The sequence below is a fragment of the Cuculus canorus genome, chromosome 2 (assembly GCF_017976375.1).
Source record: "Cuculus canorus isolate bCucCan1 chromosome 2, bCucCan1.pri, whole genome shotgun sequence".
NCBI lineage: Eukaryota > Metazoa > Chordata > Aves > Cuculiformes > Cuculidae > Cuculus > Cuculus canorus.
In genome coordinates, this window is record NC_071402.1 from 146,444,436 (window position 1) to 146,732,793 (window position 288,358).

The window sequence follows — 288,358 nt, forward strand, 5'->3', positions numbered from 1 at the left end:
CTGGAAGAAACACCGCTCAGACACACGGCACAAACCACGCAGGACTCCTGGCACTCAGTGCAACCTGTGGCAGCGAGCGGGCGAACATGCACATTGCTCCTTATCTCTTGGCAATTTCTGATGTTGCCATCCTTCAAAAGTGTGGGAAACACTTATTCACTGGTAAAATATTGTAAAGGACAAAGTCTTCAAAGCAAAGACAATAATATTTTTATTTTACAATTCAGTGTTGAATTGGATGCCCTTCTAAAAAAAGGCATAACATCTTATAAAAGCAGTGGGTATATACACTAGTTTTAGACAAAGAACTGCGTAAATCCTTAAAGGATGTCCATTCTCTTTTTAGCTTATCCAACCATGTCTGGAGACTCCCTTAGGTTGTCTCCTGACCTACAACAGCTTCATAAAGCATATTAATAAATTCCCGCAGCCCTAGGACAAGTTCTCTCTTGACTTACAACAGCAACATCTTACAAGATGGATTTATACGACGAGATAATTAAATATACAAACCAACCGCAGCAAAAGTTATCAATTAACTCTCACAAAAGGAAAAACACGCAATATCGGGGATGACTGACGTAAGGGCGATGCTTTCGGTCAGGAGAGGAACGCAAAGCCAGCCGTGGTGGCAGCCGCGGGGCTTCGCTGCCGCGCACCGACCAGGACGACCCGGCGGGGCTTGGGGCAGGCTCGGCCTCACTCCGCATCCCCCAAACCCTCGAGCGGAGCCGCCCCGGTCCACGGCCTCCCCCCGCAATCCCCCAGCACGGGGCCGCCGCGCTCCGCGGCCTCGCCCCACCCCCCCCGCCTCAGCGCGGACCCGCCCCACCCCAACGGCCTGTCCCGCCCGCGGCCTCACGGCGGCGGTTGGCCGGTCCCCGCAGCCGTTGGGCGCCGCGCAGCCAATCGTAGCCGCCGCCCGAGACGCGACTCCTCCTCCTTCCGCGGCCGCCGGGGCTGGGAGTCGCCACCGACGCCATTTCCTCGGCGCCCCCGCGGCGGCGCGGCCGCATCAGTGCTGACGTGAGACCGACGCGCGACTCCGCCCGGCGCAGTCCCCCCCACCCCCCTGTGACGGGGGCAGCACGTACGGGGCGGCGGGTGAGTGCGGGAGGGGGCGGGGACACGGGTGCGCGCGCGGCCCGACCCCCCGCGGGCTTGGAGCGGGGGAGCGCGGCGGGCGGCCCCGGCGGCGCGGAGGGAGCGCGGCGGGGCAGGGGGCGCTGTGCGGCCCGCCGTGCGGGAGCGCGCGCGCGCGGGAGGCGCGGCCCCGGCGTCGTGCGGGAGCGCGCGGGGGCTGCTCGCCTCGGTCCCCGGCTGCGGGAGCGTGAGGGCTCCTCGCTCCTTTACAGCCCGCGCAGGGGAGCGTGTGGGTTGTTGTACGTTACAGCAGCCCAGGCAGAGGAGCATGAGGGGCTTCTCGCTCCAATACAGCCCGGGAAAGGGAGCGTGCGGGGCGTCTGTCTTTTTTTACCGTCCGGGAAGGGGGACCGTGGGGGTTCCCCGCTCCTTTACAGCCCGGGACGGGGAGCGTGCGGGGCGTCCTTCTCCTTTACAGCCCAGGAAGAGGGAGAGTACGGGTTCGCCGCTCCGTGCCAGCCCGGGCAGGGGAGTGTGGGGGCTCCTCGCTCCCATGCAGCCGGGAGAACAGGTGCTGCTGCGGCTCGGGTCCTCCCTCCGGGGCGAGCCTTAAGGGAGCAGCCGGCTCGGCCCCGGCAGGGAGGGCCGGTTACGTTCGGGTTTTCCGAGCCCCGCCGCTCAGCATCTCGCTCGGTGCGGAGCGGAGCAGCGCGGTGGGAGTACTGACACGATCCCGGGGCGCTGAGGCTTCAGCGCTGCTCCCGGTCAGGGTCTGTGTGGGCCCTCCGGACTCCTCCGAACGCAGCCTGTGCCCTCCGCCCGGCGGGCTCGGCGCTGCCCTGTCCGGGCGCGGCGGGCACGGGGGCAGCAGGCAGGCCGGGCTCCAAAATACATAGGTTTTTTGAGGGTTATGATATTCTAGGAAGAAAATAATGGAACCACATTATAGTTTAGGAGACGCAAGAAACTTAGTGTGAGGTACTGAAAACTTTAATAGTTTTGGTCGGGTCTGTGGCACCATTGCGCGTTGTCCCCGGGTGAATGCTGTGACCGTCTTGACAGTCAGTGTGCTTCGTAAAGCAGATTACACACTTAATACTTGGAAACGCAGTGCTTTTCCAAGACCAGTGCATTCTGTGAGTTTCCACACCGTGGGGTCATCAATAAATGCCAAGTAGGTGTTTGTAAATTCACATCCTTGCTCTCGAGTAACTTCCCTGTAATAAAAGCCTTCAAAGAGATTTGGAGCAAGGGCTGAAACGTAGTTCTCAGCCTCCTGCAATTTCCTTTGTAATAACTACCTTTGTAAACAGTCTCTGATCTATAAAGTATTTTTGAAATAAAGAAGTTGTCTTTAAAATGTCTCTGGGTATTTAATTAGACAGTCACGTTTCTAGTTATTCAAAACACTGTACCAGTTTGTTTATGCCATTTAGGTTTACCAGACAGACATTAAATATTTATATTAATATTCAGTGATGTAATTGTAAGACAAACATCAGTGTTGGAGAAAAGTGAAAGGATTTTTTGTGCTCTCTGTTATGCGAGAACACATCTTGATAAGGATGCTATCCTTAATCTTTTTTGTATGGACAAAAATGTATAAGGTTCACACCTTTAGCTGTAAGGGACTTGCAATTTTCTGGGTCACCCGGGTAGGGTTCTTTAGCTGAATGCTGCCTGTCAGTATCGTCCCATCAGGGATGCTGCTGCTGTCAGCTGAAGAAGCTTTTGATGTGCACTATAGGCATCTTCTTAATCAATGCTTACCTGCTGCTGACCTTCTGTACCTTAGTCTCAGGGACTGTAGTAAATGTGCTGATACATATTGAAATGTTGCCAGCAAGGTAACAGTTAAACCTCCTGCCACATCCAGAAGATTTCTCTGCTGTTTTGTAGGAAGAATGAAGAACCAAGTGTCTTTGCCTACATTATGGAAAGCTGGGTTTTGCCCCCTTTCTGTGGGAGGGGAGAGGTATAACTTGTTTATTAATTTAAAAATGTAGACTAGTACTTACAATTACTGTTCAGTGATGGTAAGGAACGAAGGTGGAAAATATGAATGTATTAGAACTGAATATAAGGCTAAACTTTGTACATTATTAATCATACAGTGAAGAAAAATGTATAATTTTAAACAGAACCTAAGACCATATACCTTAAAACTGTTTGCTTGGTTTTCTTTTAAAATAGGAGGAAGGTAATGTAAACTTCCAAGTGTGATGTGTATTACTGTTGAAACATCCTTATAAAGGATTTTAAATGCTTGGCAAAAGTTTTTTCTTTTTTCTTAGAAACTAGAAAGCAATAATTAAGTTATAATTTGTTTGCAGTGTGGACTGTGTGTGATACATGTGGAAACTATCTTGGTAGTTTCTGGATTGGGTTAATAGCTGTTTCTTACCATAGTCTGTCTTACTGATGTTTTAGAAAAAATAGTTATGGTCTTGCTCTGTGTTTTTCTGTACATTTATTAAAAACACTTCAGTATATTCATAGCAGAATTATATGTGAGATAATAGAGGAAATACAAAGCCTGTGCAACTCAGGTTATAGAAATTTAAGAGTTTATGGGCACACACTAAAGACAGTGATAGCCTGGACTGGACTGTGCAGTTCAGGGGTTCCTTAGTATACAGGGCCTTGAGCTATGCACGAGCCCATGTGAAGTGACGTGGCCCCGTGCGGCTGGACTATGTCTGACCCCCTGGGATCAAGTGACTGCAACTCATCTTCGCCTGCATGTTCAGTAATCCCCTATAGTTAGGTTTGTTGAAGTTTCCTAATCTTGTAAAGTGTCTGAATTATGATACTGGTGTTTTGGTTTCAGTAATCTCTCTCATTGAATTTTTATACCAAGATAACTAGTGTTGTCTTTGAAAAGTACTTGTGTCCTTTGTTACTTTTGGTTTTTTTTTTTATAGGCTCTAATTAGGTCTTTATATTTGGATGGGATTTTTAGTCAAGGCTCTCCTACAAACATACTAGAATTACCAGGTTCTTAAAAAAAGAAGATTTTAGCTTCTCTAGAAAGAGTATTTTGCTGCGTTCTAGGATAACAGTTGCATTTTACAGCAGTGGAGAAAAAAAAAGGAAATATTTGCATTGAGTAGGAATATGCATAGTTATAGATGGAAATCTATTTAGGTTCTAAAAATTGTCATGTATGTCATAAGTCTTAATTATATTTGTTACTTCATTGGCATGTAAAATGTGTGCTGTTGTTTTTCTAATGTAATGGAGATAATAGAAAAAGTCCTTTCTTTGTACTGTGTTTTGTAAAATACTAGGAATAACTTGTTATTAGTTTTTTTCCCTTGGCTGATGCTCTTTTCAGAGCTGTTTGGTAACTCAGTTAGTGGAGCACAGCAGATGAAAACAATTTGGGAGAAAAATCCTAATAAACAAAGTCATAAAATTAAAATAATTTTGTAGTGTTCTGCAATCAGTGAGGAAATATGCTAAAATTGAAAAATAAACCCTACTTTTCTCATTGTGAAGAATGCATTTTTCCAGTTAAAAATTCTATGACATGCATCCAGTGGGAATAAAAATACTTGGGCTTATTTCCAGCTGTTTCTGTGACAGATGGCTTTGGATAAGAAAATACTTCGAGGCCTGTATAAAGTGAATTAATTCTGACTATATTCCTATCTTTAGGAAGAGATTACAATTAATATGTTGCCAGTACCTATGCGTTATTTAATCTCCCTTGGTGTGTGAGCTGTTCTGAAGCTTGTGGAGGCATTCTTACATGAACCAGATAGAGCTTTTTATGTTTGAGATTCTGTGGATGGTCCCAGTTTACTAAGGAAGAACATATTTTTTCTACTTTTTTATTATTGTTGTTGCACGTAATGTATAGATGAACCCAGAATAATCTAATAGATAAACATCTTGTTATGGAAAATTGTGTTGGAAAGCTTGCTGAAAACATTTTTCCCAGAGTTGCTTAACTTTGGTGAATTTTAGTAGATACTTATTTAGATTATATATAGAGAAAAAGGTAATTAGTGGTAACTAACAAGACAGAAATGTAGAAAGATTTTAGGTGTAAAATGTCTCCTTATGAACCTAACCTGAATTGATACTGTTATAGAGTACGTAACTTCTGTTGGCAGAAACACTACTGTTAACTCTTAAAAAATCTTGAATTGTGTGCAGCTTGGCTACCACTCGCCATAGCGCTCTTCGGTCTGATCCCTGGAATGCCATTAGAGGAATACCAGCTAGAAATATGCTTCTCTTCAGTTAGGCAAAAAGGGTGATTCCTAAATAAAATTAACTTCTCCAAGATTGTGGAATATTCTGTAAAATTGTGCCACGAAAGGAGCTGGGTTTACATTTACTTTGTTTTAATGTAGTTAGCTTTTAATGTGTAGGATTAAGTTCAGGACCTTCGGGGTCAGGCGCATAGCAGACGTGCTTCCCCATCTCTTCCCATCTCTCAGTGTTAAGAGCTGAGAAGAACTGCGGTAACTATCAACCAGTTAAACAGTTGAACTTTGAGTTCAGCTGGGCTTGCCATCCCCTAGTTGCAGTAACTGAACTCGAGGAAGCGATATCTGCTGCTTCTTAAAAGCCCACAACTACGTCGCATCTTCCTTTTGCAGCCTCAACTCCTTGTGTAAGTGAGGTATAGGTGGGAGTGGGGCCACAGGCATCCTGCCTGCCTGCTTATTGCTGCCTGACCCTGTCCTGTCTCTGTTCTGTTTGTAAACTGACCTGTTGCCATGGCAATCTTTGTGACATCACCTGTTTAATGTTGCACCTTCAGTGCAGGGTTTGGTAGGAGAGGAAGGGAGCGGAAGAGAACCGAGCTCTTGTTTTAAAACACACACCTTCCATTATGACTAAGTATGCCAAGAAATACCGAAAAGCTACTGCCAGGTAATTACATTTTTATATAGCAGATATATTTGGAAGTTTTTCTAGGGAATTAATTAAGCTCATAGTTTCGATTGAAGGTCAGGGAGAGGCTTATTCTTCTGTGAAGCTTACTCTACTTTTAAACTTGAATTGAAACTTACCCTAATTTTAAACTTGAAAAGAAGAATTGTTGTGGGTCTTGAGCCACAAGTAGTTTACAGACAATTGAAGGGTAGATCCCAGCTAGGGGTCAGCATCTCAGAAGGCTCGAGAGGGCTGTAGCAGCACATGGTAGTCAACTTGAGCCTTGTCCAGCGGGAGACGTCAGGTGTGAGGGACCTGCTGCAGGCAGTGCTGGTGGGACACTGGAGTGCTGTGCTCCTAGCCCTGCTGTTGACCCTGCACAGGACCCTGGCACTCTGTGCTTGACCCTTTCTTAAGAACCATTTCCAGAACTGCCTCTCCCTGCAGCTTTCCAGAATATTTGTTTTAGAGCTCCTGGATATATTAGTGAGCATTGCAATACAGGAGAATAGGAAGAAAAGACTTCAGTTAATCTGATAGTTTGGAAAGAAATGGATTTATTTTTTGTTACTAGTTAGTTGTCTGCTCCAGATATAAGTCTGGGATTGCTGTTTTCTCCCTAGGTGTCTAATATACCTCCCTATATTACATTATTTAGATATCTATGTACTTAACTTTTAGATACATGACCATGGAAATGGTTGAATCGCAGCAGGATGACAATGCAGTGGAATCTGTGCTGGAGAGGGACACTGGTCACCTTCGGAATCAGCCAGGCCGAAGTCAGATTTCTGCAGCATCTGATGTAAGTTGAAATGTAGAAAAATGGGAAGGATCAATAAAGTTATACTCAAAACTGCTACGATTTTTAAATTATCAATTTGTATGGAGTTCTCAGGTTCTGTAAATCTTGTTATTAAATAGGAAAAATAGAGCAAAGGCATATTGAACTACACCTGTGGTATTTAACAAAGGACAGTTATAACATTAGGTCTGTTAAAAGGTAATGCTTCGAAGTGACTGAGCTTCTCAGATTGATCAGTAGGTACTTTTTTTTTTTTTTTTTGCTTTTCCAAGATGATTATGTTTATTATGGAGATGGGAATGGAGCCTTAAAGAGATGAGGTGGCTGCAAGATCAAATATAGCTAAAACGTGTATATCTTAAAATATGTGTGAAATGAAAAATGAATAAAAATAACTGTGGTTCTTTTCTAGTTCCAGTTTTTGTATGGAATGTGTTTTGTCTTCTTGCAAGTACTTTTTTTAATGTATGCTTGTTTTGTTTCATCCCTGTGCATCCACTGACAGTGTCTGGAGTTCTAAAAATACACCTTGCGTGTTCTATATGGTAGTCATACCGGGATTCTTCTTCGGTAGTTAATGGATAAAAGATGACATGATAATAATTATCAAGAATTAAAAACATGCACTCATACATTCAGCACTTGAGAGAAATAGTGTTCTTGCCTGTACTAAGAATTATAGCTTCTAGAAGCTGTATAGACCCCTCAGGAGGATCTTCAAAAACTTGTTGTGAAATAAAGGGACTGATTTAAAAAAAAAAGGTGTTACAGAATCTCTTCATCATCAGAAGTTAGAAATTATTTGGTAAGATTTGATGCCATGTGTTTGGTATGATAGATAATTGATTTACACTATAGGTATGTTTTCAAGACTGAATGCAGCTATTTTTTGTTGGGTCTTCAGACACAAAGACTGCAAAGGATTGATGAACGCTTTTGTGTTGGTTTTGTTACCTGTGGCATTTGTAGTGGGTTTGATGCCTGCAGCGCTAGGAATACTATTGTTTTGTTTTGTTTTAAGAATGGAGCATGAAACCAAGAATTTTATGGGTTTTGCTCTATTGATGTTGTCCCTCATTTTTTGTTTCTTGCACAGTTTAGTTCAAATTTTTTGTTTTAATTGTGTAGGATGATTTACATGTAAAATCTATTATCTTGTGCAGTGGTTTCTGAAGAAGAGACTGGTGAATTGTCATGTGGAATTTTTAATGCTGATCTAGGGACAAAGCTGCCATTGATGGCCTAAGAAGGCTTCTGCCGGGCACCCAGGGAAAACGCTTTGTTTATCTGCATTTTGTGCTCGCGTACTGCCTGTGAAGCTTCACCCATACTAGGCATAGGCCTCAGGTCGCTCAGTTACAACTCTGTATTACTGATGGATCTCCGTCAGTTAGCACTAAAATGAAACATGTGTGGCTCACTTTGAAGGCTCAGGATAACTGTCCGGAGTTACATGTGGGAGTCTCTCTTTTTGGCCAGATGGCCTGAGAGCTTGCTGGAACCTGTCAGGGCTCCTCTGAGCTGGTGGCTCTGGTCAGTGTTCTTCCCCGGTCATCCGGAAGATTGGGGTTGATGTCTTAGTGCCACTACTTTCACAACAGTGAAGCTGAGAGGCCACCAGTGGGCTGCAGCGCTACTGCCCACCTGGGTCAGCTGGGATACCACACTCATGTTCTTGGCACTTGAGGGCTCAATTGCCACTGCATATAGTGGTAGAATGGGCCTTAGTGGGACACCTATCACTGAAAGGACTTGTGATGTTCCTTGGGCTTGAGATGAGGAGGGTGTTCTTATTTTATGTTCTTACTTGGTGGGCTCAGAAGGTGAGATGCTTTGTTGTGGTAAAGGTTTGAGGCAGATGTTAAAAGGGGTTATTCCCTGTGTGAGGCAGGGACCTCCTGTGGAACGTCTTCTGGCTGCTTTGGCTGGTATGGGATAGGAAAACTCTGTGTTCCCGAGGAATTTGTGGCTGTGCTGGTAGTCTGGTATCTGTATTTTGGCAGTTGCAGAAGGGCACGGATAACGCCTCTCTCTCCGGCCTCTTGAGGAGTGCGGTTAGGAGAAGACAGCCACTTCAAGTGACTGAAACGGATCCTATGCCAGCTGCCAATAATCTCTCCTACTAATTCCCCTGCAAATGTGCAGGAATATGAGAAAAAAAGAATAACTTGGCTCTTACCAAGAGGTAACGTGTCTGGTTACTGTGAAACTGGAGATTCCTTTTCAGACATCTTGGAGGGGCTTTTGTTTGGGTTTTTTTCAGCCAATTATCTTTTTGGACTTGGTTTTGTTCAGTCAGAAGTAAAGCATTTTTATATGCTATCTTTTAATATTCAATTTGTAGTTTCCTGTATATATTATCAAAGAATCGTGGAATGGTTGGGATCTCTTGAGATCATCCTGTCCAACCCCCTGTGCAAGCAGGGTCAGCCAGAGCAGGTTGCACAGGACTGTGTCCGGTTGGATTGTGAATATCTGCAAGGATGGAATCTTTACAACTTCTCTGGGCACCTGTACAAGTTTTATTTATTGCTCTTAGAGTGAAAAATAGGTGTGTGTTTGTTTTTGTGTTTTTTTTTTTTTAATAGTCAGATGGAATTTCATGGGTTTCAGTCTGCTTGATTTTTGTTTTATTGTGACTTTGGTCAGGAGGTGACTACCAAAATGCTGAGGGATACAACTGCATAGGATATGGGGGTTTGTGCGGTATTTTTGGTTTTCTTCTCTTGCCCCCCCTGCTTGGAGAGAGGGAAGATGTTATGGAGCTCTATAGTGTGATGGTGTAACCTCCAACACTAAGGAGAACCTATTGTACATTATTGACAGAGAGAAGATAGCATCTTTCTTTTTTCTTTTTTTTTTTTTTCCCTAGCTTCTGTAATAGATATAGCTGTACATTCTTCCATTTTTTTTTTTTGGCGATGAAAGTAAAATTACTTTTTCTGCAAAAGCAAAAATTGGTAAATCCGAAACTAGGAAATATGAGACTGATCTTTCATCCATTGAAGCAAAATTGATTTTCTTCTGTCTTTAAAGGGTTCTTTAAATAAAATTTATTAATGTGGATTAAAATTGCATTTATGGTTGAATTTCTTGCATGCCTCACTTTTGACCAGTTAATGAATTGACATGGTATTTTTTCGGTGATCCAGTCACCAGAAGAATTAGGTAAGCAAATATTGATTTGTAAAAATTTTGGTGGATGTCTTCAGAAGCTGTTAGAAGTGTGCAGAACACCCGTACACCAGCTCAGTTCCTTCTCCTTGGGGAAAAACAAAGGTGCAAGGTGAAAAAATTCTCAACCTCTTTTGAGATGGGCCCCATGGGTTCTTTCTTACATACACGGATCTTATATTGATATGCATAGGGCTGCTCTTAAAAGGAGGGTAATTTGCATTGAGATATTCTGATAATGTTGTTAGTCAAACTTTTATCTCAGAACAGTTACATCTACATTAGTATTCAAAGAGAAATTGCATGTTTCTTTTGCAGGATTGCTAGAGTCTGTATTGTGTTCTGTGGTGTCCTGTGCACAGTTACACTAAATAAATCTATAAAAATTATAAGAGGAATGTACTTTTCAGATTTGACAGAATCCTTTCAGTTGTAGTAATTTCTTTAATCCTACATCCTTGAGGAGTTCTTGGAATCGTTCAGTTAGTCATGTTCTGACTACCAGTAGAGTTGTCTCCTGTCTTGGTCTGAGATACCATGTGTTGATCTCTCATTGCTGCCCCTGAACTAGACACGGGTCCAGATTTCCAGAGCGAACAGAGATTTTTCTGGAGCCTGGAGTGCATTGATGTTACAAGGTGGGACTCCTAAGGTTTAGCCCTTAAGGGGTGTTCTCCTTGTGGGCTCTTGGCACCAAACTTCGTGTTGAATCTTGATTCCAAGACTGAGCCCTGTAGAAGTTTGGGAGGCTGGTGTAAATATGGCTCTAAAACCAGCTTGCCAAATGCAAGCCCAGGATGTGTAGCAGAGTTTGTGTTAGAGCATTACAAACCTGCAGCGTTGTTGCCATTTTGTGTTTCCTCAAGGGTATGCTGTCACCAAATCGCTGAAATCAGCCTAACACTGTTTTCCTTAAAGCTATGTGTTTCTTCTCAGCTTTAGCTTTGGAACTGACCAAGACTTTGGCTTTTCCCTATTGAGACTACTAGGCCCGAGTGTGTTGAGTCCTTGGCCTTTCATTAGGTGAATCCAGGATGGGCTTGCCTTGCCTCTTGCCTTTACAGAAGTATGTTTCACTTTGCTTCTGGAGTCCTTGTGGTGTTTAGATTCTGCAGTGAGGACAGAAATCAGATGGAGCTGTGCCCTGTGTACTTCATATCAGCAATGTTTGAGTAAGGAGAGATTGAATGTAAACATGGCCTTTGTAGTTGCTCTGTAACGAAGTTATCTGGCCTTGGGTGACGAGAGTGCTTACATCCACAGTATAACTGTTAAGATGGAAATGCTTCTTGAAGTCAGATAACTGAGGAGTAACCTCTTTGTTTGAAGTATGTGCTTCACTATGAAGATAGTTCTTGATCTTTTTTTTTTCTGGCTGCTTTTCTTTACCCTCTTGGAGGAGGGAGTACTTCTAGTTCCAATCCTATGAAGCGTGGAACCATGCTGCTGTAACAGAGTGAATGGGTGATATTGGTGAAGCTGTTAGACTTGACTTTTGTGTACTGAAGATGATAGAACCCAAAAGGATATTACGTCTGAAGGCTCTTTGCTGTTGCCAGGGACATAAAACTTACACTGTTTAACCAGGTGCTTAATGTGTTAAGCTTCCCCTCACCCTCTGTGTTTCCGAGTTGCTACTGTGGATTGTTTTCAGTCACCATGCCAGATAGCCCTTGAAGTAATGATGTTAAAGGTAGCATTGCTCATCACTGATGTCAGAAAGTCATTTTTTAGCCATGTCTTTCAGTCAGCATTGATGCATGAAAGCATCAAAGGGTTCCAGTATTTCAGTTTGATTCAGTGTTCAATATGAAAACAATACAAAGGGATGTGTGGATAGAAATTGTTTTAATAATTTCTAATACTTATAAAAGAGATGGAAAATCAAAAGTTGGAAAGAATTTTTTTCCATTTTTGTTAAAGAAAATAAACATAATATGAAAGCATCACAGACATTTTAAAATAAAGTTTGTAGGTTATATGAATGGATATTTGTGGAAACTCAACAAACTGACAACTCAGATTGAGCTATATAAAATAGTTATAAATGAACAAATTACTTTTGGTTTGATACAGTTTTAAAATACTGCAGTCTCCACTTCCCTCAGCCCTATACCTGCTCTTTAATTTCTTCTCTGAGTTAATGACAGCAAAAGAATTTATCCTCTGATATTGAAAAATTTAGTCTTTTTAAAAGGGTATTAGCTGAATGTGGTGTTTCTTTTTCCTTCTGTGGTTATAGTGAATAAGGGGCTAATCTTGAGTACTGTATTGCTTCCTGATTATATGTACCTAACCTGTTGTGTACTAAGAACAAGCTGAAAGTCTTCACTTTGTACTGTTTTGTGTGTGTTGTACTCAAAAGTTCTTTATGTTACACAGAGTATTGTATCAGATTTCAGCTATTGCAAAGCAGTAAATCCAAAGGTTTGGTTGCAATTTGAAAATTGCCTTTCTAATGCTTTGAGAAGTTAGCATGCTTTGTAAACCTTTAGACTGCTCCATGCTCTTAACTTGAAGCTTGGGTTTAGGTTGATGTCAGCTTTGACAAAAAGTAGATCAACGGTTCAGTCCTTTAATCTCTAGTATTTATTTCTGATAAATTTCTGATATTAATATTTGTTTTATAGATTGAGAAGAAGTCTTGTGCGTCCTATTTACATATTGTAATTTAATACCATTGAAGGAGTGATTGTTTCCACTTCAGAGTTAGAAAAGCCCTCAATTGTTCTATTTCCCGAAAAGTTGTTCAGTTTCCTATAACAATTGAACAATTACGTAGTGAATGTATTGCAAGATCCTGTCTCTGTTTCCTAGAAACGTTCATTGTTTCTTCAAGATAATCTGAACAAACATCTGGTCTTTTTGGTGGTAGTGCATCTTAATAGTAGTTATATTTTTTTTCTTGCCTCCTGAAAGGAGTGTTTCCCAGGCATGCAATGGCTTATGGATCAGGAATGAAAGCTTCTTTAATATTTGGAGTTCAAAAAAACCTTTAGTGTGATTACAGAAAAATAGAAACTTTTTTTTTTTCCCCCTTATATTCAGCATTTGGCACGTTTTCCTGCTCACTGTAATATCTTTTTATCTTTATTGCTCATACCAGATACCTTTTGGAGCTGAGAACCAAGCTAGGAAGGGAATAATACCAGAATTTTAGATTAATCCTGGGTTTATTCTTGTACGTGCAGAATATGAAAGTAAGTTTTTTCAGTGTAGTTTACTTTGAAAAACACAATCTCTCTCTTTTTTTTCTTTCTATTGTATGATTTATGTTTTTCATTCTCTTGCTTTTCTGAGTTTAGAGACGTTTCATCATGCTGACTTTGAGATCAATCGTTTTCCCTTCTTAAGTATTTATTTCTGTTAATAGAAGTAAAAATAATAGTGTAAATACTGAGCTGCTTCTTAGCCCATAGGTGTTTAACTGTTTCTTAACCCATCCTCCATACTCATGTTGGAGAGCCAAGGGCTGGGCAAAGTTGTGTGTACTCTTAAAATGTCACAGTTTTGCCTTTTGGTCAAACTGCTCACGTCTAGGGCATAGTTCAAGCCTCTAAGCCCTCAGTCATTCAGTTACCACGCATGCAAGCTGTACAGGTTAGCTCTTTTGTAATGTTTTCATGGATACTTGGTGCCCCATAACTCTTCTCCCCAACCCCATCTTCAGTTTGCCTTTGTTCCTACCAGTGCAGCTAGATTTACTCCTATGGGGTGGGAAGTGAGGAGTAGGTGAATGTGGCAGATTGCCAATGAGTAGCAACTCTTCAAACATTCCTTAATGTTTCCTGTTTATCTTGTAAGGAATAACGTCTTGGAATCCTAAACTTGCACAGTAGCAATGATTGTGTAATACCGTGGCCTTGCTTTAGTGTATCTTGCAGGTTTTCTAGTTTGCTAAATTCTATGAATATGATGTTTCTAACGAGACTATGAACTCAGAAATTTGTAAGTATCTCATACTGTTTTTTTGGAGAACATCTGGATGTAATGAAAGTAAACATACTACAGTCAAATGATTCCTTGTTGGTTTTAGTATACCCTCTTAGAGCATCTGGTATTGCTTTTTATGGGCGTGGATACGCAAAGACCAAAAATAATAGCAGCCTCAAAGTAAACATTTATTTGGCAAATTTTCACATATTTAAAATTGCTGATGTTACAGAACAGGGACTGGTGCAGAATGCTGAACAGTTTTCAGAGCTTTCAAATAGTCAAAAAGACTAGCGATAATGAACTTGTTTTGAAAATGACTTGGCCTTCCATTGATTAATTTCTTATAATGAGGAATGGGTTTGCTTTAGTTTTCTTAAAATCTGATTGTGAAATGTCAGCTGAGTGGCTTTCTGCAAATAGAATTGATATCCTTTGTAAGAGACTATATACCTGTTATGCATGGAAAGTTTTGCCTGCGGCTGTTGCAGCATATTAAGGAAAAGACATGTGTTGTCAGTTTCTTTTGAGAACCTTTAATGTTTGAAATGTCTTAGTAGCTTTGAAGTGTAATAAATAAAAAAAAATAGGTAAGTATGATTTATCTTGGAGAAAAAGAAAAAAATTTTGGCCAGGTATTGTATATTTTGTTTGTAAGCAGGTGGTGTAGATGATGGGACCTAGTAAGGTTTTGAAATTCTAGGTCCCTATTGAAACATGCACATTAGATGGCAACACACCTGGGTTTGGTCAAACTTTACATCAAGTCAGAGTATTGAAAATAGACTTTTCTAAATGGAGTTCTTTGTAACTGTAATTTAGTGAACTTCATCATATTACAGTCATTCCCAGTTTCTGTCACTGCTTGTCTTCAAGTCAGCATAGTAAGGACATAAATGTGAATATGAAGGACTTGCTCCAAAGCTCAGAAGGAACAGTTTCTCTGGAATCTCTTGCCAGCTGCTGCTGTATCCTCTTAGGCAGTGCAAGTCAGCTATTTTTTGCATTGAGTGAACTCGTCTGTCTTCCCTTCCCCAAAGGAGTAGAGACAGGAAAGGCGTGTCCTTATTAATACTGACTAGTTACTTCCAGGGTTTTGTGTTGGTTTGGTTTAGTCATGCTAGTGGCAAATAAGGCAACTCTTCAAGAAGGGCTTGAAGATGCTGTGTAAGACTCCATGACAGTTTGTTCTGCCCATCTGTGATCCTCTTAAGTACTTTTTCCTGCCACCTGGCATTTCCTCCAGATCATTTGGCTTTAACTTGATAACCTATCTCTGCCAGACAGTGGAGATCTTGGGAAATGATATCAGTTTGCTTTAAAATATGCTGAAGGCTGATGTTAAAGCTTGCATGACTTCTCCCTTGGACACCTGCAGCTTAAACCAGGTGTTCAACATTTTTCTTGTGGTGCTGATGCTTTGGGGATGAAGAAACAGCTTATCTGTGCCATGTTCCTTATTGTTTAGTTAATGTCGTTTTACTTGCTGGAGGGTTTGAAGTTCAGATTGTTAACTGACTTTTATACTTGCTCCCCACTGTAATGTATTGGGTATTGGTAGACTAACATGAGCTTGAGGTTAAATTTGTTTGAACACAGAGCAATGTGCTCAAGTTGGAGTCTGAATGAAGTCCAGGAGAAAGTGGCAATGGCTTCTCTTGGTTAGCGTTGTGAACATGGTTGCTTGCTATTAGAACATGCTGAAACGTTAATTTTTTTATCTTTATCTTGATGAATATTAGAACTTTCAAATTTTTTTGTAGAAAATGTCCTCTTCCACATTAAAATTCTTAAATCGCCTTGTGATTTCCTTAGCTTTTTCCCTAACTACGACTGTTTCTGACTTCTTTGGCCTTCTTCACAAACAAGGGGTTTCTGTCGGTAAACCTACGTGGAGCAGGAAGGTTTAAAAGGCACTAAGTTCTTGTTTTCCTACTGTTTGTCCTGTGATGAATAGTTCCCACCACCACCACCACTGCCCCGCAGAATGCGAGTTCTGTTTTGAGATGGGATGCCCAGGCTTTCAGCTGTGTAATACTGTCTTAGTTTTGAAGGTTTATGCCAGAGGCTTGAAGGTTGATACACAAGCGGATTGCAGTAGGGCACTGGAGAGAGATGCCTTTCAGAAGATCTTTGCTGGTCAGCATGGTCAATCCTGCAAAGAGATGAATACCAGCTTCCTGCAACTCTCGTATCTCTGGCCAGTCAGCTCTGAAGTCTGGCTTGGAGCTGTACATCTGTAGACACACAGAAGTACCTCTCATTATTTTAAGGTGGTCGTCTTTTTTTTTTTAATTAGGCAGGTGTAGAGTTTTAATTACACTTCCTACCTATTATCCATCAAAATGAAGCTGTTTTAGATATTTTTGTGCAGAACAGGAATGTAATAAAACTGACAAGTGATGAGAGCTTCATTCTGCAGTAATCTGTAGTTCTTTCTAGGTGTGGTGTTGTAAGTTTGGGTTGGTGTGACCCAAACCTACAAATTTCCAAACTAGCAGCTGCATTAGTTCTAGAGCACTTCCTTGGCTTTCCTGAGCTGGAAGCCTCCACTGCACCCAGGTTGAACACTTAAGCCTTCTAGTTACTTGTGTTTTTATGGTGTTAGCTTAATACAGTACTTGGTCTGAGTGAAACTGCAGTATGGTCTCTTGTTATGTGACAAGGTCATTTTTCCACACTTTACTACAGTGTTCCAATTTGGAAATCTTGCACGTCAGTGGTTCTTAGTAGTTAAATGAAGAAAATAGTCTGTTTGCCTTGTTCAATAATCACTTTCAGTTCTCTGTAATAACGTAGTTGCTGGTCAAGAGTGTGATTCATCTCCAGGCCTTAATTTGGGTAATTGTAGGAGAAAAAGGACCTGTGCAAATACTACTAATAAAGGTCTGAGATAATAAGATATTGTGGACTTGTTAGGGGTTTCTAAAACTCACACAGTGTTGCTATCAGCAGTGTGTTTGTGTTTATGAATATCTGTTGATAAGTGTAATTAATGTGCATATTTAAATGAACTTATTTTCTATATAGTCTTGATGTGGTTGTGAAGAGGCTTTGTTCTGTATACTGTTAGTTAAGGTGTATTAGTGCAGTATTCTGTATTTTAAATGTTTAATTTCACTTTAAAACCTGATTAAATAGTATATTTTTGTATTTAAAGAAATCTGTCTTCCATACTCTTTCTAGGTGTCATTCACAAACAGAAACCTAGATTTTATTTTTTTTTTTTCAAATGGAAGATGTTATCTCAGTGGCTCAGTGTTGCTAACCTCATAATATGTGATTTGCTTTGGAAACAGAATTGCAAGATCACATGATTAATGATAAATAAGTGTACAAACTTTGTGCATGCAAACATGGAAGGAATTTCTTAAAATAATGTTTTGCTCTGTTGCTCTTATTTTTTTATGAAGTTACGAATTTCAGAAACTTTGCTATTTACAGGTAACATCATTTACAGATGAATCTGCAGATTCAGAAGGTGTGATTGATTCTCGAAAACGTAGGGAAATCCTTTCAAGACGGCCTTCATACCGGTAAGGACTTCTTCTTTTGGCTTTATTTTTCAAAGGCAACTTATATATTAAGGCAAACCTGTCTGATAAAAGCCAGTGATTAAGTTTTTTTATGCATATGGAATTTCAAATATGCAAAATTATTTACGTTCTTTTTTAGAAAAATTTTGAATGAACTCTCATCAGATGCTCCTGCAGTACCAAAAATTGAAGAAGAAGAAAATTCAGAGGATGAAGGAACACCTTCTGGAATGTCTGCAATGACCATGCCAGCCAGCCTGTATCATACTCACACAGGGCAATACAGTATGTTATCAGAGATGCTATGTGATGTTACCGAATATATGTAGGAACAACTTTGTTTCTGAGTATTCCATAATGAAGTAGAGATGCTGGGTTTTGGTAAAAAGTACTGAAAGTTGCTATGTTTCTGAATAATTTCAATTTTGTTTTTTCTAACACTGGCATTATAGTCTGTCATTGCAACGTTTGTTGGATGCTAGATTTATTCCGTCTAGAACTCCTAAGCATTAAAAATGTGGAGGTGAAACTCGTGAAATGAAAAATATTGTCACTTTTCTGTGAATGTTCAGTCTTCTATAAATCATTGCAGTTTAAAATTACTGTGCCTTTCAGTGTATTAGTGCAGAATTAACGTGAATTGTGGCCACCAACATTTGATACTTCATCCAAACACAAGTTAGAAGTTAAGAGTTGCAGTTCTATGCTTTCTATTTTTCCAATTCCTGCATTTATGCTAAAAATATTGTTTAACTTGCTCCCCATAGCTTATTTGGGCTCACTTATCTGAGGGATAACTTTCTAGTAACTTTTTTTAATTATATATTGGACAAAGCTTCACTTCTACAGTTCTTTTTTTTCATGTCTTTCCGTGTGTAACCACACTGAAATGCAGATATTTTCCCTTTGATATAATGACAGGAAAATTGCAGAAGACTTTATGTGGGGTTTTTGTGTTTTGGTTTTTTTTTCCTGCAACAAGAGAGCAGAATTCTATTAAAACACTGCAGTGGCACATAAGAGAGTATAGAATGGCTCTCTAGCTGTGTTCTAATCACCCTGAGAATTCTTCAGTTATTTTTAATTTATGTAACTAAAGTAATCATCAACTCTGAGAAAGTAGATTTTCCTATATTATGTCTTTACATCTGCTTACCATTGTTGTATCTGAGTACTCTTCTGTCCTTGGCCAGCATTGGTTGCGTGGGTTCTCTTCTGCTGGCGTCCAGCAAAGCTTGTACAGTGTCCATGGCAATGAAGAAGTAGTCCTGCAGTGTCACTGTAGCCATCCGTACTGTGCTCTGTTTTAGGATAGATACTGTGTTACCACATTTATTTTCTGTACTCTTCTCTTTGTTACTGCATAGGAAAGGCAGTTTAGTTAAAAAGATAATTTTGACTGTATGTTGGTGTCTAGATGTCAAGGATAACTATTTTTGGAAGAATTTGATAGGTAAATTTCTGAAAAACAAATCCATTATTTCTATTAGCCGCCTATGATGGCTGTTCTTTGCTTTCTTTTTTACCAGCAAAAGTGGTATGATGCCGTGGTTTCCAAATATCTCCTTCCTCCTAGTTTCTTGACTTTGGCTTATGGAAGAAGACAGACTCTTAGGCATGACCAACTAGATGTGGATAGTTTTGCATAAGGTGGTATCCTGTGTATGAGCCTGATCTGACTACAAACCTACTCTGTTGGCTGTAGTTCTGTCATGTTGGTTATGGAATACTGGAAAAACAAAAATAGGTTTGCATCACCTGTGGTGATTGTCGAACTGTGCTAGTGTTTTTGTGTACTTGGAGTATGTGAATCAACTACCCCTGCCTACTTGTGCATAGCATGATGTTCTGTCTGAAATGATGCATGGGAAGTAAAAATTACTAGTTCTTTTTCCATCAGTCCCTCATAAGTTTGGGCTGTTTGCTGTCTTAGGACAGATTTTTAACAGTTGGAGAAGTAAGAAGTCTTTTGGGGACGACCAACTTTAGTTGCTTTTCCCAGTTTTGGAAGGGACAGAAAGATCTTATTTTTCTGGGTTAGAGTTGTTGATCATACTCAAAGAATAGCATTAGTATAGTCTCCAGCCCTAGCTACAAGAGAAATTGCCACTTAGACCCACCTGCATGATATACAGCTCCTGGGACTGTCCAGGGAAGTCTTGTACCCAATTTATTGCTCTAGTTTCCAGTAGAGCTCCAGCATAATGGAAGTCTGTGCAGTGGTTAAGATGGGAACACTGAATGGTGTAGGGAAAGTGTGGTGTTCTGGTAATACAACAGCAATTGGTGCTGTAAGGAAGAGAGTTGCTGGAGTTAATTTAGTCTTGTTTAGGAAGTACTGGATTGTGATCTGAATAAATAATTGTGGGACAGCTGTGACAATTGTTTATTCGGAGTCACTGGTGAGCCAAGGACTTTGTATGGTTCTGTGCTGATGTATTACTGCTTCAAGAACCCAAACTTTTTTTTATGTGGTATGGTACTGTGATCGTGTAGACATACCATTTTGGTGCTAACCTTGTGAGAGGCAGAATTCAAATGTGTATAACTTCTCTGGGAGGCAGAGGCTACAAGTCCTGCTGGGAAGCTTCCATGCTGCCAAGAACCTGCTCTTGTCCTGGGTCGCATATGTAATAGACAAGACAATGATTTATTTTTCTTACTTATCTCCTCTAGCCTGCTCGCAAGTTGGGTGCTTTCTGCTTTGGAGGCCAGACCAAAACAACAGTTGCTCCTCTCATTCCCTGTTCCCATCTCATCCCCCAACAACCCTGACCCAATGCCTTACAGAGCTTCTGTGCAGCACCTAGCTGTTTCGCATGTTACATATTCTCTATTTTGAGGGTAGAACTGGAGGTCAGTGCTGAACTCTCTTCACTCTATACTCTGTCTGTATTGCAGACGAGACTTAGTGCTTCATTCAGCGTGAGAAGAATTTCCGATTTTCCCCAAAAAGAAGCTAATTTAGCTGGTGGGATCTGGCCATTTTGGTAGATAAATTTTTGGGAGTGTAGTAGAATTATCTGAGCTTCTATTAGATAGTTACTATTGTCTTAGCTTACTAATAATTGTTTACTGATCAATAGTTTTTCAGTGCTCTTTGGAGTGTTATTAACTGATGTTGCCCTTTCAAGATAACCTACTATTGTCAAGACAGAATGTTTGAAATTGGCTATCTCCAAAACTCATTTGGGTGTCTAGCAGATCATCTACTCCAATAAGCAGAGCTGAACCTTCAAGGATGTCTTCAAATATTGTGAATCTGATAGTGAAATCACTGGAGTTGGCAATCCTGAATCTGTACTTAAATGTGACTTTTGCACCATCTCAGACCATTTAAGTACAATGATTGTGGTTTAGGTATCTTTTTTGCATGGAGAAAAAAGTTTGCTAATTCTTAGGAATTTGGTTGTCATCTAAAAGTTCCAGGAACATTTTAATTATCACAAGAGATATGGATTTGATGGCTAGACTATTCACTGGGTAAGGAGTTGGCTGGGTGGGTTACACTCAGAGTTGTGGTTAATGGCTTGATGTCTGGGTGAAGACCAATGATGAGTGGTGTCCTTCAGGGGTCCACATTGGGACCAGTATTATTTAAGATCTTTACTGGGGATGTGGGCAGTGGAATTGAGTGCAGCTTCAGAAAGTTTGTGGAAGACAGCAAGTTGAGTGGTCTAGTTGGTGCTCTGGAGAGGGGGTGCCATCCAGAGGGACTCACCAGGCTTGAGAAGTGAGCCTGTGCAAGCCTCATGAAGTTCAACAAGGCCAAGTGCAAGGTCCTGCACCTGAGTCAGGACAATCCCAAGCATGAATACAGGCTGGGCAGAGAAGGGATTGAGAACAGCGCTAAGGAGAAAGGCTTGGAGGTGATGGTGGATGAGATGCTCAACATGATCTGACAATGTGGACTTACAGTACAGAAAGCCAACTGTATCCTGGGCTACATCAAAAGAAGAGTGACCAGCAGGTTGAGAGAGGTGATTCTACCCCTCTAGTCTGCTCTCAGACTCCACCTGGAGTGCTGCGTTCAGTTCTGGAGTCCTCAGCACAGGAAGGATGTGGATCTGCTAGGGCAAGTCTGAAAGCCCACAAAGATGATCAGAGGGGTGGAACACCTCCTGTATGAGGACAGGCCGAGAGCGTTGGGGTTGTTGAGCCTGGAAAAGAAGGCTCTGGAAGAGACTTTATAGCAGCCTTCCAGTACCTGAAGGGGGCTTATAGGAAAGTTGGGGAGGAACTTTGTACAAGGGCCTGTAGTGACAGGACATGGAGTAATGGCTTTAAGCTGAAAGAGGGGAAATTTAGATTAGATATTAGGAAGAATGTTTTTTTTTACTGTGAGAGAGGTGAGGCACTGGAACAGGTTGTCCAGAGAAGTTGTGGATGCTCCATCCCTGGAAGTGTTCAGTGCTGGGTTGTATGGGACTTTTAACAATCTTAACTTAGTGGGACATGTCCTTGTCCATGGCAGGGGCGTTGGAACTGGGTGATCTTTATTTTCCCTTCCAACCCAAACCGTTCTATAGTTTTATATTTCTGCTCTTAACAAAGACAGTGCTAATTCCAAAATGAATATACAGTTTATAACCTCTCTAGGGAATTTTATTTTTGTGTAAGTATTATGGTGGGCAACACCATATGATTTTTTTAATGGGAAAAATATATTTGTGTATTTTGTATTTTTGCTGATTATATGGGGGGGAACTTTGTTCTAGTTATTTTTACCTAAGACTCTTTACAGCTTTGCACAACTTGGAAAAGCATTGTTGAGCTTGACTTTAACTCACTTTAAGGAAAGGATTGTGAGTGTCCTTTGTCTGGATGTCCTGGGTTTTGTTTTGTGGGAGTTGGTAAATGTAGCTTTCTTTTTTTTTTTTTTAATTTAAATGACATTTTTTACATTAATGTTTGAAACAATGATTCTCTATGAGTAGGAGCTGGTTTTTTTTCTTCTTTCTGTATTAAACCTGTTTTAGGAGAGTTAATATTTCTGGAAAACTTGTGGAACACAGCTTTTTATCTCTTATACACTTGGCATGTACTACACTTCATATTTATGGAAATGGCTATTAACATTATTTAACTTTTATTGTGATGTTGATCTTTAGGCAAGACAAGGACCATGAGTCCTGTGAGGTAGTGTTTATTTTAAGAAGAGAGATGCACTTTTTAATGTATGCTATGTCTCTTTCTATTGCCTAACTTTTCTTTTTCTTTTTATATTTAGTTACTATAACTTCAAGTAGTGCAATCCAGATTGCTAATTCAGCCTCTGATGGTATCCACGGAATACAGACGTTAGCAGTGGCAAATTCAGGAACTCCTCAGCCAGGTGCTACCGTTGTGCAATATGCAGGACAGTCACCTGGTGGCACACAGCAATTTTTCGTTCCTGGAAGCCAAGTTGTTGTTCAAGGTATATTTTGTTTCTCTGTTGCGTCTTAGATTTTTCATGTATAACAGTTTTTCTTAAAAGGCTTTTTATTTTGTGTTGACATTATTACACTATTAAATATCTATGCATAGCAAGATGAAACATTCGTGGGAAGAGACTCAGTTTTTCTGCTCAGTAAAGCAGCTACTTCTTTTAATGAAAAAGTTACAAGGAGGGAATAACAATAAAATCACTTTCTGCTTTACTCTCGTCTAGTCTTTGAGAGGTATGTTTAAATGCTGTAAAAGTAATGTTACAGGTTGAAATGAGATGCTACTCTGAATCTTATTTATTATATGAAACTGATTTTTGTAGCAGTTAATCAGTCTTACTAAAACATGAATTCTGAAGTTCTTTGGATATTCAGGGCAGAATTTCCTGGCAACTTAAAACTCCTGTAGAAAGGTGGTACTTTACTGAAACTGGTTTTCTCACAGAAAGATTCTTCATGGGTCCTTGAAAATGTGTACATGAATTGAACTGTGAATTCTTGAATCTTACTTAGTTTATGCAGGACTTTTTTCTTCCACTGTTCCCAGCCTTTTGGAAATACTGAGGGAGATTGAGAACCAAAAGTATATTGGATTCTTATTGATACTAGGGAAAGTGGCGTTGCAATTGGACTGTGCTAAGAAAAACCCTTAAAAATGGAGATGAGATTTCTGTATGGAGATACTAAATTAATAGCTGCTGTGGAGGATATAGGGAATTTGTTTTCCCTTCTCACCATTTTTTTTAATTGGTACAGAGAAGTAGGAAAGGAGGGCTCTGTGAATGCTTGCTTAATCCAAAACAGCTGTCTGAAGTAGATGGTGAGAAGAGCTAGAAGGACTTTAAATATGTATTCATGGAGTGGATGAGAGTCATCAACTAAGCATAGACGGAGATATCTGACATAGGTTGACACCACAACATCGTGGTGCTTTTTTTGCTCTAATATGGATATTTGAAAAAAGTTCTGTTGTTGCGCTGTTTCTCTCCCTTTGCTGTAAAGGAAGCCTAGGATACAAATAAAGCTGTTAGCTTGTAGTTATCTGAGCTTCTTGAGACAATGGTAAATAATGATACCAAATTTGAATTGTTCCATTGCCTGTGGTGAATTCTTTAATTAGAGGACTTCTGTCTCTCTAAGTTGACTGCACTATTTTGTATTGCTTTGACTATTCAGAGTTTCAGGGTGTGGAGGGAAGGAGAAAGTTTCTTATACAGGCTAAGTTTTTTTTGCTAGCTGAAGCAAAAGAAAATGTTTAATTATTAGTGAAAATTGGTGTTGAAAAGTTATATAAGAAACCATTCTGCTGAGGTCTCTGTGTTTGCCTAATGGAGTCAGTGATATGAACAATAGTATTTTGGAGATTTGTGGCTTGAATTTTTTGCACACTTCAATTCTAATGTTTTTTTCATATGATCCTGAAGTGGTTCTGTAATCACAGGGTACTCCTTTTTTGCATTTCTGTTTCCATTATCTCTGTCTTTGGCATTGTTTCACAGTTGATGAATTACCAGACTGAATTTGTATATTAGAGACAAAGGCCTTAAAAGTTTGCTATGCCCTACATACAGACCAGTGCCTGGACTGGTCTGAAACTAATTTAATTTAAATTGATATAAATAATAAGTAACTCTGCTAGAGATGAGATTATTTTTTTATTTCTAAAAACAAAGTCAACCATATCTCTTGGATTGATTTTGAAAAAAGAAGAAACTGTGGAGGGATAGCCCTTATCCAGAATTACTGTTCTGCCTGTCACAGCATCTGAAATCACTAGCTTAAGATTGCCTTATTTGGAGCTTTCTTCAATCTTTCCTAAAGCTTTTAACAAATTAAATGAGTGGGTTGTGGGTTCTCCCCCCCCTCCCCGGGAGCTTTAGCCTTTCACTTACCTATTTATTATATCTTATTAAGCTTTCCTGTTTCACATGTCTGTCCGACAGAGTTCTCTGCCTTTTATTGGATCTGCTCCAATCAAAACAATTGCAAATTTCTTTAAAATTTCCCTATTTTCTATCTAGCTATGACTTTATTGTTTCAATTCATTCATGAGTTCTAGAGCCACGTTTTAATTTCTGTCAGTCAGTGCTGTGAACGTTCAGGTCTTCCTTTACAGCCAGCTTTGTGGCGAGTGCTTTCTGTAGCTTTATGAATAATTCAGGGGAGAAGAATAAAGCTGTGCTTATAGAAATACGGAAGAGGAAGGGGGAGAAAAGGTTTACTGGAAAAGGAGTTCTTTGGGCAGCAGTTTCAGCGCGCTGTTCCAATGACAGATCATATTAATGACAGTGGTAAGCAAGTGAGGTCACTGTGATGTCAGTGCTCTTGCTTGTAATCCTGCACATGCTTGCTAGTTTGGAACAGTTCATGCTGAGCTCGGGTAGAGGAACAGGAGAATCTTGTGTGCAGAAGCTGATCATGGCTGTAACAGGCGATGAAACAGGTAAAAATTTCATTAGTCTTTTACATGATATTTTTGGATGTCTTAGCAGTGCTTAAGTAGTATTTGTGACATCTTCTTTTAAACTTATTGCTGTAACTTTTAATTTTTCGAAACTGGTGTAAGTAGATTTTGGTTCTATCTAGTCAGTGTAGGATTTCAGAGCAATTTTAACAGTTTCGGTTTGGGGAAAAAAAAAATCACTGTTAGTGCATGAGTTCTTGCACAGATTGATTCAGATCACTAATCTTTCCTGTTCTGAGCAGGGGTTTGCTGAAAAGTCCCCCACTCTTCCTTTAAATCCTTCTCTGTTGTGGAGATAGTCCTATGTGTCACTATGTTTATGGGGTTTTATTTTATAAAAATGACACTGCTTTTTTGTTCATCAGTAAACACTTAAGATTTGATAGCTAAAATAGGCTTAAGGATAGCTGTAAGAGGAAGGTGTGCGTTGTTTCAGTAGTGTAAATAAACCCTGTGCTTTCATAACTAAAGAAAATACTGAATGCAAACAAATTTGATGTCAGTAATTTTAAGTATTGTAATGCCTGCTTGTTTTTTTTCTTCACTGTTAAAATGGTCTGTTCCTCAGCTAATTGAGTTCAAAAGGCTGACGTCATTAGATTTCCTGGAATCGTGTTGCAGTGGGGCACTGGAAAAGTTAAACTCCAAACAAGATATACATTGACGTCAGCTCCAAGTCATGCTGCGATTTAGTCAGTTCCTTTCTGCCTCGGGCAGATCTGTAATGTTAACCAGTTCGCAGCCGGTACCTACATGCAGCTGCTTGTTGCTGCTACATATTGTTTCAGTAATCCAAAGATAAGTATCTTCTGCAAGTCCACCATTTGTTTTTTTCATACTCAGAGGAATAATGTTTCATGCCTTGCTTAGTGGTGAAGCTAAAACCAACCCCTAGTTCCATCATTATGACTCATAGAAAGGGGGAACAGACGTACTAATGCATTGCACACATCAGGCTTTTTTTTTTGTCCTGAATAGTCACTGAAAAAAACCCCCTCAAGTGCTGGGATGCTCTCTAGTGTTCAGCAAGTTACTTTTTCCAAGAACTTGCTGATATATGGTTGGTGAATTTTTCATTTTTTAAAATAATGTTTAAAAAAAATTTCTCAGTGTAATTTGCAAGGTTAGTTGTACTCTTCTGAATGTGGTTTGGGTTTTTTGTAGTGTGTTTTTGTGTGTGTGTATGTGGGTTTTTTTGTCTTGCTGTTAATAACTTCCATTTTGTAAGTCTCAACTCAAAGCTTCAGATTTTCAGTAACTTTTTACTCCCTTGCAATTTTAAGGAGGAAAAAAAAAAAGATGACCTGGGGCAACCTGTTAGGGAAATCCACCATCTCCAGGTTTGTTAACAGTCTCGGTGCTGCTTCTAATGTGTTAGGAATAATTTTAAACCTCCATGGAGTTTCATTAGGAACAGCCATAGAGATTTGTCAGTCTGGATCAAGGCATGTGGGATTTTTGTCTCAGATGCTGAGACAGAAGGTACCCTTCTCTGTAATATGTGGATACATTAGTAGGCTTAAACTAAGGATTTTTTCAGGGACCTTTTATCCCTTCTGCTTAAACACTGTTTAATCTTTCCCAGTCTTTTTACAATAAAATATAGTTTCCCTTAACTTTTGATTATTTTTTTCCACAGACTTCAAAATAACTGTTTTGCGATAATGTATCAAAGCATGGGTTGCTGCATAACTAAAAGATACTTTGTCAATGCTAGGCTTTTTGGGTTTGGCTGGATTTTTTTGTTTATTTTTGGTTTTTTTCCTTTTAAACTGCAGTGCCTGCGTTTACAAGGTCTGTACCACCAAGATGCTTATTTATCTCTGCTATCAGGCTGGTGGGTTTATTAGTGAGCCAACTCTTAGGCAGGAACAGACGCTACTGGAACCTGTTGGGACTAATCATGCAACATTTGTTACTTACACTGGTGTTTGTTGATCCAAACTGAGATAGGGACTCACTTTTGTTAAGCCATGTTGCAGGTTCTTTATCACAGAGTCCTCTTAACAACAGCAGTAGGTCCTGTTCACTAACATCTGAGTGTACATCAAACAGACATCAAAGTAGTTGGGCTTGTCAGGATGAGGTGACCTCGATTTTGGGTCTTTCCTCATGTGACTACATGTACAAAATGATTAACTTGCGTTTCTAAGTCATTGTAGCTAAGGCAGGCTAAGATACCATCTGTTTTTTACCTAGTGATGAAAGATTGAAAAAGGTCGCTCTTACCATAAAGTCTATAAAATGTGGCCAGCACAAGGGTATGCCTGAAGAGTTTGTGAAGTTGCATTTTTGTAAATAGTGAGCTGAAGTATCTTCCCGTTGACATAACTGGGACTGCTAACAGATGTGTAGATACACAAGAACATCAAGCCCTGTGTTTATGGCAGCTGCCTGTGCTCACAGGGCTGTCAAGGGCTGATTTCTCTCTCCCTCCCCCATCCCCAGGAGATTATCTGTAACCCGGGTCAGTTCACTGGTCCAGTTCTTCTTGTAATTCCACAAACACTTTTACCCAAGGATGGAGAGAGGGGGGGAGGTGCAAAGTGTTTAAGCTGATAATGATTTCAGGACACGGTTGTGGAATTGCAGCTTGGTCCTATTTTTTGCATTTCATTAGTGAATCACCAGCATGAATTTAATAATAGTAATTTTTTAAATTAAATTTGAGATTTTGTTTGAGTTCCCCCCCATAGTTGACTGACATCTCTTTAGCTTCCCCTAAGTGTTTTCATCTACATTTTATTTTTTCAAGTTAACTTTTTCTTTTGTTTGAATGTTGCTTGAAATAATTGAAGTGTCTGTTAAGTATAACTTTATACCCCTCCCCTGAAACTTCATCTTTCATATGCAGTTGCTTTAATGACAAAATTTGACAGTTTTTCTGAGATAATACAACATATTTATTGAAAGGAGTATATAAATACTTGCTTATAATTTAAAAAGGGATACATTTGGTTTGATTTTTTTTTCCTATGTCAGATAAGAGTCAGGCACTTAGGACTTTCACAGTGTTTTAAAGTTGAGGTATATCATGTAGGAACTAAGTACCTCAGAAATATAGAAGGCAGGTGAGACTGTCTGAAAGATATTGGTTCCAAATGACACATCAGATTTCTGATCTGTGTTTAGCTTGGGGAGAGCTTAAAGTTGATAGGCTCAGGAGCTGAATCTGAACATTCGCACTCTGAATTTCTGTGTAGCTACACCCCTTCCTGTGCAACTGCCACTACCTCCTATTGCCTGCTAATGCTGCAGCATCCTATTTGTGGTCCTCTTACAAAAGGGATGCACTCCTGTTTCAGCATGAGCTTTTATCTGTTCCCTTTCGTTTTGGCAACAGGAACTCTCACTGGTTTTCTGAGAGTTGCCAAACTGTTGCTGTAAAAGGAGAGGCAGTAAGGCTGGTACTGTTGATATCACGAAGGAGGAGAAAGCTGACTTCTGAAGCAAGTTGATGCCTTAAGTCTCTGTGGAGGACAGGGGTAGCATAAACCTCAGTGGCTGCAACAGCAGATACGGTCTTTCGGTGGGATTGTGCAAACAGGAAATAAGTGTGGGTGCTCTGACAATGTTTCTCAAGCAGTTTTCCCTATGTTGCCTGAAAAGAGTCACGTGGAAGCTTTCACAGGCTTCAGTCTGGCTGACTAGTGGGAGCACATGCTAGAGCAATTTAGATAACTTATTTTACGGTGTATAAATAAATACTAGTAAGATAACAAATATAGTTTGACATTACAGGCCTGTGAAATATTTTATGTAGCAGAGGTCCTGGATAACTCATCAACAGAAATCTGTTGTATTCAGTGACTTTTGCATTGTTCTTCTTTGCTATAAAATTTAAAATACGATTCTTTTATGCAGCTGCCACTGGAGACATGCCAGCTTACCAGATCAGGAGTCCCAGTACTACTTTGCCTCAGGGAGTGGTAATGGCAGCCTCACCAGGGACTTTGCATAGCCCTCAGCAGCTAGCAGAAGAGGCAACACGGAAGAGAGAGCTGAGGCTTCTGAAAAATAGGTAAGACTATGTAACAACTAAGCATCAGTATTGCAGAAACATCCCCAAAACATCCTAAGGAAGTTTTCTTCTTAAGGTCATGAGCACTGCCTATGATGAATGGAAGGCAAGAAATTCTTTCTCAGTCATCCCACATCGCATTGATGAGTATTGGCTGTTAACTCTGGAAAGCTGGCCTTCTCACCATGGATTTTTAGTTCTAAAATAATACAAGTCAGAAATCAGTCTTAGTGTTGTCCCTTTTTGGTAATTTTTGTGATTATTTGGAGGTATACTTATTGTTGAATTCTGCCCCCTCCTCCCCAACAGTAAAATGACCAATATGTATTTATTTTGTCTTGAAACATCCTAGTGAAAAATTGGTTAGGAAAATACCTGAGGATCTCATTAGCAGCTGTCCATTAATGATGATGTAAAGAGGACTTACTCTAGGATGGAATGATAATTATAGACTTTCTTAAATACTTGGCTAAGTTACTGTGCAGTGCCCCTGTCATTTTGTGAGGCATAGTGTGTGAGGTGGCTGTATGTTTTTTAATTAGTTAGCATGAACTTGACTGTATGCTGTTAATGCCAGTCTTTCTCTATGTATTCTCTTGCTGCTTTTACAGGACTCTTTTTTTTTCATTTGTGTAGCCACTGCTATCAATGACAGTTTGAATAATGAAAGAAATAGTCTGCTCTGCAGATCTCTAATACATTGAATAGCCCCTTGCTCTTATGATCAAATTCATGGTATTGCTTTGCTCTCATGCCTGTCCTTAATTTTCAATTACTCACGAGGACTGCCGCATTGTTGTGCCTCCATTTGTTTCTCCTCTCTTCAGTTTTAAAACTAGCATCTATGCTGTCACTCATGTAACTTGCTGGAAAGTTCACTCACAATTTGATGATTTATCATGTTCCAAGAAGTCAAAGGAGTGGACTTCCAGTACTTCTAAAATACCTTCTGGCATTGAATGCTTGTTCAGTCACATTCTTCTGATAATACTACTCGAAGTGTTTTTAGTTTCAATATGATGGAATTCTGAACAGAGCTAAGAGAATGGCTCCAGATTGCCATTTACCAGCAAATTTGGCTGGAATGAGCCCAAGTGGACAGTTCTAAAATGCTAATAAATTATATTTGCTTCAACTTAAATTTTACTGTAGATTGTGACATTAAAGTAAGAAAATTACAGCAGGTTGTAAGCTTGGCATCTTTCTGTCTGAGAAGAGTAGTGTTAGGCTTGTATTTTCTGAAAGTAATTCTTTGGGTTTAGTTTTGAGATTTTGATTGCAGAAGATGATACTCTTGATAAATATACAAACTGTAATGTGACTGGAAGAAAAAAATGCTGCTTTCAGTCGTAATGTTAGTACAGTTCAAGACAAGACATTATAATTTATTTGCTGTTTTTCTTAGTTCCTTTGTGTATTAAATCAATCTTTGTAATTGTGGATGCTAAATTCATTTCATGTTGTTTTCAATTGTATTTTAACCATGTTATTGCTTGTGGCTGTTATCTGCTGTTCTGTTTGTGCAATCCAACAGTTGGTGGTGGTGATTGTTGTTGTTATTGTGGAACTGCAGGGATTGCAGGTCATTTCATTTATCCAGTCTTTGCCGTATTGTGGCTGTTCTTGTAGTCATTTGCCTTGTATTGGTTCCAGGGAAGCTGCCAGAGAATGTCGCAGAAAGAAGAAAGAATATGTCAAATGTCTTGAAAATCGTGTGGCTGTGCTTGAAAACCAAAACAAGACTCTCATTGAGGAACTCAAGGCCCTCAAAGATCTTTATTGTCATAAAGCAGAATAACTGTCTTTCATTTGGATGCTCTTTATTATGAACTTTAATCAAGGCATGAGAGGAAGCAATTCTACAGATTGCCATACGAACTTGAGAAAGAGACACTTGAGGCCCTTGTGGAACCCAGTTTTCCTTAGTGTTTTCAAACTGATGTGGGGGATATTCCAAAATTTGGAATTCTGTCCTAGTCTCCATACTCTGCTGAGCTTTCGAATGGCATGCAAATGGCTTTTTTGTTTGCACTTTTTACTTCTGCTTTTTGCAGGCAAGCTGCTAAAGAATGTCGACGGCGGAAGAAAGAATACATAAAATGTCTGGAGAGTCGTGTTGCAGTGCTAGAAGTTCAGAACAAGAAACTTATAGAGGAGCTTGAATCCCTAAAAGACATTTGCTCTTTCAAAATAGATCAGTAAAAATATTTATTATACTGTGAACTGACTAAAATGTGTCCAATTGCTTTATGAGGCAATATGTAGCCAACATGAATTACGGCTTTTTCTTTGTGTCACTTATATTATATTCCAACTTCTAACATTCCTGAAATGCTTTTCTGCTTTTTTTGTCAATTCATAGCTCTAATTTCAGTTTTTTCATGTCCTTCTCTTCCATCTCCCAAGGAGCCAAATGTTTAAGAAAAGTAACAAAGTAAAATGTCGCATAATTTCTAAGAACTGTTTCTTTGCCATATATTTACGTATGACTTTTTACCTGTTACTCAGTGTCCTGCACATACAAAATATTTTAGAGTTGTTTTAGATAAACCATAAGCATAATGCATTCAGTACTACAAGAAAATCAAACAACCCAGGGTATCTCAGGAAAGAGTTTATAAAAGAATGTTATGATTATGCATATGTACTAGCATACTAGTCTACAGATGATTTTATGGCATATTTTTATATTAGTTGCTTTGTGGAAAAAAGTATTGTATTGCTGTCACTGAGTGCCATGGTTAAAGATAGTTTTTAATAGAACCATGTTGTTTAACCTGTGTAGTGTCTGATTTCCTTGAAACATCTGTTTATTTGAGATGCTTTAAACCTGTGAGTATCTGGAAGAGGATAAATGAAAAAAACACACCTAAGGTGTTAAGTATATTGTAAATGCCTGAAAGAAGCTCTGTTTTATATGGCTGCTATTTACTTAAATTATCTGTAGTCTATAGTATATTTTATTTATTAGAGGTCTACATATGAAACCTCAGTTTTGCATCCTGAATACTTTATGTTCTAGATTCTGGATAGTTGTTGGCAGTTGCCCATAGTGAAGGCTGATGGTGTAGTTCTTTTTGGCACTTTCTGCAAACTAGAGAGAGGAAGTAAAGGTGACTTACAGAAGGAAGCTTTCTAGTAAACAGTACCTATCTGCTGTTTCAGAGAGTTCTGGTATACCCTTCAGGTGAGAGTTGTCAATTTTTAAACAGAAATCTATGCTTGGTCCAGATTATAGTTCTGGTAAATGCAGTGCATACCAACATTCCATTGTACTTTGAAAGAAAATAGTAGTTATGCAAAATGGCTTTTGGGTATTTTTTTAAATCAGGAATGATCTAATTGATGGTTGACCACTATGGTATATGAGCAGAGTGTTTGGGAGCATTGCTGGAACTAGCAGCAGTATTGTTTCACTGTTGTGGTCGGAAGAAAGGCTTGGGTTCTACTTACTTGGCTTTATTCTATGTGTGTGGAGAGAGGAATGAAATCATACCATTACTAAAGTCACTGAGGATTCTTCAGTTAATTTAAACTGAATTCACAGTTAACCCAATTTATGCTCTGATGCTGTTGGGGGTGAGGTTGGGTTGCCTTGTTTTTCTTTTTAATCTGGTTTTCTTTTAACTTTCTCAAATTACTTGAAATAAACAGGATAACTTTCTCTAATCTTTTGAAAACCCCACTAGGTACCTAAGTAAGGTCATTTGTAAGAAGAGGTGTTATCTCTCACTTTTCACATCTGCATCCGTTGATTTTACAGATGAAAACAGACTACGTTTTAGGCCCACAGACTCTGCTCCAGGTCTGGAAGAAAAGTAAACTCTGAAACATCAATTTTGCTGTGAAAATACATCTTAAGTGCTGAGGTTAGCAGAGGTCAAAGGTTCTGTGAGAGCTGGACAGAATGAGTACAGTCTATACATCTGTGTTGCAGTCTCTAGACTGCAACAAAAGTGTTCAGCAAATTGTTTTGTTATGCCTCTGTCACTAGAATCTGTTTTCTATTACAGGTAGGCATTGCTCCTGACTGTTGAGGGATTTGGAAACTTGAATGGAAAGAAACTTAGGTTTATGGTGGATGTCTGCCAGTGCAAACGTCTCTCACCTTCCCAGTAGTATCTGGTACTAACTGTAGTACGAAATTTGATAGGAGTAATCCTTGTCTGCTCCACATCTATGTACTCTACAGCTATTTCTTTGCTAATAGTTTTTAAACCATTTGATTCATGTTTATATTTTATTTAAATAATTACTTGGGAGGTGCTTTGTTAATAATGGGAGCTAAACCCAAAATGCTCTTGGCATATGTTTGGTCGTTCTGGAAAACTCCATTTGATACATTTATCTGCACTGGGAAAAGTATCCTTCAGAAAAGTCAAATGTACAAAACCTGGCTCGTTTAGACTAAGACTACAGGAAAGCTTGTGACTTATTATTCTTTCATTCTCAGTAACCCAGTTTAGTATAGCAACAATTTTGACAGAATCAGCAACACACATTGCTATATTTTAAAGTGAGTTTGGTGGTGAATAAGAACACTTAAGATGTACAGTTGGTAAATCAGAACCAAGAGGCATCTTGTCATGAAGGAAATAATTTATTTGAAAATGAGCAAAGGCAGGTCTGCACAAATGCCAAGAATCTGTTGCTAAATTTCTACTGCAGAAATTACTACTTAAAAGAATAAATCCAGTTCTGAATTGGTTTCAGAGATGTATATTGAAAACTTTGTGAGACACTCCCCTGAGGCTAAACAAAGATTTAAAGGAAAACTTGGAGTACCATTTGGGTGTGTCAGAAATAATATCAAAATATCCTACATGGCATTGCTCGAGCCTGGATCTCTGTTCATGTAGCCTATCAGAGGATTAGGGCAATAGATAAAATATATGCTAGGATATGCAACTTAGTTTAGATTATAAAAGAAAATAAATAATATTAAGTCTTCCATAAGTTTATTTTTTCTCTTTAAAGTGTCAATATAGCCCCCTCAAGTTTTAGATCAGTTGTGGGACTCATTCTGTCAGTGACATGTTTCTGAATGTATGTGAGAACGGGGGTCCAGTGTAGAGGCACATGTGCTGTGAATGAGACGAGAATTTTCTTTTGACTTGCTGTCCATCAAGCATGCATTTCTGCATGTTAAGTTCTGTACTTGCTAGTGATCCTCTCCGGGGGCAAAAAAAAAAAAAGTGAAAATGGCTGGAACCATTCATGGTTACTTCTTTCTCTTTGTGGAAGAAAACTGAAATATGTCTGGAGTCTGAATTTGTAATTGCCAAAGTTCTTGGGAGGTGACACTAACACATTTTAAATGCTGAGCTGCCTAACAGTCTGGGCAAAACTGCTTGTGCTTGTATAATGGCACCCCCGTTCTGGATAGCAGGCCATGAAAAGGTCAGTTTGTAATGATTGTTTTGAACTTCTGAGGGTAGGTTGAAGGGCTTTTATCAAAATCAGTTACTGATCTTTTTCCTCAGGATACGTTTTGATGTGAGAGAGGAAACTGCTTTGTGCATTTTGACTTCTCAGTTTGTGACCACTTTTGGTTCATGCAAAGGCTGAATGATCTGTTTACAGAGAATTAGCAAGTGGATCAAACACTGAGCTCAGAGAATTTCCTTCACTGACAATGGATGGAAAGCGCTGTCCCTTGGAATTTCTTCACCTCTTGTTATTTGTGTAAATTTTACATCCATCCCTTTCCCTAGAAGTATGATCATGTAAAATTGTACAGTGCAAGCATGCCAGCCAACTGCTGATTTTTGTGGATGGTCTGTCATGTGGCTGTGAATCATCTACCTAGGGAAACACAATGTCAGTGGCTATTGTGGTTCATATGAGTGCTGCGACTTGCCCTATGTCCCCATTTTACTGCTTCAGTTCTCAGTTGAACCAGGCTTTGGGTTCAGGACTCTTTTCTTCTCTTGAAAACCACGAGATTAAACCCTACCTTCTGTCCTGTAGTATGTGTTTTTAGTTTCACTGCCTTTTCCCACAATTTGATGCTGTCTCTATTCTTCAAAAAAGAGGTTGCTGAGAAGATACAATAGCAACTGAAGAAGTGTTCAGTCTTAATTATCTTACTCAATGGCTATGTCACCGTTTTGTTTGACAAAGGTGGGAAGCACCTACTTCTCTAATAAAAACATAACTCTAAGCTTTGGATACAAATATATTTTCCACAGGAATCTGATTCCGATTCAGATTTGTGAAGCAGAGAGCAAGGCCTTTTGAACACTGTATGATTCTTGTTACAGAACGTTAGATGAATCTGAGATTGTTTATTACAAGAGAATTTGAGCACTGCCCAAGCTTTGATTTATCAGAGACAGGAATTTTGTCTTTTTCAGTACCAGAAAAGAAGGCTGAAATAATTGTGATTTTCCTTCTGTAAGACAGTTGCATGCCTATGGTACAAAACTTGCCCCTTGCTGAAACCACATAACTGTTTGCAAGTTTTTTGAGACAAGTAGCTAGAGGATCTGCCTTTACTGGACAGGAATCATAGAATAGTTTGGGTTGGAAGGGACCTTAAAGATCATCTTGTTCCAACCCCTCTGCCATTGGCGAGGACATCCCACTAGGTCAGGCTGCCCAAGGCCCCATGCAACCTGGCCTTGAACACCTCCAGGCATGGGGCATCCACAACCTCCCTGGGCAACATGTTCCAGTATCTCACCACTCTCATAGTGAAGAAATTCTTCCTAATGTCCAGTCTAAATCTGTCCCTCTTCAGTTTATACCCATTACCCCTGGTCCTATAGCCTTTAAGGTACACCCAAGACTGCATGGATGGTTTGAGTTTTTTAAATAGAATTTCATGTAGCTTGGGGAAGTGGTCTCTTGAAAAATGTCTTCAACCTCAGAGAGATGTGGGCAATGAAGAATATAAGAGCTTCCTCTTAAGGTACAGCTTTGAGTCATAGCTGTTTTCTTCACCATCTAAATGGAGTCAGGGGCAGAGTTGCAGAGAGAAATCTTTAGGCTATCCAGGCAGAGCTGTCAAGATCTTGAGTTTTTAAAAGACTCAACTGTTGTGACCTGGGAAAAAGAGGGTTAAAATGAACATATTGTGTGAATAGGTGCAAGAACTGCAATAATTGTAGATTTTTCTGTCCACACTGATCTAGTCATACGGAGTGCAAGCTATATTTTCTCCCACTTGCTTCTCCAGGATTTTCCCTCTATTCTTATCCAGCATAATTGCTGATTTCTGCTATTATCCTGCAGACGTCAGTGCATAGCTAAATCCAGCATGGTCTTTTTTCTAATGAAGTATCACTTTAAGCAAAATAAAGGGGGCTGCTCAGCTTCTGGTTTAGATTGACTCATTTTGCCCACAGTTATTTTCTGTTTTATCCACTTGGTGTTTTGTGAGAAGACAAAAATGCATTGAATGCTGAGCTGTTAAACAGCTGATAGAAGTAGCTGCATTTTGTTTGGCAGCATTCCTGTATAAAATATTTTCTTATAGGGAGGGAGTGGGTTCCATGTGGTTGGAGATCTATTTTTTTTAAGGCACTAAGAGGCTCTTTGGGATGAGGGGTAATAAAATGATTTAATTATTCCATTACAAGATGTGTTAGTTCTAGTATTTGCTTAATTTAAAAACTGAAGAAAATGCATGAGTTAATTTCAGGGCAATTTGATGGTATCTCATGCAGACTGGCAATGGCAGGTAGCAAAAATAAGTTTATTCTTCTACTTCTAATAAATCTTTTCTAATCTATTTTCTCTGGTTTCTGTTATTTTCTACTTTTGAGATTAGAGTTTCCTTACTGCAACTTGGTCATTAGAGCTATGAAGCAGAAGCTGTGTATATGCATAAAGTCTCAAAGAGATGGAGGGTAATGTAAAGGTTGAATGCTATGTGTAGGCTAAGGAAGAAAACAATTTCTTTGTTTTATTTATGACTTGAATGGAAAAAGCAGTGGAGGAAGTTTCTTTGTTATGGTAACTGCTGAGGTTTTTCCTCTCTTTTAATAGCCGTATCAGTGGAATTGGGTGTGATTAATACATCTTGTGAATGGAATTGTAGCTGTAAAAATGTCACAATTCAGAAGTCTTGTTACCTAGCCAAGTAATTGTTTTTGTTTTGTGGTTTCAGAAATATAATTTCCAAACCGCCTTGAATGAAGCTTTTAGTGGTCTCATTTTCATGAAAATTTTGTTTTCAGCTATGGTTATGCTTATACCAGGTAAAAGCTGTAGCAGAGTTGTTTAACAAGTTCAGCCTGGACCATCAAGTCTGTGTCTTTGAAAGCAGATATTTTAAAATGTTTAGGGTTTTTTTTGTTGTTTGTTTGTTTGTTTAAATTTCAGCAAGGTATTTATCATTAATTCTTAGTGAAGTGGGAGAAGTGCAAACATTTTTAAACTTAATGCATGCTCTTACTCGTGCTTGATCAAATCAGTTTTGAAGACTTGGATTCCTAAAGCTTCTGGTTGTGGGGACTAAAGCTTTCAGAATTTTGTCAGCTGCCATACAAACAAGAAGATACTTAAATCCTTACCATCTGCCTTTTTACCAGTGAAGTTACCAATTACTTCAAAGACTGGGACATCTGGAACTTCTTGACACAAGTGAAGTGGGCAACCAAAATCTGTTGAGATCTTCAAAGTAGACATTCCTCTGTGCCTCTCACTTGAAGCCTGACCTAATCAGCTTTTTTAGAAGTGTGTTTACTAGAAAAGGGCCTAACGTGAAATATCTCCAGAGACAAAGAGGAAAAAAAAATCAGGATAGAGTGAACAATGTGTTTGAAAACTCTAGTGTTAGAGTAGCACTGGCAGGCAGGTATTGTCAGTTTGCATGTTAGACTTCTTTTTTTTTTTTTCTTTTCTTTTTTTCTCTTTAGTTACATATCTTTTGTGTAAGGATCCAGCTGCAGGGATCAGAGCTCTGCTGTATTGAACAGAGGATGAGAAGCATTAACATTTCAAAGTTACTGCCAGTTTCTATTGTAGTGTCTTGTGTAAATTTTCATCTATAGCTCTCTCGCTAATGCTAACAGATCTGTTCCATATATTGTGTCCTTTCTCATAAATTTTTATTTTCTTGAAATATTAATCTTGTTTCCTGTGAAATGACAATTAGGTGCTTGTGTCTGTGTCTGATTTCTTCTGTTATGTTTTGAACCTGATGGTAAATTTCAATTACAGTTGAGACGTGTCAAAGATCTCTCAAAAGTTCATGAAAATAAGTGATTACCAAAGAAGGCATAGACTTCCTAAAGGAAAAGCTACCACATAAGTTTTGTTAGGTATAAGGAAACTTACTTGGGATTCTCTCCTGTTAGAGTCTAGAGAATTAATTAATTGATTGCAGGTGAACGTCAAAAAAATGAGGTTTCATTAGTTTTGTTGCTGACAACTATTAGTATCTCGGGTGGGGGGCAGTGTGTGTGGAGAGATACTGAAATGTCTATGGAATACACCTTATTTATTAAAAAGGTAAATGTGTTCATAAACAAAGTGTATGCCTTGCAGACCTAAGCTGTTGAGTCTGAAGTTGTTCTCTGCCTCTTCACTAAGCCAACAGTAGTTGACTAAGCGGCGGTGGAATGTACACTGATAAAATACTTGCTGGATGCTGACCAAGATTTAAACAGTAACTGACAATTTTGCACACTTCAGCCAGGCAAATAAGTGAAAAGTAGACCAGTTTTAAAATACAGTGTTTACGAGAAAAAAAATAACCACTGCTTTTACTGTTACACTGTTGTAACTATGAGTAGAGAGTCTGGTAGTTTGCCCTGTTAAATTTAAGATGTTAGTAATTTCTGACCTTTTGGGTTCAGTTCAAAACAAAAAGACACGATTTTTTCCAGCTGTTTTAGAGTGACACCTGGTGGACTGTAAATGTCTGCACTTTAGTTCCGAACTGATTAAGCCGCCAAAAGGATATTGCAGAAGCGGTGAATTTCTTGTATCCTGGGGGGCAAGGTGGGATGTTGGATGTTCTGTGGCTATTGAGAACACATATTTTTTCTGCTGGTCCTGTGTTAATAAGTAATTAGTAATGAGTGATTTATAATTTGATAGCTTTCTAACAGGGAAGAAAAAGATCATATAGACAAATTTTCAATTGGTCTTCCTGATCAATTTAGTCTCCTTTAATGAAAGCCAATTGAGAATTATTTAACCTTGATTTATATAAAGTCTAATAATCATGCAATGTTATTGAATTACTTAAAAAGTGATATTACAAATATTGCTATTAAAGCACAGTAGTTACTGGTTCTAGGTCACAAAAATGAAATAGAATAAAAAAACTTGTATCTTTTGAAACATAGTGATGTGAAGGGAAAAGGAAATAATGCAGTTTCAACCCAGGCGTATGGAGTATCATTCTGGAAATGGAAAGCTGGAGGGGGGGAAGAGATAAAATCCATTCTTCAGGCTAGATAGATTTCACTTTTCTAATAAATTGCTCAGTTCAGCATTACAACCATAAATGTATAGTATTCCATCCCGTAATCATGTCTCCAAGTGGCTGTATGTGTGATGGATTGTACAGGACTGTGTAGTGTACTGTTACACTGAACCCATAACTCCCATGAAGCTTAAACTGAGCTCCTAAACACTTTTTTTTTTTCCCCCCTCACTCAAGAGAATTAGCCAAATACACAGGAGGTGATCTCAAAATCTCTAAAAATGAATGAATTTCTATATGGTCAGTTAATGGGCCTTTGCTATGAAAAATGAAAAACATCATTTGAGAATTGGTATTGAATATGACAAGCATTTAAATTTTATATAGTTTAATTTACAGTTGAATCAGTAGCTATGCAATGTAATTCCCATTCATAAGTGTAATGTTAACTTGGTCACAGTTTAAAACTTTTTAAAGTTTGTGTTGCATTTGAGAGACAGTCTGAAGAGGATTGGTATCCACTTTCACTGTAGTGTATGACTGCAAAGCTTATCAAGTCATTTGCTGTCCCACCTGTTTTCAACATAGCTGGTTTGGCCTATGTTATATCTGGTTGAGTATCTCTTCACCAGACTGGAGCCTTCCTGAGGCTGGGAATGTTATGCTGAAACAACATTTAAGGTGAGCTCTTGTTTGAATAGATCAGTTGGTTTCACAGACAAAGCTCGTCTGTTTCCAGTGCACCTCCCCCTCCCCTTTCTAGACTCAAAGAAATAGTTGCTGCTGTTCTTTAGCTGCTATTTTAGCTTTGGAGATGCTTAAGTCTTCTGCTTAGTCTCCTGCGTCTGCCATTACCACCCTGGGGATCAGAAATGGATTTTGGCTTATAATGCAACTGAGTGTCTTCTTTTGTTGACAGCAGAGGTCTCACTGTCCAACTTGAAAACATACGGAGGTGAGAAACAACATGTGCAAATACGTACTGCAATATCTGCAGGGCTTAGTTGGAACCATCTCATAGTAGCACAGTTGTACCAGATCTCATTAATAAATGACTGACAGCAGATCTCTGCTGTCTGCTGGACAATTTGCAGAAGGCAGAGATAAGGGAACGCGGACAAGTTATTTCTGCAAGTAAAGCTTTGTATTAACTCCTTTTAGCTAGATTTTCCAAGTCCTCTCTTGAGTGATGGCTTTTGTAGCAACGTTTGACCTAGCTGCCTGTAGGTAAAAAGTTTGAATTTTTCTCTAGAAACCTTGTCAGCTTCCACCTTTGGCAGTGAAACTTGTTATGCTTTTTCATACACATTTTACACTAAGGGAATGGCTACAGAGATGCTGAAGAGCTTTGTCAGGTGTACTAAGGTGAAATAAAGGCATATGCACAAATTTGAAGGCAGGAAAAGTTTCCTTCCACCAAGAAGGGCACTCCCATAATAAAATTATCAAAGCTGTACTCTGAAGTGTTTCTCACCCACCCCTCTGCACCCTGCAAAGGTTCTGAAAATGTGTAATTTTCAGCTGTCCAACCAGTCTAAAGGGTCTGAAAGAATCAGTTAACAGCAGATTATATTAAAAAAAAATCTGATTTCAATACCTACCTCTGCTGAAATTATAAGAAAATAAACCTAGCACTAACATGGGTTTATTATGCACTGTATAAAGACTATATTTAGGATGGAGGAAAACATTAACAGTGTCAATGTAGACTTAGTTTTTGGTTAGGATATGGGGCAATTCTATCTTTCTGAATTATTATTGGAAAAATATTCACATTCTGAAAAGATTGACTAATGTGTAATGATTTATGCAACTGCACAAGAGAAACTGTGTATAGATCAAAGAGAAATTGAGTCAATTAGTGTTCTTTATGAACGGGCACTATGGTTAAGTATGTTGGTCACTTTTTAGAGATTAGTTGTCTGTGATCTTGGACAGATGCCCAGTAAAGTGAAGCACTGGAATTGCTGATATAAAAATAATCCTAATAACTTTGTAGTAATATAGAGAAGTGGTGTAAAATAAGCAGCTCTGTTTCTAAATACATAGTTGATAAGGAAATAAACCTATTAAAAATAAAATCTCTTCATAATGACTGAATAAATTTTAAAAGTGATTCATATTCCTAATGAATTTATCTGCTTTGAATCTTTAGCTATATAATGCAAGACAAAAGGTATTAAGAAATACAGGGAACATAGCTGATACTTGACCTGGTGATGTCTGATATGTGATGCTTAGCCCAAATCAGCAGATTTTGTTTGCGCATGTCAGTTGATAATTGTAGCAGAAACCTTAGCTGAATCTGGCAACAGCTTTTCAATACGAACCAACAGATGCTATACTAAAGTTGTCTTCTTTTTTTTTTCAGCTGCCTAAACAACAAAAACCAACCCCAACCTGAACAAACCCAAAACAACCAACCATCCCTTCCTCAACAACAAAAAATTCCAAATCCAGTAGGTACCTGAGGCAAAACGAATGAGTTTACTGGAACAAATGTTATGGAAAAAATAGTAATGCCTACTGTCTTAGTAAAGTATTTAGAAGGAGCAATACAAAGTAATTGGGAGTGCTATGCTTCGCCCTCCTTCAGCACTCATGAAGCAGAATATGTCCATTGATGAGAGAAGCAGAACTGCCTGATGAACAGTTCTTCACATTTGGAACTTAACTGCAGATTTACTTGTGTGTCGTCACTGTAGAGTCTCTAGAGGGAGAGAAACCTTAAAGAGCATCCCATATTGATGGTACCCAAGAGAACTACAATGGCATTGTGAACCTTTAGGTAATAGTATTACTTTAAGTGCCAGACATTAGGTCATACAGTAAATTGTTTCATGTCTGAACTCTAAGTCCTGAGTGTGGTAATTGGATCTCTCTGTGTACAGGCTCTCTACACAATACATAACTACTTGTATTAAAATTCAGAAATGTTTATAGGAGAACACATGGGGAATCTTTCACCGGGCTCCTGGATGTTTGTTAATCACTTTAAGTAGTATTTATCTTATCTAGCAGTGGTCATCTAAAATCTAGGTATTCTTCTGTAGTCTTCAATGGGATAGCAGGCAGCGTTTCCACAGTGCAGTCCGTAACACTGAGGATGGAATTATTTGCCCTTGATGAAGTCCCTTTCATTCCACTGAACATGCAAGCTGTTCAGAGAAGAGCTAGGAAGAGTGGACTGACTTTTTGATAGCTAAAGCAAGTCAAGACCAAGGTTACAAATTCCTGACCTCTCAAAATAGATCAACTTTTTTTCTTGAAGAAAAATATGGAGAAAACAGTTATGTTAAGGAAGTGGAGACTGTATTGCTGGAAGAACGTTGTATGGATGGCAGGCCCTGACTAGGGTGGTAGTCAAAGACTCTTCCCAGAAAAGGTAAGGTTGAATGTTCTTGGCCACAGGAGGAATTGAATGTGGGTCCAGCGTATCTGGGAGAGTGATCCCGATTCTGTGTCACAGAAGATGCTCCATAAACATCCCAGGCATAGATTATGTCATTTTAAAGGGTAATGATAACTTTGTTGTCTTCGTATGTCAACTTGGATCTGAAAGCATGAAGTAGGTTTTGCAATTTTGAAGCTAATTGAAACCCCTGATGGTATCAGGCCGGGGGTCCAGAGTCTGATTAGGCTGAGTGTCAGTAGCCCTGTGAGGACTGGAAAAAATTGTAGCTGTTAAGACAAGCAAAGCCCTGGGAGCTCTTAATGAGGAACCGAGTTATCAAGTTCATGCATATCCCCTTTTAGAAAGCAAAGCCTTTCTTTAGATCTGACCTTATTGCAGTGTGTTTAGTCGAATATCTCATCATGTTCTTATTAATTTTTCTACCTTGGTGAACATGGATATAAATAGTTTTACAAGTCTGAAGTACAAAGATCTCCAGGACTGTGAAATACTAATGATTATTTTATGTCTTTTTTCTTTACTCTTCCCTATCAGGTAGCATGTTTTAACTTAATCAGCATAACTATGGTTTAGTAAAAATTATTTCTGAATAGTTCTTAGCCTTTTGAATGTATTCTGGAAATATTTGGAGTTGGACAATGCATAAGAACACAAACGGGGCTTAAACTAACCAATGTGTAACTGACTCTTGGGAATGAATCGAATGTTCATTTGGAATCGAAAAGACAATCCCAGGAGAACATGCTAGAGCGTTGTTGAGCTATTTTGTTAAAATGTGTTGGAATTTTGTCAGTAAGTTAATTGTCAGCAGTGGTATGGTAATGAAAATTCACTGTTACCTGTAAAATGATCTCACAGTAAAAAAACTGAAATTCTTCACGAGATTTTGTTTTTGTTAGGTAAGTTTAAAATATAACATTGTACAATGTACAGATTGTACCCTTGAAAGAAGTTCCCTCATCCATATCTGTAGTCTAACCTAGATAGTAATTTTATTTATTTGGATTCCAGATGTCAACTTCAAAAGTCGTTATTCAGGTGAATGGCAGAAATTATAAATTGGTGCTGATCTGAATATGTTTGAAGTTATTTTTGTCTCTATTTGCAGTTCTGTTTGCCACTGATGCTGACAACTTCAGGACATGTGATAACTTCTCTGTGCAGGCAGAAGCCTCTATCTTATCCTGCATTTAAGTGTATGCTTTCAGACTTACCAGTACCTCACCAAAAATGTTGACTTAGAGAGCGGACTTGTGGATCTTGCTTCTACAATTCTCTATGTCCATGACCTGTTGAATCCCATCTGGAATCCAGTGGTTGTTGAATGATCCTGCAGTTGCCTTCTGCAGCTCACCATTCTGTTTACTTCTACAATCTGGCAGATTGGTATTAAATTGATTTGCATTAGTAGGTAGGACATTAAATTCTTTTAATTGGTGATGGTTAGTACATATGGATAAAGAAATAAGGATTAGCTTGTTGAGGTAGACTTTTATAGAAATTTTCTCTGAAAATAGGTGTTATTTTGGTCCATATAGTTAAATTGCATATGTAATAGGATTACAACATGTACGTGCAGTAAACATAAGACTCCAGGATACTTGGTAAGATCAGTGGTGGCAGTAACAGTTGTATAAAGAATTACAGACCTGAGCTCCTTAGTTGCCAAAGAGAGATGGGTACATACCCTCCTCCCTCAGATACCCCTTAGACACTCAGTCTCTACTGGCAACCCATCAGCACCTCAATACTTTCTTCAGCAGTGTTTTTCCCTTTATTACATAAAGGAAATTGGTTAGTGTGAAAGGCAGCTAACTCTTACTTTGGCTGGCTAAAAGTACTTCGTTGGCGATGGAATAATGTTTCATCTCTTTTTTTTTAATTTTTATTTTTAAAAAAGGGAGCAAAACAAGCAAAACCACACAAGAAGCCCCAAACTATACATATGATGTCAGTGAAGGCTTCTGACTTGACAGCTCAGGAGGATAAAACCCCAGAATGGGTATAACAACATTGAATTTGCCCATGATATCTTCCATTGGCCATTGACCTGAAGATACCGGTGGGTGTGATGAAGATGCTGTCTGGTTTATAGTGTTTCATAAAAATTGACTCTAGACTAAAGTATAAAATAAGGTGAAGAGTATACCCGTTCTTTTGGAAACGCTTGATACCATCAAAGTCATGTAACTTGCATCTGTGGTGTCATAATGCAGGAGGTGAAGGTAGGTGGTTGCAGTGCCCGGTCTGTTATGAAAATTCCTTCATTCTCCTTAGATATATGATGAAAGAAAGAATAGGGCTGTGCACTTAAGGTATATTTGAAAATAAGAGATTGAGCAGAACAGAATATCTTGTGTGCCCGTCTCTGCGCTACATTCATTAAGTGCTGCAAATCGAAGAAAAAGCTTAGTGTAAATGCGTATTTGATAATGCTACACCATCTAATCTATTGCATCATCTCATCTAACACTCAAGTAGATTGCTGGAAGTCAAGACTAACATGACATCACAACTTGGGAAGCAGAAGCCAGTAGCTTATAATTTCTGCATACCTAACGGATGGTAAGCTGGAGTGGGTGGGTGGTTGTGCAGTAGCCGTTAATATTTTCTTTCTGAGAAGTGGCGTGAAAAGCAATTAATTTTCAGTTGGTTACATAGCCTCTCATTTCCAGCTGAACTATTTTCTGGTTTTTTTGTCAAGAATATGTATGTAGCTCCTTCTCTGGCAGGGCATTAGGATTCTCATTTTCCTTCAACACAGCAGAAAGTGTGGCATATTTTACTTAAAAATAATTTTCCAAAATTATGCAGCAGAGGTCCAACATCTCTGCTTGTGAAATGAGATAATTCAGAACCACGACTTCCAGCATGACAGAAAAAGATAACAGGATTAATAAAAAGCCAGTGCTTGTTTCAGTATCCATATCGTATATTGCTGACTCTTGGTCTGTGCTCAGCAATGCTCTGTGATGTTCCAGGTTCTTGAAGTGGAAAGAGATGATTTACCCAACAGAGAGAGAATGGCATGGTGGAAGATTGCAAATAAACTGCTGAAGATACAGTGGTCTGGCACTAGGCATGTTCATTAGGTAGACTTCCTAATGAAAAATACTGTTCTGCTTTAATTTCAGCATCTTGGAGGTCCTGGAAAAGGAAGTAGCAGAGTGTAGGCAGAGTAATAAAGAGAGAGGACTAATGAGAGTGCATTTGCTCTCGGATATGATTCCCAAATTTAGGCTGCTGTTTCAGGCACTTAAGCCCCTTGAGTGAGACTATGACCCAGAAAAACAGTCCTGTCTTTCTCCAGTCGCTGACTTCCACTGCTTCTCTTGAGCTAGTAATAACACCAGCACAACTACTTGGTAAGCTGGGCCAGAAACTGGCTGAAATTTTTTTGGCTTCAAACAGACCCGGCTCCTGATATAGCTTCCGATATGGCCACACAAATAATAATGTTGGCAGTGGGGAGCAGACGTGATTACACACATGGAAAATCAAGACAGTCAGTTTTATAACAATCCACGCTTATGATTTAGACTGAGTTTCAGATACTGTATTTTGACTTTTTTGGGGGGAATCTATGTAAAATGGAACTGCATCATTGGAGGCAGGAAACATTCCCAACTTGTATGTGCAGAAGGAAATAATACTCTGATTTTTCTTCCTCTGGTCACGTATTATGCTTTGTCCCAGGGAATGGAAAGAGAAATGGTTTTGTGTCTTTCTGAGACGCTGAGCAGTAACTGGTAGAATGAGAACCAAAGAGTGAATAGGTACTCAGGCTAGGAGCTGGGAATCTCCCTATTGACTGACGCTACCATTCAATTCTTGATGATTCATTATTCCCAGACTCCCTGCCATGTTTATTGCTTCAATGGCATCTTTGGATTTGTACATTAAATTTAATCATGTATAAAAGCAGGATGTTTGGGCGAATGAGTGCTTGCAGTGAGACAGTTAACTCAGTGTTTTCATTTCTGTTTATTCCAGTGGTTGTTCTTTTTTAAATTCTTGTCAATGGAATTGTGTGCGATTAAGCATATAGAACAAACTCAAAGAGTCTGTGAGCCTTAACACTCTAGATGAACAACAGGAAATGTATTTTGCATTACTTTCTTATATAAATTTGTCTCCTTTTGTTGTCTACATCGTGGCCAGCAGCGTGATTTATCCTGAACCTAAACATTTGCAAACACATATTTGATATATCAAATATTAGCCAGCACCAATGTATGTGTTTTAGCTGTGCAGGCCAGGCCCATACCAGCTGTGAATTCTTAACATATCTCAGTCTGAATGACTGGGAAAATTATGAGACCAGTTAACAAACTCTGAGAAATTACCGTATTATCAGTATGGACAAACCAGCGTACTTAACAGCAAGATGTATCTTTATCAGCTTTATTATGGACAAAGACAATGAAGGCTGAGGTTCAGGTTTTGTATAACTTGAATACCTAAATAAAGTCCACAAACTGGATTTCATCAGCTTTAAAGCTTTAGGGGGCAACTGTGAACATCTGACCTGAACTGCCTAAGTGCTCCAAAGAAAGAATTTTGTTTTGTAATCTTGTACCAAATTTTGCAGTTCATGTAATTCACACAGTATTAGAAATTATTTTAAATTAGAGATGGCAGAAACAAAAAAATATTTCTAATAGTGCTTTTGCTATTTATTGAAAAGATCTTTCTGCTATTTTAGAAGTTTTATAGTTAAATTTGAAGAAAACATTTATATGCTTACAGACAAATACTCTGTACTGTATTATACAAGATACCTTTCTGCTCTTAAAAATAAATTTGAGGTCTGTCTTTTCAATTTGAGGCCAAGCATATCTAGGACAAATGCAATTTATAGAATTATGTTATAATATGCTTTCGTGTTACTTATTGGAACTTAGTAAATTGTCAAAATATGTGACAGTTCAAAGTTCCTGGAATGTAAAAATCCAGTGTCTCTAAATCCTTCCCAGTTGAGTAGCTTTAAAATACAGGGACAGACTCATCATGAAATTAGTAATTTTTTTTTTTCAAGTGTCACACTCATGAGTGCAACAAAATTATGCTAGAACAAATCTGACGATGCAGTGAACTGCTCCTAAAAAAATACTTCTCATGCACGTATTTTATTTCCCACAGCACTCCCCAAGGCGTATTTTGTGTGACAGGGGTCGATCAGCAGAGGACACTTTGGTGAACTGTTAGCAGGAGAGTTCCAGCAGAGAAGGGCAGCATTAACTTAGAAGGAAAACCAGCAAGTTAGATCTGCATTTGAGATAAAAGTGTCTTCATTAATTATATTCTTTTTAATTTGAAGCATAATTCAAATTGACTAGATTCTTCCCAGTGTAAGTCAGCAGCTTTTTACAGCAATTGCTGTGCCGAGTTCCCTGTTTGACTCGGTGCAATTACAGTTCATGAGGTGCCAGCTGCTAAAATTCCAGAGCCGCCACAAGGACTGCAGGATAGTGAAAATATATAACCATTTCCTCATCAACAATTTAAAAATGTATTCCCTGATTTTTATTTGTATTGAAAAGTAACTTTAAATGAGTCATTTTGCCTTTTGGTTATTTGAATAACTGCATGACAGCATTAAAATGGGGTTTTATTACTGGTACTTCTTGGTTTTATTTTAGTGTTTGCTTTTTTATTTTATCATATGGTCCTTTCTTTTATCATATGGTCTTGCATCTTTATTTACTTTAGTTCTTGTCGCTTTTCACTGTGTGAAATGGATTCATAGGCATCCAGCGGGAAGTGTTTGTAGCTCAGTGTCTAATTTTCCCAGGCTCATTTTGCAGACTCTGGTGATTTTTACCAACTCTATCAAGAAAAAATGGCTTTTTTTAACCTATGAACTTACTATTCTCATGTTGGCATTTCTTCTATCAACTGATGTATCTGCTTGTTGAGTGATGATGACAGCAAAGTTAATAACCTACATAAGTAGCTAACTGCGTTACAACATACCAGAACTTGTTTCACAGTTAATGACAGGTACAGGCACTGTCTGCACTGAGCGGTGTTAGTGTGCACACCACAAGTACCACAATAGGATAAAATATCTACAATTAGAGAGTCATGTAGCCAATGTTTTTTATTTGTCCCCTTTCCTATAATATGTGAGCACAACTTGCTGTTTTAAATATTTTAGTCTTAAAAATACCCCTAGAGACAGTGAGATTATATCATTCCCATTTCACTGGAAAGGATGTGAGAAATGGGGATGGAGGGTTTTCAGAAGTCTTGCTTACAGTCTGCAGTGGAGCAGAAAACCGAATTTGGGGTTCTTAACTCTGTGCAGATCTGTGGGTGGTTATTCTCAAAAATAAAGCAAGCAGTACAGCTCTCTCTGTGATTACATAGTTTAAAATGTAGTAAATGAATGAGCAGAAAGAGTTTAAGCTTTCCCTTCAGGTCACTTACGTGTCAGACTGAAGGCCTCCTAATAGTGCCTGAAGGGAAAACAAAGCAAGCTTCACCTTGCCACAGTAATGGAAACTGATTCTAGCGATCAGGCCAGCTTTTGCTGTATTTGAGGGGAAATTTGTAAATGCTCATGTGGGAGCCTCAGTTTTAACTCTGTAGGCTTGCTTATGTCCTGTGTACTTTTTCCTTGAGAAGGAAAGGACTTTGGAAATGATACAAAGAATTTAATTTTTTTGTTACTTCTGTAGGCCATCTGCTTGTTGCCTAATGATGACAGCAAAGTTAATAACCTACACAAAGGACATTGATACCAATGCCCATTGAGAATGGACGGAGTTAACTGTTCAAATGGCCAAAAGTTTTCCTTTATTTTCTCATTCAACTGCATAGCTTTTAGTCTTACTTTATTTTTCAAAGGAAAAGGTCGTGCCTGTTCTGGTTTGAGCTAAAGCAGAACCAATTTTCTAACTTTTCAGCTAAGCCTTTTCTAAGTAACTTTATTTGCTGAAAATTAACTTTTTTTCAGACGGCATCTGCCTCTAGAAGTGATAATGCTTAATATTTATAGTTATCACCAAGGTAACAGGGCATTGGCATGAAGAGAAGCCATTGTTTATACTTATTCCTATGTAGATCTTTGCCAACTACTTGCTGTCTCCAAGAATCGGGCCTTAAGTAGCTGTGGGATTCAAGAGTTCTCCCATCGTTCTACATGTTTGTGTGGTTTTTTCCCCCCTTTTTATTTTTTTCACATCTTCCTTAGTTCTAATGACACCCTTATTTCATGGAGAGGTGAGGTGATTTTGTCAGATGCTTGTTTTTCCTTGCAACACGTTGTGTGCTTACCCAGGGAGGTGGTGGAGTCACCATCCTCTGAGTTATTTAGAAGATGTGTAGATATGGTGCTTAGGGACATGGTTTAATGTTGGAGTTGGCAGTGTTAGGTTTACAGTTGGACTTGATGATCTAAAGGTCTTTTCCCATGATTCTATGATTCTAAATCAAGACCATCCTAGAGTTGGTGGAATGCCATAAGTCAAAGGGTGAAAAAGGGTCACACCTGCAGGGAGGAGTGGACAGGACAGGTGACCCAAAACTGATGGACAAAGTATTCCATTCCATATATGTCACACTCTATATAAAGCTAAGAGATCAAGAGGGTCAAACTCTTTTTGATGGCAAATGTCCAGTGAGGACCTTGCCTGTCTGTCTGTCTGTCCGTCTCTGATACTGAGCCATATATTCCTGAATCCAGTTCCTGAATCGAGCTCCCACTTGCTGCTGAGTCCAGTCTGGTACTTTCCCACACCTCCTCTTGCAGTGTCATTGGTAATTTAGAGTCATGGGTGTGTGGGGTGTGTGTGTTTGATTAGGTTTTGTGTATTTGCATACATTTTATTATTTTCTTATTAATGTTATTGTTCCATTAAAGCTGGTTTAGTTTTGGTTTCGGACCCATAGGTCTCTCTCTCTCTCTCATTTCCCATTCCCTGGGGGAATAGCTGTTGATCTGGCTGGGGAGGGAGATAAATGGGGACACTACTTAATACCATACAGGACCAGAGGAAGTTAAACAAAATCTTTAAGAATGACACACTCAAAATTACATATCTGCTGTTCATTTGTTAGTCATTAACTTCTTTGTGTTTTTTGTGCCTCTAAGGTCTGTATTTCCATTTTCTGTATTATCCAGGCATATACACAGAAACTTAAGCAATTTGTCTTGAGAAGGGTGATTTTTGGCCTTTCTGCAATTCTAAGTGAGTTCCTACAAGTATTTGCAATTGTAATACCTTGCTAAAAATCAGCAAGGTTCATGCCTGGACACCACTCTGTTGAAGACTTGGATACTTCAAGAGCTTTAATTTTAATATTGAGAATTTTCTCACTTCTTCGTTTGACCTCTTGATTTGAAAATTAACTGAGGAAAGTCTATTTTCACTCAATATAGGTGTAAATTCTTGGCAGTACTTTGCTCTGTTTGAGAACGTGTTTTACAGGGACAGTTCTTGAGATGAGTGTAGAGTCCACCATTATTTAGCTTGATTCCCTGTCTCTGAAATCTTTAACTTTTCTTCAAATCTGTTCTTCAAACAAAGCCTTCTATTATTCTAATTTAAAAGGCTGGTCTTCCAGGGAGCTCTAGGCTAAAGTAATAAACTTCCCCAATGCTCCTCTTCGTATAGAGGGCTCGATCTGAACACTTTATGCACATACATGTGCTTTTCTCATGAGCTATGGTTCTGAATACTTGAATCCCTTGCGTATAAACCTATATTAATTCATAATACAAAACTTGTAAACTCATACTACTCATTACTGTTTCTAACTGCAAGCTGCCATGACTGAGACTGAAAATTGCTAGGCGTTGAGTGTTGGGTAAAAGTGGGGTTTATTATTTTCTTAAGATGAATTTGAGAGTAAACAGTTGTGTCTGAGCACACTATCCCAGATTGCTGGGCCTGGTTCAGATCTCATTCTTAGCGTAAATTAGAACGAGCTTCACTGAAACTAAAGAAATTATACTTGCCTACACTTGTATGAAATCAAAACAGATTAACAGATATTCCTTATAGAATAGGAGCTTTCACAAGCAGAAAGGACTAAAACACAGTAGGCTCTTATTCATACTCCATATAGACTCTCTAGCTGACAAAGGATTTTGTGGCAGCACTGCCTGTTTTTACACATAATTTTGTTCTGTTTAGTTAGGCTTTTCTCTACAAGGAATTTTATTGTTCAAGAGGGGGCACTCCCACCCTTGCTCATTGTCATCAAGCCATACTATTGGGTAATTATTGCTCTTTACATGCCAAGAACTCAAGACAAAAAAAAAAAAGGCAGCCAATCCTGATATGGGAAGACACACACTGGCACAAAAAAACTAAAAAGGGAGACAATGAAGAGAGAAAAACACAGAGAGGGACTGTATGGGACTGTGCTCTATCTGCCTATGACAGTAGCATCAGGGACAATGTTGTTTTTCCCCAGTAGCTTTCCAATATAGTTACTCCATTCATTGACGAATTAAGAGTATGTGAAACTGTGCCAAAGCTAATCCAATCAAATTCCACTCAGCTGGTTAAATCCAATTGTCCGTGCCTTCCTCCACAATGCAAGAGCATACATGGTACAATTTGCTCAACTGACTCCTCTCCTCCCAATTCTCATTGCAGATCTGTGCCTTATGGGTGAACTTTGCTCTTATGCATAATGTGTGGGTTTCTGGCTGCTTCCAAGTGCAGATCTGATCTTGTCTGATCCCTGCAGAAATCTTAAAAATCATGAACAGTTAGATAAATAAACATATTGTGGTGTATTTGTTCTTGAAGTGTTGAACTTAAAACAATGAACAGTCTTTCCTTAGCTGAGGAGAAATCTCTTTCTGCGGTGATTTCAAGCTGGTGAAAAATATTCAAATTACTAAAAACCAAAACAAAAAACCCAACTGATCTGGGATATGTAAATTTAGGGAAGCATTCTAATATCTGCTCTCCAGTGTATCAGCATTGTTCTTGAATCGCCTATTTCCTCCTGCATAGTAAATGAAAATAGATAGGATCCTCTAGCAGCTACTTCAGAGCAAGACCTTGACTTTATGCTTGGAACTATTGCCTAGAATAGTATCTCTTCATTGCTAGTACAAGATTAAGATCTGAATTTATGAACTAACGTTAAATACAAAGCCCAAATTTCTCCCTTTATCTTTAAAAGAAATTGTAGAACAGTTTGGGTTGGAAAGGACCTTAAAGATCATCCAGCTCCAACCCCCCCTGCCACGGGCAGGGACATCTTCCACTAAGTCGAATTGCTCAAAGCCTCATCCAGCCTGGCTTTAAACAGCTCCAGGGATGGGGCTTTCATAACTCCTCTGGGCAACCTGTTCCAGTGCCTCACCAACCTCACAGTAAAAAATTTTCTTCCTAACATCTAATCTAAGTTTCCCCTCTTTCAGCTTAAAACCATTCCCCTTTGTCCTATCATTACACTCCCTAATAAAAACCCCCTCCCCAGTTTTCCTGTGGGGCCCCCTTTAAGTACTCAAAGGCTGCTCTAAGGTCTCCCTTGAGCCTTCTCTTCTGCAGGCTAAATAAGTCCAATTCTCAGCCTGTTCTCATGTGGGAAGTGCTCCAGCCCTCTGATTGTCTTTGTTGCCTCCTCTGGACTCGCAGATCCACATCCTTCCTGTGCTGAAGCACAAATCTTGAATTACTCTCCATGTTTCTCTCTCATTCGAATAAGGGGCTTGCTTTCTGAAAAGCAGGAGTGCTATTCACCACAGGACTAACTTCACTTATACCATCTGAATGTTTTTAAGCTAGGGAACAGCAGTAACTGCCATCTCTTACATATTTCTTGTTAGGTTTGGATGTCTTCCCTGTGAACAGTAGCTGTAGCTATCTGCAAAGTAGCGTAGAAATGTCTAAATGTTTCTGATTGACAGCACAATGATTGGGGCAGGCACAGAGAAGGCTTCAGATAACTTGTGACAAAGCTGAAGGGATGTTTTTCTGCCTTAATCCTTGAAGAGTCAACACCTTAAGCAAAGAAGAAATCTGCCACAAGAGTAGTCCATCCAAATCTATAGAAGTGGGAATCTAAGATGATGAATGAATGCATTCTCTTGAGGAGCACAGTGAAAGGTCTTGCCATCTGGGTTGGGTCAGAATCAAGTCTGATGCATTCTGAACTTTCCTTGAAGAAGAAAGTCTCCTACTGCTACTGAGTTTAGGCTTGTAACAATAAATGTAAGTAATAACAAACAGAATTATCAGAGGGTTAATAGTGAACATTCCTCAGGTGCGTTTATCACTGTTGTTTTAGTTGATTTGGAGTTTAGTATTATGTATATATATACACATAAGTAATTTAGCTATTACAATAAACAGAGTTTAGGGTACGATTCAGCTGCCAGCCAGATCACGTTTTATGTAGGAATGTTCATTTCAAGCTTTTGCTTAAACTCCGGAAAACTATTAACTCCGTGATAAATATGGCACGTTAGAGCCAATGTATGCCCAAGTTACTAGCAGGACTCTTATTAAACATTAGATGGCGGTGTGGGGAAGGTATTGCATGACACAGCTTCCTCAGACTGTATCTGAAAGACAAGTAGAACCAAAAGATCTGATTATCACCAATCATTTATCTTAAGGATTTTTTTTTTAACTCTGCTTCCCATATTGTTTGTTTTTCTAGTAGAAAGTAGTTTTGGTTTAAATAATATTTTTTTTTTCTATCAAGATAGATAAAAATCTTATCTAAGCAAAGCAGTGACCTACATCTGCTGGTTTGAATCACTTACGTTTTTTTGACAACGTTACAGGAAGATTTCAAGCACAAAATTTAATGGGTCACATCATTAGTATTTAACCTATTACAGTTTGTTGTCTTCTGTATAGTGGAGATGCCACAGATTCAAAAATACCTTTGTGCAGGAATAAGCCCTTTGTAAACAGAGGTACCTCTGTGCTGACCAGTCTTGAAAGGCGTGGCCTTAGTTTGAGGAACGTCCCCCAGCTGATGCATGAAGTTGCTCAGGAGGGCAAACTCATTAAAATACATCTTAAAACTCAAGAACTGAATGGTCTCTAATCAAAGAAAATCACAAAAGATCTTCTTGTGACATTCATGACATCTAAACCAGTCAGTAAGGTACAGTGAACTGTTCTTGCTTTACTGTACCAGTATTTATCAAATAAATACCATTTCATTTGTATTATACGCTTGATATAGCTGAAATAGTAATCATAACTGAAACCCAAATGTGCTTTCCTGACATATATTTTACCTATGTACCTTTCTCTGCTCTTAGATACCAGCAGACCATTACCCTAGAGTCGTGTTCCTTTTCTTTGACTTTATCTTTAAATACATATTGTAGCACCTTTGCCATTATAATGCACTTCCGTAAGCTCTGAGCGTGAAAGAAGGAGGAATAAAGGCATATGAAAATTTCAGAACAAAAGACTGTGAGTAAGAAAGCAGGCCGCTACACAGTGATTACACGGTCACAACTGATGATCAGAAGTTTAAATACTTCATAATTGAAAACACGGTAAATATTTACTTTTAGAATATTAGTTTTAAATACAGATCAAACTTTAAATTATTCCTTTTCAATGGAGGAAATGGCTGTTTATCTACTCAAAGAAGCAGACTTAGCATTAACTCCATTATTGCCTGTTCTGTTTCAAAGCTTAAAATGATGGTATATGTAGAGATTTGACTAAGGATTTGCTACAACAGATTTAAAGTCTTTAAAAGTTTCTAAATAATTAGGAGTTACAAAATTTTTGCTGTATTCTTAAAAAATGTAGTGGGATTGGCACAGCAAGGCAAGGCAGCACCGTGGCTTCCCAGTTAGCCTGACCCAAGCATGTGCTTACAAGGCAGTGGCACTGGCACCCTAGGAGAAGTCATGCTTGGACATTGCAGGCCATAAATGGGTAAATGTCCCTGATTCCAATAGAAAGGTAGGATTTAACAGGGCAGATCACAGCGCCATGGCAGGCAAACAGACAATTCGTCCACAGAGGTCTCCAGTTCACGGAGGTCCTGCTGTGCGATGTGGCAAGCTAGGCACGTCAGTAATACTTTTAGTAAAGTCTATTGTATGCATACCAGGACAGGATTATTACAAAATTGTGTTTAAAATTTTCTGATGCCTGCTTATGCTGACTTGAGGGTTCATCAACCCTGCTGACACCAGCACAGTTTGTACTGGGGCCAGAGAGCGGGCTGCGAGCAGGCTCAGCTGAGAGCTGGGGAGCAGGCTGGGTGGCGAGGGAGGAGCCCAAGGCACCCTCAGCAAGCCGTGACCTCCATGGCAGTGGGAAGCACCAGCTGGCATGTCATCCTACGAGATAACATTTCTAGTGCCAGCAAATACTTAAATGCCTTCTGTGGCATGCAAGCTACTGCATACAGTAATACACAAAAGATGCTAAACCTATTCTTACTTATCTTGAGTTATTCACAGAGGGACAATATAACTCACAAACTGCTACCCGTCTGTGCTTGGCGGGTGTCACAAAATCGGTTACAGAAAACATCCTCAAAACAGTTTTTAAAAAACACATTCTCTTTCTTTCTTGTTGTTTCTTTGTACCTCAGTAGGTTACGTTTGCTTCAAATAAACGTTCAAAGACAGCTGAAAATTAAAAATTAATTTTTCTTTGCAATGCGTGATCAGAAAAACATGTTGGATGAAAACTTGGAAGTCTTTCATGTAGTCTACTGACTTGAGCAGATCTTATGAAAACATTAAGTATCATGAGATGCCTGGTAGAGTAACGAGTAATGGTTCCCTGGACATGCGGCTGTAAGTCAAAGCTTTTTTCATAAGCACACAGATGTGCTTTTCTGCTTTCATGTTACCAGTGCAACCATTCAACTACCATGACTCAGGCCTCCAGCAGTCATGAGATTTGCTTAGATTACAGAGATTTTAAAAATGAAAAAAAACCCAAAAAGCCCAACCTAATGAGAAACACGCAGAAAGCCCATCTTTAACATTACACTGATTGCAAAAAAAGGGGATTTTTCACTGGGAAAGCACTGAAACACAGGGAAAATGGAGCGTAGGGGCACATTACACACATTCCTTCTTTGGCCAATTATCTTTGACACCGTCAGTCTAAAGGATCTGTAAATTTTTGAAAAGCTAAGAAACGTGTGGGAAATTTTCCTGCTGGTATTGCCACATAGACTTCCCAGCCGTGGGGCAGGTGCTGTGTCTGGCTGGAGTCTTGGCCCAGGTCAGAGGTGTGATGGGGAAGATGCCAGCTGCTGTGCAGGATTTCCACAGGGATGTTGTGCAGCGGAGACAAACCCAAGGGGTTGTCTTCTCCACGGGGATGGGGTGCAGTGGAGATGAACCTGAGGATCTCCCCATGGGTATGGGATGTACTGGAGATGAACCTGGGGTCTCCCCACAGGGATGGGATGCAGTGGAGATGAACCTGAGGATGTCCCCATGGGGATGGGGTGCAGTGGAGATGAACCTGGGGTGTCCCCATGGGGGTGGGATGCAGTGGAACCCGAGGATCCCTCCATGGGGATGGGGTGCAGCACAGATGAACCCGAGGGTCTCTCCAAGGGGATGGGGTGCAGTGGAGATGAACCTGAGGGTGTCCCCATGGGGATGGGGTGCAGTGGAGATGAACCTGGGGTCTCCCCACGGGGATGGGGGTGCAGTGGAGATGAACCTGGGGTCTCCCTACGGGGATGGGGTGCAGCGGAGAAGATCCCGGGTTCCCCCACAGGGCAGCAGCAGCACGGAGGCAGCAGCCGCCGCCCCTCCCTCCCCGCAGCGCGGCCCCCGCTCCGCTCTCGCCCCGCGCCCACCCGCGGGGAGGCCGTGGCGGGCTCGGGCCCGGCGGGAGGCGTTGCCGCCCGCTTGAACCGGAACCGTTCGTCAGGGCCGCCCGGGGCGGCGGCTGCTGCGGCTGCCGGTGCCGCGGAGGCTGCGGCGCGGCCGCGGCGGGGGAGGAGCGCGGCGATGGGGCCGAGCCGCCCGCCCGCCCGCGGAGGAGGGCTTAGCGGGGCCGAGCCGCCGCGGGCCGCGCTGCGGGGCCGCCTCCGCCGATGAGCCGCCGCGGGGACCCGCCGGCGAGCGCAGCCGCAGGGCGCCGCTCCTCCGCCTCGCCCATGGCCGCCCGCCGGCCCTGACCCGCCGCCGCGATGGGGAACACCGCCTCCTGCTGCGTCTCCTCCAGCCCCAAGCTGCGCAGGAATGCCCACTCGCGGCTGGAGTCCTACCGCCCCGAGGCCGAGCTCAGCCGCGAGGACACGGGCTGCAACCTGCAGCACATCAGCGACCGCGAGAACATCGACGGTGAGGGCGGCCCCTTCGCCCCGCGGCCCCGGGCGGTGCGGGGACCACCGCGGGCACTGCCGCCCCGCATCCCCCCCGGCTCCTTCTCTCCCCTGGGGTCCTTCTCCCCCCACGACCATTCTTACCCCCCGGGTCCTGCCCTCCCCCGCCCCGATCCTTCTCCCCCCCCTGGTCCTTCTCTGCCCCCTGGGTCCTTCTCTGCCCCCCCGGGTCCTTTTCCCCCCGGTTCTTCCTCCCAGCCCGGAGGTTGCTGCCGTCCCTTCGCCCCCGGCTCTGTCAGGCCGCTGCGGGCGTGATAGCCGAAAGCACAAACCCAGCCGGCGAGGAAAAGGGAAGAGATGTTTCCCATGACAACCTTCTCTTCCAGTGACTTTTCCCTTCTCTGTTACCGTCATGATGAAGCACCGCTCGGTGAAACCCTGAGCACCGCCTTTCGCTCTCTTTCTCTGCAGTGATATTGAAAAAAGGCTTATTCCCGTCGGTTTGGTGGTGCCTGAGCGTCCTGCCGGTTCGCCAAACCACAGTGCAGATTAATTTTAAGGATGTGGTTTAATGTATACACGTAACTTAGTTTTTGATTAGCTGAAGCGTTTAGTCCTAAAACTTTGCTTGGTAAAAGGGCAGCTATCTCGTGGGTTAGTTCACATGAACCGCCTTTGGTAGGATGCCAGAAAGTGGGACTTTGGTGCATTTCAGTTTGCCTTCTTCGTTTGTTTGATAGCATACTCAGTTGTGATTTTATTACAGGGTTTTGTGTGCAGTCAGTTCTTGACGCTGGCAAAGTTAGAAAGCAGATAGATTCTTTCTCTACTGAAGATTATTTATTTTAATGACGTATGTTCTGGAAGTGGGAATTTTTGCAGATGCCTTTGCTACATGCAGCTGAAAAATTGGAGTGTAGCAGGAGCAATAGGTAGAAAAAAATACATAATGATCGTCTGAGAAAGCCAGGATGATGAAAGAACCAATTGTTGATCTATGAATGGTTAATTCTTCCAGCACTAGTGTTGTCCAGCACAGCAGCATGCAGTGTGCTCTGATGGTACGGATTTCTCCATCTATCCCAACACAATCTGCAGTAAAGTTTTTGGTCAGAGATGTGCTGGAGTTGTGCCTTGTTCTTGATGTGTTTTTTTTTCTAGCTGGGGGGAAGGGCATGCGTGGAAGTATTAAGTGCGTGTATGCTTTTAAAATATGCATCTAATGCAGATAACTTCCTGCATCTTGCTGGTTATTTGCAAAAAATTTTCTATTGGCTGATTGTTTTGTTTGTGGGATCAGGGTACACATGTGTTGTGTTTCTCTTCTCCTATAAACTGTGGTGTGTCTCAGGCCTGGAGTTGTAACCTCTTGTGAGAACACAGTAAATACTTTTCATATTATTTATTTTTCAGTTTTGCTGGTTTTGATCAGGGATAGTTGGTGCGATGTTGTGTTTTCAAATGGCCAAGCTGTCTTTAATTCTGAAAGAGAGCAAACAAGTTTGGGCTTGCTTTTTGTGTCTTACTGTAGTCCTGTCCCTCTTTATGGATAAAGTCTAAGAAATAAGTTTTCACTGAGGAGGCTGATGGACAATAAATACCTGTACACACAAAACAATTGGAGATACTTTGGGTAAAACAGGTTTTGAGTTGTGCTTTGTTGCAGGTCTGTTACACTCAAGTCACATTCACTGAAGGTTCTTCTGTCAAAGATGACAGACTGATTACTGAACATAGTAAGATGATACTGTGTTTCTGAAATTTTATTTCCTGTTAGACCAGCTGTTATGTTTTTCTTTTTAGATTGTTTGATATTGTATGGCGCACAGATGTTTACAGGTGAGACGCTGGGAGGGCAAAATAACCTTCACAATAGAGAACTCCAGCGATATATTTATCATTTTACAATGGTGGTTTTTGCAGTGAGGTCACAAAAGTCTGATTATATGTGTCATGAAGAGAAAATCCTGGTTGTTGATTCCTTAGTATTCCTGCAAATCATGAAGTATTTTCAACAGGCTCTGAAATTTTAGTGTTGCCAGATGTTCTTTTCTTCAAAAAAAGACTGTGATGACAAAGATGGATGCACTGAAAGCAAACTTCTTTGACACATCAGGTTTATGTACTTGTTGTTCTTCAGCCAAGAGTCCTCCACCCAGTGCAGGACCAGTGGCAGTGACAGTCAGGCTCTCAAAATGATAATGTCCCTATCATGTCCCTAGCAAGCATTTACCATGTCAGTGGAACTTTGAAGGATTGTGACAAACCATGACATGCAGTGTCTGAATTAAAATGTTTTGCATGGAAGTTGCTTTCGTGCTTGCATTCCTGGAAATCTGTGAAACGTTTTATTTTTTGAGTGTATTTAAAGCTGCTTGAATAAAACAAGAACTTTTAGAACCTTTAAATCAGCTGTGGCTGTTTAAGCTTGTAAGAGAGATGAGTGGTTTTCACTGTTGCAAGGCCCTGCTTCTGCCAGCGTGAGAGGGAGAAAGAAAAAGAGGGAGAGATGGCAAAACTTGAAGTGTTTTAATTGGAAGTTTCAGTACTAGTGGAACTGTTTGACATTTGCCAGCTATATATACTTCATAAAGAAATACTTGTCACATTTGCATTTGAGATAGTGCCTTTGAATTTTCGCCTGTACTCTAAGTACAATATCAAATCCAGTAGCAGTTTTGCAAAGAATGGCTGGAGGTATTCCGCTTCAGTAGGCGTGGGTTTTATAGCAAGGTTTTACTTCTGCGATACTGGTACCTTGTCAGAAAATGTAAATTTCTGTAGTATTTCGCAACTGTTTAATGATGGTATCTGAAGTGGTATCTGAAAGAGAAGGGAATTGTGAAAGAGATTCAGTTAGGAGGAATTTATGTAATGACTTATTCTAGAGAAGGTTAAGGGTGAATTTATCTTTCTTTCTTCCCTCATCCCCCAATTTTTAAGAAGATAATGGTCTTCTATAAAAATCTGCACATGTGCAAAATTGCCTCTCTGAATACTGTGCAGTCTCCAGAAGGCATTTTCCCCCCCTGGGTATTTTTTTTTTTGGGAGGGGGGGTTGTACAGGCTCATGATAATGAAGAACACCTAACAGATTTTCACTTCTCTTTTTTTCTAGGAAGAGCAAGATGATAATTGTAATATACAGAGGTTGCTATCTGGTTTTGATAATTTATTGCTACGGGGAAGCCAACATTTGTCAGTGCATCACATTTAAAAACTTATTTTAAGAAAATTACAGTGATGGATTCAAGACTTGCAGATTCCTAGCTTTATTTGCCATCAAGACTTCTTTTACAGCAGTGTTAATAATAGCAATAAGTAAAAATGGTAGAAACCTTAATGTATCAGATTCTCTACCTCATTTGCACATGAACTTTTGTCTGTGCAGGCATCTTGGTGTATGCACTGTGTGAATCCTGACTAGCTGGGCTGACAGTAGTCACAACTCCACTTTATGTCAGCAGGTAACGTAGTCAGACCCACTGTTGGTTTGATTTGTGGAAAAGCAGTGTGTGCTGTTGTGCTCAACTGTGATTTCTCTGTTTGAAGCATGATTTCTGCAATAAGCTTTTTAAATATGGAGGTCTAGGGAGAGGGCAAAGAGGATGTTTTACCACAAATATGATGGCACTAGGCAACGCTGATGCCCTGTAATGAAATTCTTCAAAAGACTGTTCTTGAAACAGAGACTAGATAGAGAATTCCTAGGCTACTGGAAGGAAAAATGGTTCTTAATAATGAGCCTCTCCCCTGTCTCGTCCTTCCTGCTGTCTCCCCCGCTTCCTTACCCCCACCAATACGATTTTTTGGTTTTCCCTCTTTGTAAACTCCTGCTTATGCCACCAGGTCATTTCTGGTTGCTAGCTCAAATAAAGTCATCCTGTGCATCACTGATAAAACTCTTCAGCCCTTTTCATGGTGATCCAATCGTGTTAATTTTTTTTGCTGCATAATGCACAGGCTCATAAGAATGGACTGCTTCTTAAAAAGCTGTTTATTTGTTCATTTACGTATGTTTTTTCTCCACTGTATTGAATTTGGCATTTGGAAGTTTCTGAGATGAGATTAGTTGGTTTTTGTGTATCTCTGTCTGCTGGGTTTTATAAGAATTATGCGATTTTAGTGAAATACAGGAAAGTTTAAATGTCTGCCTCATGTGCCTAATGAAATTTAGCTAAACGGAGATGCTGGTGTTTTCAAGAGCTAGGGCAGGATGGCTTGCATATTGTGGATGAACTGACATACATTTACGAAAGTCAAGATATAAGCACTTCAGAAGCAAATTAAAGATCTAGTATGTTGCACACAGACATTCCTGCTAACACACAGATCTTAAAAAAAATGGCCCTTCTTTAAAAACCCCACAAAACAAACAAACTCAAAATATCTGTTTCATTTACAGAAAAGTCTCTTTTGAAGTTTTTTCTTGTTCACTTAGCTAGAATTCCTGCAAAGAGCTGATCTGTATGCTCTTCAGTACTGTTGTTCGCATTACCTACCGAAGCGCTTGTCAGAGGCCAGGTATCAAGGTACCACTGTGATCTCGTGCATCAAAAAATTAAAAAAAGAATCTGCTGTGGCCTACATCACTGAACTTAGTCCTGTACAACATGCTTCTGCTGATGCATACCTCACAGCTTTCTTTTTCCCTTCTGCCCTCAGCTTCACCCGTGGATTCCGTGCCATGCCCTGCTTCTGAAAGAGGCACCATCATGTTTTACAAAAGCCTTCCTAAAACCTCTTTCCCATTGTTCATATTAAATCACTAAATTGACACCCTTTGTGAAGTCAGTGTTCATATTTAGCTGTAGAAGCTTTCAGATGCACGCATGCTAACACTAATTACTTTTTAACTTACTTCTTACCAATTTTATTAGTGCATTGACATCTGATTAAGGTTTTCTTTGGAAGCGAGTTATGCAAGTTCAACAGTCTTGACTGGGTCAGTTGGTACTTGAAGCAGAATGACGAGAGTTAAAATTATAGGGCTTTGAAAATGGAAGGGCTGCTGTGTTTTGAGGTAGTTTTTTGTCCTTAGATTTTTAAATGTAATGAGAATAATGTATTTAAAAGGAATGATAACCTCTACCTGTGTGGTCATATATGTTTTATGTGCTTACTGAAGATCTTTCAGACTTTCAGGGTGTGTTTACTGCATCTTCAGGCCTTGCTCAAGATCAGATGACTTGGTACAAAAGGAGGTGCTGCAAGTCTGGCACCATTTTCTGAAATGTGTGAGATGCTGTTTGCTGTGCACACCTAGTGACTTATTGACACTATGAATGCTGTTTTTCTAGCGGCTCTCTGTAATGTAGCCTGAGGGTTGTAGGGGAATTTGAGAGCAGAAACTACTGCTACCTGATAGCTGTCCTTGTCCTGCCAGACAGCTGCAGATCAGGCATAGCCTAAATATCTTCCTTGGATAATGCAAGAATATGAAATACACTTTACAAACTGAAAGCTTTACAAAATGAATCTGAGTTACTTTTGCTGGTTTACTTTTCCTTTGAACTTTGGTGACTAGAACTTTTAAAATCTGTTCGTTGACCCATGTAGGGTTCTTTTTTACCTCATTCTACCAAGTAGTTCATAGAAGTGCCATACATCTCTGAAATGTATGTGAACAGCTAGTAAATGTCAATAGATTTTTTTAATTTAAAAATTTAGACAGAATCCTCCCCGTAGTGTGATTACGTGGTGCCTTCACTGGAGTAGTAGCCACTTCCTCCATATGTTCTGTAACACTTTTGTCTCCTTGCAATCAAACTTTAAAAGAAGGTATTCCATAATTGCGGTATGAATTATTGGGATTTTCATGTTTCCCAAGTTTAAACTTTTTGCAGAGGTTAGCTAAAATTCAGAGATAGTTTTATTGAGCTCAACCTAAATAAACTCTTTGGCACCAATTGTGTAGACCCCATCTGTCATCATAACCCATCTCCCTGCCATTTCATTTTGAGCATCAGCAACTCTTGAGCTTCTTCTGGGAGAACTAGCTTAAATTTAGCGTGCTCATTAGCCTGAACGGGTTTGAGAAGGAACTTAGCAGCAGCAGAAGCATTATCATTGTCCCAAAGACTAGTCCTTAGGTAGTACAGAAGCTGACCAGGGAGCTGTTACTTGGATTAATGAGATATTACTAGTGAAATCTTATTGGAGAATTTGCACAAAATGTTTTTGTTCGTTTGTTTTTGGTTTTGCTTGTTTGTTTTTTTGTTTCTTTCTCATCACTGCTGTGGCATTTCAAGCCTGCAAACTCCAAAGGGTTTATTAGACCAACTACAATTCGGCTAAGACAAGTTTCTCAGATCAGTGAGAATGTATATTTTCCTTTATCTGGTGTTATTTACTTCTCTATTCCTTTGCAAAATAATTCTGTTTCTGTTAATCCAGACTAATGTTTTGACCATTTTACCGAAACACCTTTTCTATGCCTTCACAGATGTAGTTTGCATCTGTGCACATCTGAAAGTGATGGCTTTGTCACTGTGAGTGGCATTGTTACTATTTTTAGTGTAAAAATGTTCCAGAAAACTTGATTGCTGAGACAAGTTTATAGAGTAGAGCTAGTTCTAAGATTAAAAGTGAGTTGTCATCTACCTTTTGTAACATTTCCCACACTCTTGTCCGCTATGATTCTTAGAGGGGGAGAGCATCTGCGCTGGTATCTGTGTGTTATTCTTCTCTCTTTGCAAGAAGAGTTGGCCTTCATCTGCTCATTCATAGTTTTATTTTTAAAAGAAAACCCAGCTTTAGTTAAAAAATAATTGTATTGCAGGCTTTTTGCTTGCTTGTTTCTTTGTCTGCAGAATGATTTTTATACACCTGTGGCTGAGATCCAGAAGATATCAGATGGGAAGTGAAAAGATTTACTGTCATCAGTATGGAACCCAATATGAGACAGTGTTGAAATCTTAAAAGCTTCTTTGCTTTGCTGTATTGGTATTTCATTAAGAGTGGGAAATGATGAGTTACTCCTGAATGCAAAACTTGAATTGTAAGAAGACAAAACTGTTACAGAAGATACCAAGGAAGTGGTAGTTCCTCCAGGTTTTGTAAAGCCAGGCTACCCAAAACATCATAAGGTGCATTGTCAGTCAACGAAGATGTGAGACTGGTGGTACAGGGATCCTTCTCTAGATTTGGAGAAGAACTAGCAGGTTATTGGCGTGCTCAAAATTGTTTCTAGCATGCTGTTTATCCCTGCATGTTAGTATTCTGAGAAATGGTACCTTTTTGTTGCTGTGTTGTTATGTGTGTTATGACATCTTACTGAAGGCTTCCAGCTGATAAAGAAATGTATTACCATCTTTGTTCCTGGAAAGAATGCATTGATTTCAGATACTGAAAGTAATACTGCATGAGAAAGAAGCTGTACTTGATCAGCAAAGATGTTTTGAAATCCTATCCTACACTTTCTTGCTTCAGTGCAAAGTCTCCAAGGAGAGGCTAATTTAGAAATTATGACTATATATGTAAGGTTGTGTACATGAACCTTTATCCTTTTTTTTCCTGACCTTCCTAAGGAAGGAGATTGCATTAGCTGAAGATCCAGAGTTTGAGAATTGTGACTGGTTCTGAGGAAGGCAGGAAGTGCTTCCCTGCTTTGGCTAAAAGAAACTTTCAGTCTGGTCAGTGGACTTCACTAGCAGTAATTACATCTCTGAAGCACTGAGTGTTATTCTGTAAAATGATGCAGGTGATGCAAAGACCTTAAAGAAGGTCTCTCAGCATTTGAAATTAATTAGAGCTCTTGATTCTGAGGCTGATGGTAGTTTTGGATATCATCTGTTTTTCTAGCTTGAAAAAAAAGTTGCCTATATGTTATACAGTCATATACACAGTTTACATTCAGTAAGCTGTAGTCTCTAATTTGGGGTGTGTGTCCCCACTTCCTCCTCCTTGAAGAACTGTTAAAATAACCAGTATGAAATACAGGTTAGGGAAAAAAAAAGTTCTGGTTGAGAACTTAGAGACAATCATAACAGAATTTTTTGTTTCTATAGAGTTGCTGGGTTTGCTTAGTACAGAATTGCAGTCTTCTGTGTGTTGGGGTGATGGTATCACAGCTGTTGGGAATCAGGATCGTTATAATCTGTTCTGATGCTTGTTTGTTTTGTTTTCTTTTGGAAGAGTTCAAAGGACTAGTTTTGGTTTTATTAATTAAGTTTATGAAACAATATAACTGAAATGAATAGAGATAATATTCATAATGGCACGTCCAGTTACTGCAGAACACACATTCAGTGTGTCATTCTGCTGAGTTTGTACTTAGGAAAAAAGCAGTTTCAGATCTTATTAGAAAGAATTTTATTTATAATTGCTAACACAGTTCAACAGCTGTAGGCAGGATCTCAAATGTATTGGATCCCCAAACTTGCTAGTCTGTTTGAGACTGATCTTACTTGAATTTGAAATTCTCTGCTCTACTGTTGTGGTTTAGCACAGCCATTTGCTCACTCCCCACCCCCAGTGGGATGGGGGAGAGAATTTGAAAAAAAAAAAAGAGGTAGAAGTTGTGGATTGAGATAAAGACAGTTCAATAGGGCAGAAAAGGAAGGGAAAATAACAGCAGCAACAACAACAATTATAATGATAAAATATTATACAAACCAAGTGATGCACAATGCAGTTTCTCACTATCCGCTGACTGATGCCCAGCCTGTGCTCAAGCAGTGGATGCTGCCCCTGGCTAACTCCTCCCAGGGTCTTTGGTCAGCATGACATTGTATGGTATGGGCTATCCCTTGGGTCAGTTTTTGTCAGGTCTTCTAGGTTTGTCCTCTCCCAGCTACTCATGTACCCCTCGCCTCTTGGCTGATGGGGTGGTATGAGAAATAGATAAGTTCTTGACTTAAGTTAAGCACTCCCTAGCAACAACTAAAACATCAGTGTGTTATTAACATTGTTCTCATCCTAAATCCAAACTGCAACAGTATATCAGCTAATAGGAAAGAAATTAACTTCATCCCAGCTGAAACCAGACACCTATTCACTACCCCTTTTAAAACAGGGAATTTAACATCTTGAGAGAGTTCATAATTATGGTTTGAAATTTTAGTGTTTTGGCTATTGAATAGTGATCAATGAATAGATCTATTTGCATTACGAGTGAACGGTGCCTGAAAAGGGATTCTGAATTGAAGATAGAGGAGATGACTTCTGATTAGTATTTTGATACTTCTATCTATGTGGTCATATGCTGTAGATTTGAAGTCCAGATGTTAAAATAAACATCAAGGTAAAATCGAGCTTCATAAGTGAGAGGCAAGATCTTTTGCATGTGCCTCTACTATAAGCTATGTACCAGTCCCACCTGTTGCTTCTTATGAATACATTGCTCTCAGCGGTGCTTTGTTCTTGAAGCTCTTTTTGTGACTGTGCCTACCTGGCAGAAATCCATATACATTTTATTCAGTCAGTCAGTGGAGGTGGAAAGAGCGTGAAGAGTTTAGAAATGCAATTGTGTATTTTAAGCTTTCAAATCATGCTTCCTGCAGCTAAATGTCATCCTTTCTCTTAGGGTAATTCATTTGGACTGGTAAGCGTCTAGTATACTGCTTTAACAATATATAGTTATCCTCTCTGTGTCAGACATGGGAAGAAATTGGTATTGTAGTTTTATGGAGGGGTGTGGGTACTTTTTCAAGGGTTTAAGTAGGAGAAGGATACCTGTAACTGAGGTGGTCCTGGGGGCATCTTGCCTGTCATAAAAGTAATATGCAATAGGAGAGATCTAACTGGTTGTTTTGTGGAGAAAAACAAACCAATACTGCCTTTGAAAGCTAAAACAAACAAAAAAAAACATTTAAAATTCCATATATAAGCAGTGATGTAAATTCTACATCTAGGAACTTGTTCCCCCTTGGCAAAATGGATATTTAAGTGAAAGGGACATGGCCAAGTTAAATTTAACTGGAAGTAAATGCTTTGTGAAAAGTAAGCTCTTGACCTTAAGTCACATTTCTTTAAAAATATTATAGAAAAGAGTTCTTTTTAGAACAAGTATTTGAATCACAGCTTATGTAATGCAAACACTGAAGCTTTGTGCTGCTATATGAGAACCTGAACTTAAATTGAACAACTGCTCTCCTATTTTCACATATCTGGTTGTGTGCATTTTTTTCCCTTTCCTTTTCTCCTTGCTGCATGCTTTAATTTTTAATATAAATTTGCAGTTCAACAGCAGTGAAGTTATGTGTGGGTGTGGGTAGATAGGAAGAGAGATTTTAAGGGAGCTGTCAGTAGTTCTTTTGTGTCTGATTTTGTGTGCACCATCTCAAAATTTGTTCACGTGGATATCAATGTATTTGTTATTCTAGAAGAAACTCTGTATTAATCCTGGCTTGTACACAGTGGTTAATAAAATGAAGTATGGTACTTTTTGAGATTGTGGCTTCTGTCAAGTATTGTATGCTAAAGAGAAGACCACCGTGGGCGAGCCACTGCATGATGGAACCGGCATGTGCAGTGAGGTCCTAGGCATGCCAGGACCTATTCCCTTCTGTTCTTGGTGGCCAAGGTTAGCTGAGGACCTCTTCTGTTAATGGTTTGCTGGATAACTGTGTGATGTAAACCCAGTACAGTATTTGTCCTTGGGACATTTGTAAGCTAAAGAATCTCTAGAACTGAAGGCAAGACCTGGCTTTATTAGAAGTACTGATGAATGTTAGGAAGCAAGCTCTGCCCCCTTCTCCCCAACGTTTTTTGTGTGTATTCTTGAATGAAATATTTATACCTAAGATTTTATATTGAACTAATGTTTTGGAAAATAGCATTTTTAAGGTAAAATGTTATTTTCGGTTTTGTTTTGTCATGTTGCTAGTGTAATATTAAAACTAGCTTTGAGCTGAAAGATAGATACATTTCTTATTGATGATTGCTCTCCTCTATCCCTGTAGATGTAGCAAGATTATCTCATTTTTCTCTCCTTTCTCCTCTCCTCCTTTTACACATCTCTGTCGTAGTCTGACTTACTTTTCCTCCTGCCTTTGCTTCTCAGCACAACTTTTTTCTACCCACAACATACAGACATTCAAGTCTCTGATCTCATCACCTCTTATTTGACCCCTTCTATTTTGTTGAGCTTTTTGAGTGATAGGACACAACGTGTACAGTGTATTCTTGAGCAAGGTCTCTGTGATGACTTCAGGATGGCATCATAATTTTCAGTGTTGATTTCAAAACTCTGTTTTATATCACATCGTGTTTGCATTTCAGCATTTGCTGTATATTCCCAATTTCCTACCTCTTCTGCATGTTTTATAGTCAAGCGAATCAAATAATCCTTGTTCTCAGATCTGTGTGACAGTTATCCACATTCAGGTAAGATTTGTGTGTTTCCTCCCTGTATCTTTAGACTTTTAAGTAGCATTGAACATAGTTTTTCATCTCTGTAGTTTTCTTCATGATTTCTGGAAATGCATGCTTTATGATGAATTAATGCCCTGGATTACAGTTTGGGTTTACAACTAAACTGCAGTGTGTGAGTTGTCATTCTTTAGGTTCTGAGGCTGTGTAGTTTTTTTCTTTTTAAAGAATTGTGGAATGCATATACACTGCTTGCTTCTAAATAAAAAGCTGGAAAGATATTTAGTTAGTAGCAGTATCAAGATTTACAATTCATGGAAGAAATTTCTTGGTAATTACTATCTCTGTAATCGATGCTCTGCCCATACTTCAGTGTGTCCAGCTGTATGTAAATCTTCTTTATTTTTGCATTTCTTTCCTCATGTAAATGAGGAATCTCCTTAGTTTCTATTTCTAATCTGATTTAGTGTTGCTTAGTAGAAAGGCAGGCTCTGTTGCTCAGAAAGGTTTTTCCTTCTGATGAGGGAGTGGGAATGTATGACTGCTGAGCCCAGAGGCGGCTGGTGGGGCTGGCGACTGGCCTGTCCTGGCTAGGGCCACCTGGCAAACCAGTTGGCAACATAGGAGTTAGAAGGACAAAGGGGCTGCTGCACTGTCACATTTGGATTCCTGGGGTCCAGCTGCATGTGCACCCCAGCTCTGTCCTGCTTGGGAGTGGTGAGACCAAGGGGGAGTTTTCATCTCATCTGGTTTTGTTGCTTTGCGGCTTCTATCCGTACATAGGTGTCAGTTTGTGGCTCTGCAGGTCAGAAAGACTTGCCAGCCCTATTGTCTGCTGCTTCTCTTAAAAACTGTTTTGCAGAAAGTTGCCAGAATGATCAAGAGTTCTTCCCATGCTCTGCTTGCTGGCCATGCTGTCATCTCCACAAGCAATGCCTTCAGTATAATCGTGCCATGCTAATCAAACCTGTAGGGAATGTCACATGTTAAGTCAGCACACTGCCAAATGTTGCTGTAGCTGCATGACCTGACTTGTCTCATTTATGTGACAAATATGAGTAGAAGCACCTAGGTCCCAAGAGAATATGCTGACCTGCTTGGGCCAACATCAATTCTTAGGAGATTTTAATGCTGTTTTTCATCAAGGCAAAATAGTTTTGGTGCAGGTATACCAGAAGTAAGCTGTTAAAGGTAGTGTATCAAGTAAAGTGGCTGGGGGTGGGGAGAGTGGGCGGTAGGACGGGGGAGGTAACTCCTGATATAGCCACTTTAGCAGAGGTGCAGCAGTATATGAACAAGTATTTTGAAGCTTCAGCTCAGCAGTGCGCATAAACTCTACACTTGAGTCCATTGCTATTTGTAAGGCATTTACATTTGCAATGATGTTAAAGCATCTGAGCTTATTCTTGTCTTGCAGTTAAGTCCTATGATAAGCCTGCTAAACAGGGCTTATGTGAGAACAACACTTGTTAAAATAATTGAGAACATGGAGCTTGCTCTTGCAAGATGCTTAGCATTCAGTTGTCTGCTCAGCAAAGCACTTGTTGAGAGGGGATATTGCATCTGATTTATAAGTAGTTCTGCTAGCTTCCTGCTGCTTGCTATAGTTCTCTTTCCTCAAGTAACTTGGGTGCTTTAATATCTGTGAGAAAATAGTAGGGGAAGTGTGTGCTGATGAAGTTTTATTGTTGATGTCTCTAAAAGGTTGGTAATATCTATCTGTAGTCTGGAAAATAAGTGGACCCAGAAGCATGTTTGATATTGGGAAAGATTTCTCCAACATCTTTCAAGTAAGTGTTTGACAGTACTTATTTATCTTTTGGAGACTTCCAAACTAAGACTTGGTTCAAGAAAGTGGTTTTGTGTCATTGCTAAATGGCATTACCTCTGTCTGTCTTGCTGTCTGAGTCTGCTTTCTTTGTTTGCCCACCATATTTTCATTGGATCCTTCTCTCAGTCTAGCAGGCTGAAGTTGTTATGCAGGACTGGGTCATGATAGCATTTTTTGATCCCATAAATAAACTTGTGTTTAGTGTATTTTCTTAGTGGAGCTTAAAACAGATGGAAGGAAAAGGTCGCAGTTACTGTATGATAACATACAGGTAGCCCCAGGCATGAGGCTATGTATCTTAAATAAATAGCTACATTGCTAGTTACTATTAATTGTAGTATCATAGTACCATAGTATCATAGTGTAGTTAGGGTTGGAAGGGACCTTAAAGATCATCTAGTTCCAAGCCCCTCACTAAAGCAGGCTGCCTAAAGCCCCATCCAGCCTGGCCTTGAACACCTCCAGGGATGGGTTATCTACCTCCCTGGGCAACCTGTTCCAGTGTCTCACCACTCTCATGGTGAAGAAATTCTCCTAATGTCCAGTCTAAATCTGCCCCCCTCCAGTTTATACCCATTCCCCCTGGTCCTGTCCCCACAAGCCTTTATGAATAGTCCCTCTCCAGCTTTTGTGTAGACCCCCTTTGGGTACTGGAAGGTCACTGTAAGGTCTCCTCTGAGCCTTCTGTTCTCCAGGCTGAACAAGCCCAACTCTCTCAGCTTGTCCTCGTAGGGAGGGCGCTCCAGACCTCCAATCATCTTTGTAGCCCTCCACTGGACCCATTCCAACAGCTCCATCTCCTTCTTACACTGAGGATTCCAGAACTGGACACAGTATTCCAGATGAGGTCTCCCAAGAGAGGAATAGAGAGGCAGAATCACTTCCCTTGACCTGCTGGCCATGCTTCTTTTGATGCAGCCCAGGATACGGTTGGCCTTCTGGTCTGCGAGCACACATTGCCAGTTCATGTCGAGCTTCTCATTGACCAGCACCCCCAAGTGCTTCTCTGCAGGGCTGTTCTCAAGCACGTCATCCCCAATTGTGTAATGAAAATGGGGATTGCGCCGACCAGGGTACAGGACCTTGCACTTGGCCTTGTTGTACCTCATGAGGCTCTCAGAGGCCCACTTGTCCAGCCTGTCCAGGTCCCTCTGGATGACATCCCGTTCTTCTGGTGTGGCAACTACACCACTCAGCTTGGTGTTATCTGCAAACTTGCTGAGGGTGCACTCAAATCTCGCTGTCAATATAATTGGTAAGGATATTAAACAGCACTGGTCCCAGTACTGACCCCTGAGGGACACCATTTGTCACAGATCTCCATCTGGACTTTGAGCCATTGGCTACTACTCTCTGAATACGACCATCCAACCAGTTTCTCATCCACCTTCCCGTCCATACATCAAATCCATATCTCTCCGATTTAGGGAGAAGGATGTTGTGTGGGACTGTCAAAGGCTTTACAGAAGTCTAGATAGATCAGATCCATCATTTTACCTGTGTCCACTGCTGCGGTTACCCCATCATGGGAAGCCACCAAGTTGGTCAGACGGGACTTGCCCCTGGTGGAGCCATGCTGGCTGTCATTAATCACCTCCCTGCCCTCCGTGTGCTTTAGCATGTCTTCTAGGAGGATCTGTTCCATGATCTTCCCAGGCACAGAGGTGAGGCTGACAGGTCGGTAGTACTCAGGGTCATCTTTTCTACCCTTTTTAAAAATGGGCACAATGTTACCCTGCTTCCAGTCACCAGGACTTCTCCTGATGGCCATGACTAATTATTCTGATTAGCTTCATTCCTTTGATTAAAAAGGATCATTATCATCGACATGGTGGTACGTTGACCCAGTAAACGATGGAGAATCAGAAATCACTTGCAAGTGAAGGTTGTTGTGATAAACAATACTCTTTATGTATTCATGCCTGCGCTTGCTAATACATTATATCAATAATGGGTGACTTACTTTGTTTTCAAGCTCAGACAGCAGTAAAGAAATGTCCTCATCAGAAAGATGGAATTAAACAAAAGATTGATGAGATATACAAAGAAAACTGCTGGTGATTTGGATATTAAATAATCTGGCAAATACCGTGCCTGACTTGTGAACAGAATTTACTTTTAAGGTAGTATAAGTCTTCTTCCTCCGAATGGAAATTCTTTTATTTCCCTGTTATAAAATTATTTTTATGCTGCAAGCTACCATTAAAAATAACAAGAGGCATCTTTGAAGCAAAGCAATCTCCATGTCAACAAGTAATTGTGAGAGAATTAAAAGCCCTTGAAACATGTGGTGAATGGGTAGGGAAATACTGTTTTATTCATTAGTACAACAGACTGTAGTAGGAATTACGGTGTTCCTAAATTGCTTGCTTAAATACCCTTCTCTTAGCCCTAAAATTCACTTAGGGTTAAATACTAATCTGATACAAATAAGCTTAATTGAACTCAGTGGAACTACATTTAAGCAAATTTATGTCTTTATTTTCCAAGGTGATGTATTGAGGCAGCTCCTTAAGTAAAATACAAATTTTGGGAGTTACTTCAGGCTGTGTCAGTTTTCTGAAGACTGTAAGAAGAGAGAGGTTTTCTGCCAATTTAGACTGAGTAAAAAGTTAATCAAGTTTTTGTCATAAAACTGCTTCTTTGGAAGTAAAATAAATCTTCGAAGATTTACAGAAGAGATTTGGGTTTTGTTGTGGGAGGGTTTTTTTGTGTGTGTGCGTATGTATCAATGTGTGTGTGTATGTATGTATATATATATAAAAAACCCACAAACCTTCCTGTAAAGGAAATCAGGGGGTTTGAATGTAGAAGCCATTGGGACATAAATTTCTGCCAAAAGCATATAAATGAAATGGAGCTGATAGCAGCTGAAGACTTATTTTGCTAATTTCTTTATGCCTCTGTACATGGTACAATAGGTCGTCTTGAGTTTTATTGTTTGTTCTCAAATAAAAAAAAAAGAGGTGAAAAACGACCTTCCTGTTTGCAGTCAGAAATGGGAGATCCTTCTGGGGTTTGGGCCATAGTTCATGGCTCACATGAGTGTTTCATTCTCACCACTCCAGGCTGAAAACTGTTCTCTTTTGTGCTTACTGTGAAGGATGTATACTGAGAAGGAACTTCGGAGGTGAACACCATGTGGTGTGCTTGTTAGAGTAGTTAGTAGAAATGTATATAAGATAAGATAAGATCAGCCACTTTGATCTCTTGTGGAAGATCAATTTAGTATTGAATGTGGGGAGGGGTAGCATTAAGGTTTGTGCCTCCTTGTGTAGAGTTGGCTATGTAGAGTTCTCCCATGAAGAGTTGGCCATGGAGAGTTGTCCTAGACCCGGCTCTGTTATGCCAACATTGTTTTCTGATGACTATTTACTATGTATATAGTATGCTAAGACAGTTGATATAAGACTGACTTTCAGAAAGGCAAACTACTTGATTACTCTGTAAGGTTAAAAGAGAAATGCAAAATAAGCCTTTACTGAATTTTATGTCCTTCCAAGAAGTGCCTTACGTGATTGTCTTCAGGTGTTTTAGTAGTGCGAGTATTAAACATCCCACAGTTGGTGAAGCCAACATCTCTTGACAACAGTGGCTGCTGAGACACTGCATATGGAAACATCTGCACTGTGCTGTAGTAGGTGAAGAGCCTTACAGAGCTTAAGAAGACCTGTGAACATGTAAATGACAGACACAAGAAACAACTGCCTTTGGTTGTGAACTCCTTCTTAAAGGAAAGATAGTACTAGTGTTAAAAAATATAAATAAATTTACATTGCTTATTTACCTAGATTTGGATTGCTCTGGTACAGGAAAGTAAGTTTGTCCGTGGGATTGTTTTGGAGTGCACTCCTGTATTTCCCAGGCAGAAGGGCATGCGCTGAAGTCCTAGAGATCAGCTGGTGCATGAGCACCAGACTCATAATTTTTATGTATTTTATCTAAAGCCTATTCAGAACACTGATGAAGAAAATACTTTTTCTTTCATCTTTTACTCCATAATTTTTGGCTAATTAAAAAAAAAAGAAAAGATTTGATTTCTTTACATGTTGTTTGCATATTTTGGTTTGAAGTCTAATGAGGAACCCAAGTTAAAGCCTACAAAATTTTATGCTGTCAGTAATTTTTAAACTGCCGCTTATCCAGCTCAAATTCTGAGGTTTGGAATCTTGTGCATTTTTAATATAGTTTCTGTCATCACTGTAAAGCTCTCCCCAGTCGTTTCTGGCATTGCAATAATGTCTCTGATGCTACTTTACAAAGTCTGGATATGAAAGTAAATAGATAGAAGGTGATATTATTGTCATCTCCCTGTTACTGCTTGCTGTTACCTACCGATGGTCACTGCCTGTGACTTCACTGATGTCTCAGAGGCTCCATTCTGCTTGTTTCTTAAAAGTAAATGTTTTATACAGATGTAATAACCTTTTGGTGTTCTACAGTTTTTTGTGTCTCAATGTGAAATGAAACCATCTGATAAGTACCTCCAGTGCAAGTATGATGTGGAATATTATCTGCAAAATGGGCTTTTTCACTCCCAGCCCGATGGTGTTGTCTCAGTTACATTTCGTGTCCTACATTCATTAGGTGCGTTCTGCAGCAGCAGCTGTGTTAGGGACAAGGTACAGCTGGCACGTGTGTTTCTCCTTGGAAGTGGCTGTATCTAATTGGTGGATGAATGGTCAGAGCCCGCTATCAGCTTTAATCATGCTATTGTTTTTTAACTGGAAGTTGTTCTGTGATGGGCACCGAAACTCCAACTAAGCAGATGGAAAGGCAGTAGAAGGCTTTTAGATTTGACAAAATGAAAGTCTTTACTTGGGATTTACTATCTCAATTCTTTCTTCTGTTGTAGCTCTGTCATTAGAGAGTGGAAGAATTATATAAAAGCAAGTGTTAATATTATCTGGTTTGTATTTATCCTTTCAACTGTATTTGCTAACGATATGTATGTATAGAGACATTTTCTTTGTGAGGCTGCTCTTTGATTTTGATAAGATTAGGTTAGACTATTAGTAATTAATTCCAGTTTTATTGTATTGCCACTGCAATATTCTTTATACTTTCATTACAGATTTTAAGTCTTATAAGAATTTTTTTTTATTCTCCAACTGCTTATTTTCTGATTCAGTTGGACTTTTTACTTTGTGCTGAGTGATACATAGAAATCCTTATAGACTACTGAAGAATTATCTGCTTTCTAGATGACTGTTCTTGTTTTTTCCTTGTTCTGAAAAGTTAAATATTCTGGTTCTGAAATTAATATATTTTCAGAAGGTTTGTTACAGTTGAATATCTACCAACAGCAACACTTTCCATTTCAAGTGATCCTTCATAGTCCTCTTGATTATTTTCTACTCATCTGATTCCTCTGTTGCTATCTGAAAAAATGTCCTTTTGCATGGGGTAAATTCACTCTTTGCTGATATGCTCAGCTATGTTATAATGTGCTCATTCTTAATTTGTTTTTTTTTTATTTGACTAATCGTTCTAGTAATGGTGACAATTCCCACATATACCTATTTGCACATATATTCACACACACACAGACACACACACTTAAAAACATGGAGAATGGTTTGGAACTTCTGTTTGCTTATACACTGCAGAATATTGAGAACTGTAGGATACATACAAAACACAGTGAAGTGGTTCAGAGGCCAGAAATTCTTTTGTGGAGATTCAAAGCCAGTATAGTGTTTCTGTCCCTTCCCTTTGTCCCTCTACCTCTCTGCTTATGTATTACCCATTGCTTATTAAATGTTTCTATAGAAGGTTGACATGGGTGAATATTTACAAAATAGATGCATCACCTTGAAATGTAAGTGTAATAGAAAGTGAGATGAACAATCTTTAAATGTCTTATGAAGAAACTAAGAAATATATATTTTTATTTTAACTTTGCTTAAAGAATTGATGCCTAATTGTGCAAATTAACTCCTATTACAACTGTCATAATTTTTACGTGACTGGTTATCTGAACTTAAAACTTTTAAAAATAATTTCCACTTTTGAATGAGAGTTTCTCACACAGGAAAGGCCAGGTACACGTACCATTTGTAACAGCTGCTAGATCAGAGTCATGGGGGTCTCCTGTTTTCAAACAGAGTTTTCTCATTTTCTTCTGTTATGCTTCTCAGTTCATAAAGAAGACTTCTATAAAGAGAGGAATCAAAATCTCCCTGTGAGGAGTGTAAGTTAATGTATCAGTGAGAAAATTACAAGTGTGTATTATTCTAAGAAGCTAGAGGAGACCCACTGTCTTAAGAGACATGCTTGTTATTAATTTTAAGTAACTTGCTGGGACAGCACTGTGAAATTAAGATGCAGGAACGCAGTCTTTAAAACCTCTCATAGCATTCCAATCTGTGAAAGATTTGTCCGAGTTATTTCCCTGTCCCCTTTGAAGAAAACAAATTGTTCTATAGGCTTCAAGTGCTTAATTTAAAGGACTTTATTCCAGGGAATTTCAGATAATGCTGTTTGTAAGGAAACAACCAAATCACATCTGTATGCCTTAGCATTTAAGTGTTTAAAAGAGGGGTTTTGTATTGATAAGAATATTACTGGAAAGTAATTTTTTATCACAAAGAAATGGAGTTTCTCTTTCTAATGCTGCTTTAGCCTGCTACTTGATATTGTAGTGCAGAGATTGTTCATTTCCTAGTAAAACTGAAGTTGGAACAGAATTTGCCATTGTGCTGAGAGCAAAAAAAGCTTCAGGGTTAACCCTGGTCTCTGTGGGCACACTGATCCCTTGGAAGGAATATCCTTGTGTGTTTTGTCTAGCACTAATCTTTCACTGGAGAAATTTAACCCCTGAGTAATGAAGTTCTTTAGCAGATCATGTTCCTTCACTAAATTAATTTATTTACAGACTTTTAAACATACTAATTTCTTGAAAGTCCCGAATTCTGATGCTAAGTCCAGATAAACTGGTGACAGTTGTGCTCATTTATCTCAACAGTGTATCTCATCAGGGCTTGAATTTTCTGTTTTAATCTGCAGACTCACATCACAGTATCTCCTTTCAAAGCCACTCACGCATGTGCTGAAGCTGCTTGCTGATATCATCTAAGGCTGGGGCAGGCTGGAGCCTCATGAGTATTATCTTTGTCTACCATAATGTGCCTATAGTGGCCAGAATTTATGATATAATCATTTTATGTTTTTGAATTCTAAAACTAGTGTTTCAATCACTTATTTTCTACGGAAGCAATATAAAACTATGATTTTAAGCATGATTTTTTTTGTGATTGATACAAAGCTGCCTTGCTAATACTGGACTTGAGAAATGTGTGAAGGACTTAAAATTTTATAATGTCTGTGAAATGACTATGCTGTTGATGAAGCAGTGGTACTCCATTTGCCATCAAATGTACAGCACGCTTTGTTTTTTGTCTTGGGAGAGTTCTTGCAGACTAGGGTTGTGTATTTGTTCCCTGAGTCTTACAAGGCAAATGAGACAGCGGGCTTGGAGTCTGCTGCTCCATGGAGAATTCCTTGACCCAGACCTGGTAGGATAGAAATAGAGCAAAATTATGTCCTTTTTCTGTGTGTTGGTCCTGCTTGTTGGACATGTAAGGATCTTTTAGTCCCTAGAAGTATTAGTGATTAGTGTTGGCCTTAAGATCTTAGCAAAATGGAAGGTGAACGCTGGCATGCTCTAAGAGAGGAATTGGATAATCTTTCCTTACTGTGCATGTGAAACTTCCTTTGTGTTTGTCTGTCAAGTCCCTGTGTTGCTGTTGTTGTAGGAAAAGGGCAATAAATTTATCTTTATTTTTTTTGCCACTGTGAATGTTGAGTTATTGCTTTTCCCTTTTGGAAATCAGTTGGGACTGGACTTAAGTGGAGGTCACTCAAGGTCCACCTTTAGGGTTCCCTGCATGGGAGTATTTAGCAGAAGGGAATGATATAGGTTCTAAAGTTCATGTAAAACCAAACCAAATCCTAAACCACTTATGTCTTTTTACAAAGGTGAATGGATAACTAGTAAGTTATGTTGTAAAGCAACATTTGTCTAACAGAGGGTGGATAAAGAAATTCTAGCAGGTATATGGCTTTCAGATTGTTGCATCTTAAAATAAGCTCTTTGGAATTACTAGCATGGCATCAGAGTGACACAAATCACTCAGGAGGAGGGTGTAAACAATATTTTACTAAAAAAGGTGCATGCCCTGAAACACTAGATACAAACAATCGATGACTCGTATGCAATAGAGCACCAATAAGAAACTGCAAAGGCCAGTGTTGCCACAGCAATCTGCATCTTAGAACAACTGATAATGCTGTATAAAAATCTGCTTAGCAGGACTGAAAAAACACAGAGAGCCTGATGTTGCTGGAGTCCAAACTAAACACCAATGGATAACTAGTAGAGGCTGTATTTTATGTTGTAAAGCAACACTTGTCTAACAGAGGGTGGGTAAAGTATTTCTGACACGTAAACAACTTTAGGATAGAAATTGCAGTGTCCTGCTTCAGGGCAGAAGCAAATATCAACTATTAAAATATATGGCAGATATGGTAACCCAAGTGTTAAAAATTCTTAAAACATTATATTTGGTTTAATTTTTTTAAAATTTGTTTTTGTGTTGTTTTGTTTTGAGAGTTGTAAAAACAGAGAGAGGGATCTCGGAACCTTAGTATGTATTATAACTGGTATCTGTATGACCATTGGTGTGTGTATTTCCTTAAGAGGAGATCTGTTTTGTGTTCAGTCATCTTATGTTTGTTTTCCATGTGTTGAGAGAAGTATTTTCAGATGCCTTTTCCAGAGCTATATAAAACCTGTGATTTTTTTTTTCCCCAGAACAATACTGTTAAAGAGCAAGATGAATTTGGAGTTTCCTATAATCTTTTATCTTACTTGTGGAGTTAGCTTGTTTCATGCCAGAACTTTTAAAATTCTGAAATACTTCAGGAGTAGTATCTCATTGATCTTTCAGTCTGAATATCAGTGAAACTTTTGATGGTTTGATTTATCACGCGTATATTACAGCATGTTACATACTGAAGGGGCTGGAAACTGCTGTCAGAAAATTGGCTATGAGAAGGAGTTTTTTTGAAGTAATTCTTGTTTATAGCTGAGGCTGCAGCAAAATAGGCCTGAGTTGAGCTGGCACTTGTAGGGAAATGTTGGAGCTCTAACAATGTGGTTTTTGGCTTTGTGCAAATAAGCATGGGCAGCTACTAAGCAAATGGTAAGCAAGCTGTCTAAATCACAAACCTCTTGCAGAAGTGTAATCTATTGTTCTACCTCATAGTAATGAATTTAGTGTTGCTTTTACTTGTTTTTCCTTAAACTTACCTTCTGATTTGAGGGGTTTAAAATTATTTTTGGGGTTTTCTTGGTCATTGAGTTGTGGATATTGGGAGTTGTACAGCTCATGCCTGTCAAGTTACATCAGGCTTGGAGGGACACTTTTGTGTTTGCTTGTGGTTTGTCTTTGGCAGCCCACTTTTCTGAGGACTTTGTAAAATCTCTGCTGGATTGTTATATATCCGATGCTTAAAATTACTTTGCTGTAACATATTTATTTACTTACTGAGTTGTATTCACGATGAAGACCATTTTAATGTTCTCTGAACTAATTTAGTTGAATGGAGTTCGTTGGTTCTTTTTTTCCTCTGATGAAGGGGTCACTGAAGTAAAAAAATCTGCCCTGATTCTATTGCTGTTGCATTGAAATGTAACTAATGCACTGGAAATACCTTTAAATTCTGCTTCTCAACCACATGTATGTAGTCACCTTTTAGTTTAATTTTCACCCAATCATTCTGTCTTCTGAAAACAGAAGTGCTACATGATGGGGGCTTCAGGAAACACCCAGTGGAGAAATCTGGATAGCTTGTTCTTTTAAATTTGACAAGGTTGTTACAGTTTTCCAGAATGAGCAATTTGAAGCTAGGATCTGTTTCCTGTAGGCTGGTAATGTTGGGAGGAAAGTGGCTCAGTTCCAGACTTGTCATGTTTATATTTTCTACATGTTTATTTCACTGGGGAAGAACAGTTTAAGATTATTTTCTAGAAATGCTTATCTTCTTTCTGTAGATTAGTTTAGCTTTTTACAAAATGAATTTGAATAGGCTTTCTCCTTCTCTCTCCTGCCCCCAAATAACCCATCTTCCAAATTTGGTGTATTTTAACTTCACTTTTTTTATATAGGTTTGTAAGAAATAATATGAATTTCAATGCTACAGTGACAGTACTGTAATATTTTAATCTACTGGTCATGCTTCCCTTGGCTGAGCATCTCGTTATGGGAAAGAAAACCTTCATGTTTGTGTCTGGCTGACCAAGCAAAGTGGACCTACAGCCTGAACAAACCACAGTCTTCTCCTGTTTCCTAGGGATGTGCTCAGTGCTGATGCAAATCCTGGAGACTTCTGTAATGGGCTACCTTTTGGCACCATCATAAGGGTACATCAGGTGCCCAGTGGCACATTGCATACACTTGGAAAGTTGTGAATGTATTGCCTTTTCATGGAGGAAAAGTGGCCTGTGCCAAAAGGAAGTGTTTGTGTGGAGAGCTCCCCTGCTTCAGTGCCTTTGTTCAGATGTATGACCTTTTTTGCCTTCAAATGGTCACTCTCCCCAGTGTTTGCTCTTCCCTGCGTTGAAGTTTGTTTTTCTTTTGGGATGAAGTAAAGCCAAGTATTGATTTGGCCCTGGCTGTAATTTTGTTACAAGTGTTTTTGAGTTTGTCCTCTTCTCTGTTTTTTTTTGTGTGGACGATTTCAGCAGTAGTGTGATGTTGGAAGACAAGGAGAAAAAGAAAAAAACATTTCTTGCATTTTTGTCTGTAAGATTACTGCTTGGATTCTTCCTTGGCCTTCGCTTTTGTCTTTAGATTCCCTGGTTGAACTCACTGTTGACAACAGATGAAGAACTTTTTCCTTCTTGGTCAGTGTAGCATCACAAAATAGAGGAACAAAAATGAATGAACTAAAATTCTACTATTTGCCAGTATGATAAAGTTGAAAACAAAGGAGGAATAAATTTGTAGTAGGCAGTGGAAGTTAAGGACTTGCATCCTTATAGGCGATATAAGGTATCTTACTGATAAGCAGAGAAGTATGCATGTAGTTCGTTTTTATATGAACATATATATATGTTTATCAACAGATGCCCAGTAGTGAAAATCACTGTCATACAACATCAGAAGTAGAATGCTGAATGTACTGTGTAGTGCATAGAGCAGGATGTTCTGTTTCTTGCGTTGTCATAGCTAAAGCAGTCTTTGGGATAGTTGCAGTTCAAGCAGGGCCTATAGTTTGGACATTCTCCTGTAGGCCAACTACTTATTATTTCTTGTGATTAAACCACGAAGTGTGTGGTAAATGGGATTGTAATCTTACATTTATTCATACGTAGAGAAATGTACTGTGAATATTTTACTACATGAAAAATAGCCTGCAAATTAAGAGATGTGTTGGCTTCCAAAACCTTTCTCGTTCCCTGAAAACATCCTCAAATTGGAAGTATTTTATAGGATTTGGCTTAAATTCTGTCAGGGAAGTAATGATTTCTGTAAATCCCTACAAATGTGAATATCCCCTGCCTTGTCTTGAGTGGGAAAACTGAACAAACTTCAAGACTTGTTGTTTATCATGTAGTCTGAGATTGAATGAAAACTGTTGAGAGCAACTCAAAGCCTTGTAACTGCAGCCACAGAGCTAATGACAAGTATTCATAGCCTATTGCAGTAATTTTCCTTTTAACAGGAGTTTTGGTATTTATTTTTTAATTTCTTCTGCTTTCCCATATGCAGTTTAACTGAAATGGCATTAATTATGACACTAGATAATAAACGTCTCGAAGGCAATGAGGTGATGGTTCTGTGTTCATTCAGCCAAGCCAGATGGAGACCTTCCTTACAACCATTTGCTGTGCTGTAAAGTTGTCGGTGCTTTGTTTTTCGTACCACCAGTCTTGTTCAGAGAAACAGCCTCTTCTCATGCGTCCTACCATGAAGTCAGCTGGTCTGGATTAAATGAGATAAGATTTAGTGGCATTTGGAGGGACTGGGTCTGAGACCACCACGCTTACTCTAGTTTAGACTTCAAGGTAGATTCTCAGGCATGAAATATCTTTCAACCCAGAGAGTTCCCGCCATATGGATCAATAACATTTGGATTTTTGATTATTGAGTTAATCCAGAGAAGCTAGTTCCAATTATTTTTCTCTTTCAAATGACCGACCACTGCATTCCTGTACTAAGGATTGCAAAGAGAGCACTAACACACTTCCGTATCACAGGTTGTTCTTCGTCCTTAGAGGTGCTTTTCTGACATTTATGTCTGTAAACTCAGAGTCTGTGGTTAGTAGCTCAAGGTTACTCAAGGTGGGTAGGTGCTCTTTAAAGAGTGACCTCTTTATTCTTCAGCAGGAAATATGATGAGTACAGTGCCCTACAGAAAAACAGAAAACATGTTGTATGCTTTAAAATCTTCCATGGTTTCCATACATAATGAATGGTTTACTTCAGCTTTTTTGTAACAACAGTCTTTCCGCTCCTCCTCCTGTCTTCATTCTTCATTCTCCAGAAGCTTCTGTTGTTGTCAGATCCTGTATTTGGTTTTAGTGTTGCTTTTGCTTGTGTGTGAGAGAAGCCAATTTGGAATCTTGTCATATAAATTCAGATTCATGCTTGCAAGGCCGAGTGCTTGAAATTCATCTTTTAAATAAAAGACACTCAGTTATTAATGGTGTTCTGAGTGTACATTATTTCTGTGGAAGCTCTATATGACCAGTATGTTATCTCTCTTTGATTTAGGGTACTAATCTTAGGAAAATATTAAACTTTGAAGCATCTTGATATGTTTATATTTTAATGACAATGAATGGCAAACATATTTTTGTTCCGACTTTTGAAATGCATAAATGCTACAAAAGCTATGCTTTTAAGTCACTTAAAGTGCTCTCTGAGATAATACATCTCTGGATTGTTTGGTGGAATCTGCTTAAATGTTGATTTGCAGCAGGAGTTATGTATGTAAACTCTTACAAATGATATTTTATGGGCTAAGTCAGGGAAGTGTAGAGCTGCTTCTGCTGAATGGGACCAGGATGTCACCTTCTGTTCTTAGTCTGCTGTTCCTTTGTGTCAGGTAGCGGGTAATATCTTTGCTAAGTGGTCTGCCCTCAAGATCTCAACGTAATTAACTCCATTAATACAAAAGGACGAATAGAATTACAACATCTTCCATCTATTCACAGTAACATAATTTGGCTGTTACAGTTTTCTCTGTATGTACAGTCAGCTAGGAAAATCTCCTAATGCCCTCTGCAGCCTGGGAATTTCATCTCCTGTCCTTTCTCATGTTAGATTAATGGAAGTGAGCTTTCCAAGAGCTGTGAAACAGATGTCAAAAATGCAGCTCAGAACAGTGGCAAATGCTGCCTTCTGTATTTCTTTTTATTGTTGGATCTGAGCATGGTTTCAAATCAGGATGAAAGAAGCTATGTCAATATAACAGTTCCTTTTGTTTGTGGTGGGTGTTTATTGTAAGTGTTGCCTTCAGAATATTTTTAGTATGCTCAGAAATGTGTCTGTCTTCCAGCAGAAGAAAGCTGGCTTGGGTGCATAGCTGCAGTGCACTGAGAAGTCTCTTGCTTTAAAATGACTTACGTGTATGGTAGCATGTAAGAAATCAAAATGTTGCCTGCAGTTCTCCAGCTTTCCTTTCTCCTTGAGTCTAGAAATGAAAAAAGTTTAGGGAACTTCTCTTAAAAGAAAGTAGTTCTAAATTAACTTAGATTTTTAATGTTTATTAAAAGCTGTCATATAAAAACCATTGAAGATAGAGCTCAGATCTTAGGGGATTTACTAGTCTTTGCAGTCTGGAAAACATAGAAAGTCAAAGTACACTGCAGGTTTGTCCTGCTGTTAAAGGAGACTTTCTCCTTACATCCTCTTCAGTCTAGTCTGTTCTTTACATGTCATTCTGAAGCCAATGTTTTTTAGGGTATGAGGAAGAGGAAAATAAATATCACCATATAGAGACTGAAATAAAAACAGCCTTAAAAAGTATTCCTAAGTGTGTTCTGTTGTGAATAGCCTGGATTTGTACAGTGTCTTGATTTGTGCAACACTTGCACGTACGTCAGTTATGGACTAGATCACTGAAAGATATTTTTATCCTTAGAGTCAATATTTAGTGTCTTGTTTCCCTTAATAGTGTTAGAATGGGTGAGTTGTTACACTGAAGTACATCTAAATAGAGAATTCCTGCAGTTGCTCAGTTGCCTTTAACTATTATGGTCTGGCTGAAAGTGATTCTATTATAATTTCATTTTTTGCCATCACTCTGTTCTGATTTATGATTTTTTTCTTTATTTTTAATTAAGATGCAGGATTTTATGAGCCTATACAGTTTGAGTGGAATTTTTGCCCTTTATATCAGTCTGTGCAGGCACAGGCTTTAATGTAGTTTTATGTTTCATGGAGATGAGATTGATCTTAATTTCACAGAGTCGTTTAGGTTAGAAAAGATCTTTAAGATCATAAAGTCCAACCATAAACTTAAAACTCCCAGTCCACCACTAAGCCATGGCCCTAAGCACCACATCTAGACGTCTTATAATACCTCCAGGGGTGGTGACTCAACTACTTCCTGGGCAGCCTGTTCCAGTGCTTAGTAACCCTTTGGGTGAAGTAATATTTCCTAATATGCAGTCTAAACCTCCCTTGGTGCAACCTGAGATCATTTCCTCTTGTTCTATCCCTTGTTACTTGGGATGGGGGGACCAACACCCACCTGCTAAAACCTCCTTTCAGGTAGTTGTAGATAGTGATAAGGTCTCCCCTTAGCCTCCTTTTCTCTAGGCTAAACAAACCCAGTTCCCTGAGCCACTCTTCATAAGGCTTGTGCTCCAGACCCTTCACCACCTTCATTGCCCTTCTCTGGACATGCTCCAGCACCTCAAAATGTCATTCTTGTAGTGAGGGGCCCAAAGCTGATCACAGTATTCAAGATGTGGCCTCACCAGTGGTGGCCACACTATTTACTGTGAAGAAAAAATAATGCTGCAGGATTTACCGCCTGTGCTAGCTTTCTGTAGCCTTTAACTGAAACAGAAATGTGCTACTAATAGGTTTGCAAAGATTTTCAGAGAGCCTGTAGATAAACATTGGATTATTAAAAAGGTTGTTATTTGTGTCATGGAGGTCCGTGGCTGTGGTCCTGTATCAGAATGAAGGGATGCCTTGCTTCTCCAAATAAAATAAAACGTCAGTTTGAATTTATAGTATAGAGGATTGTTTATTTCCATTTTATATTTTATTAAATGGGTTTATAAATTGCTGCTTTAAGAAATAATGGCTTGAACCTATGTGACCCAGTGAAATATGTCAGTGGCAAGAGCATGGGAAGGAGCCTCCTGAAAGTGCCTGCTGACTCTCTTGCTGAGGTATCTCTAAAAGCTCGGAGGCTGGATATACTACCCACCCATGCTTAGTCTTTTCTGTCAGGGATTTGACATATTGGTGGCGCTGCAAATCATTTAATGATTCACTGTTGCTATGCAAACGGCTCAGGTATTCTGAGGTGCTTTTTCCATCCTCTTCCATGTGGCAGGCTCTGATGTTCTGAGGCAGTGTAGGAAATGCCTCCATCAACTGAGAGATCAGCAATACCTGTGTTGTCTCCAGGTTTACTTCTCCAATGTGCAGTTAAAGTTCTAATATAGAAAAATAATTCTAAATTCACATTATTTGATGGAGAAAGGTTTTGTGGAAATACCTTGTTCAGGTGAGTTTGGAGCGAGACTATTACTCAGATAAAATGATTTATTTTGGTACTATGCAAATCCAAGCATGTATCTTCATATATTCTCTTTTTTTTGTTGTTGTAGGAGAATGAAATAAAGGGAAGTTTTTACTCTTAAAATATATTTAGAGACATTTAACTTTAATTTGAACACTTAGAAGAATCACCACATCAATAAATAAATAAATTGCTTTCAAAGGTTAATTATTTTCACATTTAACTGTAAGTTTTATCTAAATGCATTTATCACTGCTTCCAGCTATTAGGTTTTACTGTGGCTTTAATAATACATTCTATTACGTTTGATATGTATGCATGTGCCCTTGCGATTTCCACATAATTTTTTTTTTCTTGCGATTTAGTGCTCATGAAAATACTGCTATCAGTGGTTCTTGGGCACTGTGCTTTCTCACCTGACAGCTCTGACTGGTAAATCTAATCACTGCTAGAGTGGTAAATTATGTTTTTATTTCCTAATCTTTTATTCCATTAAGTAATCAGTAATCAGATTGAAACACAATCAGTAATCTTCCCTGTTCAGCCCATTTGTTCAACCGCTGTTTTTTCCCAACTCTTCCAGAAGGAGGTGGCTGTATGCTGCTCTTTTTTTGTCCTGTTTGTGCACTGCCCTGGTGATAATAGAGGGGAAGCTGTCTGTCATGTAGCCATTGGGATGTAATTTAGCCATAATAAGGTTTGTCTGTACTGTAGGTCATGACAACCTGTACTTCATGTTTGTGCATTACATCTACCAGGTACACCGTAAGCCAACAAAACCTGCAAGAGCCTTGACAGCAAGAAACCAGTCCAAGTTATTACTTCCTAGTTCTTACAGTAAACTGAAGATATTTTTCTGGACAAATGCTTGTAAACAGCTTTAGAGGGATTGTGGAGACAAACTGGAAGTTGTGTTCATGGCGTGGTCATGAGGGAGCAGCTGGTTTGCTGCCAGCTTGGCTGGCTCTGTCAGCATTGGGAAGGACTGGCACTGCAAGAGGATTGTCTTTTGGTGTTAAACTCCTCTTTGTTGTAGAAGAACTTTTGTCTGCCAGAAAGTCCGTCGTAGTGGGGTGTTACAGGCATCGATGTCTCACTCCACATCTGGTGAGCCTTCAGCAGCAGGGTCCTGTGCAGCAGTACCTAGGGGAGCAGTACCTTGAGGCTCTTGGACAAATCTGTGTGGGGACAACTCTAACATTAACCCTAAGCCTAAGCATAAGCCTAACCCTTACTGTAATGGCTCCCCATGCAGAATTTGCTGCAGAGAGTTGTCCCTTCCTGGTACACAGCGGTGCTGTTGGGAAGCAAAGAGCTGCAGCTCTCTGTGCCTCAAGGAGCTGCTTGCTGGCTCAGTTCAAGCAGCAAACACCAACATTTCAAATGAATTGGTAAGGCAAGCTGCCAACGACAAGACAGGGTCAGTCTTAGCTCTCAAGAGTGCCTGAAGCCATCCACGATCTTTCCCATGTGCTCTGTTTTCGCCAGCAGTCTCTGAGTATCAAGGCATAACAGGATGCTGCACAGTGCATTTAATTGTCTCTTTTATGTATGCTGGTGCTCCACAGTCCTGAGAGGGGAACACAAAGACAGCGGGCTCTTCTTCTGGTATTAGGCGTTCACACAGCTGGGAAGAAATCCAGAAATTTGGAGCTATTTTCTGGCAAATTGCCCTGCAGGGAAGTTTGGTATTTTAGCAATGTTTCTGCTGATGCGTTCTTAACTGCTCTTCTGATCAGGTGGGAATTATTGCAGAATTAAATAGGACAATATGAGGATTTCACAGCTTTTAAAAAAGGAATAAAAAAATTAAAGACATATATAATGCTCGGTTGGCCTTATTTTTTAGTTTTCTTAGCTATAGGGTTTTTTACCTTGTTATTTGTTTGAGATGCTTGGTTGTTTTTTTTAATGAACATTGGTGAATGAAGAGTATGCAGCATAGGCGAACTCAAAGCTTCTTGCTTTTCCTAACCCTTTACAAGCTCATAGTAAGCTTTGATAGAGCTTTGGGATTAATTAGTTTTCTTCAAGAAAAAAATAGCTATGCTTATTACACTTGATTTGAGTTTTGTACTGAGGTTTCATTTTAATAAGGTGGCTGAGGTGTAGGAGGAAAACATCTCTGACGTCTGTCCCAGCTATGTTTTCTGTAAATACAGTTTTTACAGGGCTAGGCTGTAGATAAGGCAGGATGCAAGTTGGTTCTGCTATATCGGCTGTATGTTTTTAATTAAAAAAAAAAAAGAATTTAAACACAAGTGTTTTTTTTCTCAAAAGTTAAGGCAAATGTGTCTGTTCTCAACATGCCTTTATTTTTCTGTGTAATTTTGATATTTTTAAAATGTCTTTGTTGGTTTTATATTGATTTTCCTGTGGAAGATTATGGTACATAAATAAATGATAGTTCACTGTCCTGTGACTCTGTGATATCTCTAGTATGATGGTAATTTGTGGCCCATGATTATACTGGTTTTAAGTTGTATGTTAATGGCAGATGGTGGTTGGTAATCATGATTTCTGTTACTTTCCTTGCAAATGTCACCTGAATTGGGAGTGCTTTCTTAGGATTTCTTTGTGTCACTGCATGTTGCCCTGCACATGAGAGGGTGAGGAACGCTACCTCTTCCATGCTGTAAACTTCTGTCCTGCTTTGTTAAGTATGCAGAGACTAAGGAAGTATCTAATTTTTGAAAAATGTTTTTCTCCCGTTCTGAAAATGTTAGACCCTAATACAGAATGTTCTAGCAGCAGCTGCCTTTCTGGTAAAAATGGCTAAAACGGGCAGTGATTCCTGAGAAGGAGAAAAGCTATGATAAATTCCATTAAGATCTGAACAAATGCTTCTAAATGTTCTTGGAAATGAAAAAAATAAATAAAATTTAAATCCCCATTACTTACCACATGGCAATGCTTTAGATCTTGCTGGGAGGTCTTGACTGTTTTATTTCAGTGATTGCCTAAGCTCAAACACATCAGTAGCTGGCTAAGGGAAGGATGGACCTTCATCTTTTTTTTTTATGATTTATAGACTTTAGACTTTTAGCTTCAGTGAGATTCACAGCAAGGATTCAAAGTAATGTTTCTTGCTTTATTGCCAGAAGCAGAGAGACTCTTCATCTGGGTAAGCGATAGTTGATTTCTCTCTTTTTATTTATTTATTTTATTTTTTCCCCTCTTCTCCCTAGTAAGCTGTGAGTGGTCTTGAGAGTATTTTAAGAAGAATTCAGGGTTTGAGATTTCAAAAATATTACTTTTTTCTTTTTTTAAATGTAGGATGACTATTCCTATGTCAACTATGGACATTCCTTATGTCAACTATAAGGACATAAGGAATGATTGACAGCCTCTAGTGGTTGAGGTTTTATCTAAAAGGATGAGGGGACAGAACGGATTTTGTAGAATTATTACCTGCTAATGGTATACTTTGCATGTTTTTGGATTATTTATGTTGTATAGTCTAATATTGGTTTTTTTTACAAGAACTGGTAATGAAGAAGTTTTTGGTGTTGGTTTTCTTCCCTCAAACTTTTCCTGCAGTTCAAGATGTTTAATCTTTCAGCCACTGGTATGCTTATTGTCTTCCTTGGGAGATGCTTGTCATAATTTTGAAGAATTAGTAAAATATTTTTTTTAAAGTTTATAGAATCGTAGGATTGTTTGAATTGGAAGGAGCCTTAAAGGTCTTCTGTTGTGTGTGCATCATTTAGGTGATATTTAGTATAGTTTCTTTTCTGTTCAGGGAAGAAGTATTCGCTTTCATAACACAGATGCACATCAAAGCAGCATTTTGATTGGAAATGCACTTACTGTATTCTTGATTCACTACAGGTTTTTTGTAGTGTTTTTTTTTTAAATAAAATATTTAGCAGTGTAGATACATAAAACTTTTTTACTTTGCAAGGCTGATAAATCTGCCAGTCTGACTCTTGTTGAATAATTTGCTTTCTCAATAAATATAACTTTTTATTCAATTTATATAGTTTATTTGGTAGAAGTACTTGCACAGTAAGAAACTTTTGAACTTGATTAAACTTGCAAAAAAGAAATCTAATGGCATATTAGATGTACTCCTTATTATGTGAGGAAAATATTACAGTTCCTCCCTTGCTATCACACCTGCTTTTATTATTGTAATTTATCGATTTCTGTAATGCAGTTTCATGATTCAAATTGTTATGCGATTAGACTCCATGTCAGTAGGGATCTCTTCACATCGATCTCTGCCAGGTACTGCAAGCCTTTTCCCAGGTGAAAAATACTAGTCCTCGCAAGAGTACAAATAATGAAGCACTTTAAAGATCTGAGTGGCTGTACAATGAACTTCTAAGGTGACGTGACTGGAATTTTTAGCTTAGTGCTAAAACTGTGCTTCTGTCTGTGCCTACTAACATATTCTATAACCTTTATTGGCCACCATCTTAGGCTTAGATTTAACACAGGAGCTTGTGTAGGTGGAAGCTGGATTTTGAAAATTAATTGATTAGGTTTGTCCACTACAAAATGAGACCAAGTAAGCCGTGTATTGCTTGCCTGTGTCTTGGGACTAAAACACATATTTACATCCCTAGCAAGGTTCATGCTTCCTGCTTCTTCACTGTTAGCGTATACAACATTAATACGTCTGCTGTTGTGTCTTATGTCTCAAGAAATTATTTGCCAACACCAAAATGCAGACTTGTGGTTGAATTGTTTTCTTTTAGCAGTGGTACCACTTACCATTGTGTTCCCTAATGCTATTTATAGTTAGTGACTGAGGAGAGAGACAGAGATTACAGTTAGTGGAGATCTTTCTGATGTAATAATACACAATAGCGTTGTTATATCTATCCTGTCGTGGTGTACTGTCTGCTCTGTAAAAGAGCCATAGCTGTATATAGCAGCTTTGTGTCAGATATTGACATCTGCTCATCCACTCTCAATCTGTGAATATTGCCATTGTGTTTGTCTTGGGTCTCCAACAATATCAGGTCACCCAAGTATTCCTGATGTGGAGATTTTTATCTGTTTTAGCTGGATTACACAACATCTTGAATGAGTCTTCAGCCTAAGGAAAGCTATTTTCTTTTAAAATACTGAATTGCGGAGAAAAATCAGTCTGAGGCAGCCAAAATATGCCAGCATCCCATCTCAATAGACCAGGATTCTTCTTCCAAACATTCGATGTTCTTCTTTAAATTTCCATATGCCTTTAATGAGATCTTTAAATCATCTTTAAAATTGATTAGGTTTCATGGCTTCCTATGCTTCAGAATCAAGTGCAGGTAAATATATACATTTGTTTTCATAAGACAATCCTTAGTTCTGTATTCTACATTGTTTTCCTCTTCTGTAAATGGTATTCAAGTAACTAGTCTTTTTTTCCCTCTCCCTCGTTCAGAATGAATCTAATGATGGGTGGAATGAACTGTGTAGTTGGCTGCCTGTACATCCTAGGACTTACTTGTCCCTATTTTTCTCTATGGGTAGTTACTGTGATTACTATTTTAAAGAAGGAACAAGAATTCAAGGATTGAAATCTGCTGCTCTAAAGAGAATTGACTTACTAGGAAGGTAACTGTATTAATTCCTTGATATTCAGAAATAATAATAATATACAGTGGAAACAATTGAAATTATTAATCCCAATTTTTTTCTCTTTATTATGCCTTTTTTTTGTCAGTTAAGCACAAAGTTGTTCATTTTTTTGTATTTATGTTTTAATTTTATGTTTCTAATTATTTTCATTATCAGTTTCTCCCTGTCTAAATCACTTCATGAAGTATTGCTGTCCCCAAAGCAGGTGTGATTTTTACCCGGCTTCCATAAATAAATATTTTTCATGTTAATTATGGGCCTGAGTAGATACTTGCTTCCATTGCCTTTTGTGTACTCGTGGTAGCTCCACAGTGGTATTGATGGTCACTTTCAGCACACTGCCAAGGGATAAAGTGGATCTAAGGGGGTCCTGAAACTACCTGAACTTGCATAATTTTTCTTGTGAACTGCTGTTTTCTGTGCTTTTATGGAAGTATTTATAGATGAAGCCTTGTGGCATGACATGCATGGAAAAAGAAAAACGTGTGAGTGAGGACTTGGTGGGCTTCCTGTACAGTTACTTCTGTCTTTCCATTCTTAAAAGCTCCATTGTTATTAATGGGCAGAGAAGTGGGCTGTATGGCATGGAGTGGATCGTGCGTCCCTCTGAACCCATGCGTATGTAATGCCTTGCATTTGAGCCAGAGTGTGCTGGCATGAACAGCTTTATTCATCTGGCCTTAGCAGCAGTGCAGGAAGGTATGTTATGGATGCTCCAGTAAAGGGATCTGGGGGTTTGGGTGTGGTGTTTTATTTATTTATTTATTTATTTATTTATTGTCTCCAGCTCCTCTCTGGAGAGAGGTGTGCCTGTTGTGGGTTTCCGACAACTATGTCCTATAAATACTTGAACAAATGTTGTGTATAAACAGTGTCCTTTTTATAGCTGCTCTTCATTCTTTGAATGTGATGAAACCCCTGCAAATCTGTTTTGGCTTTGTTTTATTTGTCCCCACATCTTCTGAGTCTTCTTGAAAAATTTATGAAGTGCCATTGATAGAACTGGATAGTCTGTGCCTTGACACTATGGATTTGGTGTGCTAGAGTTGATGCGTATGTATCCCTTTCAGGTTGAGTTCCTTGTAGAGGTGTGTGTTTGTCTAGAGAGCTGTCCTCCTGGAGAGACTGTATTTGGGCACTGCTGCAGAAGGCACTCTGCCTCAGGAAGAAGTTACACAATTTCATAACTAACCATGCTGATAGAATGAGGCAAAACACTAGGGTTCCCATTTCCATGCCGGTTATGATTTGAAAACACCTACAGTGCTTTTGCTGTTTTCTGAAGTCTTGGAGCATATTTATCTTCATTTCCACCAGCGGAAGACTGTGGATGGATATCTTCCTTCAGGGCAGCAAGCAGCCTCTGAAATATTGGTCTCCAGTTGCCTACCTGTGCTCATACCTCCCAGCAGTTTCAAAAGGGGTGTCTGGTAATCTGACCTTTTTTTTTTTCTTCACTGCTTTTCCCTTATACCTGTATGTGTGGACTGTTCTTTCTATCTCATGTTCTCCATTATTTTCACCTGTGCTTGCTGCTCTGTGGAGTGGGGTTCTGCAAAGCCGGCTGGAGAGAATCATGTGGGTATTGCTTCTTTGCAGCTTATTGCCACAAATACTACTTGAAATGTTTGCTTTCTGCTGTGTTTTGGGTTCACTTCCCTTGGGCATTTTTCTCTTATAAGAATGTTAATGGGAAACAGTTCTGTCCTCTCCTGGTGAAACTGTTGTATCTGGAAGTTATGCCTGTCTTTCCTTCTTCAGGTTTTAGTATTAAAACGTTTAAACTCTCTTATACTGTGCTGTTCAACAGTTTTTTCCATGCTGCCTTTCTCTGCTTTTCCTTAGATTTCCCATTGCTGTCAGCTTACTCCTTCGTTTTGGTAATGTAGCTCCATGTTAGCAAGAAAGTGCTTTCTCCTACCCATAACCTCAGATGTTTTCATCTACGTTTCTTTCCTTGAAAAAGAGATCTTTAATTTTGCATGAAGGTTATTCCTAAAATAAGCACTACGTTTCTGTGGGTGAATTTGTTCAATTTCTTGACATTGGCAGTAATTCTACTTGCATAAGATGTGAAGTGGCACATGATAGTGTTGTTCTTCTGGTTTTGTTATATTTTATAATTTCAGTTGTACCAGGTTCAACATTTTGCTTTAAAAACCTATCAAGAGAATGCTGCGTATTTGATCTGACTTATTCTCATATTCCAGCTTTTCTTCTTATTTTGAATATTTTAAGTAGAGGAAAATTACCTTAAGCATATGTCTCTGATGAAGATCTTGTGCCTGTTTGCTTTACTCAAACTGTAGTGTCCTACAGAATGGGCCATGGTCCTTTCCAGGTGACAGAGACTTAGAGAAGTCCAGTGGCACTTAAGATGAAATAGATATTAAAAAAAAAAAAAATTTGAAATGATTCTGCTCATAGGAAGGAGAATGGTAAAACTAGAACAAAAGGAATTGCTTGAAAGGTGGAGCGATATTTCTTTTTTCTTCAGCTTGCCTCATTGAAGCAAGGGCGTGTCCAAGAAGCTTGTACCTGCTGTATGAAGTGTATGTAGCACCTGCCTTAGGTCTAGTTTGACTTTTTTTGAGTTCTGTTTGGTCAATGTAGTTCTAACCAAAGTTAATGCATCCGGCTGAAGTACTGCAGAGGCACAAGCCAGCTCTATTTAGTAATTTTAAATTTGTGGTCTGCCTTTTCTCGTCTGGTATGAACTGTTTCCTTCCTGTCTTTTAAAATCAGTACCTAATTTGCATATCTGAAAAAATGTCAAAGTCTCTTCTGACATTGTGAAACAACTGAGCTAATTAAATTTGTTTTCTCTCAACTTTAGAGGCACTTTTAGCTCATTAGGGATATTTTTTCAGTGGTTTGACGTAGTGATTAATTTTGCTATCTTGGTCTGTTTTAGGCAGCCAGCATACTGAGTGTGCATGTGGAGTAGCATTGGTTCTTACTTCTGTAGAAGATCGTGTTTTGTGGTTCAATAGTTAATGTCCAAAGGATAACAAATTTGCCATTTCAAGTCTAAGTGAAGTTTGGTGTAAGAACTAAGTTAAAGGAGTAGATTAAATGAGGTAAAACCACTTTTTGTTTGTTTAATGCACTAATAGAAATATAAATGAATTTGAAATACCTTTGAAAAGGTCTTTCAAAGAGGACTGGACTGAATTTCAGTATGTGCTTAAGGTTGAGTCTCCAAAGACGAACCCTCTGATGAAGCAATACATTGGTTCCCTGTCCATGTTTTTTTAGTACTTGAACACTCAGAGCAGGCAGCCTGGCTTTTGTAAGGAAAACTAAATCTTGAAGTGATTGGTGACATGGAAAGTGCTAACAGAAGGTGGATAAAATTAAGTCGGAGCAGTAAAAATCAGAAGTATTAATAGAAACTTTTTTTTCAATATGGCTTGCAAAATGCCTGCTTGAAAGCTTCTGTTTTTCTAGTCCGGGACTATGTTTATAGTACCTATCTTCTAGAAGTGTTTTGTGAGATGAAGTTTTTAGTTCTGTTTATGGGACATGGCTGTCACTGATGTGTTTTGTCACCCACAGTAGAGAGGTGACATTATTTAATCTTAACAAACTGAATTGCTGCTCTGGAAGGTAACAAGTTGAATTGAAACTGCTGAAAAATGTATTTCATGCTGCAAAATAATGTTTTGTGTTAGGTGGAAATTCTTGCTGAACTAGGTAACCTTTTGATCAATTTATTAAAATGTCATTTGGCGCAGTTCAAGGCAAACTACAACAGTAACATAACTTATTATAGCAGTGGGTACTTGCTTACAGCATTGTATTTTCATTTTCTTTAGGTAATTTACTCCCTTTTATTCGGTACTTGCTCTCCTATTTTGACCTTCATCTGCTCTGTGAAGGATTTTCTTTGATTTTCTTCCACCTTTACCGTCTCCGTGAAAGTTCCCAGCTGCAGTTGTGCATCCCTCTGTGCCCATCTGCAGTGGGTGGGGTGACGAAGTGGCGTTCCTCGTTTCTATACGGGCTGTGCTTATTATCTCATTGACAGACTGAGCTGAGTACCAATTTCTGAGTTACAGAGCTTGCTGAATGTGCATGTTTTTCCTTTTTTAAAGAGAAGTCTGGTTTTGTTTCTCTGTGTGGACCGCAGGATGTCCTGCTGTGGTCGGCAGTAGGAGGAGCTGGTGCCTGTCTCTGCCTGGGGATCCTGGCTGGGTGGCAAAGCTGTGTCTGTAGTTACCTGTGTGGCCTTCCTCTTCTGCTGAGCTTCCTTGCTTTTGTAGGGGGTGTTTATTGCAGGCTAAGTCTGCCTGGGTACTGCTGGCTATAAAAATGAAAATGCAATTTTAAATTTCTTTAAATCATTTTTGCCTCACTTGCAACTCCCTCCAGAAGCAGAGAGTAAAGGTAGCTTATGGAAGGATGTCCTGCACCCGGTGCTCTTGAAGGGAACAGTTAAAACTACATTGCTAGGGGCAGGGAGAAGGACCAGGACATTTTCTTTTCCTAATTTGGCCACAATGATATGTTACTATATTTCACCTGTCTGCCAACAAGCTGTTAAACAAGTGACATTTTTAGTTTTCTTTATTTTCTGGGCAGGTTGTGTTCTGGATTAACTTGGGTCTGGGTCCAGGGTTACAGTGCCTTGAAACTTCTGTGGGATCTTTGGGTCAGAGGTTTCCAGCTGCTGTTTTCTTTTTGTAGTTTTCCACTAGAGAAGCTGTCCAGGTGAGGTCTAGTAGTGAGGACTGGTTTAGGAAGGTGTCATGTGTGCTGACATGCTGTGTGTGTGCCTGTCGAAGGCAGTTATGTCAAATCCTTAAGTGAGCAGGCATGACTTCTGATGTAGTCTTCTGCAGCCCAGGAGGAAAAGCTGATCTTAGAGTTCTAGATGTACAGGATAAAATGCATAAATATACCTCTAGCAAAAAAAAAATAGTAGAAGTCCTCTGGAGCTGTCAGCTCTTCATCACAGTCTCAGGGTCACTTTGGGCTTGCTCTGAATTTTTCCCGCAGTCCTATCGATGGATTCCACCACTCTCCGTAGGAGAATACCTGCGGGACAGCACTGTCACTCACTCGCCACCTCTGTGGGTGACCCGGTAACTAAGGGGACAGTTCAGAGCAGCTACTTTGTGATATGAATGTTCAATTTGTCCAGAATTGGACTGAGATGGAGGGCTATTTTCAGGGCTGCTTCTGTGATCCGTCAATAGGGATACTTTTTCTCGTATTTTTCATTTTAACCCTTTGCTTGAGTAAACAGGCTTCTTTTTGAGGTATATATGACATAGGTCTGGTTTCGTCTAAGCTGCTGACCAGTCACTACTGAGCTTATAATTGGTATTGATTGTCAATAAAAACTTATTTCCCTCATAAATGAGAAAGGAATTAAAAAAACTAACAAAGCCCCCCTTAATTTTTAGAGGAAAATCTGTGAAGGCTGGATTTCTTTGTGGTTTTTTTGTTTCTTTTCTGTAGCCAGTTTTGCCCTATTTAGCGTTAAAATGCTGTTGACATTTATGTACTTGTGCATATTTTTTAAGACTTATTATTTTGAAACCAAGAACAGGTAGATCTTCCAGCTTTTATGCCTTTATTACACACCAAAATACAAAACTTCCCCATTCCTTGGCCAGCAACATGAGACATTTGTAGGCAAAAATGATTTAGAACAGTAATTCCTCTTACAAGTTTGAAGCTTACCTCTTTTAATGCAGAGCTGAACATTGTTGTATCAGCTCTTCTTTATACAAAATGCCATTATTATATTGCATTTACCTCAAAATTCATAACTGTCTCATAAAAATAAATTATGGAGTTTATTCTAGGAAGAAATCATCAGACCCGAATTCATCCTGCCTAATGAGGTTGCACAGGTGCCTCTGTTATCCGTAATATTATTTATTTTTGAATGCACATCTGTCTTGTTCAGAGAATTTATCTCACTGCCTTATATAAGGTGAGCAAACATTTCAGGCTGCAGATCCTTTGCTGTTTTTATCAGTAATCAACAATTACGTGGAATTTTCATCTACGTCTTACAAATGTTATCTACTAATTTAATAACAACTATTGCCTTACAAAGAGTGTACTTTTTCTAAAAAAGATCTTGTGACCCATTTTAGTCATTTGGAGGAGTGTCAGTGTAGTCTTAAACAGAAAATTTGAACTATCTTTTGCAATGGTTAATTCGTCACAGATGGTAGGGTCTGTCTCCAGCAGAGCTTTCAACCTCTTTAAGGTGTTTGTTCTTCTGTCTTACGACTATGTCTGTTATGGCACATTTCAGAGGGTTTGTGAGTTTGTAGATGGCGTGTGTGATGCTTATTTCTCTAGTGCTAAGCATGGATGATGCACATGTTAGCATGCAGAAGAGATGGTGGAAGACTCAGCCCCAAGACTTGTATGTGTTTATTTGTTTTTCTGATTTGGTTTTGGCATGATAATATAGAGCTGAAATATTCTGCCCAAGCAAAAGTTTTAATTCTGCATATGGTTTGTGGTGCAGAACAGGAGAAGGTTTCTGGAGCTTTGCATGCTGTTACTCAGGGCTCAGTGTTACTTGCCCTAATATTAGTTTAGAATCCTTGTGGGTGTAATCCTCTGTACTGTTTTCTTTCCCAAAGCAGTTAGTTCTTGAGTACATGCCTTTGCTAATGTGCCCTTAATGAGTTCACAGGCTGTGTGCTGTGCGCCTGTGATTTGGTCTTGTTTGTACCCGTCGTTTGTACACAAAGCAGAAAAGAAATCAGTTATGTAATGTGGGATTTGCAGGATTTTTCTATGCCTGCATTTATGTGGAAATTTATTTTTTTTTAAAAACCTTTTTTTCAGTGTGTTCCAGCACTGAGAAAGGAAGTCTTTGGAGACTTAAATAGAACAAAGCTTTTTTGTCAGAAGATCCTACAGTGACAGGTGCCTTAGAAATGTGGATAGGTATTCTGCAAAAGTACCTATCACTCAGAAAATCATTTAGTTCTGCTCATTTGGTGGTATATGAGCACCTTTAATTTAGCCCAATGCTTAGGCTTGCATCTTGAATGTAGAACACCAGGAAATACTATTGCTTTGGGTTAGCTCTAGGGAAATCAGGAGGGTTCTAGTAAGATGACAAAATAGCAGTGAGCTGAAAATGGACGGAGTTTTGGACAGGAAAAAAGATCTAGTGCTTTGCTCTTTGACATCATTTGTAACTCGAGTGATACTTGAGGAGGTGAAAACCTACATCTGCCTACTCTTTATTTCTTCTCTCTTTTGTTTCCCTTTTTTTTGCTTTCCTCTGAAATTTTTAATGTTAGTATCTACAAGGTGAAAATCTTGGTGCAGGTAGGCAATGTATCTGATAGTGTATAACAGCTCCCGTCTGTGGGCTCAGATATGTAGGGAGGCAAAAAGCACCTGAAATGTTTCTTGAGCCATCTGTGTGAAGTTCTTACCAAGGCAGGATACTGAGAATAAATTTTATATTATCAGGTTATAGTCATTTTGATGCCCTGTCTCCGTTTGCGTGAGGTATGCGAATGATACAAAGTCTATATGCATATTATACCCATTATTAAATCAGATATGCAGTGTAATATACTTTGTAAATATAACATCCTTGTGTCTCTTTCTTTCTCATATATATTAAAAAAAAAGGTTTGGTCCTGATTTTTTTCAAAAAATGTACTCATGCGTTTCTGAGTTACAGCACTGAACGTGTGAAAGGGATACGTACACTTGGTGGGTGCATTCTCTTAACTTACCAGGTATCCATGATAAGAGTGCAGGCAGACAGTGTGGGAAGACTGGGAGCTTGCTAGAGGAAACAGACTAGAAGGTGGCAAGGATCAGTCAAATCTGCTGGGAAGAAAATTCAAGATGGTGCCAGCTGTCTATTAGGAATCAAACCATTTGAAGTTTTGGTGAGCATGGGGACATTGGAGAAACTGCAGATCCTGTGTAAGAGAGAAGAATATGCTTGGAAATGTTGGTGAAGGAATCGCATTACCAACTCTGCACTATTTCAGTATTAAACACACTTCTAAAAATTTACTTGCTGTCTTTTTGCGGTTCCACAAACACATCAAAAGAATCTGGTAGTTCAGTTGCATGTTAAGGGATTTTTTTTTTGTGTTGGTTTGGAATTTTTTTCTTAAGTAATTCTTCTCTAAATGGAATCAATTTCTGTTTTATATCTTCATGTTGAAATGTGCACACGATAATACCTAAATGTTAGATTCATCTTTGTCAGCTTTGCAGGGAGGCCGAGTTAACTAGCTCGTAATTTAGGCTTCCTTTAGCAAGATGGGTTGATTGTGAGCCTAGCAAAGGGATTTTGTTCTTTTTGGGGTACAAATTGACAATTTAGTTATATTTAAGTGCAGTTTAGGATGTGTTCTCTGTTCTTATGCATGTTTTTACTGTTCTCGTGCAAACCCCTTTAACCTTTCATTTTTCTAGGCTTTAGCACGCTTCCCCTACGTAGGATTCTTCTATATTAGCAACTGTATTTCTTATACTGAAAATACGTAGCTGTTCCTTTTGAAAGATTTCATAAAGCTTCCCTTGTGCCTCCTAGTTTGAGCATCTATGTGGCCCTCCAAAGTTTCTGGAATCAGCCATGGTGTTCTGGGTCACCTTCTCAATTTTGAAGCCCTTGGAGCAAGCCCTGCCAGTTTGTTTCAGAGTCTGATTTTGGTGCTGGAATAATGGAGATCCAGGTGCCGCAGCTGCTTTGGAGTGGGCAGCCACTGATGCAGTTGCTTTGTGTTTGCCCAATGCTACATGTATTTCTGGATGGATGGAAGTGGGTAAGGAAAACATTGGAAGGAAGTGAATGTGGTGAAGAAATAATAATGAGTGCTCAGTGTTGATGTTAGAGTGAGTAGAGTCAAATAAAGTTGTCTCCGGTTTCTTTTCTAAAGAAGAGGAAAGAGAAAATATAATAAATATAAAAACAAAGCCCTAGGGCAAGACAAATAGAAAAGGAGGAGAAAATAAATAATGAAACTTTAAAAAAAAAATTATGCGTCTGAAGGGGGAAAAGATTGAACTCTGTAACTGCAGGGCAGGAAACCTAAATTCTGAAAAGTAGAAGATATACAAATAGATAGTCCTGTATGTCACTGTAATATCAGAGTTTGTTGTGGAAGACAATAGAAATCTGGGAAGTGGAGGAAAATTAGCACCCGGAACAGATTAATGAGAGTAGACACATGGTGGTGTGACATCCCAGTTGATACAGAAGTACATTATGGTAGTTACCTGCAGTAAGGCCACTGACAGAGGAAAACCAGATACCGTTAGTCAAGTTCTCCCTGTCTTTGCTTCTCATTGTGTCTGGAGATTTGGTAAAGACAAATCGCCTTTATGTCCTTGTTCCTGCAGGATATGAGAATAAACATATGATTGCTATTCATGCGAATGAACATTTGTATTAAATAGCCTAATGCAATTTGCCTCAATTTTTTAAATTTGGTCTGAACATAATTTAGCCTTCATCATGAAATTATTAGTGCCGAGGGACATATTTTAAAGATTGGAGCACTTGGGATCGTTTTAATCAGAAATGTATAAATCCCTTCAAACAATCTTCCTGCCAAAACACAGCATAGCTATATGCAGATTTATATATGGTGTTGCATGAGCAGCAAGTCTAATGAAGTCTCTTTCTTTCCTTTTTTCCTTAATAGACACTTGTTACTTGTGCTGGCCGGCTAGTGCCCCTTAGAGTGAACCGTCATTCTATTCTCTTCTTCCTCTTAGTGAGGCCTTGAATACACTGCCTTACCTACAGCTGCACATTGAAATCTGCAGGAATACAGCACCTGTTTTCTGTGAAGAAAACTTAGTTGTTTATTCAGTCATTCCTTTGATGTCAGTCCTTTTCTTATGAGTTCTGGCTGCTATTAATAACGTTTAACTGTAAGGATGGTGCAAATAAGTTTTAGCTGTTCAACCTCATTACAGGCAACATTTTTCTAATTTGATTAGAAATATTTTCAGTTGAACTGGAAAATGCATTTAGAGCTCTGTGTATTGCTCTTTCGTTTAGCTCTCGCCACAAAGATGCAAAACAGAGTAGTGATGATCTTGGTAGTCTTATAGGTGTGTTTGCACAATATATTAATAGCAATGTAGCAGGCTCTGCTGTGCACTGGGTGGATGGGATGCTGACGTAGTCATAAGGTCCCTGGAGGAGAGGTTGAGCAACGCTGCATCTGCCTAAAATATTTTATATAGGTAAGCACAGTTTTTAATGGAACAAAACTCACAGGGAAATGAGCATAGCTTGATATTTAATGAAGAACTGCAGATTAATGAGACCAACAGCTTAGCTACTTTATTGGCAAACACTCAGTAGTATAAGAAAGAACACTGTAATGGATTTGGAAATACAGCATAAAAATTGTTCTGACAGCTTCATGTTTTTTGTTCTTCATTGCAGACCAAATGACGCTGGGCAGACATTTGCCTATCTCAGTCAATGCTAAGAATTGATTTACGTAGTGTTTATTCAGGACAAGGATCTGTCTAGTTACTTACTAGCATAGTATGTTTTATCATTTGCAAACAAGTAGTTCACAGACTTTTTTAAGGACTGTGTTATTTATTGTATCCCTGGGAAGCTGACAGTCAAATAGCTTTGGTTGCTTAAAACCCTGTTGTGATTTTCACTCTCATAGTCTAAAGCAGGAATCGGTCCTTGTCTTGAACATCTTATTGCATCTGACAATAAAAAAACCTTACTTATATCCTAAATTTTGCCTTCTGGAAATAATAAATAGATAATCTAGGATGAAATCAAGTTTAAAACCATCTTTCAGGGTTGCAATTGTAATGAAAGTTCTCAAATTCATAGTAGCTATTTTAAAAATTACAGAAATTATTTGTTAGTACTATATGCTCCATTTTTTCATAGTGCAATGGGGATTTATTTATTTTCATTCTAGGCTAAGACTTTTTTATTTCAGGTGGATACTTTTAATAGAAAAAATTGCTCAGCTGGAAAATGAAAAGAGACACACCTGCTTTTAAAATTATGTATTGGTCAGCTATGAAGCATAGTTCCTTTTCCTCTAAATTTGTTGTATGAAGCAAATGCAGTAATACCATTTCTTGAACATGTTATGAAGTGAGTATTCTTTGCATGAACTGTTATTAACTGTTCATTCAAAGAATATTAAGATGCAAAAATCGAACACTTGAAAAACAGGAAATGTCAGGAGTTAAATCTGCTTTTCAAACTAAGTTTATCTTGCTATTCCCTTCTTGTTATGTGAGTTCCAGAAACTTGGAGACTTTCCTGCCTTGTTCAGTAGCATTGGTCACATAATGGGCAGCTTTTCAGCATTTTTCTCATCCATTGTTCCCTTTGTAGGCCCAGGTTTTACACCACTGAAAGCTTGTGTGAGTTACACAGTAGTGCTTGTGGACACAAGTGTTTTTCTTAGTCTTTCAGGAGTTCTATCAGGTTTGTCCTTACTCTGCAGATGGTGACCTGATATACAGAGTCATTTTGGAAAGACCTGCTAATATAGCGCTAATTTTTAAGTGCCCAGGAAGTAATTTTTCTGGTACTGTTCATTATGTAGTGGTTCATGTTGTTAGCAAAGCTGCTGTTGTCGGTTGAGGGTTGCAGCTCTTGATGTTTCTGGCAATCTTTTAATCAGACTTAAGAAGAGCTGGACGTGTAGAATATGAAGAACTTGCGGCTAAAGGTTACTTCTGTAAAGTCTGGGGTTTGCTTACCAGCAAAAAAGCCATGTCTGGAGGCAGAGGAACAATTTTTTTTCTGCCATCATGAGAGTCTGGTTTCTCTTTTTACAGTCTACTGCACACCTTGTTTTCTGTGGTGCGAAGAAGAGATTTTTCAGATAATGATTAACTTCATGTAGTGCTGCATTTTTTTCCTATAGCCAGCATATTTTGTATATTGTGTTTAGTGCCTCTGTCACCACTGGGGAGAGGGAAGCTTATACTCGGGGTAAATAAGGGCTGTCAAAGAAGGAGGCCTGATTAAAATTGCACATAGAGCTAATAATCACTTTGGCTGAACTCCCCAAAGCCTGAGAGCTGAGCTGAAAGCTTTCTGATCACTTAAAGTTTTCCAGAGTTGTAAGTAATAGGTCAAAGTCTGCATATTGGAAACATACAAAGTGATTGGCTGAGTGTTGGGGTGGCTACTAGCCCAGCCAAGTGTAAATTTTTCAGAATACAATATGTGGAAAACTCCATATGTAAAATAATACCTGTATATTGATTTCAGTGGGGAGACAGTTGAATGAGTGGTTAAAGTTTCCCTAGTCCAACAAATGGGAGATACCAGCATATCTCGGGATATTTAAGGTAATATTTTACAATATAATAATTAAGATAATGATTCAGGATATTTCAGGATAATAGAAATTAACTGGGAAATCATACTATATACTTTACACTTTTTAGTTGTAGTGTCACATGCCAATTATTTCTAATCCCATTACTGTCTGTTTTCTTGGCTCCCTTCGGAGAGAGGAGCCTGTTCTGCTGTGTGTGTTCTGTGTGTTCTGTGCATTCTGCGAACACGCAAAATCACTGTTTGAGGAAAACCTCAGAGAGGTAATCCTTGAGATCCCCCCTTGTCTCTGGTATGGGAGTTACACCTGAATTCTGGAGAATCATGTGTGAGTCGTCAGTTGTGTATTCACCATTCCTACTCCAAAATCCTGTTCCTGTTCCGTGTCGTAACCAGCAGCAGGTAGATTAGACATCATTCATTCTGTAGTCACAGAGTTTGGCTCTGTTGGGCTTTCCTGCATCTTGATGAGAATCTTTCTAGGTTACTTGCCTAAATAATTCATACAAAGAAAATAGTAATTTCCTTATGAGACTATGGGGAAATGTGTTTGGAAGTAGGTAAAGAAATTGTGAAGAGAAAGCAGAGTGTTAATAAGTGTTTATGGGTTTTGGATATCCCCTAGTGCAGATTGTATTTTAGTAATAAAAACATTAATGTGAAAGTTATACTCAGTACTGTAATATTCCTTCTGGATAACATCTATATGGTAGAACAGAAATCTTGACTTGGGTGTTGTAGACCTCCAGGTGATGACGTTTTCTGACTTCATTAGCACATCTTGCCCCCCTGACTGCCACGTTGGAGAGCAGAATTGGCTGTACTGTATCAGAGCATCAGTTTACCAGCTCAGGACCTTCGTCTGCAGTGTCTGCTTAGTACTGCAGGGTTCAGAGAGAAATGAATAAATGGTCTTCTCGCTATATAATTTGGTAAGTCAAGGGGAATGCTGTCCTGAATATATGGCCTGTAGCAAGGCGCTTACATTTCCAGCATAGCATTCATAACTGTAAATGTTATTGGCCTTCAGAGTATTCCATCTGCCTGAGGTGTGCTGCGTTTTTTTACCTATAGTGATTATGTCATACACTAGAAGGATAAATTGTATTTGAAAATTTGTTCCAGTAGCAGACTTTAAATGTGACTGTGAAGTGACCCTTATGGGCTGTCTAAAGTGACAAATCTACTGTTTTATTTTTTTGTCCAGTGAAACTGCTATCAGTATAGTGCACTAATACTCAGAATGAACACAGCATATATCTGGAAAAACCTCAGATAATACTATGGATATTTCTGCTTCTCAAGGCAGAAAGGATCTAGTTTCACTCTGTATAAAACTGCAGGGGGGATTATAATTTCCCTAAGTCTAACCCTGAGTTTCTATCTCTCATTTTAGAACAGAACTTCATATTTATTATACTTTTTTAGACAAATGTGTATGGTTTTGCTGAGTGTGATCTGCTCTACAAGTAGCGTTTATTTACTTTTTTATGGAGTAATTAAAAAAAACCCAAGCCAACACAGTTTCCCTTACTTTATACAAAGCATCTGAAGTTATTAGAAATATTCTTACTATTCATTAATGGTTTACATTGTTTGAAAATATAATAGCAATAAGGAGAAACAAACAAAAAGAGTTGTTATTCAAAATATTTTTAAGTCAAGCTGTTGAAATGTAACTCTTACAGAGATAAAATTTACAGAGATTGTAGTGACATATTGTATGCCTATGTAATATAGAAAATTTCAGCCTGTTGATTTAAGGGGCATTTTCCTGGTTTGTGATGAAGGAAAAAGTGTTGCTGCCTGCTCTACAGTTAAAGTGGAAGGGTAGCAGCTAGAAGAAGCAAAAGAACCAAGCTACTTAAAAGCAGCTAAGCCAGCTAACTGACATTTTCTTAATTATTCATGAAAAATACACTCATGTGAAGCCCTTCATTGTCTGAAGTGTCAGACTTCCTGCTATTTCAAAATGCAATATAATAAAGCTCTCAGTGAAGTTTCTTTTTATATACCTTCAAGCTCCAGAATGGGTGATTGTGGCAAATAAGACTGTGTATCTTTTTGAATGCCTGATTTGTTATTTTTCTGAAATCTGGTTTGTAATTGTTTTCCCTGATGTACTTATTGTCTTTTGATCTTCCAACTAATCAACCAAATCTGTATAAATGTGGAATGACTGTGCTGAGATTGTTATTTAGTGTAAAATTTTTCCCCAGTCGCTGAAGGCTTTTTTTGTTCTGTTTTTTATTTAAAAAATAAAATCCCACTACAAAAAAGTGAAATCATATTGTAGATTTCGTGTTATGTCAAAAAGACATTGACTATTAAGATGATAATTTGTAGTATTTTTTCCTTGCCATTTTTGTCATACCTTATTTCTTTATTAGCATCTTCAACACTTTTACTTTTTCTACTATTGAAAATAATTAGGTTAATTTGGCTTTGTTATATTCTATTAAAAAGGTCAAGGGAGAAAGTAGATAAAGAAGGAAAGGTGGGAATATTAGTGGACCCTCCAGGTTTACCCCTTTCCTCAGTGACTCACTGTCCTAATTGCTGAGTTACCTGTACATTCTACTCTCTTGGTCCTCTGATGCCTTTTTTGTAGTGCCTCATTGGCTGAATTCCATGATATAAAATGGGGGGGGGGAATTTTTTTCTAAGAAGCAGAGCTGCAGGATGCAAGATTTTTTCAGCCTCCTCAAAAAAAAAAAGAAAAAAAACAACAAAGGAAGTTTTAATTTTCATGGCACTTAGGAGACACATAACAATTCAAATGGAATGAGATGTGTGGTGGGAGTCCTGGCAGAGCTGAGAGGATGACTCAGGAGCAGTCCAATGCTCTCTCTGTCCTATAGGGAGTGTTTTTATCTTTGCATTGCTGTTCGACCTAGTAGAGTGGGCCAAGAGCAAAGCTTTTAATTGTATCAAGAGAATGGGCAATATTTTTTTCATTTTTACCTTTCAATCACTGCAGCCTATTGCCAGCTATCAGGATGATGCTAAAAATCAGTTACTAGAGAAATGCTTGATGAGAGGTACAAATGAACTTGATTTTCTCCTTTTTCCTTCAAATGCCCCAGTCATTCTCAGCCTCCTGTTGATTTTGTTTGTCCTGCCATTTCTGTACATCACAAGCACTTCTTGTCTTAGTTTTCCTCTTGAACTGTCTTTGCATGCTTCTTGTAAAGAATAAAACAGAATGGAGACAGCCCCCTCCCATGTTTTTTTGGTTAGGGGTTGATTTTTTTTCTTTTTAACTTAATGTGCTGTTGTTCCTCTGAGCTAGAAGAGAAGACTGTATAATTTTTAATTGAAAAATTTTCCTGAACTAATTCCAAGTTCTAATTATAAGTCCATTAAAAGAAATCTCCAGAAAGTAAGGAACACCCTTTACTAACACCAAAGAGTCTAAAACATTTTGGTGAGGAAAAAAAATAAGAATGAATCAAGGTACCAAAGCTGGAAAGTGAGAGAGCTAGACAGTCCTACTCACTTTCACTAATGAGTGGTGATATCTCCCTATGAAATAATAAAGTCACAACATATGTTTTGTGATTTAAAATTAGAACTATTTGCCAGTCTGCTGACAGTCTTTCATGCCATTGATCACTGTAGATTGAAAATAACAGTGTATTCTCTAGCCAATGTTTTAGTATGGCGGAATGATAGTAGAGTATCTGTTTGTTTGATGCAAATTAAAATTAACTGGGAACTCCCATTTAACTGTGCTGTACTAGTTGTAATGCATGATGAATTTCTGAAGTACAAGAAATGAGGTTCTAAACGAAAACTTGATCTGGGAGGAGTTTTGCAACAAAATGTGTGAGGACCAACACTAAAAAAAATTGAACTGTGCCTGTGACTCTCTTTACTTAACAGATTAAGAAAATCAACTACGATCACCTTCAAAATAGTTTCCTTCTGAGGTGACATACAGCTGCATATAATGCCGCCAACATTCAAAGCAATTCTGCAGGTCATTTTCTGAAATGCTGTTGAAGATCTCTCTTGTTTTTGCTTTCACATCTTCTGCTGCCAAAAAAATGAGTTCCTTTGAGCACCAACTCAGTCTTTGGGATCTCTTCACTGTAAGCCTCGGTCAGTAACTGAAAAGTTTCTGCTATAATTTCTTCAGTTTTACAAGAGATTTGATGTTAGCTCACTGTTCACCCTTACAAACTGACGTTTTCTGACTAAGGATAACAAAACATCTGTATTTGAAGGCACACCCACTCACACTGAGTGAAGTGACTGAGTGGAGCCTTGTCTCACTGTGACAGGTTAAAACATGTCCTATAATCATCTCTCTGTCTCCTCTCCTGAGCTATAGGGTTTGTCTCAGCTTTTTTTGTGTCAGACCTTGTATTTTCCTCTAGTAGCTGTAGATAGTGAAATAAATATTTGAATATGTGTTTTTATGGTAGTTCTGAGGAAGAGTGTGGTGATCATTGCAGTTACATTGCAATGAACTTCTTCAAAGCTTGAACAAGTTGTGGGAGGGATTAATACAAAATTGGATGCTATTTTGATCAGGATAGATCTTAATCATTATTCAAATAAGGAAATTGGAAACTGAGTATAGGTTCATGTTTTACAGTTTCAGTATTCTAAGGGAGAATTGGTTGAATGTATCTTGTATATTAATACTTTTTATTGATGAGAAGAAAGATCTACAGGTTAGATAATAAGCAACTAGGTAATTGAATCTTCAATCAATTACATAGAGTAATCTTTATATTTCTGTTAGAAGATGCCAAATGACATTTTATATTTACATGAGAATAAGGTTCCCCAAGCTATATATCTATCACTAACAATAGACAGACTGCTTCAGAATGGTAAGCAGTTTGCTGTATAGCAAGGTAACTACTGGTCATATTTGATGCTATCTTGTGAGGTGTCAGTAGAGGTAATTCTGCTTGATAAAAATATACACGTACACTTGAAAACACTATGCTAACACCTCACTGGCTTATAGATGTGGTGTATGTCACTATTTAAAGGAAATGTACAAATCCAGTTAAATCTGTCTTACTGGATAAAGTATCCCATATACTAAGCATGGCAAGAAAGGGAAAGTATTAATGTATATCTTGAACTAACTTGTTAAGGAGGAAGATATAGTAGCTATTGTTGTGCTCTTTCTAGACCCTTTATCCTTCTAAATTTAAGAACTAGTGATTTAATCTCTTAAGCATACTTTCCTATTTCAAGTCAAATTTGACTTCTTCACTCAGTTATATTGATGAAAATAACTTCTACACTTGGAAAAAAACCCATTGGTGACACAAACTGGTTGAATGTTTAGCCAGCAGCTTGCATCAATTGAACCTTTTTAAAGCATTGGTTGAAAATGTAAGGGAAAACTTCAGCAAGCACCTTGGGGCTAAAGCCTAGAGCAGACAAAACCCCCAAGTTATTTGATGGTTAGTTTTTAACAAGGGAGAATTTTTAATTAAATACCTTCCTTTGGTCCTTACTTGTCTTCCTGTTCATCCTGCACAGATTTCTGCCCCAACTTTGATGAGGAACACCAGTGCAGGAGTTTATTGTGGAACAGGTCTTTGGCAGTCAGAGGAGGCTGTAGGATAATATTATTCACAGATTTTTGGAAATCGAAGTATGAAATTTGTCACCAAACGCCAGTCACTGGCTTTAAAGCTGTATTAGCAGCTGCTTTTCTGGATGCTTCTGTCTCGCAATGGACATGAACAGTTTTATATTTTGCTTAGACTTTTTTCCTACCTGTTATTCTCCATTTTATTCTCATTCACTCCTCACCTTGAATTTATAGGAGGATCATGGACCTTTTTTCTGACTCTCTTCTCAGCAGCTGGTCTTGGTGAGGGCCCTTACTAGAGCCTCCCGTCTTGCAGGCAGTCCTTTTGCTGAGCCATTAGTGCTACCGCACAGCAGGTGAGAAGAAATTCCTGGAGAAACCTCCAGGATCCAGCTTGCTCGCACGCTGCATTTGTTCTGGATACAGTCATCTGCTTTTGTTTGGCAGCCTCTGACCATCTCAAAAGTGTATTTTTTACCAACCAATAACTGTTTACTGATTTATTTTTCTCATTTTTCCCCCTATACAGTTACATTTGAAGTTGAGGCATAGGGAATTACAAGTGCACATATCCCACTTTTCAATACAGAATGTGGAATCTTCTGGCTAAGATTTTTCTGGTTGATTGTGGTCTAGACAATGTTTAGAAAGACATTCTCCAAATGTTTGATTAGCTAGTAAGATGTGATCACAAAAAGCATTCAAAGGCTGACAGCATTGGAAACTATTGTGAAAGGATGTACCACAGCAGATATTTGGATGGAATGGAACAGTGTGATGGAAGAGAATGGTAAAATATATGTTTGGATGAAGCAATAGGGTGGTAAGTGATAGATGATCACCAGCTACTACTAATCAGACAGACTTGGTTGTACTTCATAGAATCATAGAATCACTAGGTTGGAAAAGATCTTTGAGATCATCAAGACCAACCGCACTCATCCACTACTAAATCATTTCCTTGGAGATGGGGAAATTATCATATTGGTTGCAGAGGGGGATTACTTTTGGTAACTTGGATTATGTAATTGTTTTTCGATTTTTTTTTTTTGTTTGTTTACTGAAGACCAAGTAATAACATAGTCCTACTTGTAGGGTAGCTTATCCAAAACATGTCACAATGTTCTGTGCTATGCTTATGAGAGCAGAAGAGTTAATTTTTCCAACAATGATAATATTTCTACTTCCCAAAATAATGTGTCTACACAAATACCTTAATTGAGAGACTAATAATCTCCTCTAGAGAACAGAGATTTAAACGGCCCCTAGGGAGTACCACAACCCGGAGCACCGCAAACAGGAGCACAGCAAACAGCAGGTGCAGGGCGTGTTAGAAAAACAGGGCAGTTTGAGCGACAGTTCGAGCAGAGATAGACCAGTGGAGCAGCACCCTCTCATTGCAAGTGCAGTTGTCAACTACCCATCCACCAAATGTAAGACTGAGGAGAAAAAATACCGGGAGTAGCAGCAAGTTCCTGCCTGGTGCAGAAAGCCTGTTGTCCCCATTCAGACAACAAACCCACAGGTTCCCTTGCAGAATAAATACCAAGTGCTGCAAGTGGAATCAATCTCTACAGATGAGGAGGATGGCTCCCACATCCCTAGAAGCATTCCCTAGGCTGTGCCATTTTCAAATGAACATCAAAACAACCTCTGAGAAAAAGAAGAGTTATTGTCTTGGGGGATTCCCTTCTGAAGGGAACAGAAGGCCCTATCTGCAGACTGGAGCCACTGCACAGGGAGGTCTGCTGCCTGCCTGTGGCCTCAGTGAGAGACACGATAAAACTTCCTTCCCTGGTAAAACCCACAGATTATTACTCTCTGCTAGTGTTCCAAACAGGCAATAATGACGTCCAGAGGAAGAAGCTGAGGGCAATTAAGAGGGACTTAAGGGCTCTGGGGAAAATGGTGAAGGGCTCTGGGGCACGAGTAGTGTTTACCTCCATTCCAACAACAAAGAACGAAGAAGGAGAGATCAAGAAGAATCAGTCAGTCGATTAATACCTGGCTCCAAACCTGGTGTAAGGAGCAAAACTTTGGGTTTTTTGATCATGGACAGGCCCATGCACCTTCAAGCTTCCTTACCAGGGATGAGGCATGCTTGTCTCCTAGGGGTACAAAAGTCCTCACTAAAAATGTAGCAGGGCTCATTAATAGAGCTTTACACTAGATGTGAAGGGGGAGGGGGATGAAGCCAGGCTAGTCAGGAGTGACTCTGGAAGAGGGGCTATTCAGAGAGGCTTGTGGTGATAGGACGAGGGGGAATGAGTACAAACTGGAGAGAGGCAGATTTAGACTGGGCATTAGGGAGAATTTCTTCACCATGAGAGTATTGAGGCACTGGCACAGGTTGCCAAGGGAAGTTGTGGATGCCTCATGCCTGGAGGTGTTCAAGGCCAGGTACGATGGGGCCTGGGACAGCCTGATTTAGTGGGATATCCCTACCGATGGCAGGGGGTTGGAACTAGATGATCTTAAGGTCCCTTCCAACCCAAACTATTCTATGATACTAAGTGGCACTCCAGTGCCTGAGAGATGGTGTACTGGTGAGGGCCTCCAGTATATCAACTCAGAGCAAGTGGGAGCAAGTACATCTAGTGATGAAAAAGATGTAATTGGCACTGATGGGTTAGATAATCCAAGTACGAGTCATTTGGGAATGAATGCTATTCTCTTAATGGGAGCTGAGGGAATAACAGCCCAGCTGAAGTGCATTTACACCAATGCATGCGGCATGGGTAATAAACTGGAGGAATTGGAAACTATTGTAGGGCAGGGAGACTACGATGTAGTTGCCATCACGGAAACGTGGTGAGACGACTCATATAATTGGAGTGCTGCTATGGTGGGAAATAAACTCCTCAGGCAAGACAGGAAAGGTGGGAGAGGTGTGGGGGGGTAGCCCTCTTTGTTAGAGAGTGCTTCGATACCCTCAAGCTCAATTATGGTGATGACAGGATTGAGTGTCTGTGGGTAAAAATCACAGGAGCCCACTAGAAGGCAGATATTGTGATGGGATTCTGTTATAGACCACCCAGCCAAGAAGAAGAAGCTGATGAGCTCTTCTATAAACAACTGGGAGAAGTCTCAAGCTTTTGTCCTTGTTGGAGACTTTAATCTTCTGGATGTCTTTTGGAGGTACAAGACACCAGAGGAGAAACAGTCTAGGAGGTTCTTGGAGCGTGTGGATGACCACTTCCTCACACAACTGGTGGAAAAGCCAACAAGGGAAGGTGCCCTCCTGGGCCTGCTGTTTGTGAGCAGAGAAGGCCTTGTGGGGGATGTGATGGTTGGAGGACGCGTGGGACAAAGTGATCGTGAGATGGTAGAATTCTCAGTTCCAGGTAAGGTGAGGAGGGGGTTAGCAGAACAGCCACATTAAACTTCCAGAAGGCAGACTTCAGGCTGTTCAGAAGGTTGGTTGATAAAGTCCCATGGGAGACAGTCCTTAAAGGCAAGGGAGCCCAAGAGGGCCTGATACTCTTCAAGAAGGAAATTCTGGCAGCGCAGGAGCAAGCTGTCCCTGTGTGCTGGAAAATGAGACGTCGGGGGAAAATCCAGCTTGGTTGAGCTGGGAGATATGGGTGGACATAAAAAAGGAGAGGAATGTCTATGAACTTTGGAAGAAAGGACAGGTGTCTTGGGTGGGCTACAGGGAGGAAGTGAGATCGTGCAGAGGAAAAATCAGGAGGGCTAAAGTCCAGCTAGAGCTCAGATTGGCCATGTCAATGAAAGATAATAAAAAAAATTTCTATAAATACATTAATAGTAAAAGGAGGACAAGGGAGAATATTCAGTCCTTACTGGATGCAAAGGGAACTACTGTCACAAAGGATGAGGCAAGGGTGAGGTACTTAGTGCCTTCTTTGCCTCAGTCTTTAGTAGTAAGGAAAGTTGTTCCCTATGTGTACATACCTAGGTGTTAGAGGAGCAGAACAAAGCTCCCATGTTCCAAGAGGAGGTGGTTAGAGACTTGCTTGCCCAATTAGACACTCACAAGTCTATGGGGCCGGATGGGATCCACCCAAGAGTGCTGAGGGAGCTGGCAAACATGCTTGCCAAACCCCTTTCAATCATCTTCCAGCAGTCCTGGCGACTGGGGAAATTCCACTGGACTGGAGACTGGTGATGTTACACCCATCTACAAGAAGGGTCGGAGAGAGGATCCAGGAAACTACAGGCCTGTCAGTCTGACCACAGTGCCGGGGAAAGTCATGGAACAGGTGATCTTGAGTGCTATCATGGAAGCACATGCAAGAGAGCTGGGTGATCAGGCCCAGTCAACAGGAGTTCATGAAAGGCAGGTCTTGCCAAACTAACCTGATCACCTTCTATGACAAAGTGACTCGACTACTGGATGAGGGAAAAGCTGTGGATGTAATCTTCTTGGACTTCAGTAAAGCCTTTGACACAGTTTCTCACAGCTTTCTGCTTACGAAACTGTCAGCCTCTGGCCTGGACAGGTGCACACTCTCCTGGGTGGAAGACTGGTTGGATGGCCGGGCCCAGAGTGGTGCTAAATGGAGTTAACTCCAGCTGGAGGCCAGTCACAAGTGGTGTCCCCCTGGGCTCAGTGCTGGGTCCAGCTCTGTTCAATGTCTTTATCATTGACCTGGACGAGGGCATCAAACGTACTCTTAGTAAGTTTGCGGATGACACTAAGTTGGGTGGAACTGTTGATCTGCTGGAGAGCAGGGAGGCTCTGCAAAGGGATCTGAACAGGCTGGATTGCTGGGCTGAGACCAGTGGTACGAGGTTTAACAAGGCCAAATGCTGAGTCCTGCACTTGGGGCACAACCCTGTGCAGTGCTACAGACTAGTGAAAGAGTGGCTGGAAAGCAAGGACCTAAGGGTCTTGGTTGACTGCCATCTGAACATGAGCCAGCAGTGTGCCCAGATGGCCAAGAGGGTCAATGGCATCTTGGTTTGGATCAGAAACGGTGTGACCAGCAGGTCCAGGGAGGTATTCTGCCCCTAGACTCAGCACTGGTGAGACTGCACCTGGAATCCAGTTCTGGGCCCCTCGCTACAAGAAGGGTATTGAGCCTCTGGAGCGTGTCCAGAGAAGAGCAATGAAACTGGTGAAGGGACTGGAGAACAAGTCTTAGGAGGAGCGGCTGAGGGAACTGGGGTTGTTTAGCCTTGAGAAGAGGAGGCTGAGGGGAGACCTTATTGCTCTCTACAATTACATGAAAGGAGGTTGTAGAGAGGAAGGAGCTGGCCTCTTCTCCCAAGTGACAGGAGACAGGGCAAGGGGGAGTGGCCTCAAGCTCCACCAGGGGAGGTTCAGGCTGGACATCAGAAAAAAATTTTTCATGGAAAGGGTCATTGGGCACTGGCAGAGGCTGCTCAGGGAAGTGGTGGAGTCACCATCCCTGGAGGTATTTAAAAGATGGGTAGATGAAGTGCTCAGGGACATGGTTTAGTGGTTGATAGGAATGGTTGGACTCTATGATCCTGGAGGTCTTTTCCAACCTAGTGATTCTATGATTCTCATTGTTCCTTTTTATTTTTTTTTCATATTGCTTATTGCTTTCTGTGGTGGATTGAAGGGAATGATTTTCCATTTGACTGTATATGTGTTACTTTGACAGCTGGAGACATACTAATTTATTACAGAATGGATATGAAATCTTTCTAGTGAAGAGAAGTGGGAGGGAGAACATAGAGAAAGATTTTCTTATGACAATCAAAAATAATGAGAAAATTTGCTTGGAAAAAACATTTCAGCAGAAGTTTCTTACAGTTAATTTGGGAGACCAGCTTCTCTTCTCTTTGCTGAATGTTTGTTAAGGTCACCTTGGAGTCGGAAGTAAACAAGGTGGTGGCTTGGAAAGGCTGTTCTCTGTTAGTGAAAATATGATTCTTCTGACATTGATGTGACAAATGCAGAACAGAAGTGAAAAAACATTAACTTATGGCTTATCAGAAAAAAAACCCGTGTAATCCTGTTAGATTTTCAGAGAATTATGGAACAGTTTTCTACTGTGTTCACAAATTTAAAAGAAATAGGAGTAGGCCATCGTGAACTGCCTGTATAGTTACTTAAACCATAAATGTAGCTCTTGGCATCAGTGTTGGCAAAGGAGAAAGTGGAAACTGGTTGATGCAGTGATGGATTCACCCAATGACAGAAGTGCAGGAATTCAGATTTGTAGTTTTCTGTCTTGTTCGGAGCTGATCTGTCTGTGGTCCTTTTTTCTGTGGAGCTGACACTGAACTGTTTGAGCCTGCTCTCAGTCTCCGGGTCTCAGCAGCACTGACAGCTGTGACACTTTGTCTCAGGAGGCCATGGTATTGTTTCTTTCTTGGCACTTCTGAAAGATTTCCTGGTTTTAGGCTTATTGTTACCCTGTCACAAAATGGAGCTTTATGTCCTGATTATCTTAGAGTTTCAGATATCTGCTGACTTCCAGGGTATTTGGGGGTATGAACACCGCCGTGTTGCAGATCTCCGGCTTTCTAGGGCATGCATTGCAGATGTAGGTGTGGGTGTGCGTTATGTGTCAGCCTATGTTTTTAAAGCATTTTTGGACATTGTTGCTGTTTACTTAAAAGCATATAAAGAGGTTAGGCAAAAGCGTATACTTTCTGTTGTCTTTCCTGTACTGGGATACTGTTTTGACTTGGGTGGAAGATCCAGGATACTTTCGTATGAGCAACCATATTCATCCCTTCTCCATCTCAAATCTGCCCCTGTCAGCTCTGACCTCCCATCTTCTAGTTTCAAAGAGCTGAACTCATTTTTTTAGCTAAGAAAAGTAGCCTTTTCAACTGTTCTCATTAGTCTTGCAAATATTTCTTTTAAGCACAGATGTTTTAGTCATCTTAATTTGGTGAGTGCATGCTAAAGTCCTCTTTAGAAAGAAAAGGCTAAGCCACACCAGCATATGGCAGCTTTCTTAGTAGCAACTTCTTAAAATCTGAACATTTTTGTAAGCTTGATATAAGCTCTTCCCCTGAATCACTACACATGGCTATCAGTTTGGAATTCATTTACATTGCTTTAGTGTAGGCAGTCTCTTACAGGCTGCTGTCTGAGCTTTGAGGTGCTATGTGGCATACTTACAGCAAGAAACAGTCGTTCTTGTAAAAAATGTTAAAGTGTGAGTGAGTCAATACACCAGGGTTAGGAACCCAGGAGAATTATTTATGCAAATTAACACAGTAAGTTTAAATGCTTACCCTGAATCTCAGGAGTCCCAGCCTTTCGCCTCAACTGTAATGTCAACCTTACCTTTATTGTGCTGAGGAAAAGAAAATGCTGGAAATAGTGGTGGCTGATGGCATGTGGGTTCAATAAAATACAGTGCCTGTACCCAAAGCCAAGGCATGATGCACATGGGAAGCTTTTGAGGTGGGTGTCTCAGAAATCATTGCTGTTTCTTCCAATTGTCCTGATACTTTGAAGAAATTAAGTACTGTGATCTTCTAGATATTTTTCCTTATTCAAAATAATTTAGGATATCACTAGCCAGCATTAGTGAAAAGTGACTAAGATCTTAAAAAGACTTCAGGAATACATTTGCTGTTTTCCACTTATTTGGGAGCAAATTGGTGTCCAGTTGCAGAGGTTTCATCTTCAAAGAAGAAATGTAAGGTAAAATCTGGCAAAATTAAAACCACTCATAAAATCATTTTCACTATGCAGATGTAATTGCATTGAGGACAAATAATTTTTGAAGTCTGTCAGATTGGAGACAACATCAAATTTTAGAGGTTGAAAAACAGAAAACAAACATGATGTTGAAGATTTTTCGAAGGCTGATACCTTTCAGCTAGATGCACCTTACTAGTACTTGTGTTGTAAAAATATGTCGAGTTGAACTGTGTTCTGGTTTATATTTTTCTTTAGTTTTGTAAGTCTTAAAATAAAAAAAAAATGGGAACTTTCCTCAAAATTGCAGAAGTGAATTTTAAAACTTTTTTTCTGTGGTATTTTTGAAAATTTTAGCCTGTTGCTGTTAATGAAGTCAGTCGATTTTGATTTGACATTTGGAAGACTTCCAGATGCCTTAAGTCCAAGGCACACTGAAGAGTGATAGGTAAAAGGAACAGGAAGACCTGTCTAGCACTGCTGTTACTGCAACTACTGGTGTGTTACGTGCCTGAATGTTTGCTGAAAAAAGGCTAGGGTTCAGCCAGTTCACGGAGTCTCAGAAAAAGCTTCCAACAACAGTGACGTCAATGCCAATTCTGGTGACTGTATTTTGTGGTGACTGATCTGCTGGTATTTGGGCAGAAACCACTAAAGTTATTGGACAGTGTAAATTGGTCTAAATCTATTAACTTTGGCGATCTTCTCATTTATGACGGAACCAAGCCCAAGTTGTTGAATAGATGTCCCATGTGATTTTATTTTTTTTTTATTTTACTCTTTTGCTTGTGTCACTGTTGAGTTTTTGGTAATGTTTTTGGTGATCTAGAGTGAAGGAACTCAACTGTGATTTCAGCTCCATGGATATGTGCATTGGAAAAACATGCTCTCAAAAGCTTTGAATGCGTAAGAAGTGGCAGGTTTTCAGGCAAGGCTCCAAATCCCTCCCACGGATCTGGGGATTATGTAATCAAATCCTGTGTATGTTTCATGTTGCTAGGACAAAGTACAAACAGCGGAGTGAAATTAATTCTTCTCCTTATATAAAAGGAGGCTAGGAGCTGCCAAATTTTGCAGCATTATTACACCAATGGTTGGAGGGAATTTTTTTGAGGGGTGATGAGGATGAAGTACAAATTGGATCAAAACTGAACACAGGTGAAACTCCGGTCAGTCAAGTCATTTTTCTGCACAACTAGGTTGCAAATGAAGGGCAGGCGAAGAAGGACAACGCTCTTGTCCTTCTGCAGGTGGTCAGAGGCCAGTCAGATCTTCAAATCAGAAGACAACATTATACCTTCAAACATTTTTGAAGAAATTTGAGGCAGTGAGGGAACTTTTAAGCCCTGTAGTTTAAGAGAAAATAACCTTTCTTTTTGTTTTGTTCTGTGATTTGTCCCTAGCTGGCAATGGTGGTTGTGATTTACAAAATATAGGAAATCTGTATTCTAAAAAGTATTATATCAGAATGAAAACACCCCGTTGAACATTTCTCCATCTCCAAAAACTGTTAATTTTTAGAAATGTTAACTTGTGGTTACAAAAAAATAAATCCAACAAGGTCTTGGTGTATATAAAAGTAGCAGCAGTTTTGACCTGTGTGTGCTGAAGTGTTAAAAGTTCTGGCTCTCACCGAGCTGTGATGTGCTTCTAGTCTTGGCTTTTTGGTGCAGTTGGGATCCAGTCCATCCGTTCAGCCAAGGCTTTTTCAAAACGTCACTTTATTTTATAAATGGGTTATAAGCTGTGTGTTGAATAACATGTTTAATAAATATCATTCAAAAGTGTTCAACAGAAGCTGTTAGGTGCTAACTCATGAGCCATTGCCTTGCCTTTCTGTGGTTTGGTTTTCTCCCCTGTCTGTTTCTGAGTAGGCTTTTGCATTTTAGTTATTTTCTTTTAGTAGCTGTTGCAAATTTTCTTTTCCTTGTGATTTGCACAATAATGCCGATCCAGTATAGTGCCTCTTTTTCTTCCTATGTTTGATTTTAAGTTTCTCTTCTTTAGTTTACTTCACACTGTTTTCTAAGTTTTTCATGCTGTTTCACATATATGAAGCAGCTGCCCACTGCAAAATATAGGGACTGCGGTAAGCAAAGGAACCCAGATGAAAGCTGAAATCCTTCTTGTGTTCCTTGCACAGATAACCAGTGCCTACAAAATCCTCCTCATTTAATCTGTTTTCAAAGTGGCATGTGGAGAAAAACAACCTAAAAGACCATACTCAAAACTTAAAGCCTCTCTCCCTCTCTACCCAAAAGTTCTGTGATTGTTTTTCCTGCAGAACTAGCAATTCCAGTCCTTGTTTTACAAATCAGAGGTGTGTGGGTTTTAATATATGGCTTAACTCCAGGTGTATGCTGGTAGGAAAAAGGAGGTTAGTAACCAGTTCTTCTTGGACTAGTCCAGATCCTTAGGGAATTTGCAGTGGAACAACATGTTTATAAGTGTTTGAAGGGACATTATTCCAACTAGAAGAACTGAAACAAGACAGTCCACTGACCCAAGAGTTTACTGGAGCAGTAGCATGGCGTGTAGCAGCTGAATAATTAGGCTGTTACTGAAAATTTGGTTGAGATTTGTTTCACTCTCGGCTCATCTGTGTTTTGGTTCCTGTGGTCAATGCACAAAGTGTGCAGTTCCTCCGTTTCCCTCTGCTTTCCTTTCTCTACCAGAAAGAGAAACGCCTGGTGAGTGCTCTCTGAGGATGAAAGTCCATATGCTGCAATAAATCCAGTCCTGGAAAGTTGACAAAACTACAGCAGTGGAGAAAAATTAGTTAAACTACTAGGCTGTGACAGATTTTCTCCTTGCTTAAATGTACATGCTGGTCTAGTAAATTCCCTGCTTTGGATTTAGTCAATTCAGATATTTTAGTAGCTCTCAAAGACAAAGGACCTATTTGGTTTAATTTAAGCTGGTTTTGAGTTTGTCAGGTTACAGTGTGACAGGATTTCAATGTGAGCAGTGTTGGTTATACACCAAGTTCTGGCCGGCCCTCTGTCCTGTCTCCTGCAGGATCTGATGGCAGAATATAAGAACAGAGAAATATAACAGAATTTCTTCAGAGTAACAGATTGCTGAAAACCTGTGCCTTGGGAACTTCTGAGCAGTTAATATGTACTTCGTAATTCCTAGAAAATTTGACTTCTAGAGACCTGTCTAATCCCTTTTGAACCCTTTGAGATGGTAGAAACTTCAGTGTCTTATGGAAAGGAGTTTCATAGCATTAAAGTTGCTAAAGAACCTCTTCAGTCTGTGTACTAGGTGCATTTGTTTGAATCTCTCTGTACTAGGTTCATTTGTTCCCAGTTCCTATGACATATTCCCTGAGTGGGAATATTTGAAGCTCATCGGTTTGGAGATGAAGTTAAAATGTTTTTTTCCAATTCTTTGCATTTATCTGTATCTGCCATTTTGTTGACCAGTAACTAAGATATTCTCATGGCTGATGCTTGTTTGCTACATTATGTCCTGTCATCTGCAGACTTCGCAATTTTATTAAATCTGCTTCATGGTTTCGAATGTGTTGAAAAACAACAGAGAACACTTATTAAAAAAGTGACAATTTAATCCTGTACTTAATTTGCCATCTCTTAAGTGATTTGTGCCTGGCCTTTCTGAGCACTGAATGTCTGCTTAGTTTCAGAAGCAGGTGACCTTGTTAAAGCCTTTTGGAACCCCAGGTAGTTTGTATCATTATGCAAATGTTTGTTATTCTTATAGGGAACTTTAGAAAGTCTGAGAGACATAACATCCCATTACAAAAACCTTGACTTTACCTCTATATATCCAGGTACTTTAAATATCAGGACACTGTTGTTAAAAATAGGCTCTTCAGAAGAGTTGGATTTTCAAGTAAATACCACATGTTCATTTTATGTGGTAATTTCTGAATGGATGAAATTGTATTTTTTTTTTTCACTTTTAAAAGGCAGACAGAATTTGATTGGATATCTGCTTCTATACATACAGCACTTGCCAGTAAAACCTCTCCTGTGATGTCAGCTTTCTGTCCCATTTTAACAAAAAAAGCTCTGATGAAGTTTGAAATGAGGAACTGCTGTCCTCAGTGAGATGATGTACTGTATTTAATTTTTTTATTGATAGATTAGACAGAGGCCTTCAGATTGGAAAATTCCATGTCTGCTTAGCAATTGCTTAAACATCTAATCTGTGTTGTGACTAAATACATTCCTGACAGGAGTGCAGATTGCTAATGATGTGGGTATTCTTCCTTGCCAGTAGATTCCCTCAGTAGATTGTCTTGGAGGAGACTTGATAAAATCATTCTGATTAGTGTGCCGCATTAGGTATTATCTTTTCTGATTTAATATATTGCTTTTCTGATTTTCTGGTGTCATAGCAACTCTAAAAGCCATATTTGTAGACTGACAGGAGGTGATTTTTGCTGTTCTGTGGTAGCAATTTGCAGCTGTTGCTTTCAGTGTATCTACCTCATGGGTTGAGCACAGGTATGAATTTTGCAATGAACGTTTCAAAGTGTTGAACTATTTAAGGCAAATATAGCTCAAAAGAATTGAACTTAGTGAGTTAAATTAGCATTTTCCTGCCAGGCAATAATAGGAAGCATTTGTCCAAAAATACTTCATTACATATCATTTGGCATTTGCATATATTTTTCCAGTAGCCTTGGTACATGGAACAGTTCCCATCATCTGGAAATAAGCTACTGCTTAATAAATAAGCAGCACATAATGTCAGTGTGACTGATAAGAAGCAGACTTTAGCAAACCTTGTCTGAGTTAATGCAGCACTTTATATATATTTGGAATTTATTCCCTGGTATCTTCCTCAGGAAATGTATTGGGAAAGCTAAAGCATTGGCATGTCTAGAGTATGATGCATCTGTTCTGCACCAAATTTTTGTTTTAAGATTAGGCAAAGAGCCACTGGACAAGTGCACTTATAAAAGCATGTGCTTTATTAACTGTAGAGCACCTGGATGACTGTGAATTAGGCATCCAAAAGTAGCAATATTAATATTAGACAAGATAGTTCTATGGCCCCAAGTCTGTGCTGCTCTTTTTCTGGCTAACTAGATAGAGCGAGGCCTGGAGTCTGATCTGCAGAGGTGTGGATTAAGCACAAAATGGTGCCAGGATTTTAGTGATACATTAACTATATTTCTTGGCCTCATTCCTTATCTGAAATGGAAATACTCATATCCCCTTCAACTTTTTTGTCTCTGCTGTATATAATTTAACCTTGCATGTATTCTCTGCAGCCTGTCTTTGGATTGCAGTTTCACAGTGATCTTCCCTCTTCTGATAATACCATAGGCATGCATGTTCTGGGTTTGATCTGGTAAGGTTTTACCTGCATGAATCTAGAGTTGCTGCATTACTTCTGGCTGATGAAGTCGGCTTCAGAATTTGAATACTATATGCAGTGGCTACGTCTACATAACTGGGAGAAAAACAAATAAGAAGCTGCTTTTATCCCTTTTTCAGTTGCCCAGAGCTCATATTAAGAGCTAGAGATTTGTGAGATATTGGATCTGAAACTAATTACTGCTCTGGGACTGAATGTTACTTGTCTTGGGCATTAATCCCATCTTGGATTAATGTTTTGGGAATAAATCCATGTTTGGGACAAGAACAAAACATTTCTATATGGTTTTGATTTAAAAGTGAATATGTAAGACTTTTCTGGAGCTGTTCTCCAGAAGTGAATTGCGATGAAGATGGGTGGTAGTGTTATAGATTGTTATAAATTCACAGCAAATAACAAGATATCAACATACTGCTTTTTATCAGTCTGGAAATGGTGCCCCCTACAGTGACGATTTTGCGATTTATTCAGTTGTTATAAGGTGTTTTTTCAAGATCAATACTTAAAGATTCTGAACTGACTCTTCTGAAAACAAATGTCAATTAAAGAACTCAATCAAAGATTGAGAATAAATGTCAATTAAAGATCTGCAGTTGTTTTCTTCAGAGTTTAACTTCTCTTTTTCCTTCTTGTTCCTTTTTCTTTGCCAGGTATAGAGGGTATATGAGTGTGAGTGAAGGGGGTTTTGAGGATGGACAAGATACTTGGAGATCACAAGGTTTTAGGTTTCAAAAGCTGTAGTGTCTGGAGTCTGGGCAGAATCACATGGCTACATCTGAAGTGGATATATGTTGAATAAGCTATATTGTATGCATTCTGACGTAAGACTTTAAGGAGACTGAACCTCCTGGGCTTAGGGACAGCACTATAACTCAGTAACTGAAGTGCTCAGTGGCTGAGGCTGTGTATAGGACAGGTGATTTATTTGGATGTGCTTATGGGCTTTTGCATACATGCACAAATGTAGAGTTTCAAAGTTGAAAGAGGTTGTTGATTTAATGTCAGTCACTTTTCAGTTTCAGGTGGCATTCTGCATGTAGTGCTGACTTTAGCACTGTATCTTGGTAGCATGGTGATTTGGTTGCCATGTGAATACAAGTCTGCAGGGGAAAACTTGAAAGCCTATTATTGTGGTTTACCAAGTATCCTGTGGTGTTCCTCAGAAAAGATTACAAATTATATTTTTGCATATTAAAAAAGCAGCTGCTGCCCTTGAAGTCACAGATGTACCCTTGCAAGTGTTTTATAATAGACTTACACTAAGTTTTCTGAGAAACAAGAACATTCTTTTTCTGTTTGTATTTCATGGATTACCTTTTAGCCGTTTGATAAATACTTTAGGTTAGGCAGCTCAGTAGAGAAGGAAAAGGAAAAAGAAGTGGTGCTGGAAAGATGCCTTTTTCACTGGCATTTATTAAAATAATTTCCTTAAAGGAATGAGGAAGGGTAGGCTTTACCTGCTTCGCTGGGCTGGTATGAGGGCTCCTCAGAACTTGTCACCATCATGAAGTTTCTTTTTTCCAGATAAAGAGCTGAGCTACAGTTCAAACTCCTGTGCCCTGGTTTGCAGAACATAACGCGTCCTTGAGGTCATTCTGGCTCTTGATGATTAGTATGACAATAATGTCAGTGTTTTGAGGAATGGTGAAATGCAGATACCTTGGTAACATCTGCAGATAATGCTTCAATCTAAGATTCAAGTTTATAATGTCAGCTCAACTGTGATATGATGATGATGATGATTATGCTGGTGGCTTTGTATTGATCCATAGCTTCCAGTAAAATTGGTTCACCTTACTGTAGGTTAAGTAACTTGGCTGACTAGTGAGGGATAACTGTGCAGAAACAGGCATTATATAACCCTTCACAGGGCTTCTTTTGATGAGACATCTCTGAGTCTCCCTCAAAGACTGAGATTAGAGCAGAGCCTGGAACAGAGTCACTGTGTAATTGGAGCTTGCTGAGAGATGTTGTGCCCGTTGTTTGCTTGGAACGATATGCAGAGAATATCATAGCTCCTGGGTAGCAAAGATCACATCCAAGTTTTTCCAACAGCCTAGCCAAACCTGAAGGAGTTTACCCTTCCAGCCAATTGCCTTCCCATTTCCAGCGTTCTTTTCTTCTCGTAATTGTTAAAAAGCGCTGGAACATCATCATCAACATCTATTCTTACAAGAGTACTACAAGCAGTAAAGCAGCGGAGAGTCATTTTCATTTGGGGTGCATTAGTTGCTGCTTACACAAGACATGAAGTACTCTAAAAACGTACAGATAAATCTTGTGGGCTGATAATGATAAATCTTCATGTATTGATTGTGTCATGTTTGAACAGCATGAGCTGAAACTGCTAGTGGTGGATCTTGCATCTTGGAAACTTTAGTGTAAACACAGGTGCAGTTATTGTTATTACCCAGTGAGATCAGCCTGTACAATTCAGTCTTATTTTGGTGTGAAAGCTAGAAAAAGTTCTGAACAGCAAGTATCCCAGTGCTTTGTTTATTTGTTCATCCCAGTGAATTATTTTAGTCTCAGTGCTTGGTGCATCCTGCGTGTTAGAGGCACTAACGTACAGAAGTCTTAAATGACTTGATCTAGTCATACAATTTTCCAAATGTAAGATTGTATTGTGGCTTCTTTGAATAAATCGTGATGACTTAAAATAAAGTTTAAGAAAATCAATAATAACAGTGACAGATTGCTTTCTTCGGTCTTGTTTCTTTGTTCTCTTTTTTAAAGTAATCTTTGGGGGTTTTGCTGCATTTGACTAGAGATATAGGAGGGAGATCCTCTTCATTGAGGTACACATCTAACTCTTACCAGCTTCTGGGGTAATCATAGTAACATGATGATATTTATGGGAATATTTTCATTGCTGTACATTTAAATGGCTAACTGCTCTTAATATAGGGGAGCAACCCACCAGAGTAAAAGAGAAGCAGAAAGACATTAGGTGCATGAGGCTTCTGAAATTTATTTCAGCAGTTTTTTCTGTTCATTGTCGGGAAATCTTATCTCCTGATCTGTGCTTGGAGAATACTGTTTCTGTTTTTCTTCCTGCAAAGGAAATAAGCTCATTCAATTGGGCTGATACACTGAAAGCTGGAGCAACAACTTCACCCTTTCTGCCAGCCTGAGAAATAACACCCGTGATCCTGCTGGTACCATGAAGGTGGTGTAGGTAAGGGAGGCACAGCTGTGCTGTTCCCCACCTGCAACAGGGCACACCAAAAGCCCTGCCCTTGGCATGTCCGTGAAAGCCTTTCCCTTCCCTCACATAACCTGTGCTTCCCTTTCCCTCTGCTCCCCTGGTGATGGTTTTCTCTTCCCTTCCAACAGGCTCCCTGGAAATGTGTACAGCTTAATCAGACATTGCTTGTTGCTTGCATCCTTTTAATTTCTTGATAAGCAACTTTGTAGTGTTTTTGTTATTTTCCACCCACCAGGCCATACCAGGCAGTTGCTTTGTAATGTCAGATTGTGGGTGGAGAAAAGATAGCAGAGAATTTAGCTGGCTTGTGTAGGGCCTGGTCAGCTGCAGTTGTCTCTGTGGCATGCCCTGGGCAGGTCTGGTTTTTTTTACCTGCAGTCCCTTCAAATAACTACCTACCTAAATAAATAAAATCTTCTGGAGTGAAGAAACATGGATTGATTTCGTTTTTAAGCCTATGATAGGTCATGAAGCTGAGACATAACACTAGCTCTTTCCTTAATGAAAGTGATGGTTGTGCAGTGGCAGTGATAGCCTATGGTCTCGGGGGTAAAAAGAAGGAAGGAAAGTCATTTCGCCAGATTAGTTCAGAACTCTTTAAGCCTAAAACAAGCATTTTGCTTAGCTTACGCTTAAGTTCATTATTGAATCAGCATCAGAGCTTGACCAACTTTCATTTTTCAGAAGGAAGGAAATAACATCTAATTTTTCTGATAGAATAAACACATTTTTTTCAAACCTGCTCCCTGTGCTGCAGTCCATGTGCACTGTTACGAAAGCAGTGACTGTGTTGGCTTTTCCTGTGTGTGTCATGGTTGAAGCTTTGATGCATGTTGCTCAGAAGTTACTTGCTGCTGCACCCATCCTTCGTCCTCTTGTGGTGTGTGTTTCTATCTCAATAGAGTGTGAGTTGAAGAAACTTTTTTTTTGGTTGTTAAAATGTTTCCATGAAAGGTTTAGTCTCATGCTTTTCTGGTTTTATATCTTGTATAATGTATTCTGACCACAAGTCTTAAAACGTAGCTTTTTCTGAAGAATCACAGCAGAATTTGTTGCAATTTCAGAAAGTGTACAGATGGGCCACTGGGATTTGCTGAGGTTTTGTGCTTAATAATTTAAATATTGCTCTTTCTGAAGATATTATAAAACTTAGGCTAGAGGCCCTTGGGGATCATCTGATCTGACCTGCATCTGAATCACAAGCCAGTAATTTGCATGTAGTTATGACTAAGTTGAGCCTAAATACTCATTCTGGACTAAAGCCTAAAGATGTTTGGCTGCAGGAATCTTCTAGAAAGGCAAAAACATCAAAACAAGTTGAGTTCCTTGGATTTGGAGATTCAGTGCCTAATTATCTTTTTTTTTTTTTTTTTTTTTGTCCAAGTTCGTAATTAAGATCTTTCTGCTTTCATTTTTCACTGGTTTTGTTATGTTATGTGCTAAATTAGAGAGAGCTTTCAGAACTGTTTCTTCTCCCCTTCTGAAGGTGCATGTTAACTACAGATGCCTTCTGGTTTTCCTTTTCCATCATCTAAACAGTTTGAACACAGCCTGGTATTTGAAAGCATTTTCTGCAGTCCTCCAGTCATTCTTGCAGCTCTTTTCTACAGTTATCTGAACTTTATTTTTAACCTTTTAAAAAGCGCAAACTGAGGCTGTTTTCAGTATTTTTTATCTCAGTAATGCTTTTTGAGATCTTGTTTTGATATGTAAAATCTTGCCTGGGCTATAGCCCAAGTCTGAAACTAAACTGTTTCTCAGTCAGCTTCTTTTTATGGCCATATTTGAATGCAGCTACTGTAGCTTTAGGAACTAAATTTCTCACGGTGTACAGGATGAATCTAATTGTGATCTTCTGGTGGTTATCTTAAAGTTCAGCACGATCATGTACTGAATAAAGTTATATGCAAACTCTCCTTTTTCTAGAAGGAGAGTGAATTGATTTCAATATGATAATCAGAAAGTCCATTATAATAACTGCTAGGTTCCTTGCTACTAAGCAAGGAAGAAAATGCAGTCCTAAGTGTGCAGGTATTTTTAACTTTGGTCTTGCCTAAATCCTCCAAAATTGTGTGAATTCTGTTAGGCCCATGATCTTTCAGCTGAAGTGTACCTGAGGCTGTGTTTGCTTTGGCTACCCAAAAATTAGTTTTGATTTAAATTTACATCTATATAGATATAGATGTAGATTTATACATATGTACATATACACGTGTTTTAGGAACCACAGCTGTGTCCATGTCTTGAGAAGAAAAATACCCTGAAATTTTAATGGGGCATTGCACTGTTTGGGTTTTTACAGAATGGAAGTTCTATTTTGCATAACTTAACAGTCCTTTAGAACCAAAAAAACCCAAACCACCTAATCTTTGAACTATGACAACATGTAGGAAAAAAATCCACATTTGTTTTAACTGGGAAGAACATTCACAGTACAAGATTTTTATTTGGTCTGTCTATGAGATAGTGACTTTTTCTTAAAAGCTGGTTTTGGAGTGCAGAGTATGTGTCGAAACAAGTACCCACTCTCCTTTATAGGCCTGTGATGAGTCACAGAGCAGACTGCTAGCAATGGAGAAAATTCTTGTGCAGATTTCAATAATTGAAATTTTTGCTCTCATTTTCCTCTCCTTTGAATAGTAGAGTATTGCTTGCATGAGTTTAAATTTTATCTTCAACTATTCCAGTACAAAATGGGTAAGTCTCATATTGTGGCTGTTTTCATGATACTTTTCAAATACTAGGAAGAACTACCGATAAAATTGAAGCAACATGAATATATTATTTTCTTTAGGATGGAAGTTGCCTTTTGATGCATCATAGCCTTTGGTGATGAGTTACTAGCTTCAGATATGTGTATCATTTGATCTCTTTCTTCTGTAACACGGTTTCTAATCACAGATTTGTAAGAATATATTGCCAGATTCAAAAAGGCATTCATTTTCAAGTTGTACAATAAAGACATCTAAGATCAGCCAGAGACTGCAATCTGGCTTGTGTTTTTTGAAACTTCATCCATTCTAATGCTTCTGCATGCCAGCAGTGGTGGTATGCATGAGAGCTATGGTCCCACAGGTGGCCTGTGGGATGCTCCAATTTTCCTAACGCTTTTCCCTGCAGGAGCTTGGAGTGACTGAGTTGCAGTTACACACCAAACAGTTGTGCTTTCTTCTGCCTGCAAGCACATGAGATCTATGCTGTACCTCAAAGGGAACTGGGGAGCCAGCCTCCTTCAGCAGCACTTGTCATCTTCTGCTGGGTAGCCTTCCCTGGCAGGCTTTGCCGCTTCCCATACCCATGTTCTCCTCCTGTGTTTCTTGTGCAGGCAGTTTGAGGAAGACAGATGGATGTGTTTGAGGGCTGCTGTTGCTGGGGAGGATGTGAGAGAAGGGGTGTGGAGGGAAGTAGATGTGGGGGGCTTGTGGGATTCAGCAGTGGGCAGGAGTCATGGCCACTGCTTGGCCCAAGGTGATTCAAGTCCTCAAGATGGTTCAAAATCCCTGGTCTGGCCTCTGCGGGTGCTTGGGTGCTGTCTTGCTGGTTGTCTCTCACCTCTTGTCTGAAGAATATCAGTTTATCCAAGAGCCAGTTCGTTTTGGTAGTTCTGCTTTTATTTCAAAAGACTTTTAAGTCCTCTAGTGGTTTACTGCCTCTGCATAACAACCTTTCATAGTACAGGAATCTTGAACAGTTGCAACTTGACTGCAAGATGTGGTAATTGGTTTTCTTTTCTTTTCAGCCCTGCAAGCAGACTGTAAGCCAGTACTGGGTTGTTATTGCTCCCCGAGTAGATAATTTTCTATGTTTGAAGGGAAGGAATGCCTGTCTGTTTTGAGGCAGTTTTGTAATATGAATTCAGTTTCACGTTGTTGGTCCCATTTTGTTGACTGAATTTACATTGCTGTACTTTAAAAGATCTGTAAAAAAAAATCTGTAATTTTTTTTTTTTTAAAAAAAAAGCTTTTGTTTATGGTGAAATTTAATAAGATGCACAGGTTGATAAAAGACAATGTATTTTGCCATTGTAAAATACTGCTTACTGAGTGAATTGCAACTTGAGTTCAGCTTAATGAAAAAAAAATAAAACAGAAACCAGTCTCTATCAGCACTATCTCTCTCAATGGATGGGGTTTTTTTTCCTTCTTTATGTCTAAATAAGATACAGAAAGTAACAGGAAAACATTCTTTCTAATTCACGGTCCTTTCATGACAGAACTCTTAGTAGTAAGGTGACCTTAATGGAATCTTCTCCAAGCTTAACTGCTGACTGTGGTTTGTGGGAGAATCAAAATTACTTTCTCTTGAAATGCCTACATTTCTTTTCCTTTGTGGCTTTGGTAATAATAATAAGCTGCCTTTCCAACTTAGGAATTGCTCTTATGTGTTTCTGGGTTCTTTCTTCTAAGTAAGAAGATCATGTTTGTTCTAGAAGTTATGTCCAGGTACTAGCAACGTGTCAGGCTGCTCATTTCATGGGCTACAGGATGCAAAGGGATGAAAAAGAAACCAAAAGAACATAAAGAGGGAAAATACAAACAGAACGTACATTTGTAGAGAGGTGTGTGGTCAGGAGAAAAAAAGCAGGGAAATGGGAGACCTAGTAAATTAGTAAACAAGAGGGAAAAGGGAAAGAGATTGTGGTGGTGGGCGGTAAAGGAACAGGGAAAGCTGTAGTCAGGAGAACTTGACCCCTGAGCAAAAAGACTGTTTTGTTTTCCTAAGAGTTGGGGCTTAATTTCTAGTTTTGCTGAGCTTTCACAGAGGAGTGAGAGAAATGTAGAAGGCTTGGGATAATCACAGAAGATAAACATATCGATGCTTGTGTCATCTCATAGAAATTCCATACCTGGAAACCAGGAGAACATAAGAAGGCTGAGAAAGGCACACTGGGAGAGCAAGAAAATTGTAAAAAATGACGTGCTGCATTTAGAAGCATTCTTTCAAGTAGATGCAGGCATATAAGAGTTTTGACAAATTGGTAGTGGAAGGGAATTTGGGAACTAGTAGATTGAATGGATTTGAACCTTAATAAGGAAAATAATATTAATAGAATCTTGTATAAGCTATCATAATTTTGAATCTTTTAACCTGGTGAAGATTTTTGAGGATTGGTTTGGGGTATTTTTATTATATATTTTTTTTTGGAAGTTGTCACAGCAAGAAATATGTTCATTTGTAAAGTATCAGGAAAGTCACAAGTTTTTGTGATCTTGAACATTTAAAACACCGTGGCCTCGACTTAACATTTTTACATTAGGCTGCAATAGCTACTTATTTGAATCGCATCTAATCCTGAAAACCCATCTATCTACAGAGGGTTTTTTTTTTTAATAATACTTAATTCTGCTATAATCATCTGTAACAAGCTGTGTTCTTGTGCTTAGTGGTGGCTTTCGAGCATGGTGCGAAGAAACTGATGGTAAATGGATAATTTGTGTTTTCTTGTGTACAAACTTCTCAAGCTGCTTTATCTGTTTTAATCCCAAAGCAACCCTTGGAACTGAAGTCTAATCCCAAAGCTGTGTTGATGCAAATTATTTGCATGCCAAAAAGAGCCACTTGTGTGAAGAAGGATAAATAAGCGGGCCTCAAGATGGATTTTGTTTTGCAATAGCTGCCTAAGCATGTAAACTTGGTCTTATTAAGGACTGAGGAAATTTGTGTATGTCTTGGATAGTCATAAATGTTTTTGTGATTTTCCTTCTTTCTGTATTTCCAGATTTGAACATGGAATTCAACCCATCAGATCATCCACGGGCCAGTACGATATTTCTCAGTAAATCGCAAACAGATGGTAGGTAACTGAATTTATTACAGTATTTGCTATTGCATTTATGTCTAAACCCTTTGTTAGAATGCATGTGATAATCTTTTAATATACAGTTTCCCACCCCAGAAAGAGGTTTTTATTAGGCATCATGTTAGAGTTGAAAGAAGTGACAACTTTAGTTAATAACTTTGTCAGACCAATAGGAGGTATAGGTTTGAGTCCTGTCATGTCCTGAAATTGTAAGTCTTATGAAGACTACAAATATGGGTAAACCGTAATCTAATTATATTTTACAAATATTCTCCTAAACCGGGAATTTTCTGTGTAACTGTTTGTAATATATGGGGAGTATTTTAATGAGAAAAACGCCAGTTTGCGTTAGCTTTTTCTTCAATATAGCTGATGCTGTAAATGAGCTCAGTACAAGATTTAATAGCAAAACAATCCTCATCCCACCCAGACATTCTCTTGTCTTCTTCCATTATGGATTTGATGTAGTCTGGAGTATTTTTCTTTTCATAGACAAAATGATCCCTCTGGAATTGTATCTCTTAAGCAACCCTCTTGATAGAGTTAGTAGAATAGAAGCTGTTTATTCTGGCTCTCTCATTCCCTGTTGGGCCATGTATGACTTGTTGTAGAAGTAGATGAATAATCAATGCAAAACACATTATTTTCTGCCAAGACTTTCAAAGCAGTTTCTGAATTGTAATTCTGACTGTTCAGTGTGAATTCTTTGTCCTTTCTGCTGCTTATAAGTGCTGTTTCTGATTTACATAGTAAATTGCAGTGTCAAACACATGACTTAAAAATAATGTAGTTTTCACTTACTCTATATTTTTTGCTAATTTTTGAGCATGACTAGAACAAAGAGGATATACATTTAGGCCTTAAATGAAGAGTTGATTATGTAAGTACATCTTTTGCCCTTCAGGTTGTCCTTCTGAATTCAGCCCTGGTTCTGTCAGTGCCTTATTATGTGGTTTTGGATGTGATTTACCATTCTAATCTGGTTAGGTAGTCAGTAAAATTAATATGATAATATTGACATTGTACGCTGTGTTATGAAGATCGGTGTCCATTTTATAGTGTTTTCATAGTGTTTTGAGACTGTGTAATCCCCCATGGATGCTGCTTGGTTCTTGTTACGGCTTATTGAAAGAAAGGACAAAAATCTTAAGTCTAACAGCTAGAATTTTGACTAGAACTGATGATTATTCTTACTTGTAGTAATAATGGTTAATTTATTGCAGTATGGAGTTAACTATAAGAATTTCTTTTTAAATGACAGCTTATACCCATGCTAGAGTTGGTCTATGAAACTTTGTTCTAGTTTAAGTAATGTGAAGAACGTATTTTTGGGTGAGAACAATTAATTTAGTGAAACAATATGAAAAAGTTATCAACAGGCATGTACTATCTGTTCAGCTATCCTTGATCACCGTAGAAAAAATCCAAAGGCTATTTTGCTTGTACAAAAGAAAGAAGATTATGCTAACATTATCTGTTGATGCATTGCCAAGGACCACCTCATTCTGATGGGGCAACTCACAGTAGTAAGCATTTTGCTTGGCTGTATTTTTGGCCTGTTGTGGAACCAAGTGAGCCACAGCAGTTACCACACTATTAAGGATGTTGCCTAACACTGAAATGCAGTGCTTGTTAAGAAGAAAATAGATGGGTTTCTTTAGAGTGTGTAGGTTTGTATTCTGGCAGCTTGCTGTGAAGTTTAGGGGACCCCCAAGACTTCTTAAAACGATGTAGAAGAAGAAAGCTGAGCTGGCAGTGTAGAAAACACTTAACTTGGGCATCTACCTACCTCTCTCCCTTACTTGGATAGTATTGGGCTGGCAAACTTTCCTGTTGACTGGGAGTGGAAATGTTTCTTTAGACTTGCAGGCATTTAAAATACACATATTGGAGAGCTGAGGGGTATCAGAACTCAGGGTTTCATCCAGGATCTGGCTGTGACACCTGAGTGTACATCGTGTTTGTACAGTGCGAAATGGCCAAGCCCATCACTACATGCTACAGTGACTTGATGCTACTGTCAGGCAGTTCCTTCTTTGGCTTTCTGGTAGCCCTGTACTCTTTCAGCCTAACTGGTAATCTTGTAGTGTTGTCCTGGCATAGGAGCTGTGCTTGAGCTGCTTGTGATCAACATGTCAGTGAAGAGCAACAAGCTGACTCTCCCAGATATAATGAGACAGGGCCTGGTGTCTATGGATATTATATGATCTGAATTTCTTATTGTTCTTTGAAGCTTAGATGCCATGCTAGGCATCTAAATCTGTCCTGTCCTTCTTAGTCAGTAGTCTGGATGGATCCGTAATTACCCAAGTGTTCAAGGAATCTGTAGAAAAGCTGAAGACACAATAAATATTAATTAATTTCCTAGCTAAAGTAGCTTTTTGGAATGTTTCCAGCTCTTTGTGGGAATTTTCTGAGTGATGAATCCTACATGAGTAATTCTAGCTGTTTAGGGAGCTAGTAAAGAGTATTATCTCTTTTATGTCTTCAACTTCTATAAGTGCTTTATGCAAGTTCTCCCTTGTTTGCCTGTAAGCGGGATGGTCTAGGTGACTGAATAGTTCTGTGCTGTTTAGTGTGTAGCGGTGGTTAAGCCAGGGTTTCCAAACCTTAGCACTCCAATAGTGTAAATTCCTTTCCTTATAATAGGAAGAGGGCAATAGTTGCTACTTTAGCATGCTGGTAGTGGTCTTTCCTGTAAGTGGGTTACAGCTCTTCAACTGTCCTAAATTACATTAGGCTTTACACATTCAAGGTAATGGCTGAATTTTGCAGTATCAGTGTAGCAATGGGCTTCAGGCAATAAGGATTTTGAAACTGTATTTATAGTGGGTGGAAGTGAAATAAAATGCGCTTGCCATTTAATGCCAACTAGGACCAATCTCTGGTCTCAGATAAAGCAAAAAGAAATGATTTACAAATGCCCCAAATGTGAGACGTACCTATTATCCTGTAGGATTTTGTCTTCAATCCTGATATGGGTAACATATAAGGTAGTCTATAGAAATTGTGCAAAGGATGTTTCTATTATAGCTTAATGAAAAATACATACATACACATATACATATATGTGTGCATTTCCTTACTCCATTTTGTTTCGGGATAATATATTTTCCTACTATTGCGGAAGTTCAACAATAACTGTTGAAAGTGCCTGCAGAAATAGGAACAGGTCATTGACCTTAAAGTGAGGAAAATTAAGACCGTTTGGTAGCATCTGAGTCTCCGCTTGAAGAGTTCCATTCCAACTTTCAAATTTTAAGATGTTAGAAAGAAAGTAGAAGTTTAATTGTTTAAACTGACTCTGAATCCATTTAGCTTCATTTCTTCAAAACTCCGTGCTTGAAAGCCAAAAGCCTGGAGCTGCAATTAAGAGTTTATCCTGTAAAATGATGGTTGATAACACTACAGTCTAGTCTGCTGAAGACCATATTGTGCTGTGTCAGCAGTGCAAAGCATCTTTGAGTAGACTGAAGCCCAGTGATGGAATTGCCTCTTCACAGTAATTTTAACTTGTCAAAGTGACCTTTTGCCTTGTGCAATACTTGTCTTTCCCTTCTTTAAAAGGGAGGGTTGTGATCACAAAAAAGAGATTTGTGACGAAATGTGTTTCTAGTATGCGTAATTTCCCATTGGCACATGTTCTGGAAAGAGTTGAGCCTTGCACTGCGGCAGAGTGGGCCAGAAGCACAAAAGCACAGCTGCGTTTTTGTAGTCCTTCACTAGGGAATCGGGGCTAGCTGAATTTCTATTACATGGGGGAAATAAGGGGAAGGAGGTCAAAGTGGTTCTCAGAAGAATGTGCAGCACAAGCACTGCTTGAGCAGGGAGAAGTGAGGGGTGTGATAAATGCATGAATATATTCTTCTGGAGCTTGGAAATAGCAAATGGGAAAGAGCTGTGAATGATATTCTTGTTTTGGTGAAGAGATGATTGTACTTTAATGGTGAATTGAATAATATAATGGATGCAAGGGAAAATACAGATAAGAAAATTAAAGTAGAGGGAAAAGGTGATTGAAATGGAATTGGGACTGTATATACAGGCTGTCTTTATATGATTTTGTCAATAAGAACTTTGCATGTAGTATAATGGTTTGTGATTAAAACACTGTTAAATACTTAACTGTTTTCAAAATGTAGCAGTTAATAGGTGTTAATTTTCAGTTATGTGCTCTATTAGGTTTAAATGCAACTTATCAGAATTATTTACTGCCTGTATGTTGCAATATGTAATACTAGACAAATATTTCATCTATACTTGAAGTGAGTATCTACCATCATTTTGTTGTTTCCTTTTAGCTCACTTATGTCCCTTGCTGTTGATAAATGCAGTGTGTGGAACTTAAGTGTAGTGTGGTGTTTTGGCAGGATTTCAAGCAGTTTAACTGTTTACTAGACTGTTACCATTTCCTGCTGTTCCTGTTTAATTCGATTTCTTATACAATGTCCATAATTGTGGATCTAAGCATGTACTAAGTGACATGGCTAACATCTGTCATGTGTGATTCTCCTTTCTGCTCCCTGGGAGGAAAATTATGTAAGGATTTTTAAAGTTTTTTCTTATTTTCTTTTCATTTTATGTCTGCATTAAACACAATTATTTCACGGTATTCACACATACAGCCTTGTTTATGTGAGATTGCTTGCTTATAAAAAAATCACAAATAATGGCTTCTCATCCAACAGGAATGGACAGGCTATCCCACCATTATCAACACGCTTTATTTTGCTAAGTGCATTGGGTTGCATAGCTTTCAAATCGTGGTGCACTAAAGTGCATTTAATCGCCTACAGCATGAAGCCATTATTATTATAATCCTGCAGTTTGATTTATGTGTTAGTTACCTCCAGACTTATATCCTAAATGCTGTGGTATTTTCACTGGAACAGAGCTCCACAGGGTCTCTATGGGTGAGTTAATTGGGAAAGTGCTTTAAAAAATTTAATAGAGTATCTTTAATCATCTGTAATAAGCATTTGCCTGACAATTAAGACTCTGTACATCTATCTCCCTTGTTGTTGCTATTTACTTTCTGAATATTTTGGCTAATTGTGGCTTTGACTTGCAACCCTTGCTTGACTGGTTCATACTCACCAAAGTAATATATTTACATTGTTATGTCTGACACAAGTAATATTTTCAGGCTTGACTGGAACATTATAGAAGGCACTGATATAATGCCGATAGTTTTAAGGCTCCTCAATGGGAGTTAGCGCACAATAAGCTGTGATGAGAATTTGCTAACTCCATGGTGCAGTTATTTAGGTGCTTTCATACCTGCAAGGTAGCTTAGACCACTTTGCAGCAAGGTACCTTGCATGAAGGCACTGGTGTCTCGGGAGTATCCCCACAGCGAACTGGTGAGGGGTGTCTAATCAATTGTTAACTCAGACTGTAGCTTACTGCATATTAATTTTCCCATGCAGACCAACACCTGGTGAAGTACCTGAATGGATGAGAATTTTAATCCATCACCACACTAGTGAGCGTAAATGCATTTATGCATACAGATATATGTTCATTCTATGTTTGAGGTATAAATATACTTGATTAGTGCAAAACCAATTATAATGTTGCACATAGATAGCCTTCTGTTCTTTTTATTATAAATGGTATATAAGAAGCTTAATTGGGAATAATAGTCACGTAATATTTTTATCATATTTTGTGTTTTTACAGTGAGAGAAAAACGCAAGAGTCTCTATATAAACCACGTAAGTGAAAATGCCTCGCTATGCAGCTTTCTCCTTGTTGTCTATATTATACAGTGAATAAGAGTTATCACACATGATGTCTGTATTGGTGAGGGGGCGCTGATGCTTCAAATGTCTGTTCTGCATCAGGATCCAGAAGCATAGGTCTCGACTATTGAGCTAGTGGAACAGATCTGTTGATTTGAAGACAGTATTGTGCTCACAACCAGTGTACGTAGGTAGCTGGTACCTGAGACAGGGAGCTGCACACATTAGTATGTTTTTTTTTAAATTATTACAAAAACACTCACAATTTTAAATTAAATTTGTATGCAGATTTGTTTTGACAGATATTTACACAGAAGTTCTGAAGTACCTCACCAGTGTTGATGCAATGTAAATGTGGATTGACGTGTGGTACACACTGAGTATGATCATGGGGTTTTGATAGGCTTGTGTACCCTGGGCATTTTTTCAATGCAGTTCTCTTATGCTTGAATCACATTCTCAGTGAAGCTGAGAGCAAATCCCCTGTAGCCTGGTTTGGGTGCGGGACCAGGCTCTTTGTCTCAATTGGTATTGTTTGTACTACCAAAGCAGCTGGAACAGTGTGGTTCTCACTATGTTAATCCTTGTGCTGAAATAACTAGACTCACTGCTCAGTAAAATTGAGGAGGGAGAGAACTAATTGTCTCCCAAATATTATTTGTCTTTAGAGTGAAATGGGGAGAAGTTCTCAAACTTTTCTCTATCTGGAAATATTACCATCATTTCATGAATAATTTTTAAGCTGGTGCAGCTGCTGAAAGAAGCAAATGTGTTTTATAGCGTCTGCGTCCCTTTGTGTTGGGGCAAACGTTTGTGCAGCTCCAGGTAAACTGGGCTGAAGCACAAATGCAGGTAGATTCAGCACAGCTAAAAGCTAGAGTGGATATGCTTCTAACTGTGATTCACTTCAGAGCTTACACCCGCAGAAAGGGAGGGAGGCACAGAGGCAGAAATGAGCCACGAGTAGAGTGAGAAAGCAGGACTGCTTCATTTGGCAGAAACGATTTATGCTGAGTGTTTCTGCAACTGCTGCCCGGCTTCAAAAGCAAGCTGATATTTTCAAGTTTCCCGTTAGTTAAGATTTTGAGAAGTCATGAGATACTGACTGCAAGGCTTATAAAAGCCTTGAAGTTGCCCCCACCATGTTAGCAGATAGTCTCAGTGCTTCTCACCTTCTGTTCCTGGTAAAACATTTCCGTTGCTTACAGTGTGTGTGAAAGTGGTTTGCAAGTGCAATTTTATTGTCACAAAATTACTTGTAGAGCTAGTGCACCAGGTTCCTGTAAATTTAATGTTATGTGCTCAGTAACTTCCAGCATGCTTCTGAGCCTCAAACTTGGAGAGTTCAAGGCAAAAAAAAAAGAACATTTATACACTTCAAATCAAGGTATTAACTGAGTTTCTGTGACAGTCCACCTTGTGTCATGGATGAAATTCCCACGTGTCTTGAATTCTTTCATGTCATGTAAAAGATGTGTTCTGCATTAGGCAGACTGCGAGTGGGCTCCCCCAGTGAACTGAACGAAGATGACTGTTGCAAGTGTTGCTGGAGGCGCACTGTTGCAACCAGGGCTATAAAATATTTTTAGGCAATGCTGGGTTTGTTTCAGAAAAGGGGAGGGTAATTCTGTCACTGAGGAGTTTGTTATTGGGAGCTCAGTGTAGCAACTTATGCAGTTGATACCCGAAGCCCTATACCTCTTCCTAATTTCTTTTTCTCTCAAGTATCATCCGAAGCATTGGCTGAGGTTGCAGCAATGTAAACTTCCCTCAGCAGTCTGGTCTACAACTTTTTTTACAGTTTACAGAAGTCTGACTTCTTTGTACTTATAAAGTACTTCTGAATTACAAAGCTAAAAATAACCTGTATGAAGCTGAAGTCCTTACCGTGGCTTTCTCTGTATGTGTCCTTAGAAGCCAGTTAATTTTTTTAGCCAGTACTTGTAGCTCAGGTGTATTTTCAAATGACCTGTGATATTGAAGTTGTTACTTTGGCACACCTGTGCGAATTCACTCAGCACCTCCTAAATATTCAGTCTGCTAAAGCTGATGAACAAACTGGTGATTTTATTTTTTAAGTGGTTGCTGTGGCATTTAACTGGAAACTGTGTTTAGATTTGTATACTGCAGGGAACCATCACAATTTTCCCAGATCACCTTCTCTGAAGAAACCTGATGAAATAGTTAGATTGCATGTGACAAATGATGGGTAGTATTTACATGATAAGCAAATATCTGATCTACCCTATTTGTTGATCAGTTCTTTTCCATATTTATTTCAGCATATGCTAAGGGCATTTCTAACAGGAGCTATTGCTACTTATCTATTTCCTTGTTGATGTGAAGTTTGGGGTCCCCCCCATCTGCTCTGGAGGAAACAAGCCTGAGGACATAATTTTTAGAGCATTGTTTTGTCTTCCTTTTATGACAACTCGTCAGTCTAATGCAGCACTCCTCTCTTTTGTGATTTTTCCATAATGTCATCTTCTCTTTTGTACTTATTCTTGGTTACACTTATTCTCCTTGACAAATAACCAAGATGAGCCACAAAATATTTTTTATCCTTTTGTGTGCTATCTTATTGGTTATTTTGCAGGTAGTCTCCCAAATGATCAGGAATCTGGCTACCAAGAGAAGTATCAAGAAATGTTGTGTTTCTTCTTCTTGAACTGCTTGTCTAGTTATGTGTAGTAATAGATGAGAATAGTAATTTATAGAAATACCATTTCAAAATCTTATGTATGAAATTAATTTGATGAATTAATATTGACTTTTTTTCATTTAAGAGTTCCTTCTCAGTGTGATAATACCACTGTTCTTTTCCCTTCTTACTTGCTTTTGTTTGTAGAATATTTTAGTTGGCTGAATAGTTTCCTTTCACCCCCAAATACAAATAGTGGGTTCCTGCTTTGATTTATTGTGCTTTGTCAAGGGCTGGCAGTTGTCACGCTTCAGATGCACCTTGTCAGTAGGTGTGATGGAAGAAGCCAGCAGCTCTGCTTTTTTGGGGGTGAGGAGGGCGAGGGGGAAGGAATGAAAGTAGGGTTGACAGGGTGCTGTGGAGAAGCTGTCATCTTTCAGTCTTCCCATGGAGCCCAGGGAGACAACCAACAGGTTGGAGATGGTGCCGAATCCTTTGCATAACTTCCATCATCCTTAGCGGTAATGAGTCACCTGCTGACAGTGTACCTGGCGTGTTTGCTTTCTTCCAGCTATTTTAATTTCTGAGCAGTTGCAGCAGGCTTTACTTCCCTTTCCGGTTGAACTGGCAGTTGTTTCTTGTTACTGCTCTAATGCTGCTGCAGTGTGCACTTGTCTTTTTTTTTAATCTGCTTAGTCAAACTGCTGAAGGGGGTAAAGATGCAGACTGAGATAGAGGCATTTCCTTTTTCAGAGATTGGATCAGTATCTCTGCTTGTACCAGGAAAGCAAACAGGAAGACATGTTTTATGTTTGTTGGGGGGAGTGGGTGGAGAAAAAGTGACTTTTTTATTATTATTTACAGTAGTTAGTTCTTTATACCGGGTGATTATTTTTTTTGCAGGGGAAGGGAGCGGGGCAGAGGAGGGAAAAGTTTTTTCTCGATCAAATTTTTCTAGAAATTTACTCTTTCAGACAAGATGAAAATGCTTTGTTTTCCAAAGTAATTTCTTACATTCTTGACAAGATGTGCTCTTAAGGTAGAATCTGTGTTTATGAGCAGTAGTATCCAGTAAAAATAAGGGGTATTTTTTGTATATTGGAATATTTCTGAAGGAAGATAAAGGGAAGAAAAAGGGATGGAAGATAGAGGGAAGTAGTATCTCTCTTCAGTATTTTTGTTTTGTTTATTCTGGAAACACTTCATCAGCTTTGTAGCAACAGCCTTCTTTCAGCATTGTCTTGTTTAGGGATCTGGACATAGCTTCAGCTGTCTGCTACCTGGCAACTGCATGTTCATGTCCCAGCAGACCAACACTGTTTTTATTATTCCAAGTAGAAAAAAATTAAATTTGTGTATAGACCAAAATGCTTACCAGGGGAAAAGTTTCTGGGCGTCATTCATGTCAGCATTCCAGTCCTATAGGGAACACTATAGTGATTTACATCAGGGGAAGCTTCTTCCCAGTAATAGTCCTGCTGATGGGGACTGGTGAAGAATGGATGGATCCTTTGCTGTGTGTGGTGTGGCACAATTAATTTCTGTGAGCCTTTTTGCATGCTTGAAATGACATATCATATTTGCTCATGTAGCCCCCAAATTTTCCTGTCGGAGTTGATAAAGATGCTGTTCTGCTTTCCTGTTGTAAAACTACTACTACATGCGTGACTGGTAATCAAACACTTCCAGCTAGTGATTATAGGAGTAAATATGGTACATGCTGAAATGGGAACATAGTGTAAAAAGTGCTTTAATCTGTGAAAAATGCAGAGCACAAGATAAAATGTGAAATGTTGTTTTTATTAAGTGCCTGAGGCTGGCTATTGTAAAGGTTTATAATTGCTGTCCAAATTCCTTAAGATATTTTAATTAACATTCCTTACTCAAGGAGAAGAACGAGATAAACTGGAAGACAGATTAAAGGCTTCTCAGGTGCTCTTGAAGCTCTCTTAGATATTACTTGATCTGGTATTTGCTTCTCTCTATTGCAAGATCACAAAAAAACAGGTCTAGAAGGGACCATAATAGGCCATCAGGCCCACGTAGCAGATTCCTTATACTGATACCATACTTAACAGATGCTATTTAAGAGGCTTTTTCAGGCTTCCAGTAACTTAGAGTCAAAAGGTTTACTTTAATTCCTTACTTAACATCATTGTTTGAAATGTTTTTTTCTAACTTCTTTCAGCCCCTTGCTTCTTTTCCTGTCCTCAAGCCTGAATAATTTTACCTCTCCCATCAGCCTCAAGGCAATAAGTTATATGAAGTGGCAAACTTCTGTAGGGGGTAGAACAAAAACTAACTTTTAAGGTGGGATGAGAGCACACAGGAAAGTTCCTTTACAAGGCTGCTATGTAATACTTGCTGTGCTGGGAGCCTAGTGAAGTCCCTCTGGTCAAATTGCACAACATTAGCAATTATATGCTACGTAAATATAAGCCTTTGAGCTGCTTTTAGTATTCAAAGAAATCTTTTCACTTTTGTAAAACAGGGTGCTTTATCAGTGGTTAAGTAAGGCCTGTGTGTTCTGCAGAAGAGCTTACCGGTGGTTGCTGAGCCCCCCAGGAACTCGATGGTACTGTGGTGTAGTTTTCATGGTTGACACAAGTAAGGACAAGCTTTGAGAGCAAAAAACTTGGAAATAGATCTAGGCTAAGGCATTAGTTATGAACATTGTCAAGCATTGGTGAGACTAATCAACCGAGGACAAGATTGAATCCTCTTATAGACTGATGAGGTACAATGGGCATTACTTAAGAGTTGGACTGCATTTTCTTTAGTGTGGGTGTTGGCAGGGAAAGGTAAGCACACAATGGTGCAGTTTTCTGTAGCTTTTGTTCAGGTGTGTATAGTTCAGGTGTGTATACCCACATCTAGCCACTAAATGTAGAAAATTGTGCTATAGTATCAAATTATGCAAGGTGAAAAAAAAATGTGCAGCTTTGCAGAACCACGGAGAGAATTGTGTTGCATGGCTTACTTGATTTTGGAAATGATTTGTTGACCTGTAAAATCATGTTTCTTCTGTGGAAAGTGTTGTCAAAACTAAATTGTGCCCTGAAGCAATAGAAGATCTTCAAGATAGGAACCTCCCTTTTTAAGCCAGAAGCAGTCCTGATATTTTTGCCTGCTCTTGTAGTTTGGCTTTATGTGTACTTCTGAATGCCAGTTTTGCCTGTTAGCATTTTGGCCAGCCTCTACTGCCTGGAAGCTAACGGGCATGTCTCCACAGACGGGTGCAAGCAGGCCTCCATTTTTCCATGAGGGGAAATACTACCTAGTAGTACCTTTTCAAATCATGCAATAACTTAACACTGGGGCTGATGTAAGAAGAGGCAGTACTATCGTTATTTAGGACAGAAGCTGCAAATTATCTTTTGACGGACAAGTGTAAGAGTACACTGAAAAAGGCTAAAGCTCCTCTGCCAAACTGGAAGCTGAGTGGCTGAATGCCAGCACTGCTACAAAAGCTGTATGGCTTCATTAGGGAAGTGTTGCGCCCAAATGAAAAAATCCTGCTGAGCACCAGGGCAGAGTGCCATAGTAGTGTGGCTAAAGAGATTCCAGGACAGAGCTGGATGGTGCCTCTTTTGGTCAATTCCGAGTGTGGGTTGGTCAGTATATGTGTGTCCATTAATATTTCTGCTCAAAACCATCCTTAAATGATTATTTTAACAGAAGAAACTGTTAACAGTTCACCTTTCCTCACGCATTTAAGTTTAACTTCTAAGTGATGCTGAAACGAAGAGGGAGAGGAATTAATCCTTTTGTGTATTCTCATTGTGAACATGATTAGGAATTTGTTGCGACTCCTTTCACAGCAGGTACATAGAAGTTTTGCAGATCCGGTATGATTTTGATGGCAAACTAAGCCATTCTATTTCTAATAAGATATAGTTTATGTAAGCTTAAAGTAAATCATATTGTTCAAATATCTTAAAACAAATGCAGTTTAGAAATTTCAGGATGAAGCTGGGACAAAAATAAAGCAGTGTTATTTCCTTAGTACTAGCTGTGCAAGAGGGAAAAACTGCTAGTTTTAAGACCTAGAAACACCTGGCATCAAATTGGATCTTGATCTCATAGAGCTTATTCTGTAACACATGTAAAAGCTTAGTGAGTTATAAAAGCAATATTTTCTGTTACACATCTTTTCCTGTAAAGAAAGAAATTCCACAGAACAGCTATTATGTGTTCATAGAAACTTATAGTGCCAGCATTTCTTAATGAGCATCTGTGGTTGAAATGACAAAAATAATAGCTGCTTCTGGAGCAGAGGTCTACAAATCCTCTCCACCAAAAGAGATCACAAAATGATGGAAAATTGGTTTGGAATTAATCCCAAGAGGTTGTTCAGTCTGGTGTTTTGAACCAGAGCATCTAAGAGATTCTTGTTTGTTTCCATATGTTTGTTTTACCTCTTTACAACCTTCAGTGATGGAGATTGTATCATTGCTCAAGTCATTCAAGCTATCCCTGCCATTAGACAAAGGTGATGGTTTGGGGTGGTTATTTTTTTTCCGTCACCTCCCCTCGTGCTTTCACGTCCAATCTTAATTTTCCCTAGTTCATTATAATCCTGCTCTTTTTTATCCGACCCTCGATGGACACGGAGGACAACATTCCTTTCTTTGCAACTCTCTTTGACATGACTTAAGGCTGATGTTGTTGCTTTGTTCCTGGAGGACCTCTCCAGTCTTTCAGTTTTTCCTTCTAAATCAAGATTTTCAGGCCTCTGATTAATCTTGTTGCTATTTGCTCTTGACTCTCTGAAATGAATTAATCTTTCTTGAAGTATGTTGGTCAAAACTGGACTTAATATTGCAGCTGCAGAGAGCAGAAGGATGCACCATCCTGTCGTATAGATGGTAACTCTATTTATAAATCCTATAAGATAATTTCCTGTTTTATAAAACAGAGAATTTGTTGTCATGTGAGCTGCACTTCCTTTTGATGACAGCCTTGACAGTTGCTTGCCATATTATATTAAATTTAGACAGATGGTTCTCCTCTAAACAGCCTTGCTTCTGTTCTTAATGGATTACAGGGATATATTTTTGTGCAGAGCACTTCCCAAATTTGTCAAATTGTAACCTTGTTTTTTAATATTTTTTTTTAGTCCTCCACAAGTTAATGCCAGCTACAAATACGGTAAACATTACCTTGCTTTTGTTGTCAAAGTTGTTGCTCAGTATTTTTTTGCTGAGTAGACCAGACCTCTGAGGAACATCCCTTACTTCAGCCTTCCAAGTTGAAAGTGATCCCTGAGTAACCATTTTCCAAGTAATTTACTTACCATGTTTTTCTTGTTCTGCTCTTTGAGAAATTTATGGAAGGTGAAGTCGGAAGTCTTCTTGATGTTGAGCAGCATGACATCTACTGAGTCTCAGCTTGGGTACAGGAATATTACTAGTGCAAGTTAAAGTACTTTTAAAGTGAATCTCACTTTATGTCAACAAAGTGCTTTTAATTTGTAAATATTTCTAGTAGTAGAGATTGTCAAGGCTACACGTGTCCTGTACTCACAGTCGTGTTTCTATATGAAAACTTATAAAAGGAGCTATACCAGTCCTTTCTTTCCTCCATGTCAGCCTTAAGGGTAGGACAGAACCTGAGAATGAGCCCAATAATGTTAGAGGGATTGGCTAATTTCTTCAGATTTCTTCTTTCTTTATACTCTTTCTCAGCTTTCCTGATTTTTCTTGCTTAGAGCCTCTCCGACTTATCTAAGTGGAAGATTTTTGTGGTCAGATGTGACCTATTTGAAGCGTCCTTACTATTTTCCACACTTACATGGTGCTTCTCAATATAAATGAAGAAGTTGTCTCTTTGGAGGAGGGACTCTTTTTGCGTGCATTTGTTTTATAACTGCAAATAAATGATTACCCCAGCACATGTGACAAAGTACAAGGAGGTTACTGAGCATCACCTTGGTATTCAGCACTGTCCTATAGAGAAAACTTTGCAAAGATGGAGGAGGTTCCTCTGCAGCATTTAATGGAAGTTCAGAAAAGCGTGTGTCCCATATTTAACAAAAAAAGTACACTGGGAGCTCAAAATCTTTCCAACTCTAACATAAAATAGCAAACAAAAAGCAAGTACAGAATCTTGCTGTCAAATGGTAACAAATCAACAAAGAGAGCACATCTTGCAGTTTTAAATAAAGTAATTAGTGCTCTATGGTTTTGAAACTTGCCTGTTTGAGCTGTGGGACTTGAGATGTCTTCCAGCTTAGTCGAGCTAGAATATGAAGGTGAGGGTGTTTTCCAGTAATTTGGAGAAGGCAGAAAATCTGTTACCTGGTGCACCATATGGCCACAGTTGGATGTCGAAGTAGAAGCTGGAGATGTTGATCTACTGATATGTTAGTAATTCACATGGCACAAGTGTGTATGTATGCCCAAGATAGTAGGTTTACTCTTGGCACCATTTTTCAGACTGGGAGAGGTACCCCTTCCTGCCAAATTGTTATGAAGGAAGAGAAAGTGAGGCATGAGACACCACATGTTTTTCTGAAGTGTGAAAAGCTCTAAGCCTAATGAAGTGTGGTGTGGGCTGAAAACCATGGAGAGTTCTGTGATGTGGTGGTTTCAGAAATAAGATGTCTGGCTCTAATTATTGACAAGTATCAAATGTTGGAGTGCTGTTTATGTAAGAAAAATTAAATCTGATAGTGGTGTTGCTACAGAGTTGTTTTCTGGTTTTACTCATGCTTGCCTTGAATGAATCCAGTCCATTTCTTTTACATTTTGTCTAAACCTTTAAAGCAAGTTGACACTAAAAATATAGAATTAAAACTTTCCATGTGCCTTTTTTTTTGTCTTTAAATGATGCTGGTATGTCTGTACCTCTCCCTTTTTATTCCACCCACTAAACAGTCTCATTTTCAGTTGTTTTTGAGTTGCTTTCCCTTTGTCATGCCTTCGGAAGGTACACAATAATCTAATCCAAAAATTTGTTTTAAGCTATGATAGAATAAAACCTAGAAATCACCAGTCCCCTAGTCATTCGTTCTGTTTACGTCAGTGCTAAGTAATACATTTTATGGCATTAATGCTTCCAGTGCTTCTAAATTTTCTGGTTTTGCTTTGCTTGACAGATAATAGCTTGGAAGGTGGGCGGATTACGAGCTTCCAAAGTATTACAAAGTACCTTTCCAAATTCCTGGAGAATTTTTGAGAGAATATAATATTTTTCATTTTTCTCAATAACCCTTCTCTTTTCCAAGCAAAGCAGTTCAGCCTACAAATTTACTGGTCGGGTGGGGGAATCTTAGTAGAATTCCTTGGTGAACTTCAGTATAGTTTGGACATAATGTTACTTACGATGGCAGCACCTTCAGAAAATTATTTTCTTAATTAAAATGAAGACTTTGAATGCTCTTTTGCTCACACCTGGGAAAAACAGAAAGATGACTCAGGTGCATGTAGGTTTTATCCAGAGCCTGCCTGTTCTGTAACTCATTAATACTGCTAAGAAGACTTCTGCCTGTGTAAAATGAAACATTAGTGAGGTGATGGAGTGCTGGCATTTGTAATAATATCTGTTTCAGAAATTAGGCAGGGGAAGATGTATTGAGGTAGGAGTTGCAGGGCCGTAGCCTGGATACTGATGCACTGGCTGCTCTAAACAGATGAAGGAGGAGCCTTCCCAACAAAAAATCTTCGGAAGTAAACAATGATGTCAAATGTGGTTTTGTGGCTGAGCTTTCCAGTGTTTTCCTATGGTATTGCGGAACTGGGATTGAAATCTGAAAACTTTTTCTATTAAGATATATGTTGTTGATTCTTTCTTTATTTGCATAGCCACTTCTTCTTACATTCTTTGATTAGTTTTCCTCCTAATAACAATCTGTTCTTGATGAATTAATTTTTCTGATTTTTCCCTATTAATTTTTAAAGTTTTTTAATAGTATTACTGTGAAGACATCTTTACCCTATTTCATTTTATTAGATTTGGTTTTGTTGTTGTGGGTTTTCTTTTAATCCTTTTTTCTCCAAGTATGTTTTTGTGTCTGTGTTTAAATCATTCTTTATTTTTAACATGATTTTTTTTTTCACTCTTCCACTTTATTCTTTTGGAATGGGAATGGAAACGTCAGTCTTGTTTGTCTTTGCTTTCCAATTGTATGTATCTAATTTGAGTAATTTTGCACAAAGGTTTTTGCACTGTTTTTTGGGATAGTGGGGTGGTGGGGAGATGGGGATTTGAAAGCATTAGGCGAGGTTCAGGTAGGGATTGTTGTGACTTTTGCACTGGTAATTATTTCTGAACTTTTTGAACTGCTTCAAAACATAATCGCTTTACTGTGTGTGTCATTGTGAGAGACAGAGAAATTTGGTTTTTGTAAATTCTTACATCTCCTCAGAAAATTCTTTTGGTGTTATGTAATTGCCATTGTTCTTTTGCGTGTTTTTCATAGCATCCTCCTGGGCAGTTGAGAAGGAAATACAGTTCCTGCTCCACTATTTTCCTGGATGACAGCACAGTCAGTCAACCAAACCTCAAGTATACCATCAAATGGTGAGTTTTGTAATCATTTTTCTTCTAGTATCTACATTATGTATATCCATATCTGTACACATAGTTCTGAGTTGTTACTAAACAAGCTTCACAAGTCTTAGTTTTTGAAGTAGTATTTTTTTTTAACCAGTCATGCTTCAGTGGCAGTGAATAGGATGAACAAAGGGTATTATTCTGATTTGAGGCCCATGCAGAATCAAACTCCCAGTACTTCATACCCCTCCAGAAAGCAACAATTAGCAATTAAGGAGCTCACATTCTAGCAGCTGAAATCCTTATACTTCAGAATTCATCTGGGTACCTTGTTTGGATGAGCTCTCACAACTTGCTTGGATACTTGTTTATCCAGAATATATAAATGATGTGAAATATCCTGAATTAAAGAACTCTTTTCTGTTCGTGGGAAAGTACTCTTTTGCTTAGCCTTCCTTCCAGTTTTCAGTTTGAAATGGAAATTAATTGCCTCCTGATTAATTTCCTTGTTGAGTACAGGGACACTGGGAGTTTATTGTACAGCAGCGGGGAATCTTTGTGTGGTTGTGCACGTGGGCTTACCCTTGGGTGACGTCTCAGATGTTCGCTTCAGGTTTCACTTATGCCTTTTTACACTTGGAGGGAAATGAAATATATATGTATAGTGAATCGGTCTTTACGTTTTATACAGTAAGAGGAAAAATGAGTGAACAAATGCTCAAGCATTTCATGCTATTTGTTTGTTATGCTTGTTGATTGTAGAGTGTACACCTTGGTGTACTCAAATGCAAAGTTCCTTAAGACAAAATTTGTGCACTGAGATACTTAAATGAGGCGCAAACATATTCAAACGAACATATCCGAAGGAATTTGTACTGTTGATGGTCACTAAGACATGTTCTTAATTTTTCTTTTTAAGAAAAAATGATAGGAGTGGAGAAGGGATTTGTAGTTAAACTGATGCCTAAATCCTCATCAGCTGTTTCTGCCTGAAATGTAGTCTCGCTTTTCCTCAATTTTCCTTAAGTAATAACTTAAAAATGATTCAGATGGAAAGATGTTTTTAGGTTTTGAGTTTTTTTTTTTTTCTCCTCCTGGATTCCCTTACTATTCTGCTCTAAAATCTTTTGCCTGCAGATTTTTCTAAGTACAGCCTTTTTGGGGGCTTTCAGGTCTCTTTTAGCATTGGAACTGAGACTGTGGAGAGGATAGGTTCAGTCGGCTGCAGCAACTGAGAAACATTTTTAGTGGCCTTGTGGTGGTCTTGTGAAAGAATAGGCAGAAAGACAAGCCAAGGGGAGCAAGATGGTGATGTCAGGGAGACTTGGGGTGTGTGGCAGGGTGCAGAGCTGCAGGGAGGAGAAGGCACACATGAGGCTGGAAGAACTGGCACTGGGTCCGGCTGTGGAGTTGTGCTGGGCTGAGGCCAACTTGCCAGCATGGTAAGGCTTGAAAGGTGCAAGGGGTTGAGAGGGTTTGAAAAGAGGTTATATGGGGTGAGAAACTGGACTCTGGCACATGAAGCCTCTGGGTGAGGAGTCTTCATCCTCTCCTGTCTGGCTGCACATTTAACAGATTAAGGGTGAGGAGATGGCCAGTTTATTGCTTTGTTAGTACAACTTCATTTGTTGTCCCCATCCTGGTGGTTTCTGCGGATAAATGACTGTTGCATGTAGGTAAATCTATGAGGGATGTATTTCAGCCAGCTCAGTCATTTCTTCTGGATCATGTTACACACTGGTGTGTTTGAAATATTAGTGCATCTGCTGGAGATCTATCTGCAGCATCAGTGGGCTGGCCAGGGTGAGATGATGGAAAGCTTCATAAGCTTCATTCCTGCACGCTGAGGGCTAACTGAACCGGTGTAGGAAAAGCAGAATGAAACTTGGATCTGAGTTACTCTGTTACAGCTCTGAAAGACTTTCAGATTTTGATACAGATTTCTAAGTAGTAAATATTCTCTAAACTTAGTTTGATGTTTTGATACAAAAGCAACCATATAGGCATGGACCAGAGCTCTGCACATAGATTCTTGTATCTATTTTTATAAAGTGAACTGGAGCTGCAAGTGTATTTCTGGGGGCATAATTTAAAATTAAATTTTAGGAATAATTGATTTTGTCAATAGCTTTCAGTCAAATTAAGTTCAGTGATAAATATGTGTTTTTGTTTTCAGTGAGGACTGTGTCCTTTACATGTCCATGGTACACAGTATTTTTTAATTCCTTAAATATTTTTCTATAGAAAAAATCAAATCTAAAAACCATTTTAAACCTTCTAATGCAGTCAGGTAAAAGATACCAAGCTCATGTAAAGTTGTTAAAATATGCTTACTTTCAATGAAGAAAAATGTTTTCACTACATGGCTGTTCAATACAAAAACCAACCAACCATATGTGACATAATTTACAATTTGACTAACAGGGTACCTCCAACATATCATTTTCATAACATGCAGAGTGTCAGTTTTCATGTAAAAGTTTTGGAATAGAATTACGGAGCAACCAATTGACTCTTTTGAAAGGCCTTTTATGGAAAAGAAAAGGGGGGAAAATTTGTGTCAGTATAAGACATAAACGTCTTATAGTAAATCACTGACAGAACAAATAGTCAACATTGGTGACAATAGAATCAGTGAACTCCCCCTCCTTCCCCTGTAACTTTGACTAAGTTTTATGTGGCTGGAACAAGCAGGGAGGGTGCTGGTTCTGCTTAATCCTTCAATAGAGCTTTGTCGTGTGTACAGCATGTGTCCTTCAGTAAAGCTGGAGTCGTGAGTTGGAAACTGGAGAATAACAGTGAGAAGCCATGTCTTAATTTTCTTGAGTCTCAAATGTGAATGAGATCAGTTAGTTGTATATGAAATTAAAATTTTAGCTTAAGAATATAAGAAGTGGTACTTGGGTGTGTGGTTGAGAACATGGGAAACACATAATGCAGTAAGTTATTCAGGGAGTTGTCTTTCCAGAGGTCAGTAACTTGATACCATAGAACTGTAGGAGCCTAATATTTGAGGCTGGTGTGTGAGTCAAAGACAATCAGAACTTACTGGATTTACATAAAAATCATAAGCCAGTGGTGGTTAAAATGTTTCACATTAGCCTGGCAGCATTAGCAAACAATAAAAGAGGATGTGCAGTGCCTGTGACGTCTTTTATCTTCAACCTTGGATGGCAGTGGGAGTTTTATCATTGACTGTAGTGGAGTAGGGCATTAAACAAAAGATATGTGCAACTCAGTATGTGGAATATGAGGATCATTGTAAGCTATTTCATTACTAGTGCAAAAGAGGCACTCCGAATGGGCTGAACAAATATTATAAAATTATCTCTTTACAGCCGTTTTTGTGGTATCCAACAATGAACAGAAGAAAATAGGCTGTTGAGCATACGTTTTATCGTGCATTGTGCTAGGTTTTAAGTGTGCACGTTGATGTGACGAATAATATCATTTAACAGTCCTGCAATATTAACTCTGTATTTTTCTTTACAGTGTAGCTCTTGCAATATATTACCACATCAAAAACAGGTATGTGAATAATGAAATCTTGTACTGAAGACACTTTTAATCGAAACAAATTATCTGCCCAAACCCTAAAAATCCATGCTATATTTCTTTCAAAATGTTTTGGGTAGTAGTTTTCTTATTTCCCAGGTAAGAAATGAGAAACATGTTCTTTTGCAGTTTTTATATATATTATTTTGCTTAGAAAAATAAAAATTAGATGATTATGAACCTTAAAAATCTGGAAGCACAGTTCAGCATTGAAAAATTTTGATGATTCAGTATTTGGTTTTATGTGCACTGGGCACTTCTGCATTGTTGCATATGTTGCAGTTACGTATAGAGAAATCTGAATAGTGTCTGTCAGATTTTTTTTAAGCTAGATTTTTATAAAGTTAACTGTGTAAATCAGTGTTAATAGATTTTGAAATAAAAAAAATTAATTATGCAGTAGGAGAGACATTGTGAATAGATGTTATTTAAGATGCTTCAGAAATGGAGCAAGTTCTGGCTTATCTCTTTCTGCGTAATATGTTTTAGATCTCTGCTCAGTCAAGCTGGTTGAATAGAAAATAGGTTCTGAAAAATGTTGCTTAATACATGAATTAGTTTTCTTCATGTTGAATTGTGCTTTTGTATCTTAAACTCCATGTCCTCATGATATATCAGGTATCATAAAATAATATTTCCTGACATCTTTAAGAAGAGCTAGTAGTGACTTCTGTGTTCCGTGGCTTTTCAATGCGTCTTCTCAGAGAATCTGACTTCAATCTAACATGCCACTTACACAATTTTTCTTCTGGACTGTAAGAAGTCCAACTAGAACAAAAAGAATTATTCATATGTTTAAAGTTAAGCTGGTACGTCATTCGGGACCATGTTTCAGGTCCCTGGAACCCATCATACTTCTTGAAACAAGACTGACATCTAAAGAGAAACCTTTAGAAGTGCACATGGGCAGAAAGGCTTAGAGCATGATCTCTGCTGAAAGCTCTTAGAAGACTTTCCAAGACGTCGGTTGGCTTTGGACTGAAACATGGCAATATGTAAAGCAGAAATTGGAGTGAAATCTTTTCACAAACTTTTAATCTCATTTCCCAGGAAATGAGGCATTAATGATCATGCTTAGACTACTGGTTTATCCATCTGTGGTTCCCTTTTTCTCCTTTCCTCAATTGTCCCTGGGTTAGAGTGGCTAACTACTGGATTTTTACTACACTTGAATAAATAATAGAGATCTCAAAGATAACCAAACTCTAAAGTTTTGTGGAAATAAGTTATTCTTAATCACTCTATGAAATATTGCACCAGCTGAGTAAAAGGCTCACGAGAATGGGGACTACAGAGGGTGAGAAACTTACGTAAGAGCTGGCAGTCGAGCAGGAGGAATCCAAAGTAAAATTACACCAGACTCACCTCGTGCAGATTGCCATAGAGCTGATTTTTGTCTGCAGTAGAAGATGCCCATTCATGGTCTTATGGAACTTGATGCAAATTTGACCTACAGCTAGCAGACAAAGAGTCTGAACCTTTATAAAATGGGGAGTCCCATGTCAGTGTCTTGAAAATAAGTACGTTCTGAATGTTATCTTCTTGGTAAGCTTACTATCTGTCCTTTCACTTTTGGGATGGAGAGGTGATTTATTTAGGAAGAACTGGTTGCTGCTTCTCCCTCCTGAAGCTTCCTAAGGGTGGAGATGTGTTGTAAATGTGCCCTCTGCTACACTTGGGACGGGATGGTCTCAGCAGTGATGCTGGAGCAGGCTTGTGTACATCAATTAACAACTCTGAAATGAAGGAGGTGAAATGACTCCTCTGTCTTAGTTTGTCTCTGGTTTGGGAATGGAGGGACAATATGATAATAGCATTCTGTCGTACATGGTGCTGAAAGAGCAATAGCAAAACGCTTATTGTGTTTCCTGCCATTATAGGCAAAAAGGAAGTTGTCGATGTATGTGGCAGAGAATTCTTTTCAGACAGTATTTATTTGTTCCTTTTATCCTGCAGAGTAGGCTTAAAACTAAGTTACTTCCTAATGTTTCAGACTCTCACCAATCCCATTTCTGGGGATTGAAATAGAGTATGAGCTGATTTTACTGTAAGTTTATAGTAGCACTTCTTAGGCTGTGAAGAAGCAGTTGCAGTAGGCAGCACAAAAGCTGTGTATCTTGGGCATTGAAAGCTGAAAATTTTAGCATACTTTGTAGTATGAATTTCATATTACGCATGAATCTTATGGCAGAATAGATCCAACTGTTATTTGAAAATCACATTTTTGCAGTGTTCCTAAGTGTCTCACAGCATGAGGAGTATTGGAGTTTTGATGATACACTTGTGTCTATGAGAGCTGCATGTTGTCGTGTTCAGATAATGATACTGCTTTGATTTTAATACTTTTTTAGGGACACAGACGGAAGAATGCTCTTAGATATTTTTGATGAAAACCTTCATCCCCTTTCGGTAAGTTCATCTGCCTCTTCTTCCCTTTCATGTGAACTGTGTCTTTCTTTGTCTGCTTCGTTTTGTTTCAGTCACCTATTTGGAAGTATTTCTTCCTTAGAAATCCGAAGTGCCACCAGATTATGACAAACATGACCCGGAGCAGAAACAGATTTACCGCTTTGTACGAACGTTGTTCAGTGCTGCTCAACTGACTGCTGAATGTGCCATTGTCACCCTGGTGAGTGTCTGAGAGATGACATCAATGCTCTGACAGAGCCGGTTTTGTTCTCGAAGCTAGGGTTTGTATGATTTAATAGATCTAGGTGCTGCCAGGGAATTTTTTCTCACGATGGAGACCGAGGGAATTCTTCCATGGGAAGAGATATAGTTCATTTTCTTGCAGAGAGGAAGTGGCGGAAGGAGAGATTGGGTAACATGTGACTCAAACCCCAGGGTCATGCCTTGACCTCATAGAGTGATAATGTTACAGGCCACCAAAGTCACTATAGAAAGCGCAGGTGGCATAAGTGGTCTGAACAGGAGGGAATGTTAAAAGCAGAGAGCCTTCCACTTTTAGAGGATTTGCTGTGTGTCATTGTAGCTCCCAGCAGAGACTTGGGAACAGCTGTAGGTAATTTAATCGCACGAATAAGAACTGATGAACATGTGAAGGTTTTGGTGAGTGACTGGAACATGTTGGTGATGGCTCTTTTTTCCTGGCACCATGCTTGTCTTTCAGGATCATGTCATAGGATTGAACAATTATACTCAAGGCTGAAGTTTAGCTACTTAAAAATAGCACAACACAAAAGAAGGTTCAGAATTTCAGCTGATGTGGATCAGCAGAGTAATGTGGATTAAAGAAGCTAAAGTGATCTTCACCAGCTGAGAATTTCTTAATTTTCCTGAAAATTTTGTCCTGCCAAACCTGACAAGCCTCTTCAGCTTTCAGGCATGATTTTGGCCATGTTCTTGACTCAGAGATTTTGAAAAACAAAATGTTTTTTTACCGCTACAACATGTGATTTCATAACAGCTTTGTTATGCACTTGAGATGGAAGAAGGGGAAATTGGAGGAGGTGGATTTTGAAACCTAGACCTACTAATTTCCTTTGTTAATCTCTCCCTTGGCCTATAAGATTAGTTAGCAGGCTTTTCTTCTTCAGACAGTCAGAGTGAATTGTACTAGCCAGCACAGAACAGGAATATGAGAGAAATAGGGCAAGAAACACCCTGCAATACTCCACCTTTCACATTCTGAAGTATTACTTTACCTAGTTACTTGACCTAGCCATTATTTGTTTTCTGAAATGATAGCTTGTCTGTCTCTTTTACATAATTGCACCAAGTACTTGTTCCTCTCCCTTTTCTTCCTAAGTGTTTTCTGCTGGAGGCAATATATATTGTGTGAATCAGTATTTTCCTGTGTAATTTGTCTGCTGTCAAATGCGCTGGAACCTTGTTGTAGTTATCTGTTTAGATCTTAGCTTATTTGATCAATGAGAGCACTCGTCAGTAGAAGGGAAGAGGACTGTTTTTTTAATAACACTATCTTCCTGTTATTGTAATGCATAGAAAGTTTTCCCCCACAAATCTTAACCAAGGCATGTATTTCAATATCTGTCATTTGTAACTACTTCCTTGCTTCATCTGATTCTCATGTGGTTTCCCTGCAAGTAACTCTTTTGGTGTGATCTACAATGAGGTATAAATGTTTTTTAACTCATTTGTTATATGGCAGAAGAAATTTCCATAGTTAGTGCTTGAAAACTTAGGTGGCTTAGTTTTTTTACTGAACACAATAACAGCTAAACTCTTTTATAGACTGGTTCACAAAGCAGCCATTGCAGATGTCTGTGGGTTGATTTGATGCAGGTGATCAGCATTACTGTTCTGCTATTCTTACCTATGTTTTCAGGATAATAGCACCTGTCTGACCTCTCTTTCCAGAAACCTGGAGTTTTTGGATAAATAGTGTTTTACAAGTACAAAATTCTGCTGCTGCTATTCTCAGTTTCTTCTGTACTTATAGATCCAATTTCTTTGTTACTATCATTAGGAGGGGCCCCAGAGACAGGTTGTGTTGTTTGTGATATATTCGAATGTGGAAATTAATCTGTTAAAAAGCAATCAACCCATCCTCCCTCCCCACACTCACGAAATCTTAATAGTGTTGATGATGCTATTTATGAACCCTCCAAGTGCTTTCAATTTTGATATCCTGTCTGGAGAAGAAGAGAGCAGCATTGCCTGCTGGAGCTTATGTTTTGCCATAATCTGGCCATCCATCGGAGAGCAATCTGATAGGTCTGTCTGCCACTTGTTCTTTCTGGGAGAGTTGCCAGAAGGTGGGAAGTATATCTGTGGAGATCACAGTACATTTTGAACAAGATGATACAACTATCTTTCTTTCATTCACTTTAATTGTTTTTAAACAGTACTAACCACCCCTTTTTACTGCCCAAAGTATTGACATGGTCTAAGGTGTGTAGTTGAATGTCCTCGCTGTTTGTCTTTTTACATGCTATTAACCAAGTAGAAGCAGCGGTTACAACTGGTTATATAGCAGTCTGTATGTTCAGCACAGGAGCTGAGCGAATGTGAAACTCCAGACTGTGAGATAAGCTAGTCTCCAGCAAAAAGCCGTCATTGTGTTGCTTCAGGCCCTTAATTAAAATATTTCAATTAAAGCTTCCACTATTACAGCAAACCCAATTTTTAATTAAACAAAAAATTTAATTTTCATACAGCCTTCAGAGCTGCCAAGAGATTTCCCATACTGATAGACGAAAAATTAAAATCTCAGGTTGAAACAATTAAATACTAATTCACATTATTTATTTATCAGATGTAATAGTACCATAAGAATAAAATTAGTTTTAAGAACTGTGTTGCTGATTTAAAGCCTTGAAAATAATGTCTTTTGCCCCAGTGAAAAGCTGAACTATACTCTGTGACCTGACTTTGTGAGAAAAATAATGCACATGTGCTTCTCTGCTCCTCTCTCGACCCAGAGTATTCCCACCGTTGCTGAAACTGAGAAATGCCTGTCTTATCTTCACCATCTTCTCAAGTGCAGAGGTGGCAAGTTGTACTTAAATTAATCTACTAATTGGATAGCAAATAAAAATGTGAACAGGAGTGTTATCCATACCAACAGGAAAACAATACAGTGTTTGCATGTCATGAGAATTAAAAATTTATGTTTTGTTCTTCTGTTCTGTAAAAACAATCCTGTTAACTAGACCTGAAGAGGACAATGGTCCAAGTTCTGTGCTTTGCCTTGGCATAACTTTCCGAGTTTTTTGCAAACAGGCCATATCTAAGGCTCCTAATACACTTCTGTGTCTCTAGTAGTTTCAGAGAGGGTATGTTTTGCATTTGCAAATATACAAATAGGCAAAAACTGTATGCTATAGACTGATCAGGTATGTAAATACATACAATAAGTGAGCTGAATTATTTCTATGAAGTTCACAGAGATGTGCTTTTGAAACATGTTGCAGAATTCATACTGTGACTGAGCGGATTTGCTATTGGGAAATTTGAAACTTGAAGTACATAAGAATAAATTCGCCTTATGAAAAACAGGGATTTAATTAATCCAGCCTGGTGTTCCCGAGTTCTTATTGTACTCTTCAGTCGTGTTTTCAGCAAGTAAGTAGAGAGAGAATGTTGTTGAACTGTGTTGTGAAAATTACAGTATTTGAGGAGATTTTTGTTTTCTATGTGTTTGGAAGAAAGGAGAAAACTTTTAAGTAATTTCCTTTCACTAGGGTGTTTTTACTTTTAAACACTGATAAAATACTTTTTTTTATATCTCAATTAAAGTATCAAAAAACTGATACTTGATTAAAAGGGAAAAAAACCACAAAAGACAGTGATCAGAATCCATTGAAACACTTGACCTGCAGCAGGGGCCCTTTTCAGCTGACCCAGTGTAATTACTGATTCTTTTGCAGATAACAGAAGATGCAGGTTCCATCGAATACCTGCAAAGTACTGTTTATTGCCTGGATTGATCCTTTCACTTCCTATCCAGTGACTGTAAGAGGTCCTGAGTGTGGTTGGGTAAATGAATCAAAGCATTTGCAGCTGGGCTGGGCCTAGGGTAAGAACCCCTGAGAAGAGTTGTGTCCTGGGCTTCAAGCATTCCTGGGAGGTGGCTGATGCCCATTACTTTTGCCACATCTGAAGAAGGTCTCCCAGGCACAGAGGGAAGGTTTTTCCACCTGTGCTGTTGATTCTGAGCCCTTTGGCAGCTGGCCATGTGTCAGGGTATGTGCTGGAGAAAGCCAGGAGGAACAGGGACCTCGTACCTGAGCTCCAGGAATTAGTGGCAGCAAAAGACTCAGAGTTCTGGTCCCTGCTTTTAGGGCTATTGTTGTCTTTTGACTGCGGTCTAGCATACAACATATGAATGGTTATTGTTTAATACTTATATGTGTCTCAGTCAAATCTTGCTTTAGGCCTGCTGGGATATACACTTCATAAAAAGAGAACATTGAGGCCGAGGATTGGGAGGGAATATTTTTAAATCCCTGAGAGAAAAGGACATTCAATTAAAGAATGGATGTCTGTTTCCTGATGCATCTCTAAGGGCTTCTGTGCAAGGGATGTATACTGATCCTGGTTTTAGACTGTAAAGTTGATGTTGTATATTAGTTTGAGTGCATTTTATATGTACTATAGATCTTTGTCTTAAAATGGGTGAATTAGGAGGCAAACCTGGAGATGTGTGACTTCTCTCAGTTCCATTAGTGCTTCCTATAAATATCTACACTCATACTTTGCAGTTGTTCACATTTTCAGAGTTTTGTGACTGTATTCATTATTCTTCCTTGACATTTGGTCTCAAAAATAATAATTGGATTAATTTGCAAGGACTGTGATGATATGATCCTTTTCCACCAAATGGATGGCTCCAGACCTTTGTGAAACATTTTAAATGCCCAGTTGGGCAATTGCAAAGCACAGTTATTTCTGGAGAGTCATGATAAGGAACTGGCTGATTGCTTAGAACAGAGCATATGGCAATTTTGTGATTGGATTTGAGCCATGATTTGGCTATATGGGACCCACTACTCATTATAATTTTTTTTCCATACAAATATCTTTTTAGTTTCAAGGCATTGTGACACACTGAAGTTTTCTCATTAAAGAGATTGGACTGTGTATTTCTTGATGTGTTGGGATGGAAACTGTCTTATTTAGTTATTCTAACTCTAGTGTGGGTTCCCTATTAGAGTTCATATGGAGTTTGAGTGAGAGAGGGAGGGAATGAGGTTTTTGCAAATACATGTTCATTTGTAGATTCTCAGTTATGGTAATCAAAATACCAAAAAAATCATCTACTTTCTGTCAGTGTAAATCAAGTGAGAAATAATTAAAGCTAATGGTAAAATAGAGATAGAATTTGACATAAAGCAATGTAAAAGCAGCATGAAAAAAGGTAATGCTTTGCTCTTACTGATACCTCAAAATTCTGAATTATTCTAGTAATGTCAGTGAGATTCCTTGGTGAGTGCACAACTTCTGACCTCTCTGTATTGCATGACAGGAAACTCCAGTAGTGCAGTCATGCAATCACAGAATAATTTAGATTGGAAGGGACTTCTGGAGGTCACGTTTGATCTGGCCTCTGCTCGAAGCATGACCAGCTTGACCAGGCTGATCAGAGCCTGGCCATTTGAGTTCTGTATTTCTCTTTGGGTGGAAATTTCATGACCTCCGTAGGAAACTTGCTCCACTGTTTTAGGGAAACCTAAAAAAAGATGGTATTTTGGGTGCTTAGACTGGAACTCCAGTATGATGAGCAGTATAAGTAAGATACTGGAAGCTAATGTTGAACTGCTTCAAAACGAAGAGCATAGCAAAATAACCAGGAGCAATGAAACCTTTGTAAGAGCTCCATAGTAAGTTTTTAATAAAATTTGAGTGTTCCTTTGGATTATGAAATATTGAAATGAAATTATTTGACACTTTCATATTTGGTATATATACTCTTGAAGGAAAAAAGGAAAAGGAGGAAGTAAACCTTCTCCAGTATTTTAACTTTTCTTTCTACTTGAGAGTATTATGTAATGTACAGAGTATTTATAATGTCCTGTGAGATGGAAAAAATCAGATGCTGTTTCACACCAATAAAAACCGCACCTCTTCAGTGCTATCTTTAGTTTTCAATTTCTTCAAAGGGATTTATGTTCTGCTGATTGAGATGATGCGTAACCAACTCTCTGCTATCCAGGATCATGGAGAGCAGGACATCCTACATAACCGGGACAACACTGGAAGCTGTGATTCCTATCAAACACTCAAGAAGTCCAGGATGGATTCACCCAACTGCAGATAATCACCCCAGTGCTTAGGTCTGGCTCAGCAATGGCCCTGCTGGAGCAGCATTGCTGGAGATGGGATGCTAATGCTGATCTGGTTAGCCTCATGCCGTGTTACAGTTCTGTGTCTTGATAAAAAAAGCTCCCCAGGACTAGTGGTGTTAATGGATAGCCTAATGCTTCACCACCATGCTATTACAAGTCCAGGTCCTGGGAGTTGATATCAGAGACATCCAAACTAACTCAACATGGAGTCATTTTGGGTCTGACAGGTTGATTAGCTCAAGATATGTGCTGAAACAAATCGGTTCTGTACCTCTGCTGGACTTGAAAAGGCTTTGGAAGCCATTTAGCTACATTCCTGTGGAGCTGCATCTAAGCTAATGAACCTTTCCAGGATTCACTGAACTCAAAGCCAGTTTGGGATTATCTATGCCCACAGAGTAGTAATTTTATTAAAAGTAATTAAAAAATTCTTTTTAATTCAGATAAATGAATTCTTAGCAAAGTCAAATCGCCTGATTGATTTCACTTAGGATGAGATAATAATTTGCTGATATTCCATGTGTAAAAGTCAGTCATTGCGTTGGTGTGTGTCTGTAGGAAGAGGTGGAAAATAATAATCCAGTTTAACTCTGTGCTGTGTATCTACTGAAGTGGGCTCGAGTTATTAAGATGTCTTCACTGAGGTGCAAACATTGTCCATCAAAGCTTGTTAGACTGACGGTGGTATAAAACCATGTGGTTCTTTCCCATACTTAGTAGATTAACAATGGAGGCATCGTACTCTGAGGTATTGAGTTTGTAACTGAAAATGTGTGGATGGACTAATGGCCATCAATATTTTCCAGACTGGAATTGCATTTTTATTTCGGCTAGGAACTGAATTAAGTTACAAATGAGTTTTGGAGATTGCAGTCTTGTTGGTATTAACACTGAATTATACTTGTTGTTTGCAAGCTGGGAAATATTCGGAATGGTATATTGTTTGTTTGAAGCCACTTAGAACCCCTTCTAATGTCATGTCAGTAACTTCAATCTTTTATTTAAATAGTCTTGTTATCATTCTGTAAAAATCTGCAAATGTACAGTCATAGAGCTAAGTGGGTAGTGATAGGTAATGATGGGTGTGATGAAGATGGCTCTTGCAAGCTGTTAAAATGTTTGAGGTGAACTAGGCATTTAATTAAGGCGGAATAAATCTTGGTTTCTTTTGGAATTAAACTTTTGAATATTGAGTAGAGAAACACTCAGAAGTTTTGCAACAAGGCTTACTTTCAGAAGAGGCACTGCAAAGGATTAACTAAATAAAAGAAAAGTTACATTGGTAGAACAGTGTCAATTTGTTTTAAGTTTTAGTTCCATTCATGAGCACGGATCCAGCTATTAAAAGCGAGTGGGACAAATCATGACATTTATTTTAACTTATGTCTTCTAGATACTGAAAGCTCATTTTATCCTTTATTAGTTCTGGGTCTGTAAAGGAGCACCTGCTGAAATAATCCAGAGGATATGAGTTTTTCAGGCTTTTGTTAAAAAAAAAAAAAAACCACAACAGGTGTTTCTCATGTTCTTTCTTTCGCATTTTTTGTTCTCTTGCCATATAAGTAAATCTCTTCCAGCATTCTGAGATGTGAATTACGATATGCTTTTCTACACGGAGCTCTTAAAATTCAGCTTTATTATATGATTTCACAGCAGCTAGTCCTAAAGAAAATGTAGAAAATTTTGCTTTTGAAAATTAAGCTAGTGAAATTCATTACAACACATGAATATGCTGAACCACACAGTAGCTTCAGAATCTCAAGTCTGTTCAATTAAAAAAAATCTCATATTTAAGAAATTGACCACTGTGTTTAAAACGCTATTCACTGTATAGACATTTGCATACAAATGACATTTCCGTATGTCACGTTTACCATTATAAGGTTGATGTTTTCAGTGGTTTAAAGTTTTGGGTTTTTTTTAATGAAGTGGAGCATGCCCGCCTGCATGTGGGAAGGCTCGCTTGCTTTTGCCAGCAAAAGCAGGTGGTGTTCTTCCAGCAGCCGTGAGTTTGTTTGGGATGAGTAGTGTAGCGACTAACCACCCAGCAACCTTCCTCTTCAAATGAGCTGAGGGCCACCTGGCCCATCTCCAGAAGTCTTTACTGATTCAGCACATCTTTGCAGCAGCCAGAAGCATCCCCTCTCTGAAGTGTAGGCTGCTGAGTGCCTCTCCTTTTTATTCTGATGTCCCATCAAAGTCAAAATCTTGGTGCCAGGGCCTAGCGTATTGAAGTGCTCAGAGGTGAAAACAGCGGTCAAGAGCTCCGTTTGCCAGGAACAAGGAACTTCCTCACATTTGCATAGGAGGCAGAGCTCCCTTGGCTGTGTGTATACTGCTGTAATGAGGATACTCTGTGTCAACATGAGAACTCTAGTGTGTACCAGCCTTTCCTCTGCTTGTTATTTCACTGTCTGCAGGACCACCTGCTTCTCTCCAAACTAGAGCTAGAATGAAGACTCTGTGTGTAACTGAGTGGGCTTGGTTGAAAGTTGAAGAACTAAACTAAAGTGACAGCACAAACTTGTCTTTGGGAGACAAGTTCTAGAAGACAGTGAATTCCCGCATTAGCGGAGGACCTCAATAAACTTTTACAAATGTTTCCTGCAAGAAGAAAAAGTCTTGTTCTTTCTCTGTCTTTTCTCACTTGAACACATACGTTTAAACCACAAGACTGAGTCAAGGAGGCCACAGCATGTGAACAAAACAAAATGCTGTTTTTTACAGCATTTTCAAGAAAGAAGCCACATTCTCCTGGCAACGTATTTGTCATCTTCACTTTTATTGGAAGATGATACAGAGCCTTACTCTGGCAAACCATATGTCTGCAGGTAGACCCAAGTCATAAAGAAGGACTCGAGTAGTTGTTCATATCTTTCAACATGCTATTGAAAGATGCTCAGATATGGTAACGAAGGTGGTATAAAAATACTGTCTTATAAAGCTCCTTTTTTAAAGGTTGTTTCTCAAGTATGTGTTAGTGGGAAGGTAGTAGCAAGTTTACGCTCCCTTTTTACTTAGGTGTAAGTTCATCTGCTCAGGATGTAAGTACATGTGTTACATAGTGTTCTCCTTAATATTCTCCTTCATGTTTTTCTGTGCAATATCATATTTATCTGTTCTTGTCAGTTTACTTCTTCTCTGAATGCAGTTGAACTTGAGCCCACAACAAAATCCTTACTTTCTTTTCTTTTTTTTTTATTATTTTTTCTCTTTCTTTCTAATCTAGAGCTGTACATAAGAAAGAGTATTATTTTCTGATTTTTGTATGCTTTGTGTTATCTATAGATGTGGAGTAGTCATTCAAAATCTACTGAACTGCATGTGGGAAGTGGGAATTTAAGAGGTTTGCATTAGGAATAGAGGGTCAAATTTAGCATTGATGTGAAGCAAATGAAGTTCATTTCCTAATTTATGAGTGGCATAATATTATGGCTTCCGTACATTTTCTGCTTATGAGGGTCCCTGCATTAGCATGTTGCCTTAAAGTAGCCTTCTGCTTCCTGGAGACAATTCCAGGGAATGCTTTTTGTTCATGATTCAAGGAGCAGTTCTTGCTAAGTTGAACGAGTTTGTATAATATAGTGTGTAAGGAGGTTGCTTACATAGACTACCTGGAATGTGAAAGGCATCCTCTTAAACAGAACCATCAGGTAGCGCAAACTCTAGTGAGATCCACGTGCTACCTTTGTGTTTCCATGGTTTCTCAATACCAAATTTTATATATCAGAATCTTCTCAGAGGGATGCTTTAAAAAGTCAAAATCCTGTTTCTATAATGGGCATGATACCTAATCTTGAATTTCATTCTTAAATAGCGTTTTGCCATCCTTATAAGGGAAAATACATTTTTGAACAATTAGTCATATATTGTTTTACAGTACTGTAAGATTATGTTTTAATTCAGCATTAGGTGCAAATGATAGCTAAAGAAGAAATGGTGTGTTCAAGAGCCTGGCCTCCAGTCTCTTGAAAAATTCAGCTTTAGTTTTATGGTATCTTTCTACCTATGTGTTTGTTATTTTTTAAGAAAAGAAATTTAAACATTTTTTTCTCTGAGATCTCATGCTGTAAATATTCTGACTTTGTAGCTTAGTATAACTTTGTTTTCACAAAGATTTTTCACTGCTTATTGTTTCTTTGTGCCTAATGACATAGCTTGAGTTCAACAAAGCATCTAAAACAAGATTAAAGTTAATTCCTCATTAACACAAGAAAAATAGAGAACCTTTTGTAGAGTGAGAAGGCCAGAGGTCTTTTAGTAAGAGTTTTTTTTTTTATTCGACCAGTCTGTAATATCTAACATACTGTAACTATTCAGACTTTTAGAGTATTCTCTAATTTCAGAAATACATTGAAACTAATTTGGTATTGATAGTATCAATGAGATGATGCTTTTCCAAAGAAGATTTCTATGCATCTACCATTTTGTATGTGCCCTCCTTTTATAAGTTTGTTGATTTTAACATGTTTTAAGTTAGTCTGGTATTTATTTGAAGGTACATTTATCCCCAAAACTTGGGATAAATGCTTTTTAAGTGTTTCATAATTTTGTAATTATCTATAAATCAATTATAATCCCTCTGAAAAAAAATGTTTTAAATAGGCAAGTAAAGAATGTCAACATTATTTTAAAGCATATATATCCTAAATGAACATCTTGATTTTTCTTAGCGGCCACGTATTTCTTCTGTTAGAGCAGAATTAAACTTCCTTCAGCATCTGTAGGAGAATATCTTTAGGTATTTAAAATAAAATGCTGGCCCTTCAGAATCCCAAACAGTGTTCTGTTTCTATAAAATATGGAACCTTTCATGTAGGTATGATCTTTGCATGTATATTTTACTTTCATCAGAGTATCTCATAAAATCTGCTAATTTCTGTCAGTCAGTGTAGGGTCTTTAAGAGTATCAGCAACCTAATTGCTTTTTATCAGGGTATTGCGGAGGGTATTGCAGAGGGTATTGCAGGATCTATTACAAGATGCAGAGAACAGGTTATTCTTTGGTAAATGCAAATCTTTTATTTTGGTGGCCCTCGTCAGATTGGGCCAGACTAATGTGTCCTGAGTTTATCAGTTCTTGTAGGTCCAACAGGATTACTACTATTCATCTCCAGAGTTTAACAGTTCAAATGAAACAATTAATGCATTATCTTCTTAGCGCATACCTTTTCCCTGTTCAGCTTGCTGTTTCTGTGGTAACTGTTCCTCCGTCCAGCTGATAGATGCCTACAGAACCTCTTCACACAGGCTCGACAGAGGCCTGACGTGACATGATGCCGTGGTTGTTTGTATGATAACTAGTAACTTAGTGGTAGCATACCCTTGCCTTCCTCATTAGTAATTGCTATTTTATTTATTTACATTATTATTTTAATAATTTAGTTAAGTGATCATTGGAATTCATTCCAACATGTGACTATATTAGCAACAGTTACAGACAGAAAAATAACAATTTTATTTCTCATAATACAATCAGAAGGCAAAGGCCAACTGAAATATGAATTTAATCACATCCAGTCTTGAGTTTGGCATAAATGTATGCATTTAAACCACAGCTTTTATAAAAGAATCTTCCTGAGAACAGAATATTTGAAGTTGCTGGAATGAGTTTATGAGAATAATTTTCTTTTTCATTTCTAGTTAATAGAAAAATAGATTAAGTCTTTATTTTATTGTGTTTCCACAGGTATATCTTGAAAGACTTTTAACTTATGCAGAGATAGATATTTGTCCAGCAAACTGGAAACGAATTGTACTGGGTGCAATTCTACTGGCATCCAAAGTTTGGGATGACCAGGCAGTGTGGAATGTGGATTACTGCCAGATCCTGAAAGATATCACGGTTGAAGACATGTGAGTTCAGTATGTTTGTCTTTGTCAATGACTGCCAAGATCTATGTGTATGAGGGGAGTGGGAAGTTCTCTCATAAATGATGTAAAGTTTGTATATCTGCATTTTATCTGAACAAGGTGAATGCTGATAGATAGATAGATAGATAGATAGATAGATAGATAGATAGATGACCTGAGTTCTGCTTGACAGTTGCTTACGTGGACAACATGAAGTATTTTTGTTTTCTGCTTGAAGTGTGTTTTACAACTGGAAGTTCATGCACAGTGATAAAAATAGACCTGCAGAATATTTAAATGTATGACTTGATTTAAAGTCCACATCCCATGACCCTGCATGTATTCACTTTGGAAACATTTAGTTTCATGCTAGATTTCTATAGAGACAGTAGACCAACATGAAAGGCAGGAAAAAAAATTGTTGTGATTCTAATGACCTATAAATGATCACCCACTTATTTATTACCATTATTCAAAATCAGTGCTTTGGAGTTTGGCTGTTTTTTTGGTGTATCCTGCTGAGTTCATTTCCAAGATGTTGAAAGATAAATTTCCATTTTTACATCTTTTAACCCAATAGCATTCTTAAGAAGTGCATATTGTAACCACACAGAGAGTAGTGATATCTGGCTGGATTCTCCCAAGTAATTTCAAGACTATATTCCAAAAGTGATAAAATGAACCGTAATAAGAATAAATACTATTAAGATCTTAATTTTACAAATACTAAAATGAATGCTTATTTCACTAAATAGTCAAGTGCTTTTTTTGTTTGTTTGGTTAGCAGGTATTACATATACAGGCTGAAATGTCTGGGTTTTGTATCATCTACACGATCAGAGCTGAGTCACATACCCTGCACGCTTTCTGAGGTGCCCTTGACCTAAGCTAGTGTGCATCTAAGAGTGGTACTGGAAGGGCTGCAGTTGGAGTAGATGCTGGGATGGTGCCCAGGGGGAGGCAGGTGCCTTGACAGTCCACTGTGGCTCATGCATTTAGAGAGTGACATTTCAGTCTGCTTGTGCAGCTCTTTTTATGTAAGAACTAATAACAATGAAATTGTTAGAAAGAAGTTTTAGTACTGTATCTGTGTGTTTCAGAGCTCTTTTAATAAGGGCTAAATACCTGAAATGAGAAGCATATAGAATTGTCTCTGCTTTAACTGACTTAAATCAGAATTGCAGCCACTGAAGATAGTGTGTTGTAGATAAGCACTCTGGGAGGAGGAAGGAAGGAAGGAAGTAGATGAGAAGAAATGTTTATACAACCGGAATGTTTTTTGAATCTGAGTTTGCAATCTCAAAGCAGTGAAAGGACAAACATTTTTGCTAAAGCAGCCTTCAATTAGTTTCTTAACAGTTTGTCAGATTTATAGCTGAGCTAAAAATGACCTTTAAGGGAAAGGTTGAATGTTAGGAGTCAGCTGATTGCTTTAAATTAAGCATTCTCATACACTGCTAGATAAGACATATAAATTGTGAGTAGCTGTCATAGCTCAAGTATTAGGAAAGTTATTTCTAAATTTGTATTAACAAGCAATTTGTAATGTGTGGGTTTTTTCCTGAGTCAAAGTGAAAAACAAAAAGCTTGCCTTGCTGTAGGTACTTTCATTAGTTTTGGGGAAAACTCTCACTTCAAAATAGAGGTGAGAAATACCACTTAAGGCCATTTCAGTGTGTGTTTTTAAATGTATAATCTACTTTAAGGATGGTTGATGATACTTCTTTTCTGAAACAACCCAGACAGAATGAGATTTCCAAAATAAAAGGGGGGGAGAGAGGGCAACAAGCTAGAATCAGACCCTTCACATTCCTGTGTGCAATATTATTCCATGCAGAGTAATGTGGTAATGCTTCATTGATGGTTTTGAGTGTTTCTTGAATGATTTTGCAAAGCTACTTTTCCCTTGATCTTTTTCTTATACTGTCGGGTATTCAGTGGCAGTAAGGGCCTTCTTCCACTCACTTCTCCTTCAGGGCAAATCTGAGAGCCTTTAAAAGTTTCTGAAGCTGGGACACGAGTTGAAGTAGAATGTTGAACAGCTTGAAGGAGACTGACGGATTTGACTGTGCCATATGATGGTATTAATTAGGAATGGTGATAAATATGAGTTTTGAAATTGCTTATTCTCAGGGCTTTTTTTTAAAGGCAGGTGCTGAGGTCTGCTGTGATGGTGTGAAAGGAAATAAATAAAAAGAAAGAGGTTATTGCTTTTGACAAAACACGTGTGATAGTGCTACTGTTAGAAGTTTTGTTTGGACCTTCATAACACCATTACTCACATGGCAGACCCATGTGCCTGTGCTAACGTTGGTCCTCTTCCTGCACTCCACATTCCCTATGTCAAACTGTGATGAGTCCTTGTCCTCAAATGTTTATCTTCCTAACATTTTCTTAAAGATTTTAGGGTTCTCACAAATTGCACAACCAGAAGCCTTTGGGCATCCTTTGCTCTCTATGTGATACTTGGTGATCTGGCTCATGGGCTTTGTGTTAGGGACTCCTGGTGAACCCTCTAGCAAAGGTTTTGGTGCTTGTTGACCTGATGTTTATATTTCTGCTGCCAGTTTTTTTTCAAGTTATTTTTTCCTCCTATCCCTAGTGTGGTGGATTTTTTTTCTTTCTTATTTATCAAGTAGTTGGGACTGTGCAGTATTATGGTTTTGAAGTACCTAGCTCTGCACAAGACACGGGTGTTCATTGTTTATGTCAATAAGGCAGAAAAACACTAGGTCAAAATCTTCAAGTGCTGTGAAGCATTCAGCGTTAAGTGCATCTTGCAAAACATCATGCAGACCTTTCTGAGTTTTGTAAGTATTGTAGTATCATAGTATAGTTACTGGTTGGAAGGGACCTTAAAGATCATCTAATTCCACCTCCCCCACTAGATCAGGCTGCCCAAGGCCCCGTCCAACCTGGCCTTGAACACCTCCAGGGATGGGGCAGCCACAGCCTCCCTGGGCAACCTGTTCCAGTGTCTCACTACTCTCATGGTGAAGAAATTCTTCCTAATGCCCAGTCTAAATCTGCCCCTCTCCAGTTTATACCCTTTTCCCCTGGTCCTGTCCCCACAAGCCTTTACGAGTAGCCCCTCTCCAGCTTTCCTGTAGGCTCCCCGCTTTAGGTACTGGAAGGTTGCTGTAAGATCTCCTCTGAGCCTTCTCTTCTCCAGGCTGAACAAGCCCAACTCTCTCAGACTGTCCTCGTAGGGAAGGTGCTCCAGCCCTCCTCTGATCATCTTTGTAGCCCTCCTCTGGACCCATTCCAACAGCTCCATCTCCGTCTTATGTTGAGGATTCCAGAACTGGACACAGTATTCCAGATGAGGTCTCACAAGAGAGGAATGGAGAGGCAGAATCACTTCCCTTGACCTGATGGCCACGCTTCTTTTGATGCAGCCCAGGATACAGTTGGCCTTCTGGTCTGCAAGCGCACATTGCCAGTTCATGTCGAGCTTCTCATCGACCAGCACCCCCAAGTCCTTCTCTGCAGGGCTGATCTCCAGCATGTCATCCCCCATTGTGTACTGAAAATGGGGATTGCCCAGGTGCAGAACCTTGCACTTGGCCTTGTTGAACCTCATGAGGCTCTCAGAGGCCCACTTGTCCAGCCTGTCCAGGTCCCTCTGGATGACATCCCATCTTTCCGGTGTGGCAACTACACCACTCAGCTTGGTGTCATCTGCAAACTTGCTGAGGGTGCACTCAATCTCGCTGTCAATATCATTGATGAAGATATTAAACAGCACTGGTCCCAGTACTGACCCCTGAGGGACACCACTTGTCACGGATCTCCATCTGGACTTTGAGCCATTGACCAGTACTCTCTGAATATGACCATCCAACCAGTTTCTTATCCACCTTACCGTCCAGCCATCAAATCCATATCTCTCCAATTTAGAGAGAAGGATGTTGTGTGGGACTGTGTCAAAGGCTTTACAGAAGTCTAGATAGATCACATCCATCATTTTACCCGTGTCCACTGCTGCGGTTACCTCATCATGGGAAGCCACCAAGTTGGTCAGATGGGACTTGCCCCTGGTGAAGGCATGTTGGCTGCCATTAATCACCTCCCTGTCCTCCATGTGCTTTAGCATAGCTTCTAGGAGGATCTGTTCCATTATCTTCCCAGGCACAGAAGTGAGGCTGATAGATTGGTAGTTCTCAGGGTCATCTTTTCTATCCTTTTTAAAAATGGGCACAACATTACCCTTCTTCCAGTCACCAGGGACTTCTCTTGATTGCCATGACTTTTCAAATATCATGAAGAGTGGCTTGGCAACCACGTCTGGCAGTTCCCTCAGGACTCTGGGATGCATCTCATCAGGTCCCATGGACTCATATATGTTCAGGTTCCTCAGGTGTTCACGAACCTGATCCTCCTTTACTGTGGGAGAGGGTCTACCCCTGGTCACCATCTTGCTGTCCCATGACCCAGAAGGGGTGATGAGAGCAGTTATTGGTGAAGACTGAGGCAAAAAAGTTGTTGAGTACCTCAGCCTTTTCCTCATCTGTTGATACATGGTCCCCATTTCCAGTCATCAGCGGGGGTACGTTCTCTTTGATCTTCCTCTTTACTTCCCTTGCCAAGTTCAGCTCCAGCTGTGCCTTGGCCTTCCTGACTTCATCCCTACACAACCAGGCAGTGTCTCTCTACACATCCCAGGTTCCTGTCCCTGCTTGCACTGTCTGTGCAACTCCTTCTTCTTTTTTAGTTTAACCAGCAGGTCTCGACTCAGCCATGCCAGTCTGCCCTTTCCTGCCTCATTTTCTGCATACGGAGACTGAGTGCTCTTGCGCCTTGTGGAAAGCTTCCTTAAATATTTGCCAGCTCTGTTCTGCTCCCTTGTCTTGGAGGACCACGTCCCAGGGGGTCCTACCAAGTAATTCCTTGAAGAGCTGGAAGTCTGCTTTCCTGAAATTTAATGTCCTGACTACACTCCTCACCTGTCCCCTATCCCTCTGGACCTTGAACTCCACCAGTGCATGATCACTGCAGCCCAGGCTGCCACCGTTCTAACGTCACTGATGAATTCGCTTGTATTGGTTACCATAGGGTCCAGTATTGCTTCTCCTCGGGTGGGGATCTCTATCAGCTGGACTAAGAAATTATCTTCAATGCACTCCAGGAGTCTCCTGGATTGCCTACAGCTTGCCATGCTACTTCACCTGTATATGTCTGGGTGGTTGAAGTCCCCAAGTAGGATGAGAGCTTGCGAGCGTGAAGCCTCCTCTAGCTGGAGGAAGAAGGCTTCGTCATTTGTGTCACCTTGATCGGGTGGCCTGTAGTATAATCCAACCACAAGGATCTCGTTGGTTCTTCCATCTTTAATTTTTACCCACAAGCTTTCAACCTGTTCATGGCTATTCTTCAATGACAGCTCTTCACATTCTATCCCTTTCCTGAGATAGAGGGCAATGCCTCCACCCCTTCTTCCCGGTCTGTCTCTCCTGAACAGTCTGTAGCCATCAATAGTCACATTGCCGTCATGGGACTCATCCCACCACGTTTCCGTGATGGCAAACAGATCATAGCTTTCAAGTAGCACAGTAGCTTCCGGCTCCTCCTGCTTGTTACCCAAGCTTCATGTGTTAGCGTAGGGGCACTTCTGCTGGCTGCGGGTTGCATCACCTTCCCAGTGGACCTTCTTTTGCCTATAAGGTGCTTTGGAGAAGTCTCCTCACTAACACCTGACCCCTGACACCCGTCCGTCCACCTTCACCAGCAGTACATTGAACTGTGCCTGGAAGCTAGCAGGGGACTTGAGAGGACTGAAGTGCAGTATGTGTCGGCACTCATCTACGTAGTATTACTTTGAGTTACTTTGTGGATTTGGAGAATGGCTACAGGAGAGCTTGTGCTAAAACAGTCTGATGAAGAAGGGTATGGTGGTGAAATGAATTACATTAGCTCAAGTAAGAGATACCTGTATCTTTTTTGTTCTTTCTTCCCTGCAGTTAGTCTGCTGATCTAACCTTCAAATCTGGGAGCTAGGGGATAGGTAGAATCTGAGTCTGTGTATTGTTAAAGATTTGGGGATGCTCTTCAAAAAGGTACAGCTAATGTCTTTCTCCATTAAAATAGGCTTTATATTATCCATTAACATAGGCCTTTAAGATTAGCTTGCAGAAAGTAAACTCTTTGCAGTATAAAAGGACATTTAAAGATGATCTTCCGTATTTGTTGATAGATGTCTTACAATTTTTATTTTTTAATTTGAATTTTTTGAAAGCTAGAATCTTCGACAATATGAATTCATGCCAAAGAGTCCATATCCAACTTCTAGATAGTTAATTAATATTTATCGTTATGTTAACATTGTGGCAGAGAGAGAATGAAGGTAAGGAAAGACAGTGATTGTGATGTAAGAGTGATGTAAGAGTAAAAAGTGAGAAGAAAAATCATGTTGAAAAACTACTGTACCAATACTTTTTATCCTCAGATCCTTCCGCTTCTGTTGCCAACTGCCTGCACATTCCTTGCACATTACACTGCAGTCAAAATGTAACTTAAATGCAATATCATAGTCAGTCAATACCTGCTGCTAATACAGCTATGCAGTCCATCTACTCATTATTGAACATGTATAGCTTTTACCACCCATTTGTTATTTTTTATTCTCATATCTTAAAATCACTGTTTTGAATACATCGTATGTCCCTCTATAAGTAGTATGTAGGATTTCTAGCTACCATGCAATTTATGAAAATTTCCAGTCCTTAATTTTGTTGATTTCCTTATTTCTTAACACACTTTTTGATGTGCTGGTGTAAGTAATAATGGATTGCTATACCAAAGTTCTCATGGGGTGGGAGCTCAGATGAGACGTCTATTCCCATGAGGTAGTTTGACAAACAAATTTGGTTTAGATACTGAAAAACGAATGATCACCACTGTGAATTTTGGTTGTGTTTCCTAGGGAAGAAATTCTTCGTTCTGTTCATAAAGCTAAGATGGTATGCTGAAAAAAATCGAGTTTCCCATGACTGATTTTAAATGATTATGAAAGGCTGAAGAGAGTAAATAAGTTCTCCAGTAATTTAGGTGTTAGTCATTTGCAGCATTTATGAGAGATATCTGACAAATTCAGGGCATGTCTGCATTTTGTGTTGGCATAGCTGTGCGTGCAGATCCACCTAGTGGACCTACAGCAGCAACTACAAGAAAGATTTTTTTCTGCTAGTGTTTTTTTCCCAGATTGTATTAGTTAAGTTGATAAAGGTGCCCTTCTGCTAGGTAAAGTTTGTGTCTGGGTTTGATTGGCATCACAGTAGCAGCTGCAAGGTGCAGCTTCTTTCAGTTCCTCATTTGCAAATATGTCCTGATAGAATGTGGTAGAGTAGGTCAAACCTTAAGCTGGGATAATTGCATCTGGCAAGCATAAAACATGAACTTGGTTTATACTATTTGCAATTTAAAGCAAATTGCATTTGGAATGCAGACTCTGAATTTATGTTCTTTCTGCAGGAATGAGCTGGAACGCCAGTTTCTTGAGCTGTTGCAGTTCAATATTAATGTTCCCTCCAGTGTTTATGCCAAGTATTATTTTGATTTGCGCTCCCTGGCAGAAGCAAATAACCTGAGTTTTCCTTTGGAGCCCCTCAGCAGGGACCGGGCGTATAAACTTGAGGTAAGACATTTTCTTTTCAGATTCCTCAGAGTTTAATATATAGAGAGATTTGGAATCTTTGCATTGTTTCTCCCTTCTCCCATCTCTTCCCAGCATTCCCATGAGATATGAGAATTGGGTCACATGATATTCTAGTAACTGTTTTGTTTGTGCTTTGGATATTCATGGACACAGGGACAGCTTTTGGCCTGATATGCTTCATATCTTGTCTTGCTTTCCATTTCTTTTTCAGTTCCAGTTGTCTGAATTTTCCTTGTGAAAGTACCTACAAGTTTTACAATGACTGTTCAGAGTCTGGTTTTGTGTGTTCATTTGATTTCTTAAAACAAATTATCCATCTTAAAGCACAGAATATTAACAGGTATTGCTGAAAATAACTATTCCATGTGCTTGTTATCTGCTACTGCTCCACTTCATGTGCATCCAAGTCTGTTAACTGCGGTGATGTTTTTCTCAGTAATGAGAAAACAGAAATGAGCACACATTTTAAGTGAATTAATCATGAATGCTTATGAGACCTGAATATACCATGAGCAGAAAGCCATATGTCGGGTGGTCTGGACGTATGAAATACAAGGCACTATGAATTCTGACAGACACAGGGGGATTTTAAAATCATCAGCCAATTGTGGGCACTTTGCAAGACAAGAATCTGTTTTTCCTGAGTTTTCTGATTTGAAGTTTTTCAAATAAGGGCATTATCACATGAGTGTGTACACATTTTGTTATGTATTTTGAAATCTGTCTTTAGATGCTAACTGCTTTTAACATTGCATGTCTTTAATTATGTAACAGCTTTGCACTGGAGGTTGTTTGCCTGTGCGTTAAGAGTGAGCTTTGCATGTTCTGAAACTCCTAGTGCTCCTGTAAAACAGGCAAGCAGTACTATACACGTTTTTGTGGGGGAAAATGGTGCGTGGGAAGGTTAATTGACTTTTATAGCTTTATTGGGAACAGAAAGTGGTGGAGGAAAAATCAAAGCAGGTTTCATAAAGGGGTATTTCTTATTTTTTTGAAATAGTCTTTCTAAATTTTGCAGATACCTCCAATAAGAATGTAAGTATGTATGATGTAAATTTGCATCAGATGTTGTTTCTGTTGAAGAGAATTAAAAAAAATAATATTCATTTGGATTTTAATCTTAAATGAAAAGAGAGAGTTTACTAAAGTGTGGATCTTCATAGTAAATACCATTACATATACTAAAATCGAGTGAATTACTCTTTGAAGATAGTTTAATACACACTGCTTCCTGGCACTGTCAGTGTGTATCGCAGACAATGTATAATAGTGGGTTACAAATGAAGATAATGACCGTAGCTCCTAAAACCTTAGAAGAAAATAGGAAATGACTGTAAATAGCCGGAGAATACTGGTGCTTCTTCTGTACTAATTAAAGAGAAGGCATATTTAAAAGAAATAACAACATTCCTTTTTCAGTAAATCCGTATTATTTTAAAAATTCACATGTTGGGCATGTTTTGTACTGCTGTGCAGAAGTTGGCTGCAAAGTAACCCTGCTAGCCAAAGAGGATGTCTTCAGGGAAGAGGGATGAGTACCTGCTGTGAAACCAACTTGGTCTACCAGCTCCTTGCCTCTATTCTGTGGCCAGAAGGAAGGGAACATGATGGGAACTGCCTTGCTCCCTGGCAATACTTGGTTGTCATTAGTGTGTCCTTGAAACTAGCTGACAGCATAATTTATAGCCTAGTTCCTTGAGCTCAGATAAGCATTTAGCTTGCCAAGAGTTATCAAAATGCATTCGCAGCACTTTTCTAGGTCTCTCGTGTACTGTTCAGCCCAGAGTGCTCTGTTTTTAAAACGGTTGCCTCGATCGTCAAGTGGAGTAGATGTAGTATCACATATTTTTGATACTGAGAGAAAAGCTGCAGTCTGTGGTGAAAGGCAACAGACTCATAGTGAATGTATGTATTACCTTGTCTGGTAAACTGAAAGGACTTTGCTCAGCCCAAAGATTCAAACCAACTTATTAACTAACATTTGAGATGGCAAAAAGCCTTTCATAAATAAATGGTTATGTTATAACACATTTTTGCTGATTTTGTATTTTCAAGCTATGTCTAAAATTGGAATTTTCAAGCTGTGTCTAAAATTGGAGTATTAGATCTGGCATGGCAGAATCTGCATTGCTGTTTCTGCAAATATCGCGAGGCTGACATACCTGTGGTGAAAAACAAAACCCAAGACCACCATGGACCAGGCTAGTAAACACTGTTTCTCATCAAATGAAAATGTTGTTCAAGATCCATCGGCTTAGAGGTGTTGTAAGAGGTTATAGTACTTTTTAAAAATTACTTTCTGGAGCATCTGCAGTGGATGTTTTTAACTTATTTGATGTTCCCACAGCTGATAAGAAGTAGCTTTCTTTTTTAAATGACTAAACTAAAGTATTTTTTTTCTTACTTTTCGTTAGCCTGTGGCCCGAAAGTGTCCTGAATTTGTTATACCAGTCCACTTGGTAGCCGGAAACCATTTTCATTATACTTCTCCCTCCCCTCCCCATTGTATGGCATCATGCAGGTTAAAAATGGCAAATAACCTTTAATTAGATCATTCAGTCTGTCCACCGCCAAAGCAGTTTGTTCCAACCTGCATATGTTGCAGTGTGTTTTCTCCTTCCTTTTAATTAGTCAAATGTCAAGGCTTCCTTTGCTTTTCCTGAGAACTGTTTTCTATGATGGGAGATTTTTCAGCCAAGAAGGTTGTTAGATATCAAACTAACCTTAATCCACTACTTTGTAATTTCCTACTCTTGCACCTTGTTATTCTCCTGCGTGCTGAGCTAAACATGTGTCAGATTCTGCTCTTTGGAGTCAGTCCACAAAACATGCCTACTCTTGTAGCAGCTTTCCAGTACTCAAAGAGGGGGCTACAAGAAAGGTAGGGAGGGACTCTTTTATCAGGCAGTGTAGTGATGAGGGGTAGCGGTTTTAAGCTGAAAGAGTGTAAATTTAGATTAGATATTACGAAGGAATTTTTTACTGTGAGGGTGGTGAGGCTTTGGAACAAGGGGAGGTTGCCAAGAGAAGTTGTGGAAGCTCCATCCCTGGAGGTGTTTAAGGCCAGGTTAGATGAGTCTTTGAGCACCCTGACCTAGTGGGAGATGCCCATGTCAGGGCAGTTGGAACTAGATGGTCTTTAATGTCCCTTCCAACCCAAACCACTCTATGATTCTATAATTCTATATCTGCTTGCAATCTTAGCAGTATGCTCATTTCAAGGCTGGATTTTGTAAGAGTATTCGTTAATACACTCCCAGTTTAACTGACTGTATGATGCCTGAGCTTTTTATTGTAGGGATTGGGCTTGAGCATGTAGTCCAAGCCCTTTGAACTACATTCTGTATTTTCTTGACCCTGAAGAGGTACAGTCCTATAGATCAAACAGACAAAAAAAAAAAAAAGAGGTGAAAAAAAATGTAAGTTACAAGTAGGGAAGTGGCCTTATATCTCTCCAGCTTCCCGTTGTTGCAGTGACTGAAGTTCTGTGTGTTTTGTATGTTCAGAACGCTCTTAGCCAAGAAGCGAAGGGAGAGCAAACCTTCCTGCTTTTTCGTCATAAGTAACACGATTGTTCTTTTTTCTCTCCATAAATAAAGGACAACCCCCATCATCACATTTCCTAGCTTTTCTTTTATTACGTTTTCCTTATACGTAGCTCTTTCAGACTTAGTGCTGTCTGTTCCTGCTAAGTTCTCTCTATTCTGGTTTATCCGCTCTTAGGGGGGTGTTGTGGCACTTGCAGTTATGTGGCCTTGTGCATTGCCAGCGGTGAAGCCATAGCCAGCCCTGCTGCTTTCCTGCTCTGCACAAATGTGTGCATGCAGCCAAAATTTATACTGCAACTACTGCCTTTCTTCCTGCTCCTTTCTCCTTACCTACCCCTTCACCAGTGACAAAGTCTCATCTGGAGTCGCATAACTAACTCAGCAGAGGAACTGACTTCTAGTTCTGTATGCATATATGGAGTGGAAGAATATATATGTACGCATTTTTATAGCTGATATCAGAAATTGCAATCAAGTCCAACAAAACTTCATGTGATTGAATAGTGTTGTTTTAAAGAATGTTTTGATTTCATATGAGAAATAGTCCCTTGCAATTATCAGAAATTGGTTTCTTTTTCTAGCAATAAAAGCAACAGAAATATCAGATGACAGAAAGATTTTTGTAAGTTATTTGGATTTATTTTAACTGAAGGCTAGTAATCAATATTTGGAATTTTCTGCTTTTGTCTTCCTTCCCCATATGTTACGCTAAAGTTAACTAACTTACTTGCCAAATAGGCTCCAAATGTCAATTTTGTAAATTGTTTGCAAATTAAGAGGTATCTTTACATAAAGGATTGCTTTAAACAGCCATCAATGTGTTTCTTATCCATATGATTAACCAGGGACTAGAGATGCCAATATTAAGTGCCACTTCCTAGTCAAATTACATTTTGTCTGACTGAGTGCCAGAACAGAAATTTTCCTGTGAAACAAGCAATTTTGAAGTGATTACCTTCTCTGACTGTTTGATGCCTAAGGTAGTAGCCTGATTTGGCAGCTGAAATAAGCTGAGCTCCACCTCATTACACCTGTTTGCCAAGTTGTGCTTTGGCACATTATTTCATGATTAAATGCCATTCATCTACTGGATTTTAAGTCTGTCTGGGTTGCATAAACTTCCTTAGTCTGTAGAGTTCCTAGTTAAAAGAAATAAAATGTTATTAAGCATCTTTAAGTGCACTTTAGTTATGGTCTACAAAGGAATAGGAGTATTTGAGTTATTTTATTCTGCTGTTCTCTTCATGTACGCCTGGAAAGAAAACTGTGTTCAAGAATGGCCTTAACAAAAGGAAATTAAGTTTCCATCTAAAAAGTAGCAATTAGTTTCTTGGTGGTGGTGATAGGTTTTATGTTGTTTTGGTTTTGTTTTTTTTTTTTTAATTTAGTCATGTTTTGTGGCTGGCTTGACCAAAGTGTTAGGTGAATGTGCTTTTAGATGTACAAGTTGTATATTTCTGTCAGACTTTCCTCTGGTCTTTGCAGGACTAAGACTGAAAAACTCTTCACTGCTACAACTTGCTGTGTATAAAAGTAAAGTTCAGGAAAGAAAACCATGATCAGTGGAGTCAGGCTGTTTATTTGTATTGTCTTGTTTTGTAATCAAACACTTGTATTGGTTTTGTTTGTACAGCACTTTATTTATTAAACACCCTATTTTAAGACACCGCTTAAGAGCATCCCTGTGTAAATGAAAATGCTGGTTTAGTTAACCTTAATTTTAATTTGACCTTGAGTACTCCTTGCAGTGAGCTTTCTCTGCAGTTCTGTGGGTTTGATCACCAGAGTTAGCATCCCTGTTGGTGCCAACCGTAGCCTCTGCCAACCATATGAACTTTAATAGACATGCTGGTTTAGGGCATAGTAAATTTGTGCTTGAGTTCCATAATAAATATTTGCTTTAAACTTAGCTAAAAACAGTAGAAGAAACACAAAACATTAACTCCCATGTAGTGTAATAGGAGCTGACATATGAATAATGTTTGTCTCTCTCTTTAAAAAGTTTTTAACATTTCTATCTATTTTTAATGCAAATTAAATAATTCTGAATATGAGTTACCTTTCCCGCTGGTACTGTATGAGATAGTGACTTCTGCGTGGTCAGCCTATCTCCTTCTAAAAAGCAGGTAAACATCAGCTCTGTAAGCAAAGCAGGGCAATTATTCTGCCAGACCATTTATTGGCAGGGAAAAGTATAATTACTACAAGACTTTTTAGGAAATAAAAAAATGCAAAGCCATCCTCTTTATAAATTCTGCAAACACACAGTTTCTGTAATTGTTTTATTACATCTTACACACATTTCACCAGTGAAGTGCTATAGTTAGTTACCATATAGCAGTGAGTAAGCATTGTCATCTATCTTGATAAGATTTGTGGTGGTTAACTTGTAAAGAAAAAGCTTGGAATATGCCAAGTCCTTCCAAATGGGTCTAGGACAACTCTCTGCAAGCCAGCTCTCTGCAGGACATCTCTATGTGATCAGCTCTCCTGGGGACAACTTTACATGGGGAGCCCCTAACTCTCCCCTTAGCCCTAACCCTCCCTATGGACGGTTTTACCATGGAGAGTTGGCCATCATGGAATGTTGGCCATGAAGAGTTGTCCCTTTCCTTTCAAAACTAGCTGCGATGCGCATGCAGTGTCAGTGTTTCTTTAAGATTAATGAGATGAGAAAGAGGATTTGGAGAGAAGCTCTTCTTCTGTAATTCTAATTATATTTAGGAATCTGTGTTTAGATTTATTTTACCTGTACAGCTGTGGTCAATGTAGTTGAGTTTTTTTCTTCATTCTTTTGTCTTACAGGCCATTTCCCGCTTATGTGAAGATAAATATAAGGACTTCAGGAAAGCTGCAAAGAAACGGTCAGTCAGTGCTGACAATCTGACTGTGGTTAGATGGTCCCCTGCTATTATCTCCTAACAGAGGAGACTGGAATATTCCTATGGACGTACTGTTTCATCCATCCATTTTTTTCGGGGTGGGCCGGGGGTGGGGGGACTCAAGAAAAAAAGACTTGTGATTTTTTTATTTTTAAATCTGTCAAGCTGCCTTTACAGTGCCTCCCCATTGTGTAGCACACGAGTAAAATACCTAATGGAAGGAGAAATGGAGAAATCGGTGTTTGGGAGAGAAGATGGGCAAGAGTTTTTTTTCTCACTTTCACTAACAGCTTTACCCTTTTTATGAGGATACAGCAAATCAGATCCTTGGAAGAAGAAACAAAAAAAATGAAGTAGAGGCAGAAAAATATTTAAGAACTGTGCCATTTTCTAAAACGCTGTACTCATGAAGCAAAATGGCAGCATGAAAATAAACTACATAGTCAAACGACTGTGCACTAGAGGAATGAAGTTGGGAGAGTTCCATCCTTAAGGCTTCTCTTAATATCTTTTTTTACTTTTTGTTGAGTTCTGCATTCCTCATTGCTGCGTCCCAGAATAAATTCTGCCCCTTGCACAGCAGCAAATACAAAGTCTGTATTTACAGTAGCACAAGCCCCCGAATAAATAGTGTTGGGTTTTTTTCACTGCACTTTTCTCTGTAAACTGTCTTATTAGCATTATTCTTCATAATTATTATGCATATGTTATATTTCTTGTATGCCTTTTATTGTCTTTCAAAAGAGAGAACTTGACCATAGTGCTGAACCAAAAGTGTGTACAGGGATCAGAAGATCTTCGTTAATTTCATGATGTGTTTTATTTATAGTATACTTGGGTGCGTGTGCCTTCCTGAGTTCTTGGAATCATTTATTTTTCCTTAATATAAAGATACAGTTATTAAAGTATTCAGATGATGATGATAAGACTTGGGCCAAATCTCTGAAATTTGCAACAGATCTTGTGATCCTTTTTGCAGATTTTCATAGCATTAGAAGTTTAGCAGAATTTGGTTGTTGTTTGTTTAGTTTTTTTTATGGCCCGACTAGTTCATTCCTTCACCTCCAGGTCCATTGTTGCAAGCAATATTCTCGATTTTTGTATGTTTACTTTAAATCAAAGTGTGTCTGTTTGTATAAAATAAAAAAAAATAAAAAAAAAATTGTTCCAGTGAGAAGGCCTCTAGAAGAGCAGAGTGGAAATCTTAACAAGGTATTTGTCAAAAGTATGTTCAATTTTGAGACAAAAATACAAACCCTGGTGGTTTTCAGTGTAGGTGCTTACAGAAGTTAAAAATAACCAAACTGTGAACATAACTCTAATTATTAAGCTCTTCTGTTGTCGTTACTAGTTCCCTCTTACTGTGGCTGTTGTCCCCTTGGAATCTGTAAGAACATTTTACAGAAAATAACTTGTCAGTGTAATTGCTTTATTACACCTCACAGTGATTTCCCCTTCCCCCCCTTTTTTCTTTCCACCATTTAGATAGATAGATACAGCTGAAAACTCTCAGTTTCCTGAAATCGTTTCTTTGGACTATCACTGAAATGAGTGGCAACAGACATCCCTGATTTATGCACTACTGTGGTAAACCATAACGATTCTGCTTTTGTTTTATTAAGCCCTATGGGCTTGTTGCAAACCTCGGGGGCCCAGAGATGCACGCTTGACTTCCAGTGCAATGCTAATCAGATGCCTCCAAGCAGAGAGGCACTGACAGGATTGAAGTAGTAATACCAAACAGTTTTCTGTTAACTTTCTAATGTGATTTGTGTAGTTTAAGACATGAAGTTTTTGTCCATAAATTCTCCTGATGTCCTTCGGGCCTTTAAAATAATCTAATTCTCATTACTTCTTGTTGTGCCAATGCATCGGAACTGTGAGTGTCCAAGTCCATTTTTCCCTTGAATGTGGAATGTAAGGAAAGTGTTTATAACAATACAAATGCAAATTACAGCATTTGAAACCTCTTTACATATAGTCTCAAAAGGAACGTTTGCAGAGCATTTGAAATTCATCCTTTATAAGTATAAATTTAGGCTTTAAAATACGTAAAATATTTTGATTTATCAATACTTTGCTAAACTATTTTCCATTTGACTTGATATGAGGAATATTGGTTTTATCCATTTCTGGGTCATAGAGATATGAACTTTGGATTATGTAAAGATCTCAATGCATCTACTATAATTTTTGTGAAGTTTATTAAACTACTTTAAAGATTGTATAGTCTATTTATTGTATGTATGTACATACAGTCTGATACTTTAAAAAGTGGATTCCGTAAAACCTGGCTCGGTCTTGTTTAGACTATTGAATATCGTTTTAGCCTTGTGCACTGGACTCTACCTCTGTATAGGAGAATTTTCCATATTCTTAATTAGTACCAATTCTGTGATTAACTTGGTTATGTTTCTTGCACTAAGAATTAAAAAAAAAATCTGCTGTAAGTGTGGATTTTTTCTTTGGTTTAAGTTTTGCCGTATGAATCCTTTACACTTCGGTGGATCCTGGATTTAGATGTAGATCTTCTCTATTTTGTTTCTTTCACTCATGATTATAGAATAATTCTTTGATTTTTCTTCTGGTTTGTTCCATGGTTGCCAAAAAATACAGTACCTGTCAGTAAATATTAATGAGTGTCTTTTATTTGCAAGGTATCCTAATACATGTAATTAAAAATGGATTATTATTTAGGATTATGTTGTGTTTAGTGTAGTTTTTTAAGCATTACTGTATGGAAATGCCGTTGCAAGGTCAGAGAATCACCTGAGATGTGAGAAGGGAGGAGAACCAAGTAGTGTTTTAATTAACAGCACAAATACATTGTGGTTTTCATTTAGAACCTGAAACTAAATTTGCTGTAAATGTTTTCTGGCTTAAGGTTTTCATTACTGCTTTGGTCACCAGCTCAGAAACAAAAAGGTGTAGGAGATGTAATAAACCTGTCCCTTCAAGCATCACTGTCTTAATGAATTATTTTTATATGTTGAGCTAGTGGGCCGTTTGCTTGGTCATTTATGCATTGGTAATTGGATAAATATTTGAAAAAGGCATCTTGTAAAGATTTCTATTCATGTATTCCTCTTCAGCCCAGAGATGTTTTCCCAATTCCTCTTTCCATCTACAGACTTGTTTGTATTTAATTTTTTGATTTTTTTGTCAGTGATATATATCTTTCTGGGAGAAATTAGGTAAGAACATTGGAGTCACCTGATAAAGTGCAAGAAGAAGAAAAAAGTCAAATCACCTTTTCCACCTTTCACAAAGCCTATCAGTCTTTCAAATGATACATGTTTTCTGTTGCTAAAAACATACAAAATTCTGCCCCATAGCAAGGTAATTGTATCCCTTTCAAAAATAGTATTTTTTATTTAGCTTTATCTTATTATTTTTGAGAGAGAGAGCAGCATATATGGCTTAGTTTGCCTTAGCTTATTTAGCTTAGTTTATCATGTAAATTAAAAACATGATGGAAAAACTGTTCACATTTATGGAGTCTTAGTTCAGACTTTATTTTTTAACACCTCTTTCCTCGCTTCCTAGTTTTCCTAATGCCAGAAACCTGAAGATTAGAAGCAGCAAAGATCTCATCAGAAAAGAGTGATGGTGCATTTGTGGCAGGTGACAAAGTGACATATGGTAGTGTTGGCTATATATAAAACCAGCAGTAGATAGGAGGGGGTAGAGGAATTGAAAGGGTAGAACCAGAAACAATCCAAAGCCTTAACAGCTGAAGCAACAAATTATTTACGGTTGTCCTTTGTTGGTAAGGAACGTTGCATTTTTCAGTGACGTGTTTACTGACTGAAGTGCCGCACATCACTGCAGACTCATATTGCTCTCTGCTGCTGTGTGGTCTTCATAAGGAATTTGGTCAACCTAGCTTTTAGCGCTCTCCTTAATTCTGTTTTGAATACATTTCTGTAATCAGAATTTTGGGGTTTTTTACTTGAATTGACGGTTGTTGAAAACGTCTGCCTGCCTCTGCAATGGAGTGCCCACTTAGTGTCTCTGACAGGTTCTGAGAAATCAACTCAAATATAAACCCAAACATACCTGCGTGAATGCAGCCTAGATGCATATGGAAAGTTTAGTATCTATATCCAAAGTGCCGTGTCTTTCTGCTCTTTCTGTTTTTTCAATGCATCTTGAGGGAACCACAGAACTGATGAGAATTTAAGTTGCATAGACTAAAGGTAATGACAAAAGATATGTAGTGACCACCATGCTTTAAAAGAACCCAAGATTTAGAAGATAAGCTACTGAGCATAAGTAAACCAAAAGTGGTAACAGACATAGATTATGATGCTGAAAATTATTGTTTCATAGTGTGTATGAACCTGCTTTTCTGGGTCCTCTTCTAGACAATCTGCGAAAAGTCACTGACGAGTGACCGAACCAGAGGTTGAAAATGACTGACGCTCTTAGCCAAGAAAGCTGTGCTTGGGTTTACTCCTGTTGTGTGGATATGGTCAGCAGGCTCTTCCCATTAAAAAAAGATGTAACAGGATGGCAGGTTGAAGAAAGGCAGGTGTCAGAGCAGTACAAATAGACTATTTCTTGTGTTCCTTCTAGAATGGTTGGTTTGGTGCAATTTGATTTGAAAAAAAAATTGTGTTTTCATGCCCTTTATACTACGTGCACTGTGTTTCAGAATTAGTGGAGACTTTCAGCTGTTAGTAGCTGGAGATATTTTTTGGTGATGATACACCAAACATCTTGTTATGGTGATAGATGACGAGTATTCCTGCATTAGTTGTCCAGAATGGCTGCGAGTTTGTAAGGGTCACTTAAGGCACTGGACAGTATCCTTTGTGAAGATGTCAGTGGTCTTTACAGATTGAGAGCAGCAAATAACAAAGTGTAAAAACCCCACATTCGTGAAACTGTACAATTTCAGGCTTACTCAGTGTACTTACATAATTTAGTTTCATGTTTTGTTTTGGTTTTCCTTGTATCTCTGACACTTAGACTGAGATGCTGTGGTAACTAATGCAGTAAAACTTAGAAGCTAGAAAATCTTTGGAAATAGCGCTGCTGCCCCCTTTGAATTCACTGTTAGTGAAGCACACAGTCAACAGGCAGAGGAAGATTTACTTATGTGATGATTGCTTTACTAAACCAGACACTAGTAAGACACCTCCTTCATGTAAGATATTCTGCAGCACACTTAAGTCTAGAGCTAATTCTTCTCTTATCTATATGTTTTCTTGCTTCACTGCCTCTGAGTTTTCATTCCCCTTTACTTTAGACATCAGTACAAATTATTCTCCATGGGAACAGCATCTTGGGAACTGGCAGCTGTGATACACTTGCTGCCTTATATTTAAGCAACACAGATAATCCTATGACCCCATACTTCTCTTTCATGTATTTCAGGCAAACTAAACATTCTCCTGTGGAAAAAAGGGGAGGCCAAAAAAATAGGAATTGGTGTGCTAGGAGGGTTATAAGGCAGAATTTGGTGTGCGTAGTTTTAAAATAAACCAGGAAATAAAGACAGGCAAATTTATTTGTATCTTCTGTGGTGTCAATACCAACAGCCATTAATCGTACTTTAAGTAGCAAGATGTTAAATTTCTTGGTGCACATTGTATTGCCATAAATCTAGGAGGAAGACCAGGTTGTATTGAGCAAATGGCACAGAAACAACATGTAAAATACAGCAAATAATCTTGAATATTGTGCATTAGAATGGCAGAACTATCTTGGTGTAGATACGCGGTCTAGCAGTGTTTGGAAAGTGTTGGTGGTCACCTTATTTGTATAATTACATCCTGTTCTTCTTGTGGCTTTAAAGTAAAAACTCATGCTGTATATGAAAACTTTAGCTGGCTTTATCAAGTACTAGAATATAATCAATAATAGTTGAAGGTAGACTTGACATAAAAAGAACAGCTCCTGTTAAAAACAAAAGCTGCTGGGGATAATTTGACAGTGCTGTGGGGCTTCATCAGTATCAACATTATATAAGGAGATGAGTAAAGAGAGTCTTTTGCTTGTGACACCTTCCTTCAATTTTGAAGTAAAGGGTGTGAGGGTGAGAAGAATTGCAGGACTTGCACAACCCCCACAAAAAAACCCAAGTCCCTTGTTGTAGTTACAGTAATTCTGCATTAGTGCTATCAGAGTTGTAAACAGATGAAAAAATACGTTCCTACTTCTTGACGTAGTTGCCTTGCACAGAAGTAAAAGTGGCTTAGATTTCTAAATCACCATCAGCACTTGTAACGTTAAATATTTCACTTACTCGTTACTGCCAGCAAGTATGCACCTTTTATTTTACCATAGGAATGAGTCCCTAGTGTGAATGTGTACTTTAATGGTGCTTTAAGTAGCATGGCACCAGTTCTAAAGCCATCTTCTAAGAAACTAGAGGTCTGATTCTTGGATCCTAGGAAAACAGTTGGGTATATCTTGGGTATTCTTGAATGCTGTCACATAATCTTCCAGATCTGCTTGGATTCAATGCCTTGTTTGGATCAACTTCTTCCAGTGGACAGAAATAACTACTACAAAGTATAAGGCAGCAGTAGTGACTTCATCTAGAGAAATTATGGTCACGTCACCCTGACACAGAGCTTCGGTGAACAAAGGACTGACCTGATTCTTCTGCTTCCCTGTTTAATAATGAATCTGCCTCTGAATCCTAGTGCCAACAGCTTCAGTGTTTATGACCTGTGAGAATTCTAGACCATGAAATCATTGCTTTCCTGTGGTGGCCTGTCATTGTGGTACATCAGAAAGGCTTTTTTTGTTCTGCTCTCTTTTGCTGGCATGTGGCAGAACAAAGTTGTTCTGCTCCTTAAAGCATGCAGATAGCTAAACCATGCATTAGCTGAAGCTGTGTGCTTACAAATCCAATCCCAGCTGCAACATTTTTGCTTTAACTTTTCTAAAAGAACTTTCTTTTAGAAAAAGAAACCAGGGCAAAATTCAGTTGTGAATTTTCTCTGAAATACACAGATTGCAAATCGGCATCTGTTTTTCACATTTGAGATTTTTTTTTTTATAATTTCAGACTTGAGCTGAATTTTCCTTGACAATTTCAGTATGTGAATTTACATGCAAGCATTTAATTTTTTTGTATCAATTGCATTAGATAAGGAATTTCTATGGCAGTTGCTAATAGAAAAAGCAATTATTTTAAATGTCATTTGAACCTGTTGTTTGCCCCCCCTGAGGAATGTATTTGTCTGGATTCTTTGACTTACTAAGAATAGGTAAATCCAATGATACAAGGCTGGAGGTTTTGGCACTGTCCTCTTCGTATGGTAACACAAACAATGAACTTTTTACAAATTACAGTGTAAACAAAGCTTCAGGGAATTGAAGTGAAGGGGAAGAGAAGAAAACTGGAACTTTGTTTTCTTCAGCAGATTCTAGTACCTGTCCATCTCTCTCAGCTTTTCTTCTTCACAAAGTGTCCATAAAAATAGTTTCAGCTTCTACTGCGGAATGTCCTGTATCCTCCTGAATAAAGAATTGCTCGGGATTTGACAAAAAAAAAACAATCCCATCAACCCCTTGAAGTGTACTCCCGAGAGAGTCAGGCTGAAACACAGTATAGAATGGAAATGTAGAGAACTAGGGGAAGAAGATCTCTTGGGGCAGCGGAAGGCACCCATTGGCTGAGCTCCAGCACCCAGGCCGTGGCAGCAGAAGAGGAGGTAGCGCTTCCCACATCACATATCCTCACCCTTGTCCTTGCAGCTGAAAGCTGCCACCCAACTTCCTCCTCGGCATTGAAAGCATCTAATTCTGCAGGTCTGTACTGTTTTGCGTGGTCAGCTTATGGACATGATGCCTCCAAGTGAAACTGGATCTGTACAATTGGTAGCCCCAGTGCATCTCTAACCTAATGCATATTCACAGCCGTTTCACTCTGTGTCAATCTGCAGAGATCCTCTTGCACATGCCTGGCCTCCTCCTGCGCCAAACCTGCCATCGCAGGATCTGCTGGGGACCTCGTGTGCTGGCTGGAGCTCCTGGTGGTTTTAAGCAGACCTAATCTGGACTCCTCCCCACTCAGTGGCTGATACTCGCATTAGCAGCAATGCTTATCTTTTGTGTTACATTGAATTTGCAGGTTACATTAGGAGCTATGAAGTCTTTCTTTTGTGTTACAGAGCAGAGCAGGGTTGTTAGCCAGTGGGGTTTGTGCATTAAAGCAGTGAAAGGCCAGGGAAGATGGAAGTCCCATCAGTACGATTGCATAACAGCCACTTGTGTGAAGAGCAAAGGGAAAGCTGAATTGAAACACTGAGCTCAGGACGGGCACAGTTAGGGACTTATTGTTACTTTATCAGTGTTAGAGGAGGTGAAACCTCTAAATCTGGGGCATTGCCTGCATCTCAGCCTGGGACAGGAATTCCTGCAGGTCAGAATAGGTGTCTGAGGGATTCTGCCACAAACCACTAAATGAAGCATTAGTCAATATGCAAGTAACCATGGCATTAAATGGTAAGAGGAAAAAGCTTTTGAAGTCCTCTGAACTGTCTTCAATGTGGAGGAATGACAGTATTACTGTGGGGAAATGCAGTTTAAACACATCCTGAAAGACTCCTACTGATTTTCAAGTATGTAAGATGTTATAAGCTTCCAACATCGTATATTTTTGCAGATAAATGAATTTGATCATTGAAGGAAAGATTAATTGTGTGTGTATGTATATAAACACACACACACACACGGCATAACTTCACTTGTCATGTACATAAGAAAATACCGTTATATTCAGGAATGCAGGTATGTGGTAAGTTATGGGATTGGTTTCCCAGAAATGAAAACATCATGGACAGATTGAGTGGGTTTTAGTTCTTAAACAACTGTTCTTTGAAATGTTTCATAGGGCTTTTTGGATGCCCTAAATGTTTATTTTTTTCCCCATAAAGGGAAATGAAGGCAGCAAATAGAGAAAATAGCAAAACATAACAAATTGGGTGAAAAAGGTAGGGAAACTGAAATAGTACCAGCAGTTAGGAGGTATGATGCAGTTCACAAGGGGATATACCCATAAATATCTCTGGCCAGTTACAAGAACTAGGACAATTTTTAAATGTGTCAGGAACTCAGTAGTTTGCGATTTTGTAGATTAGATTGAAATGGCAAAGTATCTGTCATAATTCAGAAGAGGCAAAAAGGTTGAGCTAATCTGTTTTGTGCTCTTGCCTTGCTATAATAATAAAATTTGTATTATTGATACTAAAAGAATTTTCAGTGACAGCTATTTGATATCTTGGAGTGAGCAATATGACTTTATCCAGCTAAACTGAAAAGTTCTGCTGAGGCAGAAGTTGGTTGGGTGGAAGTGTTTCGCAAATCTGGGACAAATTTACCTTTGGAACAAAGCTTGAGATGAAGCCTAGAAATGTGAGGTAGTTTAGTCTGTATTTATCCTCAGCACACCTAATGGAAAGCCTGAAGTGCTATGCAAGTGGTTAGTAAGTAAAAGGTGTCTAATCAGTAGTCCCTGCTGTTTCATGGAAAATAAACCGTCAAATTATCATTTAAAAATGAAACAAACCACATTATTAATAGGGATGGTAGAGGAAGACTTCTTATACACTTTTAGGGGTAAGGCTGCCAATATATTCTGTTGGATCATATTCAAAGTATTTCTTTATGTTTTCTTGCATGTTACAGCCTTGCCTGCATCTGCAGAAGATGTAATATTTCTTGGAATCCTTCAGTAGCATGAACCATGTAGGACCTGAGGAATCCCTTGCTTTTCCACTCAGCTCTCCAATAATCAGCTAGTGGAAAATGTCTATAGTAGCGGCTTCCCATGAGCTTTCATTGTAAAAGCTTTAATAGCTAAAATCTAAATAGCTGCTACCAAGTAAAACAGTTGCTATCAGTACAAAGCCAACACTTACATTCATTAGCAGGATTGGCCAGCGGCCCCATGGAAGGCTGAAACAAGAATGATACGGGCTGCATTTTATATCCCCTTACCTAAACAGGAGCAAAAGCACCGTATGCATTTATACTCTGGTTTACCTTCCTGGCAAAAACCCCTCTCTGCTTTGGCCCAGACACACTACTTGACAATGTACCTACCATGTGAGACCCCACCTGGAGTATTGTGTCCAGTTCTGGAATCCCCAACAGAGATGGAGCTGTTGGAATGGGTCCAGAGGAGGGCTACAAAGATGATCAGAGAGTTGGAGCACCTCTGCTATGAGGACAGGCTGAGAGAGTTGGGCTTGTTCAGCCTGGAGAAGAGAAAGCTCTGGAAAGACCTTATAGCTACCTTCCAGTGCCTGAAGGGAGCTGCAAGAAAGTTGGAGAGGAACTTCATACAAGAGCCTGTAGTGACAGGACAAGGGGGAATGGCTTTAAATTGGAAGGGGGGAGATTTAGATTGGACACAATGAAGGCGGTGAGGCACTGGAACAGGTTGCCCAGGGAAGCAGTGGATGCCGCCCCCCTCCCTGGAGGTGATCATTCTCCCTTGGGAATGGCAGTCCTGTGGAGTAATCCACTCTTGGTCATTCTTGTCTGTTTTCTTTTGCTCTCTAAAACATCAGAATGAATAATTCAGGATCCGTGTTACTCTTTTGGGGTTATGGTAAAAATTTTCAGTGGCATAAATGAGAGTTCGATATTGAACTTCTATTAATTTTGTTAAGGACTGAGTCATCAAGCTGAAGTTTATGACATTTTTCTCTTTAAAACAAAAAATCCTGGTCGATACAATGCATTAAGTATGAATAATGTTGCAGTATTAGGAGAATTCCTTGTTTTCTGCCCAGTCTGTTTCAGGTTTATTAACAATGATTATTAAATATGCTGTGTGAGAGAAAATAAAACAGAAACCATGGGAACTGTAGGCAATTAGCAAGGTGGTGGAGATTGTAAAGCACAGGTTTAGGAGGGGAAAATTCAGATCCTGAAATTGTAATTTGTTTCTTTTTTCCCAGTGTTGTGAAGGTTCCTGCATAGGAATTTATTTAACATAGAACTGACATTTCTTCCCGTGCAAGAAGAATCCACAGTCCGTACTGCCTGCAGTGATTCCTGAAGTTTAAACTGTATGTGGAAGAGAGGAAAAAACATCACATTTCTCTTTTCAGCTCCACTCTTTCATTATTGTCTTAGCTTAGCCTTTTCCCCATGGTGCCCAGTGCTTGGTTTGAATGACCGTATAGTCACAATTCCTCTCTCCCTAGTGAAAGAAAAATCAGTGTCAGTGTTCAGTAACAAAGACAACAATATAGGTTTTGTTTCTTGAAATGATCAGCCATGAAATACAAGAAGGTGTAAAGAACTCTTTATTTTAATTCCACGGTGGCTGCCTGTACGTTAAATCTGAGATGACAGATTTATTTACTGATATCCAGAACTGACACAATGAACACTTTTGTTGTGCATGTTCGAAACAAGGATCTATTTCTCTCCGCAAACCTAGTAATGTTCATACTGAGAAGCAAAAACATAAGGAAAAGACTCAAAGCATAGTCAGCAAAACATATTATTGCTATCGTCTGTTATTCTAAAATCTATTTCCCAATTATTTAAAGCGTTTTTCTTATTTAACCAATTTCAGTAATATCAGTGTGCCATATTTTTTGCCTGATTGGCCATTGCTAGGTTTAGATCCACTGGAGTGAAGAACTCGACCTCTCATTAATGTCAGGTGTTAGGTACTAATGAATGGTGTTCACCAGCTTCATCATAAAATACAGGATCCCAAACTTTCCCAAACCTTCAGATTTGCATTTGCACTGTGGAAAAATGTAAGTGTAAAACATGGTGTCAAATGTTAAGTGTAAAAGTAAAAAAAAAAAATAGCTGACATCTCTCTTATACTAGATTTTTTTTGAGTTACAGCAGAGCAAATTTCAATCATGTCATGTGCTAATGTAGCTGCCTGTTTCAGTGGGAGTTAAGCAGATGTTAATAATGTGATTTTGCAAACCCTATGGACTCACTTTGTACTTTTACTACTTAGTAAAATTAAATACTTTTGAAGAAATTGGCCCTGAGCTCTTGAATGAGAATATACTTCCCATTACTTAATTTCCTTTCAGATCAGTCTTGAAATATTTAAATACTTGGTTGAATAGCTTTGAGGTTGCTGAACCGAAGTCTGAAGGAGAGCTGCTTTGTCCATATGTTGTCCTCAAGAAGTGGGTTCCCCTTAGAAAGATAACTTTTCTGACCTTTCAGATATTTATAGTAAGGGGATTTGTTTGAGGCAAAGTAACAGTTTGAACAATCTAAATCCTTGAAATTGTGCAGCAAAACATAGTATTTTTTTAAGATTTACTAAATTAGCAGAGGAATAGGGAAGCAATAAGACGTGTGTGAAACACTGTAGGCACCAGGATTAAGTATCCAAGGTGGCCGAGCTCGTGTGGAAGTTAAGTTCAAGTCCAATCAATATGGGCAGTTAAAAATGAGCTAAATCCCACTGGTCTCGTTGTCCTTCTGGACTGTTTCATACACACACGCATAGAAATTTATACACATTTGAGCATATGGGCATGCATCTCCTTCCTGGGAGTGGAAGGTAGACAGAAAGGGAAGGAGAAGAGGAACAAGTCCTTTGAAAATTTCCTAAAAGACCTTCTGCATAATGCCTCTTCTCGGGACTGTTGGTTTTAAGGCTGAGCACTGGGGGGTAGAAGCACATTGTTTAAGCTTCCCATTGGATAGCTTATGATAGAAAACATTCACCACTTCCCTGCCTCAGTGTGTGTGGGCTCCCCAGCGCTAGTTCCAGTGTCATAATTTTCTTGCTTTCTTCACGTCTCTTTAGCTACAGTGGCTGTTCTGGGGAAAGGCCACTTTTAAACATACTCTGCCCACAGGTATAGTCTGAGTGGCTGCCAGACAGAGCTGCTGGGGAAAGCCAAGTGTGCAGCGCTGTGTGTGCCTGCAGAAAGCAAGGATTTTCCATGCTATGCTGGCTCCTTCGCCATCTCTATGCATTGTTGGATTACTTTGGAGATTGTCTGATATGTTTATGTGCATACATATGCGCTATATGTGTCTATAAAAAACATTTGTTCTGGGCAGCTTTTCCTGCTGCGTGTTTGCTCTTGTCCTTCATGGACAACTTGTTTTCCTCTTCATACCCTTCTGCTGTATTTTACCAGTTTTAAAAGACCATCAAAATTATTTGCCTTAATTATAATGTTTGCTGTCTCTTCTGAATAGATTGTTTTTTCCTGTATTTACAGATCACCTTCTGAAGAGCTAGATTTACTGCAAGACTGATCTCTAATAAATTTTTGCTGACTAGAAAAAATTTAAATAGATTTTAAAATCAGATTTCAAAATATTAGATATGCATCTGGGTTATTTTCTGTCTTAAATAATAATCTGCCAAAGTACCTGGACTGAAATGCCAGATCCCCTTGTGCATTAGGGAAGCTGCTATGCTGACCCATTTTACCACAGCATTAACTGAATTTGTAGAAGGAGGTTGCTTTATTGTCAGGTGCTGTGTAGGGTGCGCTCTCTCCTGCAGAAACTCCCACTTCACAGCACTTACATGTCATTAGGGTAGGTGCTGACTGGGTAGGATAGATGAGGTTGGGATCTGCTATCTGAGAGGCATGCCTCTAATTTCTGGGGGTTTTTTTTGGCTTTTACTGTAGACCGTGGCACCCTTCAGGTGATTCTGACTTGCTCCTGTATTGGGAAGCCCTGAAATGGCTTCAAGCTAACTGTACATTACTACTGAATGTCATTCTGAGCCATAGTCTGGGCAAAATGTCTTTGCTAGACTTTGTGCCAAGTAAACTTAGTCTTAGCCTAGGGATGTGACACAGGTCCACAGTGAAATGCAGTTCCAGTTGTTCAAAAAGTTTCAGTGGGTTACTCACAGTGACGGAGTCACATCTGTGAATTTTTGTAGGATCAAGCCCTGGATCTGTGGTAAGGGGTTAGAAATGTGGACAGCAGTTGTGAATTTTAAAATAGATTTAATTGCATCTTCTTATGTTTCATTGTTGGTCTCTGAAAGTTTTTAGGACTCTAAAATCAGATGCCATGAGATACTGCTAGATTTCAAAGTTTAGCTTTACCCAAAACCTTGTTCGTTTTTTTTACCTGTCTCTCTTATTTAACTAGAACAACTAGTGCAAATTCACCTAAACTTTACTACAGCCTGGGAATGGGTTTTTTTTGTGAAATTCTGCAGCGTGTAGGGAGAGTTGGACTATGCACCACGTGCCCATCCTTTAATATGGGAGATGGTGCCATGCTAACTGGTGGAACTGTGGATCTGGAGTCCCTCTGCTGCTGTATCTGTGTCTGTGACATTGCTCTCCCTATTTACTTACAGTCTTTACAGACAAACAGGGAATGCGGGGAACAGCTAAAGATAAATGATAATAAATATGAAGAATTGTATGCTGAGTATCTGCAGGTACAATAGTACCTTCAGATGGGAACCCTGGCCTCAAAGATGGTGCTGAGTTAAGGGGTGAAGAAACTACAGTTGATGTTTTTGCACAGATCAAACGCTCTATAGTGACCAACTCAGCCTGTAGCCCAAAGGCGGACAGGGGCTTGTAGAGCACGGCAGCCCAGTGGACTGTGTTTGTTGTCCTTCTACAGATACACTGGTGCTTCAAAGGTACTTTTGTCACTGTAGTGCCCCTGAGGGCTGTGCCCTGACATTGGCAATGTTTACATCTCTGTCTTTCTTTGACCAAACTCCTCAAGATCACAGCCAAAAGAGGCCTCTGAGTGGAATAAATTCAGGTTGGCTCTGAGGGGTGTCAGACAGCTGGACAGGCTGGATCTCTTCCTAATCAGAACTGAGGACACACCACCAAGAGGAAAGGTGTTGGACTGTAGTAAGATATGAGCTGTCTGGAAGAGCTCATATTAAAAAAAAAAAAAAATAAAATCTAAAGTTGTCTGGATAAGCTAAAACAGAATTTAGGCTTTCTGATGTAAATCCAACCCTAAGTTAGGCTGATGAATTAGGCTAAGGTGAGTCTGGAGGGTAACGTTGCTTGCTATCTTTTTGGAGAAAATGGGCCATCCCACCTCAGCACAGTCATGCTGGGGGATCAGATGTGGTTGCCTGGTGTCATCCTGCAGAAAATAGTTTGGGAGCTTAAATCACTAGCTGTTATCCTTATTTCACAAATGGTAGAGGTCTCCACAGTAATGGCAAGCAAGGATATTTTAACTGGCAGCATTGACAGGGACAATTTATAGTCTATTGTGTGGATGCAGCTGCTGAGCATTCGCACTCTGCTGCCATCTCGGCATTCCTGACCCTATTTTTGACAAAGGATATTTAAACAGGAATACCATCATATCTCAGTGTAATCAATATCTTCGCCATTTGCATCTTTTCTCTGTTCCCTTCCTCCAGCTTTCCCTCCATCCTATATTTCTCCTCTTGCATACACATCTCTGGGAATCAAAAAAAAAAAAAAATGCTGTGGGAAAATGACGCCAAAACCATCGTCACACACCATAAACACAACTTGGTAACAGAAGAAATGTCTTTTTGACAAACGTTTTACCTAAAACAATTCTCAAACCAAGACTCCTATATTTACTACCGCAATTAAAAAAATCTCTTTACACTGTTAATGGATAAGGAGTTTTTAAGTGCCATCTTTCAAGCTCCACTTCTAGCGTTTGCATATGAAGCGTCTCACTATGCAAAGGGAGTTCGGTGTGTTCTACAGAGTCAATGCACTCTCTGTGAGTGGGGAGTTGGGGAGAAAGTCTTTGTATAGTTACATTTTACTTTATCAAGTTATTAGTTTTACCTTTTTTTCCAGGTAAGATGTGTTCAGTCATAAAGCTTAGCCTAGTCACACTGACTGAGCTGACTCACCTTGATCCATCGGGAATGGGAGTCATGGGTTGAAGAATGTGAGCAGCCTTGCAGTGACGAGGCTGTGCCCAGACTGTCAGCAGCCCTCAGGTGTCAGATTATATCAACACCACTTTTCTCCCTTGCTGTATCACACGCAGAGTTCTTTTTCTGCTGTTTTTCTAGTTACTGACACAATTTCCTGACAATAAGTGTCCATATTATGTTTGTCCCTATTACAGCACAGACTGAAAAGGAGAGAGTAACATCCTATGAGTAGCTGAACAGTGGGTGGAAAATGGTAGTAGATTATTTTCTCCAAAGAAATTGGTTATGGTGGAGGTGAGGAAAGAAAAACTGACTTACTCCCATACTTACTTTTTTCTTCAGGTACAGCACAGCCACACAATCTTGAGGGCATGCTGCGTAATTGCATCTAGCAGTCAAGGAGCGTGCACCCTGTGGGGCATCCTGCTCTGCGATGGCTCACTCCATCATTGCTGCAGAGCCTTGCTGGGCTTTCAGGTTGCTGGGCAATCAGCCCTGGGATCTTTTGAGTGATATCCAGAGCACCAAGTGGAAAGAGGCAGAAAGAACTGATATATATCAGAAGTAAGTGACTTTTGACATCTTGAAAACCAAGCTCGATGTTTATATTTTAGTTTAGTTTACTTTTTAAAATAGTTCCTTTGCTTTAAATCATGCCTGCAGGGAGACTCGGCCTGCTGCCTCTCACGCACACAGGGGAGAATTCGGTGCGGCTGTGATTGACAAGGCCATGATGTCCTGTCAGGGAGGCTGTGTTTTAGAAATAAAATTGTTTTGGAAAATTGCAACAGGATAGCTTCCAATGAACTAAATTGAAAGCGCCTTTCAAACATAGGGATGCTCATCCTTCTGTATCCCCTTTCCTTCTATTATCCATCTGGTATTCTCATGGGGGAATAGAGAGCTCTCCAGTATTTTCTGCTTTTCTTTCCTCTCTCCCCTCTCCCTGTCTTTCACTACTGAAATATCTCAGCAATGCCAGGAGGCTGGTATGCCCCAGGACGTTAAGAATAGTCTACAATGGCAAAGATCACTCCTGTTGTTGTTTGTCTACTTGCAGTTATCTGAACAGAGGATCCACACAAGAGGTAGGAGCAATTGGATCTGAGAAGCTCGAGCTGTTGCAAGACAAACTGATAAAGCATTAAGAAGATTTGTTTCAACACCCAAAACTAATAGTCCTTTTCAAATAATCAAAATAATGCTTCATCAATACATTGGTGTGGCTGGGTTTCTCATTTCCATCCTTGATCTTTACAAATATTCCTTTCTTTTTTTTCCCCCGCTCCTTTCTTCCCTGTCTAAGTCTAATCTGCTTTGGAAATGCCAAAACTGTTAGGGCCTCAGGAGCTACAAGCGTTGTGAACCTCTTCAAACATGGAACGTTGGGACTCCCTGGGATTTTTGGTGGTCACACTCAACTATAATGTGACTATTGTAGGTAAGTACTTTAAAAAAGCTCTTCTTTTTTTTTGCTGCTCTATATCCTGAGGCCACCCAAGTGTCCTGCTAATAATTGGCTTTAATTTCTTGCTGTGCCTCTGTGATCCTTATAATAAGAAGTTATTTAGATACATGATATGAGTGGTTAATGTATTTCTTTTCTTGTTAAAGAGATACCTACTCCCTATCTGATGTTTTCTGAACTTTATTTAAAACATTCTGGCAAGATTTTCTAATTCGGCTCTTTTTCATGCCTAAGCTTCCAGTTAGCATTAATGGCTATTGTAGGTATCATGGTATAAACACACTTTATTTATACTATGTGAACAGTAGAATGTAGGGAATAGCTTTAGTGCTGAGTGAAAAAGTTTAAAGAAGGGGGAAAAAAAACCCCAACCCTCTCTTTCACAGGAAGAAGTTTATGGTTATTTACCATTGCTTTTTATTCTTAATTTTTTAAAAACAAAGTTCACATGCATTTAGAAAATCCTAACAAAATACATTGCTTTTTATGCAACTAATAGTTGCTCAAGTGCTTGTTTTTTATCTTATTATTTAAATAAGACACTGTTCCTTTTTCATGGGCTATTTTGAGCAAAGTGGGAGCTGGATCAAAACTTCCCAGGGCTTTTCAAATATCCTTCTCCTCCAGCCGAGGAGAAGCTGCTGTCATTCATGCTGTATGTTGCAGGGAGTATCCAACTAAGCCACAGGGGTCTGGGTGAAGGGACTTGTTCTAGTACATTTAATCAAGATTGAGCCATTAGGGAAGGTGATGTGCACAGGGGTGGGTTATCTCTAAAATGTATGTCATACTAAACTACTTCCTAAGGCGCCGTTGATTTTTCTTAAGCAGCACTCCCTATTGTACATGTTCTAATTAAAAATTGATAGAGAAATAGCATGGAGTATTCTGAGCTTAATTAACTAATGTGCTTCAAACAGTGGGAGGTCCTCACAGGGAAAAAATGCTACCCAAGTATGGAACATCACTTGCTAAAGATGACCAGTTCTGTACAGCTGGTGTTTTCTATTGACACACACTGTTGCAAAGAGAGAAGCAGTACAGTCTGTACACCAAAACATAAGAAGCTGAAAGCACAGCAAAACCATCTAAAAACTAAAGTTGAGGTGATGAAAAATAAAATAGAAAGGCCTTGATTTATTTATGGTTAGGTAATACCTTATTTTGCCAGGAGCAGCAGGCTTCTCTGATGATCTCTCATATAGCTTATACATCCTCAACGTTTTCCAGCTGGAGTTTTTTTCACTTCAAAGTGCAGTCTTACTGTTCTATCCCATAATCAGCCTACTAGCCACAAATGGTTTATATGGGGCACTCAAACTGCGTGTTCAGTACAATAATAGGGAGCATACAATATTGCAGAAATATTTGACTATTTCATATTCGCACCAACTAGTCTTATTAGAAAAGAATGTTGTTCAAGACAATGCTTGTAAATAATTGCATATTTAATAGAAAAAATGCTTTGGGATCTGGATTTCCAAAAAGCCTTTAGAATGTGTATTGGTGTTACTTCACAGACTGCCTTTACAACCCTGTGTGCGGGTGAAATGTAGTCATTATTAACAACTTGAGGTTTTCAGTGCATCTCCCAATCATTAACTCTATGCAACATCCTTCTCTTTAGTCATTGAGTCTTGTTATTTGTCTGTCTGTGGTTAAAACTGTCTTCTTAACCATTTCTTAAAGCACAAAATTAATCTTATCACCCTTTTCTGTCTTTTTGTTGTTTTTTGTTTGGTTGGTTTTCTTTTTGTTCCCAAGTGGGTTTTTTTCTCTTTTCTTGGGATGTTTTAAAAATATGTGAAGTTAAAGCAGGGGATTATTAAAATAAATTCCTTTAAAAAATATATAGGGAACTAGTGACAGGACTCAAAAGGAAACTTGAGAAATTCAAGTGCTAAACTTAAATTCAGATGTGGAGTTTTTCCACCTGTTAATATAAAACATTACATTTTTAGGACTTCTTATCCTGCCCAGGAAAAGGACTTATTTTTTCTTTTTTTTCTTTCTTTCCTTTTTTTTTTTTAAATAAATAACTTAGTCAATTATACACCAGTGTGTGTAACTTTACAAAAAACTTTTAATAAAAACCTACACCATCCAAAATTCCTCCAAGCAATATCATGAACAATATATTCTCATTCAAAAGATATGATACATATAGTCCCAGTGCCTGATTCTTCACTGCTATTGGTGTAAAGGAATAAAGATAAGGCCTGTTTTTTTCCAATCAAAATAGATAAGACCAACCCCTACCTAAGCAATAATATGAAAGAATTCAGGGAAAGGTGAAGTAAGCAATGTATGACAATGTCATACTTGTAAGTCTTCACTATCAAGATGGAGGGAGCTTTTAGTCTAAATGGAGAGAGAACCTGCACACCAAAGTGAACAAAAGCTGAAAAACATGACCCAGGTAGGGCGACCAAAGAAGCAGCAGAGATAAATGCCCAGGGTACACAAGTGCACACACAAATGCATATTTGTAGAACATTTTGCATAAGTTTGCTAATCATACTTGTTAACTAGCTCACTAGTAAATACCAGTCCAGACACAACAGAGAGATTTTGTTGCTTATAGTGAACTTTACATATGATTTCTTCACCAAGGCTAAGAGAAAATACTATGTCATGGAACAATCTTTTGTACCTAGGAGAATTTCATATTGTGTTAGCTGATCTATGTTGTTGAAATAGGACAAAATTCAGGTGCAGAGATATGAAACCAGCAGCAAGGAAGAACTGTAAATCAAATGAGATTATCCACTCAATCGTGAATTCTTTTTGTCAGATGTGGACATGTTCAGAGTGTTGTCATTAGGCTGAGGTTTCAGTTGGCATAGATTATTGTACACTCAACTCCTACACTGTTAAGTCTAGATGAAGGTTATGGAATACGTCAGCTAACACATTTTCACACAAGTTTCAGTCTCAGTCAAAACAAAGCCAAAGAGGAGCTTTTAGAAGAGACTGATTACAGAGACTATTTCTTCAAATGTCTTGTGTATTGAGAGAGGATCACTACATCATCTGCCTTCCCTTCCTCCTCAGTGCACTGACTCTTTCTCTTCCTTTTTCTTCTCTTCCAGGAAAGATCTGGCTAATGTTTGTAATTCTGCTGCGAATGGCAGTGGTAGTGTTAGCAGGCTATCCACTCTACCAAGACGAGCAGGAGCGCTTTGTCTGCAACACCCTGCAACCAGGATGCTCCAACATTTGCTATGACTTGTTTTCTCCTATATCACACTTTAGATTCTGGGTCATTCAGACTGTGTCCATCCTGCTACCTTATGCTGCATTCAGCATTTATGTTTTGCACAAGGTAGCTATGTACATTGTAAGAATGCATTACTCAGTGGATGGAGGCAAAGGGAATAAAGATTTATCAAGACCCAAAGACGTGAAGGAGCTCTGTAAAGGTGCTGTTGTCAACAGATTAAATTGTGGTGCAGATAATCTAAGTGTCCTTAATTTTTCCAGGGCATATACGGTTCATCTTTTTTTTAGGACACTACTTGAGGCTGCCTTTGCAGCTATGCAATATTTTCTTTTTGGATTTTTTGTTCCTGATAGCTTTTCCTGCTACCATACACCTTGTACAACCACAGTTGACTGTTATATCTCCCGGCCCACTGAGAAATCCATTATGATGATTTTCATCTGGGTAGTGAGCAGTCTATCCTTTCTCCTTAGTCTTGCTGATCTTGTCTGTGCTTTCCGGAGAATGACAGCAAGAAACCAAAAGATCAAGCTGCTGGCAAATCTCCACTCGGAGAATGAGAGCATGTTAACTCTTCCCCCAGTACAGCATGGTAGCTCTTCTCCACCTCAAAATCAAGACTGTCTGGTATTGAATAGCTGCCAGACCAGCGATGGCTCCTGTTCACTTCTCTCTGAAGAGGAAGAAGAGGCTGCTCTTCATCCTGAAATTGTATTTCAACAGACTGCCAGCACTAACCTTAACAGCAACACCAACAAGCCCTATATATCAGATGATCCTGCTCTTAAGCAAGATAGCACTGAAGAACCCTTGTGTGCCAGTGACAGCCAAGAGACTACATGCAGGCAAGTGAGACCCAGGCTTCAGCAAGGCTTCATTAAAGATACTGCCCTGACTTTGAGGCCTCAGAACAAGTCCAGCCTCGGAGTAGTTCAGAGCAACGTTTTAGGATACCACCCTTCACCTGAGCTAAAAAACCCTGATGCACAATCAAATTATAGCAGTAATAGTTGCTTGAGGTCAAAAAAGTCAGAATGGGTATAGGGCCAGTGGGCACTACCCTATGACCCTGGCAGAACAAATCATTGCATCACTGAGAAGCTTCCAGGTATTTTCAGTTGGATCCCTCCGCTGTGGTTATGCTGCAGAGATACTCCAATATGCTGTGTTCCTCTAATGACAAGAAAGCAAAAATATTGGATAAGATTTTGAAGAATATTATATTGAGGGAAGTGGAAAATGTAACACCTTTATGATTTTCTGAGCGTAAATGACTTTAAAAGCTATGGACTGTCACTGCTGTGGCTGACCCAGTTTTCCAGGAGTACGTGTGAACACTTGTTTACCATAACCTAGTTTTATTGCAAAAAAATTGTTCTTAGGAAAGATGTGACTTTTAAACACAGTTGTGCTTTGTCAGCTGTCAGAAGGTTAATTTCTCTCCTCATACTAAATTCTCAAAGCCCACTCTAAGAAAGGATATTTAAGCAAGAAGAGTAGACAGTGAATAAAATAAAAATACATGTTTTGTAGCAACGTGTTAATACATTAAAAAAAAACCCCCAAACTGGATCTTACTGATTGAAAGCTATACCTGTCCTAGCTAATAATGCCATGGTAGTACCTTTCTCTGATCCTGACATCAGCTGGCACAGTCTGACCATGTCTGAGTTATTCAACTCCAATCACCTCCAAAACAGGGTGGCTGCATCCAAATTAGCTGTTGGGAATCGTCCTGTGCTCAAGAAAGGCTCAGGAGATAGCTAACCGGTGTGAACCAGCAGGGTGTCAGGGAGTGCTCCAGTAGCTTGACCGTGCAGAGGACTGAGCTCCTGTGCCCATGCCCTGGCATTACTAACGGTGCACCAGTGGAGGTGTACTACTGACGTGTCTCCAAGATGTAACATGTCTCAATCTGAAATAGTCTCACTCAGCTTTTGTTTTGAGTAGGCAGCATGAGTCACCTCACCAGTTTTAGGCATCTGTGAAGGTATGATGACTCATTTTCTAGATATACCCATTTCTCCCACAAAGTCATTATCTCAGACCTGAGCTTAGGGAAAATGGTTTCTATCCTGAAAGAAGGATATTGTGGCAATGTCTATATCAAAGTACTCACCCTCTTTGTCTGAGAGACTGCTAATGCTAATAATTTGAAAATCTGTGAATCACACAAGACTTTATTGCTGTCATGCTTTGTACTTTCCTTCCAAGTTAATTCTGTGGCATTTAATAAGTGTGGTCCAGCACTGAAGCACAGCAGTGTGTGAGATGAATTTGCTTTTAGGTACAAGTCAGTGGGGGTTGAAGGTTGCATATACCTCCAGCTCATCAGTGGGAAGGGATGAGGAGGAGCATATACTCAGAGAAATGTACTGGTGGTAGTGTCTTACAAAACAGACTATTCAGAGCGTGGCAAGAGCTGGTATTTGTAGATACTGCTTGTACCTGGAGTAGCTATGATGCTGTTTAGATCCAGACACAGATCTTAGTCTGCCACGTAACAAGTTTCTGTAATGACTTAATGGCTGGCTCCTCTGTGCAGAACATCAAGGAACAACAGCTTTCACATTCTTCCTTTTCTCTCCTACGTGTGCAGTAATCTTTAAGACAGTTTGGCTCATAATGTCTGTGTATCATTTCTCACATATGCAAAGTAAAGACTAGCACTGAATTATTCCTCATCTTCTGCATCCTCTCAAAAACTAGGTAGCTTAATGGATGGTCAGAACTGCTCTTTGGGCCAGGAGGGCAGAATTGACTTCTAGCAAAATACTGCAGGATCCTGAGGTACGCTACAGATATTTTTAATTACAACCTTGTAAGTAAAGTTTTCCTTTCTATTAGCTGTGTTTGTTTCTTTTATCATGGGTGCTTGTTGTATGATTTGTCATTTCCAGGGTAGGAGCAGCATTAATTATTAAACTTATCATAGGCAGAAAAACATAAAATATTTAAACTTCTCATCCTCCGAAGCCTCTTTAATGGGGTCTGCGCTGATTATACATACCATGACAAAACATTGCAACAATGAAACCTTTTATGATTCACTATGTCTTCTCAGCTGTGAGAAGGAATGCAAGGAACAAATGTGGATTCAGTCTACCACATACATCCCTCAGCATGAGATATAAATAGAGTAGGATAAATAATAAATGCATTCTGGCTGGACACAGTTTGCTTTTTTGTGTCTGTAGTTAGACATTTTTTAATGACTGAGGAGTCTCATTTCAAATCAGAAAAATCCTGTTTGTGTTTGAAATAGAAAGTGAAATTAGTGAACTTCTTCCTTCCTTCTGTTTGCATTTTCTTCTTTGAGATTGTGGCCTTTGGCTTGTGTCACTTAGTTGCAGACCTGCCTCCTTTTAGTACTTGTGGAGCCTTTGACTCCTAATTCAGAGTCACTGTAATAAACACTCAAAGTGTTTATAAAAACTGCATATTGAAAGAGCAAGATTTGTATGGGCTTTTCACTGAGGAGCGAATAGAAGCTTCTGCCACCAACAACCTGTCTCTAAGGAAATGTCTCTGAGTCTGTTCTAGCAGCTATTTCCAAGTCATGTTTATTAGTTACAAAGACATGGTTTGACAGACTCGATGGATCTGCTACCAAGGGAAGACCAAGGGAAGTTGTGCAAATGTGTTTTAACTATTCTAAGCTCCTGTGGTCCGAGCAAATGAGATCACTGATAGGGGCATCTGCAATGGGGAGGAGAAAATGGGAAAGATCTGTTTGAAAGAACAAAGAGGATCACCTCTAGTTTCTCCTTACACTCAGTATCACGGAATGAAAAGGTACTGTGAAGATGTCTAGATGTCCAAGAAAGAGCAAGTTAAACAAATAAATGTGGAGCAAGGAAACAATAAGATTTTTCTCCTGTATAAGCAAAGATTTAACCTTCTAAATTTGTGAATTGTTTTCACAATGTATTTCATACTCAGAAAAAAATAACAAAACCTGTTTGTTAAATTTCCCAGTGTGTCTTTAAACCTTATCTGAACACATCTACTTCAGAAAAGCATTTCTGAAGATGTGTGGAAAACAATGCTTCTAATCCTGCCCTCTGGAAGCTTTGTCTCGCATTCAAACAAAACTGCCATAGGTGCAGTGCAGGGACCACTTGCACCCTAGGGTGGATTTCTGGCGATATGTAAGCTACGTGTATTGCTCATCCAGTCCTGTGTGGTTCTGAACATGAAACTACACAGAAAGGAACTGAGCACAGAAACTACAGAGAGCTGGAACTGATCAGCAAACTCAAGTATCACTGGGAATCATCAGCACGAATAAAAAACCAACCAACCAACCAACATTTCTTTTACCCCTAAACAAGATAGATTTTTGAAAACTTTTATTCTGAACAGGATTTTTCCATTTATTTTGTTTTGTTTTAGTTTGGAATATGTTTTTTAGTACTGAAATAGAAGCCAAACCCAGTGTTTCAATCACTTTCTCCTCTTCCCTCACACTCTGGGTTGGGTGACTTTGATTTATCAGCAGAATGGAAAGCTGTGACTCTCTTCTTTTGTGAAATATGATGTAGACGGGTGTCTTGAGATTGCGACATTTCCCATTGGCAGCAGTAGTTCTACACAAATCTCTCAATTCAGATCAGAATAAACATTAAATCTGAAGTTAACAATGTAGACAGATCCTTGGTGTATTCTTTCAAGTTATTAAAATTATCTGCCCTTATGTGATACATCATTATTGCAGTGATTATCTTTCTAGAATGGATCATTAAAGAGGATATTAATTGCACATTATTTTATTTTAATGTCATTATTACAATGGAGAACAGATAAATTATTACTGATTGTGGTATTGTAGGATAATAAAGAAATGTGTCTCCAAAAATAGGAAAGTGGAGTCATTGAAAGTTCTTTAACTTTTGTCTTTTGTATTACTTTTAATGTCCTGATGTTCAGCTGACAGAGAAGTAATTCTACAATGTAATGCTTTTACAATGTAATTAAGTAGCTAAAATATTCTGCAAATTAGCTGGTCTCTGTTCAAAGCCTTAGCATGAACTTTTGGCCTGTGATGCACAGCAATGCCCGTTCCAGAAAATTAGTTCAGTGGGGCAGAAAGCTGATCAGAAAGTATGAGCTGTATCTCTACAATTAAATTATCCAGCATCCACGTAGCTAGATTGTAATCACAATCTACTTCACTAACTTTTGCTTTCTCCCACTTTCCTGTCTTTTTTTCTTCCATTTGGGTTTGACAGGCAGGATGTCCCAGTCCATCTCCACAAACATTATATTATTTAATTATGAGAGTATACATGTAGTGCTAATTCCAATGACTGTTTTATGATCCTGTGCCATTCCCGAAATGGAAATGCTACGGGAGAGAGAGAGAGAAGTCTCTGCAGCTAACACTATAGATAGGTTGAGTAGTGGCTTAGTGTTGAAAAGTTTTCACAGAGGAACAGTTTACTGAGTGAAGATGACTGCATATTCTGAGCTTTTCTTGGAAACTGAAGTTTATTTAAGGTACCCTCAAGAAAGATGGAGGATTTGAGGTCAGCAATCAGAAGTAACTCCCTTCCCTTCTGGCTGTCCTATGTGTGTAATACTTATTTTTGCCTGTGAGACTTTAGGCACGACACACCAGAATGTGTTTGGGAGTTTATTTCAATGAACATATTACTTTTGGCAAAGAAATAACAATAATGGAAAGAAACAGAAGATTTTGACCTAGCAGCAGAATGAATTTTTGCATTTTCCTCTGGAATTTTCTGCCTTTTCCTCATGCTCAAGACAGATAGTGAGTTTTTTAAATTATTTTTTTTAAAAGGAGAAACAGGATAAGATGCTTTAGAACCCTACTAGGCTTGTTAAGCAATGCCTTTCTTGTCCAGACAAATCAGACACCCACTTAGATACCCTCTCCTGCTCATTTCTCTGGAAGTCAGTGAGAATGATTCTTACCTCTGATAGACCATATACAGTGCAATTAGCTCCTCCTATCTGGCACCTGCTTTTTCCTAAAGATCTGTGCAATGCTTGAAGGGGTAGTGGAGATATTCAAAGGTAGGCAGGAGGACAACTCGCGTATACATTGACTAACAAATACAAGCTTTTTTTCTGCTTCAGCAAGCATCTTTCTAAAGCCTTTATCTGAACTATAACACAGTTTACCAAATGTAATGCATCAAGAGATATTGTTTGTGCAGGTTCATCAGAGACTTTCATAAGTCTTCCCTGCAATTTGGCATGCCACCATGCACTATGCATGTAAGTGTTTGCAGGAATTAGTTTGTAAAGAGAAAGTGCTAGTGAGTGTCAGCTGCTTCCAGTTTTGCCTGTTTCTTCATATTCTGTTTGTCTTAATTCTAGGTGGGGTCTTAGGGTGCGGGAAGCTGTGGGTTTCCAGTACACTGGCTGCACCCCACATGGGGCTGCCCCAGCTAGCAGCACACATCTTAAAAAGTGACAAGATACAGCTTCCACCATACACTCCAGAATATCACTGCCACCATTTCCAGGATCTTCGGCAAAGCGTGTTTCCAAAAATCGGGCAGAACTTGCTTACCAGACCACCTGTGCTTCTATACTGGTTTATCCAACTGTGTCTGTCTCTGCTTTCCAGCCTACCAGCAGAAGCTAGCCAGTGCCAAGCAGTTATTAAAAAGGCAGGATCCTGGTATGGAAAATGACCCAGAAATGTGGAAAATGTGGTGATAAACATGGTATAGCTGCATTGCATTGCATTGCATTCCATCTCTCTTTCCCTTCTTTGCCAGACTTGAACCCATCTCCTCCGTGTTACACTAGCATGCTGGGACAAGGCGAGTGTGCTTAAGGCAAGCAAAGGAATATGCATATAGGCTCTATCCATTTCCCAGCTCTTCTTGTCCCCTTCTTGTCACAGGCCAGCCCACCTGCACCCTGGCCCAGGTCCCTGTATGCTCCAACCCATGGTAAGTCCGTTTCCCAGACGGGATTTCAGCCCTTTCCTTCAGGGTTGCCTCAGCAGTAGCTCTTACGCTGGCAATATCTTCTGTCCATTTGGAGTGGTCACTTAGTGCTCTTCCTGTTTAATGAAACTCAGGTAGTTACTCTGGGGAAGGCTGTTCCCATTTGTACCTCTGCACATGGCAATGTGAAGTGGATACCAACAGGTGGGGTGGTAGTGGTGATGAACTGTAGTGTGGGCCGCAGGGAATTGTGAGGAAAAGCTGCTCTGCCTGCAGCCACAGGCATTCTCCAGATCCGGGGTGACTTCAATTGTCTTAATTGGCCAGTCTTATATCTGAGAGAAAAACCTTTGCAAAAGCTGCTTTAGACAGCCCATAAAAACTCGAGCACAGGCTAAGAAGCTTTACTGGCACAAAGCCTTACTGGAGTCAGACGTGCAAACGCAAGTGTGGTTTTGAAAGCTTTTCTTTACAGATTTTCACATTCGAATGAGTTTACTTTGTCACTAGGTCTGTGTTAGCTATGTGAGTGCTTGGGCAACCAGCCGTCAATCTTGGTTTAGAGACCGATCTTAAAAAACAGAGGGAGCTTTGAAGATTTTTGTATTATTTAGGTCCAAACACATGGTGGTGTTAGTCTGAAGAGGCCCATAGCTGGGAAGACTATTCATTACTTTATTATTTTTTTTTTAAATAAATATGGTGCTCTGTCAGGTGCCAAGTTCCCTTAAACCCTCGTGCACACAAGAAGACAGAGCTCCATCTGTCAGATGGCCATGAGGAATGGAGAAATTTCAGAAAGTGAGTGCTTCCTCTTGGCTGACCTTCCTGTGCGAGTACAGATGGGAAGCTTTACAGCCCACAGATCTGTTGAGCATCCAAATCTGGTCCCTGGTACAGACTGTATCCCTCTTGCCTTCCTTCTCTCTTCTGCCTTAAGATGTTCATGAGCTGGGCACTTAGAGAGGACGAGGAGCTGCTTCAACACTAAGTACCAGGGCCAGGACAGTTATCAGTCAATGTCTGAAAATGCTTTGAGTGTAGGACCTCCATTCCTCATAGTTCTTTCCTCTTTATCAGTATGTAAGTAGCTTAGTTAACAAAGATTGTGTTTCAGGGAACGTTGGTTGAATCATCTTAGTCTCTTATTTGAACATATTTGCTGCTCTCTAGAGGAGCTGATGGAACTTGCATGGTTTAGGGATACATGTCTATGCACCTTGAGTCATCTTAAAGTCTGGACAAATGCAGAAAACTGAAGAAAGGGAGCAAAGTAAAAAAATAGCTTCCCTAGAATGTTGCCAGGAAATTAAGCAACAGCAAATCAACTTATAAACTATACAGCAAAGAACAGGGAAGTTAATATACTGCAAAGAAGTAGAAGAAAACACATAGATGTTATTACAGATGAGAAGACTGCAAAAGAGGTGATATTAAAATAACATTTTTGCATCGAATTATTACTGTACTGAATAAATTATGATTATACCAATAAAAGGCCTTGCCGAGTAGAATGCCTCCCGAATTGTTAGCAGACAATGCGCACAGTGCTTTTAAGGGAGTCAAATAGGCCAGACCAGTGTCTAAGACACAACCTTTATTGAACAATCAAAACTAGAAATTCTACCAGCTTGTATGAAGGAGGAATTTCTTTACAATGAGAGTGGTGAGACACACTGGCACAGGTTGCCCAAGGAAGTTGTGGCTGCCCCATCCCTGAAGGTGTTCAAGGCCAGGTTGGATGAGGCCTTGGGCAGCCTGATCTAGTGGGATGTCCCTGCCCATGGCAGGAGGTTGGAACTGGATCATCTTTAAGATCCCTTCCAACCCAAACTATTCTATGGTTCTAAGACATGAGCCCAGCAAAAAGTTTAAAACTTGAGGAAGCAGCAATCAAAGAACGCCCCACCAAGAAAATACTGAAATCTTGCAACAGAGATATGATTGATGATAAAAATCACCAGGGTCTCTTGGCAGGGTTCAGCTCTAGATTATGTCACCTACATTTTGTCACATATCTGTGAGGTACTCACTACTCATCAAAGCGATCTCAAATCCAGATCTGGGCTCCAGTCAGTTGCCCACCAAAGGTATCCTGTGTTATTACAGTTGACAGAAGGCAACTGAGACACCTGGGGCTTTCAGACACAACAGAAAATTACAGGAGAATGATGATCATTTGGAGAGGCAGGTAGAAACTGGATAGGAGTCTCCAGGACTACCTGGAGCCTATATCCAGGCAATTGAATTAAGGCCCACAAGTTTACTTCAGAGGAAACTGGCTCATCTACCAGGATCCACTGACTACATTATTAGTGCTCGATTGACTGCTATAGGAATTTATGTAATAACTTACCTTTTAAAAAAAAACAAATAATATTTAGATACCTACCAGAATTTAGATGTCTTAGTCTTAAGCTGAAACTCAACCTACACCTAAACATGGCATTTGGAAGGGATGAGGCGGGGCAGGGGAATGAAGAAAGAAAAATGAATATATGAAATGATCAAGAAATATTTAAGCAATGATCACAGCTGTAGAATTACTACTCTACAGGATGCTACCATTCACCAAATACGGTATGGTAGTTCATTTTGCTCAACAAAAGAGACGGAGAAAGCAATAGAACAACAGCATTGCTATTGACTTGGACTATCATATGATGTCAAACATTTTCAAGGTTGAATAATTTAGGAAAAGAGCAGAAGAAACAAAACTACACTGGTCATACCTTTCACCAAGACATCTTGCAGGTCACCAATGCAACACTCTGAAATCTTCTAAATTGCCAAAAGAAAAATTGACATTAAAGTCTAATTTTGACAAGTACAACCAATGTGGCCGCACAGCTGCAGGCTGAGCTCTTTTTAATTCTCATGTATAATGTTGCTAAAGACTTACTTGAGAGAAGCGCATGAAAAGAAGCACTGTAGTTCCTAGTAATATGCTAGGAGATGTAAATGGAGCAATGCTTCAATAGAAATGAAAAGAATGTCCGGTGTTGGGAGAGATATATGATCTCTTATTATCAGAAAACACAGCACATCAGAAACTGCCACCTCTGCCACTGCTTCAAAAGACAAGATAATTAGAGGCAGACATGTAGTATTTTAGGAGACATTAAATAAATTTTGTTCTGCTCAGTGTTTGTGACAACTGATTGGAAATGAAAAAAATGGCAGGAGCTTCTTAAAAGGAATTCTACATTTCTCAAAAATAAAATATAATATAATTTAATGTAAAATAACATATTCATTTTCTTCCAAGAGACTGTCATTATCTATATAACACCTTATATTCAAAATCTTCCATAATTTAGTTGGGATGAAACTAGCAGGGGTTTACTAAAGTTGCTCTGTGAGCATTATTCACTTTTAACTTCCACAGATTTTTCACTGTTGTCTTTTGGACCTTGCAGAAAATACTACCCAGATTAATTCTCAGGGTGAAATCCCAGGACACGCAGAAATATATATAAATATTTTTTTAAAATTTTCATTTATCCTGTTTTCCCATAAGGAAAATGTCTGAAAGCACTGTGTAAATTCATGACTTAAACCCTAACTCAGAAAAGCATGCTTGTTCAGGAAAACATTTATGCATACGCTTATTTCAGGCATCTTATAAAATCTGTCTGAAATCAATAGGACTTTGGCATGCACTTAAATAGTCCTTACCACCCTACATGCTTATGATCCACTTCTATTCAAGAAAGCAATCAAGCACAAGTTTCTGAATCAGGATCTAAAGGTAGTCTGTGAAAACCATTTCTATTCCAAGCTCTACTAATAAATTAGGGGTTTTGTGATTTGGCTTTTTTTTTTTCATTAAGAGTGTATAACATGAATGTGCTTTGCTTCATTTTAAGCTGCAAAGGCCCATTTTATGTACTGCTTGTTAAATCAGATTCTAATGATTCTTTCCTTCATGCAAATCTTTCCTCTCATTCATGGATTGTATTTAAATTCCGCTCAGCTTGCATTCATGATGCCTTGTCAGTGATTTGCATTGCCCTGATGCATTTGCCCTGTTTGCACCCCTCACTCACTTTGGCTTGAGAACATAGAAGCCATAAATAACTCTTTAGCTGCTAAAAACAACACAGACAATTCTTGTACACTAATGAGCTAGATGATGGCAGCAATGAAGTTCCTTGTGGGTCTCTGTGGTTTCCTGATCTGACTGTTCCTAGTGCCCTACTCCACATCCTGGAAAACTGTGATTTTTTGAATTGTTATAAGCAAAATATCACTTCCCTAGAGTTTTGCAAAAAAAAAAGTAACTTCAGTTTAAAAAAAAATCACAACGGTAAATGTGTTTTCTGCCCAGTAGGTTTAGGGAAGGAAAGTAGCAGTCTGCCCTCTGTGCGGCGTGGGAGGCTGCAGCGCCCGATAGCAGCAAAGTACAGAACACCCGCTGCCCCAAACCTGCAGGTTCGGGTCTGGATTGGAAACATTTCCCCTTCCCTTTCAAAATGTCAAATTTAATTTTATTGCCACTGTACATTTGGACAGCAAACCAAAGCCAGTCATTTGTTTCAGATTTTCTACGTTCTCTGATTTACCTGGAAAGAGACCACTTAGTTTTCGAACACTAAGAAATGATGAGGTATCAAGGTTAACACACATTTTTAATCAAGTCAGTTGACAGCATGAATATTATTGTTTCTAATTTCAGAAGACATGAAAATGGGACATTCTGGTTGTAGGTTTATTTTCTGGAAGAAAACCAAGTAGAAAAAAAAAAATAATTGAGGCTCACATTTCTTTGTGAAAAGTGTTAGGGCTAATTTAGCAACGACAAATGTTTGGAGGAAAAAACATCTACCTAATGCATTTAAAACATTCATGAAAGCATCTAAAGCAAAAATCACTGGAAAAGAACCATTTTTTCCCCTTGCAACATATTAAAATAAAACCAAACGAACAAACAGATATAATCCGAGAGAGTCCATCTTTCTCCTTTATAAGTTTTGGGCATGTATAGTAACTTGCCCGGATTCTTTCTGAGTGAAGTGCTGTTTTCTTGGAAGGCTGTGCCTTACAAGAAGGACCCTTCTCTCCGCGGGGCAGGGACAGCCCTGCAAGCGAGAGAACAGAAGGTGAGGGAAGGCTTGCAAACGCCAGGGTAGCGGTGCCGTGCCAGGGCGGGTGACATTCCCAGTGTCTCCCAGCTGGTGGCACTGCTGGATGGCGGCAGCCCCGCCGCGGCGCCGCTGCGCACCGCTCCCACCGCCCTTCCGCGGTTCGCCGGCACATTTCGCAACTCCAAAACTGTTGTAAACCCTCTTTCCCATACTTCCTTGCCTTGGATTGTTGGACGAATGAGTAATTTTTCTCCAGTCTTTCAAAAACAATGATTTAACGTTAGCCCTTTGGCACACATAGCTCAGATTTGGGTTGGTTATGATGATGATGACCCCATGACCGTCTGTTTCTTTTCGTCTACCTCCCTGCAATCAATTTGCACCTTCCTGATGAAGAAGATCACATCTCTCGCACAGGCCCCGTGGAAGGGCTTGGGTAGTTTATCAGCTGTAAAGGCAGGGGTGGGATTGGTGTTTAAGTGTGCCAGTTTTACGAAAAAACAGTGATAGCACCGGTGCTGTGCTCCGGAAGCTGCGCACACTCCGCGCAGGTGAGACTGTGGCCTTCAGGGAGTTGTTGGAGGGAAATTGGTGGGGAGGGCAGAGATGTGAGGAACTGCTTGTAACATGGAGCTTTATTAAAACCACGGAACAGAGTTGGGAAATCAAGGTTGTTCCCTTAGACTTGTCATTTAAGTTTCATTAGCCTGGATATTACTGCAATTATTTTTTTCTCCCCAGAAGACATTTGCCTATTAATGCACGAGTGAATGTGAAGTGTTTTGAGATCATAGATAAGGGACTTGTAGGAGTGAAAAAGTATCATCTCAGTCTTCAAAAACCTTGGTTCAGCATTTGACCTTAGGTACTCATTTCGAAGTGATTAGACTATCCTTAGTCACCTCAGATTATGGCACCACATTTTAATACCAGACACTAGTTATTTCCATACCACCATAGCATTTATAATGTGTGATTCTTTCTGCTGAACTAGTGAAATTCATATGCCTGATTACAGTAATGATGAGCATTTACAAAATTTTAAATAAATAAAGCTGTTTGAACATTTTTAATTGAGTTCTCTTAAAGGCTGCCTAGAACTCATCACGAGCACATGCAGGGAGTCTGCCCTGTTTAATATTTCTTCCTTGGAACATCATATGTATATCACTTTCCTTATTCTTCCAAGGCTCATACTTCTGATTATTTTTTGCCAGCCTCTTTAACTGTAGTTTTGGTATGCAAGGCAAAAAGAGAGGAAATATAGCCAGTATGGGCAATGGGGAGAGAATACTCCTCACTTACTTCCCTGTTGGGCCAGAGGCCGGGCAGGTCCAAAGAGTGTGAATGGAAGAAGTATGTGCCTAGAGACACACAGGCTGTATGGCTCTGGAAACAGGGTGCAGGAGCAGGGCATGCTACAGGCAGGTTGCAACAGGTACTTTGGAAACTGGTTGTGATTCTACAAGCTGGTTTGACTAGCCCACACTGAGCTTTCCTCCAGCGTGATCTTGACTGTAGCTGAGCTTTCGCTCCAGAAGCATCTTCTGTCGTTTTTCAACACTCATTATCACTAGTTTCCTCATATTATGTGGCCTGTCTATCCCATATAAAATTCCATGTCTTTACTGATTAAGAGGGTTAACTTACTGAGCAGGCTGGGTTTGGCTCTTGTGCTGCACACAGGACTTGTTAAAGTAGCATGTTGAGCACAGCCATCGGGATCACATAGTGATCCTGCTTGCATTGGAGTTTTCATATTTCAAAGTGGACTTGGGTTTATCCCAAGGACTCTGATATTTCTTTCTCAGATACTCATTCATTTTTAAAGTAGGACATTCTGCTTTGGCTCCCTGTACTTGTTTCTTCTTGTTAAAAAAGGTTGTTGATTTTTCCTACAAGAAAACGCCATGTGTCTAGTAAGGTGTCTGCCCCAGTGATTCTAGAAAGAGCCTGGGCTCTTAGGCTGGGGTGAAGTATATGGGTAGTGGGCACACACAGGTACCTCTGTCTCCAGGGAGACCTCTAAGGACCATTCAGGCACATCCAAAGAACTCTAATGGGTGAGCACCCCAATACTTTGATTTTAAAATGTTGTGCAAGAAAGAAGGAAATAAGACTCCTTGTGTGCCAGTCTTAGCCTTCATACCCTTCTGAGAAAGCCTGGCCCCTTTCATATTAGTTCAATATATAAGAATCTCCCAGTTCCTCCCTGTCTGAAGATCCTTCCCTTCTGTGATTAATTATCAAAGCTGCAGGGAAGCTCCCCCTGCATAGGGAAAACTTTGGAGCAGGTCACAGGACGTTTCCAGGTAGCTTAGCAGCAGGGCCCAGGGGAGGGGCAGCATCCCTCCTGAGGGCTCCACAGCACACCTGCACCACTTTGCCTCTTTTTAAAGGATCCGCTAGCAGCTGGGCCAGCTCCTTTGGAGACCTCAGCGTTATTCAGTCGTTACAGCAGGAAAGGATCTCCTTTGAAGCAGGAACTCGCAAAGCAGGGAGGGGTCCTGGAAAGAACGGGAACACTCTAAAGCCATGTTGCTTACTAGAAAAGAAGAAAAAAAAAAAAAATCCTGAACCATGTTTCTCTGCTAGCTTAGGCACTCTCCTGAATGGAGCAAGCAGTTTAGACCTTCCTGTGACCAGCAGGACGCTCTTAGTTGCCATCTATCCAGCTCTCCAAATCTCCTTACACGGGTTGTGCTATGGAGCCACATCAGAGATAACAAAACTCTCCCCTAGCTCTCTAGAGTTGGCGTGGCTGCTGGGGTGTGCGGGTGCTGACCCTGCCCACGGGTGAGCCTACATCCAGCAGCAGTGCCCAGGGTACTCCTGCTCTGCACCTTTTCCCCAGGTCTGTGTTTCTAGGGACTTGAATTTTGTCTCAGTTTTATTTGTTTAACCTTTACATTCTTACTCAGTCACTTCCACGGCCAGAGCAAACATCTTCCTAACCTATCTCTGAGACTATTCCACCTGCAGCACCTCTTAGCTCATTCCAGGGCAAGTGAAGCTACAGAGCTATTTCCTATCTTTTACTAGAAATGCTTTTATCTCAGCACTAGCAACCTATGTCAGCACTCTTCGGGAGACCTACCTAAATAAATTCTCACAGAATAGTTGTGGCTGTACCTTCTCTCAGTCTTCCTTGCTAGAAACCACTACAGGGGAAGGAACACAGATTTTAATCGGAAGAAGTGATTGTGCTTCCATCCGTGGGGCTTTCCCAGCAGGAAGAAGACCTCTACTTCAGCCCCAACGACAGCATGGAAAATTGGCACATTGATTTAAATGTTTCAACAACTGTTAAGAAAATGCTTCCAGCAATACAGGAAAGTACTGTGGCCTTTTCAAATTAAAGGCCCGTTGATATTCTGATCCTGGTCAATTGGTGTATAAATAGGCACCATGCATAAATTCTAATGGAACGTCCTTTGGATTTGAGAAGTTATTATATTTTCCCTCCAAGGAGTTAGATTGGCATTTTAAATTCATCCTTTTTGTGATCCCTGTAACTTTGTAGAAGTAAGGGAGTCTATTAAGTTATGGGATCTTTGAAAGGGACACCAATAATCACATCAGTGCTCAATGGAACATGTTTTTTCCCACAAATCATGATTGATATCTGTGTCATTAGCAGGGTAGCTGCCCATCTCTTATCATGATTGACAGGTTAATAAGGGACCTGGGGCTATCTTTTCACTGCTAGCACACAACCTAACCAATTGCTTTTAAATGATTGCTAATTTGATAGAATATTAGCAGAAGGCATAAAAATATATAGAATGAATGTCTAATGCAGTTTTTACTTTGGTATTCTGAGGAATCCTATTTTAGAAAAAACAGATTAGAATATAGTAACAGATTTTAAAATTTTTTAGACACTCACTTTTTAAAGAAAATCTTGTAGTTGTTCTTTCGTTCAATTAGGAGCAGAAGAGAAGGGAGTTTTGTAATGCAATTGTCCTGTAAAGGAAAATGTTTTAAATTGGGGAGATTATGTGAGCAGACCACCTGTAGGGCATTCATAGCTCTTTTCTATAATGCTCCAAGCCATGCCTTGCTGCCTGCAGTCTGGCTAACAATGCAGGGAAAAGCTGTTTAAAAGGCTGTTCTCCCTTTTCCCTCTGGTGTTCACTAACTGTTACAAGTCTTCCTCTTAAAATAAAAAAAAAAAAAAGTCCCACGTCCCTTTAATTGAAGAACTTTAAGGCTCCGTGGTGGCCAATTGGTCTGCAACAAGAGGAACCAGGCAGCAGGGAAAGAAACTTCAGACTATACATCACGTTTGGTTAAGAGAAAAGATCAAAGTTTTCCCAAACTCAAAAGAAACCAAGTTCCCTACAGATTAACCCTATTCATTTAGCTCCTCTTAAAGGAATGATGTTCTGAGCCACTGGGCAGACAGGTAAAAAGTTCAACAATTGCCAAAGCATTCTTCTGTTAATTCAACAGCCTTCTGCTCAAATAAATTAGCTTAGTCCTGACAGAAGAACAATACCTTTTCTCTTGAAAAAGGACCATATTTGATATACAAAAGCTAAGTATGAAAGGTTAAGATGTTAGTTTAATCTTTTAAGGAGGGATTGATCTAACAAATCTCAACTTGCAATGCCACCATGGTACATAATCTATGAATTTAAAACATTAACCTTTTACACTTCAGCATGCATCCCCGGAAAGGCAGGTGCTTACAGAAGTGTAGACAACAGATATGAGAGGTGTGTGTGCACATTCCTAAAATAACACCCATTTTCAAAGGATACTTAACATGCCATGAGAGAGGACTCTTTTGTAAAGGCTCAGTTTAAAGACACTGTCATCTTTCAAAAAGCAGAAGAGAACTATGGGAAGGCACCTCCCAGTTTTGGCAAACACTTTTTCAGAACAACTTGTTGAATGACTTGTTTTCCTTGTGTCTACCTATCTCCCTGCTTTAACAGAGGGAGCCATCTATTAGACAGTTACAACTGGAGTATGAATGCAGTTCATAGTTTGTAGAACCACCTAAAAACACAGCAGTTGGAATAACCACGGCAGGAGTAGGAGAAAAGCTTGAAAAAGTAATTTATCAAAAGTCATTTTATTGACAAAATAGAATACTCATATTTGTTCTTACAGGGGTAGCCTCTACACCTTTGTACAAAAAAAAAATTTACAGACTGTATACCTTTGGATATATACATATTTTACACATCTGTACAAGGTAACAAATAATTATATAAATACATCTTTTAATGTAGGAAACCCGTATTTAGCTGGGGTGTATAATTAAGACATGTTTTGATTCAGTTTGTATTGTAAGGCATTTGCCTGGTCATCAGTATCCCAAAAAAACCCTGCAGTCCTAGCAGACTCCCACCTCAGGGCCGGCAGGGGGGGCAGGAAGACCCTCCCTCCCGCAAGTGAAGAGCTGCTGTTAGTCCAGAGTGAATCAGAAGCCGCAGCGCCTTGCCCTCTTCAAGAGAAGGGTGAGCCTCTACCCTCCTCTGCCAGCAAAACAAATAAGCTGGCTCCTTGAAGTACATGCTCCTGCATATGAATGGAGGGGAAGGAGGAGGGGGCTGGAGCCTGGGGCCTCTGCCAGCTGCATTGTTCTATACAAGCGGCGGCTAATAAGGACCATTAAGGGTTCATTAATGGCACCAAACAGTGGGGGGGCATTTTAGGCAGGCCAGTGTCCCTCATTCCCTAACCTTTGGCCTCTTTCCCCCTCCTCACACTTGAGACAGGGGCATTTGCTTGGGGTAGGAGACAGAGCTGGCGGTGCCCGACCTCCACGTCAGGCCGGTGCTGACATCGCTGTAGAGGGAGCCACCACCACCAGCCCCAAGTCCTCCTGCTGCGGTGATGGCCGCCTGCCCACCCGCTCCGGTCCCTGCGCCCCCAGCCACAGCAGCACCTTTGCTGGCCCAGCAGCAGCGGGTGCAGAGGGCCCTCCAGGACTCCAGGGTCTTGCCAGACCAGACCCAGACACCGGAGGTGATGCCCACCACCAGGCACATGAAGTACTTCAGCATGAAGACAGCATAGTCAGGGCGACGGGCCTGGTCGGGCTGCTGGTCGCGCAGGCAGGGGCAGTTGTGCGTGGCCTCCCAGCGAGGCCGGTTGTGCTGCTCATAGAAGAGGCAGGCGACCACGCTGGCGGCCGGCACGGTGTAGAGCACGGTGAAGAGGCCCAGGCGTATCATCAGCTTCTCCAGCTTGTGGGTCTTCGTGGGGCCTCCTTGCTGCTTAATGACGCTGCGGATGCGGAAGAGCGAGACGAAGCCGGCCAACAGGAACATGGAGCCGATGGCCAAGTAGATGAGCAGCGGCGCCAGCACGAAGCCCCGCAGGTTCTCCAGGCTCTGGTTGCCCACGTAGCAGATGCCGGCCACGGGGTCCCCGTCCACAGAGCTGAGCGCCAGCACGGCGATGGACTTGACGCTGGGGAGCAGCCAGGCCGCCAGGTGGAAATACTGCGCGTAGCCGGCGATGGCCTCGTTGCCCCACTTCATGCCGGCGGCGAGGAACCAGGTGAGGGAGAGGATGACCCACCAGATGGAGCTGGCCATGCCGAAGAAGTAGACGAGCAGGAAGACCACGGTGCAGAGCGCCGGGCCGGTGCTCTCGTACCGCACGTGCTCGGCCACCGCCAGCTCCGGCTGCAGCTCGGCCGCGCCGCCCGCCGCCCCGCGCCCCCCCGCGGCCGCCCCCCGCGCCGGCCGCCCGCCCCCCGCCGCGCCGGGCCCCGCGCCGCCCGCCGCCCGCCCCGCCGCTGCACGCCACCTTCTCGTGCCCCGCCACCAGCCGCACCAGGTAGCCCAGCGACACGAAGAGGTAGCAGGCGGCCAGGAAGATGATGGGGCGCTCGGGGTACTTGAAGCGCTCCATATCGATGAGGAAGGTGGAGACGGTGGCGAAGGTGGAGAGGAAGCAGAGCACGGACCAGAGCCCGATCCAGAAGGCGGTGAAGGCGCGCTCGTCGGGGCTGAAGTAGGGGTTGTGGCAGGGCAGCGCGCAGTTGGCGATCTGCCCCGTCTTGACGCGGTTGTAAAGCGGGTGCCGCTCGCTCGACACCGACACCATGGGCGCCCGGCACTGGCAGCCCGGCTCGCAGGGCGGCGGCGGCTTGCGCGGGGGCTCGGCCGGCGGCGGAGCGGCTGGGGGCGCCCTGGCGGGGCCGCCGGGCTTGGCGCCGCGGGGCGGGGGCTTGGCGGGCGGCGGCGCGGCCGTGGTGAGGTCCGTGCGGTTGTAGTCCATGCAGAGCGTGTCCGGGCTGCCCTGCTCGGGGAGCCGGTCGCACCGCATCCTATCGGGCCAGGCGAAGCCGTACTGGCGCATGAGCGGGGCGCAGCCGGCCTTGGCCCGCTCGCAGACGCTGCGGCAGGGCGGCAGCGGCTTCTTGTAGTCCTCCAGGCAGATGGGGGTGTACATGCTGCACAGGAAGAACCGCAGGTCGCTGGAGCACTGGATCTCCACCAGCGGCCAGAACTGGTGCACCTCCAGCCCGGCCTCGTCCTGCGTGTCGTGGTTGAACTGGTTGGGCATGTAGGTGTAGTTGTAGCCGATGCCCTTGCAGAGCGGGACGGTGATCTCCTGGCACGACAGCTCCTTGGCCGAGGAGGAGGAGGAGGCGGCGGCGGCCGAGGCGGCGGCGCACCCTGCGCGCTGCAGCAGGGACAGCGCGGCGAGCAGCGAAGCTATTTCCAACAGGTAACTCCACTCCATGCTCGGCGGCGGGGGGCGGCGGCCCCGGCTCCTCTCCCGTCCCGCCGCGGCACCGCCCCGGCCCCGCTGCCCCTCCGAGAGCGCTGCCGGCTCCGTGGCCCGGGGGAGAGGCGGCCCCGCGGGCACCCGGTGAGGGGCAGCCCGGGCGGAGCGGGGGCCGCTCAGGGGAGGCCCCACAGCCGCCGTCGCATCGCTCCTCGCGCGGCTCGGCTGCGCGGGTGGCCGCTCCTGCGGAGAAGTTTCGGCGCGGTCAAGATGGCCGAGGCGCCCCGGGCACCGTCCCCCGCGGCGCCGGGCTCCCACCACCCCGGGCGGGCGGTGGAGTAGCTCCGCGTGCCGAGCGCCGCCTCGAGCCGCCGGCCGCTCCTCGCTCGGCGCCCTGGCCGCGATCGCGACACCTGAGCCGCGGGGCGAGTGCGGCGGCACCTCCGCGTAACTTCTCGCTCCCCGGCCCCGGCAGCGCCACTCGGGCCGCCGCGCTCTCATGAATATTTATAGCGCGCCGCGCCGGGCCCCGCCCCCACCGCATCGGCCGCCAATCGGCGGGGCTCGGCGCTCGGCGGGGGGGCTGGCACCGGCCCCGCTTAAGGTGGAGCCGCCTGCCCGGCTGGCGCTCCCGAGCTCCCCTGAGCCGCGAGGGGGGCGGTGGAGGCTTTCTCCACCGGCGTCGGGCTCCCATCTGCAGGGAAAAGTGGGGCGTTGTATGGGGAGCGCGCCCTGTCGGTGCGGGGGCGGCTGTGGGCATTCCTGTTCTCTCGAAGTGTTCCCGGGCAAGTTCAGTTCACTTCAGGAGCTGCTCGCGGGTGCTTGGAGAGAGTTTCCTAGCAAACCTCTGGGACCCGAGGCGGGGGTGCGTGTTTGCTGTTCAGCCTCCACCGGTCTAAGTAGCGCCAACGCCGACCTCCTTTCGGCGTGTGCTGGTGCCTCGCACCGCGATGCCCTCGCACGCGCTGGGAACCCGGCGGCACCGAGCGGTGGCTTGGCCGACACCCAGCATGGCTCCTCCGGCTCCCCGCGGAGCTGCCCGGTGCGCAGCCGTGCCCGCGCACATGCGGTGCTGGGCTTGTCCTCGGTGTCTGGGCTAAGACTAAGGAGCAGGGGAGGGAGTTTAATAAAACAGGCGGCTCGGTGAGCGGGTGCACCGGCAGCGGGTGCAGCCCCGCAGGCGAACGCTCCCCGCACGGCAGCGCAGCGAGAGCAGCCGGAGGGACGGCGGAGCGACCCGAGGCCGGACCACCTTAAGGGGGGCGGCGGCGCGCGCGGGCTGGCGCGCGGCGGGGCCGTCCCGGGGGGTTGTCGTCCGCCCAGGACGGGGCGTTTGTTTGTTAATTGACGCGCTGTTGGGCTTCGCGCTTGTGTGGAGCTCACGCTGGGGCTGTAATGACTGTAATCTCGGGAACACGCCGCTCGGGGAGCCGGCGGCGCGGCGGGGCTTGTCTTGTGGCGGCGTGAAATCCTGTGATGAAGCGGGAGGAGCGGGGCCGGGCCGGGGGGAGAGGCGGCGGCGGGGCAAACAGCGAAGCGATCCGAGTTTGTTGGCTGTGCTAACAGGAGCCTCTCCGCCTCCGCCCCTCTGTTTAAATGGTCGCGGGGATCCCCCCCCTCCCCCCCCCCCCCCCCCGTGAGGAGGAAATGGGCAATAATGGGGCGGTAAACGCGTTTCCCGTGTAAGCACCGCGGCGACTCGCGGCCCCCCTCGCTCCACCTGAGCGAAGGTTATGCATCCAGACCACGGCCGGGCTCGTCCGGGTTTCTCGTCCCGGGCTGTGACACCAGCCCGACTGTTGCTTCTGGTCAAAATCAGAACTTTCCCGAAAGTTTTACCGGTTTTGGTGATGGTTTAGTTAATAACCTACTGAAAAGCGTTAGGAGATTGAACAGCGCCCAGTGAAGAAAACGGAATGAAAGATCCATCGTCTGGCTGAGCGCTCCGTGACTGACAGAGGTGTGAAAAGTCTTTTTCCAGCCCTGGATGTGATGCTCCATTTTAAGAAGTGACTGCTGCGCTGCTTGAAGAGTGCCTTGTTTAAAAATCTCCACAGAATGTGAAACCAAGCGAGGCTGGTCCCGAGAGCCGAGGGGAGTCTGTAAATTACCCCTCTGTCAGGGCTCCTGTTGCCTATTACAAAGCACCTTTTTACGCTGAACTTAAGCTGTACACTACAGAGACAGCAGATGTGAGGTGATGGCTTCCAAAAGCAACACAGATGCTGTAAAATTTCCATTGCAATATTTCAGCAAGGAAACTCAGGAGACATGCTGAAATGCTGCAGTTTAGAATTACACTGTAACTCTCCCAGAAATAAGAGAATACTAAGTTTCTCAGCAGTACACTTGGCTACATTTTTAGCATCCTTCTAGTGTTCTTAGAGCATGAAAAGAGATGCAGCACTAAGATACCGTGTGTCTTGAAGATACTCGGTAATGACAGAATCGGTAATATGGAACTTTATGGCAATTTAGTAATGGCTGCGTATCCAAATTCCCTAGTAAGACCATGATAATTTTTGAAATTGTCTTTCAGGTACATAAAACAGCACAGCTGTGCGGAGGCTGCTTTGCTTTATGAGACTGAAAAGCAGCCTGGATAGCTCAAGGCTGTGGAGTCACAGCCCATTGTGAGACTTCACCAAAGTCAGTAGAAGTAGTGAGATGAAGGAATCAAGGGTCAAGTCTTTAAAATAGCTTGTGTTTTTATTCCAGAAAATACAGCAGCTGTTTTTGTTTTGTTTTGTTGGGTTTTTTTCCTGAAAAGCTGAGCTTTGCTGTAGCAATACAGACTATTTTAGAGCACTTTTTGCAGGGATTTAAAAACTGATGTCTGGTCGTCAAATTGTGCAGAAATATAGAGCTGGCAAGAATATTATGGATACTACAACCTTTTGCAAACCTATAGGTTTGACAACAAGTAGCTAGTACTTCTACAAGTCTTTGTTGTCCCAAATATTCATGCCTCTTCTGTTCAAACATTAGGTTTGCCACTGGCCCCTCTAACATAAGCTTAATTTTTGTGTGCATCTGAGGCTTTGCATTTGGGATTATGTGAATCACACTGACCGGTATTGCTAACTACAAGGCTTTTTTACGTCAAGATTAGTAAATTGGCTCTTGATTTATTAATTTTTTTTAATTGGGAAGAAAAATGTCACATAAAATCTGGAATTTAAAATAGTATTTTGTTTATTGAACAATAAAGTTGTTTAGTTTATAAAAATTGCTTTTTAATTCCCACCTACTGTTCTCTGGTAAATCTGAATGTGGTGTTGTCTGCATTGGATAGGTCAATGAACGCTGCTTTTGTAAAAATGTTTGAAAAGAAGAACTCAGTCCATGGAAATTGTTCAAATAATCTTGATAGAATGCAGCTTTGACTGACAGCAGTAATGTCATGGATTAAACCCAGAAGAGGCTGTCTAGGCAGATTTTCTTCCTATGGCAGGCCACGGAGTTTTATCCAGAGACTGCACAATAGTGGTTAGCGACAAGACATAGGGAACTTTGCATAGACGATACGTTGAACAATGCTATGAAACTAGAAACTGTGGAACTTTCTGAGGACAGGGTAAATGGAAGAAAGACTATTTTTACAAGCAAGTTAGTAGATAGCATAGGGTAGAGTTGTGACATTTTACTGTGTTCAGCTTTTCCCTAAAAAGTATTAATTAAAAATAAGAGAAACTTTTTTTCTCCAATCCATCCTTTTCTCTCGTGTGTCACATGTAGCCCAGAACTGACCAACATGATGGGCAGTCCATACATATAAAGGAGCACACTGATTTGTACTTCTTCAAGTCTGAAAAGCAGAAACTATGAGTAAAAATCTGACACTGAAACCTGCAGAGAAACATGGATGGGAGAGTACAATGTGCATATATATCTTGTATTTTTACAGCTATTTTTCTTTTCACAAAAAATTACATAGCATTGACATCTTCTGAGGCATTCTGGATTTTATTGTGATTTATGAGAAATTTTGTGGACGAGAAGAACAATATTCTGCTTATATCTTTTCGAGGGTGTCAGATCTGATTGTGGATGGGCACAGTAACCATGATGCTGCTGTTGGTCGTGAGAGAGCCTTCAGGCAGAAAAAATGGAGTGAATACAATCTGGCACAGTAGCTACTTCTGGAATACGGTGAGCAGGTGGCAGAGAAGGAGGAGAGACTGCTGGAAGAGTACTTTGCTGTCTCTCTTCTATAAAGGAGGATGACAAAGTGATGGATCAGTGCTGTGTTCTGAGGGTTGGTTTCAATAGTGGAAGCTGTAGGTTGTGACCCTGAATGTGGCTAGTTCACTTTCAGCAGAAAATAGGAGCAGACTATTAGACTTCTTCCTGAGGCTGCTTTGGATGTGTAGGCTTTGCTAGAGAAGAAGCGTGAGCAGCAGAATGAGCATGAGAAGACAGGGGGAACAGCAGTTTAGCAGGAGGACAATGCAAGATCAACCTGTATTGAAGGGCTTACCCTTATTCTTGCAGTTGATGAGTGGGTTGCAGTGCATTGGCTCACTCAGTGTAACTGTATGTTTTCTCATTTCTTATTAGTGAAGCAATACAGCAGGAAGAAATGGAAGAAAATACTTATTATAAGGATGATGAAAGTAAATAAGAGTTCTTGAGGGGAATCTTTTTCATTTTCCTTACTATTATTTTTTAGGTTTTGCCCACTGTTTAGCAAGCTTTATTTATCATTTACCTGTGCTACAGATTGTAATGCCTCATGGTGTGATGTTTCGCACATGATCAGTCATGTGACTTTTGAAGGCAAATTGAACTGAGTTGAACAGTCCATTGATTCGTTGTCACCATATTTGAAGAATAATACAAAATATCAATGCAGTTAAATTGCTAACCACATAGGTATGTATGGACACAGTGAGTAGTGTTGCCTTCCTCTGATTGTCCCAGGTAACCAGTAATTTACTTTCTGGTAACTGCTAGAACATGAATATGTAATATACTCTTGAATCTCTGGAAGGTTATGTGGATTCCAGGCTGGCAAGAAGTTTGGTGTCTGGGCATGATATGACAGTATGCGCATGCACCACTCTCTCCTAGAAGTCAAAGTTTGTCCGGACCTCTAATGCGCCAGTGACTTCTGTGTTCATATTTGTGATTCTCTCTCCATGCTCCATCAAAATGTTGTTAATGCTCAAATATGGTCAAATGACACATGCACCATTGATACTCTCAGCACAGGTTGGGAAGTGTCCAGTCTTAAGTTTTGGAGACCTGAGTTTTTAACAAGTTTATATAAAACCCCTTCAAAGCTTTTGGTGATATGCAATGCTCCTGCATTGACACCTGACTGAGGCCGTAGCCATCTGTCATGAGCAGCTTCCAATAAAAATTACAGTCTTGCCATAAGATGGTATGGTGTGCACGTGTCTGTCTTTGATGTCAGATCTACTGGAGGAATTAAGGGGCCTCTATCTACTTGCTTGACCTATTTAGCTTTGTGGCATCTGTATTAGGATTAGGTGGTAGCAGACAGGATAATAGCACAAGTAATTCTTATCCACTCTGAGTATTAGGGCTGACAGGAGAAAAGGAAAGAACCACAACAGAGAGCTGGGTTTTCTCTCATATACTGTAAATCAGAGTTGAACAGCTTAGTTGCCACACAGCAAGAAGCCATGGAACTCCTGCAAGAATCTAGCCCAGCCTTTGCACAGCTTTCCAGTAGCTGATCCAGCCTGGTGGAAGTAAACAAGGAAAGAAGTAGATGCGAAAGGCCTTGAGCTAAGGTTGCCCCATCCACGGTAGGCTAATCTGGGCTGAGTTGATGCAGAGACAAGGTTAGGCAGTGTAGCCCGCTTTGACTTACTAACTTTTGCGTAAACTATATGGAGACAGTACTAAGTGTATGGCCTCTCACATGCTGTAAATTAAATGAGAAATTAGTGAGGTGACGCACTTATGAGTAAGAAGGGAAGTGAAGGAAAAAATGACACTTTGTGTTGAAAGACATGGATAAGGATAAAGCCCAGCTATGAGAAAGAGAAACTTTGTATAAAAGTAATTTGAAGAGGCATGTGTGTAATTAAATCCTTGAACAATACAAAATTGCTCACAAATTCTGACACAACTTTTTGCACCTTGTAAGTCACTAATAACATAATTTAAAGGAATAATTTTTTGCTTACATGTTTGAACTGGACATTTTTTAAGTATCACTCTTTTCAATCCCCACTCTTGATGAAGGAGGTACAGTATTAATTTTTGAAATACTGAATGATAAAAATCACACTGAGAAATTCTTAGTGAAATTACTCATTGCCCTGGAGTTAAAATGGAAATAACAAACATATATTTCATGACTAATTTTGAATACTTGTTTTTGTATTTCACTTATTCTAAGCTTTTTTTTTAACTCTAAGGTTAGATCCTGACTAATCCTTCACTATGCTAATTTTGCTGGGACAACACGTAAGTGGCTGGTGATTACAAATATGAATGAGGGCAGCAGGCTTGGGCTTGCACTAATTTTGATGGATGAATTTGCCTTGAGAATGATGAGTCGTGTTAGCACTTTTCACTTTAGAACATGAGACAGTCGAAGATGTTTAACTCTGTGCAGGGAATCAGCATTAGGCAGTGTTTAGAACTGCTTATAGGGAACTCTCAGGTGCCTAGTCTTAGCAGAAATTCACTCTTAGAAAACTATCTCTTTATTTTAGTAAAAGAGTGGTGTGATTGAAAAGCCAAACGTTGAGAGGAATTTCACTGTAACAGCAAAATATCCTTCCTTTCATTTTACCTGCTGAATTTTTAATAAGGATACTCCTTTTCCACTCCTGTTGCATTTTCTTGGTTCTTAGTAGGTTCTAATGATGACAGTAATAGTCCTCTCTGTGTAGAGTGGGGGAAAAGAAAATATGAGATTTTTTTTTGCAGTTGTCTTTTGTGGGCTCACAAAAGTGTTACAAAAGATACAGTCTTGATTAATTTTTTGTATTTTGTATATACATTCATTCTGCCTTTGAGGCATGGGGACGCAGTTTAATGGCAGGGAACAGTCACAAGGGAAGTGATGGGCATTAGAAATTTAGGTCCAACATTGTCCCTGCTAGTTTTGGTTGGGTACTTTGCTGTCTTGGTCTGGTCAGGGCCCGTTTCTCGATTAGAGGCTTTCAGTTCTTTCAGTCGATTGTGGGGTTGCAAGAAAAGAGGTGGATAACAGCCTTAATGGTATAGCTGTTACTCTCACTTTTTATTGCATTAGCCTTATGATATGTATTCCTTTGTGTGAATTAGGAAGCCCTGAAGGGGAAGGGAATATCTCAATTTCTGGCCACTTTGCCAATTTTGCTATGTTGATTTTTTTTTTTTTTAATTAGAGATTACTTACCTAGGAAGTGTAGCCATTGTTTGAATCTTAACTTCATCTTGTGCTTTTCTAAGTTAGGCTGGTTCTAGTTTCTAACTTAGGGCTCATTCATTAAGTTATCCCATTTAATGAGACCTTATTGGTTTTGCTTGGTTTTAGCTCCTTGGCTTTTGAACAGTCCTGCTAACAGGATTGCTATAGAAATTTTGAAACACTTTACTGCTGTTCAAAGCTTTTCTGATTTGTTACGGATGGATACAGATGTCAGGTTTGAATCTGCAAATTAATGAATAAGACCTTGCTTGACTCATGAAATTTTCTGCATTAATTTTTGATAAAAAATACGAAGCTTTTTGCATTTTTGTCTTAACTTTCCAGGAAAAACTACATGTTTTGACAGAATTCAGAGGATGTGAAGGCTTTGTCTGAAAATTAAAACTTCTTGATTTGAAAAATATTACTGTAGTCCTCCTCCATCATTATAATCTGGATGTCTGCTAGTCCTATTCTGCAAGGCTGAGGTTGCCTGCCACTTTTGACACCTCTTTGAAGGTGGTACTGGAACCAGGGAATGCCTCGAAGTGATCTGTTATGGGAGTTGTCATTTAAATGGTTAAGTCTAGTTGATAGAGGAGATCTGCCACATAAAGCAGGTAAGCCACAGATCACTAGCATTTGGGGATAACATCTTTTGTTTCCAATCAAAATGTTTTGGTCTGTAAGTTTGGCTTTTTGGTAAGAAAAGTGTATTTGCAGAAGCACATTCTTAGACATGCCAAAAAAAAAAAGTCCAACCAAAAAGTATTTAGCTGAAAGCCTCATTTCCCATCAAAAGTAGATGCAGTGGAAATTTTCAAGAAGCCCTATATTTAACCTCCTCAGATCAAAATTCAGTTGTTGGACTGACAGAGACTCGCAGAGACTTTTTGCTGCTTTGGTTAGGGTGTCTGTTTTTTCACTCATGACATCCGCCTGCTTTTCCAGCTATGTTCAACCTTGTTATAATTCTTGCTGTTGCAGCATTTTACTGCGCTCAGAATGCTAGTTCCCACTGGACTCAACTTGCTGGGATGTGTGCAGACTTGAAGTTTCTTTCTAGGGGTGTATCAATCTTGCTTTTTTATTTTGGCTGGATTTTAATAAGCACATGTGACTAGCTGTAGCACTGAATATGCACAAAACAGCATCACTGCGATACAGTTCTTAGTTCTTTGCCCAAAGTAGCCTTCCGTTGGGATGTTGTGGATGCAAACGGTATATGGGAGTTTAAGGGGTAGTAGCCTAACTGCTTGAAAGAGAGGACCCATTGAGCAAGCTAAACAGGTAAATCACATCAGTTTGAGGAATTCATGAGTGGAATATAGTTGAAGGCTTGGGAGTTATTCTGGAAAAATACTGTATTTGATTTCTTTGCTTATGCTCCCTGCTCTGACTTGTGGCTACTTTTGGAATTGGGATGCTGAGCTAAGCAGACCTTTAATTTGAATTGGCATAGTCATCCTTGAGTAAGGAGAAATAAACTGATAAATGAGTAAGTGTGGGCTTTGGCAATCTAGAACTCAGCAAAATTATCAGAAATGAAACTCCCCCCTCCAAGACAACTGAAAGCTAATCACAGAAGATATAAGCATGGAGATAGAGAATTTCATAGAATTGTCTGAACAGGTTGCGATTCTGGAATCTCAGGCTTTCTGTTGTGAATTTTTTTTTTAATTTGCTTTGCAGCTTCTGTTTCTCTTTCAAGTTCTTCTTGTAGCAGTAAGAATTTGCTACTATCATGTCTTAAATACAACTGTAATACTTTTTGGGTGTTCTTCCAAAGTTGGTGGGTGGAACATAGTGTAAGACTCCTTCACAGTTCACTGGACTTTATTAAGACAATAAAAGAAAACGAAGTGAATATTGAAATTCAGAGAGGAAAACTGTTAATATGAACTCATTAGTTTTAGTATGTGTTATGTTCTGTCATTAGTTCAGTGTTAGAATGCAGTTTGTAGCCAGAATGTATCAGCAACTGGCAACATGTGGTGTTTCTTAAGCAAAAGTTGGTTGCTACTCTTTATTGCTAATTTTGCATCTTAGCACTCTTACTGAAATCTCTTTCCAGATATTTTTTACTTTGTTTTCATGGCGATTTAATTTAGATTGCTTTATGACTGCTAAGTAATACTATGCTTTTTTAGCCTTCACAGGAATTGAAAATCAAATCTCTAAATGAGCATATGCTTAGGTTTGTAAAAGAGCAGCTGATTTTTTTCTATATTTTTAATAAGGTCTTCAGAACTTTTACAGTTACCTGAGAGTAGATATGGCTAGTTTTGCTCCTGTGTACTTAAGTTTACTTGGTAACTGTATTGACCAAATAGATGGGATCTCCTTGATTTCTTTTCCTGACAGGATATATGTTTTTCCTTCAAATTTCTGTCAGCTGAATTTGATTATAATACATTGTCAGCAGATGACCAGTAATTTCCCTGTTATTATTTAGAACTATTTTAATTAAATATTTGCAAGAAAAGGTAATGGCCGGACAATGTTTGAAATGAAAAAATTACTTGAGTATTGTTAAGAAGGAGATTCATCATTGTAATACCAAAATTGTGGCAGGAAAGAGGGTGGAGAAAGGAAAGCACAGTACTAAAGTATGAGTGAGATCCTATGGTACCACTTCCCAGCTCTTCATGTGTGGAATCCAAATACTTTTTGAAGACTAGTGCTACACAGTCAATTAGCTTTACTTCAGTCATTGTATATGGAAGAAATTTTGGTACTTTAGAATTCATGAATTAGAAGAAGTAGCAAAAAAAAATCATATCCATCTTTTCCTAAAAATTCAGTGAAAATATGTAAATACTTCTAAAATGAATTTAGAAATTTTGTGAATTGAAAGGAGAGATTGTAGTGCTGTCTCCAAAGTGTATCAAGAACAGTGAGAATAATGCACCCTGTCTCACGTAATTTGTATGCCTTAATCTGAATCTAAATGATAGTATCAAGAAGTGAGGAGCAAGTAGAGTTGCCAAATCTGTCCACTCTTTTGAAAGTGGAAGAATTGTGGGAGGTATTTGGGTGTGGAATAAATATGTGTTCACAGGTAATTGCACTGAGACTATTAAATTTCTTTCATTTAAGTCATAGGTAATAAGTACTTAAACTTCAAGGAAAAGAGAAGATTACATCCTGCAAAACACTCTCATGCAAAATAGTCTGTCCTTGTGTCAGTGATCCTGGTTGCTTTAAGATGTCTACTTGCTTGAGAAGAGATTTGTCATCAGAAAAGGTCTTTAAATGGGAGAGAGAATTGGGAAGCAATAAATAAAATCCATCTTGCAGTGGAAGTTAACTTCTAAGGATGTAGGGCAGAGAATGGACAGTAAATATCACAATCTTTTCAATGTTCAGTACTATGAAGAGTGATTTTCTTACAGGTAACCTTTTACTGGCAGAAAATTTGTTAATGAGTCAGTGAAGAAAAATGCTATGGTAAAATACATACAAAGAGTCTCGTGTCAAAACTCAAGAGAATCAAGGGATATATCTTCTACAGGTTTAGGAAATTATCAGGGTTAATTGTGAAAGTGTTTCTGTGCTTAAGAAGCCTAATTGCCATTGTGTATATCAGGCTCCTCTCTGTTTCATATAGCTGCTTGTGCTATCTCACTGGTGTTTTAGAAACACACAGTATTTTTATGAGACTTCCTAATTTGGATTGGGGCATAAGAAATAGTCATTAGTTTTATGGATAGTAAAGTGAAATATCATAATTCGCACTTTTAAATAAGCTGCTTCATTCTGCATGTAAAACAAAATAACTTCAACGTGCTTGGTTTTGTAATCAACAGATGTAGAACTGATCGAAAATATCGTCCCTAGTATGACACATGGAGATTAGGTTGAGTTACTGAATAATGTGATAATCATGATTTCCATTAGAGAGCACAAAAGCAGCACCTAAGTTTCAACTGACGTTTATTGACACACAGCATCAGTTGGGAGTCCCATCAGACTTCCTGTTCTTTTCCGTTTACCACCTCCTGCTTTTATTTACAGTCAGCATATCTGTTAATTGGCCTCAGGTAGAGCCAGTTCTTCTAAGAAGATCTCTTGTCTTCCTGGTGATGGCCCCCATGAGGTGACCATGTACACACAGTCTTTAAGTGAATTGATCTTTAACTCATTCATTTCAGTGCCTCATTCTGGCTTGGTTTCCTACTTAACAATTTGTATTTGCAGAATTGTGGACCTTGATTCCCATTGACTTCAGTGTCCTGAGCATATCCCAGTGAGCTGTCAGCATTTCGAGGTTCCTTCATTGGAAGTCACATTTTCTTGAAGTTTTTTGATTTGCTATGATTGGACCAGAATGCACATAACTTGTTGGTGACTTCCAGGTAAATGCTCTGTATGGCTGAGATTATTTAGCTAGTTTTCATTCCACTTTTGCAGAGTAAAATTAGTCCTCCACACAATATCTGAATGCAACATTTTGCAAAAAAATCTGATGTAATGGTGCAATGCCTGGGTCTCACAAGGGTGTAATCTGTAGGGAAGCATACTATTCTAGTTTCATCAACCCCAGTTAGACCTTGTGACAAGATAAAGCTGTTCATAGCCACAGTCTGAATGCTAGAGCTTGTGGTTTTAGTGCACTCTCTCACAGCACAACTTGTTTATTAGAAAATAAAAAAGTTGTATTTATATTTGCAGGTAAAATTCAGAAGCATGATTCAGAGATCTCCTGCCCGAGTCAACAAGGTATGCTTAAAGTGCTTTGGGAGGCGCACAGCTGATCTGTGCATCTCACTAGAGTGTTAGAAATCTTGTCATTCTGGTGTTAATGTTTGTGTTTGTTTCATCTGACACCTAAGAAAAGAAAGAGCAGGCTACTCATTTGCTCAGTCAACTGTAGGTAATGTCTTAAACCAATGACCAAGTTCCTCACTTTTGCCAGAATGCCATTTATTCCTGCTCCATTGTCTCAGTGAGGAATATCTGAGTTGTCTTTAGCCAACTCTAAAAACCTGAGCATAGATTACAGGTGCCCTTGAAATTCTGCCCACAGCAAATGCAAGTATAGAACCTATAAAGTACACACTGTAGTACTGTGAACATTTTCATAATTTAATAAGAGAGTTTTACCAGTAGAAATTCACTGCTTCAGTGTTTTTTTAAAAAAACAGTAATAATAATAACAATAACAGTAAATATAGTATTGGAGGAGGAGGAGAAGAAGAAGAAGAAGAAGAAGAAGAAGAAGAAGAAGAAGAAGAAGAAGAAGAAGAAGAAGGAAGCAACCAACTGAAAAAGTATCTCAAAGTAGTATAACTTTCTGTGTTCATTTTGAAAGTATTTGTGCTGATCTGAAATATTTTATGCTGGCACAACTGCATCCCAGTGTCAAAGTTTTGTGGATAGGCAGACCCAGGTAAGGTAACTTAGTTTTAAAAGAATTAGAAACCCTAATTCCTTTAAATCAATTTCTAAGAACTGCAGGTGTCACAAATGCTGTGGAAAGAGACAAAAATCAAAAAAGAGAAGAGGAATATTTGCTACTGATAGCTCATGGCTTTGAAGGGTTAGTGGCAATGAAGTGTAATGACAAAAAAAATCAATGAAAAAACGTCAGTGACTGTTTCTAACATCTTTAATTGTAAGCAGCCCATGCTGATTGATCTGTCTTGTGTATTTTGTAGTTGAAGGACAGAGAGATAAGAGATGCTGCAAATATTTTCTTAGAATTCAGTGGCCCTTCAGCACTATTTTACAGGTACCGTTTTAAGCCATCTTTGTTAAGGAGAAGATCCCTTACTATTAGTATGCTGTTATCTTTCAGATCTCATCAAGGCAGCACTAGAGGGTTTTTGCACAGATTTCCTTTGACATACAGTCTCAATAAGTATGGAAATTACAACTTAAATCTCATTTTTTTTCTTGCAAAGCCACACAGTGCCTAAATTAATTGAAATTCAACTTTTATTTTTTCTTAATGTTGGTAGACAGATATGCAAATTTTACTAACAATATGCATGGTTAAATTTAGCTGTAAATTCTAGTCAGGCATTTCTGCTTTGTTTATTGTCCAAGTTAATATGTCTGTGGAGTAAATCTCCCGCTGTGCAGGAATACATAGTCAGCTACTTGGAAAAGTGGCAGGCCTAATTATGAGAGTTTATTCTGGAAAAAGGTACAGTAAGTATTGGGTTCTGAGTTGGTGTTTTATTTTTTGGGTTTTTTTTAATTATTACTTTAGCTAAGAGAAATACAATGTGTGTGGTTTGTTTTAACACTAACTGTTATCAGAAAAAGCACTTGGTTTTTCTTTAACCTGTGTAATTTAGGAGGTCTGAAAGAACGTAGAGGTCGCGAATAAATAGAGGTCATGAATAAATTACACATTTTTTTAAACTTGCAAGGTAGATAGTGACATAAATGAAACAAAACCCAAGTGTGAAGAAAAAAAGTGTATAAACACATGTATTGCTGAGAATATTTTTGTTAAAATATAATTTACTCTATGACTATTAGTATTCAGTTGCCTGAAAGATGCAAATTTCCTTTGTTGCTTTCTCATAAGTTAATTTGGTTTTTGTGTGTGGTAACAGTGAAGTATCTTTACACAAGGTTTCTGTGTGGAAGGGTAAATTATTGCCTTGAGGGTTAGTTATTATCTTATTAATAATGGGAATATGTGTTACAAAGGATATCATGTTTATAACAGAAAGCTCTCAAAAAGTTTAATTACTGGAGTGGTTCCCATTCAATTTTAAAAAATAATTTACATGGCATATATTTTATTTAGCTGTCTATACTAAAAACCACTGCATCTGAAGAAGGCATTTCTCCTTTCTAAGCCTGTTTGACTGTAATATGAAGAATGTTTTATGATAATTCTACAATGGATGATACTCTAAGCCAATAAATTTTTTGAAAACTGTGTAATGGCTAATACTCTGGTTGCATGATTTTGGTGTATAAGCATATTCTTTTTTTGCTTTGCATCTGTGTAGGACTGATCCATGACCTGAGCTTGTAGATTCTAAAGTAATGCAAATGGTGCATGATGGTTTTGTGTGAAGAAATGCTGGCAGCTTTACAGAGGAAATTTCTGAATCTGTAGGTAGGTTCAGGATAAGCAACTGCCTGTAACTTCCCTTACCCCATACTCTGTGTTTGTACAATATACCTGCTCTTCTAATGCTTTTATTGAATCTCATTAAATGGTCCTATGTATAGAAGAACATTGCATGTATTTATGAAAGGGTGGGAGTTTTGTGTGGAGTCACTGGTGCATCAAGAGTTTCTTCATAGTATTATTCTGATTGCCTAATACAGTGGGAGAGGCACCAAAGAGACATGGACACTGATGCCATATATTCACAGTCCTTGAATCTGAATCTTAAGAGATGTGGAGGTGACTAATTTACTGTGGAACTGAGTGGGACTTTAAGTTCCTAAGTACGATTTAGGAGCCTAAATACCTTGGAATTATCTGTGAAAAAAAGCTTACTTGCAATATGGCTTAATTCTCCATGTAGCATTGCATTCTTCTATATGTGTTCCTCCTTGGCTATTTACTATTAATTGGCAATTTGGATGCTTAATTATGCTTCTGTTTGGACATATGTTTCTTTCTGGTTTTGTCCTGTATTTCTTTGGACTGTCTATTCCTTTTCAGCTCTTTCCACTCTTACGGTTTGTGTACCTAGTAAAGACACTGGCACACTTAATTTCCAGTGACTAGCTTGCCTCTCACATGGACGTGTATGAAACGCAAGACCTTTATTCATATTAATAGACCTAACTACCTTGTAAAAATGCTACAAAAGCAATCATTAAGGTTCAAAATTGACAAGGATTTGACTATTTTGTCCACTCAGTCTGTTTTTGACCAAGGTATGCCTGATACGGAAGTTGCGTATCAGCCAAATTTTACTTCGTTAGACTGACAGAAAGGGTAGGGCTAGGGTTATGCGCCACGAGTAGTTAAATAATGAAAAGCTTTATGTCAGTCTAATGCTTTTGTCACTGGAATGACTCTGCTGGTTGCTCTTTTGAAACTAGTAGCAGTAGAGGACACAAATCAATCTTTCCTCCAGCTGTGTGTGATCTGTTTTTCTCCATTCTTTAGTTCACTACACAAGTTATCTGTAACTGAAGTACATAATCAAAGCATAACACTTTGTTCCCATGCTAGACTTTAGCTTCCAGCTTTCCTTAAAGTGCAGCCGAAGTGGAAAGGAATGAGAACAGACATAAACAAAGACTCTAGTGTTAAAGAATGCTTCTGTAAAATATACTATCTGTCAATTGCAGTGCATCTTTTTTCATGTGATTGTGAAACACGTTTTCCTCAGGACCACAGCAATCATTGCCAAGAGGGATTCTTTGCCCTGCATCCTCATACCTAAAAGTGGCTGGAAGAAAGAAGATCACCTGGAAGCGTTGCTGCAGCCCAAATGATGAGCTAGGCAAGTGTCAGTAACTGCTGTAGAGGGGTAATGAGGGAAAGAAAAAACTTGTAGGACTAGGAGGAGTAGGGAAAGGGTGAAAGAATGGAGGTGGGGGATCCTGATTCTTTCAACATAATTGGTATTGTAGCACACTCCTCTTTTAAAAGATGAGTAAAATTATATGAGGAGAAGGAGAAAGCAGGGTGTGTTTTGCTACCTGTAAGTGGGTTGACAGTGTGTAGTTTATGGACTTAGGCAGAGAAAACATAAGAGCACATGATATTGAGTGTATATAAGCCATCAACTACATGGGAAAGAGGACATTTCCCTGTCAAGAACTGTTGTCCAGGATGATATGATTTTTGGATGGTGCAGTTAGATGGATAGAAAATAGAATGTTGAAAGGGCAGTGAATAAGGCAAGGACTGAAGAAGGCATGTACTCTGTGCTACTGTTACCTCATTGCAGAATTGTTTCCCTTCAGTGTTGCAAGAATAAAGCTGATTTATGAGTATAAATTGGTTTCTGGTGTTTTTCTCAGCTAGTGGTATGTGAATAGTTCTCATACAATCCCATTTTTGCCACAGTTCTGGCAATGAGTAATCTTATTGGATTATAAAAAAGGCTAAAATAGTTTGAAAAAAGCTTTAGAAATGGGGTACAGTTTGCAGTTGTGATTTAAGTGCTTACGTATCAGACTACTTTTTGCTTGTGGAACCTGTTTTCTTTATGTGTATTCAATAAAGGAACATTAATTAATTAAATTAATATCATTGACTCTTTCTTGTAGCTGAGAGGTTCATGCTGTTTGGCTCATCAATGTCCATGTGTGTTGTACGTGTAAGTAGCTAGAAACAGTTCTATTCATGATGATTTTTTATCATAGGGAGTCATCGCTTGTGATGACGGGGAGCACCCCAGGGGAACCACAACCACAGCCTTTGCTCTCCACCTCAGTGAGGGGTGCTTTCAAAGGGCCTTATTTATTGCCGCATCAATTCAAGTCCTAAACATACTCCATAAATAATCTCATAGGATCAGAGAGCAACTGAACTGGAGATGAGGAGACTACAGTGAACTAGGTTGGGAGCAGATACAGTATTAGTGATCCTACTTCTCAGCTGTGGGGATGTTGTCTAATGCTATATTTTAGGTCTAATTATGAACCTTGTATTTAAAAGCTATCTTGCTTCTCTCAAAGCAGTATTAGCTTTCTACCTAATGATGCTGATTAAAATGAAATATGTTTATACTTGATCATCTTGCTTCATGATCAGATACATCTGGGAACTCAATCTATAGAATCTCTTCTTAGCGTCACCTAAATGCTTCTGAATGCCAAATGCAACCAACTGAAATATCAAGAGATTATTAGATTTAAAATATTTTTACATAGACTTGTTGGTGCCTCCTATGCACTGAATTTTTTGTGGCTTTAATGTAGTGTAAGTAAACACTTTTTAGATGGGAATGCAGAGTATAAGTACCTTGTCGATGGATGTGGTATTTTCACCTACTCTGTATGTGTTGATACAGCACCGTATTAGTAACTGTATTAATCAGAGCTTGTGAGAAATGATCATGGAAAACATGATCATGGGATTTCACCTCCTTGGAAACAAGGGCTTTTCCAGGTCATGAAACACTACATATTCAGCTCATGACTAGTGGTAGAACTTTTTCTGTCATAACTGAAATACTGATACCTGGTTTGCACTTAAAAGTGTTATCATGGAGGCCTGTCAGGGAGGGATATGATTTTTTTGCTGACATAGCTGTACCAGCAAAAACGCTAGTGCAGAAGCTGTGTGAGAAGTTCTTTTACCTATACGTTTTACTTCTCTTGAGGGATAAGTATAAGTTGCTTAGGAAGAGGAGTCTTGTTAGTATAAATTTCTATATTAACCTTTCTAGTGTAAATCAACCGTAGGCCTTATCCTGTAGGGAGTCATACGCAAGTTTACCACTGCTCACAGAGAGAGATCATAGCCTGCGCTTACACCACTCTGAAGAACGACCTCTAGAGCAACTCTTAAGAATAGTATGTAATCTCTGTCTCCTGTTCATCTTCTATCTATGGGGTTGTCTTACAGCTGCAAGTTGTATGAATAATGCCTTTCAGTGCATGAGATTTCGTGTTTAGCACCTGCCCTGTTGGTGATTCTAGTCCTGAAGATAGTTCTGGGGCCACGCTTGAGAGTGTAGAGCCACACAGCATAGGCACAATCATTGTTTAACTGAACTGTTAACTGAACTGAACTCCCTTCTTCGCAGGGAAGAAGGGAGACTGGATGCAAATATAACAATGAAAAGGAAGGAAGGAAAGCCCTTTAGCAGTGAAGCTTGTGATGTGCAACACACAAACTGAAGGATGAGGTGTTCTAAAGCAGAAGCTTTCTTGAGTGAATCCATTCCAGAAGAAATAAGCTTGTGGAAGCACTTGATGCATCAGGATTGTCCTTTGCTGATCCTACATGCAGCACAAGTAGTTCTAAAGAAATTGATAGTGGAACAGGAGAGTAGAATTGGTGTGAGTGAACTAAGATTATTATTTGAAACCCTCCCTTGTCTTCTAAGATGCAGTTCCTGTATGCCCCTAGATATCCTATCATTTAGATATCCTATCTTAGTTGGAATTGATGACATAAAGAGTGGGCTCTTAGTGCTCGTTTGCAGGAAGGACTCCATTTTCTCTTATGCAGAGAGGGACCTTAACTAGAAATTACAGCCAGACTCGAGTATATGCATGCTTTGTATTTTTTCAAGTTATTTCATACCATCAGAAATGAAGGCTGGACCAGATACCGGAATACATTATTTGCACTGGCAGAAAATTTCACATCACACACTGAAGGAATTTAGGCTTATTCTAATTTTCAGCTACATGAATAGCTTGAATGATCTAGGTGATGTTTGATTTGAGACAAAGGTTTTGTTTTTCCTCAGTTTTTTTTCAAGAGATCTGGAAAGCCTATTTCAAATAATGCTGCTAGAGCCAAAGCTGCATATGTAAACCCTGTGGTCCTGCACTGGGGTTGATTAATCATCCGAGGTTAATAGAAATGGATTTTATCACTTCAAGTCCTGGAGACTTACTTTAGAAATGCATGAATTTGTAGGCTTACAGTCTCCCTGACAGATGAATCTAGTCTTGAAGATGGTAAGTACAGATATAACTATAGCATTGGATGCGATTGTAATCATAAAAGAGAGATATTTTGAGATACAGAAATTGCAAATTCAATCCCTGCTGTTACCAGTCCAGCCACAGGGGCCATTTAACAAAAGATCCCTGAGTTAATGATTGCTGTTCTGTGTCAGGGATATTGGACTTATTATCCACTGAACACAAAGGTCTCTGATCCATATTCGTGCCTTGTTTCCTGCTTGGGATTCAGCACCACATGGTGGTAACTGTCTGCTTCATGCAGGAAAGTGTTCTGCTGTGATATCAGTGAGTGATAGTATCAGAAGAACATCCATTTTCCATGAATTTAAACTATTACCACAGTTAGGTGCAATTATTGAGAATCCCTGTAGAGTTGTACAAAAAAATGTTGTCTCTGTCCAAAGATGTTGATTCTGGAATGCAGCAGTGCCAGTCTGTGACATTCTTAGTTTGGGGTCTCAGTGGCTGCTATACAATGTACCCTGGAAAATGGTTACTGCGACTATAAAGTGTAGCGCTACATTTCAAGCTCTATTTTAAGTACCAGTGGCCTTTTCAAACTATACATGTAATTTAATCAAATTTATATGGTGAAAATATGCTGAAGGTGGACCAATAGAAGAAGATGGCTTCATAACAAAGAGTATTGACTTTGCATATTAACTTCATTAACTTAATGCTGTCTCTTGTGTACTGGAAAATTGTTCAAGTGAGAATAATAGCTTTTGAACTACTTACAGGCTAATAGGTAGTGATTGTAGTCACTAAGACTTTGAATAGCTGTGGCTGTTGATTACACAGATTAAATGTGAGTGCAGTTTTCAATACGGCTGATTTTCAAAAAACTCATTTTCTGCCCTTCCTTTTGACTTTCATGGCTAATGACACTGGCTTCTAATGCATATTAAATTCTGGGAGTGGGAAATTAAATTCCTCTTCTTCCATCTTACAGTAGAAATGTGAGTGCAGAAGCTTATTTTAAATTGTTCAGGATTCGAGCTGTATCACTCAAATATAAGATTGCATTAAGAGTAATTCCCATACACTGGGACATGCTCTGTTTAACAGCTGATTGGTTATAGATGTTTGTGCTATTCATAGCACTAATTTTTCATGCACTCCATCCCTTATGTTTTTTCTCCTCATATCTGAACTGTCTGCACGTCTCTCTGCGTCCACTGTGATTTCTCAGTGAATGCTGGTTCCCAAGTTCTTTCTCTATTCTCTCCTTTTTTTTTCTTTTTCTTTTTTTTTTTTTTTTTTTCTGCAGGGCCTAATTATGAAACAGCTTCAAATAAATACAATTTTTTAACAAAAAACATTCTGCTTCCTGTGAACAATGGACTGAATTTTTCTCTTTATTCTTGGGGAGTTCTTATTCAGTTGGAGTGCTTTGCAGTTGGCTAGGCCTGAGATTTCTGGGAGCTGTAATTGTGTCTCATTAATTCTTACAGTAATGTAGGGTAACTATAAGGAGCATGCAATTAGTGGTCTGGTCAATGAATAGAGCAGTTAATCAGCAGACAAAGGATGGGGCTCAGGACCTATTAGGCTGAAAGGAAGTGTTACTATTGTCACAGGCAGTAGGAATGCATGCAGACATGCCTTAAAGTTGAACTGTTGAAGGGAACTGTGTATGTCTTTTTGCTAAACCAGTTTTCCTACCTATTCCACTACTTCAGAGAGATTCATTTAAGGTTGCCTGTTAGAAGTCAGACCATATCGGAGATTTCAACGACTGAACAGACTGCTTAGTGTATTCTCTCACCTTAACAGGGGCAGCCCCGGGGTTTATCAAAAATAAAAAGTGGCTAAAGAGATGTAAGGCATCCTTAGCTGTTGCTCCTAGCCAGAAAAATGGTCGGTGAATGAAGGAGACCAATAAAGTTTAAATCAGCCATTGTGTAGATTGTCACTCAGTCATACTCTGCATGTTTGTCTTAGTAATGAGCCTTGTTTGTTCTGAATGGCTGTGCTTTCAGTGCATGTAAATGTATGCAAATACTCATAACAGTTTTAAAATGGTAGCTCGTACAACCCTTCCTACTTTTATGAAACCCTGTCTTTCACTATATCTAGGGTTTAAAATACAAAAATTTCTTCAGCTCTAGACAGTGCTTTGGGTTTTTTTCTTAGCTCCAGATCAGAACTTGCCGTTGTTTCTGCCTTTGAAAATATAGGAATGTCATGAATCCTGTGAAATGTTATGACATATGATGATTATGAAGAAGGCTTTATCAATAAAACACTGCCCTTGAGTAACTCTTATTTCTAGTAGGCATTGCTTCAACTAGAATGTTATTTTTTCACCAAAGTAAAACTGAAACTTAGCACAAAAAGCAGTAATTAAAATAACTTTTTTTTTGGGGAAAAAAAGAGAATTGAACTTCAATAATTAACTTATATGCAGAGCCTAGTGTTTTTCTCAAAACTGAAAGTAATGTTTTACTGTCTTTGTATTAACAGGTCTGTAGCTTTATCTCTTCTCATGGTATTTGCACCAGCAGCAAGTAACGTTAGAAGAATAAAGTCTCTCAGGCTTTATATTAAGGATTCAATTGTTCTTTATAATTAGCCCCGATTTGTTAAATATTTGAAACATTTTCTACTCTTAGGTATGGAACAGCATACTGGAGTGATCAGAACCACAAATGACTTGTACCTTTACTCAGAAAATACTTCTTATCAAATAATAAGGAAGTTTAAGCTTAAGTCTCTTTCTCTCACTCTCTTTTTCTGTTTGGATTTTATTCCCAGAAGAAATATCATTTTTGTCCACAGTATCTCCTATATTTCTATTCCCTGGAAATACAAAGAAGCAATGGATTCTGGTATAAATTAGGTAGATGTAATTAAATATATTAGTTGTAACTTGTGCCTTGAATATAAAATAATTGAGTGAGGCATAGGGTATTTTGATGATGCCATCATTGTCACCCATCTGGTTTTTCATTCTTTGGGTGCCTGTTTTTGAGATACTTAGAGGCCGCAGAGTGTTGGGAATAATGTGTTTTTGTATGCCATACATAGCAAATCTTTCCAAGATCACATTTTCCTTTACTTCCTGTTGTGGAAGCAGAGCAGACTTACCCTGCAAAATGAGAAAACCAGTACTACTTCTACTCTCAGAAGCTGGCTCTTACCTCATATATATGCTACTTTTTTTCATTTAATTAAAAAGTGATTTCTCATCTGATGTCAGACAGCATCAAAAAAAGTTGCTGCTCAGAATCACTGATAAATGTTATGGGTTTAACAGAAATCACCTCTTCCCCATCCCCAGCAACTGACAGGTTTGGTCAGGGGAGGCTATCGATCTGGAATGGGCCTTAAATTCTAAAGTCACTGAAATATTAGTTGGGAATAGTAAATTGATTGTGGCTTTCCATAAGAGCACAATGTTATGACTGGAATGGATGTTATGATAGAAATCATAAACACTCCTTAATACCTGAAGATTGATTAAAGGTCTTTGACCTTCTTTTAAATTAACAGTGCATCCATCTCTATATCTCTTTTTACATGGACACACATGTATTTTTACTTAGCAATAAGAACTTGTGTTACTCAGAAGGAAGAGGTAGGATAAAGTAGACTAAACAACTCTGTTGCTGTTTTGAGAACTTCCCTTTTTCTCTTTCATCGCAGAGTGTGAATCCTGCCTGGTGTACCCGGCCTGTCGCACAGGTCTCAACTCTGCAAGAATCCTGGAGCTGAAAAAGTTTATGGCTGCTAACTAAAAATGTAATGTCACTGTATTTTAAAGTGCATTAATTTTAAATTAGTTGTTCTGTCTTGTCTCGTTTCCTCTTGTGCAAGATGACATTAACTAACCTGTACAAGATGACATGAGATAAGCACGGGGACATTGGTCTCTAATTTAAAATAGTTGCCTATGCTTCATCTGTTGTCAGAACAGAGGGAAAGTATTGCTCTCTGGCCAGTTGTCCCATCTGCTTTAAACTTTGTTGATGAGTATTTTTATTCTTTAAGTGACAGGTCTGGCCCTGTTGAAGTTGCTGCTTAAGCTGGTACTGTCACCAAATCACCCTCCTATTATGAAAGAGACCCTAAGTAATTAATAAGGAAGATACTGTTTTTAAAAGATAGCTGGAGTGAGGTGAATACCTCCACAGTGAAAATCATTCCATTGTGACAGTCTTATGTATTATTTATACAGGATATCTACCCTGAAGACTCATCTTAGGGATCAGGCTGTGGTGCACACAAGTAAGTAATTCTCTCAGTCGGCTGAGGAATAAATTTATAGAGCGTACAATACACTGGAGTCCCCCCTGTTTTTAACTAACATGAGATTTGGAAGAATTAGCTGTTTAAGTCCAAACCTGTGACTGTAAGAGCGCCTCCTTAACTACAGGCCAGCTCTGGAGATGCCTAAGCTCTGTAAGCAACTTTACCATTCCATGGTGCCTGGCATGCTGTTGCAGCTAAGGTTCAATCCAGCCCTGTTTGGGCAGAGCTCATTGATCTGCTCCTTAAGCTTTGCTGGAATCTAGGAAGTGGGTATTCTGGAATCACAATCACTTGGGAGAACTAGTCTGGTAGATGTTCCCAGAGAACACAATGTTTGTGCTCACCTTCATCTCCTTATAAAATCTAGTGACAGCTACTACTTCTGAGGCAAAGATGGTGTAGCTCCGTTTAATGTAACATTGTAGTGGCTAGCTAGTCATTCAAGAAACATCTGAGTGGGATTGCATCCATGTTGTGTATTTCCTTGTGGACTACCCTAGCTTGTAGAGTAGAGGCTAGTCTGAGCTAGCAAAAGAAAATAGTTCTAGTCCTTTAATGGCTTTGCATATGAAATGGTTTGTCTGGAATTTGTACCAGAATAAGTTCAATGACCCAGAAGAGAATATGGAGTATTAGTGCGTGGCATGCTCTGTGCAATTTGTCACAGCAAATAAGCTGCTATGTAGGCTGCTTGCTGCAACTGTTGTATAACATTTTCTATATACAGTTTCTTTAGAAAGCCTGCCTGGCTATAACAAGAACATGAATTAAAATGGCTAGGAGCAAGAAAAAGTAGTGTTTCTGGTGGTCGAGTTGAAAGAAAAGTTCTTGTTATTGTTGCTCCTCTTTTTGCTATTGTCTATACTGAAGTAGGAAATAAAACCGTTCCTGACCCATTGTTCCAGCTGTGATTGAACTGTGATGATTTGGGACATCTATGTACAACCTGGAAATTATGGTTGACATTGTAACATTGTTATGGTATTGCAAAATATCTCTGCATATGTTTTTGCATCCAACCACCTGCTGGAGAGATAACGGACACTGTGCTTAGTGACTATGTTTTGACATGCACATGAGATGGACTGGTGGCACTGGGAAGATTTGTTTTCTTGTAAAGACCTAGAAAACGCAGTGCAGAGAATGTCCATGTTGGCAATAGCATGATGACAGATAGTTCACAGTCAGAGAGAAAAGAAACTTTTTTTTTTTTTTTTTTTTTAAATGAAATGTTTAACGGAAGGACCAGAAGGGGGAAGGTAGGGGAAGTGGTTTGTCTACAAAAGTGCCCCATGTCCTAAAGACAAGGCCTGAAATGTATGAGAAAGATTTTTGGATGGTATGAACTTCAAAAGGCATTTGCCCAGAGTTGACGCTTCTCAGTTTGAAACCTCCCACTGCTGGCTGCTATGCCTGCATCAACTTCAAGTTTCATGCAATCCCCTTGGGTTGAACATAACTCTCTTTCTATCCACGTTTATGTCTTACTATCAGAAAGTAAGAACAGTCATACAGAATCAGACTAAACATCTGTCTAGCCGGGTATCCTGTTTCTGACGGCAGCCTGAGGGAGCGTATAAGAAAACATCAAGCATGTAATGATCCTTTCTTGGTGTACTCTCCTACCTTCTACTGAATCATAGCTTTGGGACTTCCTGAGCCAGAGATAATACTAGCATTTTTCATCCCTCCTCTCAATTACGTTAGTGGTGCAAGCCTTGGAGACTTTCTGCTTTGTTTAAAACCATTTTCATCATTTCTTATATGCAGTATCTTATGCAAGTGCTCTTTCTTACACTGAGCTGTAAAGCTCATACATCTTTTTCTGTTTAAATTTGTCTTTGGGATTCTCTTCTTTGATAATTACCAGGATAAGTCTGTTCCTAATTTGTTTCTATTTACTCTGTTATATGGCCACTCATTAATTTGAAGGGAAAGGGTGTGGGGGTCCCTAGGGAAGCTGCTGGCTGTACAGGCTCCAGCAGGATGGCTCCATTTTAGCCGCTGTGCTAGAGAACAGGGAGGAGTTAAGGTGCTCAGCCCAAGACAAAATAATTGAAAACTAACAGTTCCAGGAGACTTTCGACTCTAGAAACCTAGTGTTCCTGTGCAAGACACACTTGCTGTGCAATCCAGGTCCCAGTATGACAGGAAGAAAGACAATTGCCACTTACACAGTTTTTGAATGATATGAATAATCAAACAGTAAAACCATTTATTTGGCTCCTGGTACCCAGCAAGTTGTGGCATATTCGTTCCTAAACCAAACTTTGTCTGAAAAGGATAAATGGTGCCAAGCTGCAAACTGCCTCCCTCCCCCTTCTTTGCAGCAGGAAGTAAATGCCTCTGTGGAAGAACTGTGGTGTGAGCAAACACAATATCAAGCCAGGAAATGTTTATGCAGGAGCATGTGAAAACCTGAAGGAAAATGTAGATCTAAAAAAATCCCATTCCCAATGACTACTTCCCCTTCCCTGCCAAATGCAAAGGAGTTTAAAATTTGTTCATATTTTAGCACACATGGATTTTCATAAAATAAATTCTAGTAGTACTGTGTTTCTGAGTTAGATCAGTTATTTCCAACTTCAGTATTTGCATCTTCTCTTGGAGAGCTCGATGGGTCAGTGTTGGTATTGGCAGGAACAGTGGATCCATGTTCTTTGTAGCTGTAGAAGTTTTATTGAAATTCTTATCTTAATATTGGGCAGGAAGGACTAAGAAGAAAGGAGGTAATCTCTAAAAACTTTAAATGTAGGAAAGAAACAAGTATTACTGAGTCATTCTTTGTCATATAGCTGCCATCTCCAGCTATGACAGAGTTGATAATTTTTTCCCTGTTGCTACTTTTAAATGCTGATAGTTTTAAGTGAAGCAATGAAACCACTGGAACACAAGATGCAGTTTATGTGCAGCTAATCCAGTGCTGACCCATACTTTCTAGTCTCTGTGGTTCTCTTCTGCTTCAGCACCTTGTCAGCTATTTTGAATGCTCTTAACCCTACTCATATTTTGTGGTATAGATCAGGCCAAAAATATGTCCTCATAATTCAGGCCAGGCAAATTAGAAGATATTAAGGCCCATGTTGAAAGGGTTTGCCTTCTAGGCAAACTCATGATTTTATTGCTCAAATGTTTCACTGTGAAAACAATGTCTTATTCCTCCTCTGTGTCGTAGCAAAAGTAGGCTGCTTTTCCATCTTTCCCTCCACTTCCAGCTCTCAATAATTTTTGATGCTGTGCAGTTCTCTTTAGGCACCTCTATTTTTCAGATTAATCCCCCTCCTCGATCACTTTGCCCTCAAATTTAGAATCCTTCTATTCTTGTTGCTGTATGGCCTCCCCATTGCCAGACTTCTTTCAAAGTTGCTGTGTGTGTTATTGACAAACATTCAAGAATCTGGTGAGCCACCTGGCTATCTCTAGTAAATGGAAAAAAGATCTTCCTATCATAAGTAAGTTCATAGAATCATAGAATAGTTTGGGTTGGAAGGGACCTTAAACATGATCCAGTTCCAACCCCCTGCCATGGGCAGGGACACCTCCCACTAGATCAGGCTGCCCAAGGCCCCATCCAACCTGGCCTTGAACACCTCCAAGGATGAGGCATCCCATCTTCCCTGGGCAACCTGTGCTAGTGCTCTGCTTTTGCATTCTGCTGCTAACCTTGCTTGTTTAGAGCAATTTGCAATGGATTGATTATGGGTTAATTTTACATTTTCTGGATCTGAACTGGTTTTGGGTACAATAGGTTGGAGGCCACTTGTTAGAGGCCTGGCAGCAATGCTAATTATTCTGTTGTCTTTTCAGGTTTTCAGTTGTACAGGGTCATATAATGGTTAAAAAATTGTGTAATAAATTTCAGGGACCAGATTTTTTTTTTTTTTTTTTTTTTTGTCTTATGCAAAGGAAACCTTCCTGTGCTTTGGAACAGAAAAAACTGGTAATAAGACAGAATTTGGAGGTGAGAACTTTTCATATGTAAAAAGTTCGTTACTTGCATGGATGGGATTAATACCCTATCAACAAAGCACCTGCTATGCTGGTAGTGGGCTCAGAGTTTTAGGTGTAATTTTGAGAGTTATTGTTTTGGGGAAAGAAAACTGTACACATTCTAACTTTTACATGAACGTCTCTGACTTAAAAAGAAAGAAGACACTATTGCACTCAGAAGCAGTACAATACTCTTCCTTCTTGCCCACTTGTTTTCATTTTAATTTATTTGAATAGAGGTGGATATTGAGCTAGAGGACACAAGCATAGGCAATGCATATATTCCAGAACCCTAATTAAGGTAATAAACTAAATTTAAAATAAAAATTGTAAGCGTGTGCAGCTGTGGTTACATGCCAGTTGGCATGTTTTCTCTGTTGGTTGGCCATTAACCTCTAAAATTTTTTTTTGTAATAATGACAAAAGTAGTGTTGGCCTCCAAATGTTGAATCTTTCCTTGGCCTCCTTTTCAGATTTGGAAAACTTGCAAACTGTGCTTCCTTCTCTTATTAGTACTTCTATTATTATTAATTATAGTCAAATAATGTTTAAGAAGTGCTAACTACTGCAAGAATACACCAAAGAGATGGGTCTTGCTTTGGAGAACTTACCTTTTGATACAAGAGACAAACCAAGATATACAGATGGAAACTGCAGCCAAGATATACAGATGGAAACCGCGGTGAAACTCTGTATTCGGTAGTACAGCATATGGAAGCTGAGCATATAATTAGCATTATTGTTAATAAGGTTTTTGAAGGCCTCAAGTGAAAGGAGAGGATGAAAGCAGACTGAACAATGAAGTTGCCATGTATCTAGTTATGGGAGTTTCCTATCTCTGAGGGACAACGTTGCAGAAAGTACCAACACTTACCAGAAATGGGCATGAGAAGTATCATGGATGAAATAGGGGCTTATGTCAGTAGATACAAGTGTCTGAGGAATGGGCTACAAATGCAAGTAAAGTTGAAGGTGGGTATCTTACATTTATTGTAATAGAGAGGGCTGCATGTCAAGTGGTACCTAGATTAACGTGAATGAAGGGCAATGAATCATGGGTGAACTAGTCTCTAAGGCTAGGTTCAGCGCTCTTGCGGATTACCTTTCAGTACTGATGGTCTGGAGAGGTGAGGCAGTGTCTTGTAGACATCCAGATTCTGAATCCACTCCTCCATTTCTACTTTATCTTCATAAGGTGAAGTGGCTGTTGAAATGTGACTTTGTGTGGGTGTTAATCATCACCTGATTCACTACAAAACTGTGTTTCTAGCTTTTCAGTAGCCTTATCTGAGTTACTGTATCCCATCCCTGCTGTACTGCCAAGCCTGCAGGATTTGTGTCCAGCCACAGATTGGCTGCTGCTTTGTACAGTGTAGTGTTGTTGGTACTGCTAAAGTTGTGGTTGAAGTCCACATTCTAGAATTGCACAATGATGTTAATATGCCCATTGACGCTGCTGATACTCTGAATTGTTAAGGTATTGATGTTCTGCTGTGCCCAAACAAAAGCTGAGGAGGCCTCCAATAACTGTGAACACTCCAGAGCACTTTTAATGGAAGTAGAGGCGGGCTGTTCACAAGGTGTCATACAGGAATGGCTGAAACTTACCTAATGGATTCTAAGCAAAATTTAAGAGATGAACTTTTTTTTTTTAAAACAGTTGATTTATCTACCTGCGTGTTGAGAATTCACTGCAGCCCCTCGATTCATCCCTCCACGAAATTAATTGTGTTGTAACTCCTTCGCTCACCATGTTTCCTACCTTCAAAACCAAGACTTTGATCCTGCATGCCTTCTCCTCCTCCTCACATGAAACTCCCTGTGCCCCTGACAAGCATTACAAGGACTTGGTGGCTGATGTTCTGTGTGTTGAATTATAATGGTTATAATGAACGGTGGGATAATTCGGATGCTTTGCTATCATTTTCACTTAATTTATTATGAATTTTAAATCATATTTATTTACTGAAAAAAATTCTATGTTGTACTGACTAGGTAGTTTACCATTGGGATTATTTACTGTGTTTTGAAAAATTTAATGCCTGCTGTGTTATCTGTTGTTTCATAGATGTGTAAAGGGCTCTGAAAGCAATTACGTAGTGGAATTTAGCAGTGCATGGCATATTTTATTAGGATATAATAGTTCTGAGAGCTTCAGAAAATACCTGCCTGAAAAAATAGCAGTAGTAACTTGATATGATATTTATGTTTGCTTCTAGCTTGCAGAATGTCTCTGAGAGACAAGCGTCCTGCTAGCCAATTTACTTTTTAGATAACAGGGACTGTCTAGAAGTACATTCAGAAGGAAAACACAGTAATTAATTTGTCACCGAAACCTGAGGGGTCCTCTTCCTCATATAGGTGATAATGAAGGTTTTGCATGTAATTAGCGGGAATAATTAGCACGTTTCTGGTAACAAATAGACTGAGTGGTTCTGTGCAAATAAATTAATTGTTGTGCTAACACAGGCAATTGTCTCTTTTTTTGTCTGACAATGCCCCTTGTTTGCACTAAAGCACTTTTCAGACCTTAGCAGCTTTACACAATTAGGAAAGAGAATCTATAAAATCGTACCTCATCCATCTTCTTCCCAGAAACTTCAAGACCACCAAGGGACTTGTTTGTTAAGACTTGTTAAATAATTTGTAATCTTGAATTTGTGCTTCACTATATTAACAAATGAATTGTTCAAATCAATTTAGTGGGTAAGCCAGAAAAAACCACACTAATCAATCAAACGCCTTCTCTGGGCATCTAGTAAAAGAAATGTCTCTGAAAAATAATATAGCAGTAAATTCATAGAAAAGCTGAACAAAACCCAGAATTCTACATATAATCACACAACGAAATGGAACTTTTTTTTAGTGTGGTAGACGTTCTTCGTAATACAAAATCATACTGTGAATCCTTTTGCTTCACTGCTGTGAAAGGCTGAGGCTTCGCAAGTCTGCTACCACATATCCTCTAGTTTAGATAAGGCTTAGTCAGCTTATGTTCTGTCTTCATTTGCTCTTTTCAGAAGACCTAAAAAAGCTACTATTCAGCTAGTCTTTCTACTTCAGGTGTTTTGTTTCACCCTGTCCCTTTTCTCTCTTTTTTTAACTCTGTGTTTCCTCTGCTTGGACACAACTGTCATCGCAGCAATAAGTTTACATCAGCTTCCGAGTCTTCATAAACATGGAAGCCTTTGGTTATGGTGAAATCTGCAGATAGGTTTCATCCCTCCCACGTGTCTGTAACCAAATACAGGAGGGTAGAGGAAAGGGAGAAAGTGTAGTTTGAAGATGGGATACTGAAGGTATAGGATTGAGTAAAATAATAAATTTTGTTTGGGGGAAATATTGGCTCCTATATTTCTTGCTACATTAATAATTCTCCAGTCTTCCTCTGGAATTGAAATGATGGAAATACAATTGAGAGGTTTTTTTTTTTCTTTGAGAGTAAGGTACTGTATCTTACCAAAATAACATTTTGTAATTTCATTTCCAAATGCGTATTTATAGATGTGTGTTTTGATTTTTTTTTTTTTCATAATTTCTTCATTTTTATCTAGTAGCCATGGCATGGTACTATTATGCTTTTATGAATGTAAGTTAGAATAATAGCAGTATAAAAATTAAGGCAAATCTCAGAACATAATGCCAGCAAAAATGACTACCACCATGACTGACGGGATGCCCGCAGCCAAAGAGTACATTTGTAAGTGCTTGTACAAATGTGAAGCTTAAGGCTTGTCCATACTTGTAGCTGGTTAACTTTAGTCCCTTTACACTAGCGTGGTGCATGTCAGCCAGCTGACTTTTGTCATGAATCATGTCAAGTGGTATACAGCTTTGGGAGTGTTGAGGTGTTGGCTGACTTAAGTGAAACTATGTGAGTATAAAAGTATTCCATACTAAAAGCACTGTTTGTGCATCTATCCTATCTTTCCAGGAGTATACTGCAAATTTTTATTTGTCTTCCTCTACTATTTGCTTGTATGACTGCCTGATGTCCAATGGTCCTTATGACAACACAGCTTCTGTTACTAAATGATGATGTGGAGAGGGATGCAAGCTCTGGATACTGTGTGATCAAGCCTTTTACTTTTTGCATGAAGTTTTTTAATCCTGAGCTAAGATTTGGACTTTATTGGCCAAATACAAGAAAACCCGTTAACAACGCTAATACTGATTAGCAGTTTATTTGGAACTGGAGAGACAAGTGGTTAATGAAAATGGACTCAGCCAGCATAAAGTAAGGAAGAAGGATTCTGAATGGGCTGCCTTAATACTCAGGTCAGTTCTAGGACCTCTGAATTTTTTAAAAGTTGTGTGGCCCTTGTGAGATGTGAAGGTTTCTGTCATTGAACCTTGTATTCTTTTTTCTGTCTGCTGGACTTTTAGGCTACCACTGTATTGCTTGCTTGATCTAGTGTAAATTTTCTGTCCCATTTATCTTCCCCTCAAATATGCAAGTGCACAGCCAGCACTTAAACTTTTGTGTTATCTCTCTACTGAAATGCTTGTGGTTCTCTCTCTTTACCTACTCAAAAAATCTAGCTGGCCAAGATGGTGGCCCTGCATGAGTTAAATAATAGAAGGTTTGAAGGAAAACTGGTTTTATTTCATTAGTGCACTTGGTTTTGAGTCTACAGGGGATGTTATGAGGTACTTTGGCCAAGGCATACCACTTAAGTCTTTTCAAGGAAGAAAGATATTTTATGGTACTTTAAAAAATTTTTGTCCTTTTTGGTTACTGCAAAATTGTGTTTATCTTGTAATGTTCTGATTGTTGGCAGATTGAAAACAGAATTTAAGACAAAGGGTTATGCATGTCATGTGGAGGTGGCAATAGCAGTTCTGGTATTGCCTTGCAGAGTAGTTGGCAAAGTCTGTGACCCACTCTGTACTCCCTTTACTCTCCGAGGGCCCCTCAGCTGTACCAGGTGCCAATGTATAACTTGTCCTGAGTGCCTGCAGTCTCCTCTTCAGTGCACTCCTTAGGGCAGCTCGCTTAGTGTGTGGGGTGTACATTAAAACCTAAAACGGGGTTAGTAAGCTCAGCTGCGTAAGAAGGATGTATTCAGTCATGTGATGATATAGAATGGTTTGAGTTGGAAGGGACCTTAAAGATGATCTAATTCCACCCCCCCTGCCATGGGCAGGGACACTTCCCACTAGATCAGGCTGCTCAAGGCCCCATCCAGCCTGGCCTTGAACACTTCCAGGGAGGGGACATCTGCAACTTCCCTGGGAAACCTGTTCCAGTGCCTCACCACTCATTGTGAAGAAGTTCTTCCCAATTTCTAGTCTAAATATTCCCCTCTCCAATTTATAGCCATTTCCCCTAGTCCTGTCACTACATGCCTTTGTAAACAGTCCCTCTCCTGCTTTCTTGTCGGCCTCCTTCAGGTACTGGAAGGTTGTTACAAGGTCTCCCCGGAGCCTTCTCTTCTCCAGGCTGAACAACCCCAACTCTCTCAGCCTGTCCTTGTATGGGAGGTGCTCCAGCCCTCTGATCATCTTTGTAGCCTCCTCTGGATCCATTCCAACGGTTCCATATCCTTTTTATGTTGAGGATTCCAGAACTGGACACGATACTTCAGGTGGGGTCTCACAAGAGCAGAATAGAGAGGCAGAATCACCTCCTATACAAGGACAGAATTGCCCCAACCCAGTTGTAGGCCTTGTTGAACCTCATGAGATTCACACAGGCCCACTTCTCCAGCCTGTCCAGGTCCCTCTGGATGATATCTCATACTTCCGTTGTGGCAAATAAACCAATCAGCTTGGTGTCATCTGCAAACTTGCTGAGGGTGCACTCGATCTCACTGTCTGTATTGTTGTTGAAGATATTAAACAACACTGGTCCCAGTATGGCCCCCGAGGGACACCATTTGTCACAGATCTCCATCTGGACATCGAGCTGTTGACCACTACTCTGAATCAGAATCACAGAATCACTAGGTTGGAAAAGACCTCCTGGATCATTGAGTCCAACCATTCCTATCAACCACTAAGCCATGGCCCTGAGTGTCTCATCCACCTGTCTTTTAAATACCTCCAGGGATGATGACTCCACCACCTTCCTGGGCAGCCTGTTCCAGTGCCCAATGACCCTTTCTGTGAAGAATTTTTTTTCTGATGTCCAGCCTGAACCTCCCCTGGTGCAGCTTGAGGCCATTCCCCCTTGTCCTGTCTCCTGTCACTTGGGAGAAGAGACCAGCTCCCTCCTCTCTACAACTTCCTTTCAGGTAGTTGTAGAGAGGAATAAGGTCTCCCCTCAGCCTCCTCTTCTCAAGGCTGAACAACCCCAGTTCCTTGTAAAACTTGTTCTCCAGCCCTTTCATCAGCTTCGTTGCTCTACTCTGGACACACTCCAGAGCCTCAACATCCTTCTTGCAGCGAGGGGTCCAGAACTGAACACAGGATTTGAGGTGCGGCCTCACCAGTGCCGAGTCCAGGGGCAGAATGGACTTGCTGGTTACGCCGTTTCTGATACAAGTCAAGATGCCATTGGCCTTCTTGGCCACCTGGGCACACTGCTGGCTCATGTTCAGTCGGCTGTCAATCAACACCCCCAGGTCCTTCTTCTCCATGCAGCTTTCCAGCCACTCTTCCCCCAGTCTGTAGCACTGCACAGGGTTGTTGTGCCCCAGTGCAGGACCCAGCATTTGGCCTTGTTAAACCTCATGCCCTCTGTCTCAGCCCAGTGGTCCAGCCTGTTCAGATCCCTTTGCAGAGTCTCCCTACCCTCCAGCAGATTGACACTTCCACTCAGCTTAGTGTCGTCTGCAAACTTACTTAGGGTGCATTCGATCCCCTCATCCAGGTCACTGATAAAGACATTGAACAGGGCTGGACCCAGCACTGAGCCCTGGGGGACACCACTTGTGACTGGCTTCCAGCTGGAGTTGACTTCAGCCTTCTCCTTGTCTGTTCACAGGAGGTCACCATTTCTACCATCAATGAGGGTATGTTCTCGTTAAACTTCGTCTTCTGATTGATGTACCTGTAGAAGCCCTTCTTGTTAGTCTTTCCTTGCTAAATTCAGCTCCAGCTGTGCCTTCACTTTCCTGACCCCATTCCTACGCAACCGGGCAGCGTCTCTACACACTTCCCAGTTTCGCTGCCCATTTGTACTGCCTGTGCAGTTCCTTCTTTCACTTCGGTTTGACCAGCAGGTCTCAACTCAGCCATGCTGGTTTCTTCCCTTTCCTGCCTGATTTGCTTCATCTGGGGACTGAGTGCTCTTGTGCTTTATGGAAAACATCATTAAATGTTTGCCAGCTCTGTTCTGTTCCCTTGTCCCCAACAACCATGTCCCAGAGGGTCCTACCAAGTAATTCTTGGTAGATGGCCATAATGTGTTGCAGCCACGAGACAAAATGTTAAGCGACTGCATGATTTGTGCTAGCAACTAACGTTGACAGAAAAAAGATAAAATCTAGGATTAATATTGTTCTTGTTAAAACGTTTCCTTTGGTGCTAATTCTTCCTGCTGAGATATGCTATTAATATTTGAACTGCTGCCATATGCAGAACTTAATAGGATGGACCAAGCGTAATTCCTCGTCTTTTAAGTAAAGCATAGATTTTTTTTAACATAAAGTCAAGATTTTTCACTTCTGTTGCTTTAGAGACTCCTGCATTTGATGGCAGCATCATGATGGTGAAATAGATGTCTTCTCCCTTTGCTTGTGTTCTGTTTATAACAATGAGCTAAATTGACTTTCTTTGTATTTTGGTTTATGAAACCACCATTACCCAATACATATTAAGATACCTATTTCTGATCCTGCATGTCAATGCTTTTTCTAAATTTCACAAAACTGAGATAAATCAGGGTTTAATAGACAAATTTCAGCTGGTGACTTTGTACCAATTGAACAAGACTGGAATTTCTTAGAAATTCACACAGTATGGCTTTACACAGCAGTTGGTAGTGCAGACAAAATAATTTGTAACGTTTGCTTGAATCATGTTCTAGATTCTTTAATGTAGTCCAAAATCAAATATAGAGGGAGAATAACTTGAACAAACAGGTAGTTTAATTTTTCATGCTGGTTTTCTGTTCAGGCTCAATAGTATAAGCTTTCAAAAGCCTTCTGGAATTTACTTTTAGCCATTGCTGGTAGCCTGACTTTACATGTAGGATTAACTGAAGACACTTAGAAGAATTGGAAAAGGTTTTCTTTGACTGTTGTTTAGATTTTTTTTTCCTCTTGATTTAGTTGTAATCTAATCTAATCTAATCTCTTCTGGGCACCAAGCAGAGCTGAAAGGTGAGTGACTTCTTATCTAAATTGAAGTGATTGCAATTGATCAGGTTTTCATCATCTGTCTTTGCTTTCATTGGAGCTTCCTCTGTGATCTGCAGGTGACTGAGAGAAATGAAAACTTAATTGAATTCTTTAGCTTGCTAGATGTTTATTTATAGATAGTTATGTTGAAGCATGGTGATGTAGGGCAGAGTTCTGTTTCTTGACATGAATATAAAAGCTTTATTGATTTCAATGAGAGTAGGAACATATTTGACTTCCATGAAAACGCAGGATGAAATTTAACTTTGTACCATAACTTGGGAGCTGGCCATTATGACTGACAATGGAACAGAGAACTGTGTCATCCTGATAAGTTTTCAGGTAACGCTTATCTCCCACCTTTTAATTTGGTTACTGAGTCAAGGACTAAAAAGATTTTTTAAGAATGCATTCTGCAAAATCATGTTGGTCCCGCTGCCTCTAAAGGATTTGATAAATACCTTGTAGAGTCCTCAGAAATTGTCCCAACATTTTGTTTTTACTTGTGCTTCAGTTTCACTCACGTACAATTGACATTGATACAGACATCTTCTGATACAGGTTTTGCACCCTTAGAACCACAGCATTACTATGCAATTAGTAGACAAGCAGCAGAGAGAAATTCAGCCTTGTCAAATGAAAATTAGCTTCTTAAATGTTTGTGAGTAATAAAAGGCACATAAAAAGAATTTACCAGAAATGCTTCTTTTATGTCAGCTGCCAAAAGTATTAGATTAAACTGGAAAAGCAGAGATTTTAGTTGCAATATGCTGTCTGGTCACTACAACAAAGTTTTCTGCGGTAGATATATTGTCTGTACCAACTCTTCTAGTCACTGTGCATTGATTCCTCCACCACGTGGGAATTCTCCTAGTCCAAGTTAAATATTAACATAGCTTTCTGCTTGCAAATTCTGTACAGCTTTTTCACATAGAAAATAAGCTCCTTGGCCAAGAATGTGATCAAATGAGGAGGAAAAACCAAAATCACCAAAATAATGACTTAAACTTCACTTTAAGTTCAATTTTCTTTAGAACGGAGCAGGGCATAATTTCAACAGGTTTTTTTCATTTATTTTGAATAATTACATTTCCAATTGTCATGACATTGAAACAGATTCAGGAGTTTAGGGGTATATATATGATATTTATTTTGATAAAAGTCCTTGAATTCTTCTTGCTAATTCACCATATATTTACAGAGATGATCTAAACATTACAGCAAACACTGTCAGCTCACGTTATTAGAAAACATAGGAGAAAGATCTAAGAATTGAGAGGGGCTGTTGTGTACTGTGAAGGTAAAAGCTTTTTTTTTTCCTTCCTCACCCACCCCCTTCATTGATGTCTTTTCCCCTGTAGTCAAGGGCAGCAAAAAATGTTGGCTCAGAGGAACAGTCTCTTTTTGTTTGGATCTCTACCCATTGGTCTTAATGATGCTCACTGAAGTTCACCAACAAAACACTCTGAAATATTTATTCACTCACAATCTATAAATTACAAATAGCAGCTGAGTCTTCATTGAGCATTTTTAATATTCCATAGGGGTAAAAATAGTTTCTATGCACTTTGGAATTTAAACGTTCCTAACACTAATCAAATGTTTCCATCAGTCAAATAAACAACTCTTATTAAAGTCATGGGTAAAATCAGAATATATTTTGCAGCAGGAAGACAGGTTCTGGTGGGCAGTAACTTCTTCTGCCCCCTGAGAGTGTTGTTAATTCAAATCACTCACCAGCTGTACACTGTCATTTAATCTGAATGAGTGCATGTAGTATGAAAGTTGCTGTGCCTGGTACTATCCCTTACTAGTTTGAGGAGTGTTTACTGGTTTAATAGTAGAAAATTAAATCATATGCACTGAGCTAATAAAATGTTATAGATGCTGTCAGTGCATGTTGAAATCCAAAGATATGTAATGAAATAGACCTGATTATGTCTGTGAGCATCCAAAGGGATATCTGTGGCTTACTGCCATCAATTATTCCTACTGCTTAATAAGAAATATAATGAAGAATAATAATAATGAATAGCCTTAAACTTCAGCGGGAGGGAGAAAACCCTAGTTTTAAGAATAATTAGAAAACTTTGCACTCTGGTGGTGACAAATATGAATAGACAAATTTGTCCCTTCTATTTTTTAATTTGGGTTGAGGGTTCAACCGCTGAATCTGCTTTTTGTATGACAGAGCTCTGAAGGGAGTAGAAAAGAGCAAAGAATGGCCTGTTTTCAGAAATAAAGATATAGTGGAAGACAACAGCGAAATCACAGCAAAAATATTCTCCATGTTCAAAATACTAAGTACCATTCTAAGGTAGGGTAGCTTTTTCATGACCGGTAAGAATCAACTTCGGATATAAGAAAAATGGATCTCAAATTTAGATTTTTATGACTCCTCAAAAAAGAGGATATTTGCCAAGTTTCAAACTCTTTTCAAACTCTACAAAGTCAACTCAGCCCTTGTAGGAGCAATTATGCAATAGCAAAAGCTGCCAAAGGCTGTTTTGTAACCAGTACCACTGGAATACGCAAGTCTCAACAAGATGCTTATCTGTCAGGGGTGGTGTAGGATTAGTGAAATTATGCTGCAGGAGGCTTGGATTTAGATAGCCTTTGAAATCCTATAGACTGAAATTTTTCATGTCCCAGATGATTCTAGGAACACATTGTAAGAGCTGTTACATAATGGGATCATCATTAAAAAGAAAATGTATATATATATATCAAAATATTTTAAATATTTTATTAATCTTTTATTCTTTCCTACAGAAGAGGTTAATTTTTTCAGCATGAATACATTTTATGTAAAGTGTCTAATACTAAAAGTGAAAAAGAGCAGAAAAAAATACACGCATACTCAGAGATTATGATTAACCTTTAATAAAGATTGTTGACTGTTTTCAGGTAACAGCAACTCTTCATAACCACTTTTCCATTAGAAGAATAGGTGATCTAGAATTGATTACTTGATATATTATTTCATATAACTTCATATAGTTTGCCACAGAATACAAGGTGAGAGTGTAGGTAACTCCTAATGATAGATGAGCATCTCCAAAGGGCAAGTCCCCTGACCAAGGCTGATAGCCTGCAGTACAGGATTACTCTGTTGAGAACCATGTCCATCTTTATGTCCCCCTAACCTAGCAAACCATTCTGACTGAAGGCTGGACTATGCGTCTTGCTAGTCAAGAACAGTCACTCCAGAAATCTTTCTGAATAATTGTGTGTGTCTATATATTTGTTCCAACTATGTCTGCCTACACTCTCAATTTTTCCTAGTTGTTTATAATAGCCACTTAAAATTCATATGCTTTTTTGATCCTGGTTGAAGCATAAACAGGCTCAAAGGTATTTGATAATGTTAACATTAATCTTAATGTTAACGTAATATGAAGTTACAGTGCTTTCCAGCAGATATTTTAGGCAACACACTATAACCTGGGTTTATCACAGCTAATTCTAGGACTAGACTGAGGTATCACTGCTAAAGATATTCTGGTTTGGCCCTCTCTCTGCAATTAGATGCCTGTGTGTTGGGATTACCTAGAAAGCCAATCAGCATGTCTAATGTATGTCTGTGTTTCTCTGTGATAGCAGAAGACTCCTGAGATGAGAGGCTACTTACTTAAGCACTTAAATAAGTAGTCTGCAGTATGACTCAGGACCAGGGTCACTAAGACATCCATCTGCACTGAAAAAGGCATTCAGACGTATGTTCTCATTGTTATATATATACATAGCATCTAGGACATCATGAAAGTTTTCAGGTTTCCTAGAGTAGTTTTATTTTCTACATTTCTTTTCATAATTTTTAAGAAAAAACTTACCATGTGGTTTGAATATCCCCAAAGCAGTAAATTCTGAACTACTTTCAATTTTGTTGTATTGTGAACTGCGAAATTCCATGATTTTTTGGCTCCAGTTAAATGTATAGCTAGTATGTGGTATCTCGAATGGGATAGGTGAGTGTGAGTAAGGAGAATGAATGTGTGAAAGAAAGTTCTTGCAGATAAAGAAATGCAGAGGAAAGAACCTAAGATACAGACAGGCAAGAGACCAAAATTGTTGATTCAGGAGAATAAAAAGCACAAGACAAAGGCAATGCCCTGAAGTTGATTGCAGATTTGCATAAATATGCTGTAGTGAGCTGTGGTGGCTCAGTGACCTCACAAAACTTCTATTTCTACTGCAGGTGGGATGGAAGTTGAGGCAGGTATTTCTTTTGATCCCATATCTAAATCTGATGGAAACCGGAAACCTAAATCCAACAAAAAGGCTTCAACTTGGCATGAAGAATGAGCGATAGTCATCTGGGGACTGCGCTTGCTATGCTAGCTCTGGAAAACCATGGTGTAAGGTAGCAGTGACTGTATTTTAGGAAATCTGTTGTTTTTATTTTTACAAAATCCATTTTTTGTCTGTGGGGATATACCTCAAGATGATATCCTTCAAAGGCAACCTTCCCTCCATCTCCAAGCTCTCCTCCTGCCCAATAAATAGGGGTATGGCTTTAATTACTAGCTCCAGTGCAATTAAAAAAAACCAGTTATAATTTAATGACCTTCTGTATATTTTTATCTTTGAGACTCAAGGAGAGAGCATCTTCATTACAACAAGTGTGAGACTCATTATCTGTTGACCTTCTGGTAACAATCCAAAGGTGATAGCCGTTCATTTCTACACACAAAGGGAAGAAGTGGGTGTGAGCCAGAAGCATGTCAGGAAAGTGAACTTTGCTAGAGTGTAATGTACCTTTACAGGAACCATTTGCTAAGTAGTTTCAGACAGGCCCATTTGCATCTGATGCATCTGAGGGTGGTTAATTTACAGAAAGTAAGTCCTTAAGTTAAAGTAAATTCATCAGGGTGAATTTACCCACCACGTCTGCACGTTCCAGTTTTCTCTCATGTGGCAGAGCTTTCCTGTTGCTTTTAACCTTATCACTTACTTACCTATGCAGCATTTTCCTTCTTTATTTGGAGAGAGCCAACAATGCTAGACATTTCTGGTGAAACCCTAGCCCATTGAAATAAGTGAGGAAATTCCTGTGGATTTCCATGAGGATTTCTCTCTCACAAAAGAACCTTTCTGAGAAAAGCAAAATACATTTAAATTTGTGCTTTGTGTTAGACAGTGTATGTAAAAACTGTGACTGTACCTAATTAGATCACATTCTCTGTTACACTGTTTTCTTTTTATTTGTCCTGTACTTAATTAAGGAATTACCATTTCTGGGTGCATCGATGTAGATGTGGAACTGAAAATTCCCATATCACCTTGAGCTTATATTTTAAGTAAAATGTAAATATTTCTTTGCATTTTAACCAGTTCTTAACCTCTGATTGCTGATGGCATAGGGTGGATTTCAATCTTTTAATTATTTTTCTGTAAAATTGTTAATCAAATATTAAGAATATCTATCTGATATAAATCCCATGCAAAAACATTATTGTCCTGTTATGGTAGAATGAATACTTTAAATCTGATCTTCTGCTTTCTGTATATAACACCACGTATTTAGTCATATGATTTTCCATATCCAGTTTCAAAATTATCCTTAGGGTACCTGGTATTTAATACCATATGCACTAATCCATCGAGTGAAAAATTGACAAAGGCTTTCTGAGAGTCTAGATAGCTGTTGCTGCTATAATTCCATGTCAATAGTTTATTTCCCCTAGAAACTTGAAGTTAATAGATGTTTTGATGTAATTTGTTTCATAAATCCAATATGATCTGGCTTTATACATTTTTATGCAATTAATACATCTTTCATTTTTCACCACTTCTGCTACTGGCTTTTTATCCATTTCAGGTGGTGCTGAGGCCAAGTTAAAGCCACTGGTAATGAAGAATTGCACCTATTTGAATCATCACTTGGGTTCTGGACGAACATTATTTTTCCACTATTAGTTTTATAGCATAGATATAGAAAGGAGTCTGTGAAGCAATATGATTGGTAGTAATGTTAGTTTAGATACAGAGTTAAATGTCACTAAAACCCAGTAGAAATTGCCTAGAGCTGGAGAGGAAATTGAATCAAACCAGCAGAGTATACTAAGACACTTTGAAAAGGCTTTAGCAGCTGAGAAAAGGGAGTGCGAGATATAGTGGATGCATATGGAAGTTTTTGCTTTCTTAAAAATTTTAGATGCATGGGTGGGCCCTTTTCCTTTCCTTTCCTTTCCTTTCCTTTCCTTTCCTTTCCTTTCCTTTCCTTTCCTTTCCTTTCCTTTCCTTTCCTTTCCTTTCCTTTCCTTTCCTTTCCTTTCCTTTCCTTTCCTTTCCTTTCCTTTCCTTTCCTTTCCTTTCCTTTCCTTTCCTTTCATTTTCCTTTCCCTTTCCTTTCCTTTCCTTTCCTTATCCTTTCCTTTTCCTTTCCTTCCTTTCCTTTCCTTTCCTTTCCTCTCCTTTCCTCTCCTTTCCTCATCCTTTCCTCTCCTTTCCTCTCCTTTCCTCTCCTTTCCTCTCCTTTCCTCTCCTCTCCTCTCCTCATCCTCTCCTCTCCTCTCCTCTCCTCTCCTCTCCTCATCCTTTACCTCTCCTCTCCTCTCCTCTCCTTTCCTTTCCTTTCCTTCCTTTCCTTTTCCTTTCCTTTCCTTTCCTTTCCTTTCCTTTCCTTTCCTTTCCTTTCCCTTTCCTTTCCTTTCTTTCCTTTCCTTTCCTTTCCTTTCCTTTACCTTTCCTTCCTTTCCTTTCCTTTCCTTTCCTTTCCTTTCCTTTCCTTTCCCTTTCCTTTCCTTTCCTTTCCTTTCCTTTCCTTTCCTTTCCTTTCCTTTCCTTTCCTTTCCTTTCCTTTCCTTTCCTTTCCTTTCCTTTCCTTTCCTTTCCTTTCCTTTCCTTTCCTTTCCTTTCCTTTCGCTTTCCTTTCCTTTCCTTTCCTTTCCTTTCCTTTCCTTTCCTTTCTTCTCCAGCCATTCAACAGCCTAAAGAGTCAGGACATCTGCTTTGGAGATGCACTTATGTTTTGATGAGCCTTAAAGCATCATGGTTTTTGACATAATGTTGAAGTGAAATCTTTGATGCTTGAGAGCTGCTAGCTGCATGGAATGTTTTTTTCCCTCCCTCCCCCCCCCTTTCAGCATGATGTTTACTACACATAATAGGAATGCGCGTCATTTTGAAGAACAGTTTTAATTCCCTTTATCCAAAAAGCTTTCTGTAAAAGTGATACTTTCATAGGAGTTAACATCCTTTTGGTGAAGAATGCTGGCAATTTTAACAGCTGTATATGTCTGTGTAAAAGCGCAGACTAGGGATAAAAGGCTGTGTGAAGTTTTGCACATGGCAGCAGAAAGGTGCCATCAGGTATAATACGGGGACTGACATTATCATCTTGGCATCCCAGACCGGTGCTCACTGCACATTAGTGAGGAGCTGCAGCTGGGAGACTGTCAGGCTTCACGAAAACAAAATCCAGTGTCCCACAGAAGCAGCTGCACATGCTGTTACGTTGCTACTAATGTAAGCTGTAAAGCCAGATGGTATGGCTCACGCATAGGGGTGAACGACACCAGAGTAGTCCCATTGTCACAGAACTGCTGTGGCCAGGGAGACTTGAGGGAAGAAATATGGTTGGACAACTCATGTCAGTGACAAGGGCTGCCATCTCTAATCTATAGAGTGATCACAGATCCAGTTATGACTGATAGCTTACGCTGATGCTGTGACAGCCCTTAGGACAATTTCTGTAGAGCATTTTCTTTTGTATTTATTAAAGGTGGCATCTGCCCATCTGCTCTTCACCAGTGATAATCACTTTTCACTTGAGCTAAAGGGAAAGAACAGTGACCTCTGCTTTTATTTGGTGATGGTAGAAATAAGAAGAAGCCAATGCCCAAGGCTGTGGAAAAGTCAAACTAACGGGAGCTAAAACTAACGGGTAAGAAATTTCAGGATTATGTGCCAGTTTAGGTGGTTTGCATGAAGGAACAGAAAGTGAACAGAAAGTTAAATTAATAGTGAGAAGCAGATATGGCAACAGGGAACTTGGAGATGTTTGGATATCATAGATATACATTTGTTAATGGAAGGGCAGACTGCAATTTCAAAAGTTATATTCACCTTTGGTGTTGCTTCTTTTCCATTTTTTCAATAAAACAGGATTTAGTATACATTCTTTCCTCCTCCATGTAGAAGCAAGTGAGCAGGGATCCATCTACTGGAAAGCTCTCAGTCAAATGGGAATCAAACTTTCCTTAATTTAATCAAGCCTTATATCTATGGCAGGTTTTCAAATGTGCCCAAGCCTCATTACTACTTTTGGGGTCACTCCTCAGAGGTGCTGAAAAGTCTGGCCCTGAGCCAGCAGCATGATAGATTGTGCGAGGCCTTTAAATTGTGCAGATTTCCCCGTGACTTCAGTGGGACGATTTACATTGCTTAAATTAAACATATGCTGAAGTGATTCACTGATGCAGAGCCAGAACGCCTGATACCTTGTAGGACCAAGGTTTTGGAAATCTAATGAATACATTTCAGTGTCAAATTGGGGACAAAGTCCTTTTGAAAGTCTATCCACTGAGTTATGTGTCTAAATGTTGAATGCTGAGTTTTCCTGAAAATCTCGCCTTTAAATATCAACCCTGGTAATTTTTACTGATAACCAGTGTAGCAGAAACATGTGGTCAGTATTTTTATTCCAGTCCTACATTCCATTTACACGTTCTAAGGTGTGGGATTTAATACAAACTACATAACACATGGACTGCTGTAGTTTTTTATTTATTTTGTCGTTTTAGACATACAAATGTAGGTCTGTTCCAAACAATGTAAGAGTTAATGTTTAATTAAATTAAAACACCACATACGAAGTTGCCTTTGATTTTTAAAATTAGTCTATCCAGAATGTCTCAAAATCAATTTGTAGTAGTAGTCATTGCGATACAGGTTACATCATGCTTGTTTTCATGCACTTACAGCCCTGGATCTGATACTAAACCAGTATTTGCCTTTGCTCTACTTGTGTTTAGGAAACACTATACTGCTAACTGCGATTTTGTGGATATGGCTAAGGCTATATTTGTCTATGCGAGGTTTACTGGTTGTGTTATTCTTACAAATTCCCATAATTAAGACTGCAAATTCCATAATTATGGCTGCAAATGAGAGCCTATTTTAGCCAGAGCTTACTTTGACTGCTGAATTAATGAAAAAGGAATCTTTTGGAGGGGGTCATGCCGCTTCAGGTTGCGGCCGAGGATTTTTATAGGTCTGCTGTAAATTCTTTCCTACTTTTAATAAAGCTATGGCGAGTGAAACTTTCAGGTGTGAGATAAGTACTTCTGTTTCGTTATAGTTTTCTTGAGATCTAGTTTAATACTTTGTACAATAACCAGCCATTGAAAGACTTTCTGTGGAAGTTGAATATGAAGCTGCATTTAACTTTGACTGTCCTTGACGTATGTACTCAAAATAATAGCATGAGTGGAATAACTTTTAACTGTTTTATATACAGAAGTGAGAAAATGCTGGTATTATACAGTAAATCATGATTACAAATAAGCAGTTTTAAACAATTCCTCTTTTTTATACATAAAAAAATATTGCCCCGTAGTGTGAAAAATGTTTATGAACATTCATCAGCAATCTATGATTCGTGATTTGTGATAGTTTTATGCTCAAGAGAGTTTGAGTCAGTGGGCATAGGAATTTCTCTAATGCATAACAGAAAGCAGTTCAGGGCTTGCAATGCTGCTGCTAGGAGGGAGTACTGTACTTTGTATTTTCTGGAAAAGTTTTTCTCTATTAGTGATGAGTCATAAAATCAAAAAACGGAGAAGTGATGTCTGAATAAAATCGTCAACATGGCACATAGTGTAATTCAAGATATTAGCTACTTGTCAGGGCTGAAGATATCAGGACAAATTCAAAGTGTGCCGACTGACAAAAAGGAAAAAAACCCACTAAAGTAATATTTAACTTCAAAAAGGGAAAATACATAAAAATAAGAAAGCCTCTTGAAAATAAATTTAAAACAGCAGCCAACAGGGTAAAATGATTGAATAACCTACATTAGAGGCTCAGGGTAAAAGCTTACCACTTATCAAAGAAAAAAATTGAAAAAGTGCTTTTTCCTTAAACAGCTTGGCCAGCAGTACAGCAACAAGAAGCTACTCAGAGTGCAAATGGCAGATCAGCAGGATGAGATGGATTGTGTCCTAGGATTCACAGCTCCATTGCAGGAGTTCTAGGAGAACTCAAATATGGAATTGTTAAATTATTAGCTACGGTATGGATTTCAGGTTCTAATCAGCCTCATTAAAGGAGCGAATAGTGTTAAAATATATTACCTTCTTATAGAACAATAACTAATTAAAAATTAAGAAAAGAGGATAGAAGAAATTACAGGTTTTCATAAAGGAGTGGTCAGTGTGTTCTCCCATAGAGTCTACAGTACAATCTGAACTACTCAACATATTTATAAATAGTTTAATAAAATTTTATGGTGAACTGCTACACATAAAGGAGTGGGTGGATATAGCTTTTGGGTCAGGATACCTTAAAACTGCAAGTTGCCAAAACCAGAAGGATACCGTAGAAGAAAGTCTTGTTTGGTTTCTATATTCTTTCCTTAAGTGTCCTGTGCTGCCCAACTTCTTGTACAAGGTAGAATTTCAGTCTAACCTTGCTTGGCAAGTTTTATATTCTTACGAGTCAAGTGTGTGCTTACCTATTTTCTTGGTTTGAAAGACTGCTGAAATGGGGAAAAAAAAGAGTCTGGAAGTTGCAGTGATTATTTCAGTTTGGAGTCTGTGTTGACAATGTAGAAGGTTTGATACTTTTACCAATTAAATTATAGAACCCTTTGTCTGGAGGTGATTGCTGAACCCTGTCAATTCACTGTTCCATTGTTTGCTCTGTCATTCATAGCCCACCAACTTTGCTGTGTTTCAGCATGCATTTAGGAAGGTCTTTTCACAGATTAGTTTAGCCCTGAAACAACTATATCATTTTTTCACACATCTAGTATTTCCAAGATTGATCCTGATTTCTTCCTGACTGAGAAACAAATGGGCCTGATATTTTTAAACATTTCCTGTCTTCTTATACTTATATATTTTCCTGAAAAAATCATGATAGAAATGGCAGGTAAAAGCTTGGCTGACAATTCAGTCTAGTGAACCATATATCTCTCAAACACTACAGACATATGCGTTATTGATACTGTATTTAAAAACTGGCCATGTAAATTTAATTTAAAGGCTCTAAGGCCCTGCAGTGTTGCTGAATAAACATGTAACAGTAATATTATGTTCGATGCATAAGTGCCAGAGCTAACTTAATTTCACTTCAGGATATCAAGAATCACAGACATCTTCTTCCCAGTTAATTGCTGTGTTTAATTTGTTTGCTCAAGTAACACAATACTTTGGATTATAATAGAGACCAAAAGGTCTCAAACCATTCATTCCCCAGAGCAAGCCAAGAAATGCAGAAGAGGCCCAAACATGTTGAATATCCATCATGACAGGCAGCTAGTTTCTTTGCCATTTTTTGATAACAGTTTGCTGACATGAAAATTGACTATCACGTAATGCTTTTGAAATCCTCCTGTACTGTGAATTCTTTAGTTTGCATGAGGTAAATATCTAACAGTAGCAGACTGCTTATTTTGGACAATGTAAAATGACCTGCTGTAAGCATCTTAAAGGAAATGCTGCCTGAATAATCATGGGATTGATTACAGTTCTGAATAATTTTCTGCTGTGCTTGCCAGCTGGTAACTAGCAGCCATAGTAGACATAGTGTTCATTGGTGACTGGTTGTGTGGTGCATGCATGTGCATCTTCTGAATATTAGCAAAGTAAACATTCGAGGTGGAAACTCATCATCCTGTGGCAGTAATTTTAGTGGGTAAGCTCTCACAAGCCTATCTCATCTGAAGAGTATTGCAATATCTTGGAGTACTGGAACTGTTGAAATTGAACCTAATGACTTCTCTTTAGCCTGAAGTCAACCGGCACTAGGCTTTCGCCTTTCTGCTCCCATCTGACCAGGTCAAAACTTCCCATATATATGGGCTGTCTGATTTTTTTCTTCCTAGACAGGAAAATCTGTCACTTGATACAAATAACATAACTTAAATTTCATTTTCTCTTAGGTATCCCTCAATATCAGTTGTCTAATTCTCAGTTGGGAAATTATCAATAAAGGAAACTTTAAATTAAACAAAGCATAGTTGCCCCAGATGACTAGAATCTTGGGAGCGTGTATGATGAAAGTACAAGTTCTGCAGTTTATTTTTCCTTGCTAACTGCATTTCTTTGCTATTCTTTCATATCTCCTTTCAAGATTTCTGCTGTAGCTGGAGTAAACAGTAGATAGAGAGGGCATAATGACACAGATAATTCTCTTGGTAATCAGTGATTTCTTGAGATGATAATTTTTGTGAAGTTTGTGTGTGTATTTAACCAATAGGACTGAGCGTTTACAGCTTAAAGAGAGTATATACGTTTTGCTTTCAGGTGCTCAGTGATTTCCCTTTCTGTTCTTTTGGAAGAATGCACTAAAGTCTCCCTTTTCCCCAAGTTTGATGCACCAAACATTCATACCTAATTTCTGTCAATATGAATGCCTAAGCAATTCTTTGAAAATGTCTCCTTCACTTTGGCCCCGAAGGTTTTTCTGGAATTCATCAAGTGCACTGACTATCTGTGTTGCCCAGTTGCTCGTAAAATTTTAGCTCACTGTCATCTCTTTAATTCAGCAACTTAGAATGATGCAGCCTAACGTTGGGAAACAGCAGCATTAAATTAGAGATGCAAGCTGCAGACTGTAATATTAAAAATGTGTTCTCCTACTGTGGCCTAATTTGCCTTTTTCTTTTTATGCTGATAATGTATCTGAACCCACACTGTGAGCAGTGTGTAATAAGTTTCTATGATTTTGGCATCTGTTACCGACAAACTGTGGATTCTTTGCGGCTTCAAACAGCAAATGAAATGAGAAGATCGATGGAATTCATTTCTAGATGTGTGACATGGAAATGTGCCTAAACAAATGTAATTTTGCAGCAGGAGCACTTAAATTGTGTTGAGGCTAAAAAGCAGATCTTCCTTATCATACGAACTAATTAACTGAGAAACATTTATATTTCCTGTTGTTACATGAAGTGAAGGGCTGGGGATTTGAATCCTAAAATTCTGCATTTAAAGCTGCTCTCAGAACCTCTGGCTCAGGAAGTCCTGAAACCTCAGGCTGCCGGATGTGTGACTGGGGGAAGGATCATTGTGTACTTGTCTTGCTCTTATACTTTTCCTTGTGCATCTGCTACTGTCCACTGTCAGACGCAGAATATCCAGCTAGACAGACCTTTGATCTGATGAGCTATGGCCACTCTTACATAGAATACATATAATTGCAGGTGGTTTTGATCTCTAACCCCTTCCAGGGCTGAATCATGACTGAAGATGAATGAAACTGTGACTGAAATTAATTTTAAAATCCTTATTTGGATTTGGAGTAATTTCAAGGACTGTTGTGCTGTCCCAAAGTATGAAAATCCACTGCATATACAGTCCTAATCAGAAGTAAGTCATATACGTTCACATATCCTAAAAGGCTTTTGAGTAACACAGAAATTATTACCGTGTGATTCAGCAACATGAAATACCTTGAAGTGTGTTATACTGAACTCTCTGCACCTGTCCAGCGTACTCTGATATGCATGTGCCTCAGTTATACAGTAAAAATCTCAAAATAAACATATTTTCTCATAATCATTGTCTTTTTTTTTTTTTTTAATAGTACATTCTTTGTAGCAATACTCTCTAGCATTTATGGTTGAAGAACCTCAGACAATAAGTCCCAAGTTTATTTGGGGTCTTTAGATGTTACTGCTTCTCACACATAACCAATGCTTTCAGATGAGGTTGTAGGAGCCAGCTTTTCTGAGAGGTTTTGCAGTTTACTTGAGATGCACCTTCTCTTTGCAGATCACAGATTTTTGTGTAAGGCTGTAAAAGTGTAAGAGATTTGCCAGCAATGGAATAAATAATTTATGCTTTGTTTAAATAATACACCCTCTTTCTTGAATCTCCACAGTCAGGAAAGTAGGCTTGGCTGTGCATTATTGTATTTTGGTGAATATACAAGAAAAGAGGCCTGAATTTGAGCCTGTGTCAGGTTGCCTTCCTCAAGTCCACAGTCAGGGAAAACTGCCCTGGAAAGGGGCAAGAGAATTCAGATTTAACTCCAAGAGGATATGGTAAAGTGCTACTTTAATCATGGCTATTCACGTTGCAGGCAGCAAAAAGAACCTTTGTACTTGTTTACCCAATAGCTAAGCTGTTTCCAGTCTCTGGTGTTAGGCTGGCTAGTGTTTGGACAGGAGCAAGAGATGTCGGGCAACTGATGTCAAATAAGGGAATTTTCCACTGCGAGCACATATTTTTATCAGTATTGACCATTCAAATATTTAAAACAATATTACAACACTGTAACTTCTCATACAGGTGACCGAGCTGTCATTCGATTAGTGCTTGAGAAATACCAGCTATAATTAAAAATATGAAGAATAGTATGACACAGTTTATTGGCTGTGAGAAGAGCTTCTTATCCCATGCAGTTTAGTACAGCTGGGCTGACTGAATTAGGTGCAGTTCTCCTTCAAATAACCTTGGATACCATGATCTTAAGGTGGAAAGTTAACAGGGAACTAAATCTATTCTGCAGTATGCAGACAAAAAATGGAGAGAATGTTGCAAATGAAGCAGGAAGTCTGAAATAGTCTTGATTTAATTTCCATAAATGTTTGTTCCAAAGATACAGTGAGTACCAATATGAGAAAGCTATTAAAATAATCCCATTTCTCCCCCTTTTTTTCTGGAGTTTTGCTGATTACAACTCCTTCTATAACTTTCTTTTTTCCTTTGAGTGCTATTATTCTGTCCAGTTGTATAAGCCTGTGTTTAAAACTAATGCAAAGGGGAAAAGAAAATCCTTCAGTCCCAGGGGCACATATCTGGACGACCACAGTTTCTGTTGAAATGAAATTGTTAACGGAATTAGAATCACAGCAACATTATATGAAAAGCTTCTCTTTATTACACCCCTAAGATTTATGAAGGAAATGGTCCAGACTCTTCAGCTTCTTGTGAATAGTGAGGAATATACACACTAGTGTGCCAGATGACATACATATATTATATATGCCAGATTAAAGCGAATGAAGTTTTTGTGTATCTTTCAGCCGAGATGACCTTCTGCAGAAGTTCACTATCTTTCTGATATTTTTAAAAACTTGGTTTATTGATCAGATGCTTGAGAGCAAGAAATTGAACTCAGTCAATCTGAATTAATTTTATCTGGATCTTTAACAGACTTTAAGAGAGTAATCATTGTCTACAGCAAATGAGGGACATGAATTTACTGAGTTGCCTGAACTTCTCCCTCCTGTTGTTCATTTCTGTTGCTTGTAGTTTAAGCCTGTGTAATTTAGAAAAGTTATGAAATGTGATAAATATTTATCTTTTTTTTTTTTTTTAAAAGCGAATTTAGATGTTGGGCAAAATATGAGGCTAAAAACTGAGTCATGTTTTTAGTGACCATGCAGGTGTGGGTGTGTTAGCGATTTGCCTAGACACATGTTAAAAGCAAACTTTTCTACGGAATTCGGGTAAACTGAGCAATAGGTATTGTATTGCTGGTTGAAAATGACACTTTTCTGTTCAGGATAAAAATATGTGGAAGCCTTCTCCTTTGTCCTAACTTGGACCAAATCTTGAAGTTTTCCGTGGGATGGAAATTCTGAGAAATTTCATATTTAAAATGTTGAATCCTTGGAACCTGACACTTAAGTAGTTTTGCTTTATTTGTATTGAAACATTCTACACATCAGCATTGTAAGTCAAAGGTACATAAAGAAATGAAGTGATGAACAGAAATAAAATGCAAATTAAAAAATAGATCAGAAATCATTCATTACATCTAATTGTTCTATCACACCTAAGATTTCACCAAAAGTTATGAAGACTTCGGGGTTTGCTAAAGTTAATTTTTTCCAGAGAAAAGTATGTGATCAAATTTTCTTTGATCCAGAATGTTCTTAGATCAGTATGGTAGATATTTCAAATATAATGTAAACAGATATTTGCCTGCTATTAGGTGCCTTCTTTGAAAAATGGGCCTCTATTAATATAAATGAGGATTAAAGGTGAAATATTACATAGCCATCATGAGCTGACATTATCTGATGATCCATCTAGCCTGAAGAGCCAACTTTTGCTTTAAAAATAAGTTATCTCTTCCATTAAGGAGCACTACCAGCAAACTGTATCAAACTATGCAGTTGTGCAAATGCATAGGTGAACTTTTGTATACAGTATATACAAAGTAGATCTCTGGGGCATATCTTTGCAGTGGAGGTGCGGGATGGAGGTGATAAATTTTAGTTTATTCAGTCTTGAGGAACCATCTTTGAGTATTAAAGAAGAACTCAGTCTGCCATACAGAGGATTTGAATCTTATTGTTGCAATACATTACCACTTCTCTTTTCGTGAGATCTGATATGTGTAACAACCATCAGTTTGATATTTATGATTAGAAGAAGAAAAAAAGCTTTGGTGGCATTGACATGTGGTATTTTAAAAAGACTGAAAAAGACTTGTATGAGTAGTAGTAAATTGTGATGAGGCTATGGAGGGAGAGATAGAGCCTGTGGAGTGAAAGGGATGAGAGGAAGCTTCAGAGATTAGATGAGCAGAAAAAATTTTCAGAGCATACTTGATCCAAACCTCAGAAGACATTGTGGTTCATATATCATTAGATTTTGACCTGTGCTGGAAATTCTTTTTAGCAGAAATACTGTAATGAATTGGCAAAACCCATATACATTTTCTTTGAAATCTTTTGTTTTTATGCCAATGTAAGCATGCCAAAAAGCAAGAGAAATGCTTTTGTCATAAGCCTTTAGCTTTCCTGTAACCAATGATCTTTGTTTCACTCTTAACACACTTAAGTGGCATGTTAAGGGTTTTTCCTTGCCCTTTAAAATTTTTTTTTACACAGTTTATGAGTTTTTCTTGAAATATGGGGGTGAATATCTCACTGGCCGATTACTTTCTGCAGGTCTTTAGGTCTCTCACATTCAACAGTCAGAGCATGTCAATGGGCAGCAGTGAATATTAAAATGCATAAAGTTGAATTAAGCTCTTCAGCCCCTAAATAGTGCCACAGGCAGAAACCTCCCTGAAGGAACTGTCGTTTAGAATGCAACTAGCAAATAATATGTATATTAGGCTGAAAGCATAGAGGCATTTAAAGTTTGAATTGTAATCATAAATGAATGAGTATCAAAAACAGTGGTGGAATGAAGCCAAGAATTTATCAGTTTTTCAAAGCACCATATACAAGAGGAATTTTTGATTTGCTTTGGTTATACATCCATAGATTTTATTCAGGCTACATATGGACTCATGACAGAAAGATCTTTGGTGTATGAGGTGATGGGTTTTATTTCTTCAAGTTTTCCCTTTGCTGCTGTTTAATCTGGAATTGATTCTCATTCCCATTCATTTAATTGTCTGCTATGAATTTAGAGGTTTTATGTTGGTATACTTGGCATAATTCCATTTTATCCTTCCTTGCCATGCTGGAAATGGGCTCTGGATCAGACATTGCGAAGGACATAAATTTATAGTCATTCTTTTGAAAACGAGCCTATCCCCAGAAGCACACATCTGCTTCTTGATGCTGCTTCACAACTCAGGGTGGTTGTCATAGGTGCAATCTTTCAATGTCTAATAACAGTGGGTGAACTAATACAGTGAGAAACTCTAGCTCATAGACATTTTCAGGCTACTTGTGAAGGACAAGCAATTGAAAACTTTGATTCTGGAGCATGCAGAACCTGCCTGGTTGCCTCTGTCCAACATCAGGAGCATTTAGATATTGCCGAAGAAATAGGGCATTCTCTCTCTTTTTGTTTGAGACATTTCTGCTCAATTGAAGTATATGCCTTCTTTGTGTACTGACTAACATAATTTTTCTTCACAAATCAAATACAACATATCTGGAGACACCTCCTGCCAGACATGCAGCCACATGCTGTTTTTGCTGCGGATCAATGATGAGTTATTTCACTTCAGAAGACAATTCTTCTGTCACACTTTCTCGATTTTCGTTGATCCCAGTAGCACAGAGAAATATCTTTGTGGCTCAGCGCTGGTGTTGTTCTATAGACAAGTGGCTGTTGTATCATGTTCCAGTCTGTGAATTTTGTTACTCTGAAGCAGCAGTGACATAGCATGACGTTTCCATTTTTTTTTTCTTTTGTTTTTACATCATGGTAGCCATTACATTGTCTCTAGCACAAAAGGTCTTTCTAAATTTTTGTAGAGAAGATTCTTACATAAACTCCATGTCATACGTTAGGAACAGAAATAATCTAATGGAGGGGAAGTGGATTCAGGTGTGAAAATGCATGTAATGCATCATATGCTATGTGCTGGCCTCCCATACTTACTTAGTAACCTATCACTAACCTTCAGAAACAAGTCAATAAACTATTTTTCTACCATTTTGTTATATTGTATAAACATGACCTGATTCTCTCAATATACATCTTTCTGAATCCCACTGCACTTTTCTGCCTGAAAAGTGGGCCTCAAAGAGACAGAAAATATATCTGTAAAGTCTTTCAGTTCCTGCCGTGTGACCACACGAATGTGAATCAGAATTTGGCTTCTTGCGAGAATTTTCCTAGTAATACTATAGATCACATTTAAAGGAACCCAAAATTTTCTGCTTGAGTAAATTTTGTTTTGCTGATGAAATCTGTGATGCTTAAAGTGGAAACCTTCTTTGGTAACCGAACAAAGCCACCAGGTATGTTATCTGACTTGACAGTCTGGTGTTTGATTAATCAAACTGTTAATTTGATTTTAAATGACTGATGCTCTTTTAGTATGTCTGACTTAAGTGCGTGTTTATAATTACGGTACTGAATCAAAGGCTCTTCCCAACCACTGTACAGATTAGTTTAGAAAGATGTGTTTTGATTTTAGTAGTCATAAAAAAACTAGCATTGGTGTTTACTTTAAAGCACAAATAAGTTCAAAGAAACACATAGTTAAAGTGATAAAGCAGTGCCCTCACACTTTTTATCTCAAAAAGGAATGCAAGGGTGCAATTTTTAATAAGTTATATAAACAGCACACTTTATCTTCTAAAGAGATAACCAGTTTGGGGGCATTCATGGCAGTTTGATTGGTGGGCACTTAGCTTTGTGTAATGAACATAAATCAGGCAAAACTTTTGTAGAACTGCTGGTGGTAGGGAATTTAATCTTGCATGCAGCTGTTTGCATCTTGTAATTTGCTGGGAATTTGTAAATTCCCAGTGAACTTGAAAACTAAGTAAAGGTATCCTGTAGCACATAATAACTCTGTGTGTTGTGGTGTATTTTTGAGTGCATTGTAGTAAATGTTCAGATATGAAGATATCCAAATGTTTGAATATAAGAGAAGGTCATACTACATGGGTGAGGTCCTAATCCTGTAAAAGCAGCTGGACACAAGCTTCATAGAAGTAATCTGTGTAGTCCCATTTGGCCTCATCATTACAGGAGTTTTTACATGTAAATCAGATCTATCAGTTTCCACAGGCTTCATCAAGATGTATAACTGAGGGAGAGTGTCTGCATTTGGAAAAAACCCAAACATTAATTTCGGCAAAACCACTTTTTTTTTTTAGAAGTTTAGATTATGGCCAATCACTAATGTGATAAATTCAATGTCTAGTAAATATACAAAACACTTTAGAAGTATCAGTCTTGGCATTGCACAGAAAAAATGTCTGGAAGCATTATTTTTTGCATATTTTTAAACTCTACATGTGTCTGATAGTACTCATCCTCCTTAGTTTTTCTTACGAGCAGCTTGAATATTTCAGGGGCAAATATTACAATACTGTGAGTATATAGCGGATAATCTGATCCCTTAAAAATAACTATTTTTTCCAAGTGTGTTTTTGGGCATTGTACTTTAGTAAGTGTTTAAAAAAATATTCTAAATTTAGAGAAAGTTTTCCATGCCTCCATTTTTTTGCTTTCCCAACTACAATCAGTTTCAAGAGGCTTGATTTTCATGGGAAAGATACTCTGCACTTTCTGGAAATGAATCCCCACAAAGACGATTCAGGCATCATTAACAGCCAAAATCATTAGTTATTATTGAAAATCTTGGCTGAAGAACACTAGACAACACAATCTCTGTTTCTGTAGGTTTTTCTGTTTCTTTTTTCTCATGTCATGATTTCAAAAATTTTTCAGTCATTGCAGCCTTTCCTGAGTACACAACATGAATCTTTGACTGTAAAATCATGCTAAATCACCTTCTTTATTCTTCCCTTTAGTTTTTTATGTATTATATAGAATGGTACAAAAGGATGAGAAATCATTGTTTTATCCTTAGGAAGGCATCTTTTATGGAATAAAGTTAGTCTCAAGGAAAGGAGCATAAGGAAATATAGTTTTGTCTCTCCTCCACGCCCATCCAAACCCTAGGCAGCTGAATCGTCTCATTTAGCGTTCCTAAATAACCCTGACTCTGTTGGCATGTCACTAGCCTGGATTTTTTTTACCTGGTCTTTGCTGAGTTCATGAAGCTTGTAACAGGATTCTGCAGAGCTCTGACCCCTGACAGTGGTAAAGTGTATCCTGAGAAGAAATGGTATGTATACATGGATATGGTACTTTTTTTCTGTTTAATGGCTCTATGTTCTTTCTGTGTCAAATTCACAGGCAGGTTGCTTAAGGAGCAGATGAGAGTTGTGTATTCTGGCCATCCTCAGGGCTGTTTTCTGGGTCCTGGATGCAGAGGCTCTGTTTTACTTTTCCTGTGTTCAAAAACACCACAGTTTTGCAGTGGGGAGCCACGTCATGGTTCATTTTATTCTGCCTCTAACTGTTGAAGATCCTTCCTGGGGGTTGCAATGAATTAGAAATGGTGTGAATTTGAAGTTCAAGGAAGGTAGCTAGAAACATCTACCAGGAACACTGAATGCAGTCAAAGGCAGTGGCAATGGTTATGACTCTGTGAAGTCACAGCACGAGTGAGAATGGTATTTTTCATAGGTTGCCAGAAGCCTGCAGGGCCAAGTGAAAGACAGAAGCATCTGTCCTGTGGAAGGAAAAACTCTTTTACTGAAAGAACCCTAGAGACTTGGGCCAGAATTAATTTCAACTAATTGTAGTACCCAGCTGAGATTAGGAGACCTGTTCTATAGCCCATGAGAAGAGGCAATTTAGAACAGCAACTCTGAATTATCCTTTAAAGCTGTCTCTCAGCATTGACGTATACGGGCAAGCTTTGTTGATGGAGCTTCTAATTAGGCACCCCAGAGAAATTCCTGCAGTTAGTGAGATGAATTTGGATCTCAGTGAAATAAAACTTCATCAATTTTCTCTTCTGTATGTAGCAAAAAACTATATAGAAGAACATAGAAGCATTTAACAGAAATGTGTATTTTTAATCTGGAGTTGAACACTAAAACTTATTTTGGTAAGTGCCTTGCTTTGCTTAGCTAAAGAGATGAGCCAAGGCATAGAACTCTTTTTTTCCAGCTCATTTTTTTTTGTACCACCTATATGGCTTTTGATCATGTTTTTACAGTCTGAAGTTAGAGTTTTCTGTTTATGTACCATAGTTGATGATGCTTTGCAGAAATATTGTTTGATTTGGATGACTCTTAAAGAGAAATAGAAGTAATGGTACTATTAACCTCCACTAACAGCTGTAAAGTCCTGAAAAAAAAAGAGGAGTATTTAGTATACAACAATAATGCATGTGAATAAGCATTCTTTTATAATAAGAAAAGAATGGACTACTTTTTTCTTTTTCTTTGCATGTTTTGCATGAAACTCTTGATAGGCCTGCACAAGTGCTAGAATTACATTATTTTCAAATCAGATAAAATGCTGCAATGTGGCAGAAGAATTCTGTATAGAGGATTTAATATTCTTAAAAAATGTAGCTACCATTCATTTAAAGAAGTACGTGGGAGTTATCCAGATTAATTCTTGGAACCTGGAATAGACACTTCCTTGCAGATAGTGCTGTCCACTCTCTTCTCTAGCAGTGACCTCCCAAAGAAATTCCTACAAGAAGAAGATGTTTCTGTGGGGAAAAGGAAGAATGTGAACTGCTATATCCTGATAGGTTGCTGCTACTAAATTATTAACTGGATAGCTAAGCCTGTGTGATAGCAGTTCCAGCTTTTGTTCTCCTTCAGAGGAGCTTTGGCTTTAAGTGTAATAATTGCAACCATGGCAGGAAGACTGAAAGTGAAGATAACTGGAGTTTATACTTAACAAAAAATCTTGCTGCAAGCCTCTCTTGTTCAGTTATCCTGACTTCATTATAAATAAACTTCTATGCATTATTACGGCTGTACTCAGCTCATTATTATTTTTTTCTTTTGGTGAAGGGAAACAGTTTTTTATATATGTAATTAGGAAATTGATCCTGTACTGCCTATGGATTGAAGTCAAAAGCTATTAACTTCAGGCTTTAAATGCACTGGTACTGATCATTCAGAAGAAAAAAAAGAACACCTGTATGGGTATACTGCTGTGTGCAGAGAGGAGTTACTGGTGGTGGGTTGCACTATCTGAATTTCTTTGGATATACACAGCATTTAATAGTGAGGTTGAGGAAGGATCAGCTGTTGGGCTGGTTCCTAAGCACAATTTTGCATGTACACCAGTTTTGGCTGGGACCTTGTACAGGTTTTGGCACTATGCATTATTGGCTGGGATTTACCTCATCCTGAGCTTGCCAAAGTGCTGATGTTCAGCTCCAGATTGGTCGCTGCAGAGAAGCTCAGCTCAGCTGAAAGAAGTGGTATGGAAGGGGAAGGAGTTTGCTGAAGAAGTGATGGATGTAGGATGGTATATACATACAGACAGGGAACCCAGGCTGCTAGTGTGACCAAGGGGAATCAGAGGGATTGTTTTTAATTCAGAGGGATTGTCTTTATTGCGTCTATGGTCAATATATTAAGGTCTTCACTTAGAAGCAGCTGGTGTGGAGGCAACACCAGACAATTGGTCTCAAAGTTCTATGAAAGAGTCTTTTTTCAGTCAGCCTATCTGCCTTCCCATACTGTATGGCTCCTCCAGACCAGGAGGGTCTTACATACCTGCAGTACTCGCTCCCTTTTACTTGTACTTCACTTGCTTTCTGTGCAGAGCTCATGTTTTTTTGCCGATACTGCTTCAACATTAAACGTCTTATATGCTGCTTGAGAAATTGCTCTGCATTTTGTAACTATTCTGGGCAGAGTGCTTGCTTACCACCTTTACTGATAAAGCCTTTAAAGTACTCTCCGGGGCGGAGGGGGGGGTGGGGGTAGTATAGGAGAGTGAGTTGTTGAGGTATCAAATGTGGTTTTAATTGAGCTAATTTCTGTGCAAGGGTTAATACAGTTTAGAGTCTCTGCAGGTTAATGCTGTCATCCCCCGAATTAGCTTGCAGAGTTCTATGCTCTGGAGCCAAACAGTTCTTGGTACACATAACTAGGTTTTTTAAAGCTGCTTGTATATTTTTCAAACTGCAGGTAGGTTATATGTACATTTGTGAATCCTTCCCTGTCACCTTTATGTGCTTAATCCTAACTGAGGAGACTTAAAATATTTCTGCCTGACTTCTAACCATCAAAAGTATCTAATTTTTTTCCTGTATACTTCATGTCCTGTAAATCTATGGATTCCTCTCTTGTGCCCACTTGTAATGATAGTTACTTACTGCAATGCACTGCGTTAAAGCACAAATCCTTTCTAGTTTTTTTATTTTTAATTCTTCTCCTCCCTCCCCTCCCCCAATTTATTTAAACTTTGAATTGTGTCCTGTTAGCTTGGTAATTCCTGGAGCTTTGAGGGAGTGTGGAAGCAAGAAGAAGGTGATGTGTACATTTTTCTCAGATCCTTACATATTCTCCCCACAGACAATCCCAGTTCAATTTGTTTTGCAGATTTCCACATTTCCCTTGTGAAAAATCTGTTTTTGGGTCTCCAGCAGCCAGTGTCAAAGGATTCAGAGCTTGTGATTATTGTGTTCATTGTGTTTACCTACTATTTTACAGTAGGTATCGGGTATTAATGAACAATTATCTGAAGCCTACAATGCTTTTTTTTACAAACATACTTTAATCTACGGCTTATTCACAAGTTATTTTGTCTGTTTACTTGCGTTATTTACTTGAGAAACAAACACTATTATTTCTTCTCCTTGACAGGATAACTGATTCCGCTGTTGATTAAGAATTAAAATCAAAGACCATTCAAAATGGCTGTGCAGGGAATATTTGGCAGATGTGGATGTCAGTTTTTGATAAGTCTTCAATAAGACCAGTCATATTAACTTGCTTGCAAAAAAAAGTGTGAACCATTCTAAGAGAATTGCAGTCCAAGCCCCAGTGTATGCATTTTTTGCCAAGGAAACCCCACAGTACTGCTCTGGTGTTGTCTACATACCATGCCAGTGAGGGAATGAGGTGCTAAAAGTACTGGCATCCTGCAGTGCAATTGTTTCACCCTGTGATTCCACTGTACCTGGGATTCCTTCGGGTCTCTGAGATCCTTTTGGCTCACTGTAGTAAAAGAAATCTTAAGTTTAGGATACAGGCACCACTGAGAAAACTATGTTTCTAATTGTAGTTAGAAGGAATGTATGAAATCAGTTGTGACTAGCTGGTCACTCTATAGTTCAGACCAAGACTTGTTAGGTTGACTGGAGTATTTTTATTGTCTACTACATGAGGTTGGGATGGATCCCAAGGAAGGATTTATAAATGCCATTGACCTCCTAATATTTTAAAGGGTTTTTTACTATCTAAAAGAAGTTTCTGAACTCTGTCAAGGTGGGAAGGAATATTTTCTATTGAACACATTTATGCTGAATATGTTTTCTTAGTAGTTTTGTAGATGAATGTAAGGGACTATTATAATTGTGTTGCCTGATATTATTGAGATGACAAAACTTTGTATTTTTAGGAAGCCCATTACCTCTCTTTGAGCAGTGGTGTGCAGTACAGGATGTATTATAAGCATATATAAACAAATATAGTACATAGCATCTTAAACTTAATTTATGGTGAGAATTTGGTTGTGGACAAATTGAATATGTTAGTTTCCAGAGGGATTACAATTGATCAAGTGTAGCCTCATCTAGAAAAGATTGATGTAATTAAAACCAGAATATTGCAGATACATTGATAATACTTCTACTCCAGAAACAAATTTGGCATGTCTTTATCTGTACTGCATATTAAAACTCCTCTTTTTTTTGCTTTGATTCTCACATGCTGTGCTTACAGCTCCTGTTTGCTGAGGAATTAAACATTCATTCTTGCTTCCTGAGTTCTTTTTTTAAGCTTGTACCAGAAAAAAAAAATGAAAGAAAAGACAAAGATTGTCTGGAAATTCTGAAGTAATTTAGTTTTATAAATCCTTTCAGGAGATCCTCTGTTTACTAAGTGAACTACATGGGTTAATTCACTTAAAGTGTTCTGAAGGACTTAGCCAAATGCGAAAGAACCATTACCTAGAGTTTGCTGTTCTTTGCCAGAACAAAAAGTAAAACAAATCAGTTGCAGGATGAGTGGATCCGGTTAAATAATAATGTCTCTCTAGCAGGAAGTCTGTCTATCAACTGAAAGGTGAGACAGCAACATAATGAACAATGCCTGTGCATCAACTCTGATGGTAAAAAAACCCCATCCACAAAACACACCCACTCCTCAAAAACCCTCAGCTAAAATATAAGATGACAGAATTCACACCAGCTTTTTTTAGCCTTTAAGCTCAAGTGTCTGGAAACACATTTCTCCTCTAGGTTATTCACATGCAGATTCCTTCTTGTGATGGAATGCCCCAGGGTAACTGAGAGCAGAATTTGGCCCTTTCTGTTTGCTCAGTGAGGCTAAGTGCTGCTTTCTCAGTGAAATACCTGCCTTAAAGCTGCACAGCTGCGATATGCAAGAGTAGCTTTGGCATTTCTATTTTTTCGGTGTAGAGGTGAGTCCTGCAAAAGCAGATGACCACAGGAGGTTGTGGCCTGAGGACCTGGGGCGTGGTGGATGCATTTGTGACAGCAAAGGTAGAAATAAGGCTGGACAGAATGAATATCAAATTATTAAAACACTCACAAAAGCTTTTCAGTCTTTGGTGCTCTGTTATTTGTATTGCAGTTTCAGATAATTCCATTTATTTAATGTGCTTAAATATAGATTTAACAGCTGACAGAAATTTGAAAACTTTGTTCTCCATTTCTAGGACTTCCAGTGTACAATTTTTTAAAATCAGTGTACTCTTTTTTTTTTCTTTTTAATAAATGAAGTCTTCTTGCATAGCTATTGAGAAGTCCTGTCATTTTGTGTGCTTGAAACATCTGCAGGAAACAAAGGTGTTGAGTTGTTTTGCAGTGATCAGTTCAGTTCTCATTTCCATTTGGTAATTGCTCTGAAAGATTTACCTGCTGTAATGTAGTTTATTTGTCTGGAACGCCTTGTTTCTGGGTATGGCTGCCTAAGGCAACAGGCCAGATATTTACTGTCAAACAAGTAAAACAAAAGCCTCATCTGCCATTTGGAGGTCCAACCCCACTGTCACTGAACTACTCAACTGGGTCATCATATTTGAGCGTTAGCTCTAAAGTTAGTTTGTCACCACACAGTAATTTAAGTGTAGGAATCCTTTCAATCCTCACATTAGTTAGTGAGTTTATATAACTATATGGGAGTATTCTAACATCTTGTATTTTATTTATTTTAATTATTTTTTTTTCCACATCAAAGAGGACAAAGGAAAACTTAACCTCATGAGGACAGTCTGATTTTCAATAGTAGAGTTGCCTTCTCGGTTACAATAAAGGATTACTTTAGTAAGTTCCTGCCGCAATTAGAGCTGAGCCTTCCCTTCTATTACCTCCCTTGCTCTGCTGAAAAAAAAATAATCAAAATATATTTCTTGGAACAATCCGGAAAAAAAAAAAGATAAAGAACAGAAACCCAAGTCCCAGAGGGAGCAGACAGGCAAAAATGCTACTGTCAAGGGAAATTAACCACGGAGGCAAGGAGATAATCAATAGTAATCAAGCTGGTGGCTCTAAAATACAGCCATTTCCCTCGTGACTTGTATTATGTTCATCTGCAGTGGGTCAGAGGCCAAGGCAGACTGATTGCAGTTGAGGTAAGCTTTTCAGAGAGGTCCAGGTGACGTGACAAATTTGCAGGTTTTCGTTACTGGAACTTTTCACCTTCTCCAAGGCTGCGGTTGCTAACTGCACCCTCTCTCACCATGAGTGCCAGCCAAGTGAGTTGCTCCTTCCTGTTTTAGCACATCTGCATTAGTGTTCGAGTAAATTTAGGAACTACAGATGACATCTGCCAGATATCTGTGCACATATTGTCATTTGGGGGCTATATAGGGGAGGCCACGAATCATCCTGAAAAACACAGAGCTTATCGTGGAATAATTTCAATAGTGTTGCTAAAATGTGTTGCCAAAAGTAGGCATCCAATGCCTATAGCTCCCATGCACTGTCCACTTCATAGTACAATAGGGATATACAAATATTTACATGTAAACTAGATGAATGAATTTTGATCGTTTCACCATGAGTGCTCCTGGCATTATGAAAGAAATATTCAAGGAAGCTGTCGCACCAAAATACTAAAGTATTACAGAATGGCCTTTTGTAGTTGCAGGTTTCAGCATTTCAGGAGGAAATAATAGGCAACGCCTGAAAAATAAAATCCGCTAAACTCACTTCATGGATTTTGAAGCAGTGAGTATCCATACAAAGTCCTGCTGTGTATGGGTTGGAATATTAATTTTACAGGCTAATTCATCTGGCCATCTGCTCATCTGAAATTCAAACAGGGCTGTGTATTGCAAGTTAATACCCTATAACAACCAATAGCTATAAATTATCAGCAGAATATGTCATTCTGTCTTGCTTCTCCAACAGTGAATGAGTATGACATGTCATTTAATACTTCAGCTACTGATTATTCCTGATGGAGGGGAAAGGTGAGAAAGCAAATGACTGAGCCGGTAGCGATGTTTGGCATGCATCTTGTGGATCCATTTTTTTGTTGCTCTCTCCTATGGTCCAATTACTATGGGTTGTGCCACAGGCTAGAGGAAAGACTGTGTTTAGATCTTCAGATTGGAAGTAGCGTGACAATAATTTCCTCTGAGAATTACTTTCCTGTGGCAAGAATTGGTCTTGACTAGTTAGTCAAGACCAATATTTCAAGCTCCTGACTAGTCCATGGAAACCATGAATATATGCAGTTTCTTTCAAACTGAGTAAAAATTTGCCTTGACATTGTTCCAACAACCAAAGTGAAGATTTTTATGCAGAATTGAGAATTACATATTGAGCTTTGTAATTTTTACTTAATTTTATTAAGCACTCAGTAAATAGCTAATACTCCCTGGATCAACATCTTTAAATTGGTAATATTTGCCTAATATTTTTAAAATTCTAACTCAGATATATTAGAACCAGTATTTGTCCTGGTCTTTTTTTTTTTTGTATTTGGATCTAAATTTTAATTATTTTATTTGACAAAGGATGCCTTTGCAGAGTATGTGATTTGAGTAGCTACTGAAATACTTTGTCATGTCAGTGGTGGACTTGAAATGTTTAAAATTTTTAGATATTGTCATTATATTCTCTTAATTTATGGATTCTCTTGACATTATTATGTCATTAGTTATATGAAACTGTAAGTACTGGTTATTTATTAATTCTTTATGTTCTTACGGTACAGCAATACAGCAGGGGGAGGATTTATAGTATAAAATATGAGGTAGGATCCAGCTTTGAGGCTTTCCATAGTGATTATGTGGCTGACCACCTTTTGTGCTTTTGGAACTCTTCACCTCTGTGTACTTAAAGTCAAAGCTTTTCCTTAAAAGAAAGAAGTCTTGGCTTTCTACCATTTTTTTAAGTGAAGCTGCTTAATGTCTGTATTTCCATTCCCATTCTGCAAAATGCATACAGTCACAACTTTTTCCCTCAATTATTTGAAAAAAAATAATGAATCAGAACCTAGTTTTTCCCAGAACCTAGCTATAATTTGCTTTTGGAGTAGTTCCATTTATTTTCCTAGTCTGTGTGAGAAATGGTGGCAGAATCTGAATCATAATATTTGGAAAGAACATTAAAGTCTTTAGAAAACTATAAAATATTATTAAGTGTGTAGTTAATTGCTCAAACTCACAGTCTTCCTAACAAGTTTACTTTGTTGTAGTAGTAAAAGGAGAACTTAGAGTGCTCTAGGAAATACTTTTTTGTAAGTTCTGAACCACAACAATTTAGATAACGCATTTTAGCCTAGATTATGGTTATGTGTTGCTGCATTGCAAGGATTCCATGTAAAACCACTTCATACCATAAGAGGTAACGCCTTTATGTAGACAAATAATAACCATGAAAAATCAAATGGAGACTCAGAAGAAATAAAAAAAAAAAGAAGAGGAAGCTGAGTGTATGTAAATTGTCATGCCATGCTGATGATATTTTTATTGTTTCTGCTGTTAGTTGCTACTGAAAGGAAGAAAAAAAGATTGTTTTTTCTTCATTTGGTGTCAGGAAGGAGTCAGGCAAAGAAATCCTTTTCCTAAGAGCTCTGAATTAACTTAGATATTTTGGCACCATTCAGGTGCCATAGACCAGGATTACAAAAAAAGCTTTCTGTTTGCCATATTGTTGAGGTTCACTGAAAGTCGAGTGTGACTGAAGGAAGAGTTCAGGTAGAGCCTTGGGAGGCAATTAAGTAATTTAAATATCTTTGTTTGCTTTTCATTGGAAGACAAAACAGAGTTTGGAAGACACAGTCAAAAATATTATGTGTCTCCCAAGCAAACTGATCTTTGCTATTTCCTACTCTGTCATTACCTGAAAGGAAGAAGCAAACTTTGGTGTGTTTAAAACCAATACCAAAATGCTAAGTGCAAGAAGGGTTTTAATTCTTTTGCGAAAGAATGATAAATGGAGGAAATTATAAAGATTTTAAAAAAATCCCTGATAACTTTAATCTTTTCTGATACTATTTTCACAAATGAGTGACTTGAAAATATCTCATTGTAGATACTAGTAAGAAATTTGCTAATCTGATAAACTAATTGTACTGAGGACAAACTTTTTTCTTTTCAAAACGTACCTGATTTGGCTTCTCCTTCTATGATTATTTTTATTTAGGCTTTTCTACATTTTAATATGAACAGAAAAATTTTCAAATTATATATTAAATGCTTTCTGGAATTGTTGAAGTCTTGGTTTAAGTTTGGGCCAAATGAACAATTAATATTTGTTAGTATGCTTTTAACATGAGGTATATCCTCATGTCTGTGTACCAAGGAAAAATGTAAGAAAGAACTCTGTTACTAACTTCTTTTCCATTTTTCTGTTGTTGTTCTGCCTAATACCTATTCTGACAACTCAAAATATTGAACAAACAGAGTGAATGAGCACTATGGAAACCACACATCATAAACTATTCATGTGCTTAGGAAAAAAATCATATTTAAGTTTCTTTTGGTCTCTTTAGGATGACTTTCTTTTCACTACTTCAGTTTCAATAAAAGCGACAGAATGCACTAAACAAAATATCCATTTATGTTTGAGAACATTGAGCCAAGTTTTGCTATGAGCTGTGCTACTGTAGGTGTGTTGTATCATCACTGGAGTTATTGTGGTATTATCTTGACAGAAGTAGACAGTGGTTAATGAGG

At 39.3% G+C, this 288,358-nt stretch overlaps 4 protein-coding genes across 12 annotated transcripts; 3 read left to right on the top strand and 1 right to left on the bottom strand.

Annotated features, from left to right (window-relative positions):
- Positions 1-946: 946 nt before the first annotated feature.
- Positions 947-44,379, top strand: CREM (cAMP responsive element modulator). 7 transcript variants are annotated; one of them, XR_008448863.1, is made up of 8 exons: positions 5,918-5,973; positions 6,658-6,781; positions 17,333-17,424; positions 17,564-17,709; positions 22,655-22,843; positions 29,182-29,338; positions 42,091-43,104; positions 44,243-44,379. XR_008448863.1 is itself a non-coding variant. In XM_054060638.1 (7 exons), exons 2-7 carry the CDS (start codon positions 6,662-6,664, stop codon positions 31,538-31,540), a joined length of 852 nt encoding a protein of 283 aa, XP_053916613.1. In that variant the 5' UTR covers positions 947-1,104; positions 6,658-6,661; the 3' UTR covers positions 31,541-42,143. The 7 variants fall into 7 exon arrangements, 6 of the variants coding, with proteins under 6 accessions (XP_053916613.1, XP_053916614.1, XP_009567565.1 ...); XM_054060638.1 differs by lacking the exons at positions 5,918-5,973; positions 44,243-44,379 and adding an exon at positions 947-1,104 and having other exon boundaries at positions 31,393-42,143; XM_054060639.1 differs by lacking the exon at positions 44,243-44,379 and having other exon boundaries at positions 42,091-43,994.
- Positions 44,380-58,019: 13,640 nt separating this feature from the next.
- CCNY (cyclin Y) lies at positions 58,020-184,803 on the top strand. 3 transcript variants are annotated; one of them, XM_054060634.1, is made up of 10 exons: positions 58,020-58,408; positions 132,637-132,711; positions 138,400-138,434; positions 149,525-149,625; positions 153,091-153,126; positions 155,505-155,562; positions 155,663-155,782; positions 167,614-167,780; positions 175,245-175,407; positions 181,782-184,802. In XM_054060634.1, the coding sequence occupies exons 1-10, from the start codon at positions 58,255-58,257 to the stop codon at positions 181,896-181,898; spliced, it is 1,026 nt and encodes a 341-aa protein (XP_053916609.1). In that variant the 5' UTR covers positions 58,020-58,254; the 3' UTR covers positions 181,899-184,802. The 3 variants fall into 3 exon arrangements, with proteins under 3 accessions (XP_053916609.1, XP_053916611.1, XP_053916610.1); XM_054060635.1 differs by lacking the exons at positions 58,020-58,408; positions 132,637-132,711 and adding an exon at positions 132,752-137,256 and having other exon boundaries at positions 181,782-184,803; XM_054060636.1 differs by lacking the exons at positions 58,020-58,408; positions 138,400-138,434 and having other exon boundaries at positions 181,782-184,803.
- Positions 184,804-197,787: 12,984 nt separating this feature from the next.
- On the top strand, positions 197,788-234,211 carry GJD4 (gap junction protein delta 4). Its single transcript, XM_054058135.1, has 4 exons — positions 197,788-198,272; positions 199,015-199,149; positions 202,269-205,189; positions 234,163-234,211. Exons 2-3 carry the CDS (start codon positions 199,086-199,088, stop codon positions 203,441-203,443), a joined length of 1,239 nt encoding a protein of 412 aa, XP_053914110.1. The 5' UTR covers positions 197,788-198,272; positions 199,015-199,085; the 3' UTR covers positions 203,444-205,189; positions 234,163-234,211.
- On the bottom strand, positions 219,477-222,757 carry FZD8 (frizzled class receptor 8). Its single transcript, XM_054058134.1, is given in 2 exon segments — positions 219,477-221,161; positions 221,163-222,757. Coding segments are annotated over 2 exon segments (2,481 nt in total). The 5' UTR covers positions 222,612-222,757; the 3' UTR covers positions 219,477-220,129.
- Positions 234,212-288,358: the final 54,147 nt, after the last annotated feature.

What these genes read in the sequence shown, in the direction of transcription:
- CREM (XM_009569270.2), top strand. Translation starts at nt 5,933, where the DNA reads ATGACTAAGTATGCCAAGAAATACCGAAAAGCTACTGCCAG. An exon ending in TACCGAAAAGCTACTGCCAG is followed by an intron (nt 5,974 to 6,657) that starts GTAATTACATTT and finishes CTTAACTTTTAG; the next exon opens with ATACATGACCATGGAAATGG. An exon ending in AAGCCAAGTTGTTGTTCAAG is followed by an intron (nt 22,844 to 29,181) that starts GTATATTTTGTT and finishes TCTTTTATGCAG; the next exon opens with CTGCCACTGGAGACATGCCA.
- CCNY (XM_054060634.1), top strand. Translation starts at nt 58,255, where the DNA reads ATGGGGAACACCGCCTCCTGCTGCGTCTCCTCCAGCCCCAAGCTGCGC. An exon ending in TATTACCACATCAAAAACAG is followed by an intron (nt 153,127 to 155,504) that starts GTATGTGAATAA and finishes ATACTTTTTTAG; the next exon opens with GGACACAGACGGAAGAATGC. An exon ending in AAAACCTTCATCCCCTTTCG is followed by an intron (nt 155,563 to 155,662) that starts GTAAGTTCATCT and finishes TTTCTTCCTTAG; the next exon opens with AAATCCGAAGTGCCACCAGA.
- GJD4 (XM_054058135.1), top strand. Translation starts at nt 199,086, where the DNA reads ATGGAACGTTGGGACTCCCTGGGATTTTTGGTGGTCACACTCAACTAT. An exon ending in CTATAATGTGACTATTGTAG is followed by an intron (nt 199,150 to 202,268) that starts GTAAGTACTTTA and finishes CTTCTCTTCCAG; the next exon opens with GAAAGATCTGGCTAATGTTT.